Here is a 223429-nt window from a genome sequence, read left to right as displayed (position 1 = left end):
TTCATAAGCTACAAAGTATTTCATACCATATTCCCAACAATCTTTAAATGAAGTTTATAGTTAATATTTTTGTTTAATAAATAAAATAGAATAATTTTAAGCTATGAATACACTACCAAAACTGTATGAAATAGAAATAAAAATTGTATTTAAAAAAGTTTATAACAGATTCAAAGGTTATAGTCTGGCATAAATAAATTCAAAAACATTACCTTTAAATGAAAATTCAAGTGAAATAAGTGAAATGTACAAAATCAAATGTGTCTACTAAGGCCATTTAAAAAAAAGTTAGTCACAAACTTCTAATATGTTGGCGCATTAGCACTAAAATCCCCCCACTCAATAGATTAACCAGTAGTACACAGGTGAGAAATTATATTGAATCAAGTACTTATATAAAATGTGTCAACACGTGATGTCAAATAAAACAACATGCAAACAAATACAACAGTATACGAATTGTTGATTTGTAAAATGAGAAAGATGTATCTACATAAATACAGTATGGCATGAAATACTCACAGATCATAAAGATATTGTATGCATTTATTCATTAGATTATTTATCATTCATAAAGATATATATATATTAGTCATTTCTCAGCCTCTGGCCCCATAATGTAAACTTCCTCTGCAGGTACATTTTCTGCAAGAACAGTGTTCTACGTACACGTCGTCGGGGCTGTACAATGATTGGTGGCGGTTAGTCAACCTACATTGCTGCGGAGTGAAAAGAAAACAGCGGCATAGTGTGTTGCAGTAGTGCCACTGTTGGCTAAATAAGGGCATTTCCTTTGTATATCAGTGTCCTTATTCATAGTTCGTGAGACAAAGTAAAGTTTTAGATCCTCTGGCAGGTTTGGGAAGAGATTCCTTTTCAACCTCACCGGTGGTCACATGACTACTCGAGTGGGTTGCGTGAGAACGAACGGCTCATCTCAAGGAAGAAATTGTTGAATGCTCACTTTGCTTTGGGTTAGGTGATAGATTCATAGTGCCTGGCGTCATAGTTGGTGCTTTTCTTTTAAGCTGCGATGGAGCAATCCGGGGGAGGTTGCTTGGAGGACTTGGTCGACCTGGCCAAGGACTTTGTAGCGGGGATCCATTCCAGCCGAGAAGGTCAATCAGTAAGTCTCCACCGAGACCCCGGTCCTCAGCAAAGGAGGTCTCCACATGGGTAGTGGAGCGCCCTAGTGCAGCAGATTGCACTAAAACCCCGACGGAAACCTCTATCACGAGTTGTGCGGGGAAGACTGAGGTGATCGGATCCACACAAGGAGTGCGCGGGAATGGGGGTAAAGCCAAGCCCGAAGAGCGGCTTCCCGTTCTGGGAAGGCGGAAAAATGCGGTGCGGTGATCGCTCCTTAGTGGAGAGTTGCTGCAGGTGAACTCTGGGTCCGAAACTGCGCAGATCGAGGAGATGCGGGCAGAATGGTCCAAAATCTCCTCTAAAAAAGAGTTGAGGGTTGTATTAGAGCTTCGACAGTTAATAGACTCCTACTTGAGTGAATGTGCGTTGTTGGTATCGGGTCTGGTACATAAATGTGAGGGACTCCGGGGCGCCAACCTTGCCTTGGATTCGGTCGTATCACGGCTATCCGGCAAGGTTGACCAGGTAGTGGAGGGAGTTAGGGGCTTCAAGCCGGTGACGGGTGAAACACTTGACGAGCTCCACAAGTCTATTAAACGGGCGGAGGAAAAGGTGAAAAAGCCTGTCTCCTTCGCCGTAGTAGCTGCCGCGCCCGCGCTCGCGCCTAAGCGGATTGGTCCACCGCTGCCAACCCAGGTGCCGGCGGCCAAAATTAAGCGGGCTACGTCACGGTGATCCCAATAAAACCTGGTCCGGAGGCTTCGTCGGTAGCGACGGAGCTAACCCTTTAGAAGGTTCTGGACCCAAGTAGAGAAAGGATCCAAGTCTCCCGGGTCACAAACACAAGAGACCATGGCGTGATATTGGAAGTCGTAAATGAGCGGCAGGCGAAGCAGCTGCTGAGGCCGACATTCTGGTAAAGAACCGGCTGAAGGCTTAATTGGTGGCCGCAGATATTGGTGTATGATATGCCAAGGACGAAAAGGGTAGAGGAGCCCGAAATCCTCAAGGCCGTGTACGGTCAAAATCCGTTATTGGATATGGCCGTTGAAGATTTCCTTCGGAAAACCAAAGTGGTTCGGCAGCTGAGGAGGAAGGAAGCCCCAAAGAGTCACTGGATTTTGGAGACCTCGCCAAAGATCCGGCAGATCTTGGTGGCCGGTGGACGTTTGTTTTTCGGGTGGACCTGATGTAGGGTCGTCGACTGTATAGAGGTCGTCCGATGCTTTAAGTGTCAGGACTTTGGTCACACCTCTCTCCGCTGCAGAGCGCAGTCGGAGATGTGTGGTCACTGTGCTCTTCGGGGCACAGGGCAGCCAATTGCTCTACCAAGTGCGCCGCCTGTACCTTGGTGAAAGGTAGCGATGCTGGACACCGGATGGGGGGTAGGTAGTGCAGGGCGTATAATATTGCTCGAGCGACAGCTGTGAAATATAGAGCTTATGGCAACACCTTAATTGGGGGAAGTCTTTGAGGACGGACTGCACCATGTTCAACGCTTGCGTTGAACATTTAAATCTGCATCATTCCCGGGCGGCCACCAGTGAAGCCAAGAGGTTCCTTGAGGAGTACAACCTTGAGGTTCTCTTGGTCCAGGAACCGTACGCGGTCGTGAGGTGGATGTATTTCATTCTTGTGAGGGACGGCCGCTCTCCGCGGTCGTGTTTAGCTAAGATTCATTGGGTGTCTTTTGGATGTCTCAATGGTCGGATAGGAATTCACCGTCGTTTGAGTCACGAGGGGTACGCTCAATGTCGTACTAGTGTAGGGATACTTCCAGCTTGGATGGAGTACCGATGACTTGCTAGCGACTTGGGCAGGATTCTAGACGTCTCCCGGGCACCAGAGTGCTGGTTGCTCTTGATGCTGCTGCCAAGTCTTCTGCCTGGGGTTCACTATTTACTGAACCCAGAGGCGCTGGTCTCGAACAGTTCATGGAAGTCGGGAACCTCTACTTGATTAATGATGCAGAACAACCACCAACTTTCTCTTCCGAACTGGGAGAATGTTACTACGACGTCACTTTGGTAAAGAGTGACTTGTTGCGAAATACAAATAGTTGGACTGTCTGGCCCGAGGCCAGTATGAGCGATCATAGGCTTATATCTTATGAGACTGCCTCTATAGAGGCAGGCAAATTCCCAGAAGTGGTCACGGCCCAGACTTTCGCCTATTACTTCTCCTTTTTTCGTAGTAATTCACGACCGCATCTGTAAGATCGCCTTGTCAATCGCGGAGGGCTGGATGGACATTCAAAATTTGAAGATTTCTGTGCCCAAGACAAAGTTTATGCTTCTTAAGGATGCAGACAAATTATCATACAGTCGAAACCCCCTACCGTAAGTATAAAAGCTATGTAATCAGCCGAGTGAGAGTTAATAAGAACCTAGGTATTTTGTTTGATGAGAAGTTGCTGTTTAGCAACCACGTTGTGCAAAAATGGTGGACTCCATCTCAGTGATGTACAAACTTAGGAGGATTGCTTGGAAGTAATATGGGTTGTCTGGGCATCAAATGTACATGGTGTACTGAGGGTGGCGGGAGAAATGCTAAGCAAACTAATACGCTGCACATTGTGTGAGATAATTACATTTAAAAAAATATGACGTATCATATTTTTTTGAATAGAAATACTTATTTTTCATGGCTATTTATAAACTTAAATAAATTATAGTTTACTTAGCAACATAACTACTGCAATAAATAATATATTGTACTTGCACTGTTTATGCACATGTACTTGCTACTGGATTATAAGAAACATAATTATGTAAAATCTGAGGTCGACAGGAAAATCCTGATTTGGAATCGTGTAACAAAATAGTGCACAAAGTGACAGGTGATGCCATCTTGTAGTTTCATTCCCCAGTGTTACGGAGCTGAGAATGCCTGCTACATAAGCAAACCTTTAACAACGTGCAAAGAATGAATTTCTAACAGGAGTAGAGTGGATGCCAGCGACATTTGTCATAATCTAAAAGCTATTTACAATGACGAGATTATTGTTTGAAGTACGTATGTAGGAGGGCAATAAAATTTTGTGGGTTAGAAGCTGCTAAAGAAAATATTAAGGGTGAACTTTGCAGCGGTTGACCAGCTTCTGTGACTGATGAGAAGCATTAAAATGAGGTGGATGAGTCGATTCAAAATGACTGTTTTAACACCTTATGTTGTGTTCGATAATCCACATAACTGATAATTCTACAATTCGATAATGCTCGACCACACACATTGCGTGCAATTGTAGAGGTTCATGTAAATTTGAAATTTGAACCTATTCCACACCCTTCATATTAATTAGATTTGGTATCCTGCAATTTCATTTCACAAAGGATGACGAACTGAAGGACACAGTGAGGTTGTGGATCAAGGAAAGACTGCAAGCATTCTTCATCGGTGGAATAAGAAATCCGGTTCAATGTCGGAACAAACGGGTAGCTGTAAATGGTGTCAACAAAATAAATCTAACCTTTTGTGGCAAATAAAATCATTTTTTTTATGTGGGATTGTGCATTACATTTCAACCATCCTTTGTACATTTTTATACTCCATTTTTTTTTAATACTTTTTAGATCATTAATAAAATTATTTCTTGATCAGAGAAAAATCTATTCCCCTGAAATTATCTACTGCAGTAATAGTACTTCTCTGTGTCAGTGAAATAAATTGCATATTGTAAATAAAAGGGCAAAAATTATGCAATAAATGATTGCATAAATGATGCAATCAATTAAATCAATCAAATTATAATTGTTGAACTGAAAAAATTCTATCGATTTTCACTCATCCGGCAATAATTACAATGTAAAAAATGACAAACAGTTGTATAAATCAGAACTTACCATTCTTCTTGTATGACCATATTGTAAATAACAATACAATAACTTAAAAGGTAGAAAAATTCAGAAAAAAAAAATTTTAATCAATATTATTCATTTATTTATATATATATATATATTATATGTTTATATACCCAAAATAACATTATCGTTTTAACATTTATTCACAATAAAGTTACATTTTTCTTTATTTTTAACATTAAACAATAACTTTAGAAATGAAAGTTAACACTTTTGCTGATGGCATGTGCAAATAATGATCTATGTTAATAGTACTCATTGTGGTTGCATTCTGTTTAACATTGTTAATAGTATAAGACATTGCATTGCTGAGAGTTCTCTACTATGTATTAGCTCTAACACAAGTGTTTATTGTCTTGTTAAGCAACCATTTCCCCAGTTCGTTATCTGAATGTTATTTTTTTGTTGAATCTTCACTTCCAAGAATTGTTTTTATTATACTTTTTTTAATGATTAATCCGTCTTGTTTAGGCTTATATTTTAATTTAGATTATGTTTAAATTTTGTAAATGATTTTAAATTATTTTTATGTAAAAAAGAAAGCAACAGAAAAGTATTGTTTACTTTATCGAGCCATTTTTCACTCCAATGATTTGTTCACAACTGATGCTTATTATTTATGATTATAATGCTTTGTTTACTGTGCTTTATATAACATCTAAAATGGAACTTCAGTCGTTTTCACAAAAAAAAATTATCTCTCAATATATTTTTTCAAATTCTTTCAAAAAAAACTTAGTGAAATCAAAACTTTCATATAAAGTTATAAAAGTTTCCATATTATATATATATATTTTTTAAATTATATAAAAAAAAATTCACCATTAGATTGATATGTTTAATTTTTTTTAAGGCAGAAAAAGAGCTTAAGAAAAATGAAACAATGATGAGTGAAAATATAATAATAAAAAAACAAATATTTTTAACTTGTATAAGTTAAATTCACAACTTTTTTAAAGATTATTATATCTTTTCATTCTTATTTTTACAGTTTCAAAAAAAGTGTAATAATTAATAAAAAAAAAGTGTAATAATTAATAAAAAAACAATCATTTGAAACTTTATATCTCCAAAAATTAAGCGACGAACAGAAATATCACAAATTCAAATAAAATTACCTTAAAACAATAAAATTACAATACTTATCTTTAATGCTTATAATGCTAACAAATAAAACAAAAATTATTATGAAGATAACAATTTATTCTTTATTATGTAACAAGTAATGTGTCAAGCATATTTATATAAAGTAATAAGACATCAAAATTAATTAACTGCAGGAATACCTTAAAGATGTGATAGTACAATACAATAACTTTTAGTTTTCTTCAAAACTTTTCAGTCAAACGCTAATTTAGTTTCCATTAGTCAATTAATATGAATAAAATAATTTAAAAAAATATTGAAAAAAATTATAAAATAGTAACAATTTCCCACTTTAAAGTTTGGAAGATTGTTTTTATAAAAAAATTCTATTTCTAATTCAACAAGCAGAGATTAATGTTTGGTTTGAAAGAAACTACAGCGAATGTTAAATGTAACCTGTCATGACCAATTCCCAAGAAAAGAGAGATAATATTTAAAATTTGAAATCTTTATCATACAAAAATCAGGTTGGAGATATCAACATTATAAAGAGGTAGTGAAAATGTTTTCTGATAAAACGCCATACCTAACTGGGACAAAAAGAAATTAAAATTAAAACTTTGCGAGGTCGGCGTTTTATTTATGTATTCTGAAGACAACTAACATGCATGTGAATCACTTACCTAATACTTTTAAAAATAAGAAAAAGTTTCAGAATTGAAAAATAAAATAAAAGAAAAAAATTCACTGCTTTACAATAACTTAATACTTTGCATCAAAACCTACTTATCCTCCCTATAAGAATTAGTTTTGTAAAAAAAGTCTTGATCCTTTAATCAAAATGTTTTTTAAAAATTAAATACTTTTTTTTATTTTAATAAAATATCAGTCTGACTGATATACAAAACATTCACGTACTATTTATCTGTAATTTTTATAACATCATATGCATCTAACTACTGAAAATTTATGAATTTAACAATTTGATCCCCTGTCATGAAATTATATTTTCAACGCTGTTAAAAATTAAAACATTTTAAAATTATTTTTGTTGCATACTAGCAGAATGAACTGTGCATCATAAGGCACAAGCTTGGCTCATCTTGTTACCATGTCCTCCTTAGATTTTCATTGATTCCTGCCAACCTAGTTTCAGTTTTTAATTTCAAATTAGTCACAAGAGACTTCAAAATGTGAATTTAATTCAGAGACCTTATATGACCGCCTGGATAACTAAGAATGTAAAGACTTTATAATTTTTTTATGTTAGAACACTAGTACAGAATATGAAATATTCATATTTTAATTTAAAATCATATTACAATCTACCACTCAGAATGAAGATTTTTAATTCGAATGAACAGATTCAACTTGGAATGAAGAGTTATAATGCTTATATATAATGTAGGTGTATTATTAATGTAATGTTAGTATATAATATACATAATGTTTATTTTTTTAAAGCAAAATTCAATGACATATTATCTGGAAGGTTAAATGATTAATTACTTAAATACTTTAGTATTAATTCTAAAGTAAAGTAAAGTAAGAGTATTAATACTAAAGTTTGTTACACTATCAACTTTGCATGTTTTCAAGTTTTTCTGGTAATCTTGGAGAGACTTATTTAACCTCACGCAACTGTAAAACGAAATCTTTATTGTTATAAATATATTATGTGAATATTGCTTTGCTTTATTTATTTATTACATCTTTTTTACAGAATATTCTATGTTTAAAATTTAGATAATTCTGTTAAATAATGATAATCTAATTTTTGACATATTTGTATTAGTACTGTGTAGTAAATTAATGTTGGTCTGTTTGTAATTTCCTATTCAACTGGAATGGAAAAAAAAATTTGCAACAAGAATTAGCAATATTCCATAATGGCAAAATTAAATTTAATTATAATATTATTGTAATATAATGAATTTAAATTAATAGCTTTTTTTTATTAAATAGTAACTATTCTACAGCCTGTTTTATAAACAGAAACCCCTTTGTCCAATGCATATTTATGAATAGAATGTTTCACATATTTGTATAAACAATTACCAAAATTTTGAATCCCCACCAAGTGCATTCTGAAAACTTGATCACGTAATAACAACAAAATAACCACCAAACGCAGAAACAGAATCGAAATAACTAATACTAAAAGTCAACTTTCAAGGGATCCCGCATCATCAATTGGTACAAAATTTCATCAAACAAAAACAAAAAATAAATAAATAAAAACTAAAAATTTTAAAAACATACCATAATCAAACTGGAATACTAATAATATACTGGAGTATTCCAACTGGAATCAGTTGATATTGGTTGTAACCAGTTATGATAGTTGATATCCAGTTGGAACTGGATTCTAGTTGATATTATTGATTGTGTTTTGTTGTTAGTAGGGTTTATGTTTTCTAAATTTTTAGTTTTTATTTATTTATTTTTGTTTGATGTAATTTTGGAATTTTGTACCAACTGATGATGTGGAATACCATGAAAGTCGACTTCTGGTATTAGTTTTTTTAGGTTCTGTTACTGTTTGGTGGTTATTTTATTATTTGGCAGTGACCAGTATGTAAATGAATTATTTGAATTTTCACAAAGATATATATATATATAAATGTAAATGTATAAATCTATATGTATATTTATATATATACATATCATACTCACACACATACTTCTACTGAAAAACAATGCAATAAACAGATTGTCCCCACTTGCATACAAAAATTAAAAAAAATATATACACAAAAGGTTGGTAAAAATGTGAAGGTAATAACTGAATTTTTTTTACAGTAATGATAAATTTATTTCACTAAATTATAAAGCTTTTCTGAGTAACTTATTTTCTCAATAAGATTCAGACATGAAAAGTACTAAAAAAAAAAAAATTAATCATACACATGCACCTATTATTGATAGTACTTTGAATTATACCCGATTAATACAGATTTTAATTATTATACTGCATATACATAATTCTTAAAATAAAGATACAAAAATGATAATATATTATTTTTATATCATGGATATGCAATTAGATTAACTATTTCACCTTAATGCTACTACTTCCTTGAATCACTCATTTTTAATCTTATATCGAATTCAACATGAGCAAGAATAAAGAGATAATACTGTATATACCCATGTAACAAATGCCCTGTTTTAATATACACATAATGATAACAGATTACAAAAAAAATGTGATTAAACAAGCAATGTAGTTGCTGGTAAACTAAAGTTTGCCAGAAAAAGAATAAAATAAAAAATTATATAATAAAAGATAGCATTTTTGGTTGAATATGTAGGTATTAACACTTGCTATGACTGAAATGTAACATAACATCACCAGAATTTGTTGATTCCAATATAATTTATTGCGCAATCTCTTTTTTAATAATCATACATCGATTAAAAGTTACAGCGACCTTTTACTTGCATGAAAAGCTTTTAGTCACAGTTATAACATTTCATACCTATACATATAAAGTTTTAGCCAGGTGAAAAAAAATTATTAAAATAAAAAACTATATTATTGTTTGTAAGTCTGCATCTATTTGTAATCGATGACTTACAACTTAACTTATTAATGATTAACCTCATAAAACTCAGAACACTGAGGAAACCACACAAATCCAAGCAAAATATTATCACAATTACTCAACAGCTTTATCATGATGTTTGTCTATGATGCAATTCAAGTAATGTTTCCATAAATAACAAAGTCAAAATTAGTACTTAATATTTTCAGGAAAATAGATTAAAAAAAGAAACAAAAAATATTAAAATAAATGGATAATTTAAACAGATACTGAAATATAACAACTGTTACACATATCTGCTGACAAATTTTACAAATACAGAACTATAGAAACTAAACTGAACTGAATACACAAACATTTATTCTTTAAGATATATAAAAATATTAACGTTTACCAATTTTTTGCACATTTATTTTTCTGGTGTACCATTTAAATGAAGAAAATAATTTAAAACAATTAGTTGATAATAAGCATTTACCTTAATCCTTTAATTAATATATATTATACAAGGATAATATTTTCCTCAAGAAATGGTATTATTATATATTTATACAATTCCTTTCTCAGAAAACATCCTGAATAGTAAAAATTAACAATCAATGAAATACTGTACAAATAATGCTTGTAAGATTTTCTAAAATCTTCACATTTTAAAACATTTATAATCAGTAAGCAAAACATATAAAATTACATTTAATAAGTTATTTCTTACATTTTTTAAATTAAAAATTTATTTGGTAACATGAAAAAAATTACAATTTTAATTAAACAGATGTGGATTTTTTCACAATATTTTTGGTAGAAAGATATCTTAATCGAAAATTTTGTTCAAAAATTATTGAATAAACTATATACACAAAAAAATTAATTCTACATAATGTAGATATCTGCATTTATTACTATATCTACTTTCAAGAAGTGAACCATTGTAAGAACACTATACATTTATATAAATTTAATAGAGAAGGCTCTGGTGCAACCGGTGCCAATCTTCGTGTTTTTGGTGGAACATTAGATGGATACATGATAAGTTTACCTTTAGGGCAATTTGTTAAAACAGAACCTGACTGCCACAAAGGTGAGTTTCTTTTATCTACCTTCGTTCCGTCGCAATCAATTAACACCAGATTTTTGTCAAAACACAGCCTAATTTCAGATAAAAATGGTAATCTAGTTTTCTGTAAGAAAATAAAAACTTCAGTGAGAATTGAATTTTTAATATTTCATACGATAATTATATTAAGAATTCTTAACCGATTACCATTAATTATCAAATAAACACACACACATACACCTGCAATAAAAAAGGAAGCCTTTGTATACACTCACTGTAATACTTCTCATGAAAGAAAAGGTTTGTTTCATAAACAAACAAACCTTATTTACAAACATTAGTTAAAACTTATTTTACAAACAATAGTTACAAAAAATGTTTTTTCTCATTATTCTATGAAAACCTACATGAACCGTGGAAAATTACATTAAAAAAAAAATGTTTTTTGCTTTCCTGAAAGTACTTTTTCAACATTCCACAATTCTGTTAAGAAATTATACCAAATAGAAAATATTTAAAAACAGATTTGATGTATCTTTAGAATATGTTTGGGTGATAACTTTCAATACGGCAGACATTTTTACAAAAAATTGTAATTTAGCTCTCAATATAAATAGGATTTTTTGTTATAACTGCTGGCGATATGTACATAGAAAATGTAGTAGTCTTTGTATCTGTATCTATAACTTTCTTTATACTTTTGTAAGGTTTCTCTTTCATATGCATTACTTCTGTACCTGACACAATTATTTATCATAGATTTTAAAACTCATATATCTATCCATCTCTTTCAAGCTCCTTCCTTCAATTCCTTTCACCATCTGAGGAGCCAAACACAGCCTGGCCTGTTTTCTTTACAGGCTAGAGGCATTTTACTTTACCGCCTGTAGCTGTAATGGGAAAGTATAGTTTGGTCAAAAAAAAAATTTTAATGGGTCTTCTTTTAAAAAACTTGCCTTAAGGAGACATAAAAAACATCCAACTGTGACAGAAGTTTGTGTGTATGTATGCTGGCCTGTATTTGGTCTTATAACTATGGAACCCGTTGACCAAGTTTCTTCAAACTTTGTAGACAAGCATTACCTTTGGCAGAAAGAAGTATTAAAATTTTTACAAAAATTGGAAAAAAGGATGGGCTATTTAGGTCGAAATAAAAATTCAAATCTTTACTGGGGCACTTTAGCAAAAACCTTTACTTACAAAAATTGAATTTTTTTTACCAATTATTCACCAATTATTAAAAAAAAATATTTATTTAATATTCATTTACCCCTCTCCAAAAAAATAGTATACATTTTTGTTTCTTAGCTATATCTTGCTTCAGAAAAGGAATTAATGGGTTTTTTGGTATCTATAATTTCTACATCATAGGCCTTCAGACCACTATACATTTTTTTTGCCCATCCCACTTCAATGGTCTATGTTAACAAAAATATTTTAAATTTAGATCCATCTCGCAAGCTACCGGTTGCATTTAAAATGTAAAATTTTAATCTTTTGATAGGCCTTACTCTTCAACATTTCTTGGAAAAAAAATGTAGCCAAAAATTTTCACACCTTCCTACAAAATTACAACTTTATTTAGAAGTTTTATTTATTTATTTAATTAATAACAACATGCTTACGCCCTCTTACAGTTACAAGATGAATGATAAATGAATTTTGTAGTGAATGAAAATACCATGCCAAACTGGGATTTGAACCTGGGACTTCCAGATGAAAGAATGGGATGCTACCACACCAACACGGGGATTGGATTATCTTTTTTTTTTTAATAATCTTAAAAAGTTATTTTTTTAAATCTACTGTCACCACTTTGGGATTATCTTCTTAAAAATTAATTTTACCTGAATGCTTCCCCTTGGGTATGGGAGCCCACAAAATAAAAAATTTTTAACGCTCAAAAAACATATTTTGTTTAACAATAAAATAACTAAAGTAATTTAATAGCATTCTCTTGTTAGGGGAGCTATAAGAAAAAAAAATTAATATAATCTGTTTCAAATTAATTTTAGTGAGTATTTATTCATTAAAAAAGCTTCCTGATGCATGACTCCAAATTAAAAAAGTTGAAAACATATTTTTTGAGACTGCATAAAATGATTGTATACATAACTTGATCAGCGCAGATGGGGAAGTTATGCAATTAATTGCCGGCTTTTTTTTACTTGGAGAGATTAATGTAAACTAAACATATGATTGAGTTCTTCATAATTATCATTATTGTACTACGTTCGATAAAAAAAAATGTGGAATTTTACTTTTTCTCAAAGAATCTTTACTTATTCATCAATATTGATTTTTTTCATCTTCAAAGTAACCTTTTCAGATGTAATACATTTTTGCCAGAGCTTTTTCCAATCTTTGAAGCATCTCTGGAGCAATTTCTGGTATGGTGTTTAGCTCCTTCAGCGATTCTGGCTTTATCTCTTCAATGTTGGCAAAACATCGTCTTTCATAGTTCAAATTGGGGAATAGGAAGAATTCACAGGGAGCCATGTCTAGCAAATATGGATGCTGAGGCTTCACAACGGTGTTGTTTTTGGCCAAAAATTCACAAACAAGTAATGAAATGTGAGCAAGTACATTATCGTGGTGCAATTGCCATGAATTGTTTTGCCAGATGCTGGGCAAGGTGCTCATCATGTTCAACATATTCAGGCTGTCTTGGAAATGTTTATACCACTTGCAAATGCTTGTTTTATTCATAGACAAATCGCCAAAAGCAACATTCAACATTTCCAATGTACTGCTGCACTTTATTCCACTCTAAAAGCAAAATTTATTGCAAATTCTTTGTTCTATTTTTTTCACATGTTAAAAATCGCTGACCATAACAAAACGTGTAATCTTTTCAACAGTCAACAATAAATTAAGGATCCAATATGGCTACCAATGTAAATATAAATTATGGAAAAATGTACCAACACAACAAAAAAAAAAAAAAAATTGTGACAATTGTGCTTATACAGTCTGGGAAATTTAAAAATTTCAGGTATTTTTTTTATCACACCTTGTAATTTTTATATGTATGCGGCTTATGAGTTATACTGAAGGCTTTTATTTGATATATACGATTAACTTTATAATAAAAAATTTTATATGAAATTGTACGGTTAAGTTTTAATCATGCAATTAACCAATAGTTTTAACTATTTGTTAAATAATGAAATGCATTTTAATATACATTTTTTTACATAATAATACTAAGTATTATAATAATGCCGATTAGAATTTTGTTCTTCAGTAATTGTTTCTTTGTTTTCATCATTACTAATATCCTAAATGTAAATTATGGCAGTAGCTTTCTATTACACTGGGCATAGACAGGCAATTCCTGTTTAATTCTGTCTATTCATATTGTTGTTTAATTTGCCTAATTTCTTAAAAACTGTACAAAAAATACTTTAACAACCAATTAAACTCTGATCTTGAGGTGCACTTGAATACTAATTTTTATAATATTTTTTAACACAGTTATAACGTTGAATTTGGACTACCAAATAAACAGATGAAAGTAAATTATCTTTTGTTTTATTTTCTTTAATTCCTATAGGTTACCTTCAAATGAATTGTAATTCAAATCAATAATATAAAAAATAACAAGCTTTAGTAGTACGTACAACTCAGTTTTTTCCACCATAAGATATCTTAAAAACAAGTTTTTTATTTTATGATATATATTGCGGTAGAAATATTATATCCTGAATCTGTGAGTTTGACACTTCTAACACAAGTTTATTACAAAACATTGTTGTTTTACATTTACTGTGTTTCTCAAAATAGCTCAAAATCATTCAAATGAAGGATACACAACTGAGACATCATTTGCATCATTTTTATGATTCTTTGAATTGTTATACAAAATAAAAAGAAATCAGAGTAAATATTTACTGGTTTAAATGATCATGCACAACATTTTCTTTACTTAAGATTAAATAAGTGAATAAATAAATAATAAAAAGACAGATATTAATTTTAAAATCTTACTGGGGAAGGGATAAGTTCAAACTCTGGGCAAACTCACAGATAGTTCAGTAATATCACTGCCATATTGTGTCTATCCTTTGATTGATACAATACTAAGGTATCAATCAAATATGGAATTCCAAGATATTACTACAAAAACAAATAAGAAACAAAATAAATGTACACATACATACATACATACATACACAGTACCATTTATAGTGTTTGTAATTATGTTGGTTGTAGTGACATATCGATTATTATGACTTATTTTTTCTACTGCAATGCAACATTTTATCGCTTAGAGTGACGGACAGAAGTGACTCGTCGGTAACATAGTGTATCTATATTGTAGCTACAGAAATATTTTGATGATTAAAATGAGTCACATTTTCCTTTTTACCTACATATGTACTATAGTTCTTGTTATTCTTATCTTCTTCTTGTACCAAATTGTAAACTGAAGCAGCCACATTCAGTTGTTAATAGTGATTTAATTATGATTTTGCAAAAAACATTCACGATAGAGGTTGTTTCAACATTTTTTTTAATTTTTAAGAAAAATGTTGAAACAAATTCTATGAATTCAAAAAAATTCCTAGTCAACATGATGAAATAGACCAAGCACTGTTAAAATGGTTTAAAGACCAGAGGGCTAGTGATATCTCTATTAAGGGCCCTATATTGCAAACTAAGGTGAACAGTTTTTCTGAAAAATTCAGTAAATCATGCAAAATAACTTCAGCTTGGATAGAATAGCTCTGTCAGCATCATGATATTGTGTCAGGGAGAATAAGCAATGAGGCTGCAGCAGCTCCAACCGGTGTGCCAGAAAAATGGCTAGAAACCATTTGACCAAAATTAAAAGAGGGCTACTCAGATTAAAATATTTATAATGCTGATAAATCTGGTCTTTTTTTAAAATGACGTCAGAAAGAGCCCTTTGGTTTAAAGGCGAAACATGTTCGGGGGAAAATGATCAAAAGAAAGACTAACAGCACTAATTGCCCTACAAATATGACTGGAACTGACAAAACAAAAAATTCTGGTTATAGAGAAAAGTACTAAACATTAATGTTTTAAAAATTTGAAATTGCTTCCTGTTATGTATGATTTTTTTTTTTTGTCTTGAATCATTTGACTGGTTTGATGCAGCTCTCCAAGATTCCCTTTCTAGTGCTAGTCGTTTCATTTCAATATACCCTCTACATCCTACATCCCTAACAATTTGTTTTAAATATTCCAGACGTGGCCTGCCTACACAATTTTTTCCTTCTACCTGTCCTTCCAATATTAAAGCGACTATTCCAGGATGCCGTAGTATGTGGCCTATAAGTCTGTCTCTTCTTTTAACTATATTTTTCCAAATGCTTCTTTCTTCATCTATTTGCCGCAATACCTCTTCATTTGTCACTTTATCCACCCGTCTGATTTTTAACATTCTCCTATAGCACCGCATTTCAAAAGCTTCTAATCTTTTCTTCTCAGATACTCTGATCGTCCAAGTTTCACTTCCATATAAAGCGACACTCCAAACATATACTTTCAAAAATCTTTTCCTGACATTTAAATTAATTTTTGATGTAAACAAATTATATTTCTTACTGAAGGCTCGTTTCGCTTGTGCTATTCGGCATTTTATATCGCTCCTGCTTCGTCCATCTTTAGTAATTCTACTTCCCAAATAACAAAATTCTTCTACCTCCATAATCTTTTCTCCTCCTATTTTCACATTCAGCGGTCCATCTTTGTTATTTCTACTACATTTCATTACTTTTGTTTTGTTCTTGTTTATTTTCACGCGATAGTTCTTGCGTAGGACTTCAACTATTCCGTTCATTGATTCTTCTAAATCCTTTTTACTCTCGGCTAGAATTACTATATCATCAGCAAATCGTAGCATCTTTATCTTTTCACCTTGTACTGTTACTCCGAATCTAAATTGTTCTTTAACATCATTAACTGCTAGTTCCATGTAAAGATTAAAAAGTAACGGAGATAGGGAACATCCTTGTCGGACTCCCTTTCTTATTACGGCTTCTTTCTTATGTTCTTCAATTATTACTGTTGCTGTTTGGTTCCTGTACATGTTAGCAATTGTTCTTCTATCTCTGTATTTGAACCCTAATTTTTTTAAAATGCTGAGCATTTTATTCCAGTCTACGTTATCGAATGCCTTTTCTAGGTCTATAAAAGCCAAGTATGTTGGTTTGTTTTTCTTTAATCTTCCTTCTACTATTAATCTGAGGCCTAAAATTGCTTCCCTTGTCCCTCTACTTTTCCTGAAACCAAAATGGTCTTCTCCTAACACTTCTTCCACTCTCCTCTCAATTCTTCTGTATAGAATTCTAGTTAAGATTTTTGATGCATGACTAGTTAAACTAATGAAAGTAAGTTATGTTAAGTAAGTAAGTAAGTTATGTATGAAAGTAACAAGAGAGCTTGGATGACAAGTGATATCTTTATGTCTTTGTTACGAAAATGGGATTGTGAATTAAAGATTGAAAATGACAAAACACTACTACTCATTGACAACTGTCCGGCTCATCAACATGTTGAAAATCTTTTTGTGTATAAAGTTAGTTTTCTTACCACCGAAAAATAACAACAGTCTTACAGCCCTTGGATCAAGGCGTGATCAAGTCGGTAAAAGTCAATTACAAAAAAAACCTCCAATTTTACAAACGATACAGAATTTAGATAAAAAAAGGAAACACAAATAACATTCTGGATGTTATAATTATGTTAGAAAGATCATGGAATGAGGTTTCTCTGCTGACTGTAAAAAAATTGCTTTCGACATGCAGGATTTTTACCACAGGCTGGGAAAGTTACTGACATCGCATGCGAAGAAAAATCTCTAGCAAAATGGGGTAATAGTCTGCAAAACCAAATGTTATCAAGTGCATTGTTTGAAGATTATCAAGAGGTTGACAAAGATTTAGAAGAGCATGAAACTATAACAGATGATGATGTAGTGGCTTCAGTACTAGCAGAAATGGATTACCGTCGTTGTCATTACCTGTAGGAGACAGGTAATGACAACGACGGTAATGATAGTGACAACAGTGAAGACATCAACCGGGCAAATCTTCCAGAAGTTTTAGCAGCAATGAAAACCGTTTGTTGGTTTCCCAGTTTTACAGAAATTGTTAATAAAAATACAATTTTTCTCTATATTCTTTTACTATATTTGTATTTATTGCATATTTTTGTTTTATTATATTACTTTATTACAGAAATAAATTATTATTATTTTTAATGATTATTGTTATTATTATTATTACTGTATTAATACCTATTTAGATGGCATTAAAGTAGAACCACTAAGCTACCTAAACATCGGTTATGACTGGAACAAGTGAACATTGATATTGAGCTATCTGCATTCACAACTGAATGCATAGTATTTGCTTCATAATAATAAACAGAAAAAAACAGAATTCAATTGTCCTTCTCCTTATTTGGTATATTTGTTTAAAAAAAAGAATTTTCAGTGAATGGTATAGTCTTCAAATGATATTTTACAGCTACTATTAACTAATAGCTGGCAATTTTGATGTTTTGATCATCATCATTGTTACTGTTTAATTCAAAATCACTATCCATAACCCAACCATAACACTAATAGACTTAAAGTTTTTTTTAATGTTTCTCTAAGTGTGATACAATTTCTTGAATTGCTTTTTTGTATACATTACAGATCTGTAAATACAATTTTTCTGTCATCCTTAGTTTTAAATAGATTGCTATTCAAAAAAATTAAGGAAAAATATAGTTAAAATCTGTAAAATTTATAATTTTGCATGGCCATACCTGTGTTAGAATGATTTCGCTGATGCTTTTCTTTTATAAATAGCCTCATGCACATCCCGAATTAATATCCAACAGTAATGGGCTAGCATAATAGTATTTCATTTCCCTTTATAGCGGCTTTCAATTACTAAAATGTATTTGTAGAAATATTCTCCGTGTTTATCACTTACGTCTTCAAGGTTGTCTTGGAAAAAATCCGGATGTAAGTGGAGGAAATGTATTTTCAGATATATTACATCCAATAGCTCTGTATGAAATAAGAAATTGATTAAAAATATCGTGGTAATTGATGGATTTTTGTTTGCCGAGAAAACGTTTGTGAATGTCTTTAAATGAAGCCCAAGCTGCACTTTCTACATTATTTAACTTGGAGTTAAATACATAATCTTTGACCAACTCTCTTATCTGAGGACCAACAAATATTCCTTCTTAATTTTTACTTCACTTACATTGAAAATTTCTGCCTGATGTACAAAAATCCAGATCCTGATGTACTATCCTTCTTCATTGCTTTTACCAAATTTTTCATTAGTTCTATCTTGATATGGAGAGGGGGTAAAAACATTTTTTTTGGGTTCAACTAAGGGCTCATGAATAATATTTTTCCCATTTGGAGTTAAGTTTTCTCGTTTCTTCCACTCTTTGGTAAAAAGAGAAAACAAATGCACTTAGTATAGCCTATAAGCATGCCTAACAAAATAGATATAACTTTCAAATCACCACATGTGTTCTAGCTATGTTTTTTATAACTTATTTTTTCAAGAACGTCTTTCATCACGTCACATATCTCTTAAATTAATACCATAAGCAATTGGTATCAAAGGATATTTGTTACAGTTGTATAGTAGAACTGCTTTTAAAGTATACTTGGATGAACTATGAAAGGCGCCAGCCCTCAGGTTTATGAACTTGTCCAAGTACAACATAAGCTCATCAATATTTGTGCAATAAACCAAATTATTTTCATCAGTAAAGAACTGAGAAAGTTTTTTTTGCTGACTTTGAAAACCTGAAATTTTTGTATTTTTTTTTAAAAGTAAATTCCAACCTTGCAATCTTGATCCTAACAGTTCAACTTTATTTTGTGTTAAATTTAAATCCCTGACCAAGTCATCTAATTCACCTTGTGATTTAAGATGCGGGTTAATGAAGATAATTCAAAATCAAAATCATTGTTGTCTTCTTTAGTACTGCCTGATTCTTCATCGCTGCTTTTGAAACATGCATTCACACGTGGCTCAGAAACAAGAATATTATCACTGTGAGGTACATATATATTATTTATAGCTTACAAATTATGTTAATAAAATTAAACAATAAAAAATGAGCTAACAAAATACAATATAGGAGCATATAACGCTAACTATACGTTGGAAAATGAAAAAAATCTTTAAAATTAAAAATATTTTCAATACGTGGGTGATAGAAAGATTCTGACTTCATATTCATCTTCAGCATTAAAAATTAGATTAAAACCATGCATTGCATGTTAAGAAACAAAAATTATGTTTATCAGTGTAATTTGAGTCAATAGTAGTTGTAAAAATGAAACAATTCAAGAGGCAGGGAAGAAGTTAAGAAGTGAGGAAATATACTGCTTTCAATCTAAGAAAAACTCTTAGAACTTATTTTTTTTTTAATATCTGGGACCACTGTTAGGTATTGCTTCAGAGATGAGATGAATGATTTGTAGCGTGTATGAAAATGCCATGGCTGACCGGGATTCAAAATGAAAGGCTGAGACGCTACCACTTGCATTATTGAGGCCAGCGTCATACATTTATTTAGAAAAATTTTACCTACTTTTTTAAATAGGATCTATTGATCTAATGTGATATTGCCTAATCCCATTCACTCTGATGACCTCTAGCTGCTCTAAATTTTTATTAATACTTTTAGTAAATAGAAATGATGTATTGTAGTTCTTTATTTTCAAAATAATTCATGGAACAGTAATAAAAAGTAATGTATATATTCAAACAACACTTTTTTAAAAATTAATATGTTTCTGGATAAAAAAATGTTTTATGCACAATTACAGAATTTCGAACAACATATTTTTTATTACTGCAATAAACAATTTTTAATTTTCGAACACTTACCTCAAAATATGAGGTAAAAAAATTTGATGTACGAAAGGAAGATTTAAAAATTTATGAGTAAATGTTTTATGCTTTCAGAAAAACAATACTATGATTGTATATATTTATAGTTACATGTTATATATGCATCTATTATTGTATAAACTTATAATAAAGAAAGAAATCTTAATGGTAGTATATATGCATGATAAGGACTATTATTGCAGAATGAAAATTGAACAAATAATTTTATGAATTGTATATCAACTATGCTGAGCATACTCCTCATTTGCCATTCAAATTTTTTTAAACGCTAGAAAATTCAAACAAAAAAAACCATTTTAGCACAGGGAATACATGTAATATTAACAACTACACTGCAGCAAACATGGCATCTGAAGAGCTTCTATGCTCAGGATATACTTATTAGTTCATATTAACTTTTTGAAAAATAATAAGTGAATCGAGGTTCAATGCTCTAAAAAAGAATTTTAAACCTCTGATTGAAATTGAATCTTTTCAATCCTTTTTATCTAAATTTTTATCATAATATTTTAATAAACAAAATCATAAAACTTACCGTATCATGAACGCAATGAATAAAGGGATTCTTTCCGACAGCATCATTCACTGCTTTAGCGATAGAAACAGCATCATAACCGACTGCTGTCTTAGTCGGATGAATTTGTTCAAACATCAATACCTGCATCATATTATAGTCATTTAACCAAGCTAAAGCCTGTTTAAAATACTTTTCTTCAGAATTAAGAGTTTCTAAAGCAGACGCACATGTACCATGTTTTACCCATTCATGCCTCCAAAATCCATCTTTTTTATGTTTACCACCCAGCTCAACATCAGTCCAATATTCATTTAAATCATCTTTTATATCATCTAAAGCGGTATCATTAAACGGAAGACTACCATTACAGAAAGTAGGTCCTTTGGTTCCTAGTTTTGTTGGCCTAAAATGAAATAAAAAAATGTACATAAAAAAAATTCATCCATATACACATATACTCACTGTAATACTAATTACAGAATAACAATAAATTTGTCTTTTCTTTTATAAAATCCAGGATCATATTTTAGCCAAACTTAAATCTACAATGAGGACAATATTTTTAAAAATGCTCCCTGAAAAACCTGAATCCTTAAATCATCCAATCAACTGATTAAAAAATCAACATTTAGTAGCAGCACCCCAGGTGGTTCAGTTCTCTCTTTTGTCTATTTTTTTAGGAAGTAGATGGTAAATAAATAAAATTACAAGGAAGACTTAAATAAAATACAACAATTTTCTAAAGCTAGATAGTATCAAAAATTCTCCTTGCATAAGATATTTTACAATGAAAGCCAGATATTATCCTAATTGACTTTCTTTTACTTAATTCTGCTCTTATATAAAAGAGAATGTCCTGACTGATTCACAGACTCATAATCAACGTACAACCAAAACTATTATGGGTAGAGACTTGAAATTTTCAGGGTACCTTCGTATCTTAAGTAGGCGTGCACTAAGAAAGGATTTTGCAAAATTTTGATTTTAAGGGGTTCAAATCGATAAAAAACTAAATTTTATGTTAATAGCGCTATCTGTTGGATGTAAAAGCAATATGTTACATTAAATATTTTACGATTACATTGCAATGTTTCCGATATGTGTGTTCGGTATAGACTAAAAAAACTACTGGACCGATTTATGCACAGGGAAGAAGGGAGAAAGGGAAAAATCATAAAAGGGAAATAGAAAAAAATTGAAAAAGGTAAAATGGAAGAAGGGGAAAATGGGAAAAAGAAAAAAGGGAAACGGGGAAAAGGAAAATGGAAAAAAGAAAAGAGGAAGGGGGAAAGGGAAATAGGAAGGGGATTAAATAAATTTAATTAAAGTTAAATAAAATACCAAATTTAAAATAAATAAAAAATTAAAATGGAATTCAAAAATTAAAATATGTAAGCAAATAATTGAAGATGTAAGATGCAAAAAAATTTGTTAAAATTAAAAGCGTACGTAAAGCATGGAAATGAAGTAATTCATTACATCTGGCCATTGCTGATATTGAAAGGAGAATTACTGCCAGTCCAAAAAAATCATTATACAAGTTATCTCAACAATCTGGTGTTAAATATACATATTCTTGTAAAATTCTTCATGAATTAAAATTGAAACCATACCGCGTTACAGCTGTGTAACAACTGAAGGTGGCAGATGAACTGAAACGACTTGATTATTGCAGCTGGCTTCTCGAAAACATTATTGGTGGACAGATAGACCCGATGTTGTATTTCATGTCAGACGAGGCATGGTTTCATATATCTGACGGTGTTAATTCACAGAACACCACGTATTGGATGGCAAGGAATCCTCGATATTTGAGCATCCACTTTAGAATGAGAAAATTGGTGTTTGATGTGCCGTTTCTGGTAATCGTAGAGTAGGACCAATATTTTTTGACCGGACTGTCACTACACAAGTTTACGTCACAATTTTTTATGAATTCTATGCGCAATTATTTGATAATGAAAGAGAGTACAACAGCTCCTTCCAACAAGCTGGAGCAATGTATCAGCATCAAATGTTTCACTGAATCATGTACATGCTTTTCACAAATGAACAAGCTGTCAGTAGAGGACGGTGGCTTCCACATTTCCCAGAGTTGTCTACCTGCGATTTTTTTTCCTTTGGGGCTACTTAAAGGAGAGGGTTTTTGCATCTAATCCCCACAGTGTCTGTGAACTGAAGGTGAACATTCAACAAGAAATAACACAATTGACAATGTTTTGCATCAGTGACTCTCAGTATGATCAGTCAAGCAGAAAAGTTCAATAGGGTGATCATTCTGAACATCTTTTGTAACAATAAGGTAAATAAATGCAATATTTAAATTACGTTTTATGTTTTTCTTATTTAATTTATCTGTATCATTCATAAAATTTAATTCCAACATAATCTACCGATCAGCAGCGGTTACATTATGGGTTCATTTTTATGTTGCTCATTTTGTATTTAGCTTCACTCCTTACAAAACCCTATGACACTGAGAAGTTCCAGGAATCATTGGATATTAAGGGATGCAGTTTACCCATTCTTATTACTTCTTTTTTTCTAAGAAATTTGTATTAATCTAATGAGTATATAAGCAATAGCAAGCTTACAATATTTGTATAATAAGAAAGAAAAATAGTAATAAAATACATTTTTATATATAATAACAAACATTAAATAGTATTTTACTAATACCGATACTGCCAATGCTTCCTTTTTACTACCTTAAAGCCTGTCTTTTTTCAGCTTTCATTTCAAATTAAAAAGGGATTAGGCACTCTGAACTTTCCATATATTCACATATAACTTTAATTATTGAAGTAACAGAATAATAGAATACTAAAATTAAGTATGGTATAGCAATAACTAGATTGAGCTGTATGCACGTTTTTTTTTTTTTAGGTAGAAAAAACTTATGATATTTTATGAAGAGTTTAGAAATGGCACACAGCAGGCTGAAAAAAAAAATGTTTCAACAGGTTAATTAATAAAAAGATTATTTAAAAAAACATTTTTCTAATGTAATCTACGCAGGACCTTTATTAATACGTCAAGGTGGGCGGTGCTCAAACATTAGGATAAAATGTTATGTTGCATTATTTGTTTGGCTGCCTACCACAGCTATACATTTAGAATTAGTCAGCGATTTATCAACAGATGCATTTATAGCTCCATTAAGAAGATTTGTTTCAAGAAAAGGTCTATGTTCTAACCTATACAGTGATAATGGAATGAATTTCATCAGAGTCAATAATTCACTTCACTTGATGTATAAATTTTTAAATAATGAAAACGTAAGAAGAAAAATAGCAACTTTTTGTCCGAAAAGGGACACTTGCCGAACGTGGCACTTCATTCCGCCACATTCATTACATTTCAGAGTCTTATGGGAAGCCGCAGTAAAGTCAGCGAGACATCACTAAGACGTGTGGTAGGAAATTTAGCTTTAACCTTTGAGGAACTTATTACTATGAGGGTCGTTCAATAAGTCCTTAGAAAGGGATAAAGAAACAAATTATTTTGTGTGGATTTTTTTTATTTTTCAACATAATCAATTTCCTTTTAACTCTATATACTTTTCAAAGCTTTTCTCCAAACTTTTTAAGCCGTCCAAGAAGTAGGATTTTGGAAGGTCCTCAAAATAAGCATCTGTTTGAGTGATGACCTCCTCATTTGATGTGAACCATTGCCCGTTTTTTCAAGTTTGGAATAAACAAAAATCACTGGGGGCCAAATCTGGTGAATACGGTAGATGTTGTAATAATTCGAACTTTAATTCCATAATTTTGGCCATCAAAACTGCACAGGTGTGCACCTACGCATTGTCTTGATGGAAGAGGATCTTTTCCTTTTTCAAATGAGGATGTTTTTTCTTGATTTCTTCCCTTCACCGGTGCAATAACAACGCATAATACTCTCCAGTTATTGTCTGTCCTTTTTCAAAGTAATCAGTGTAGATGATACTGCGTTCATCCCAAAAACTCGTGGCCATCACCTTGCCGGCCAGTTTCACTGTCTTCGCCATCTTCGGAGCCTGTTTGCCTTCAAACACCCACTGTTTTGACTGTTTTTTTCTCTCTTAGTAATATATCCATGTTTTGTCCACAGTTATGTATCGATGCGGAAACTCCTCAGGATTGCGATGGAAAAGCGCCAAAACAGCCTCAGAGTCAACCACACGATTGTGTTTATTCCACACTGGGAGCTAACATGGCATCCATCTTGCCAACATTTTTTCACATTCAATTTTTGTGAAAATTGAAAACAATGTACCTTGCGATATGCCTGCAGCCTCAACTATTTTGTGCATTTTGATTCATCAATCACTCAAAACCATATCGTGAATTTTGTCAATCATTTTGGAGGTTTGGAGGTGGTCACTTCCTGTGGATGTACAGCCATGTTTAAACTCATTTTTGCCCAACTGTAAACCGTTACAAACACAGCAGCAGATTTGCCATGAACTTTATTCAACTCGGCTTTGACCTCTTTCGGTGTTAAGCCTTTTAAATGTAAGTGTTTAATCACTACTCGAAACTCACTTTTTTCCATTTTTCTAAATAAACAATAGCTTGTTGCTTCAATCGACTACGACATAAAACTACATGATGGATACAGCTGAAACTTTACCTGCACTCTAGCGACAAATGACGCTTACTAAAAGCAAATCGTTTTCGATACTACAAGCACCATCTCTTGGATTTTCTAAGGGCTTATTGAATGACCCTCATATACTGACTTAATTCTCACTCCCTTTGTACATTATCTTCAAATTTCTCTGATCCCAGTATAAAGAAGTCCTTGAAAGGGTCAGACTGTATATTTTGAACACTTGGGTGATCCACCATGACAGGTCCCCCTCCTCAGCATCAACCGGTTTTTGACAAAAAGAAATAAGGAAGGGATTTGAGTGGTTCCACAGTCCTCCTATTTACCTAATCTTAATCTGTGTGACTGTTTGGTTCTCCAGGATCAAAACCCTCTTAAAAGGACATCATTTTGGTACTGTAGAAAACATCCAAAGGTCAATGGTGAATTCATGTTTCATCTACTGTCATAAAACATCGAAGAAACTCAGCATAATGTGAGAAGTGTTCAGCAAATGGGTTTTTTGGTTAACTGTTAACAACTGCAGCACCCATCGAGCGGAAAGCTTTTTCACCCATAACATCATGTTTTAGTTTATCAAAATGTTTGCATTGTCAGCAAGCTCGTTTACGTTCAGTCAGCGACAATTTAATATGACAATGTGTTTTTTTGTAATGATTTACGACTGATAATTTTACCAGTTTTGCATTTTTTAGAATCATTTTTATAGCAGTTTTTGAGCATTTTGGGCATTCATCATCTTGAATGAATGTACAGTGTTTTAGTACCATGTTATAATTCAGTAGCCCACTTTTTTCAATCGAAAATGAAGGTGAAGAATCCTTTAAAGTGAATTTATATCTTTTTGTATGTCTGCCAGTGTTAAACCTTTTAAAACAAAGTTGCTTTGGAAGAGTAATGGCAGAAATTATGGAACTAAGAATAAAAATTGGAATGGGAGGTCTAAGATTTAATAGAATCTTAGATTACTCTTTTGCGAAATTATCTTTTAACTCTAGTCTGTGATCTAGTGCCTAAAAACTTAAATTGTTGCAGGTGGTATCAGGATCTCTCTAAGCTGGACTCTTTGTTTTCTGACTGCAATCACCAAAATTTCATATTAAAAGGGGATTTTAATGTCACCGATAAAATTATTTCAACAAATATGTTTCCTCACATTTATTTCGGGGTAAATATTTAGTCCCAAATGCAAATAGAAAAAAATGACAAATTTTTATTTAAGACTTCAATCTAGATTTATTACATGACCACAAGAGGAGATATTAGGGAAGAGCTCACCTTCACTGAAGTTTACTGCGATTGACTTATGAGCTGTATTATTTCTATTACTACATAACGTTGTAGGCTTTGAGATATTACCAGCTCAGCTGATCATTCTCCAGTTAATGACTAGATTCCAAATGTTCAACCAAGAAAAAATATTCAACGTTCTGCTATTCTATAAATTAAAATGGGCGATCAAAATAAAATGTATAACACAAAAAAAAGTAAAAAAGAATATCACAACAAAATTGGAAGTATTATTACAAAGATCTTCAATATTTAATTAAAATAATTTATATTACTGAACTTTAAATCATCAATTGAATTTTTGGAATTTTAAATTATAAGGTATGTATTTTAATTATAAGGTTTTATTAATTACTGTATAAGGTGTATGTTTAGTAAAGTGTAAGTTTCAACTTTTTAAGTTTAGGGAACTCCCCCCTAGATGGAACATGCTATTGGTAACATTTAAATGTTGTACAATTAATTATCAATAAAAACACATTTATTATTATAATATTTAGGCAACTAATTAGTTCTAGAATAATACGTACAGGGTTAAAACAATAAATAAAAACAAAGATGAAAATATATAAAGCAGAAAAAGAAAAAATTCATCTTTATTCATACATTCATTAAGACATTAATCATAATTTTACTATTTCATATTTTACAGCGTATTTGGGATCTGGCAAGTATATCAATCAAAGATGGGCTAACTAGAGTTCAGTACCAGATCTTATTTATTATACAAAAGTCAACCCTCATTAAAATTACAAAAAAAATTTTGTATGAATGTTTTCAAATTTTCTTAGGAATTTTTTTTATTAATTTACCTGTGAGTGTAAATCACAAAAACTATTTCTGCAAAATGGGGAAAGGAACCCCCAAAAGAAATGTCAAACAACATTCACTGAAAATGTTATAAAATCATATTTTTTCATTACTTGGTATTGTTTGCTACAACCTATTTTATAGTGTGAAGATTAAAAAAACATTTTACAATACAGAGAGGTGATTCCATTCTTTGACTTGCACTCTTTTTTTTAAAGTGTATCTTAACAAATAAATGCCAAAAATCTATTTTTGACGAGCAAATAATTCCGGTAAATATTTCAAGTTAAGTAATAATGGACATTACTAGGATTTCAATAAATGCATGCCTGTGCTTGGGTAATGTAAACTGAGAAGCACAAACTGCAATAAACAAAGTCGCTAAAGTAAAAGTTCTTTTGCTTTAGTTTTTTTACAGAACACAAAGATAACATAAAAATAAAGTACATTATAGCAGTTCATAGAAATAACTTTACTAATATATACAGTATACAGATATCGCTCACTATCATGAATTACAATCCTCATCTACCTACAAAAAAGAATCAAGGAACTAAAACATTTTTCATTTAGCAACTGATATATCAACAATAATTAACCGGTTTTGATGAATGAAATACCAAAATAAATTTCAGCTCTTTTTTACAAATTTCACTCATATTGTTTTAGTATTTTCTACAATTTTGCTTGGGATCATATAGCTTACCTTTATGGAACATAATTTAGTCACAAATATTACTACATTACAAATGTAGTTAAAGTATATTTAATCAAATAGATAAAACATGAAACGCAATAAAAATTAAAAAAAAAAAAAAAAGCTCAACTAAAAACTCAAAGTAATTCAACTGGACTCTATATCAAATTATATCTGAATTACTATAACATTTAGTAGTTTAAATGTGCAGAATTTAAAACAAAAATTATACATTAATACCATATTTTCAATGTTTTCAATAATGCAGTTGTTGTGGAATTGTTGTGTCAAGCAAATTTTCTTATAATCATCTTAACTGTATCACCTACTTTTAATATTCATTTAAATATATTAAGACATTATTGTTTAAGTAGGAAAGTTACAACATCATTTTTAAATAGTACAGCAAATTTTTCCTCTTGTTTTTTACAATTTAATTAATTTTAAATGGATCATCACAAACTAATTGTGCATGAATGAGGTAGTTTCTTATCATACTCTTTAGCAATCGCTTAGTAACTAATTTTTTAATTCATCGTACTTTTGACAAACAAATTAAAAATTTTATTGTGTTCAAAACATTAATTTGTTTTTTAAAGGCTATAAAATGTTTAAAAAAAATTTATTTCTCGGAATTGCTTATTTCTAATCGATAAGAATAGCTTAGCACTCTCTTTTTTAATATTTGCTGAAAGAAGCAAAAATACATTTAAAGAGAGTGAAAAATGTGTATTTTTTACTTGTATTTATATTAAAATAAAAAAAAAAGAATTTTTGACAATTAAAAAACTAAATCAATTAATACACTTTATTAAAATCAATTATTATCATATAAACGCTACAAACCAATCATTTATCTCATAATGAATGGGTACTAACTAAATAAAAAAAAAGATAATAAGAATAATTACCTTTTTACATGCTTTTATAGAGAAACCAATTAGTAATCAAGATTATAAATTTTGTTTAGATTCTTACATATATTTAACTTTTATGTGTAAATAATAATACTACAATATATATATATATATATATATAATTTAAAAAAATTCTAATTATCTGTTTACCCCAACGCGTAAAGTTGTTTTTATACCAATGAATTCAAGGTTATGGTCGAGTCTTGTAGTTTACAGGCTTGGTAATTTTATTTTGCATTTTTGTCAGTCTTATCTACGTGTATTTTTAAATAGGTTGTTGGGTTTGTTTTCGATATCATTTCTCTCAGTCTCCAGTATGACTTACTGATTGCATCATCATATTGGTGTCAACGTATTTCATATCTCGCATTATTTATTGCTGTTTAGTCTTAATATATATATTTAGTCTTAAGTGTTTTTTATTCTCAACGAATTTCAATATTGTCATAGTTCCTAGAAGTCTATTTCTCTATGTTTGCCCTGATGTCATTTCTTCAACTTGCGTATTCAGAAATTTATTTTATCTGTCTTACGTAATTCTTTAGTGGTCTGCTTGCTTGTAAATTATGTTTGTTATGTCTTCGTTTCCGAATTCCGCACGTTTTCTCTAATCGTTCCCATACTAACACTAAGACACTACTCTTGTTGTCAACACACACACACACACTCTTCTGTCCATTGCTTTGTTCGCTTCCCCTACTTCTCACCACGCCAGCTTTGTTCATTCTAGTCCTGACTTTCACGTCCTCCAGTGGAGGACCAGGCTTCGATGTTCTCTCTCTCTCGTATAATGTTAATACTTTTGTCGTCTTCATACTCTTATAAACGTTGCGGTATTTCTCCGTCGAAATTTTCTCTAGTTCTACTCATCAGTTTTCGTGATTTCACAGTTTTCTATGTTCGTCCAGCCTCATTTCTTTGTTAAATTATTCTTCAAATTCACTATATTACGTCTCTGTGGAAAGTGTTTCAATCACTACATACTGCCAATTCTATCGACGCCGAATCTTCTCGAGCTGCTGATTACATTTTCATCGATGCAGAATCTCTCCAAACTCGTTGCTACATTTTGAGACGCCACGTCCTGTTTAACCTCTAAACCACATATCACTCCTGTATTCCTGATACACTACTGCGGACTACGTCCAGGATTACTGTATGTATTCATTTACCTTTATTCACGAGTTCGTCTCTTACTAATATTTGTGAGCTGCCGGCAAGTTCAATTTTCATTATTTTTACGTTAAACAGTTATTTTATCATTAAAATTTGTGGAACATTCAGTTCATCATACCTTATGCCTTTCAATTTCAAGTTTAGTTTAAAAAGCCATTTATTCACTTAAGTGCAGTCACGATAGGTGGCTTACCTATTTTACGTGCTTAATTATTACAATTTGTTGTTATTGTAATTAACTCTATAATTTAATCTTGTAACTTGTTAATCGCCGAGATTAATCCTTTTCTATTCATGAACTGTATTCATAATACACCACGACCAAGGGAAGATCCTTGTATAAATTTATACAGGATTTGGGGGGGTGATATGCCTCGAGCTCATTTTTAAAGGCAACAGGTGCCCGGGTGCTCACCAACCATGCTAATTTGATTCAATATCTGTTTTGGTTCCGCCTGGCAGCTGATGAGTTGTGCGTCTGCGGGGAGGTCCAGTCAAATGAACACCTGATGTTTGACTGCCCCCGGGCCACCGTAGAACTTAGGTCAAAAGGAAAATTGGCCACTCGTAAGTGGCGAGAGCCGCATTGTCAGACCGTGTGGGAGTTCCTAGATGTGGTTGCTTTGTTCAGTCAGCATCCGTAGTTTGCTTAAGGGAAAGACTCTTACCGCATTTCTGTGGGAAGCTAGCCCTGAGTATGACTGATCACCAGCCAATTATTATGGCTCCAAGCGCTATAAAATGATGGACAGGTACTTGCTAGCATTCAGCGACCTAGGCGTGGCAGCGAATTGCTGCCTAGAGAAAATAAATTTTATTATAGATGTCATATATACTTTAAGTAGTTGACGGGGTGTGCCTACCCGTTTTAGCAAATATATGACAAGTGAGTGGTTGGAACACGTAAGCCGATGGTGTTAGGTACCACGCTTAGTCCGCTCGTGCTGTTAGGTAAGGTCTAGGAGCTATGTTAAGATACTGGTCGCTAAACTGTTCCAGGCTCGGTTGCTGTTTGTGGCACAGACATTCGGTCTTATGATTTAGGCGACCGAATGGAGTGGTGGCGGGAGATATGCCAAGCAAATCAACATATTATCGTACGATCTGTTAGACTGAGAGTGTACCTGATGCAAAAGTTAGCCTTTAACCTATTACCAAGTACACCATTTGAATTTTGAAAATCTCACGATTGTTTAAAGAGATATTATAAGAACATCTCACTGCACCTCCCAAAACAGCACCCGAGGGGCACCCCGTTTGTTACCAGTTGATGATGATGATCAGTCTAGCCTTGCATGAGGTGCATGCATTACCTCACCGCTCTAGCCTCACACACAATTCTCACAGCAATCCCATTATTATTAAACAAAAATTTGTAAGATTTACTTAATATTATCTTATTTAATATAATTTTAATTCGATTATTTTTGTAAAATTATTCATTCAATTGATTTGAATCATTCAGCTCAAATTTAGCTCACACAGTAGATAGAGGCTCACAGTTCACAGTTCATTAATTCAATTCATAAAGTTTGTGCTTCAAATGGCAAATCTCCAAGACTACATATATATTTATTTATTTATGACACTCCTGGTAATGTAAGGATTCCAGCACATATCTAAATCGGTACAGCCATTGAGTTGCTATGGTGGAACAAACATACACACACCCTAAATACATTAAACTCCTTTTAGGGGAGTCGTGTAATAACAACATTAATCTTTCTCATGAAAAAGGTTGGTGTGTGGGTTTGCTTGTTTGTCATATGTGTACACATTTATATTTTAGCTGGTATTGGTACAGAGCGAACCAATGGTGGTGCGCCAGGCATCAACACATGGCTCCCAACACGATTCTCTCCCATTAGAAGCGTAGAAGTGTTGATTATTTTTATTTATATTTTACATTTGTAATTTTATTTATTTATTAATTTTATTAATAACGGAAAGGGATTATTAGTTAATTTTACAGAAAAAAAGGATTATTTATTTAGCGGGCGAAAGATGTTGGCGTGTCTGGCTGGTGCATCACACGATCCATTCTACACCAACAGCAGCAACTGGACTGGCAACTAACACAACCTCACATGAACACACACACGCCAACTTCCTATTATCAATATGGCTAACATTAAACATTATATTTCTATTAAAAATATTAAATTCTGTATCTACTCACTCCTTGAGCCTATTTTAAATATAAAAATACCAAAATGTTCAGAAAAATATTCTCTACACACTAGTATTTCATTTCTTAAAATATTTCTGTAAAATACTTAACATTCTCACAAACATGGAGATTTGAACGTGCTGAGGGTTCAGGGGACAAGGCCCCTTGGCTAGACGGTCGGACGAGTGAAGCAAGCCCTGCTCACTACTAATACATAAGTAAGATTAAGCAACACCAACAAATAAGAGCATCCTTATATGATCAAACATACTGCCCGTCAAAAAATCATGATTTTTTTTTCTTAAATGTTTATAAACAATAAGTAAGAAGAAGTAACACCAAAAAATAAAAGCAAGAAGAAAGAACATGTTTACATGATCAAACATACTGCTTGTCAAAAAATCATAAGCTTTTTTCTTAAATGTATATAAACAATAAATAAAACAGTAATAATAATTATAAAATAAACTAATAAATTTTACTAACATAATTCATACATTTAATATGGAGCAGTTCTTAAAACACTAATATTTTTGATATAAATAAATCTATATTGAAAATATTGTCGATTATTGATTTAGAATCGTATATGATTTTTTGTGGCCTCTTAGTTACAATTAAACATACATATATACATATTTATATAGCTTATGACAATCCCCGTAACATAAGGGTTCCAACGCGGAACCCTACATCAGTTTGGCCGTTGAGCTGCTATGGTGGAACAAACACACATATACTCCCTAAAAACATTACACTCCTTTTTGGACAGTCGTGTAAAAATAATATCAAACCAAAACACCAGAAGAATTTATAAAATGAGATTAGGCTTAGAAAATATTATAAAGAAATGAAATCTTGCATGTGATTTTTGACTCGAGTTCGTTACTCAAGTTCGTTACTAAAGTTAGTTACTCAAACTCAAAAGGTGATGATATTTATTTCTACTAATTTATTTTTGAGTTTTTAACACTAAATATTACTACAGCAATGGCTGCACTGTTACAAGATACTATTTAACTACAACATCTTAATGAAACATTTAATAAGTCCCAAATTTAAAATACAAGTACGGTTCGAAAAGTAACCTTCGTTTGGATACAAATAAAAAACCTGTATAGATAAAAATACTTTATTATATACAACTTTGTTTGAAGTGATGCGACGCAAGCCTCTTATTGTGAGTGAAGAGATGAAAATCACTAATCACTCGGCATCAATTCCGAGCTGTAAGGGAATGATCAAAAATGTTCCAATGGAATTGATTCAGAAGTTCTTAGATAACTGTAAGGTCAAGTATTGTCATGTAAAAAAAAACATCACCAGATGACAGCAAACTGTGATGTTTGTTCTGAATTGCTCACCTAACTTTCTTCAAGGTTTCAAAGTAAACTGCTGAAGTAGCTGCTTGCATAGCAGCACTTCAATGATGATGAACTTCAAAATGCTGTGAAATGTTGATAGTAGTTATAATACGATCCTTCTAGCACAACAGCCAATCAGAGAGCAGCAGGCGACTTAGTGCAATTCTAGAAAGTTACATATATGCAGCATTTACAGGCAAAATTCACATATTTCGCACTCTTTTGCAAACACATTTTTTTCATTAACGATTCTAATAATTATTAATCAACTTACTTAAGCTGCGCACACTCTGTTTTAGAGAAAAAGTTACATACATGCAGGCGTTTACAGTCAAAATTCACATATTTCTCACTCTTTTGCAAACACAATTTTCTCATTAATAATTCTAATAATTATTTAATTATCTAATTAACTAATAATCATGCAGAATAAACTAACTAGCAGACTTAAAACTAAACTAACAGGCAGAATTAACTAATAATCAATGGAGAATACACCATTACGTTACCATCTCGTATATGAACATTTTATACCGCTTGAAATCAAATACAATATCGAAGCGATTTAGCAAAACAGCATTTACAAGCAAAATTCACATATTTCGCACTCTTTTGCAAACACAATTTTCTCATTAACGATTCTAAAAATTATTATTAATCAACTTACTTAAGCTGCGCACACTCTATTTTAGACAAAAGTTACATATCATGTAGCATTTACAAGCAAAATTCACATATTTCACACTCTTTTGCAATCACCATTTTCTTATTAATGATTCTTTACTGAACAACATTTGCAAAAATGAAAAAATAAAATATATTTATCGTTTTATATAAATAAACATTATATTCATTGTTAATGTTAAATTATCTAACAGCGCGACCTTGATGATAAATTTATCTGTACGTAGGTCATTCATACAAATTAAGTAACAGATTATTGTTTAAATAATAATCTATTGAGGGAAAAAAAATTATTTATTTATTTATTGTATGTTCCTTTAGATTTGCAAGACGCCGCAAAATACAGTAAATTTATCGATCAAATAGCTTCTACATCACAATTCATAGTTTGTTATTAAATGTATCATTAATCAACTTACTTAAGCCGCGCACACTCTATTTTAGACAAAAGTTACATATCATGTAGCATTTACAAGCAAAATTCAGGTATTTCGCACTCTTTCGCAATCACAATTTTCTCATTATGAGATTCTCTAATCTTTTACAACAGATTCTTGGAATCCTCTATCTTGCATTTGTAATGTATTTATTATAGCTTGTTGATGACGTCAGGGAATTCTTCTCGTTCCTATAATAATAATTGCAATTTTTTATTCAGTGAAAGATAAATATTAACAATAGAATTCACTGACCTTAATGTAAATTACAGTTTTGTTCACGCATGCGCACTAGCATATTTAATAATATAAATACAATATTATGCAGTACTTTATTCATTTATTATATAGAAGGGATGTATGGTAAACGTGTGTGTTTAGATAATGATTGTGCAACCGCTAAAAAAGCGATCTAGATTAGCTGTCTGTGATACGAATTCTTTCACAATTTTAGAAAAGGTGTTTAAAAAAAATTTAATCACATATAGTTATCGTAACTTATAATTTTACTTTCTTTATGAGGTAATTACAATTAATATCGATTTAATACATAAAGCTTCTGTTTTTTTTTATTATATTGGATTTACTGTTATCAAATATATTTTCATTTAATAAATTTAAATCTATATAAATCATACAGTCTTCCTTTTGATTATATATTATATTTGATTTTGAATATTCTATATTAAAGGTAATTTTACAATTGTTTAAAGTTTTATACTTGAATAAAGTTTTTATATATGAAATGTTTTTTTGATTAAAATTTCTCATTACTAAATAATTATAATACATTTGTAAAATGCATCATACAATAAAATCTTTATGGTTTATATTATTAAACTCACATTCACAGCGTTTTTTTTCTTTATAATATTCTATACGATGTATGGGTTTCATTTTTAAACTAGACGAGAAAATATTAGCATTTCTATTCAAATTGTATTATAATTTGCATTTATACGGTAAATGTCATATTCATCTTTGAATGAATTAATAGCAACTGTCAAAAATAGAATCATCAACGATTTCTAACTTTGTTATAAAGTCTAATTTAGGATATGTCATTAAATTGTGTACTTGTACATTCTTTGAAAGAAAATCAAATGTAAAAGAGTCGTTGGGTTTTACGGGTATAATTGCAGAAATTACATATGAATGTAAAAGATCTAAACTAGATTTTACGTTCAAAATAGATATCCAATGAGGAATTCTACAATCTGAACCTTTATTGAAAATATCACTTTGAATATAACGATATGCGTTAATGTTTGTGTAAAACGTACAATCGTAATTACTGTATTTATTATTCTTAATATCGGCATAAGTTATTGTAGGTAAATAATTAGGAATCGGAATTTGATTTGAAGTTATACGAACATTTAAAGGATCAAAAATACTAGATTTAACATCTATTAAAAATAACATGTCTGATTGTCCATGCACTATTAATCTGTAAAAAGTTGAATTATCATATATTTGATAACACACTCCTATAAATTTCGTAGTTCGTCGTATATTGTATGTGCTATTTATTCGTTTGACAAATATAAATTTGTATCCATCCAGTAAGTTCCTTATCAAATAAATAAAAATTGGCATCAGTGTCCAATTTATATATTTGTTTTGATACTCCAACTGGAAAATAATCACTTTGATTGAAGGTCGAGATTTTATCCGATTTATAAATAATGTCTAAATAATTAAAATATGTATATTCGTCAGCAAATAAAATTAAAAAAATTAAAAATAAATAAAATTAAAAGTAACTTAAATAATAATGTATTAAAGCCAAAAACCCGGTATTTGTATCGAAAAATACCAAATAGTTGTCGGATAAATAGTTATCGATAAATACCAAAATACATTCTACAAGTCGGAGTGTGGAATGTTAGAAGTTTAAAAAAGGTTGGTAGGCTAGAAAATTTGAAAAGGGAAATGGATAGGATAAATGTGGATGTAGTAGGAATTAGTGAGGTTCGGTGGGAAGAGGAAGGCGACTTTTGGTCAGGTGATTTTAGAATAATTAACTCAGCTTCAAATAATGGGCAGGCAGGAGTAGGTTTCATAATGAACAAGAAGATAGGGAAGAGAGTAGAGTATTTCAAAACGCATAGCGATAGAATCATTGTAATACGGATAAAATCAAAACCTAAACCGACAACGATTGTTAACATCTATATGCCTACAAGCGCCCATGATGATGATGAGGTAGAGTGTATATACGAAGAGATTGATGAAGCAATTAAACACGTAAAAGGAGATGAAAATTTAATAATAGTTGGAGATTGGAATGCAAGCATTGGAAAAGGCAAGGAAGGAAATATAGTGGGTGAATACGGGCTGGGCAAAAGGAATGAAAGAGGGGACCGACTTATAGAGTTTTGCACGAAGTATAATTTAGTAATTGCCAACACCCAATTTAAAAATCATAATAGAAGAATATACACTTGGAAAAAGCCACGCGATACTGCAAGGTATCAGATAGATTATATCATGGTTAAGCAAAGATTTAGAAATCAACTCGTTGACTGCAAAACTTACACCCTGGAGCAAACATTGATAGCGACCATAATTTGGTGATAATGAAATGTAGATTGGGGTTTAAACACCTGAAGAAAAGGTTTAATTTAGTAATTGCCAACACCCAATTTAAAAATCATAATAGAAGAATATACACTTGGAAAAAGCCACGCGATACTGCAAGGTATCAGATAGATTATATCATGGTTAAGCAAAGATTTAGAAATCAACTCGTTGACTGCAAAACTTACCCTGGAGCAAACATTGATAGCGACCATAATTTGGTGATAATGAAATGTAGATTGGGGTTTAAAAACCTGAAGAAAAGGTGTCAGATGAATCGGTGGAATTTAGAGAAGCTTGAGGAAGAGGAGGTAAAGAAGATTTTTGAGGAGGACATCGCAAGAGGTCTGAGTAAAAAAGATAAGGTAGAAAATGTAGAAGAAGAATGGGAGAATGTTAAAAAGGAAATTCTTAAATCAGCAGAAGCAAACTTAGGCGGAATAAAGAGAACTGGTAGAAAACCTTGGGTTTCAGACGATATACTGCAGCTGATGGATGAACGTAGAAAATATAAGAATGCTAGTGATGAAGAAAGTAAAAGGAACTATCGGAAATTAAGAAATGCTATAAACAGGAAGTGCAAACTGGCGAAAGAAGAGTGGATTAAAGAAAAGTGTTCAGAAGTGGAAAGAGAAATGAACATTGGTAAAATAGACGGAGCATACAGGAAAGTTAAGGAAAATTTTGGGGTACATAAATTAAAATCTAATAATGTGTTAAACAAAGATGGTACACCAATATATAATACGAAAGGTAAAGTCGATAGATGGGTGGAATATATTGAAGAGTTATACGGAGGAAATGAATTAGAAAATGGTGTTATAGAGGAAGAAGAGGAAGTTGAGGAGGATGAAATGGGAGAAACAATACTGAGATCTGAATTTAAGAGAGCATTAAAAGATTTAAATGGCAGAAAGGCTCCTGGAATAGACGGAATACCTGTAGAATTACTGCGCAGTGCAGGTGAGGAAGCGATTGATAGATTATACAAACTGGTGTGTAATATTTATGAAAATGGGGAATTTCCATCAGACTTCAAAAAAAGTGTTATAGTTATGATACCAAAGAAAGCAGGGGCAGATAAATGTGAAGAATACAGAACAATTAGTTAACTAGTCATGCATCAAAAATCTTAACTAGAATTTTATACAGAAGAATTGAGAGGAGAGTGGAAGAAGTGTTAGGAGAAGACAAATTTGGTTTCAGGAAAAGTATAGGGACAAGGGAAGCAATTTTAGGCCTCAGATTAATAGTAGAAGGAAGATTAAAGAAAAACAAACCGACATACTTGGCGTTTATAGACCTAGAAAAGGCTTTCGATAACGTAGACTGGAATAAAATGTTCAGCATTTTAAAAAAATTAGGGTTCAAATACAGAGATAGAAGAACAATTGCTAACATGTACAGGAACCAAACAGCAACAATAACAATTGAAGAACATAAGAAAGAAGCCCTAATACGAAAGGGAGTCCGACAAGGATGTTCCCTATCTCCGTTACTTTTTAATCTTTACATAGAACTAGCAGTTAATGATATTAAAGAACAATTTAGATTCGGAGTAACAGTACAAGGTGAAAAGATAAAGATGCTACGATTTGCTGATGATATAGTAATTCTAGCCGAGAGTAAAAAGGATTTAGAAGAATCAATGAACGGCATAGATGAAGTCCTACGCAAGAACTATCGCAAGAAAATAAACAAGAACAAAACAAAAGTAATGAAATGTAGTAGAAATAACAAAGATGGACCTCTGAATGTGAAAATAGGAGGAGAAAAGATTATGGAGGTAGAATAATTTTGTTATTTGGGAAGTAAAATTACTAAAGATGGACGAAGCAGGAGCGATATAAAATGCCGAATAGCACAAGCTAAACGAGCCTTCAGTAAGAAATATAATTTGTTTACATCAAAAATTAATTTAAATGTCAGGAAAAGATTTTTGAAAGTGTATGTTTGGAGTGTCGCTTTATATGGAAGTGAAACTTGGACGATCGGAGTATCTGAGAAGAAAAGATTAGAAGCTTTTGAAATGCGGTGCTATAGGAGAATGTTAAAAATCAGATGGGTGGAGAAAGTGACAAATGAAGAGGTATTGCGGCAAATAGATGAAGAAAGAAGCATTTGGAAAAATATAGTTAAAAGAAGAGACAGACTTATAGGCCACATACTAAGGCAATAGTCGCTTTAATATTGGAAGGACAGGTAGAAGGGAAAAATTGTGTAGGCAGGCCACGTTTGGAGTATGTAAAACAAATTGTTGGGGATGTAGGATGTAGAGGGTATACTGAAATGAAACGACTAGCACTAGATAGGGAATCTTGGAGAGCTGCATCAAACCAGTCAAATGACTGAAGACAAAAAAAAAAAAAAATCGACGGTATAACGTTTATCTAAGCGTTGCGGATTATTACCGGCTACATGTTTCGATAAAATAGCCCATTTAAAGCAGTAAACATCATTATTGTTAACATTAATCACAGCCCTTTTTTGTTTTATTTTATCGGGTAAATATGAAGAACCACGTAACGTTTTAAATTTATTTATACGCAACATTAAACCGTCGATACTGATTAAAGACCAACCGCTGCCTTTATCTTGAAATTCGGATTCTTCGGCTAATAGTTTTTCAAACGCTTCGTCTATAACTTTATCTAAATCATTACAATTATATATCGGTGTATTTTTAGTTTTAAAATTAATGTCTTGAGAATCGATTTGGTCGCCCCGACTTTTTTCATATGTACATTCTAGCAATATATTAAATTTTACAGCATCTGTTGTTACCTGTGATTTTAAGATGTTGAGAACGCAATTTCTTCTACTGTTTAAAAATAAATATATATCTTTATGTGTTTCGTCTCCATTTTAATAATAATATGTGATTAAATTATCTTTAAACGCATATTCTAAAATTGTGAAACAATTCGCGTCACAGATGGCTAATCTGGCTCGCTTTTTAGCGGTTGCGCAATCATTGTCTAAACGTACACGATTACAATACATAGCGTCTATATAATAACTGAATAAAGTACTAAATAATATTGTATTTATATTATGAAATATGCTATTGCGCACGTGTGAACAAAGGTCAGTGCTACAGACGAGAGAATCCCCATGATATCTTGCACGCGCTCTATATTATTTAATTCGTATGAGTGACTCGCATATAGATACATTTATCATCAAACCTGCTGTTTCATCAACAGATGTAATGTATTTGCAGTGTCTTTTTTAAATCTGAAGACATATATAAATAAATAAATATATAATTTTTTCCCCATAATAGATTATTTGCATTGAATTATTTATTTTACAATAAACTGGCGAAAATTGTGATTGTAAAAGAGTGTGAAATATGTGAATTTTGTTTGTAAATGCTACATGGTATGTAACTTTTGTCTAAAATAGAGTGTGCGAGGCTTAAGTGAGTCGATTAATAATAATAATTATTAGAATCGTTAATGAGAAAATTGTGTTTGCAAAAGAGTGCGAAATATGTGAATTTTGCCTGTAAATGCTGTTTTGTTAAATCGGTTCGATATTGTATTTGATTGCAAGCGGTATAAAATGTTCATATATGAGATGGTAACGTAGTCCTGTATTCTCCATTGGCGTCTCTACTAATTATTAGTTAATTAGATAATTAAATAATTATTAATGAGAAAATTGTGTTTGCAAAAGAGCGCGAAATATGTGAATTTTGCCTGTAAATGCTGCATATATGTAACTTTTCTCTAGAATTGGTCAAGTCGCGTGCTGCTCTCTGATTGACCCTTCTTTAATGTATAGTTGTGCCAGAAGGAACATATTATATCTACTGCTGATGAATGTCGGCTGAATTTTATGTAGAAAATATTTGTAAATTAATGAAACATTATGACAATGTTTGAATTTAAATGGAGACTATGTTGAAAAATAGTTAAAAGCTAATGGTAATTTGGATGAATTAAATGGGAATTTGTGTCTTGTTTAGCGAGCGAAATAGTTTTAAAAAAGAAATTAGATTAACCGAGGGATATCTGTACATTTATTAAAATTTAGAATCGGTTAACCGCATTATTAATATAAAAGGTGGAAAAGAGAAACCCACCCTTGAGGTCTGAAATGAGGTCTAAATTTTTACTTAAAACCAGCCAGATGACATCCTGGGATATGTTTGATGGATGGAATAATTTTTTAGTCTCTCGCCAAAGGAAAAAATAGGAAGAACAAAACTTCCTTGAAAGGAATGGACCATTATCTAGAATTGTTTCTGTACTGGCAAATGCAGATGCAATTACTGGAAGTTTAAATGAGGACCGATGTGTGATCAGTCATATGATTGCAAAGCTGCTACTAAAACTGTGAATCACATTACTGCCCTTTGCTGAATACATACCACACTCCATGAATAGTCCAATGTCCAGATTTTTTAGGTAATGTACAATTCTTCCCGTCCTTTTCTTCCCATTCCATACAAGCTGTATTCGGCCACCGTTGCACAAATAACAGAATATCCCATTCTTGGTCAGTGTTAAGTTTTTGTATTCTGTAAAAAAGGCATTATTCTATGATAAATCAGTTTAAAAGATACAATCTATATTTAACTATAATACTATAAATTGTTGATATTAATGAAAAAATTAATAACACAGAATTACCATGGCAAATAGTATACTTTGTGTCCCATTCTTTTATTCTTGAGTAGTAGTGTTTTCCTTTACCTGAGTAATTCTTTTAAATAATGAATATTAGTCTCTCCTGATAGATGCTTGTTATTTTCAATTGCCAAAAATATAAGAAAATTATAGGGGATTATTTCAATTCATTAGTTTTAGGATTAAAATGATTATAAAGTATCAACAATGCCCTTGGAGTATTTGGGGATCGTTGTAGTAGGATAAGTGTATGATGTGTGTGTAGAGAGAGAGAGAGTGGGGAGGAAATGTGGAAAAGAAGGGAGGCTTTTACATCATCACCCACATTGATTTACCTGTGTAATTTTCTGTAACTTTGTTGAACTGGGACCCATAGGCAGCAGCATGCCTTGTTCATTAGTGAATTAAACCTTGTTACAACCGCTTGACTGCCAGGCCAGGTTATGTTGTTACTTAGAACCCAACAAAATAATAATGGCTAGGCAATAGTTATTAGGAGCAGATAGCGTACATTATGATGTAATTATTATTTCATGTTTGTTACATGTAAATATGGGGGAAAATAATATGGTAGTAAATAGTTCATTCAATTTAGTAGTCCAGTTTTCACTTTCAATTACAACTATTACAATTCTTTCTAATATTTCAATACATTATCTATAATTTCTTAAAGAGGTTTTGTAAAAATAGAGAAAGATTCACTTTTAATATCCTTCTACACTTTAAAGATCACACAGTTTTTATCTATCAAATATCACACATCAATTGATCTTCATCAATTGAGTACAAGCATTATTTGATAAATTTTTATATTAATTTGAAAATAAATAACTCCCACAACTTTTCATATTGAATAAAGTTTAATTAAAAATAATATTAATTGTAATTAGCATACTTAATAAAAAAAAAAGAAAGGAGATTAAAATATATTTCTATTTTTTAAATTACAAAATTACGTATTTTTATATAGAAAATATGAGATAAATAAATGTTTTATTATGATTAACACATAATACATTATATAGATCATGTAAGGAATGGGTAATGGGATCCATGGATTAAAAAAAGGAACTACCTTATCCCTAGGGATTAAGGTTTGCATTAATCCTTGATGGATTAACGCAAACTGTGGTAAAACCTTGATCAAAGCAGTAACATTACAAAATCCACAATTATAAAACAAATAATTATTTTCAAAAAAATTAAACCGACATCAAAATGCGCTAAAAAGTAAGAAACAACTTTAACCAAATATTAAATTAATTCCTTAGACACTTTTTTGAATCAGCGTCTTCTACAAAATTAATTTACAGATACTAATAGTGTGATAATGTATTATGGCACCAGTATAAAAAAGTGTCTAAGAAATTAAGTATTTGAATAAAATTATTTCTTTCTTTTTAGCGCATTTTGGTTTCTGTTCCATTTTTTTTAAAATAATTATTTCATAATTTTCTGTGTCTGATTAATATTGATAAGTTATTCAGCAGAGTTAATGTGCTTTTTGACGATACAATGCAGCTTGCCTCCAGTCAAAGGCCATTGGTGTATTATTAAACCTTGGTTGAACAGAAATAAATTTGTGGCATCTATTTTCATTTTGTGAGCTAATAATAAATATGAGATAAAGAAATGACGTGGATTTCATTAATTTATTAAATAACTTGCATTTTGGCAAAGTTATAACTGGCTGATTGGAAATGCTTTGCGAAAGAAGGAGGATGCTTCAACAGATGAATTTGCAGGTGGAAATACTGTAAGAATATTCCCGACTATTAAATTAGTCGATGAATATAATTGTAATATGACATATGATATCAAAAACAAATAGAGCTTATATTATTAATGCTATTGATGAATCACGAGAAGCTGCAACATATGGGGAAACTCTCTCCCCAGGAATGTTATTCCTGGTAGATGTCAATATCTGTGGTGGCCTGTTGCATAACGTAAAACCGGCAGAGGGTACAAAGGGACCACTAGAAAAGCTGTGATAATAAAATTTTATGATGAAACAATAGGTACAAAAATGAAAGATGATGGTGGCTGTGTACCTATTACACCAGTAAAAATACAACATTTCAAACAACTAAAGGATATGGAGATGTCGAAAGACAGATGCTACCTTTTATTTTAAGTTGGGCTGTAACAGTGCACAAATTACAAAGTACATTAAATAGAACACCAGTAGATTTAGGGAACAAAGTATTTGTAAAAGGACAAGTTTATGTTGCTCTAAGTCGAGTCAGAAGCTTAGATGGTTTAGCTTAGTTGTCTGACCTTGTGTAATGTGATGCACGTATATAGAATTATAAAATTAAATTAAATTTAATTTAATAGACGTGATTAAAGTCCATTTAAATTATTTAAAGTATAAAAATGTGAAATAATAATAAGACAAATACATTAAGATACTACATATAAAAAATAATTATAAAATAAACCACAATTCAGAAGGTATTAAATCATTCAGAATTTTTTTTAACAAAGTAATACTGTTTCTATAAAAGAAAATTTTTTAATGTATTTTAAACCATTTTTTATCAATTTTTTTTTTCATCTGTTAAGTAAGATTTATGTAGCTGTCTTGCCATAGTCCTAAATTAGTGATATGTTAATCATAAGTCAATATTTTTACACCTAAGCCCCAAAAATTCCAATCATATAAATAGGGCAGTGGTAAGTTATAGTGTCATTTTGAAAAACTGCATTGTCGATGAAAAAATAAGACAGCAGTATTAACTGTAAAATATTTTTTTTTAATATTTATTTATTTTGTTATGCATAATATACGATATTACTCGCATAATATGCGAGTAATTTTTTAAATAAATATTATTAAGAATGAAGAATAAAAATGTTTATTAGGATTTATATGGAAACACATTTAAGAAGTAAATATAATGAAAAAATTTTTAAATACATAATTTTGTTCAAATAATATCTTATTTAACTAAACTTATATTTTTTATATGAAATTTAAAACAGTGTTTTATTTAATTTATTTAGAACTGTGTGGACCAAAACATTTTCCACCAAGGGTAATGTTTTTGCAGTACGTTTGCAGTAAGCATTTATAACGGTCATATCTAAAATTCTTATTACTATAGGCCAATACCATATTTTACATTTAATATTGATAAATGTTTTGATATTAGCCAATTTTGTAGGTCAACACCTCCCCCATTGATTGATTGTAGCTCTTTATCAATTTTGACAAAGGCACCGACACCTTTTTTTGTTCTTTGCACTATCTATCTACTGACTCTAATGGGCTAACAGAATCGTAGTTGGTTGCCACAGTAACAACACTGTTGTAATGCCATTGTACCAAAAGTATATTATTTTTTTGTCAGAACAAAAATCGAAAGCTCCTCTTTCTTGCTTTTTAAATCTTTGCTATTTACCAATGGACACTGTTTTAAATGATTTTCTCAAATTGCACCCGTTGCTCAAACACAAACTTCAAACATTTCTTTTAATAATTCAAAACGAGAAAAGTAATTATCAAAAAATATTTCACGATTCAATGAATCTTCTACTACCAACAAGAAGGGATTCAGCAACTCGTGTGCAACCATGGTGTGCATCACAGGTTTACCATGAATAAACTGCTTCTAACGAAAGCACCTAAAATATTTAATAATCATCTTGTGAAACAAATAATCTCTCATTAAAAACACCAAACTGGGAGAAAGAGTTTTTATCAACTTGTATTAATGGTCTCATATTAAATCCTTTATCCCAATGGACATCCTCATTTACAGTGGAATTGTCATTTATTGGATTTTATTAAAGTGATCCCTTGACTTATTATTAGCAACAATAGAAACACCTAAGTCATCACTTGAGATAGAATATTATAACTGGAAATTAGTAAGATTCCAAAAAAAAATATTTTTAGCTTGTCCACAGAAAAAACAAAATTTTCATCGATTTTTACCACTGAAGCATAAAGCACCATTTGTTTAACAATCTCTTCCGATAGTTCATTATTCAAGAATCAATCAAATATATCTACTGGGGAGCTGTTTTTAAACTGACTTTTCAGTTTAGCATTTACTATTTATCTTGTGCTTTCTTCAAAGAAAATTCATACTTTGGAATTGATTTTTTTTTTCATATTGGTTCTGGATACCTTAATTTTCCTTTTTTAGGACATAATTTACAGTTCCTACCTTTGTTCTCATTTACTGTTACACTATCATTGTAATTTTGATCATTGTCTTTTTGTAATTCCAACACTAATTTAACTAATACTTCTGTAACCTCAGTATTTTCATCATTTATATTTTCTTTATCGGTAATGCAATCAACGTTTTCTGGTGGCAAAACAACAAAATCAGCAGGGCTGAGCTCTGGTTCATTTTCTTCTAGTATTGCAACTACTTCCTCTAATGTAAGGAATTTGGCAGACATTATGATGCTTTCAGTATGAATACAAAAAAAAAAACACAGTAACTGACTACAATAACACAATGAAAACACAAAATGCACAGAATACAAGAAACAAGATGTGACTCAAACACAACTGCTTGCCATCAAAGAATTGTTAGTACAGTTGTAACGGTATTGCAAACCTAAAATATACATATTTAACCCACCAGGTTGGTCTAATGGTGAACACGTCTTTGCAAATCAGGTGATTTTGAAGTTGAGAGTTCCAGCGTTCAAATCCTGGTAAAGGCAGTTACTTTTATACGGATTTGAATTCTAATAATGGATACTGGTGTTCTTTGGCTTTCAATTAACCACACATCTCAGAAATGGTTCACCTGAGACTGTAAAAGATTACACTTCACTTACACTCATATATATCGTCCTCATTCATCCTCTTAAGTAATACCTAATTTCTGGAGGCTAAACAGGAAAAAAAAGATATGCATATTTACTAGTCATATTTATGACAGGTAAATTTTTTCAAATTTTGCTATGTAGGGAGACAATATATTTAAACCTTCTTATCTGCATAACCTATTCTCATGGGTTTTAAAAAAGAATAGCCAATAAAAAAAAAAAAAAAAAAAAATGTAATAAGATAAAATAAATGTGTCACGCACTGCAAAATGCTTCTTTTATAATTGTATTAAAAAAATTGTTTTATTACAAAATATAAAGAAGTTTATATAGTATTTGTACAACATAGAGTTTCAATTATTGATTGTGAAAGAAATAATGATAGTAACTAACTGTTACTTATTATTAACATACAAAATTAATGAAAGTGGTAAAAAATGGGTACAAACTGATAGAAAGATTTTTTTAAAATGGTTTGGTAATTTATTAAAAATGCATTAAGAAAGCATAATAAGACCTTCCTCATGACTTGAAGTATCGAGTTACACAAAAGAAGTTCTGTTGTCTGGTTTGAGAGAGGTGGATATTAATATCTATTCTCACTTACTTTTAACAATAATTGACTATTCTTTTTATCAAAGATTGCATTTTGATAAATATAAACACATGAATAAGTTATTATTTTTAACTTTATAAATATTGTTCTATATAATTCGTATAACCCATTTTTCTATCTTGAAAACTTGTTCTGTTTTTTTGAGAAAACCTCAAAAGTTAGTACTTTAGATAAGAACTTCTTATCTAAAGGTGGGAGTAACATTCTCTAAGGTGGGAGTAACACAGATCAACCGAGGCATTTTTCAGGGCGATTCCTTGAGCGCTCTATGGTTTTGCTTAGTGTTGAATCCTCTGTCTTCCATCTTGCAGAAGTCCAAGAAGGGTTTTGTTCTTGGGCAATACAGTTTTAGCCACCTCAAGTATATGGATGATATTAAGCTTATTTCTGACAATGAAAAAGGGGTCCGGCAACTTGTCAAATTAGTCGAGAGGTACAGTCTCGACATATGCATGAGTTTTGGTTTTGACAAGTGTAGGGTCAATGCCATGAAGAGAGGAAAATAGTCACAGATTGAGGCATGTGAAGTGCAGCAGATGGATGGTCCTGCACTCATGAATGCAATACAGCGTGGTAAGACATATAAGTACCTTGGTTTCCTGCAGGATATTGGAATTAGCCATAGTCAAGCGAAAGATGCCCTTACATCTGGCTTCAAGAGTAGAGTAAGAGCCGTCATGAGTTCCCAGTTGAGTGGTTCTAATAAGGTAAAGGCCATTAACATATTTGCCGTTCCGTTGATTTCCTATAGCTTTGGCGTGATAAATTGGATGCAGACAGATCTTGAAGGGCTTAATAGAATGATGCGTGTATCGTTCACGCGAAACCGCTCCCATCACCCACGCAGCTCCATCGAGCGGTTTCACCTATCCAGGAATAGAGGAGGATTTGCAGGAGATTCATGCAAAACAGCTACTGAATCTCCGAAAACACTTCCTGGAGAAGAGCCAATCCAGCTTGCTCCAAGGGGTTATAGTAAAACGTGACAGTAGTCTAACCCCACTATGCCTCAGTGATGAGAAATTCCAGCCCCTTGAGGATACCTTCTCAGAGATCAGTGTGATGGATAGGTGGCGTTCAAGGGAGTTGCATGGGAGGTACTGTGCGGCGCTTATGGATGAAGCAGTTGATCAAAATGCGTCTGTGGCCTGGTTGGAGTATGCCGAGTTGTTTGCTGAGACGGAGGGCCTTGTATTTGCTATACAGGATAGGGTCGTCAGCACACTCAGCTATAGAAAGCATGTCGTTAAGGATCCTGCTGTAACCATTGACCTGTGCCGTCTTTGTGGATCGACCAACGAGTCCACCGAACATGTCGTTAGCGGGTGTCAGTTTTTAGCTCCAAGGGAATATACAGTCCGACATAACAACGTGGCGAAGATACTTCATCAGAGACTCACTTTGGACCTAGGTCTTCTTGCCGTTTCAGTCCTGTATTTTAAGTATGCTCCTCAGTCTGTATTAGAGGACGATTAGTATAAACTGTACTACGATCATACTGTTCTGACGGACAGGACAGTGGAGCATAATAGGCCAGAAATCGTTCTGACCAAGAAGCAGGAGAAGATCACCTTCCTGAATGATGTCACAATCCCATTGTCCACCAACATAGTGAAGAAGTACACGGAAAAACTAGTGACGTATAGGGATCTTGCAGATCGAGTCAGGGAGATTTGGAACCAGGAGAGTGTAATGGTAGTCCCGGTGGTTTTGGGCACGATGGGAGAGATTCCACGTTCTCTGCATGATTCATTAAGATCCGTTGGAGCACCAGCAAATCTGTCCAACCAATGCAAAAGGCTGTGTTGCTGGATACATGCCGCTTGGTCCATAGGTACATCACAAGCTCAAGCGATAAGATAACGCCTGTTATTGAAGGGGACGATCAGGTGGAGCTGCAGACGCAGGACAATGGCCGTTAACATCTGGCAGTTCATAAATTTTCATGTCTGGTATTCTGTCTTTCATTCATATATCTCACCCATAGTATTCAATAGTTCATGTTACCATATACAATGCATGTCAGAACAATAGTTATAGCTCCTGCGCCTTGCCTTTGGGCCTTGGCTGGCCCAAAGGCAAGGCGCACTTTTACTGGGCTTGCCCAAGAGAATAATAATTTTTTTTTTTTTTTTGTGGAGTGAGGTGGAAATGCATTTATGCAAGGAGTGTTGGGCTCCCGCTGATGGTATTATCCAATCACTATCAGCAGACTACCGACTAAAACCACCCCCCTTTGAAATACATGAGACTGAATTAGCAAGGTTCAAATACATGTAAATAGTATATATTTTATACTTGTATATAAGTAAACAAAGAAATAATCTATAAAAAATGTATAATTATTCTTGTTAAAAATAACTAAATAAGGAAATCAACAAAAATTATTTCTATTGAAGTTTTGAAGAGAACTAAACAAAATATAAATTAATAATTGTTTTATCATAAATACTTCACGATACTTATACTAGTATGGTAAAGGTTTAATGAAATTATGATTACATATGGATAAACAATAACAATTAATTCACAAGCTGATGTAGCACAAACATGTATCTTTACAAAATAATGAAACTGCTTATTCAATGCAATTTTATTATTTTTTAGTAATATTACTATAACCTATTACATCAACAATTATAGTGACAGATAAATAAATGTTTATAATTTTACTAAAAAATAGCATTTTCATTAACACATAAAAAAAAAGTAAAACTTTTTATATTTAGCCCAAACAGAATACTCTTCTGCAAAAGAGGGTGATAAAAGCAGAAAATGACAGAAACAGAAGAAAAAATCGTAATGAATATTCTTGTCACTAAATGAGCAAAGGAAAATTAGAATTTTTACTTTGGTTCAATTATAACAACATAATTAAGTATTTATTTTATTTTCATAAATTCCAAATATTATTAATATTTGTGGTAATAATTCAAATAATTTTCAAACTTCATTCGTGTATATTGTTTATAAATACAATAAAGTGTTAAATATTGGCTTCATGAAAAAAATATTATGCAAGAAGTGAAACAAATCAATGAGGAGAGTAATTAGCTTTTTAACTTAGTAGAAATACCAATTCTCCACGATTACCAAAATATTCAATACTATCTATAATCATCCTCATATATATGCAACCCCCCACAAACAAAAAACACATCTTTTAAACAAATCATTTAACAATATTAACAATCATTTAATATTTTCTTAATATTAGCAATATGGTAGCAGGGTAAGTGTTTTTAATTTTTTTTTTAAAACTAAAATAACAAATAAGAGACAAAAAGAAAAATGAAAAAACCAAAAAAATAATTTAATAAAATAAATTTTTAAAGTTAAATACACCTTTTTTTTATAAAAATGGAAAATTTGTTATAAATGTTTTAAAAACCTATAACAATAATTTTCATTTACAATGGAAATTGAATTAAAAAGGTGTGCGAGAAGTACAATTTTTAAAATAAATTTTTATGTTTACAATGCAATAAATTTCATTTTCAATTAAATATGTTATAAGCAAATTTGAACTTCAAGAAGATATAACTGTTACTATATTTTATATTAAGAAATAATTTATATTTTTTGTTGGATATATATATATATATATTACACACACACGCAACATGCACACACACAAAGGTGAATCAAATTTAAAAAGTAATTCTGCTATTCTATGCAGCAAGCAGTTCCAAGCTGAATGGTGGAGTGAGGAGTTAATTTTTGGTGTGTTAGAAAGGTAGAACCGGCTTGGTTAACTCCTCTGTTCTGTTGTCAGTACAGCCATGAGTGAGCAAGAGGTTCCATCATCTGTTGCACAACATATAATCAATCATAAAATCTTTGAATAACGAAGGCTTAAACTCGCAGAAATTTTAACTTGTTTAAAGGTACAGTTTGGGAACGTATGCTGTCTCAGAACAGAGTCTGTACATGGACCAGACAATTTAATGGCGGGCGAGAAAGTGTAAAAAATGAAAGTCATAATCGACGCCCAAGGTCAAGTCTCACAACTGATAACATTCGGGCCATTGAAGAGATTATCGAAGGTAGGTGACCGCCAGTTCACTATTGAAATCATGTCAGAAGTGGGCATCGGCCATGAGAGTGCTCAATCCATTATCACTGAACATCTTGGCTTTAGAAAAATTAGTGCTTGATAGGTTTACAGGCTGCTGACCGAAAACAAAAAAAACAGGTCAGATTGGAAATCTGAGAGACTTCTGAATCAATTTCGGCAAGAAGGGAATGATTTTTTGAAGTGCATCATAACGTGTAATGAGACATGGGCTCATCATTACACTCCGGAGTCAAAAATGGTGAGTAAGGAGTGATGAAGGAAGTATGAGAATTGCTCAGTGAAGGCCAAAACCTGTCTTGTCAGCCGGAAAAGTTCTTTTCTTTTTGACTTGAGATTTTACTCATTGATTTTCTCTACAATCAACAATCGGTGAATGTGGCTTACTATTGCCAGCTGTTACAGTCAACAAAAGCCGCCTACCAAAACAAAAGACAGGGTATGCCCATCAGAAATATCATCCTTCTCCATAGCAACGCCAGGCAGTACACCAAAATTTTGACACGGGATTAACTGAAAAAAGTGCACTGGGAAACTCTCTACCACCCTCCCTACAGTCCAGATTTGTCCCTCTGAGACTATTTTTTGTTTGTGCACTTGAAAGAATCACTTGGAGGGGAACAAGTTGAAAACAATGAAGACATCATGGAACGCATATGCAATTGGTTGAAGTCGTAGAGGAGTGCATGTACAATTAGTTAACGACTTGTACTAAAACTTTTTATGAACAAGAAATATTCAAGCTTCCAGATCGTTGGCAAAAGTGTGTAGATCATGCAGGAGACTATATAGAGAAATGATGAAAGTATGAATTGTGTGTATTATTAATCAATAAATTTATAAAAAAGATTACCTTTTATATTTGATTCACCCTCATGTGTATATATACACACACATACATTTACATCCTACTCTAATAAACACTAAAGTTAAAGACAGCATTAATTAAATAGATCGGTGTTGAAATGAATCAAACCGGTCAAGCAATAATGACAAAAATAAGTCATTTCTTGATAACTCACAAGCGGATTAATTCCTAATAAACTAATTTTTCCAAAGAAAATATTGTGTGAAAAAAGTCAAAGTGGAATCATAACCGATCCAAACATCAGCCTGTTTCAGGTAATTAGCTCTTACCGTGCTTCAGGATCACAAGCGCATGCATGCCTGGGGAGAGTTGATTATATTACATTAGTCAAGAGAAGGTATGCAGAAAAATAAACTAATGAAAAATGTAGCTGTAGCTGTTAATTGAATCTATTATATACATGCAAGAAAAATTCTGTCATATTAGTTTATTGTAAATAGAGTCTTTTCTTTTGTTACTCATCTCAAAAACTGTAACTAATAAACTTAATAGATACAGTTATCGAATAATTAAAGAAAAACCAATAAGCAGACAAAAATTCATATCATATAAGAATAAAGCAGCACTTATCTAAGCAAAAGTGCGGAAATATAAGTTATCTTATATAAAAGGAATGAAAGTGATAAACCAGTAGGAAAGAAATATGGGAAGTATCTAGGGGTGGTGGAAAGAAAATAGGGAGGAAAAAAACAAGTCAGGATATTGGATATATAAAGAAAATGAAATTATATATATATAGTAATATGTATAAACTTAATACATGAAATAAATACATAATAATTATGTGACATAAATTTTTTTTTTATGAATAAAACTAAGATAATTAAAATAAAACCTCAAATTAAAATAATGATGAACAATTAAGGTTACGATCCATGTAATATAGAAAGAAATAATTCAATATATAGAATTCATTTTAATAAGTCTTGGCTATCATAATTTGTAATCCTTATAATAAACTGTTTTATTAAACAAAGAAAATATTTATGTAAAGAAACCATTACTCCATCTACAAGGTCATATGACTCAGCTTATCAATAAAACTTTCAGGCTGGGTACCCCCTCTCACCAGTGTAAACTCACATCCTTGCAGTATAGCTAATATTGTTCTAACTGCTATGTAGTGTAGTGCAATACTTCCAAGATCTGATGTTTAGAAAATAAAGGTAATAGTGATACAAGCTTTGATCATTATTAACAGTTATGTATATGTTAAGTATATTCAATTACCTTTTAAGAATAAAAAAAATCTTGAAAAAAAATTGTAAAAATACTGTAGTCAGGTGTTTTGTCAATTAAAAATTGGACTGCTATCACTTATGTATTTTACAGAATTCTATGATAAATCAGTCTCTGAATATCAACTAAGCTTCATATATAGTCTGTATCCTTAGGTAGCAAAGTCCAGTGTTAAAATATATCTATGAATATTATATCCTGGCCCTAACAGACCAGATTAAGTTGTTAATATGACAGATACAATAGAATAATATTCAAGGGATAGAGATGAAAAATTAAAAAAAAAATTATAATATATGGTTACTAGGTCTTGATTTGTCAATCTACTATATAAGCATGATTTTAACTATTGCACAACATTCTGATAAATTTTATACATTATTAATTTATTATTTTATTTTTATTCAAACTCACAACTTGACACCTGATTACAACTGCTGTTATTTTTTTAGACGAGAGATGAATTTCATAGCATGTGAAATTTGCTAAGTCTTTTGAATTTGATTTTTGATTAAACAGCTTCCTTACCGTCTTAGAAATAAACTAAAAAATGTTATTTTAAATAACCGATGTTATTCTGTTAATTAATTTTAAAATAATACTAATTAAAAACTCTTTTAGGTATCTGGTTTTTCTTTCAATGATGTTATTTATTAAGTATCTTTGCATGTTTCCTTTACTATTATTTATTAATATGAATTTAACCACTTCTCTTTCTATAAAACTAATTGTGTTCTTTATTGTGCTGCATTAAGATTTTGTCATATTTCTTGAGCCATCCAGGCAGTTATTTAAACAGTTACTTTTTTATCTTAGCGCTTCCATTCCTATAATCTACATCTGAATAAGTTATTTGATTATTTAATCAAATATATTATCTCTCAACTAATATTACTATCATTGTTCTTCAAAATATTTTTTATGAGCATAACATACAAAAAATAACATAATAATATTGTGTGACATTTAAATAATAAAATATTTCCTTCTAAGATTTTAACTCATTAATATTTATTCTTGAATTTTATATTAATCCTAGACTCCAGAGCTTTGAAACATCCCATTTACTTTTTATATCTGAATATTAGAATCAGTTTTTTCTTCATTACAATTATTAATATATTCCGTTGTTATTTTCTAAAATTTGAGCTGACAGAAGCATTTGGCCCTTATATCGATGATGAAAACACAAGTTTTTAATCTTCAGGCATCATAATAATTTGCAGCTAAACTAAACAAAAGACAAGAATAGTCATGAACGTGCTACCAGTTTTGCTTAACAAGTAGACATGACAACGTATAATAATTTTAAGACGGTAACAAAAATATTATGTTTATTTATAATAGTTAGACTTAATATACCTTGCTGTACAGTTTGAATGATACTGTCATGTGGAAGGAAATAACTTCATGGCTAATTAGGTTTATTTTAGAAGTAGAAATTGTCATAGTATATCACTGATTTTACACAACCACTGTTACATAAATTGTTATGTATTAAGAAGTTAGTATTACTGTAATTTATTTAACTGTCAAATTTACCATTACTATCAGGCGTTTCATAAAGGATGCAACCCCTTTGTTTGACGACGTGAATTTATTTCAAAAATATTAATGTTAATAAAATATGACAATATTCAGATTACTTTTAATAACTTTACAATAGTTCGAAATGACTTCCTGTGATACTGATGCCGACTAGTATAAGTATCATAACATCTGCAGCACTTTTTGTAATGTTGACAAAGTAACGTTTGAAATCTCATTTTCAATTCAACAAATGTACTGAGGACTGTTTTTAAAAACTACAATTTTTAAATACCTCAAAGGAAAATGTCTGCTGGTATAATATCTGGGGATCTTGGAGGCCACAGTGCTTTTGATATTAAACAATGGCCAAAACATTCCTGTAACATATCCAGTGTTTTATTAGCTATGTAACACATTGCACTGTCCTGCTGGAACCAACATTCTCATTTGTGTAAATCTAACATGGCAATAAACAGTTTGATTAAGTTGCGATAAACCTACAGATTTGTAAAAAAATAAATGCCCTATTACATGATGTCAGGAGACCACACAGCAAACACCAATTTTACATGCATGTAATAGTCGTTCATGAAATGTGTGAGGATTTGCAGCGCACCTTATTTGGCAGTTTTAGCTGATAATGTAACCATCCAAGTGAAACTGCCTTGTCACTGAAATAAACACGATCCAAAATTTCAATATTGTTGTCATCAACAAGAGAACAAAACCAAAGAAGATGCTGTACATGTTTTCCATGGTCCACTACTTTCAATTCTTGAATGACACCGATAACATAAGCATGTGATTGCAAATTTTAGTAGCCCTGGTAACTGTAGATAGCAAATTCCCAGCCTGTGAAGACAACTTTATGTAAGGATATTATAATCACAGCAAATCTCTTTTTTAAAAGTCCTAATGATTTACTCTTTAAATTTGGAATAAACATTCTATACCTGACAAAATTCCAGAACATCAATTTTAAGTTGTATACATTAAAATAATGCCATCGTACTATTAACTGATTACAGTAATGATGAAAATTAATTTTCCTTACCTTTAAGCACAGTCGTTATTTTGCTCACAATAACTACTATGCTATATTTACTATTTTATCATAGTTTCAAACATCAACTGTATCATAATAATAACACAGAAGTTATTATGCAAAAACCATAAAATCACTAATTTATAAACTTATGTTGACAAGGCAGTTAACTATAAATGTATGCCAATAAAAATGTTAAGTTGTAAATATAAAACAATTAAAAACAGGAACCAAGATAATAATTTAACTGACCTTGAAATTAAAGTTATACTGCAAAGTAGAAGTAATGTGGCTGCAATGAGCACAGTACAAACATTAATGTTCCTTTCATTACGGTTTACAGCACGATTCATTGAAGATAGCTATAAGAAAAAAAAATAGTGAAAAAGAATTATTATATATTAAACAAATTAATTAAATACTCAAATGATAGGCCTAATATGTTATTATTATGTATTTGGATATCTCTGACAGACTGCAAATTAGGAGTGCTATGTCTATGTTACTACTAACACAGATTTACTTTTAAAAAATAAATAATTGATGGATGAAGTCTTTACTTGAAGAAAATCCATTATAACAAAAAAACATAAACAATTGTTATTTATCATTATGTTATTATGACAAAAAAAAATTACTGAAGCAAAGTATGTACAACAAATAAGGTAAAACTAAGTGGTAAAATGCAGAGATAAAGAGCAACAATAGGGAGTGTATTAGTTAAATACATGACATGAATTAGTTAAATATATAAATTTAATAGTAAATATTATTGGTCAATTTAAAAAAAGGGGGGTAGGCGGTACTTACAAAAAGCAAACCTCACATCCTTAAGTTCAACTACAGTGTACTATTCCTATCTAACTGATCATTTAAAAGTAAATTAGAATTTTGATGATTATAAAATTACAATGCTCAGAAAGGTTCAGTTTCAAACCTTTGTTCTCAAAAGTACTTTGGAATTACCATTAAAATCGTGATTCTCATCGATTAAATGACAAGCATAATAGAAACCCTCTTACGACTGGAAAATTAAGATTTGCGGTCTCTTATATGATTTTCAAAAGATCTACCAGTCAGTCCAATTAAAACTTTATCACAAGAACCACATTCAGGTTTTTAAACTCCTGATTTTTGGAGTTTATCAGTTTTACTTTTGTTATTCTTAATAAATTAAGAATTATCAGATTTTAAAGCAATATAAACATGTGTTTCTAAAAAATTTCTGATTTTCTCTGTGTGTTTACCTATACAAATAATTGTGTAAAATTTTTTTTGTTGAATAAATTACTTGATGAAGGAAACATTTTGCTAATTGCAATTTTGTATAATTTATTCTAAAGTAGTTGATCAATTACTCATTTTGTAATCATTAAACACTGCTATTTTTCTTATAATATTAAGTTCTTCCTCAAAATTATCATCTGACATCGGAAAATTTAACAACCTATGAATATAAGTAAAAACCTCCACTTTATGTGCTAATGGATGAAGTGATGAACTATAAATGAATCGATGAGTGATGGTTTATTATGTACGGTAGAATCCAATCTGTTATCAATTACAAATTTATTATTTTCTTTGGAAAAAAATAAAATAAAATTTAAACAAATCCGCTGAAACTTTAATATATATTACAATATTAATTTCTCTCTAGTTTTAATAGTTAACTTAAAAATATTTTTTTACCAACAGAAACTGCAACCATTCTAAAGAGCCTTAATTATCATGTATTATATTTAGTCCTACACTGCTAGTGAACAGTCCAATACGTTAAATCCAACAATAATTTAGTTGAGGTATAAAAATAATTCAATTGTTAGAGTAACATTAATTTGCTGAGCTGTCTCTGTACCATTTCTCCTACCACTCTTGAGATTACATAGTGGGATTCCTGGCTGGTAGGTGGCATTTTATCATGTTAGGGTGAAATCATATGTTGATTTACTAACATTTAAAATTAATTAATTAAAAATTTGTGTTAATATATTTTATACATTAATACACAGATGTAACTTCCTTAGCAGTGTTGCACAGAAACCACTTGTTAATGACTCTTGTCTTTAAACGATTAGGTAAGCCATATGAACAAACACAGAATATTCAAAAAGCGTACAACCATATGGAAGAATGTTTCCTTCTTTTGCTGCAAGTTAAATTAAGGAATAATCAGTTTGCAGCACAGAATATTCAATGTCCCAATACATTAGATGTGCTAGTTATACCGAGACTCAGAATGCCTTCACAGAAAAGTATGGTGTGGATGCACCAAAGAAGTCCTCGTGGCTGCATGACAAGGGACAGGGAATGTAGCAGATGTAGCCAAAGGTGGTTGACCAAAAGCGCTAACACCAGCAAAGTTGATCGATGTACAAGCTGCATGTTCTGTTAGTCCCAAGAAGTCTGTGCAATGCCTACCTTGCTGGTCAGGTCTCTCTGTTGGTAATACCCACACAGTATTGTGCAAGTGTTTAAACATGCATCTATACAGAATTCGTGTTGCTGATGAATTGTTACCTGCAGACACTGGAAAACGTATAGCTTTCTGTCAGTGGTTTATGTTATCTGTAACACCATATGGGGAAGAATTGGATGATTGATTTTGGTTTGACGAGGCACAGTTCCATCTTGAAGGGTACATGAATGCACAGAATTCACACATTTGGTTCACAAGTCTCCTCTGCACAGAAAAAAGTGGGTGTTTGGTGTGCAATATCTTGTAGGCGAATCTTCATGACATTCTTTCATAGCACAGTGAATAGTGAATGCTACATACAGATGGTGCAACAATTTGTAAACACCAACAACACTATGACTTTCTTGGATCAGTGTTTTCAAGAACAAGTAATTTTGAAAGGTTGCGGCCCCCTCGGTCTCTTGATTTATCCCCTCATGACTTTTTCTTGTGGGGATACCTTAAGGATGCTGCTTACAAAATTCACCCTCTCACCATCCCTGAATTTCAGAGCGAAAGTGAACAATGTGTCATTGAAATTCCTCAACAATCGTTAAAATATGCATTGAAGAGATGCAACATTGTATTCAATTATGTGAATTGCATAATGGAGGCCACTTACAATAACTATTCTACTTACTCATTTTCCCATAAGGTTGTGTCACTTTTTAAACATCCTGTAGTATACTAGGTAATGCTGCTCTATGAACAACAAAGATATAATTATTATGAAAAGTAAATCGACAAAAACAATAAAGAGAACCAAAATGCATTTAGACAACTCCTGGACTGAATCTAGTGCCATTTTTATTATAGGAATCTATCTAAACACACAAATCACATTACCTCTTAAAAAGAAGAAAAGTCTTTTTTATGGAAAACAGAACTTTAAAATAATTTAGGTTACCTTCATGTCCCTAACTTTAATATAAAATAAAATCTACACATTCAATAGTATAAGTAACTTTACAGCTAACAATGATTACTCATGCGATTAGAAAATAACTAGAGTGAAATTTATTTAACAATTAAGTTTAAAGCAATCCATAAATCTAAAGGAAACGCGTTAATATAAATAGAGCTTCATTATATAGAAGTTTCTTCCATTATCTATAATACATTACAACTTTCTTCTGACAATACTATACATGCAATTATTATCCATCACGCTTGCTTGTGTGAAATATTGCTGTATCATTGTGTTGGTAAAGGATGACTCAGTGTGCTTATATTTTCACTTCAACATACGTTAACTACTGTCAAAACATAACACTGTAATAAAATATGTAATTATGGATTATGTTTTAAAACATTCGATTAATAGCTCTTTGTAAAATGATCATACATAACATTTTGGCACAATCAGCGTTACATCTTTGTATCACACCACTTTGTAACCGAGTACAATATTAGGCAGTAGATCTATCTATGAGGTTTATCAGAAAAAAAAATATTTCTTAACATCTGGATATATGATCGGGTATTACGTACGAATGGATATCAGCTTACACACGTTCTCCAAAAATTTCTTTTACCTTAATGTTAACCAATATATTAAAACCTGCAAAATGAATAAAATATCAAAACGAAAACGGATGTACGATAAATGTTAATAAAAATTTATAGAATATTTATTTTAAAGCTAATCCTTAAATATACTATAAACGAAATATACAATTAACATGGGGAAAATACCTTCTAAAAACTCAAGAACTAAGCAAGGAAAAATGATACCTTTCGATAAGTAAACAATAAATAGTAATACTTATGGTAGATATTAAAATAAGATACAAATTGAAAGAAAGATATTTTTATAACGACATGAATGTAGTTTAGGTAAATAATAAAAACCATCAGTTACCTTTATTCGTTGCACCACGACCTTTGTTTATCAACATATGCAGTTAGTCATTTGACACTTCCAATAAAAAATTCCCTTTTAACTTCAAATTCTACAGGTGCCTTGTAACTACATTTTGAAAAAAATATTTTGTTTTATAAACAAAAAAAGAATAAAAAAACTAGAAACCTATAAATTTTGGTACAGAGGATAAATAATTAAAACCAATTTATTTTTTCCTACAACTCAGGTAGTTTAAACCCTTATTTTCAAACACAGTTTTATAGGTTATGGTAAATATAATTTACAAAAAAAAAAGTAATTATATAATTTTTTTATAGTATATATTATTAGTTTGTTGTTTTTAATTCAAATTCAAACAAACTCAGAGAAATATTTTACACATAAAGAAATACTAAATTACGTTTTAACATTTATATTCAGCTTGTTTCTTTATTTTAGTACAGATGAGTTGATATTCAAATCTTTACATAAAATACTACAATAAAACATAAAATTAGTGCTCTCTAGTATCGACCTTGAATATTAAGTATGGGTTCTTTTCATGCGAAATTAAAATTTGCGTTTAAAAAATATATGAACACATTTTACCGAAAACCGTTTTATAGAACCATATATTTTTAATATATTGTTTTAAACGATGCACCGGAAGTGATTAATATTTATATCAATTATATGGCAGAGTTTTACTTCTTGACAATTGGTATTCATCCATACGTTTACAATTCAGGAACGTGGCACCATAAAACAATTATTTTTCCATATGCTAAACAGATAAATACAATCATCTGTATAATTTTATGTGTAGATATAAAATTTTGATGCATATACACAGCAAAATTATGCTACTACCAAATGATATTTTGTTTAAAACTAAGTCAAACTGTACTATTTTGTTTAGAATTGTCTTAAAATACTAAGCTGGTCAATGTCGTTACATATTCTATTAAGACTTTGTATGTTATTATCTGCAATACAATATCATCTGTTGGGCTACTTCAAAAAATGAGCATGAATTTTTCAGAACAAAAATTAATAGTCAGATCATTTTTTGCACCCATAATTATAAATCATTTAGGATTAGTAAATTAAAAATGTTAATTGTCTAAATGTTTACAAATCTATTTATTTTACATTATTACTGCATAATACCACATATGCAGAGGTAATAAATATACATGGCAGGTCTAGAGTCACAAAATATGCGTAAAGTAACACAATTAGTTTTAACATTCACAGACATACTTCAGTAGCATATTACAAATAAAGCACAATTAAAGATAATTTCCATAAGAGCTAACATATTTTACACTTACTATCCTTGCTTGAGTATCCAGAAAATAAGAAGACAGACAACTACAGCTCGTCAGACAGATATATTCACTAAAAAAAAAAATGGCACCTGTCCACCAAAACCCTCCCAAATACCTTCTGTTAGCTACAGTTTTAATATGTGGTGGCAGCTTATTATAAACATATAAACCAGCATAATTTGGTACTTGTCCATAGGTGGATATCCTGCGCTTTGCATAGGACAGGACATTTTTATGTTGAGTGTCATAAGTATGAAAGTCAGAGTTATGTTTCATTTCTGATAGCTTATCTTCAATAAAAAGTACATTGTGGTAAATATAAATGGATGGAAGGGTAAGCATTCTAAAACAACTCTTGCATGACTTGCCAGGTTTAGTTGACAAAACACATGAATGATCTTTTTTTTGAATAACAAATATTTTTTTTGCTATCAACAGAATTATTCCAAAAAATAACTCATAATTTAAAAGGGAATATACATAGTAAACTCATCAGCAAATTTTCCTGTTCATTACACATGATAGTGTAAGTAGAATAATAATAAAAAACTCCTGATTTAATTTAGTTTACAGAGATTGAACTAGCCTTTCCAGATAAGGGCATCATCAATCATTAGATCCAGTAAATCAACAGAGCTTGAAAATTTCAAGCTTCCATTCATAAATTAAGTGTCTATAACTGTTCCATGTTTCAAATGAAACCTTATTGCTTTCTTATGAAGCCTTATTATTTTATTGCAGTTAAATAGCAAGCATTAACCAGAAACCATTCATTCATTCTAATGACTACTCACTAAATTAGAATAATTTAAACTTGTTAAAGTCACTGTGGTACCATCAGCAAACATAATCGCCCTTGATAGACTCATATAGAGTTTTGCAAGTCATTTACATAAATAATACTGGTCGAAGAATATATCTGAGGAATGCCATCAGGTACTAACTCATGGGTGCTACTACTTTTTAATAACCAGACTTGAACATTCTGTCTAAGGTCTTTGAAGTAGAACTTAAGCAGAGTAAAAACAGCTTCACACCGTAGTACTCGTTTCTGGAGTAGGAGCTTGTGAATCATGCAATCAAATACCTTTGATAAGTAACAGTAGATATCAAGAGCCACCTGCAACCCATCAAGAGCATCAACAATTTTTGTTAAGAGTTCATTTACCACTTTAACTGTGTTCTTACCTTTACAGAAACCAAACTGGGTATGATGCAACAATCTTTAACAGAGTAGCTGGGAAGCTATAGCCTTCTCAAATACCTTAGATAACACAGGAAAAATCACAATTGGGCAAAAATTGTTAAAATAAAGATTTCTAACCTTTTTTTGAAACTGGAATTATATTAGCAAATTTGAGTAAACCTGGAAATACACCTGTTTTAAATGATAAATTAATCACACACCTCAATGAGACAGCTATCAAAGCAGAATACTGTCTCAAAACAGAAGGTGGAATCTCATCCCAGCCATAAATGTTTGTTGGCTTTAAGGATTGTACAGTGAAAGACACTTCTTTAAAGATCTCAAGGGAAACATTGACAATGGGAAGATTTTTTAATAGAGAACTTGCCTTGTTTATAACTTGCCTTATTAATAGTCTTACAAATTTTCCTAAGATGTTGATTTAAAGAATCCAAACGACTGCCTGTTACACCATCAATAGAGTTCCAAAAATTCATTGTTATTTTACATAACCTTCCACTCCACCATTTTCCAGCTAGTCCTAATCTGATTCTTTGATTTTTCAATTTTATTATTTTCTTATATTTTGCTAAATTAATAAACTTATTAAAAATTTTCTTATAAACAGCTATATACTTCTTAAAAGAAAATCACCAGCACTCTACCCATTGCATGCAACTCCCTCTTCCTTGGACATGTCACCCGAATGCCAATCATCACCCCATGTCATCATTTTTATCATAATATTTCTTTTTAGTAATTGGAAAAGCAATATAAAAATAGTGTTTTAGGATTTCAAAAATGTTGTAAGTGGTATCTACACATCCTCTGATTGAAAAGTCAATCAGAGGTCCAGGTTGTTTGACTAATTATGGATTGTTCGCAATTCAAATAGTGTGAAATAAATAAAAAGAATAAATGTTCATAATTCAGACAAGAAACATATTTATTAAAACAATGAGTGGACTGTAAAAAGAGTAAAATACGAATTTATAAATGTTCATAAAGAGACTTGCGTTGAAATGAAAATAAGTTACATAAAAATTACAACAAATAATATATAAAATTGTTAATGATGCTGCTAGACGGGCAAGTTGTGTACATGACTGTTATTGTGCGATGACCAACTGGTCCAGCTAGCCTTGCGCGTATACCACCACTACTTGAGTGACAGAACAAGCGCAAACACAGGTTTCCTGTTGCAATAATCCTCTAAATCTAAATGAATCAATATAATTCCTGTTGAAGAATTGCAGTTCTTATGTTTAATTATGTATTAACTCTGAATGATTTATTTAACCCTTGGTTGTCTAAGGGAAAGACAGCATCATATTGTGCTCTATGACCAGAAAGAGCACCTATCCATTGGCATGCTAAGATTTTTTCCCGGGACAAGGCTGAAAAAGAAGATTTTGGTTTGCTTGGCATTTCTCCCGCCACCATCCCATTTGGTTGCCCTAAAGCATAAGACCGAATGTCTGTGCCACAAATAGCTACTGAGCCTCAAAACAGTTTAGCGACCAGTGTCTTAAATAGCTCCAAGAGCTTACCTAACAGCGTGAGCAGACTAAGCGCGGTGCCATACACCACCGACTAACGTGTCCCAACCGCTCACTTGTCATATATTTACTAAAATGGGTAGGCGCACCCTGTCAACTACTAAAAATATATATGACATCCATAATAAAATCTATTTTTAACAAAGCAACTACAACTAGGAACTCCTACACGGTTCGACAATGCGGCTTTCGCCACATTGACTCGCCGCTTGTGAGTGGCCAATTTTCCCCTTGAGCTCTAAGTTCCAGGGTGGCCAGCTCTCTGCCTCCCCTCCAAGGGCAGGGCAGTCAACCATTAGGTGTTCATTTGACTGGACCTCCCCGTAGATGCACAGTTCATCAGCTGCCAGGCGGAACCGAAACAGATATTGGTTCAAGTTAGCGTGGTTGGCGAGCACCCAGGCACCCGCTGCCCATAAAAACGAGCTCAAGGCATACCATCCCCCCAAATTCTGTATAAACTTATACAAAGATCTTCCCTTAGTCGTTGTGTCCCATTTCAGCTGCCATGCTTCCATTGCGAGGCTCTGCAGCCTCATCCGCAGGCGAGACATGGGCAACTGAATGAAATTCAGATCCAGTGCATTGTGATCACTGTTCCGCTCCGGGGCTGGTCTGGCTCGAAACCACATCACAAATACCTCAACCTCCCGGCCTCTTCGCTATTTCCACATGGTTGGTCGAACTTTCACCACTAAATCTATTGGGAGAACGTTTCCCAATATGGTGGTAGCATCATAAGAGGTTGTCTTAAAAACACCAGTACATACAATTAAAGCTCTGCGCTGGGCACTCCTTAAATTTTGAAGAAGTGCTCTATTCATATCCAACCTATGCGCCCAAACGGGCGTTGCGTAAGAGGTCATGCTTTCGAAGATACCTCGGTACACCATGTACATTTGACCGTCCGGTAACCCATACATAGTCTTTCAGAGCAATTCTCCTAGGTTTGTGCATCACTGAGACGTGGTCTGTCACTACTTGTCTAATGTGATAATGTGGTTGCTAAACAGCAACTTTTCATCAAACAAAACACCTAGGTACTTATGAACTTTAACTCGGCTGATTACACAGCCTTTATATTTAATATGAGGGTTACGACTATACAATAATTTGTCTGCATGCTTGAGAAGCATAAACTTCGTCTTGGGCACAGAAATCTTTACATTTTTAATGTCCATCCATTCTTCTACGGTTGACAAGGCCGCCTGCGCCAGGTCTTCTAGCTGTGGTCGTGAATTACCACGAACTAAAAGGAGATAGTCATCATCGAAAGCCTGGGAGTTAACAACTTCTGGAAATGTCAATCTCAGAAATCTGTCGAATACCAGGTTCTAACTGCGGGCTTCCCCTGGTAACGGATTTTTCCACAACTAGATGTGCATCCTTAAAGAGAACCGTAAGGTTGACAAACAGTCACGTACCACGGCCTGTAGGGCTACGGTAATATTGCGGCGTTCCAACTCATAGAGGGCAGAACAGAAGGAAGGAAATGCTTCCTCTATGTCTATAAAAATTGCCAAAACATATTTACAGTCGGCGCTTTCCACCTCGGCAAGAGCATTTAAGATGCAATCCTCGGTGCCAACCCTTTTTTTGAAGCCATACTGGCTTCGATTTAGAAAACAGTCCTCCTCAATGCTTTCCCTGAGCCGTTCCACAACCAGCCTTTCAAGCAATTTTCCGATTACCGGCAAGAAGCTGATGGGTCGATAACTGCCAACCTTACTTGGATCCTTTCCAGGTTTTAAGAGCACCCTCACCAAAGCCATTTTCCAGCAAGTCGGGAAGGAGACCAGCTAAGGCACCTCGAGAACAGCTTGCCAAGCGGCTCTCTTATGAAAGGCAGCAGATGGAATAATATATCCGGGTCAAGTTGGTCAATCCCCAGTGCCTTTTTTTCCCCGGTGCCATTCGAGAAACTACTCGGTCTATATCAGCGGGATCCACATCCCGTACGCCAGGGAAGGGTATCAGCGGGATCCACATCCCGTACGCCAGGGAAGGGCATAGTCCATGCCCTATCGCCGACCTCTGCTTCACCACCCGCAGCATCTGGAAACAGAATATCCATGAACACCAGGTAAGTCGCCACATATGTTAAAGTGTGGTCACGACCACCAAACCCGCATCGATCACTGGACAGCACATGCAATGGCTTTGGCCGGTAACATGATTTTGCGAGCTGCCAGGGGTTGCGCTGCAACTTGCGGATGGATTCTTGCCATAACTTGAATCTGGCTTCCTTGATGACATGAACATACTAATTATGGGCGCGCCGGTAGATCCACAGACCCTCCTGGCGCTCGTCATCAACGATAATCCCCGTTACTGGCCGACGATGGTATCTTCTCCTAGCGGACCTAGCCCTTGCGCGCAGCACGCCTAGGTCAGAGGACCACCACTTTTTCCGCCTGCGTTTAATAGACGGCACCCCAGAAGCAGCGGTTATGACGGCTCCAGGCACTCTCCGATCAGCGGACTGGCCACTACCTAAGGGTCCGTCCACTGGCTGAGGCCGCCGTAGAACCCTATTGCAGCCAGTCTTGATGGCCAGGCTGAATTGTTCAGCCATCAATTCCACTTTCTCCCTGTGCTTCAAGCGCCATTTCAACCCCTACAACGCAGCTGCGCACTCGCGCCACAGCCTGTCCTGGTCCAGGTCCCTTAGGTTATTATAGCGACCCGAATCTGGAGCTCTTATACCGCCTCCGTAACCGATTTCATAGGTTATAAACCTATGATTGATCACACTGGCCTCGAGCCAGACAGTCCAACTACTTGTACTTCGTAACAAGTCGCCCGTCACCAAAGTGACATTGATGTAACTTTCTGTCTGTTCAGAAGAGAAAGTCGGCGGTTGTTCTGCGTCGTTTATCAAGTAGAGGTTCCTGGCTTCAATGAACTGTTCGAGACCATCGCCTCTTGGGTCAGTGAGTGGTGAACCCGAGGCGTGAGACTTAGAGTTACCGTCTAGAGCAACCAGCACTCTAATGCCCAGGAGACTGTCTATAATCCTGCCCCACTTCGCCAGCAAGTCATCGAACTCCATCCAAGCTGGAAGTATCCCGACACTAGTACGACATCGAGCGTACCCCTCGTGCTTCGCACAACGGTGAACTGCTCATCAGACCAATGGGGCATCCAGAAGACACCAAAGAATCTGAGCCACCCACGATCGCGAAAAGGGGCCGTCCTTACGAGAAAGAATAACATCTACCCCGCGGAACCCGACCACCCTATCCCCGACCGCGTACGACTCCTGGACCAAGAGAACCTCGAGGTTACACTCCTCAAGGAGCCTCATGGCTTCACTGGAGACCACCCGGGAATGATGCAGGTTTAACTGCCCCAGGCGCAAGCGTAAGACATGGTGGATTCCGTCCTCAAAGGCTTCCCCCACTTCAGGAGTCGCCATAAGCTGTATTCTTTACAGCTCTCCTCGAGCAATCTCATACGCCCTACACTGCCTACCTTCGACCCGGTGTCCAGCATTGCTGCCTTTCACCAAGGTACAGGCGACGCACTTGGCAGGCGCAAACTTGGTAGGGCAATTGGCTGCCCTGTGCCCCGGATGAGCACAGTGACCACACATTTCCGACCGCGTTCTGCAGCGGAGAGAGTGTGACCAAAGCCCTGACACTTAAAGCATCGGGCGACTTCTATATGGTCGACAACTTTACATGAGGTCCACCCAAAAAACACACGTCCACCGGCCACCAAGATCTGCCGGATCTTCGGCGTTGCCTCTAAAACCCAGTGACTCTTTAGGGCTTCCTTCTTCCTCAGCTGCCGAACCACCTTGGTTTCCCTAAGGAAGTCCTCGACGGTGATATCCAAGGTAAGATGTTGACCGTGCACGGCCCTGAGGATTTCGGGCTTCTCTACCCTTATCGCCCTTGGTATGTCATATACCAATATATCTGGCCTCCGTTCGGCCAGCAACTTAGCCTTTAGCCGTTCTTCTGCAGAACGTCGGCCAACAGCAACTGCTTCGCTTGCGCTCACTAACAACTTCCAAGATCACGACATGATCCCTTGTTTTCGTGACCCGAGACACTTGCATCCATTCTCTCCGCGAGTCCAGAAACTTTTATGGGTAAGCTCCGTCGTTACCGATGAAGCCCCAGGACCAGGTTTAAGCGGAACTACCTTAACAGTAGTCCGCTTAGGCGCAGGCGTGGCAGATACTGAAGCGAAAGAGACAGGCTTCCTAACCTTCTCTTCCACCCGTTGAATGGATTTCTGGAGTTCGCCCAGAGCCTCACCCGTCACCGGTTTGAAACCCCGAACTCCCTCCACAACCTGGTCGACCTTCCCTGACAGTCGCTAAACGACTGAATCCAGGGCAAGGTTGACACATGGAGTCCCTCGCATTTTAATGCCAGACCCGCAAGCTACACTCACTTAAAAAGGTGTCGACCATCTGTCGAAACTCCAGTGCCACAGCGACTCTTTCTTAGAGGAGACTTTTGACCATTCGGATCGCATCTCCTCGATACAGTTGGATCCGGAGCTCACCTGCCTCACAGCAGGCTTCACCCCGGGGACCTCCCGCACCAAGCCGATCTCCACATTGCTGGATTCCACTTTTGCCGAATTCGTGGGGAGCCGCCCTTCGGCCTTGGTTCTCCTCCCTCACGCACGGTTCCAGCCGCAGCCTTCCCTGCACATCTCGTAGTGGAGGTTTCGGCAGGATTTTTGGCGCAATCCGCCGGTGTACTTTGGCGCAGTACTGCCTTCGTGGAGACCTCCTTATCGGAGGGCCGTGGTCTCGGCGGAGACCTTCATGGCAGGAAGGGGTCGCCAGCAACCAGGTCCTTGGTTATGCCAACAAGGTTCATGAAGCAATCACCTGCCAAAATAATAGAGACCTAAGGTATTTTCAGCAGTAATATCCTAATAATGCCTCAAACTTTTCAATAAAAGGTTTCAAATGCAAATTTTGTATCAATTCATGATCTCTATAAGCATATAATTATTAGACTGAAGGTTATAACTAACACAGCAACATTCAAAATATTTTTCTGTATATAATCTTTCACACTCTCAAATATTCCACCTAGCAAAATCAGTTGAAAGGATGCACACTCCCCACTTCTTACAGATTTAATTGGCAACCAGCCTGTCTATTTATATTGTTCAATAAAAATACTTTTTTCATTTTGGATCCTGTGTTCTGACAGGCAGATTTAATAGACCACCAAAGTATGATGCAAGGCCATGGTTAATAACATAAGAGCATTTAGTAGCTCCAACCTGGTATTTTGGTGCTGTACAACAACAGTATCAGGAAACATAATTTTAGAAGTTACTCCAATCAATATCTTCACAGGAACTTAACGATAAATTATTTTGTAAAACATTGAGAACCTACATAAACTTCGCCTTAGAACATCATCTTTATAACAAAAAGAAGTAATTGTGTTGTCATTTTGCATAAATGAAGTCAAGGATGGAAATGTATCATTTGCTGTTGAAATACTGTTACTCCACTCAGAAGATCCAGGCAAAGAATACACAGATGTATTACAACTGTTGATCAAAGTTTTAGTCTGCTGAGTTGAAGTACCACCAGGAGATAAAAAAAAATCAGTTAAGTTTGGGAATTCCTTATCTTAATTATTTCATTATGCTGCTTTCGTTTACTGTGTGAAGTCTCTGCCTTCCGACCCATACTGTCCAGTGCAAAATGTTCTTTACACACATATAAAAAGCATGATTCACATCTCTACCATTTCTCAACCAACTGAATTCTGGGTGTAAGTTTATACCTAACCACTGTTCATTAAACAAAGTCCTTTTAGATGCCATTTAAAAGATATTAATTACTTAAAATACAAAAAAAAATCATGGTGGTTTGAAAGAAATTCCAAGAAAACTTTTAAATTTTTCAATAATTTTAATAACTTTTAACAACTTTTTGTTAAAATTTCACCCGGGAAAAAATTAACTGCAGTTTGGAATATTCTTCCTTTAATAAAAAAGAATAATTAGGGTATGTAAGTAAGAACAGGATATGTTAATGGCTGCTTGATACACATTATGTAGTTGCAATGTGCTGGGCAATGGGGTCGCCACTTCCTGATGTCAGAAAAGTATGTCAAATATATTTTTGCATTATTTAAAAAACACTTAATTCAGTAACAAAAATGCAATTCTCTGAAATTTTTCCTGACTAAGTTTATATTTCCTGCCTGTGGGAACCATGTTATACCTATACGGTAACGTTGCTAATATTAGAGTAGTATGATTAGAAGAATCACATTATCAATCAGGCCGTAAAGTGAATTTACATCTCCAATGTCATCATCACCACCAATTACAAACAAAAATCCCTCTTATTTAAGATCTCTATCCAGCAGCAGGTTACGAATAATGTAGTCTAAAGGTATATGCAACAAGTGGAAGACAAACAAAACCAATAACTCCATGAAGTTATACCATGCGATCAACCCATATTACTTCCAAATACAATGCATATGGATTTTATTTGTCCATTGTGAGATTTATTATTTGTTGTATCACCCCTGTGGAGTATAGATGTATTAAGTTTTATTTCACTGGTGGTAATAATTCCTTCAGCAATCAAAGGATTTTTTAGTTTCTCAAAGTCTGGGTTATGATTATCTTCCAAATCAAGTTTAAGTTTTGTCTCATAATTATTATAATCTGAGGTTTGTTAGAGAGTATGTTTTGTGGAGTCTTAATTTCAATTTTATTTTTATCAATGAACCTATTTAGCATCAAAATATTGCCTTCAAGATTTAATCTTTTTTCAAATTCTAATTGTAAATTTTTTTATTACACAATAAAATTTTTTTCTTGAAGCAGTAGGCTGTCAATTATAAATTGCACTGATTAAATGCAAGAGACAGCTCAATTGCATCTTTAATAGTTTCTGTAACGCTGGAAATCAACTTTGCATAGTCATCAGGGCCATGCTTGTCAATTAACCCTTAATTACTAGAATGTGGAAAATTCACCCACACTGATGGAAATTTGGCTGCCATATGTTAGCAACATTGTATATAACGTTCTCCTTCTAGGTATTCAACTAATTGGCAGTGGCCTATTGGTTGAATACAGGGCACTCCCTGTATGGCAGTGTAGAGAACGGTTACCAGTTGTTTGTGCGTTACTCTGTACGGAGACTCTCTGGGTGAATTTTCACCCAACCTAATAAGAATATAATATTTTTAGTTTTCTGTGTTTTTATCAAAATAACCATGTTTAGGCATAAATTAAGTGACCCTGATATAGAAGATGTAATTTTTGAGAATTATGGTTCAGACGACGAATCTTTTACCTCAAAACCGGACTCAGTTGAAGAGCATGATATTCAATCTGATGAACAGTATGAAGTAGATGATGATGATAGTGATAGTGACCCAAACTTTGTTCCCTATCAGTTATTTTCTTCAGATGAATTAGATGCAGACTTTTTACAGCTTTCAACATCAACAACCGATGTTCCAGCTGTACAGCAAAGAAAAACGAGAAAAGGTAGGCCTAAATCTAAACTTACAGAAAACTTAAGAGCCCTTATGGCACCCTAAGCCTAATAATCTGGCCATATTTCAACTAATAAAACCTGTAGTTGAGAGTGAAGAGGGTAAAAATAATTCAAGTTATGAATTATTTTTACCCTCGTATGATCAACTTCTGAAACAGACAAACCTATCGGTAGAACACTAGCTAGAAATTTAATCTGAACTATCCCTGGGCCAATAGATGATGCTAAGAATGCTAAAAATGAAACTTGATTTTGATGAGATCCTGGAGAAATCCAGGTTGGATCTGTGAAATTGACACAACTGAACTTCTAGCTTTTATTGGTTTGATGTTCATTTCAGAAGCAAAACAAGACAATCATATGCCAACTAAATTCTTATGGGGAAACCTTGGTAGTCAAGTTTATCCTAATATGATGTCTTTGGAAAGATTTAGATATATTTCCAACTGTTTATGATTTGATGACAGGGAGACAAGAAATACTCGCCAGACAATAGACCCTTTTACGCATATTTGCTGGCTATGGGGCAAGTTTATTTCTTTGTGTTCAAAACACTACCAACCTCCTTGTGAAGTTACCAGTGAACAACTTTTAGCCTTTCGTGGCCATAGTAAATCTAGGATGTACATTCCTAATAAGCCATATAAGTATGGGCTCAAGCTCGTCTTGATATGTGGTGCGAACTCTTACTACCTCATTAATGGTATACCATACACTAGAAAGGTCAATCCAAGTGGTGACAAGCAAGTAGGTGAATATTTAGTTAAAGAACTCACTAAACCTATCCATGGATCATCTTCTAATATAACAACTGATAACTGATTTACTGGAATCCCTCTTGGAAATAAGATGCTCTGAGATCACAACCTTACTATGGTAGGAAAAATAAAACTCAAGTACCAGCAGAGCTTCTTATTACTAAGAATCGAGACCCAGAGACTTAAATTTTACTCTCTGATAGTCACAATAAATTGCAGCTTGTGTCTTACTCACCAAAAAAGGGTAAAATTGTGCTTGTGGTGTCATCCATGGATGATAGAGCAGCTTAAGTGAAATAAAAAAAAACCCTGTCAATTGAAAACTACAATCACACTAAAGGAGGTATGGATGTTTTTGATAAATTATGTAAGTCATATTCCTGCAGCTGGAGAACACAGCGATGGCCACTATCTATGGCAATCAGGTCTTGTGAGAAATGTACAATCGTTGCTTAAAAGAATAGCCACTTATTCTTAAAAAATAACAACATTCATTTCTATCAAACCAGATGCATAACTATTTTTGTCACACTTCTTTACTAAGTACCTTTATTATAATTACAATGCTATTTTTAATAAATTATTTAACAACTTTAAAGATCTTTCCTACAAATTTTTAGTAAATTTAATAAATGTTCTTTTATGGAAACATTATTCATTAAAAATATAAATAAATATTTTCGGTGAGATTTTAAATAATTCTAATTAAAAAGAAACAAAACCCTACATCTCCATTAGAATCTCTAAATATTTTATGATGCTGCTTTAATCAATTTACTATGAAGTAGCTTACCCCTACTTATTCCTGAATATGTACTAACCAGAACAAAATAGTTATTTATTCAATAGATAAGAAATGAAGGCAACCCATTTTAATTTTGTATTTCTATAGTGAAACCTTTCTTAAGGAGAAAACATTGGGATATCAGAATTCTTGGCAGGTTTAATGGGAAAAAACTTATAATGAACCTACATCCCGACCCCGTAGGGGGAAGACACCCACCTTGTCATGTTACCGGTCACCATACCCCTCCATTCCAAGCCCTGAGGGGCTTTACCGGCGGTCATCTTTAGACCCTCTAACTGATTACATCCAGTCATCAGCCACGCCTGATTACATCCAGTCATCAGTCAGGATGCCACTGATGTAAATGCTTCGGCAGACATTGCATCAATAAAATACAAATCAAATTTTGCCTTCACATAGGCCTCAAACAGTCACCTTCACATCCAACCTAACAGATTCCTTCGAAATAACTGACTGAAACCGTGGAAACACAAACTCTGCACCTAGTATACATTTGACAGCACCGTTCGTGACTGCGAATGCCTCAGAAAACGAACGAGTGGAAAATTAAATCAGTGCTAAACTCAAACCAATCAAAATTATGTTTTTTGCAACATAGAAATTCAGACCTACACCCAAACAAGTTGACCAACTTAGGTCACCTACCAAGAGGAATGTAAGCTCATTCCGATCTGTGCAGGAGCCAGGGACAAACCCTGCACCCCCACCTGGTCCCATCATGGAGTCTTGAGCAGCATTACCAAGTCACTACCAGGACTGCCACCGACAGAACAAAGCTACGCCCAGTCGCACAGGCTACCATACCCCACCAATGGGAACCCCAAATTGAATCACAAATAACACCAATATAACCGTGGTACGATGCCAATGAGCTACCTCCAACCAATCCAATGCCTAGGCCGGAACCCTTGCCACCCTCCTGGGTGCAAGTGATCCTACCACGATCAATTACCTTGATTAAACTCCCTCTGCAGACCTACACACCACAAGGGCGCAAAGAAAATCAGCCACTACAGACCACTCATCGCAGATCATCCAGTTAATATAGAGATCCAGAAAGGAATGTATTCTCTTAAGTTCCCTAACAGCTCGTGAACATTTGACTTGTATCAGGGACAGTCATAGAGGATGTGGTCCACTGTATCATCAATCCCACAATCTGGGCATTGATTCGAATCCACCAAATGGAACTTAGCCAAACTTGCCTGAAAGGCACCATGCCCGGAGAGAAACTGTGTGAAATACTGATTGGGGGAAACACATATAATTGCACCTACATCAGACACTGTAGGAAATATACCATGTGTGTAGCGACCTGTGGGGGATTCATCTCACCTGACTTGCCAAGACGCAAGGCCCCGGTCCTCAATCTCCTGCTTTCATTCTGATGTCAATAGGTTATTTACCTTGGAAATGTAGCGTTCCTTATGCTCATTGGCCAAGATATCTATTGGTTTGACTGCGGCTATAACACAGACTGCCTCCCGCAAGACTGTTCTATAACCGCCTATAACAACCAGCAAGAGTTGCTGGGCCTGCAGCAAAATGTCTGCACAACACCTAATAGCAAAAAACGGTGAGCCCAGACAGGTGTAGCATATAGCAACATCATTGTGGTTTTCTCTGGGCTGAAAATAATCTTATGTTGGAGACTTCACAGCCAGAGTATCTCAGAAGCAGAAGCAGCTCGGAATTCTACCTCATTATTTAAATCCCCTTCAGTCAGTAGCTATTCAATCAGAAACTATCAATTAAGTCACCACCATGATTAGTGATCCCACTGTGCCAGAGAAGTGACTTTGCATATAACAAACCTATTATAAAAATTAAAAAAATTATAAGTAAATAATTTCATAATCCAGTACACATTTATCATTATATCCAGCAAAAGATTTTTTGACAGCAATAATGTAAAAATCAACCGATTTCATCATTCCTATAAATGCTATTCATACTTTATCTTCAACCTATGACAATAATTTGCTAACTGTCAATGTATTAACATTACCGACTACAAACATGTTTCAATTCAATGTTGTGTTCATTAACAAGAATGGTGAAATTCCCATACTCAAGTTTATGATAAAATTAAATACGTTTACCTAATATCCTCATACTCACATTTGAGACTATCCGTCATCAAACTTTTTTCTCTAAGTTCTTGATGTTATTATCCTTCTTCTTTGAGATATAAGACAAGAACAATTCCATGTATGGTGGGTGCCATACATAATTCTTTACTTATGGGCCAGTCCTTCTTGTGATGGGATGTATGTATATCTGTTAATGGAACTATCTTTGTTTCAGCAAAAACTTACTTCTTCCTTTTCCCAGACTGATGACAGCTGACCATCTTGAATCTTCCACAAGCCATTTGGTTTATGTCAGCTCCACGATCCTTGGACGCTTGCTTAAGAAATTGTAGCTGAGATATTCCTCTAGTCTTTGAGGATATTATTCCTTCTAGAATGTTAACCATAAAATAATTTTATCTAAATTTATGCCCTAACTAAGCATGCCTTCCGTTTCTAAAATAATTTACACTCCTCCACTTTCTTTAGTACTTTGTTATTCATTGCATTTTAAAAATAAATTCTGCATCTGAATGTCACTTAAAGAAAAAATTATTCAAAACTTTATCATAATGTAAAAACTAGTCTATAGGAGGAGTATTCTCAAAGTTTAAATCATTTTTATAGTCATATCAGCACATACAAAAAGATGAAGTGTGTTAATGAATTATTTTTCAATTTCATTTTTATAAAATTGTTTTATTCACAGAAACAAGTAAAAGATTTTAATCATGTGCAGTTCCCTCTCATTATCACACCTCAGAAATGGTCGACCTGAGACTACACTTCACTTGCACACATACATATCATCCTCATTCTTCCTCTGAAGAATACCTGACGGTGATTCCCGAAGGCTAAACAGGAAAAAAATTCCCTCTCATTAAAACCATGTAAATAAACTTCTGAAAACATAACTTATTTTTAAAAATGCAGAAACCTTGTCTGAGTTACATTTGATCCAAAAAGTGAAAAAGAACATACCTTTTTAGTAAAAAAAAGTAAATTCATATAAGATAAACTAACTGATTACTAATTCACATTCAGTGGAAAATAAATTATATAATAAGAAATAAATGTAACTGAACAAGATTTAAAGCATGACGCCATGGCTATCATATGTACAAAGAATGAGACACAAAGTTCCCCTGAGACTTTCATAACCTATTCTACTCACTTTTATTCAATGGAAAAAGTTGATATTAACATGTCCTAAAATGTTTTGTTTGTGAGTTATGGCTAGAGAAAGATTTCACATAGAGGTCATTCAATGTCAAATCAACAAGCCTCACAACTACCATCACCAATTTCAACAAAATTCACAGGACTGATCATATCTATAAAGTGATGCAAAAAATATTTTTTTCTGATTTTTCAGTTACTCAGTTTTTTTTTTTTTTGTATAGGACCCTATAAAAAAGTGAAAATATTGCAAAAAGCAAGGTTCAGGTAATTACAAAAAATTAATTTTCTCAGCTTCTATGAGCTGGACAGCTCAATTTGATGTCATTTTAAAGCTCTTGGAATGGGCTTTCATGTGATATATCACTTGGCAAGATTCTGAGACATTAATAATTCCAAGGTAACTAAAAATTGATCTTGAATATATCCGTGTATTTTTAAAAATAATTTTGTTGCTTTCTAGTGTGTTGTACATGTGGTAAACATTTCATAATGGGATTGCATTGTGATTAAGGTGACAAAATACTGAACTTGTAATTGCAGTTAAGTGATGAGCACTTAACTGCAATTTGTATAGCTTCCAAAGATATTTGCAGAAGAATTATACAGTGTGCACTTGATTTTAGCGTTGTCCACTTCTTGTTTTGAGAGGTTATAAACAACTCCTGTTGGATTTACCCTGGGATCTACTTTTGAAATAACATCATTCAAAGACACTTTAAGAACATCCTCAAAGTCTGGATAGTGGAAGGTGAAAGATCTAATAACTTCATCTTCACTGTTTCTTTTATGCTGTTCAATTGCACTGTAATGTATATGTATTGGACTCAATATCTCTATTTGCCCAGTCACACAACTGTCATGGAGTCACGATCTGGTCATTGTAGATCATTTGAAGACTTGCTCTAGCTGTAAGTCTTTTAACAGTCCCTCCCACACCATCACATGCACTTTTGCCATAGATGTGGCAAAAAATGCCACTTTGCTTTGATAACATGGTAACAAAGGTTAAAAAAAATTAAGTTTGTTTTTGTACTTTGAGGCAGCACCATCACTGTAGTAATAGATCAGGCTTCGTTTTGTACTAAAATGAGACTGCATGAAACCAATTAAATATTTCTGAAAAAGGTGGACTGCTATTGTATTATGTGTGAGACAGTCAGATATTATGACAAGTGACATATACATCAATGTTTTTTGTTGTTGGAAATAGATTGTGAAGGGGTGAACTATTGCCTGTGCATTGTTCCAGTGGAAACCTTGGGCTGCATCCTTGAGAATGAATGATTTCCACAGTGAAGTTGCAGATTATAAGATACATTCTTTCAGAGACTGGTTCAGGTAACTGAACTGTTGACTAGCAAGAAATGAAATTGGTCTATCACCTTCTATCAGTTCTTTCATTCTACAATGCACAACCATACGTTTTGCGTTTTGGTATGTTGTATATAGAAAAACACTGTGGGTTCATTTGCATATGCAAGCACACAGTACTTAGGTCTGAGTTCACAGAACTTTGAAAATCCTATTTTCAGCGATGGATACCTCTGTTTAAACAATGTAAAAGCTTCATGGAGATTACGCAAATTAATTTTTTAACATGCTCTCATCTTCTATTTATCTTAAGAGAAATAAAATCTTATTTTCTGAGCATCATTTTACTTATTTCCTCACTCTCATATAGATCAGTTACTTTTTCTGCCGTTTCAAAATCTAAAGTTCTACCAGGTTAGGGATCAGGGCATGACATGGATACCTTTTTCTTTAATCAGGCTTTCAGTGTAGTGTAGTCTGATACTCTAAATTCATTTTGTTAAAGTCTAGCTTTTAGGGAGTGTTTTTGTGTCAATATTTGCATCCTGATGCTGTTATCATCTGTAGTATTGAATTTTTCCTTCAGTTGGTTGATAATTTCACGATCAGAGGAGAGAGGAATAGCATGTTGTTCAGAATCTGAATCCATATTCAACATTTTGCTTTTGAACACTACTGCTGCTTTCTTAAGCTTTTCCTGAGGGTATTTTTTCTCACATCATGCAGGGTCGTTTTTCTGAATAGGTGATTCATTTAAAACAATCAAACTTTTGTTCAGAGCACTTACATCTTCATCTTTTCTGGGGAACACAAAAATCTAATTGTTGAAATTCTTCATCAGAAGTAGATTCTTCAGCATTATTTTTAGCAAATGCTTCTAACTGTAAGTGGCAAACATCACAAAATTTGTAACCTTGTTTAAATGTTTGTACCAAGTTCTTGCTTACACTTCTCATATTTTTCTCACAGGAATTATAACTTGACTTTCCAAATGGATAGCAACAGTACATTTTACTTGAAGCTGAAGGTTCTGCTGGTAACTGTATTCTGGTCCAAGGCTGTGATGAATTAGTCATAAAACTTCAAACCTGTAGAGAAAGGCAAACTCAGTTAACAAAGAATGACTGAAAAATCTTAAAAAAGTTTTTTTGCTTCACTTTATAGATATGATCAATCCTCTTGGGGGACACTACTGAACCTTCTGTTCCAAGAGATGATCCAGACTGAATATTACTTTACTTGTCTTAACAGGATGAAACATGTACATTCTTTTACACTAGGAGTGCATGTCATGACATGCTACTCTTCTGCCTCATCAAGTGACCCAGTCTAGAAGGGGAGGGTTTTCATTGATTGAATCTCAATTAGTAATTACCACACAAAGGAAACAACTGGAATATTCTGCTGAACCAAATTATTACAAAACTACTTTTTAATATTATCCCATTATGAAATGTTTACCACATGCACAACACATTAGGAAGCAAAAAATATACTTTTTTCAAATTTAAAAAAATATTTTGGATATATTCAAGGTTAAATAATGGTTTTTTGTGATCTTGAACTATTAATATTAAAAAAACCTTAACAAGTGACGTATAATATAAAAGCCCATTACAAGAGCTTTAAAATGGCATCAAAATGAGCTCTCTACCTCTTATAGACGCTGAGAAATTTATTCTTTTGTAATTTCCCAAACTTTGTTTTGCAACTTTTTTACCACTTCATGGGTAACTACCATATACACTAGACCAAAGTGCATTATACGAACCAGTTTAATATAAATGTTCAAAAATGAGCCCACCATTTTCAGGCTAAAAAAAAACTTGTAAAAACTGCTGTAGTTGCTTGAAGATGTTCCTGTAGCACTGAGATGCAAAGAATTCTTCCAACATGATGGTGTGCCTCTCCACTTCTCTTGTGCCATTTCCACTCACTTAAATCATCATTTCCATGAGAAATGGATCAGTTGTGGAGGTCCACATTCCTGGCTACTGAGATCGCCTGATCCTTTAAATTTTTGCATCTGTGGATGGATGAAAAATATTGTACACAAAACAAAAATACATTCTCATGAGGAATTAACTGTCTGCATTGTGGAAGCAGCTGAGCAACTTAAGGACAACCTTGACGAATTAAAAACAGCAGCAAAAGCATGCCAAGAAATGTGCTGAAAATGGCGAGCTCATTTTTGACATTGATTATAAAGTGGTACTTATAATGCACTTTATTCTAGCATACTGTTTCTAAATAAAATAAAATTTATCATTCTGTTCAGAATTAAATTCTCTACAAGTTTTGTTTAAAAGTTTATGTGTTTATTACCCGATTAACAAAGTTATTGTATATGACAAACATGAATTTTTTTACCCCAATTTATTAGTTTTCACCCAGATTTTTCAAAACCTACTGCAGATATGGTTCTGAGACTTATTTTGTTTGATTTTTCAGGTCAAAAACCATAAGAAATCACTAATTCTACCCTTTAAAATTTATCCTAAAAATTTCAATACGACCTTATTTTACTGGGGTATCTGAAATCCAAGCAAAATCTTTCACTAGCTATAACTTGCAAACGAAGCTTTTTAGGACATATATTTATATGAACTTTTTCCATTATTTTCACGAGTGGAATAGATTATGAACTTTGTGATCCACTTTGGTTATCCATGTATCTTTGTGTTAAAATTGTCCAGATTAAATGCAGAGAGAGAGAAAGATGCTTTATTCATTTAGTACGGGGTTTATAGTTTTTAAGCATGATTTTTCAGGTTATTATTTTTCCAAATCTTAAATCTTTATTCTTGTCCCAAGGTATGGAATATGCTGATAAATGTACAATCATGTTTCTGGTCACAATCGGTCACCACCAAAGCTAATTTTGAGCAGCTTTATTTCTGATTTGGGGAATTTGATTCAAGAAATTAGACTTTACATCTCTTTTTATATGATCATGTTCAATAATCAATTAAACAGTATAGTTCTCTCCCAAGAAGACCTTTCTATGTCGACTGCCAACAGTCCAAAAAAGGTTTTAATGAAAAGATTAGAAAAAACAATAAAAGATGTTCACTCTTAGTTAAGAAAGTATTGAAATGTTGGACAGCTGGCCTTCAAATTTAATTACAATCGCTGAAACCTGAAATTGGTTTGTATCATTTCCACTATACAAAAATGTATAAAAATATGTTGAATTTTATTTAATATCATTCAAAAATAATATAAACATGTCCAGTACTGGACAGCAGGATTTGCATATTCATCCATAATAAATTTCAAAAAACAATTTTCACTATAAACAAATCATAAATAGATATTTTTAATATAATTATAAAATGTAATAACTGAAGATATGGGATCCAGTGAAAATCAATTCTAGAAATTAATATGGTAAGTTAACTTATCTATTTACTGTGTTTTGGTGGCCTATACTTCATTTAATATTAAATTTTATTAGCACAGTGATATGTAAATATGTAATATGTTAATAATATATATATTCTACTAATTATATTATACATTATTATTATGTTATGTTATATTAATATATGTTAATAATGTACTAATATGTTAATGAATTATTTAAATTTTCAAAAAATTATTTAAGTGAAATAATGCACAGAGAAATTTTTATGAACCCTTCAGAAATTGTTTTGTAAACAACTTGATGTATAAACATATACCAGTATTTTAAAATAAAGCTAAAGAACATAAATAATAACACATTACATTGAATTTAATTACAACTGATGAATCATTCACCACCAGATGGGGGAAATATCCTTTCACAATCAATTTAATCTTCAAGGAAAGTTAAAAATCAAAAATTTGTCATATTCTATAGCATGTTTCTTTGAGTAGTAAAACTTAAAGATGTATATCTCCTGCAAATGAAATTGAAATAATATTGATTTTTCTAATTTCATTTATTAAACTAGAGGCAAAATTTTAAGTTATTTATAATTCAATAGAAAAGTTCAGAATTCACAATTAATTGTCATACTTAGATGAACGATATTGATTTTTTATTATGTATAGTTTTGCAGGGAGCCTTATCTAAATTTTGTATATAATTGAAATTTTATTTATATGCTACAGTAAATGCATTTCATTTTTATGTAATTTTTAAATTTCATACAAAAGTGAATTAATTTTTTGTGTGATTCATATGCGTTTTCATTTTGAAGGAGAATGGAATTTTCACCCTTCTTTTTGGCAAACTGTTTTATACAATAGCTCTGTATGTATTTCAATAAAAATCAACTGATAAAAATGACAGAAAAGAGAGATTTTAACTTTCATGGTGACTTCATTGAAATTTCAAGGGTTCCATTTCCTATTTTTCAGGTACATTTTTTTTATAACTCATTCATTAGGAAATGTAGAGATATTTCAGGGAGAAAAAGAAATTCTAAAATTGCTCTGTTAGATGTGGGCAATTGGTAATGATGAATAACATGCAGAACCTAGCCTATCCTATCCTATCCTATCCTGCCTGCAGTGCAAAGAATTTTACAAAAACAATGACTGTGTGATGCCTGAAAATAGAAAATTTCACCGCCACTTTAATTTAGTGTTATAATTGCATTCCATCAGCACATGTAATAACACATGGGTCCAGAATTTGAGGAAACTCTGAAAATGAAATCTTCTAGTTGTGGTGTGTGAACTGCTATCATATACCAGACAATCGGCTACTATCTATAACAGGATCTTGTTGTCAAATATTGTTTCCACAACTGCACCACTTGAGTGTTAAAAAAATATTACTATGTAATTTATATTACTATTCACACAGGTTGCCAAGTGTCAAACTCAAATCCAGTGGCCAGCAACATGATAATTCAGCAGAAGAGTGGGAAAAAATAAATTGGCATGATAAATTTATTCACATCCTGTGGATGTCAGACAAAGTCCATTTCCACCAGAATGAATTTGTTAAAAAAGAAAAATCCTACTTTGTTAAATCAATGTCTTCACACAGCAACAAAGCTACACTGCAGCATGTTGTCATTGTATGATGAATAGACCCATATTTTTTTAAAAATAGGATGGCCTTACTACTGCTACATTATTTCAGTCATCACACCATGTTAGAAAATTTCGTTCTACAAAAAGTGTAAACATTTTCATTAGTATCAACGGCAGCAGTAAGCAAATTATTTGTCAACTTTTTTAATTTTGAGAAACAATATATAAAACAACTGAACGCAAGATCTGAAAGAAAATTCAGAAATTACCAAAATTACTATCAAAATGTTACACTGAACCATGCAAATTATCACCAAGTCACAGCAGAAATGTCAACATAACTGGAGGCTAACCTGTACGATGACATCTTCAAGAAATAAAATTGGATTTGTAATTATTAAATGAAAAATTTTCTAATATTAAAACTAAAAAAAAAAATTCAAAAATGAAGCCAATATTATCTTTAGAAAATACGAGGTTTGTTCAGAAAATAACCAACTTTATTTTTTTAATGTTAATTATTAATTTTACAGATTATTGGTCCTTGCCTTCAGGACTCCCCTCCCCTACTCTCACACACTTTTCCCACTGATGTTTCCACTTTGTGAAACAGTCTTTTTTCCTTCCTGTTTAGCTTCTGGGAATCACAATCAGATATTACTTCAGAGGATGATATGTATGAGTGTAAGTGAAGTGTAGTCTTGTACAGTCTCAGGTCGACCATTTCTGAGATGTGTGGTTAATTGAAACCCAACCACCAAAGAACACCGATGTCCATGATCTAATATTCAAATCTGTATAAAAGTATTGCCTTTACTAGAATTTGAACTCCAACTTCCAATCAAGTTGAACTCCCAACTTCAAAATCAGCTGATTTGCGAAAGATGCATTCACCAGTAGACCAACTCGGCTGACTCACGAAGCAGTCCTGGATAGCATTATTTGAAATGGCCTTTAAGGTTCGTTGATGAATTTGTTTTAATGTCATCAATACTCTGAAAATGGTGTCCTTTCATCACCGATTTTAATTTCAGAAATAAGAAAAAGTCACAAGGAGCCAGGTCTAGCAAAAAGGGGGGCTGAGGGAGAACAATCATCTGATTTTTAGCATAAAACTGACAAAGTTGAGTATGTGTGTGCATTGTTGTGGTGAAGTAACTGTGAGTTGTCTCACCACAACTTCGGTTTCTTTTTGCGAATTTTATTCATTTTCTGAACACAGGTGCTATCAGTTAAAGTTGAAGGCCTTCCTGGTTGAGGGTCATCTTCAAATGACTGACGACCCCTTTTAAATTGTGAAAACCATTCGTAACATCGTGTATGATGCAGAGCTTATCTTCAAGCTCTACACAAGCTTGTTTCAAAATTGAAACGTTTCAGTGAGTTTTCCCCTGTTTCACGCAAAACTTTACGTTGGGTCGTTGCTCCTGAAAATCGCTACTAACACTTAAACACATTGTACTCGCATAACAATAACACAAAAACTAAATGAGCTATCAACAATCCAAGAACATATGATTACAAAGGAGGTTATACAGAACACAATGCTGCCAACCACACTTCACTAAATATCTCCACTGGCATGTAATTAAAAATGTTTGGTTATTTTCTATTTACATTTACATTCCAAAATTTCCTGTTTTCTGAGACTTAATTGTTACATTAAAAGCTTTCATTAATATTAAAAGATTGTAAAATTAATGATTAATATTTAATTAGCATAACATTGATAAAACAATTAATTTTATTTTTAAATTCACATTAAAATACAAATCCAGTAAAAATCAAAATGTAATTTTCAAGCAATGCTTGCAGAGCGATTGATAAGTAGATGACAGTAGTCATTCATAAAAATGCCAAGGGCATAGCTTTAAAGGATACTAAAAATATAATTATCGCTAATGTTTTAAATAAGCCAAGACTTAACTAAATTTGAAAAAAATTTCTAAGGAAATTTTTCAACCCTCTAAGTAATAGGAAAAACTGGAACCTAAATTAACACTGGTTAATTCAACTTGTAAAATGTAAAGCTACTGTTCTAAACATCTTTGTCTATCGACTGGAAAAAAGTTTGATAAAAATATATAAAATATTAAAAAATCTTTTGGTCAACAGTACATAAGCCTAATATAAGAAGCTTTTTTAACAGACCTAATTTAAGTCAATATACTAACTGAACGGTGTGATTCTCGTGTTGAGTGCTTAGATTAGATGTTGTTTCCTCAAATTAATCCTTTGTGCAATTGAGAACATTTAAAATGTTTTTACCGCCTAAATTTATTAAGAGGTTGAATCCTCTTTTACCCACCGGGTGCAAGAAACAAAGAATCCACTATTATCCTCCAAATGCCATTTTTTAATCCTTTTGACTAAATCACTTACATGATCATCCTTCCAAGTGCTCCTAGATCATCTAGGTCTTCTAAGAATGTTTCATCACAGCAATACCAGATACTGAACTTTGAAGAATTTCATGAATATTTGTTATGCATATGTTCAGCAAATAAAAACTTTAGGACCGATAAAGAAATAAAAACAATCAAGGAACTTTACTGACACAAGTTGTTAATTCATTTCTTCATAACAACTACATGCTAAGGAATTTTACAGTCTTTTTTTTATAAAAAAAATTATATACTTAAAAAATAGAATATTAAATAATTTAACATAAAGTGAACATAAGTATAAAATACATTACACAAACACTGACTTAAATAACAATAAAAAATTATTATGTCAAGAAGCTTTCTATTAACAAAAGTTTCATAACTGTAATAATCAGAAATAACATGAAAAATCATCATATAAGTACAGTGAAACCTGTCATTCAAAATCTCAGTTAATTCAAAAAATGATGTCATTTATTATTCATAAAAAATGAACATTTTGATATAAAACTTTAAAATAAATTTTACTTCAATTATTTTAATTATAATTTACATAATCTAATTAATGATTCTTAATTTAACATTTAATTATCAAAACATTATAATAAAACAACTTTACTTTTATATTTAGTTAAAATAAAAATCTAGTAGAAATTAAAATGTCATTTTCATGCAATGCTTAGACATTTACAAATAGATGGCAATAGTCATTCATTAAGATGCCAGGGACATAATTTTAAAAGATGTTAGAGTATTAAGATGTAATTATTGCTAATGTTTTAAGTTAGCCACCTTTAAAAAAAATTTGATGGAAACATGAATACAAATTAACCCAAAAATGAGAATGAACTTGTTATGATCCATTCTTCTCATGGTCACTCCCACTGATTACAAAGCCATTATTAGTAAAATAATCAAAGAAATGGATACAGGTGAAAGAGAAAAAGCAAATGAAATATAATTAACTTTCAAGTATGACAGCAAAGATATTGAAAGTAGTCAGTGATTTTACTATTTCGAAGTACTTGATACAAAACTTTTAACTGTGGTAGAAACTTAAAAGGAAGTAATTAAAACATTCTGTAAGCTATACAAAAAGAAAAGGAGAGTGCTCAGGAGATAAAAAAAAGGGACAGTAACAGGATGCCACTTAATTAAAGATGGCACCCTGTTTCTTAAAAGTTCATTCCCTCGAGTTTCAAATTACAAAGGCTTCACTGTTTTAATTTTAATATTTTGTTTAACGTTATCATCTGCAGAACACATAATAAAAAAATTATGTAATTAAATAAAGTTGTCAAAAAAAGAAGGAAAAACGCTTATTCAAAGAACTTTTTTTTAAACTACAGGTTACTCAATAATATTTTGTCATCACTATTAATTCTATTAACTCCTATTGTTGAAAGGAAATATGTATTTATATTTCTGATAAAATATGTACAAAAGTTTTGATTAATGTTTACACTTTTTGTCACGATTTTGTATTTTTGGATAATCAACAGTACATTTTGGGGTGTATACATACAGTTTTGGTTCCTAACATTTTACTTATTAATAGTAAATGGCAAATTATAAAAAAAAAACAAAACAAGCTAAGTCAAAGCAATCAATCAAAATCAGAATATAAGTATAAATTGATTCTATTGCTCTACATGGTAAGCTATCAAGATAATTTGCATTTTAATATGATGCCACAGTTGATATGATTGTTGTTACACTTGTAAATATGCAACTGGCAATGGGATCACCACCCTGATGCAGTCTAATGATCCCCCAAATGCAATTTAAGAGTTAAATTTGATTATCCAATTTTTGGAAAAGTAATAAATTCCAACAGAAAATCAGGAAAAAATACGTTTATTCTTATAGAGTGGATATTTTCCAGTATTTTCCACAATTTACATAAAAAATAATACGCATTGATTTTGTAGATAATTACAAATGCATAAATTTTCTTCTAAAGATTAAACTATCAAGCTGAAAAATAAAATGCTCAGTAACAATTTTCTTATGTACATTATTTACATCAAGTGTCACAACTGGTTGTAGTCAACCTGACATGAGTCCCAAATCACATCCAAAAATGACAATCAACCTTGAGAATAACAAAAATTTCATACCAAAAAGTGAAAATGAAGTTAGGTTTCCATTGCCTCATTTTCTAAGATAAATGTACGTTATAACAGCATACATTGCAAAGCCCACCAAAATGCAGGTGATTTTCAGTCTACAAGTGACACTTCTGTTCCCCACAGGAACTGATTTTAGTACCCACATCATTACTTTCACAGAAAGCAACCCAAGACTGGTGTCTCTTGTATCTCAGGTACTTTACATATATACACCACATGGCAAAAAACAGACTGGGACAGATAATGTGAAGTAACAGATTAATTAATGCACTCCTTTCTGTAGTGGTGTGATGCATTTACACTGATTTGAATCAGAAAGGGTCATAAATAAAAGTATAACTGCAACTTATACATGGTATAAGTTAACACTATAAGTGTAGTAAAGCTTAAGATTACATTTATTAAGTGAAAATAATCATTGTATATTTTCATAAAAATTTATTACTTTGAAAAGAAACTCTTCAGTTCTACCCTCTCCTTTAATATAGTTACAAAGAAAAAATAAATTAGGAGAACATTTATAATTACAATTACTCAGAAGTAAACCTTGAACACAGGTTAATAATTGTATATGTGTGCATCATCCAAGCCAGTCATGGGCTATTTCTAATCATATTTTTTTTTTTTACAAAAATATATTTGTTTCTATATGTTTGTCAGACTAGAAAATTGCATTGGGAGAGATGTAAGAAAATATATAGGAATAATTTTATTGATGCGGATATTGGAATTAAAACAGGTGCAATCATGTTATACAGTAATTCAAAGTCCTCATTATTTTAGCAGGATTATTATTCTAAGTATTAGATAAATTTACAGTTTTTACACCATGCACATTTTATTAGAACTAAATTAAAATAAGAACTTTATGTTTATCATTTTAACACTCTGGGGCTGTTATGTAAAATTTGGTTGCTCTCAAAATGGAAGGTTCTTTAAAATCATTTCTAAGAAATCTAATTTTGAGATTAAAAAGAAATCATCTATCTATTAAGTATTCTCTCACTTGTACGTTAAAAGAGGTTTCTGTAGCATCTACTATAAAAAAGTATTGTACACATGGTGGGTAATTTTTACGTCATTAGACTAAAATGAATCAGCCTATTGGTTGACTCAGCATTCAAATTAATATATACATTAGCAAATCAACGGGTAAAATATTCATTCTATTTATAAATTATGACAAAAGGAATCGGACAAGTGATATGAGCCTATTAAATCACGTAACACTGTAATACAAATACAAGGAATGTTTTTTAAAGTAAGTACTGTTTTGAAATTCTGCCACTGCTACGCTGCAGTCGGCATTCCACACATGCGCACTGTGTACCCGCATCTATTGGCAAGCCACAGACACCATTTGGAAATATTCGACTGTGTTTACATTTGTTTGTGAGTATTTAAAAATGCCTCCGCTGATCAACTATTCCGCCGACTGTGAAATACGTGGTATGGTTAGTTTTCTTAGCGCTAAAGGAGTGAAAGCGGCTGAAATTTTTCATCAGATCAGTGAAGTGTATAGAGAAAACATTATGAACAATGTAATGGTATGAAAATGGGTTAGAGTTTTCAATGATGGCCGCCAGAATGTTCATGATGAACAGAATGGATGACTTGTCATTACTGAAGATTTTGTGCAGAAAGTTGACGAAAAAGTGAGAACAGACAGATGAGAAAAGAAAGAGAGAACACACACTTTATGATTTCTTCGCTATCTGAAGAGTTTCCTCAAGTTTCAAGAACTGTTGTGTATGAAATTGTGACTGAATGCTTAAATTACTGAATGTCAAAGTAACCGTGTTGCAGTGGTTATTAAGTCAGGCAGCAGACTTCTATGACGATGGTGTTCAAAAGTCGGTTGCACGATACGACAAGTACATTAATATTGGTGGCAATTACGTAGAAAAGTAGATTAAGTACATGCTTTCACGTAAAAATAAAATTATTAAGAATAATGTACTTGTTTTTTTTAAATTTCAAAACCGTACTTACTTTAAAAACATGCCTCATATATAAAGTTAGACTCCTGAACAAAACCGATTATACTTAGGTTTTTGAAATTAATCAAATGATAAAAGAAGCAATCAGAAGTGGTTGTTGACATTTTATATATATATATATATATATATATACTAAGTTTCTTCACTTTTTAAATAGACTCTAGTCAACAATGGTTCATGTTTCTATTATTTTAAAATGAAGATAAAGAAAATTAACAATTTATTACACTAAAGAAAACAGTAACACAAATTTACGAATTGGAATGGATTAAATTGAATTTAGGAAGTGAATTTGGTAAAGTTTTGGAAATTCTCCTATTAGAACATGACAAACATGTTGGACAAACACAGAGAACTCATTTATTTTTTATTAATGTGCATGTAAAACATCTTTAATAAGTGGGCAAATTATAGATTTAAACAGTGTAATAGTTATGTGTTCTGCAAGTTTTAAGACAGCGTTCACAAAATCAATAATCAATATTTTCTTGGAGAATAAGTTTTTTGTATTTACATGTAAAAAAATAAGAATATTTTAATTAAAAAATGATATAAAAAAAATAAAATACATGCAATAATCATAAATAATTTATTACAGAAAAAGAAGGTTGTCATTCATTTTATTTTCTCCAAATCTAACTATAATAAATTAATAGGTACTTCATATTTAAAGTAAAGATAAAATTTTTACTTAGCAATAATGATGTAAATAATACATTTATTTGTTATTGCATCACATTTTTATCAATAAAAGCCAAAAACTGGTTCATATGCAGTACACCTTCTTTCGGGGATTCTCTTTTTACTCCCACACCTTGAGTCCATGTCCACAGCCTACGAGTAATGAAGCAGTCTCTAAAAAATAAAATAAGATAAAAACATAATATTTAAAAAAAATTATTTAAGACTAGATCAGTAAGGTCCTTCGCACTATCTCCTTTTAATAACATTTATCTGAGGTTAGTTATTAAAATACAGAGGAGTTCACCTATTGTGTTTACTATGGGACCTGTAACTTTTCATAACAATAACAGATTAATAACATTAGGCAAGGATGAAAAAAAATTATTACACAATTAAAATAAACCGTTATTTTTACACAAAACAACATATCTTATTAACACTTAAAAAAAAAAACATAAAATCTGTTTAAAAGATTCACTGATAGTTGTTTGCCTTTTATTAGAAAGAATGAATGTAGTCTTTGTACTCACGTCTGATAAAATTTGAAGCCCTATATTGGACACCCGACGAAGAATTCTCAAGGCACTTTTGCATCTCTGCATTAACTGGTGGAGCTTCAACTTCTTCATCCTCCGTTTGTTCATCGCATTCACTTCTGTCAAGGTAATTGTAGCTGTCACTTCAATATCCTTGTCTCGATATTGACCCGATTTCCAAACTCAAGTCTAGGCATAATACCTGAAGTTTCGAATTGTATTTCACCTGAGCTGAGATCTTAAACATCAAAAGCTTCTTCATGGATCTTTGAAAATCCACCTTTTCGGAAGCAGTTTTCAACTGCTGTCTTTGAGACATGCTTCCACAACATCGTTAGCAAATTCAATGCATCTAAAATAGATATTTTTTTTTGCAATTGCATTTGTATCTGATTTATCTTAAATTCCATCAAGCTCAGCTGTAATTTTTTCTCAAATTTTCATATGGTAATAGGCTTTTAATGTCTGTATTACACCTTGGTCACACGGTTGGATTATTGAAGTAGTGTTAGAAGGTAAGAAAACTATTTTTATATTTTGTAAAGACAATTTGTTAGAATGTGTTGTGCAGTTGTCTACTAACAGGACAACGTTTCGTCTTAGTTCTTGATCCCAGTTAATTAACCATTTGTTAAAAATATAACTTCTCATCCAAGTATTAGCACTAGAAATGTACAGGCAAATTTTTTTGACACTTTTAAAGCCATGGGTTTTTACTTTTGCCAATAACTAAAAAGATCTCATTTTTCTCCAAAATTTTCCTATTTTCTTGAAGAGATAAATCCACAAGTTTTTTCTTTTGTTTGCCATAATATGTAGGGTTATTTATGATAAACCTTTTTACATAGTCTTATAACTCAATAGTTATACATTACAATCATAGTTCATGTCAGCAATCACAAAATACATTAAATAAATCGCTGTAGTACCTACAAATGATGCACTCTTTCGTCTTCAATGGTAAAATGACAATTATGCACCGAACCTACTGACACTACATCGTGTATCAACAAGTACATACTGTCCATTCAAACCGCCCACAATGGCTATGCTTCAGGTAAAAACCCACTGACGTACCTACCTAGGTCTACGAATTACACTGCTGGACCCTTATGTTTAGAAAGTTTTAAACAATAGGATCATTTTATAGAAATTCCTAAGAATTTACAACTTTTGTATCCATGTATGATTATTATAACTGATAACAATAGCTGAAGTTTGATCAAAATAGGTGGATTATTTTTATATAGATGGTTTAGGGACTGACTGATTATGATAACAATAACTGACATAATATTATCTGCAATTCTAATATCGGATGTATAGAAAAAAGTCACAAAGTACTACCCAAATCATATAACATACAATCAATTAAGGAAATATTTTTTAAGTTAAATTGAATAAAAAATTTTACCATGAATATAAACCTTTATTCATTCAGAAACTAAATGTTTTCTAAATTTGAATAACATTTTTAGTATAAAAAAACTTGTACATTTATAAAACAGCATAACCATTTTTTAATATGGAAAAAACAACATTACTCCTAGAAAAATCTTATAATTTTTTTAAAAATTGGCAACTTCCACTTAAATCAGGAGAGTTGGCAGGTCTGGTACTAATAAAAATGTGGTACCACATTTAATAGAAATGTTATTCAGTGAATAGGATATTAATGTTATGAAAATTTTTTGTCCAATGGCTATGAAAAAGATTCTTTTGGAGAAATACCTTTAAATTTTGTTGAATATGGATTATATGAAGAGGGTGACAGGTATATTCAATCTCTTAAAAACGAATCTGCAAGAGTTCTCCGATGCTGTCTTCAGTATTATTTTTTTGAAAAATTTTACTAGGAAATAAATATTAAAAAAAAGAATATTTTATTAAGTTTTAGTTTTCTCATTGTAAGTGGAAAATTTTCTTCTTTGTTGAACTAAATGATTGTTAATTTACTTGAAATGAATTTTATAAAAACATTAATATTGTTTCCAGCAAAAGCGCTCTCTCTCTCTCTCTCTCTCTCTCTCTCCCGATTTGAATAAAGGTATTATACAAATAACAAAACATATTTGCAAACAAATATGGCATCTTTGGTAAAATTATAATTTAATTTAAATATAATATTAAAATCAGTTTACCAATACATTACTCAATTCCCTCAAATGTTTTTGGCTATTCCACCATCATCAGGAGGATTGATCTTACAATAATTTAGAATTAAAATATAAAAATATATAAAAAATTCACAAGATAAAATTGTTAGAATTAATAACAATTGATTGTCGTAAGTTAAAAATTTTAAATTTAATGTAAAAGTAAGTATGTCTGGTTTGTATGAATGTCATAATTGTTATGACTACTGTTGAGTGGGGAATCAGTTTGGTCAGTTTAATAACTGTTGTTCATTCATTATTTGTGTATATAAAATGCCACCTCCAAATCTAATTTGTTCATTAATCAATTTATTATTATTATGTGGAATTTTTCTAGATTAATAGTACTATAAAAATTATTAGAATAATCCAATATCTCTATGAAATTATCTAGATTATCGTTATAATAATAATTACAATCCATGGATTATAATTATAATTAAAATTGGAACAATCTTTCTATCTTTGTTATGGAATTAATATGTTCTTTAGCTCTGATCGAAAAAGAATGTAGTCATACAAATAAATCTATCTTTACATATTCATTTCCTAAGTTATTATGAGTTAGTTTTATGTTTTCTCTTATATAATTTATTTTTTATTCAGAAATATAATTTGTCTATTTAACTTCCACTATATTCATTTAATGTAGTGATGTATCTAATATTATATATATAATATTAGATTATTTATATATATATATATATATATATATATATATATATATATATATAAATAATCATAAAAAATTGAATATTTACATTAAAAAAGTTTTATTGGTACTGAAACACTTGTTAAATCAAAGCATTTGTTACTTTCTCATGAACGAAAAATTATGTCCGGCAAGTGATGTAAATCTTGGGCAATATATTGTTGTAGCCTTTCACGGTAACTGGCCTCAATTCTTTGCAGCATGCTACATCAATCTGGGTGATGTTATGACGAATTGCGATCTTTAGGTCCTCCAATGTACGTGGTTTATTGCCGTACACACGCGATTTCAGAAACCCCCACAGAAAAAAATCACAACTACTCAAGTCGGGGGACCGAGGGGGACAAGGAATGTCGCCGAATCTGGAAACAATCCGTCCCAGAAACAAGTTACGGAGAACAGCCATCGTTGCCCTCACTGTGTGCGCTGTAGCTCCATCCTGCTGGAATAACACATTTTGAAAATCGATTCCCCGGTTTCAGGGATGAAAAACGTATTCAACATCGCAATGTAACGATCAGCTGTTACAGTTACGGCAGCGTCATTTTCTTCAAAAAAGTATGGTCCAATAACACTGACCTTTCCTATTGCACACCAGACAGTCACCTTTGGGCTATGAAGTGGTCTCTCGTGAAGCTGATGTAGGTTTCTTTCTGCCCAATACCGGCAATTCTGTTTGTTGACGAAGCCGTTCAGATGAAAATGGGCTTCGTCACTCATTAACAATAACAAATTTTCATTTTCTTCAAAAACGGTAAGCATTTGTCAACAAAATTGTAATCGCTGTGTGAAATCTTGCTCGTTTAACTGCTGCACGACGGCTATCTTGTAAGGATGGAAATGCAGGTCTGTATGCAGAATTCGTCTTACCGTACTTGTGCTCATTTGAAGCGCTGCTGAATGACTCTGAATAAAGCAGCGTGGACTTCTGACAATGGCTTCCCTTACTCGTTCGATGTTCTCCGGAGTGCTAGCAGTTCGTCGGGACCTGGTGGTTTTTTCTTCAATATTGAACCGCTTGATCGAAGGTTGTTTACCCATCGCAATATTGTGTTAGGAGAAGGGATACTTGCATTACGATGGATATTAAACTGACGGCGGAAATCTCGCTAAACAGCAGTTACGGATTATCATTTTGCACAAAACTGTCATACGCGTACAGGCGTTGGTCTAGCGTCCACGGCTCCATCTCAACGACTAAAATGTAAATGCTATGTACAAAGGAAACGTCAGACACCAGCCACAGGCCCCTCCCACCATGAATGCCCGAGTACAACCCACTTCAAAAACATCTGGTTCCCGTGAATGACCCTGTATATATATATACACACACACACACACACACACACAATTTAAGGTTAGTTAAATTCCTTTGTTTTATTGCGAATTTTCAAAAAACTTTTAATACATAAATATCTTATCACTTATTCATTTATATTTTGTTAAATTTTTTTTAAACTAATTAAATTTTATTAAAAACTTTTAAATTAAATTTTAATTTGCTTACCATACTTTAAAAGCTTACACAAAAATTAAAAAAAAACTTTTAAATTAAAAATTATAATCAAAACGAGTTAAAAAATTAAAATGTAAAAATTGTTATGTATGTGAACAATATCACATCAATATGAACAAATATATTAAAATAAAGATAAAAATCAAACAAATAAAAAAAAATTAAAAAATTTTATAGTAAAATCAAAAACTTAAGTAAAGTAAAATTATAAGGTATCCCTTTTCACTGAATTTACTTTACTCCAGTTATTAATTTTTTAAAAGTATTTTACTTTTAAAAGGTTTTAATTTTTTGAGTGTTTAATTTTTATCTTTATTTTAATTTATTTGTTTATATTGATGTATTGTTCACATATGTAAAAATATTTACATTTTTTAAATTAATTTTAAAATCAATTTTAATTAATTAATCTTTATAACTTTTAAACAATTTTTTATATTTTACATCTTATTTTGATTATAATTTTAAATTTAAATAAAAGTTTTTAAAATTTTTGTATAAGCTTTTGAAATATGATAAAGTAAATTAAATTTTATTTAAAAGTTTTTAATAATATTTAATTAGTTAAAAAAGAAACATAAAATATAAATGAATAAGTGATATGATATGTACTGTGAGTTGTTTTATATATATATATAAAATGCAGCTGATAATGCAAATTAAATTTGCGAAAGCGGTTCTCTGCTTATGTTATGATATAAGGTAAGCAATCCTATTTTAATTATTCTGTAATTGGGTTGACCTATTAAATATATAATTTATATATATATATATATATATATATATATATATATATATATATATATATATATATATATATATATATATATATATAAATTATTGTTAAAGAAAGACTAAAAAAATGTTATTCCTAAAAAATAAAATAATTTAATAATTAACATTTTTTGTTAAATTTAATTATACAAAAGAAATAGTTATTGAATAATTTGGTATTAATTCTATTGTAGTACTGACAGGGAACATTCATTGTTGTCTTGACTATCTTCATTTAGTATTTCCAACAGTATAAGGATTAATATTTCTCATCCCTACAAAATTTGGGTTGAAAATGATAAGATGGTAGGACAGCTTGGCCGACAGGTTGTGACAAGATTTAACACGTTTATTGGCAGCTATTCACAGCCACTTATGTACAATGCAATTACTATCAATGCCGTTTCAACCATCACAGCGCATAAATCTAGTTTTTTCCATCCTCCATGATCAAACATTTTTTTGTCGGTGGAAAATATATTTTTTGCCTGTAAGCAAATTTTCAGTTCTCAAAACACCTTCAAGACGTTGTAAAAATTCCGCAGATTCTTTTTGTTACATCTGTAGTGAGTTAATGGTAAAAAAGTAAAAAGAAATATAAAAATTTCGTTCTACAATTGTACCTCGCATATATCTGAGTGAAAATAAGAGATCAAGACAAAACATAGTGTGCCCCACTATGTTTGCTACACATGTGTTGAAGGACTTTGACGGTGGTCAAAGGGTGAACAAGAAGCATTCAGATTTGGAGTTCCAATGGTGTGGCAAGAGCCATGAAATCACACCGATGATTATTACTTTTGTTCGACTGGTGTTCACGGTTTCAATTTGAAGAATAAAAAAAGAATTGTCCATCCAAATATGACATCCGCTTTACATCTGCTTTCTCATGTCCAAATTTAACAGTGCCAATTCCAAAAGAAAATTTACTTGAAATAGATGGTTCCACAAGTGATTTAAATGAAGATAAGATCGAGGAGTATGAAGCTGGTGGTAGCTGTGCACCAGAGCTTTATTCACAGTCTGAACTAAACGATTTGGTTCGAGACCTACATCTGACCAAAGAAAATTCAGAGTCGCTTGCTTTGAAAGAAGGTAAATATTTTAAATATATCTGTAACAAATTTCCAGTCTTATCAACCACCAAACTAAAAGAGGGCATCTTTACTGGTCCTGACATTACAAAACTTCTCAAAGATGGTAATTTTGAGAAACTAATGGAAGTTGCAGAAAAAGAAGCCTGGGGAGCCTTTAAAGATGTAGTAACCAAGTTTCTAGGCAGTAACAAAGATCTGAATGTCAAATCAATTGTTGAGATTATGCTGCAGAAGTACAAAAATCTAGTATGTTCCATGAGCTTTGAAGGTTCACTTCCTAAATTTGAAAATCCTTAACTGAAAATCTGGTGCCATTAGTCAAGAAATGAGCAAGAGATTTCATCAGGACATGAAAGAAATGGAAAGTAGGTATCAAGGAATACTTACATACATACATGGACTACTTCTATGATGGCAGACCTTATAAAGAACATAGAAGGAAAAGTGCAAAGCAGGCTATGAACAGTCCCAAGAAATTTCGACACACAGAATAAAATGATACATTAAAGGTGGATGAAGAGGAAGAGTGATTTCCAAAGGCATGACATACCCCATAAAAATGAAATTAATAAAAATAGACTGATTTAAAAATGCACTATAATAAAAATTAGGCTGATTCTGTGGAAATTTTCATTAGAAATTAAGGGGTTAATGACCCCTCTGCCCATCTCTTCAGACCACTCAACTGTTTAGCATAAACAGCTATAAGCCCAAGAAGCTATAAGCTATAAGCCCAAGAAGTGATAAATCAATATATTATAAAAAATTCTTTATATCTATTTTAATGTATCACATTTTCGCAATTTTTCAACTTTTACAAATTTTCAAACTTGCGATTTGCTATCCTGACGTGATGAAAAAAATTAGTTATTTTCAGATTCAGCACTAAATACATAAGAATCAATAATCAAAAACTAAGAAACACAACCATTGCAGGCTTGCATTTTCTTAGCACAAAAAAATGAAGACCAAGTGAACCTTTCTGTAGATTCAAGTTCTCAGAAATTATTTTTTTTCAGTTAGTTTGCTCAATGAAATACATCCAGACAGATTTTCTTATCAAGTTCAGTTAAGAAATTTACAAACGATAAAGATGGTCCTTGAAGTGGAAGACGTTGACAGTAATGGCAGAGATGGAACAAAGTCTACATCCTGGTAAAAGTTTCAAAAGATACATATAAATCAGTTTATAAGATTCTTATTGAAAATGTATTTACTGGGCGATACACCAAATACTCAAAAGAAGTAAGTTTCACCATATAAAGTGCAACTACTTCAAAAGCTCAATGAAAATGAGCTGCACAGCTGCCACAATTTTATAAAAGTATGCTAAATGTGATGGTTAAGAGATGCAGTGGTTTTCTTGATTTATGTATTTTGATATGTACATTTTTTTTAAACTGGCTGGATTTTTGTTGGTGGAAGGTCTGTCGCAGCGATTATCAATTTGATGTTTGGCCACCTTAAATTTGTGTAACAGCAATAGCTTGATCACCAAAACTATTTGAATCTTTCTTATTGTTTCTATTATTTGCACGTCACCAAATTTCTGACAAAATTTTTATACAGATTCTCTGTTTAACCTGATCAGTCATTTTGAATTCCAATGAAAACACAACAAGCACTACTCACATGTTTTAGTTTTACGGCAGCTAAGCAGCAACTGGTTGCAATGGTAGCTAAACAGTGAAATCGTAAACAACCAATGTGAGTCAAGGTCACATTCCACAGTGGTTCTTCCATGCTAGAACTGGTACTTTATAATAAAAAATAAGGTAGGACACTTTTTTATCACAGTCTTGTATATATCAATCACTAATACAGAATTAAAAAGAAGTTCTACATCAGTAGTAGTATGGGTAATATGGGTAAACACCTAATTCTTCAAAAACCTTAAAAATTTACAGAAGTTAATTTTACTTAATACTGATGGTGGTATATAAAACAGGCCTGGAGAGAAGAAACAGTTTTATGGGAAAAGGATTATTAGCCGTACTTCATAACATAAATATTTTTGTGTTAATTTCACTGACAACTTTTAAATAGCTTTCTTCTAAATAACTTTTCTAAATAGCCTTCTTTCTTTTTGTGTTTAGCCTCTGGGAATTACTGTTCAGGTATTACTTCAGAGGAATGAGGATGATGTATATGAGTGTAAATAAAGTGTAGTCTTGCACAGTCTCAGTTTGACCATTTCTGGGATGTGTGGTTAATTGAAACCCAACCACCAAAGAACATTGGTATCCACGATCTAGAATTCAAATCCGTATAAAAGTAAATGCCTTTACTAGAAATTGAACGTTGGAACTCTTGACTTCCAAATAAGCTGATTTGGGAAGACGAGTTCACCATTAGACCAACCCGGTGGTAACTTTTAAATATCTACAACAGAAAGGTTTAAGAAATGATGGTGTTGTTGGTATTTATACTGATATAGTGTTAAAACTTCTGTATAAAACAGTGACTATCATGAACATAAACCGTAACATAATAATTTGGCAATTAAATGAACTAGGTAAAAATATTTATATAGCGAGAGAATCATTATTACATCAAGTATCATTAAGGGATTATTTATAGCATTATATAAAGATCAACTGATTATAAACTGGACTTTTATTTTCAGAGCTCATGCACTAACATGAGTAGGCTGGCACACTGGGATATAGACGACGGTGTTCTAGGGAAGGAATGAATGTTCTGCTGACGTGGCATTAGCAGCATCTCTATGATCAGTAGCATCTTGTCAGAGCAAAAGGTTCCATTACAACTGCACAACATATTTTCATAAAGTTTTTAGTGAATGAGGACATAAACTCTGCAAAATGTCCTCTAGACTGTGTGAAGAATTCACGGATATGATGTCACGTACCCAAACCTATGAATAGGCCAGCAAATTTAAAGGAAGGTATGAAGCTGTAGAAAATGAGTTACAATAAACAATTAAGAACAAGCCTGAAAACAATTTTCAATCAATCCTTGACCTCACTGAAGATGACTGGCACTTACAATCTATGAAATTACTTTGGAAGTAGGTATCAGTCAAAGAAGTGTATCACAAAGTTTTGCAGTCTTGTGAAATGAATTTCAAGACATTTGATCAGAAATCAGAATCAGGGCCAAAGACTGCTGAACTGATTTTGATGAGAAAAATAATTTTTGGATATACATAGCCATATGTGAAGAACATGGTCCAGCAGATTCCATCACTATACACAGTAATCAAAATTATTAAGTATAGAATGGTGTAGGGAGTGAAAAGCTTTGCCCTGAAAAAATGAAAATGTGTCCAACTGCAAAAATCCTCGCTCTTTTGGGACTGGATAGGCATATTGTTTGTAGATTTTTTCAATGAATACCACACTGTGAATGCTCTGCATTACTGCTAGCCTTGGACAAATCAATTCCAGAATGACAATGAAGTAGGAAAGTTTGTGCACACTTGCCTCATGACACATCCTCAAACTATTTATGAAGAGGGATCCACAAACTCACATATTGGGGGAAATATATAGTCATTCAGGAAGACTACATAGAAAAGCATTAAAAATATGTTTTGTATTTATATTCAGAATAAAAAAGAGTCAGTTTAATATTTAACTGACCTTCATATATATATACATATTTAATAAGGATTAATATTTGATATCCTCATTCATACAACTAAGCAATATTTGTGATCACCTTTTTCATTTACTACCAATTAACATTCACTCCTTTGTATATCACACTTCATCTAGTACGCATCCAGGTCTACAGCACTGTATTGTGTCACTACGGCATAATTCACTGTCTTCTTTTTATATAAGTTAAATCATATAATTTATTTACATTCTAATAACATATATTTTGGGATTTTATGCGAACAAATTATTTTAAAAATTACCAGTTACTTGTCAACAAATTATTAAGAAATAAACATGTTTATATATATAAAAAAGGAAGTTTAACTTACACAGTGTTTGCATTAATATCATTTGGCCTATCCATGACACTAGTTCCACCCTTCTGGTAGTAATAATTTCTACTTAGCCTTTTACTATAATGGACTGTCCATGGATCTAAAAATAAAAATAAAATGTTATCAATTACATATTCCAGAAATATTTTTAATTAAAAGAAAAAATTAACTATGAAATCAGGGTAAGTCATGAGTTGCATGTAGAAATTTGAAGTAAATTGTGGGCATTTTTATAATAAACAAATTATTAAAATTACAGGATGAATTAATCATATATTATATGCTTTTATAAAGTAACATGTTCCTTTGATTAAATTTGTTAAGTGTCATATATCTGTAAGGGAACATTTTAGCGAATAACTTAACTATCTTTCTAAATCATTTTTACTATATCTGTATGGTCCTGCCTGTTCCAGCTAATCCCGGGTGTGGGTATTACCAAGGCCTCTCTCCATATTCACCTATCTTCCCAACAATTCTCCTTGACCTGCTGCTATCTTCTTCTCTTCAAGGCTTGACCCATGATCCTGATAACATGGCCTTGAGGGTGCCAGTTGCCTCTACTCCCCTGGGAGGCCATACCAGAGCCGGCTATGCCGTTCCTGACAGCACCCCTCAGTGGCTGGGTCTCTGACTTTTAATAAGCACCTGCCTCTAATCCAGGGTCCCCTCCAGGGCCCTGGACTGGGTCTTGGTCTTTCTTTTTCCCACCTAAGGACCCCAGGAGTCCCCATTCAATCATTGAAGGTGGGACGCCTTCACCCTGGGACGCCTCCGAATCAACAACTCAGCCATGATGCACCCGAATGACAGTGAGTTGAATGCATTCCTGACATCCAACATCACCACCCCCGGGCTGCACCTCGTCCTCCAAGAACCCGCTGCAGCCTCATCAACAATCCTCATCATCCTAGCTATGGCATTCTCTGTTGTCTGGCCTCTCCTGAATCCGTATTGACATTCACTAAGGCTTCCCTTTCATTCTACTTCATCTAAGAGATGTTCTGCCAACAGCCTCTCAAAGAGTTTAAAGACTTAGCTAACTCAACAGGAAAAGAGGTCGGTACCAAACTGGCCCTCCTACCTCTCCTCCACCTTTCCTCAGTAGAACTACCCTGGCCTCTTTCCATTCTGGTGACAAACAACTATCGAGGAGTATTTGGTTGAAGGTTGCCAGCACTTGGTCTGCAGCAACTTCCACCATTGCAACCACAACCTTGTTAGTAAACCAGTTGAGGCTGGGACTCTTTTTAGTTTTCAGCCTTCCTGCTGCCTGTCGCAGCTCGCCCATTGTGAATACAGTGATATCCACTGCAGCTATCTCTATAGATGGGCTGGTCACCTCTAGCAAACAAAATATCGATTTGATTCCTAAGAACTTCCTCGGCAAGAACGGGTAATGCCCTACCAAATCTACCTGTTACGATTTGGAAGGCGTCACCCCATATGTCGTCCTCCAACCTGTCTAGGAGCTCTCTCTCCACTTCCTCTTCTTACTGTCTAGTATTTCAATCCTTTAAGTGGTCCTTTTTTCAGCTAACTCCTTTCTATGAGAGAGGATGTCTTCAAGATACTCCCTTCTCCTGGCCTTCTGTAGTTGTCTCCTGGCTCTAATACAGCACTTTCTCACTTCCACCACCCAAGCAGTCTACCAATATATATTCTTTCTTTGCAGACTTCTATGGTCCAGCAGACTTTTCTGTTGCCTTTGATACCACCTTCGTCAGGTAGCTGGGGGAGACGTTTTCCAGATGACCAAGGTGCTCTTTCACCAACTTCTTAAGCCTGGCTAGGCCCTTTCAAACATTATCTCTTGTTGTCAGCCACCACACTACAAGACCCACCACCCGCAATCTCAAACCAAACAAAGAAATGGTCGCTCAATGACTCCTCTTCAGTGAGCACCTCCCACCACTAAATAAGTGAGGGTAAATGAGCATCCATTTACCCTGACCAGGGTAGGTGCTGTCCCATTATTGAGTACTACCAAACCCAACTCAGCTATATACTCCTCCAAATCCACCCTCTATGGTCCATAACATGTCGTCCCCATGTCACGTTCTTTGCCACAACTACATCCTTTCGAAGAGCGTCAATTACACGCTCAGATCCTCCAAGCATTGTTCATAATCATCCAGACCAGAGTTCGGCGAAATATAAAGAGAAAAGACCACAATTCTGGAAGCTCAACCCATATGAATCCACTTCTCTCACTGATGGTTAAGATCAGCATACCGCTTCCATAAACTGCCGCACTCCTCAGCCCATCCACTTTCCAGCCTTCTTCGTCCACTTTCCTCAAATTAGGACTCAGACACTAACAGAAGGTCTGTTCCCTTCTGCCTTCCCAATTCCAGGAGCACAGCATCACATGATGCACTCCTACTTGTGCAGAACTCTAGGCATTTCTCTTACCGCAAAGGCCACTACCAATCCGATACCCAGTTCCACTACACTTCAAACACTTTGCCATGACCTTGCACTCTTTGGCCTGGTGCCCTTCCTCACCAGAGTTATGACAAGGCCAACCTGTCGGGGCCACTGCATCTGGCTGCCATGTGCCCCAGTGTAAGAAGTTCACCCTCATATCCTCCATTTTTCCATTGTTACAAATGGCATCAGAATGGCCTCACTGATGGAGTTTAAAAGCTTCACTTCTGTCACTTCCTTCTCAAGATCCTTAATGAATAATGAGGCCTCTCCTACATGACCCACTTGTGATACTCACACCCTCTAAGTTTACTCGAAATCTTCTTCTGAACCTCTACAGGTTCTTCTTTGTTGGCCCTCACTTTCATATGCAAGGACTCCCCACCACCTCTCCTGATGGACAGTATGTCACCAGTCTTTTCCATTTTTTCTTTTTTGAGGAGGTCTGCATACATAGCCCCCTCCGCCTTAACACACAAGTGTATTGGTGGTTTCTGTCAGCTGCTGCAGTCATTACTAGCCGCCCCATCCGCTACCACTCAGATACATAACCCTATTACCACCACTCCTTCTACCATGGTACTCTAGCATTTTCTTAAGAAGTATGCTTACTTTGTTTGCCACTGAGCTACATCTAACCTCAGCAATAATCTATTAATCTTCTGCATTTTCTTTACAGCTCTGTGTATGTGCATACTCTCTCCCCAGCCCTAGTGTCCACTACCACCGTGTACACCCTGCCCTGGATCTCTTCTTTGATGTTCTCTATCAACACTTCTGCTAGGCCTTTTTCCACTACCAGCTAACCCTTCTTCAGCTTAGATTGCCTCACCAGCATACACATGGTGGCAACCCTCTTTTTTCCTGTTTAGCCTCCGGTAACTACCGTTTAGATAATTCTTCAGAGGATGAATGAGGATGATATGTATGAGTGTAAATGAAGTGTAGTCCTGCACATTCTCAGTCCGACCATTCCTGAGACGTGTGGCCAATCAAAAACCCAACCACCAAAGAACACCGGCATCCACAATCCAGCACTCAAACCCGTGCAAAAATAACTGGCTCTACTAGGACTCGAACGCTGTAACTCTCGACCTTCCAAATCAGCTGATTTGAGAAGACCACGTTAACCACTAGACCAACTCGATGGGTCGCCCTAATAGGACTAGTTTCCGCCTACCGCACGGTACCGAACGAGGCTCTCTGTGTTCTCGCTTCAGCTCAGCCAGTCGACCTTCAAGCAGGAGAAAGGCTGGATATAGCTCATGGCTCGAGCAGGAAATGCTAGAGAACGTACAGTGACCGAATGGAAGAACAGGTGGCGTGCAAGATGGGGTGGCACAATGGACCAAGTGAAGTATACACGACCTAGACGCGTGGAACGGAATGCTGAAAGCAGGACATACAACGGAATAGGGCGGGTATCGCACAGTGCACACCAGATACCCTTGTGAACTACATGTTACAAAGCGAGGAACATTGGAGGAGAGTCGACACATATGCCGCGTAGGTAATCAAGAGTAAAAATCAACAGCAGCGACACCGGGGTTATTAGTATATGAACAGGAGGACAGCCCAGAGGTGAGGGCTGACACGTCCAGGTGTGCCAGTGCCTGTGATCCTCTGGGGACTCCAAGAGACGGTAGGCACAGAAAAAGAGAAAAGATCCGGCGCTGTGTTTTTGGGCAGATATGTCCGGACACGGCATCAAGAGAGGGCACAATAATGACTCCTCAAAAGAACTAACCGGCGAGCCGACCTCCATGCCAGATATACAGGCGGTTGGTGGGAAGGAGTTATACCCATCAGTCCGGACCGACCTAGAAGAAAAAAAGAGGTTGTGAATCTCCCGTTCGGAAGAGTAGATTTTTACTAGAAAATTCAACAGGCTTCGAGAATTTTAATACTACAGTACGAATTCGTGTTAATTTATAATCCGTTTAACAAAAGCCGACAACAAAGTTGTTAACGCGTTCCTGGCATCGGTTATTTATTCTTATATAGTGGAAAATTAATGATACGTGAAAAAAGTTACCTGAGATTTATTTTTTGGACCAGGGGTAATTTACCATAGAGATCTATTGTTGTATGATTAAATAAACCAAAAAATGTTGGAAAAATTTTTTAAAGTCTGTATTTTCTCCTCTACCCCGCCACCAAAATCATCTTCCAAGAATATTTTTTGATTTTTCTTCTTAAGTTTAATTATTAATAAAGGGAAGATAGCGATTTTATTCGTAAGTTTTCGAAAATCTAAAATTACAAATAAATGCCGGTCAGAATATAAATATTTATATTTTGCGACTTTATCGGATTGATTTTTTTACCGGTTTGTATTTAATTTAAAATCTGTACTTCTTACTCGATGTAATCATCACTCTGTCCTCCTCCTTAGTCGATGTACTCCTTACTCTGCAAGAAAAAAAGTCCACGAATGATCTACCTTCGGAAACACCAGCCCCGAGCTCGAACACCCCGTGATACCGCCAAACAACCCGTTAACCTGTTTAAACAGAATGTCGCCTCATCCAAATCGGTGATCTGTCCTTAACGAGACATCGCCTCCTCCTCACACAGGCGATGCCCTGTATCGTATACGATGACACAGGGCCTTCTTTTACGTTTGTGATCTACCTTAACATCCACCTTTTTATCGTCTAGAGACTCTGAGATCACTAGAACAGTCTCTTTGTTGTCCGCAACTACAGCTAAACCTTTTCCGGTATGTTTAATATTACCTTTTTCAAGGTAGATCTATCGCCTCGAAGGGCGATTTGAAAATTTTTATTAATTTCTTTATTTACCTTTGCGAAGCCCTCCTTCCTATTCGAGAAGATTGAAAACCGTTAATTACGCTTTATTTGAATCTATTTTGAGATACGCAGAAGCACCAGGGAATGTTACTCGAACAAAATTATTTTTATTTGGCAGCAACTCGCGACGATTAGCGGGCTCCTTTCTCTAAAAGGACTCTATTATTATACGATAATTTTTCTTTTAAACACGTAAAAATAAAATATGTCGGTCACATAATAAAATATATTATACAGGTTGCCCGTCAAATTGTAAATAAAAACCCTATCTTCTTATCTTCGGTTCCTGAAATATATTTTGAATTGTCGTATGAAATTTCCGTTTGTCGAGAAAGTCGAAGGGCCATCGCTCGAATTTATATCATCGTTCATTAGGTAGTTTAACTTTACGTCGATTATTTGAACGCGTGTCGATTTTTAGATTTAAAAATAAACAAAATGAGTTAAGGAAAACAAGCATGGATTAAAATCTCAGTTATTTTAATAAAAATTAGTTTTTTAATATAATGGTGGCAACCCTGTCCAGCAGTTTCCTAACACGGCTTGTCCTGCCATCCTCATGAAGTCATATGCGACTAAAATATCACCAGTAGCCTCAAAGATGAACCCCTTTACCTCTTCACAATTTTTAAAGCACTCCCCTAACCACTTTCTGATAACCAGGTCCAGTTCTTCCTCGCCTGGCACACTCTCCTCTACCAGTGACTACAACTCTCTGTTGACAGCTCTTGTAGTTTGTATGGCTGCATCCTTCAACGGTTCACCACTACCGCATACCCCTATAAGCTGGGATGCGATAAAGCGTACAGCTCTTTCATCACAATTTCCACATCCCTTGCTCTCTCACTGACCAGAACCGCGCACCCCTTAATTTCTTTTTTGGTGTTTGTGTATCGATGACAAAGTTCTACCAATCTGGTAATGGCCTCCATAAGGTGGTCCATAACCGTCCCTTCTGTAAGATCCCCTTCACTGCTAGTTTCAATAACCTCTACCTTCCTCTTGGGGAAGGTAGTGTTTACTGTTTGATCCATCAAACTGGACGCCGGCGTCGACCTAGGTGACCTAGCTGTTTTTTTATCTCTTATGAAGCTATGATAGGCAGCTGTCTTCAGTTATCAGAAATCAAATTAAAATTAAATTACCTCTAACTACACTATGTTATCAACTCGATGTTATTATCAATGTAGATAACAAATTTCAATTCTTGGAAATAAAATTCTAATTGTCCACTGTACAACAAGCGCACATCAAAACTCACACACTAACACCAAACAAGTTCAAACCTTATTGCCTACTGGCAATAAAGCTATACAACAAAAAAAAACCGCCATAAAAAAAAGTTATCTTAATCCAAAATCTTCAACACTATAAAACACAACCAATAACATCGTACTTGCCAAATGTCCAGTCCAATAGAAAAAAACCACAAAACCAATCCAAAACACAATCAAAACGTCAGAGTGATAAAGACACGACCTTTTGCAACAAGAACTTCCACTCAACTCCCTGCTGGTATCTGTATCCCTCTTCTTCACTCTGTTTTTAACTCCCTCCTTCCATTTCTTTCTAAGATGCCCCCTTGGTCTTCTTCCACTAATCTCTAGTCCCTCCATTTTCTTTGGTAACCTCTCCTCACCCATTCTTTTAACGTGTCCATACCTTCGTAACCTTCATCTTTCAACTCTCATCATCATTCATGCTCTCCATATTTAGCTCCTCTCTTATATCTACATCCCTTATCCCCCTTGTTTTCTTTTATTGTTTTGAGGAACTTCTGGTACCTTTTTATTCCACACCATATATTTTACCACCTGATACAAATTTCTGCCGTTTGAAGTCTTTTTGATAATATCATCATGTATCCAACCATTCTCAGAGATGTCAATTCCTGAGTAGATCAACTTCTAATCAATCTCAAGGGTTCACCATTCAATTCAATATTTCTTTCTATTTTCCTGTCTCTTCCATAAACCATAACCTCACTCTTATTTGAAACGTCAAATCATTCTTACTTGACTTATTTTAAGCCCATATTTTTCCATGGTACTAGACCATGCATCCAACTGGATCTGTACATTGTCTGCTGTTACACCTTAAAATCATATCAACGGCAAATATTTTTGGTCTTTTTCTCCTTCTATTTCTCTCACCTGGTGGTTCATTCCTTCCATAACCACATTAAACAATGCTGGGGATAATATACTTCTCTGTTTCACTCCATTTCTTATCTGAAACCATTCCCAATTTCCATACTTTGTTCTTACTCTTCATCTATGGCCCTTATACACTTCCTTAATAATATCAATGTATAATTTTTCTATATCTATTCCTCTCAGTTCTTGCCCACCTACAGAATCATATGCTTTTTCTATGTTGATAAAAGCATGATCACTTTTTTGTAAAAGTCCCAACTATTTTCCATTAACTGGCAAACTGCAAAAATGAGATTAACGGTAGGTACTTCTTTCAGGTCTAAAACCATACTGTTTTTCACTCTATTCTGTCTCCATTGTAGTTTCTATTCTACTGAAAAGTATTCTCTCAGAGACCTTTGTTATGTGGCTTGTTAAAACATTATAACCCTATAGTTCTTACAATGTTTTTTGCTGCCTTTAAACCTTTTCTAAATGTGAGATTATGATACCTTTCTTCCAATCCTCAGGAACCAATTTGTTCTTCCCTATGCATGACAACACATGATACAGCCACTGCATTCCCACTGGCCCTGCAGCTCCATAGATAATTCCTAGAATCCAGGTGCTTACCCACTACTCATTCTTTGCATAGCATCTTTCACCTCCTTCAAGTTGATCTCTTCCACATTTTCTTTCCAATACCTGTTTCCTTTCTTATCACTCCTGTATTACCTTCCCTGCTAAGAAGTTTCTTTAAGTATTTTTTCCATATCTTTATTTCTTTTGATTCATCAACAATTCTTCCATTTTTCATCCTCAGTTTCCACCTTGAATTAATCAAGGTAAAATAAATTTCAATTTTCTTTCTTTTGTTCATCATCATTCCGTAAACATTTTCTTATTTAGCTTGATGTTCATACAGTTTATTTGTTAATTTCTCCCATACTTTTTCCTTTTTTTCGTCAATTACTTTCTTACACTTTTTCCTAAAATAACTTAATAACATTGAAATAAAATGAAATAAGGTTATACGAAATTTAATTCTAAAAAAGAATATATATATATATATATATATATTAAATTAAATTTATACCACCAACACACAGTTAATAGATAAGTTAAACTTACTATATTAAATTCCAAAAATTGATTTTCGCAGGATCCTGCATCTTCAGTTTGTATGTAATTCATTAAAATGAATTGTTTTTATAATTTGTGAATTTTGAATTTGTTTATACTATTTTATAAATTTTGAAGTTATTATGGATAAATAAGCAAATTCTGCTGTCCAGTATTATAATTTAACAATAGCTGAATTGCGTATTCACCCATAACTTCAAAATTATAAAGAAGTAACATTCTTGACAAATTAAAAATTCATGAATTATAAAAATAATTTATTTGAATGTAATTATAGAATTAATGAAGATAGACGATTCTACAAAAATCAATTCTTGGGATTGATATGGCAAATTTAACGAATACCGGGGCTTTATAGATATTTAATATTTTTTATCTTTAGTTTACAATACTGAATCACAAATAAAATGAAAGAATAACTCTTACAGTTTTCCCTACAAGTGTTCAATGAGCCTTTTGTCATGCAGCACACATCCAACCAATAAGAGAATTTGCCCCATATTTTAACCAGCATGTCTGAAGTAATTGAGTAATAGCTACTTCAAAACTGCATTTAAAATCAAGTAATCAGTAGGTAATGGAAACATAAAGAAGATCCTTTATAAAACACCACAGGAAAAAATCACATAGGGTCATATATCAGGTGACACTGAAGCCTTCCCCAAACAAGCTCTGTCACATTGGGTCCATGCCGACTAATCAAGCAGTTGGGGAAATCATTCAATCAATCCTGTACAGAATTATGCTAGTGAAGTGGCACACCATCTTGTTGCCAAATAAAATTCTCTGGTCAATCTTGCATTTGTGGAAGAGATGTGTACACACCATATCCAATTAAGTAACTTCTATTAAAATTGCTTCAACAAAAAAAAGCAGAAAACAGCTCAGCACTATAGAACACATCTGTACTGTTCCAAAATCTACCAGAAACTATAGTAAATAATGTTTAATTATTAGAGGTATTTGAGTATTCATAAATGGTATCTCGATATGATTTTTTACTTTTTTGTAAAGAAAAGACTGTTTAGAGATATTTAAATTTTAATAATATGTTCAACTTTCAAAAGGTTTCTCAACTTCACCGGTTAAACTTTCTGCGCAACCGTTGTATAAAAACAGACTGCCTGGACAAGATCACACTGGTGGTCATCAAAACATGATACAGACAGCTCAATCAGTTGCAGTTGGTGTCAGAAAGACAACAGCTCTAAAAGTCTTCATTATGGTACATATTCAGAGAAGGAATTTGAGAAAGGGATGAATAATCTACTCAGGGACTATGACCGTCTAAGAAGATAATTAATAGAACTAATTTTAATCTTACATATAAAATTAATAATAATAATAATAATACTAAAAATAACTCACTTTTGGTAATTTTATAAAATAAGATACCCTTAACTGGAAAAAAGTAATTTTCTGATGTTCCTGAATTTCTTTCATCAGAATTTCTAATTATCTGAGGAAGTTCATTTTTCAAACCGAGAAGAATCTCTTGATCTTTTATTTTATTTGTTCTAATTTCAACCCTGAAAAAGATACATTTTAACCATTATTATTCATTACTAAATTTGTAATATAACAACTTTTATACATAAAAATATTTCTAAATTTTTTTTTTACTCAAAAATTCTGTAGTGTACACAATAACAAAATTTTACATTTTAAACTAAGTATATTAAATATAACCGATTAGTTTATTTACAGTATGATACCTCAATAAATAATAGGGTGATTCACCACCACCAACAGCAGATATGTTCAAAACAATAATATAAGTAATTTTAAATGATATTAACTTAAGATAGCTAGCTTTATTCTTCAATCTAAATAACTATTTTTATTATATTTTTACATTCTAAACGTAGAAGTTTCCTTTTTTTGTTGATTTCAGCCCAACAATTTTGTGGGGGTGTTGGTTGGCACTGTATAACTTTTGTATTTTCAGTCAGTGGAAGTTTTTTATAATTTATTTTTTATTTTATTTAGCTAAAATTATGAAAGTTAAAAAATTGCATTGTAAAGGTTTTAACACCATAGGGATTACACAATATTTATGATTAATAAAAAGGTATGGTTATATAAAAAATATACAGGAAATAAAAATGATATTTCTAAATACCAAATCTAAACAAAATTACTGAACAAGCTACTGAAAAAAGCAAAAAAAATAAATTTGAAAATAAAAAATTAAGAAAAATAAAAATCTAAAGATATATAAATTGATAAATTAAAATGTCTTATAAGCAATGAGCTAATTCAAACTAATGAAATTTAGCTGATTATTTCAATTGCTTTTTTTGTAATATAAGCAGTATGATTACAATAAACATTAATGTTAATAACCTAAATAGAAAGAATATGAGTAAAAGTAGAACTAAGTTAAGTCTAAGTATCTCAGACCTGTAAAAAGTGATGAAATAAGGAAGATAATTAAAAAATCAAGAAATAAATCAGATTGGATTGATGGGATACATACTTCTGTGATAAAAGTTTTAAGCAATAATATTCATTTATTAATGCTTTAAGGTATTTATACAATTTAAGCTACTGTACTGATATATGCTCATATCAAGTGAAAATGACTGAGGTTATATCAATTTTTAAAGTTGGTGGGTGATAAAACTAATCCTCAAAATTATAGACCTCTTTCTCTAGTTCTATTTCTCACTAACTCACAATGTGGTTTTAAAATAGGTACTGGAACTAAAAATGCAATCGCTGACTTATCTGAAATCATTTACCAAAATCTTGACACAACTGCTACATTTTTAGATCTGGGTAAAGCCCAGATCTATAAAGCCCTTTGATCATAAAATTTTAATTGAAAAGCTTGAAAAATATTTGCCAGAGCTTTACTTCTTCAGTTATTTCAAAATTATCTGCTGAATAGGAAAAAATGTGTAAAAATTAATGGAATAAAGAGCAACTTATAAGATTTGAATACCGGGGTTCCTCAGCAACCATTCTTGGGCCTTTATTACTTATATTAATGGTATATTTGAACTACAAAATCCTAATTGTAAAATTTTATCTTATCCTGATGACAAGTTACACAATGAGTTATGGAAATTCTTCCTTTTTCGTTGATAATAAATTGGAAAATCAACTTACTGAATTAAAAGTACGGCTAGATTCTAAATACAACTGTCTATTTAATTTTTGGTAATCATTTTGACTGTATTTCTACAGATTTTAATGTTATTGTTATAATGTTATTTTAATGTTATATTAATTTGTTAAAAAAAAATTATGTTACACAAACTATTTACAAGCTACTATTTAGGTATTATTGTTGATCAACATTTCAGATGGGATTACGAAATTTCAAATAAAATATACAGTTTTTGTATAAACTAGAGTATGCAACATCTTTACTGTTCAAAATCTATTTACTATTACATATAGAATCTACTACAGTACTGTTAGCTGTAGTACAGTGCATGCAGATCAGCTAATAATCAAAACAATTAAAAATTATACATAATAAAATAGTAGTAATTCCTAAAAATCGAAGAAAAGTATTAAATTACCATTTAATTTATTTGAAAAATATGCGTTAGAATCTTTCATTACACTGAAGTAGCCCTAGATAAATACATTTGATTATTGAGAAATAAGGAAATTGGCAGATGGAATCATAAATACACTGATATTATTTATTTAATAAACTGCCTCTAAAATCGAATTATTTTCCATCCAAGCGATTCTTTCAAGGATGCTAACAAAAAACAGTTAGGGGGACAAATCTGGACTGTAGTGAAGGTAGTCGAGGGTTTCCCAGTGCATGTTATCCAGTTTATCCCTTGTCAAAATTGCGGTGTGTAGCCTGGCATCATGGAGACGGATGGGCATATCCTGTCTTTTGTTTCAGTAGGCGGCTTTTGTTGACTGTAGCAGCTGGCAATAGTAAGCCGCATTCACCATTCACTGATTGTGAAGAAAATCAATGAGTAAAACTCCCCTTTAGTAAAAAGAAAATTGTTGCAAGAACTTTTCTGGCCGATGGGTCTTTGCCTTCACTGGGTAGCCCTCATCCTACCTTCGCCATGAACTCCGGAATGAATCATCTCCTTCTTGCCAAAATCAATGAATATATAATCAATCAATAGTCTCTCACACATCTCCAACCTGACCTGTTTTTGATTTTCAGTCGACAACCTTGGAACCCGTTGAGCACTAATTTTTCTAGAGCCAAGATGATCAGCGATAATGGATTGTGCTCTCCTGTAGCCGATACCCACTTCTGATGTGATTTCTTCAACAGTGAACCAGCTCTGATAAGTTCTCAAACGACATGCTTTCATTAGTTAAAAACTTCATGATTATACATTGTGCAACAGACGACAGAACCACTCACTCATAGCTGTACTGATGACAGAACAGAGCGGAGGAGATAACCAAGCTGGTTCCCGCTCTTTAACATCTCGAATTTAACTGCTTGCTGCATAGAACAGCAAAATTACCATTTAAATTTGATTCATCCTCGTTATTTTCTTATATTATTTTTTAGTTTTTGTATTTGTTCAACTGACCGGTAGAGATGCCTTGGCATCTCTGCAGAGTACTGTTGACACAATGTCTCTGCACTGCGTTACTTTATAACTGGTATTAAATAAACATAGTCTATAATAAATGTGTTTTATTTTATTGATTATTTCCCAGATATATAATGCATATAATACGTTTAAGTTATATTTTACAGGTATAAATACTGCCAAAATAAATAACCTAATTGTAGTTAACAACTGACAGAAGTGAACGTCAAGTGAAATAAGTACGACAAAGCTGCATGTTTATGCTATGTGGAATGGATAGATGTGCTTTGGTCAAGTGTGAATTATCTATTTTGGAAAATGTAAGGTTAAAAAGTTAAATGATTCATTGCTTTCATAGTTGAAGTAGTGAAATACAGACTGGAAGGAGAGGAAGTCGTTTGTTGATGGATGTGTAACATTTGTTTCATATGGAAACACAATGTCAAAGATTGTGCAGGAGCATGATGATATCAACATTATGATGCCAAATGTTTTGTTAACAATCTTTTCTCTTTGTGTAAAACGTGTTTTTGAAGTGTTGAAACCATTGTTAGGCCTGGTTAAGTAATGTATTTTTGATTATGTATGAAGTAATTTTCAATTACATTAGCTTGTATTGAGGTTTTGATTTAAGTTATATGATCTGATGAAGATTGTATTTTAATGACTTGCATACGTTATTAGTTTCTTTTACCGGACAGAAGGATGCAAGTACAGAGTTGTGCAAGATATGTATAATCGATTAACACATGCTGTGCTTCATATTGGCGAGCTTGATGCTATCCGGTAAGATGTCAGGGGGAGTTGCAGTTCACATATACTGCACAAGCACTACTACTATTATTGTGGATTTTCCTTTGTTTGCTTTTGTGTAGGCTAGGTTATATATAATTATTTCTTATTAAATTCACTGGTTGTCTTCATCAATTTATTATATTTGTGAAATTGTGTGATGAGAACAAGTACGGTCATATCATAGGTGATAATGTTTGTCAGAATTGGTCGCATCAAGATAATTGGTAAATGTCAAAGACAAATTTACAGTGTATTCTATTATAACTAAGATAGTATAGATTGTTTAAGCCTTTGTTCAAAAGGGCTGATGTACATGCAACTTCTGGTTTATTAATTGTATGTAAGAGTATTTATGTATTTATTGACATTTCTGCATATGTTTTAGTTCATATTAGACAAGTTTCTAAAAAGTGTGTTGTATATAAAAATTGATGGTAACAAATTAAAAGAATAACAACAGAAATTGATTATACAGGGTCATTCACGGGAACCGGATGTTTTTAAAATAATCATAAAAAATTGAATATTTACTTTAAAAAAGTTTTATTGGTATTGAAACACTTGTTAAATCAAAGCATTTGTTACTTACTCATGAACGAAAAATTATGTCTGGCAAGTGATGTCCATTTTGGGCAATGCATTGCCCAAAGGTCCTCCAATGTACGTGGTTTATTGCCGTACACACGCGATTTCAGAAACCCCCACAGAAAAAAATCACAACTACTCAAGTCGGGGGACCGAGGGGGACAAGGAATGTCGCTGAATCTGGAAACAATCCGTCCCAGAAACAAGTTACGGAGAACAGCCATCGTTGCCCTCACTGTGTGCGCTGTAGCTCCATCCTGCTGGAATAACACATTTTGAAAATCGATTCCCCGGTTTCAGGGATGAAAAACGTATTCAACATCGCAATGTAACGATCAGCTGTTACAGTTACGGCAGCGTCATTTTCTTCAAAAAAGTATGGTCCAATAACACTGACCTTTCCTATTGCACACCAGACAGTCACCTTTGGGCTATGAAGTGGTCTCTCGTGAAGCTGATGTAGGTTTCTTTCTGCCCAATACCGGCAATTCTGTTTGTTGACGAAGCCGTTCAGATGAAAATGGGCTTCGTCACTCATTAACAATAACAAATTTTCATTTTCTTCAAAAACGGTAAGCATTTGTCAACAAAATTGTAATCGCTGTGTGAAATCTTGCTCGTTTAACTGCTGCACGACGGCTATCTTGTAAGGATGGAAATGCAGGTCTGTATGCAGAATTCGTCTTACCGTACTTGTGCTCATTTGAAGCGCTGCTGAATGACTCTGAATAAAGCGGCGTGGGCTTCTGACAATGGCTTCCCTTACTCGTTCGATGTATCAGGGACCCGGTGGTTTTTTCTTCAATATTGAACCGCTTGTTCGAAGGTTGTTTACCCATTGCAATATTGTGTTAGCAGAAGGGACACTTGCATTACGATGGATATTAAACTGACGGCGGAAATCTTGCTGAACAGCAGTTACAGATTCGTCACTTCGCATAAAACTGTCATACGTGTACAGACGTTGGTCTAGTGTCCACGGCTCCATCTCAACGACTAAAATGTAAATGCTATGAACAAAGGAAACATCAGACACCAGCCACGTGCCCCTCCCACCCTGAATGCCTGAGTACAACCCACTTCAAAAACATCCGGTTCCCGTGAATGACCCTGAACTTCTTTGATTATATAATTACAGGATTTCCTAAACTTTTCAAGAAAGGTACCAGTACTGTTAACAACAATGCTACTATTTAACATAACTCCAACAAAAAAGTGCTGGTAATTAGCTCCTAAAGATTCTTAGGATGAAAAAGTTTTAATATATCTTATTACTATTATTTAATGCTTAATTATGCTTGAAAATGAACATTAAAATTCAAACTATTTTTCCCAAAATCTTGTACAATGCTTTTTTAAAATTATAAAATTAATCACAAATCATATCGCTTTGGTTTCTTACAATCTTTAATAGGTAACTGACTTATCAAACTGTACAGAGTGTGGGTGTATATAAAATCAAAAGCTATATTTTACAAATAAAAAGAAAATATAATTAAAGAAGGAATCTAAGCAGCTGAGAAATATTTCATAACAAAAAAAATTAAAAAAATCAAAATCAATGGTAACTACTAAGCAGGCAGGCATTGCTTGTAGAAAATTAACACAGTTAAGAGGATATGCAGATGGCTAACAGCTTTATTATTGATCTTTCTTTTTATTGATATTTCTGAAAACATCCATTTATAAATGTAAATTTAAGAAACCACAGGAATGGGCATTTGGTAAAAAAATTATCATGACTTCACAATTATCATTATTATAAACTAAAACCCAAAATTCAAAGAGATAATAACATTTGAAAAATGTGATAATTCTGTAGAGAAATAGATAGACAGTACATCTGAGAGCACAACTGGATGTTATCATTTTGCACTGTAAAGAGTTAATAATAATAAAACCTTTAATGAGACTGATCTTATCGATCTTGTTAAAAAGCAACTTCCTAAAATCACAATCCAATAACAGTTTTTAATTAAGTGGTGGATTTTAATAATAAGGAATATTAATCAGAAATTACATTACCACCGAGCAAAAATAGCTAAGGAACATTAAATTTAATGAGATTAATTACTAAAAATACTTAACTGTAAATATTTCATTTTTTCATATAAATGTCACTTCATTTATGTCCGGGTTGAAAAATCCAGTAAGACACATGGCATTTCAATGCATGAGGTGTGGCCACCAGGGTGGGGACATTCATCTGAAAATCACCCCTTTTGTTTCCTAGATAAAGGTTGGTGACCAACATAGAAGCGCTCAAGTAACCAAAAATCTGTTACTTACAATGTCAGACAAATTTAAGGTGTAAGCCTTGAGTCAACCCACAAATTGCTGTTATGCAGTCAGGTATAATAGGCGCTAAGGTGGCCTACAGACTGTCCGCAAAAAAAGTGTGTGATAACCGGTTACAAGCACTTTAGTATCTATAAACCCATTACTGAAAATCCTAAACTCGTTTGTAACAACCAAGGATTGACAGTTATGAACAACACATGTAACATTATGGTACATACAGCGCCAGGTGGTCACCAGGTATTTAGCAAAGTGGCCAACACACCAGCTCCTAAGGTAAAATGACCAGATAAGTGTTTAGTCAGTCCACGTTCAATCTGTACTTTTACTTCTATCAATTAGAGAAGAACACACTGCTACAGAAAAAAACAAATAATATAGTAAGTGAAAAATAAAATTATACTTATGATAGTAAAAAAAAAAAATAAAAAATCATCAATGAATGATTAACCTAGTTTCCTCATTTTTTCATGCACACATGCACATACGCATACACTCAATGTAATTCAATACAAACAGCTATTGCAATCTAATAATAATCTAATGCAATGATGAATCTGGCCAACTTGCCTTAACATAATTCAATAACACTGATCTTATGCATGAGCAAAGCGATCCCTTAATTAAAACACGATTTCTATCGAGTAAAAAAAACAATTGTTAAGAAAAAACCAAAATGTTCATCAAATTTTATACAAGAGAGTTAGTTCCATTTTAAGAATTGTTTTTAATAATTAATTTTAAGTAATAAATTTAGCCTAATGGTAGAACTCATTTTTATTGGAGATGGCAATATATACTCTTTATATATATATATATGCAGACAAACAAAAATAAGATCAAAAAACAGTCCTGTATACACAATATACATAACAATTTGGGTTAAGAAGAATTAACTTTTTATAATTAATTTTTCATTATGTCATGATATTTCAGTAACAGAATTATGATGAATCAAAAACCAAAAAAAAGATTCAACTATTCTAATAGACTTCATAAACATATATTGTAGAGCTCTCTGATATAACATGATTCTATCGCAGACAAAGTCTCATTACATTTAAAAATCAAGCTTTCTAAAATATTTTTGAAAAGATGGTATAACATATAAAAGAGTGATAATATAAAAGAAAAAATATATATATAAGAGAGCACAGAGCATGAATTACATGCAAAACAAATTTTCTTTCTGTTAAGATATCTGTTTCAAGAAAACTTCAAACAAAACAGCATAATGTATAAGTTCATTGCAATGGCATAATTCACTGCAATGCGTCCAGTTAATCACAAAAAAATTTTCTAAATGAGGATTTAAAATGTTTTGGGTAAAATACTTACATAAAAGAGAATCTTAAACAAAACTGTATAAAAAACAGATTTATATAATTTGAAATCTTACCTATTTATAAACAAGTTAACTTGTTCTTACTTGTCATGCATCACAATGAAATATATATACACACATTTCAAAATATGAAATATTAATAAATTATGTAGTATATTTCAACACATACATGCATATAATTAATGTAAAGACCTACCTATGGAATATGCTCATAAGACGTTTTAATTCAAAATAATCATTGGCACGGAGGTTCATAGGGTAAGTAATGGGTGAACAGGAAGAACTGTAATTTCCAGCATTAACATGCACTTGCCAATTCTTGTGCAATGCTTTCGCATACAGCTTACATAATTGTACTCTGAAAAAAAAAAGTATATTTTCCTTCAACAATAACAAATATTATTATTATTATAAGAATTGGTGGCTGATGCTAATATTTATAGAGATGTGGTGCAATTTGTCCTGCATTAATTATAGATTTTTATTGTGTGCACCAGTTGATTCTCTTAAAAGTACATTTATAAGGAAAAATAGCAGTTGCTAGTAATGTGACAAGGAATAATGAAGTCACAGCAGGAAAACTGTTCTTAGAGTTAAGTTCTCTTAGAGATTTTGTGATATTCATAATTTTAACCTATTCTTTTTTCAGACAAATAAAAACCTTAATGAAGATAAACAGACTATGGACTCTTTCTCACCCAAACCTTTAACTAACTAAAATTGTTATCCCATTTATGAAAATAAAAAACTAGTTCATAAATAAACCGCTCTTTATCAAGCCCTCCATTTTTGAAATGAGTACAACATAATTATGATGATCATGATGTAAACATCTTGGTTCCCCTCCAAAACCCACAATTGATCACTGACTGGAAAAAGGAAACAAGTCTAAAATTTTGCAAAATTGTGAGATTTATCCACTGTGTACAAAAAGGAGACCAATTCAGTTTTAATGTTACTGCTGGCCAATGGAACATACGGTTGATATGAAGATTGGAATGACTACAGGACCTGAATTCCTTTTTTCAATTAACAGTATGTAAAGTAATGATCTCTGAGATATTTTCAGACATTATGCAATTGGTAATTTCATAATGTTTTGTAGGTTACTTTTCTATTCTATTACATTTACACAATTTGTAAATGATAACATGAACAAAAAAAATTTGGCTGAAATAAAAGTAGGTGAATTAGAATATATTTTTTATGCTGAATTTTAAAATGAAATCGGTTTTTCTTCATCACTCTCAGATTTTTAGTTATGACCCTTTAAAATACTAAGAAACTTCTTAAATAATAGAAAACAAATATAATAATAATAACAGATACAAATATAATTCCTCTTTATTTTGCAGACATTTATGTTTATCTTAATTTCTTTTTTCTTATTTTCCTTTTGTGTTCGGTGAAGTCTTGTCTTTTTATCATCAAGCAGTAATCATTCATCATAGATTCATCCCATCTGCCTTGATAATGTTGTTCCATCTGCAATATTTCTTGGTGGAACCTTTCTTCCTGTTCGTAGCTGATGTAACCGGAGTTTAAAGGAAAAAAGTCCAAATAGAATATAAAAAATGAATTTGCAATGACATTCTGCAACCTAAATTTTTGTAGTTCACCAAGAGTTCATCTAGAAGTTGATTGTGGTTTGCAGCTTTTATGTTTCCAAGAAAACTAGTAACAACAGCTTTCAATGACTTCCATGCTGCTAGTTCTTAAGGATTCAGTTTGCTGTCAAATATATTTTCACGAATTAATTTTCTTTTTTGTGGCCCGATGAACATTTCTTCTTTTAATTTGGCTTCGCTTAATAATGAAAAAACCTCAGCTAAATATTTAAAGCCATCTCTATTTAATGCTTTTACAAAATTCTTCATCAGGCCTAGTTTTACGGTCGTTATTTTTTCAGGTCAGCAATGATTCGCCATGAGCTTTCATCATACTCAATTTTTTTTTTTAATTTCTGACATACTTTCATACATTTCTTTCATTCCTACAGCATGTGATACCAGTATAGAAGAAAATTTATTTGAGTTGCGCAACAACACTGCCTTTTTTAAGATTCTTTTTGATGAGTAACAGCACTCATGAATAACATATTCAATGTCCAGTTCAGACATTAGCCCCCTAACATCATGGCAAGAACAAATTAAACCATCTCATCTAAAGTATTTCAGTAATTTTTGTTTCGATTTCTACATACAGAAATTTTAGTATGCTTGTTTGATGAATTCTATTCTTTAAGATATGAACCTAGGAGTTCTGCAATGTTTTTTCGACAAATACAAGGTTATAAATTAGGCTGCTCAGTTCTGCTTGTGTGATGAGGTGAGGTTCAGTATTTGATTGTTCTCGAATGTAAATAATATCTATTGAAGTTGAGGATTCATCGGTTGAGCCTTCTGGGGAATCAGAAATTTCTTTCCAAGAAGTTGGAGCGATCAGAATCTGTAAATCAACATGAAGTACTGGTCTCATAGCTGAACGTTTGGGTATGCGATACTGCTTTTATTGTTTGAATTGAAACCAGTACCATCATAATGGTTAGTAGGCTATCACCAAAGGCAAATGCTCTTTTCTTTCTTTTAACCACTGAGTTAGTTGTACTGGGTTATAACATAGCACTTGATGCATGCTACATGAGGAGTCCAGGATTTATGTTGGTCTCCCAAGGACAGTTAAAAATAATGTTTATAAACAGTTTTCAGCAGATTCAATACTGGTTTTTGTTGCGAAATTTTCATGATGAATTCTCCACAAACATAACAAAAACTCTTTGAAGAATTTTTACAAGACCAATTTTTATTCATTGTAAAATTAAAAATTTTTAATGAACAAAGTAAACTGAAATATTACAGAAATACTTAATTATAAAAATAAGTAAGTTTAAATTTATAAATACTTAATTACTTAAAATATTTCATAAAATTGATTCATTATGGAGGGCAATAAAACATGGTGCGCAGAACACACACACAAACTCAATAAATCTTGATGTTCAATAAAATAATACCAAAAGTTGTTCTGTCATAAAAATCTTTCACTAAATTTATGACATCACTTATGAAATAGTCTTTATAATATGTGTATGATAAAATATATTATAGTATGTGTATGATAAAACCACTACCACAAGTAAAGGAACACAATAAGTCACACCAAAAGCTGAACTCGCACTGAAGAAAATTTCATCACATTGAATTATTATTTGACTCACTGACAAGTCTATACATGTCTGGCTTGACATGAAATGATATCATTTGACTGTTATGTATAGAATATAGGTCTACAGCATGCATTACAATATAAATCAGATATGAATAAGCAAACATACAGATGTACTAACTTATTTGTATTGTCTGCTCCACAAATGATGGAACAAATAAATTTAAGAGGTTAAGAACGTTGCGTGATGGATTGTTTTGGAATACAAATTCAGATTCAGCATATAAAATACTATACAGAACATCTAGTTTTCAGTTCCAAATTTTATGTTGACCAGTATTAATGGTTTAAAGTATAACTGTGCGGTATTTTCATTTCAATCTAATAAGACTGAAATGTTTTCATCTGAAGTTGGTAGTAGTGAAAATACCTTCTAATAGTCAGGTAATAAGTTTACCAAAATGGAAAAAAGGTGTAAGAAACACATGTATATGAATAAGAGCTAAGAAGACTTGCTCTAATGAAAGGACTTGATTATGAACATATTAATTTTTTTCCAATGAAAACATCGCATTACAGCTACAAGGTTATAATTTATCTACATGCAACTCTTACTTTTAAATTTGTAATAAATATCCAAATTTGACTGACATGAAGTATGAATGTTATCTACATTACTACAAAAAAAAAAATGTTGGCTGTAGATTTGGTAGACTGTAAATTGACATTTTCTATAAGTGCAGAAAACTGGAATGGAAAATAAATTTTAACGTGTTGAATGATAATCCAACCGGTCGCTGTGACATAAATTATACATAAAAGAAAAGCAAATAAATTTTACGTTAAATAAGACGAAATTACTACATTAATAAGGTAAAATTATGCAACATTTTCAGTTACCTTTTTTATGAATTCAGGAAATGTTTCATTTACAAAAATATGGATGTATGTGTTCTGTGTGCATAATTTAGGAGCTAACACAGCCATGTTTTACACGTACATGAAGCTCATTGCTAATCGTAACCCGATCAAGTCTGTTCATTTTTGTTACACTAGACCATTTGTGGTCTATTACACTTACATGCTAATGTAAGTGTAATTTTTCAACCGAAAGGTTTGTTTTAATTATTGTACTGTAATATTGAATCTGCTATCGTTATTGTTGTTATATAACTAGATACAATTTTAATTTTTTTGAAAGCAATTTTAATAAAAATACTTCCAAATAAAATTAAATATGCGTTTTAACTGCTCTCATTTAAAATGTAAGTTTCAACTCAGAAATAAGGTAGGACAGGATGAAGGCTTTACCTAGCACTTCCTCATCTGGAATTAACAAATCAGTAGAAATGTTTCAATTTCAAAATACAGATATGTTGAATATGATTCTGTTAATCCTAAATATACGTAAAGGCTATTAAGTACACTAATGGTATTGTGAAAGATGTGTTTTGTTCAAAAGAATAATGAGGTTATAAGTTTACCACCTGAGGATTAAACTGCTTATCAGTATAGAGATTTTATAACAAAATTTTACAACATTCACAAATACCACTGAAAACAATGACGACCGATTTTCTTTATAGTACCACTTTATATGTTGCTAATTACTTAAGTAAAATGTAATTGTAAAAATTAGTGTAATCAAATATTTTTAGAAATAAAGTTTATTTTACATTTATATTAGTTTCTATCTTTAATCTTATTAATCATCACAAAACAGTAAACATTATAAAATTAAATTAAATGGAAAAGGGGAATCAGTCTATGAAATTAAAATCACAACTGCCAGATTAATTAAGTTTTAGGGTCTTAATTTAGTGCTTGGACAATTCCTACTTATGTACAACAAGAAGGAAATCAAATTTTTTTTTTTTTGAAACAGGGTATAGTGGATCTGATGAGCCTTTTAATTAGAAAAAATTAATAACTAAAATACTATCTACATATATAAATTATGCTTTTGTGTAGATATTTAATATTAATATGATCTTAACATGTCTGTAATGAAGTCTGTTCTATTTGGTATAAGATAAGAGCAAAACCAGTTTTAATAAAAATTGTGAAATTAATGTGATGTTAATTTGGATGATTGAAATATGTTCTGGATTTTTAAGCATGAAATATTTAGAGGAACACATTACCCTATCTAACAATTTTCAAATGTTTCTCCTGTTTAGGTTGTAAAAATTGCACTTTGTAACTATCTGATGCAACAAACTATTTCTGGAAAATTTTTTTACGCTTCTATGAGCGATGATAGCAGTTAACAAGCGGGTGAAACTGAGTTCTCCTGCTAGTAAACTACTGTAAACATGGTATAAAGTTATAAGTAAAATAATTTAATCTAATACCTAGTGGCGTAACTTCGATGCATTATATTCTTCTTTCCGAGTTGAAAAGCATCAATTATATGAAAAAACTTATCTCTTGTTTGTGATCTGTAGGAACCCTTAACTTCTTCAACAATTTCACCGTAAACTAAAGTACCAGGACTCAAATCTAATTTTACTTTTGAATCTAAATTTGTCCAACCTTTGCCATTCTTTCTTAACATCAACACTCTATTTTTACAACCTGAAAAATACGACACAAATAATTTAAAACACAATCAGAAAGATGACAATGATAACAGTCTGAGTTTTTTACCAATCATTCTTTGGAAAAGTAACTTCTATGTTTTGTGTATGCTATAATAATCAAAATCATACTACACAACATACATATAGTACATACAGAATTTATACTCAACATCGTACAGAGTGACAATTGTTTGACCACAGTATTCTGAAAAACAAAATCAGAAACAAATAAATATACATGTGTAACCGATTCACATTTTATAGAATAAAATTAGGTCCCATTCTCAGTTGAATAAATTGGTTTTTGTACGGTTTCACACTTTTTGTGAATTGTGGACATGAACTTTGCTGCCTATGATCTTTCAAAAATCAGATCGGTTAAGAAATTCTTTTCAGAAAAGAAAAGAATTTGCATTCTAACCCAGAAAGGATCTTACTGTAGATGAAAGGATTTGTTCATTCTGAGATTGTATGTTTAATGCAACAATCTGATGTGGAACCACATGACTTCCTTGTACACCTATTAAATTACATGCGTGCATTTTTAAAAGTACATAAAATTTTATTTCACTAATAACTTCTGATATTTTTTCATATTTTTTTATTATTATTGAATTATTTATTGTAAAAAATATTTTACAATCCGAGGTTAATAATTATTAGTAGATCAATATATTTAAATTAAAAGAGAAAAAATTTAAAAAAAAGGAAATGAAGTTGGATTCAAACTGATGTGTCTTCCTCTTGTAAGATTCGAATATTTTATTTGGGCTCCCCATGAGGGCTTATTAATGCAGTTAAGAAAAAGTCCAAATTTCAATTTTTTTGGATTATGGGCTTTTTTGGACAATTTTGGTTCAGTCGATTGCAATAAAAAGGGGAGGTACAAAACTAGATGTTATGACAGTCCCACGTCCAAAATTTCAACATTCTACGGCTTATCGTTTTTGAGTTATGAGTACATAAATACGTATGTACAGACGTCAAGTCAAAACTAGTCTAAACGGATTCAGGGATGGCCAAAACGGATATTTCCATTGAAATCTGAAATTTTTGCAATTACAATACTTCCTTGTATGAAGTACAAGGAAGTAAAAAGAACAGAAAAGTACAATATCAAATTCTATAATGTAAATTTCATCTCTATGCTTTAAGACAGGGTCTAAAAGCATAGAGATGAAATTTATTCAGTATAACATCAGACTTTTGATAATTCTGTCAAAGTTCTTTCTAGGGTTTTGCAGTAACTTGTATAGGGTCAAATGTTACATAGATAGATTGATTCTATATTATCCAATAATTTATGATTGGTTGTTAAAAATTGGTTAATCTCAATACTGCAGAAAGGTGAATGTTCATTTTGACAGAACACAACTTTTCTCAATGCTCTTGAGAGCTGTTGTGAATGATCACTTAGTATAAGGCTTGAGAAATCTGAATAAAAGTTTCAATTGGCACTGTTTATTCTCAATTCGCCAAAACAAAGATAGTGGGTCATGAAGGAACAGAGCTTAACCAAAGACAGCCTGGTTCTTCAAGTGTAAATCTTCACTGAAAGACTGCCAACCATAGCAAATAAGGCAAACGGTGCAAAAAAGTGCAAAGTTTGCTTTGAGAAAGGGAAGGCTTAAGGTAATTAAGTATGGAAGAAAACGATAAAATATTAATGCAAACCTTATGAGGCTAACTAATTCACCCGTGCTTTATTTCACGAATATAGATGAAAAATAGCTTGAAGCTATATTGTTGTACTGACAAGATATTAATAAAATGATCTTTATTGAATGTACCTCTCGTACTATATTATGCCCTTTTAAATTTGCCTGTCTCTATACACTTTCAAAATTTATAAAAATTACAAGACAACTATATTTAGGCAGGTTTTTATTTTTACACTGTTGTTATAATATAAATATTTCCTTTAGATTTTATCTGACAAAAGAAAAACATTTATAATATTATTTCAAATTTAAAAAAAATTTTACAGCTGTTTTCAAGTTATAACTTAGGCAAGAAATTTTATGAAGGATTTTGGATGTTTCATTTCTTCAACACTCTTAATGTAAATGAAATTATGGTTTGGAGAATAAGATGTGTTTGGGAGGTTGCAAATCTAAACTGGGGGTTGGCTGACCATTTCTCCTCAGTTAATTCAACTAAGTCCTCATCGTACAACGTTACAAAGCTGCATTTCACTATTACAAAGTTTGAAATATATAGTGCATTAAAAAAGTAACTATATGTCTATATAAACACACAATTAAATGTTGAGAGACTGTATTACATACAATGCAAATAATGTTTCATGCAAAGGTTGGGAATTCTGCATTGTGCGTAGTTTGGTTCTAAAAGCCAGTCAGGCTGCAGACTATGAAATGAAAAGGTGTGTCTGGTTCTTTATTACTCATCGTGTTTGTCACCTTTGAAAGATTGTGATCATGCATACATTTGTACATAACTGACCGAATACAAATAACTAAGATATCAAACACTTGCCTTTCTGAGAAACTTAAAAATTGTGTTCAATTTACAAACAATTTTATAAAATTAATATTTATTAAAATTGTTAATACAATTTATATTAAACTGAGAAATAATAGTATTTTTTATCACATGATTTGTAATAAATAAATATATAAACTTAAATTTTCACAAGCAGTTTTTTATTACAAAAAAAGACCTTCCCATGAATTAATTACAATAAAAAAGAAATAAAAAAACTATATTACAGTTAGCTTAATTTTGTTTTTCTTCCATACTCTATTTTAAGCCTTTTTTAACATACCATGTTTCCACCTGTGTCAAAAGTAAAATATTGAAAAAGTGGAAATATATTTTTGACATGAATATCATCATGTTTTCCCCTTGCAGTATATTACATGCTAACTGTAGTTGCCAAGAATAATAACTAATATAAATTGGTAAACAGCACAGTACTATTTAGAAATTATTTAGGCACCTTACGCATAAAAACAGACCCCTTAGAATTAAATTAGAATGACAAAATTAGATGTCTGACATTATATAATTACCTATATAGAAGTGGCATTCATTATGATTGCCAACTGGAATGCATGTCCAATCTAATATTGATGGAAATAATACTTTAAGTTGTTCCTCAGAAGTAATTTCCTCTCCTGCTTCAGTAGCAAAATCTAAAAAAAGTAATTAATTATAAAGCTCTGAATGAACATTATGTTATATATAATACCTTAAGGATTTTAATGTTGAAATAAAAAATAACAGGACTCAGCTTTTCTTATATATTTTACTATTTATTTATTTATTTTTATTATACTTTTTTTTTACTATAAGCAATCTCCATAAATAAATAAGTAAAATGACATTATATGGGAATAATTAAGCACAAAATTGAGCTTTGCTAAAACTTTGACAGTTTTACAAGTCATTATATTAACTTTATGGTTACTTCTTTTGATAAAATAAATAAATAAACAAAAACAACCAACAAACAAGGATATAAAGTTAATAATTACTTTCAGCTTCAATATTTAGGAAGGATTAAATTTGTTGGTGGATGAAAATTTCAGCACAGTTTAGCAACACTTTTGCTAGCTTTTGAGTGTAATTAATTTCTAACATTTTTGAATGTTTACAATGTATTTTTTTTAAATGGGTAAATGATGTAAAAAATTATTACCTATAAACCAAAAAATTAATGTAGTTAACACAAGATTAAGGAGGATTACTTGCATTAGATTCAAACATTTAAATATTACACTACTTGTAATATTTAAACATTGCAATATTTAAATATTACATCATTCCAGTACAGGATAGCAGAATTTGGGTATTTGTCCATAGAAACTTCAAAATTTATAAAAAGTAATATTTTCAACAAATTCAAAATTTACAAATCATAAAAAATAGTTTATTTTGATGTAATTATACAGGGTGAGCAACATAAAACTAAACCCATAACGTAACAGTTGCACAATCAGTAGGTTATGTTAAAATGAAAGTTTATGAATGATACGGATAAATTAAATAAGAGAAACATAAAACGTAAGTTAAATGTTGCATTTACTTACCTTATTGTTACAAAAGATGTTCAAAATGACCACCCTGGGCATCGATGTACTTTTGTGCTGAACTGATCATATTGAGGGTCATCTGATGCAAAATGCTGTTGAAGATTGTGTTGATTTCTCGTGAATGTTCATCAATACTCTTCAGTTCATCAATATTGTGGAGATTAGATGCATAAACTTTCTCCTTTACGTAGCCCCAAAGGCAAAAATCACAAGTACAGTTCTGGGGAACGTGGAGGCCACCATCCTCTGCTGATAGCTTGTCCATTTGTAAAAGTTGCATGAATGCGATTCAGTTGAGACATTTGATATGCGACACGTTTTTCCGTCTTTTTGAAAGAAGCTTCATCTTCATCATCAGTTAATTGCGCATAAAATTCTTTGAAAAATGTCAGATAAACTTGTGTATTGACAGTCTGGTCAAAAAATATTGGTCCCACGATACAATTACCGGAAACGGCACACTAAACAGCAATAAATGAAATTACACGTATATCTGTCCACCAACAATATTTTTGGGAAGCCAGTTACAATAATCAAGTCATTTCAGTTTGTCTGTCTCCTTCAGTTGTTGCACAATTGTTACGCGGTACAGTTTCAATTTTAATTCATGAAGAATTTTACAAGATGTGCATTTAACACCACATCGTTGGGATAACTTGCATAGTGATTTTTTTGGACTGGCAATAATTCTCCCTTCAATGTCAGCAATGGACTGTGGAGTTCTAATGGAAGGTTGCCTATCTCATTTTTCATTTGAAACTGAACCTGTTGTATGCCATTTTTTAACTAAATTGTGTATGCTACTCTTTGCTGGCAAATTTTTTCGCATTTGGAAATTTTTCTACGAATACCTGACGTTATTTTTCAAAGGATCCAGAACAAATATAGGCCTCAACTATCAACTGTAGCTATCCTATCCTGGATTGAATAGGAGATTTTACACAAACACATAACTGAGCTCACAATACTGCACTAACACGTAACCACCTGACACAGCAGCAGCAAAAATCAGTAGTAACATATACATCCACTAGTTGTGCGACAGTCTCTCATAAACAGTGATGAGTAGCGGTTTCATTATGGGTTCAGTTTTATGTTACCTGTATAATTAAATACCAACTGAAGATGCAGGATTCTGCAAAAATCAATTCTTGGAATTAATATACTAAGTTTAACAAATATAATATTTAATGTGTTCCGATAGTTTAAATTTCATTTAATGTATATTCATGTTTTAAATGTGTATCTATATATATATATATATATAAACATACACAACACGACAAGGTGTGTTCAAAAAGTAACAAGAATTTTTTTTTTGGAAAGAATTTTATTTATTTGTCTATCATTGTTATATCCTACAAAATAGTCCCCAATAGATATACACTTATGCCAGTGCCATTCCAATCCCCAAAACACTTCTGGAACTCGATCTTAGGAATAGTGTTTTGCTCTTTCAGCAATTCGTTTTTAATCTCATCTATGCTTATAAAATGACAGCCCTTTAAGGTTCTCTTTATTTTTAGGAATACAAAAAAGTCACATGGGGCTATTATGTTTGGTGAATATGACGGCTGGAGTATCATTACAGTGTTGTTTTTGGCTAAAAATTGATGAACAAGCAATGAAGTGTTAGCAGACGCATCATCGTGGGCATTGGCCATGAATTGTTTCGCAATAAATCTGGGTGTATTTTCAGATCGCTTCACGCAAACGGCGTTGAACTTGTAGGTAATACTCCTTATTGATAGTTTGACCTTGTGGCATGAATCATGATGCACTATGCCATTAAAATTGAAGAACACAGTGAACATAACCTTCACATTCGACCGTACTTGTCGAGCTTTTTTCGGCCTTGGTGATCCAGAATGCCTTCACTGGGACGATTGAGCCTTAGTTTCAATATCATATCCGTAAACCACGTGTTGTCCTTTTCACAACTGACAACAGACTAAACATTCAATATAGCTAAAAATGTACAGATACGTTTCAGACATGTTTACCAATATAACAAAAAAATTCCAAGAATCTGACTAATACAACCCACAAAATTTCAAAATTCTTGTTACTTTTTAAATACACCTCGTATATAAAATAATTGTGAGCTAAGTACAAGTGTATCAGACTAAAATAAAACCTTGGAAGGCTTTATTTATCTGTCAATACTAAATATATTTCAACCAATTAGTTATGTATATGGAGTATTATAATCTGAAGTCTTATTTAAAAAAAAAAAAATTTATTGTAAAATATTAATTTAATGATGATTAACAATATTTACCGTAACTACTCCTTTTTAGAATCTGGGCTGCCATAGCTTCAGCTGATGTACTATCAGGTCTTCTGGCAGTTGAAGGTACACCCCAATAGTCAAGGCATTTCTGACGAAGTTCATTTTGTTTAGTTTCTTCTAATTTAGTATCTCTACAGAAAGCAATTACTTTTTTAAGATGTACTAATTGTCTTCTTCCAAGTCTATAATATAAAAAATAATAATTAGCCGTTTTTAGTGATGTTCAAGGAAGTTTTTAAAGTAAAATAAGAAAGCTTATTTGTTCATAACTTAACGTGTTCATAACGGAAAATGTGTGATCATACAGTATGTGTCATAGAAAATCCGCGGCCTTTAAAGTAGGTTGGTAACATTGACAGCTTAAGTTAAAAGCTTTATTTAAAATAATGGATACTTGCACAAAAATCTGATTTTAGTGAAAATACTATGCATGTGTGGTGAAAAGATTTTTTTAAACGGCAATACACTATTAATAGTTTCTTAAAAATTGGAACAGCTATTAGTTTATAGTGTTATATATTTCAGCTGAAATATGTTATAACTTTTGATCAACAGCTTCTGCAATGAAAAAAAAAACATCAGATGCATTCTAAGAACCCCACCAAATATTGAGACCATGATACAGACAATAAGAAGCCTCAGTGTTCAACCAGAATGCATCGAACACTCCTTTTTGTTTATCTCACAGCAGTAACAAAGAATCAAAATTCCATCTCTGTAAGTATAAAATGGTAATGGTGAACAGCTAAATGAATATGATAAAACCAAATTGCTTATTAATAATCAGAAAACTTGACTTACTGACCCATGAAATAGTCCTGTTAATAAACAATCAAACTTTGTTTTTTATTTATCAGGTACAAATAAAGTTTTCAATATTGGTCGATTCAAATTTGTAGCAGTTTCATATACATCTGCTTCACAGTTCATATGTAACTGTATCAAACACTGTAGTAATTCTACACAATACAAACATCACTTTTTCTGGGTTTCTTATCATGCTAGAATCCCAGATAAGAAATGAGGTGATGTTGCTGTTACGAAAGCTTACATTTGGGTAAACATCACAGAGTGTAGCCACCCTTATTACAGCTTTATGAAACACTGACAATTTAGTACGGATATTGGTTAGTCATTAATAATAAGCTGTGAGACATTAAGGTTACCATACCATCATGGAAATTGTTGCTATCTATCAGTACCATACAGAAATTATCTTTTGCTGATTGCATTCAGATATATCAGATTAATGTCCAAATTTCTCATGAAATCTGCTGATATTCCAATAATCTTCCAAGATAATTCAAATGTAGTAAGACCTGATAACTCACATTTTTCATGACTTAATATGCAATTTGGCTTTGTGGTAGAAATTCAAACCAGGACAGAGAATTGACAAAATCATTGGTGATGATGTAGCCAAAACTGATTAACTTTTTAAAAATGTACAAAAAATCTTTTTTTAAACTGCGGGCTTCTGACAGAACCTGAATATGTCTTGTAATTTTTTATAGCTTTCAGAAAAATACAGATCATACAGCAAATTAACAAAATCTATAAAGACAAATACAATAACCAAGCAGTGTATGAATTAAATCACAGTGACTGTAATAAATACAAAAAGGATTGGATTTACTACATTCACCCACACCAGACATACAAATAACCCAGACAGATATTAGTGTATATATTAAGCTCTACAATCAAATGGTTGACACGAGTCATGATTCATTTCCATAAAAAACAAAACCATTTTACAGAATAGCAACTCATGGCAGGCTTATAGAAAAAATTAAAAGAGAAGTGGTTTCTTATGAACGTTTTACTGAGCCAACTATTCTGCTTTGTATCAGCAGGTGAGGTCCTCCAAAATGATATTCAATTGTTATTACTCTTACAAAAAGCAACTTTGATGATCGGTACCCTTGTACCACCAGTTTTAACATGTGTCACAGCTGTAGGAAACAAACATTAATGTAACCACTTTTAATGTGAAGCAATGGGTCACACATTCCGTTTTAGTACAGTAGGGGAAATAGATAACAGAGAACACTATCTTGCATCAATCATTGCCAATCGTCTCATAAAAACAGAGTGCATATTAACCACAGTATCTAAATTTTACAATATTAAAATGAAGATATCAACTCACATGAACAATTTAGAAATTAGAAAAATGTTAAGTTTAACAAAAAAACATAATAAACTAACAAAATTGATTAGATACACTATTACTTAACTATGTTCTAAAGGGGTTTTCTAACTACTTTAAGATAGACTCTATTAACTGTTTCACTACTAAATCTTTAACAGTGAAAAAGACACTGAAAAATTTCCATGTCATTTTGAAACGGGTCAATAATAATTTTTAATATTTTAAAATCTGTTATGTATGTTTTATAATGCTGATTACTTAAAGTAAAAGAAAAAACACAAGCAAACATTTTAATGAAATTAAAATTCATTTTAAGGAATTTAATGAAATTATTTAAATAAAAATGAATAATTACCTGTTATTGGAGTTTAAAATATAGTCAAAGAAGTCTACATCACTAGACATTTCTGTCATTGGTACACATTCAACAATATCTCTATTACTATTTGATCCTAAATTGTTAAAATGTAAATTTAAGTCAAACATGTAAGATCGAATAGCATCACAATCACTTCTTTTATATTTACAGATTATATATCTGTAACAAAACATAAAAAACAGGCTAATAATAAAACTGATAAATTGTAGTTAAATCATAGATGACCAAGAAAAAGAAAAATAGTCAATAAATTTAAATAAGGAGAAATTATCACTTACAATTTAGATAAAAAACGTACATGGAACAACAGAGTCAACAAATCCACAAAAACTCACCAAAAATATATACAATAAAAAATGTCTCTCCGTAGTTATGACACTGAAAACATTACAAAACTGTGATCCAACTGGAAATAATATATGAAGTGAAACTCTGTTTAAAACAACTTCACAGTTATAAACAGAATCCTGAAAATTGGAGAAAAGGATAGCACGTACGTGCATTAATAAAAAATATCAGGAAGATGGACACTAGAGAATTTTCTCCAGTGAAGCAGTGTATAAAGAATTAGAACCTGTAACCAGAAGGATAAGAAAAAAATCAGAACACCTGGGGAACAGATTGTCAAGACGATATAGAAAAACTCTGATAGTAAATGCAACATAAAATGGATCACAGAAATTAAGGAAGATTTGAAAAAACTTGAAATAACAATAAAAGATTTAAAATAAAAAAACAGATGAAATTAAGAAACTGAAAAAGAAACAAACTATATTACAACCAAGAATGGAAAGGCAACACGAAAGAAGGGTGATTTCAGAGAGTGAAAAAAAGGCAAGGTCTGAAAGGATGAAGAAATATTGGAAGAATAGTAGACTAAAAAATCCTTCCTATAATTGAATAAAGTGGTTCTACTTTAGCCAAAAAGCAAAAAAAAAAGTTTTTTAAACTGTAATAACACATGATCCTACTAGTGTAATGGCCAGACATTCCTACTAGTGTAATGGTGATCTGACATATTCATTCATTCCTAGTTCCTAGCTTGGATCGAGATTTCTAACATTTAACAATAATTCTGGATAACTATAAAATTTCATGCGCTGATAGTAAACTTGCAAACTGGATTTCCTACAAAATGATCATCTGAACTTCTCATATTTTAACAAAGATACATGCTCTGTATAAAAGGTTCCAGTACTGAGACTATAAAAAAAGGAACTAGTAGTGCAATTTTGTGGGCGAACTTATAACTTGTTGAAAGAAGTCTTGTGAACAACATAACTGAAGTTCATTCAGTTTGGGTTAACAGGTTGTGTTGTACATTTGATTTTGTGAAGGTATTTCTATGGTTAGATTTTAAGAAAACAAAATGATGTGCAAACTAACATTCTGTTTTTTTTCTTTGAAAATGTGCTACAGAAACAATTAAATGAAAAAACAACCACACGGCAGTAAGCTATGTCTCGTTTGCATGCGTTCAAGTGGATTGCCTGTTTTCGTGATGGTTGGATGTCATTAGAAAGAAGATTGTGAGAGAGGAGGCCATTAAAACGTAACCAGCTGTAACGATGAAAGCATTAATGCGCACGTGAATTATTGAATATTGTCTACTGTGGGTGAATTACTGCTGCTATATATGAAGACATCCTGAAATGTTTATAGGACCAAATTTGTCGAGTGCAATTGCATTTTCATAAAATCAAGAATTGGATCCAGCCTCATGACAATGGACTGGCTCACACGATCATTACTGTACGGCAATTTCTGACCAATGACAGATGAAAATGCTGGAACTTCCTCTGTACTCGCAAGATATAGCCACTGTCGATTATTTTCTATTTCCTAGAGTCAAGATGGCCACAAAGAGAAGCGGTTCAAATCGATAGATGCTTTAGAAGAAAGTGTGAAGCTTAAGCATGAATAAATATTTCCCTGAATTTTTTTTTGTTGTTGTTTTTTTGACCGCAATCATCAAACTTTTCGTACAGACCATATACTTAAAACATTCAGCCATAAAGAAGAAATTTATCATAACACAGGAGGAGCTCCCACAGCAGAAAATTTCAGGAAAGCCCTGTTGGGGGAAGAAAAACAGAAATAGAGGGCAGCAGGCATTGGAGTTTGTTTTTAAGAGATTAAGAAAGTCATTATGAGGTAAAATAGTTTCTTATTCTTCGTAATAAATATAATCCTGATAGTCGTATGAATTTATTTAAAATAGTCAAACTAGACATAAAATTACTTAATCGACTGTAGTAATAAAAAAAAGTAAACCCTAGCTAATGTATTAAATATAAGGTAGAAGAATACTATTTACACGGTATATAGTATTAACCTTGGTTATTTTTAATATAAAACTCAAACAAACCACCAGTTTTGTTGTAAACTCGCATGTTAGCTTAGTTATTATTTAACATATTAATTATAATGTATTTTCTGATTTATTCAATAATAGGTAAACATCTTACATAAATTTTAAACAGGTATATTCTTTAACTATACAGTAACAAATTAATAGAATGTTTGATAGTTTCTACCGTTTGCAAGCGGTGAACCTACACATGTTGAATCCACATATAATCCTAACCAAGCATCCACATATAATGGTTACATACATCAAATTATTCTAAAACATGTTCTTTGTGTTACTGCATTAATCAAGTTTATATTATGTAAAATTTGAGGAGGACACACATGAAAATAATAAATACTACTATAATTTCCACTGAGGTTGAAATGATAATCAATTATTAATATATTCATAGATTAAATTCAGTATTTTGATACAATTTTAGTGTACGGGTGAGCTACTTATAACCGATTCAAGCCAGCTCAAATTGCAGTTATTTCAGTATCACGCTGCTACCATTGCTGCTACTACTAATGCCACTATTGATTGTGTTTGTAACTACTCTTTGTCTATTGTTATCAACTTTAAAATGGTTCATGCTTCAGTACAGTGTAATTTCATTCTATGCAGTTGTGTTTTTCTAAAATGCCTTACTTGATCGAGGAAACGATTGTTACAGTGGAAGCTTACGTGCGCTCTGGATCCTTTCAAGAAATGGGTCAAGTATTTGCAAATAATTTCTGAACACCAGTATCCCAACAAAGAGTAGCATACACAATCTGATTAAAATTTAACAAATTTTGTTCAACAGGGTTGATTTCAAAACAAAATGAAATAATAGGTGACTTTCTGTTAGTATTTCAGAGGCCACAGCTGATATTTAAAGAATTTCAGCCAGTATTTGAAGGAGGAGTTTATGAATCAAATACCCATACCATTGATCAACTGAAGGAGAACATTCAATCAGAAATTTATAGCAATGACAATAGCATTTTGCATCAGGTGATTCTCGATTTGATCACTCGAGCACAACAGTGCACTGCTGTATAGGGTGTTCACTTTAAACATCTTTTATAAAAATATAGTATCGTGTGTGTATATATAAAGCTTATAAATATATATATATATATATATATATATATATATATATATATAAGCTTTTGCTAATATAAACAAAGAATTTAATTTATGTTTTTTCATTTCATTCATAAAATGTTACATGTCACGACTGTGTTTAGTCTACAGCAATTAAATTGCTCACTTGGTACAAGGTCAGAGAAAATAAACAAGGATGATCCAGAAAATAGGAAACATAATGTCAGTAAAATTATAATGATAGAAGTTATGAAGTTTATCAGGCTGCAACCTAATAAAAAATTTATTATGCTTCAAATATATGTTTCTATTACTTCCTCGATAAAAATTATTACATAATTTTGATTTACATTTACATTTATTTACAAATATACAAATCCTCTTAATACCACCATGAGGGTGGAAATGTAGCACTAAACTTCAAGATTTTATTATACTTTGTCATATTTATATGAAGTTGATTTCAAATTAAAGGAAAAATATCCTTTAGTGTGTGTCAAGTATGGATCCAAATTTTTTTAAATTAAAATTTTCACAAAATGTTTTCTTTGGTAGAACATAAATATCATTGTAAAAAAGAATAAACACTTTTTTAAATGTTTTACGCTCTTATTTTTTGTACTTTTTCTATAATCTTAGGATAAAATTCTGAGTAATCTAAAAAAAATTTCAAGTTTAGATCAAGCTATGACATGAAAAGCAAAAATTTTTGAAAAAGATTATTATTTTCCTTATATTACAACATGTATTTATAACTTCTCCATCGCTAGATGTGGTGTTTTTTCTCTTTCGGCTATTTAAAATTTTAATTTTCAATTCTTTATCTACCCTGTACATATAAAGCTTGATACAAAACAACTTTGATTTCCTTCTATGATTCCACATCCTAGCCAAGTTACTCGTTCATAAGAAACTCCTCTACGAAAAAAAAATTGTTGAAAATCAAAAATTGTCCATCCAACTGTCATTTTTTGTCTTAGTACATTTGCTCTAAAAACCATTGTGCAGGCTTTCATTCAAGTTCATTTGGTAGTAGTTTCAGTAACTCTTTGGTAAGTTGGAGTGGCATGTTTTAAAAATTCACTTTCATATAAAACACACATCTTAAACATTTAGACTTAAATATTATGATGAAAAAATTGTAACCTTACATTAAATATTTAACATACAGTAAATATTACAAACCTTTCAGAATTAGCTGGACGACTAGTATTTGGTTTGTGGATACAAATTTTTTGGAATGATCTGTACATAAGGTACACAAGGCCTACACTAAATGGTGTGAATAGATCAAATAATTTACAAACAAAATGACCATCAGTTCGTACAATTGATAAAGCAATTAATAGTTGACATAGATAGAGCCTTTTGGACATTATTTCTTGAATATTTTCTTGACCGGCTACTGAAAATCCCTGAAAAAATAATTTTATTAAATAATGCATTTATTATTTAAGCTAAGTCTCAGATTCAAAGTTCAAGTGAATGTACACATAGCTAGCTATAGATTCAGATACTTCGATTTTAAGAGTGGGAAGACTACTTTATCAGTCACCTTATGACGTTACAAACAAAAGATACAACAGTTAATCGTCATCGTTTTTTAGATTAGCCTGTATAATCTCACAGATAGATCATCACACTACATTGCAAAAATAACAAAATGGGAGGTCTTCTAGAAAATATCACCACATTACCAGAAATTGCTATTCTGATTAAAGAATCTTAAATAATAAAATAGACTCTTGACACAAATTAAATTTTAACAAAGAACATGTAACATTTTTGTAGTTCAAATTAAAAGCTTTTTAACTAAGAACTGTGTTCTTAGTTTAAAGAATACATTTAAGAACAATAAAATTGCATGATTCAATGATTTATATGTATGTATAATCCAAATATGACTTGGGAAGTAGAGTTAATAAAGATGGACGAAGCAGGAGCGATATAAAATGCCGAATAGCACAAGCGAAACGAGCCTTCAGTAAGAAATATAATTTGTTTACATCAAAAATTAATTTAAATGTCAGGAAAAGATTTTTGAAAGTATATGTTTGGAGTGTTGCTTTATATGGAAGTGAAACTTGGACAATCGGAGTATCTGATAAGAAAAGATTAGAAGCTTTTGAAATGCGGTGCTATAGGAGAATGTTAAAAATCAGACGGGTGGATGAAGTGACAAATGAAGAGGTATTGCGGCAAATAGATGAAGAAAGAAGCATTTGGAAAAATATAGTTAAAAGAAGAGGCAGACTTATAGGCCACATACTACGGCATCCTGGAATAGTCGCTTTAATATTGGAAGGACAGGTAGAGGAAAAAATTGTGTAAGCAGGCCATGTTTGGAATATGTAAAACAAATTGTTAGGGATGTAGGATGTAGAGGGTATACTGAAATGAAACGACTAGCACTAGATAGGGAATCTTGGAGAGCTGCATCAAACCAGTCAAATGACTGAAGACAAAAAAAAATCCAAATCAAATATGTGTAAGTTATTTCAAGAAAAAATTACCAATATTTTTAAAAGGAAAATTTAAAGAAAATCAACATAAATTAACAAAATAGCAAGCCTGTTAACAGCGGACTTCATTACCAACTTTAATAAGCTGTGCTAAACAGAGTATCAGTTGTAATTACTTATGGGAAGGTTGAGAAACAGCCAAAAATAATCTTACTGTATTAGCAACATTGTAAGGAATGTTTCCAGGGACACCAGACATCACTAAATGATGACTGACAAGAAGTTGTTACTTCTACTTTATCCAAACTACTTTATTTTTTCTTTAAATTATTACAGTATATACAATAAATATGTTCCACATTAAAAGGAATAGAGCTGCACAAGTCACCATCTTTAAAACAGTTTTATGAAAGATTGTTACATATACATAGTTTTGCCTAATAGCAAGGAACCTTACCTAAAAATGTAATAAAAAATCAGAAAATGCATTTCGCTAAAACAACAGACAAAATGGTAAAAGGTTAAATAATAAAACAGGACCAGACTTCATTCTTTCAATAATTTAATTTATTACATGCATCAAACATAACATGAAACAAATGTTTACATTTATACAATCATGTGAAAGTTCACTAACAACTGATGTATAAACAGTTAAAGACATCAATAGCTAAATCGGTTGGTGCAGTAAAAACAAACAAATAAACAATCACTATAATAATTTCAACTTAAAAGTGAAAATTTAATACCACAAGAATTGTTTTTGAAGAAGATAACTTTTTTTATTTTTGTAAAATATATATTTTTTCATCTACTCCTACTTTCATACTTAGTTCTTCAACTATAAACCATTCATGCTTTTAAAATTTATTCTTAAAAGGAACAGAGATAAGCCTCTTCCCACAATCCTGGCAAAAAAATAATCAACAAAAGTAAATATTTTCAAATATTTCAGTATGTAATATGTATGCTTTCAGAAAACATAAATTCTGCACTACAAAATATTTTAACAAGGCAGGTATAGATTATAGACATTAAAGGCTACATAAAGATGACAGATTTTAAGTTTATGATGATAATCATATATTAAAGACAGGGGCTACCTATTAGTGGGGTATTTTTTATGAATTGTGAAGAACTGTCAAGAAAATAAAGGTTTGGAGAACCAATCTGATGCCAATATTTTTTATTCTGAAGGCAAGACAGAATCCTTTGCATCATTTTATGGATATTTACTGCAATCTAGAGGAAATGAAATAGTATTTTCATCAGTAAATAACTAATATAAACATTTTCTACTGTAACAGGAAATAAAAAAAAATAAATGGTTTTATTACAAATTTATTATGTATGTTTTCAAGAACATTTTTTTTAATGAAACTTGCAAATAAATTCACAATGTAATAAAAATGACTAAATACATTGCATACAATAAAAAATATTAAACTGAAAAAAATTATAATATATTTTGTATTTTAATGAAGATAAATCAAAAACCCATATATTGGTTTTATTTTGTTTGGATTTTTCTGGGCAATAAACGCAGACACAGCCTATATTAATTTATTACGGAATTATCTACTATCTGTTTTTTACATGTTAATAACTTAAAAAAATAAACTTTGGAACTTTTACTTACAATACTACAGGTAAAGTTAAATTTCCCATTTATGCCAAACACATGCTCAAATGTTTGCTTTCAAGCTGGTTGAAGTAAGTGTAGTGTTATTTTCAAAATGTTAAAAATACAGTTTTCAATATTAATTTTAAATTCAGCAATTTAGGATTTATTTCAATTAATGATTAATTTCCTTTATTAACTAACACAAATAACTAAGAAAGTATGGGATGGGAAGTCTGAAAATATTAAGGAGGCCACAAACTAAGTGATTACTCAGTCCCTATAAAAATCACCTATCAGGATTGTAGTGTAAGGTTGGTATATGAGCTGCTTTAAAACCAAATCCAATTTGGTGGATTTGAATGGTATTTTTGCAACTGGATAAGAATGGAATTATAATGTTTGGTATTTTACTTTTGAATGCGATTTGAAATACATCTGAACTATGCAACTATGAATATGTACTGAAGCTATGTACGACACTTCTGCTCACTATATGCTTAATAACAGCTGGCTAACAAGTGAGTGATTATATTTTCTATCATGATTACCAACATTACCAAATTCACATAGGCTCCCAACATGGGTAACACTTCCTTTCAATAAAAATTATATGAACATAATTCAAAATTTTTTTTGTATGTGACTATCGAGATAATTGGCAATTCAATAATTCTGTATATTCAATTTACAACACAGAAATTTTCTTATGCAAGTAAAATATAATGTTCTAACTAAATAAAATGTAAAGAAATATAAAAATACATAATATAAACATAAGCAACTCAAGTATGAGTATTAAATATACACAGTGTGCCAAATAAGTAGCGAGGCAACTAGCATTGTATTGAAACTAAGAACTTTAAGAGACTTTAAGTGAACAAAGAGACTTTCCATGACTCGTAAGTAGTACTGTCTGGTCACTGTTGTGCCCTCAGGGAGAGATTCACAATGGATCACTCCAGAAGCATTGAAAAACAATCACCATTGCCTTGATGCATGATTTCTGCAACCTGAGTTTCTTCTGCCTCGGTGACGATATTCCATGCCATTCCATACTTTGACATTTTGTCTCTGGGTCGAACTTAAAACACCAACTTTCATCCCCAGTTACAATTTGTTTCAACAGATTAGGATCCTCATCAACTGCGGCAATGAAACTGACACAACACGCAGCTCGATAGTTTCTCTGCTCTTCTGTCAATGAATATGGCACAAACCAGGGAAAAATCTTTCTCTAAAATGGACCTGGCTGTTTCCTTACTGACACCAAGTTTCACTGCAAGCATTCTGGCGATAATTCGTTTTGTCACTGGCAACAATTTTCTTGGCTTTTTCCACATTTTCTTCCATGCAAGCAGACACAGGACATCTGACACGTGGTTCATTTTCTACGGATTCTCTTCCATTCCTAAATGCTGAAAACCAGTGAAACACTTGTGCACGACTAAGACAATCATCCCCATAAACACATTGCATGGCTGTGTAAACTTCTGATGCTGTTTTTCCTAATTTACAGTTAAATTTTGTCACAGCTCTTTGATCCATGATGGTACGTTTGACCGCCACTACTTGCACAACTATACGTTCACGGCTGCTGTGCATGCACTGGCTGAGTCATCAACACGATCGAAGTGTCTACGTGTTAAGCACAAAATATAGCGGTAAAATGGTTACCACATTTGGTGCATTTCTTGAAAGTATTCCTAGAAAAAAATCAGTCTTATTACTTATTTGGCATACTGTGTATAACGTACAGAAATGTCAAATTCTAGCAGCCACATATTCCTTTCACTATTATTATTATTATTATTACAGTAGTACACCAGTTTTTGTATCCTAAAGGGTGAGATCTCAATGGGATGATACAGCAGTAAGTTATATCTCAATATATCTTGATGATTGATGGGAGAATATTTACTATAAATCATTCCTTATGAGTGTATTATTAAGTAATCTAGTGACAACTAACTATTTAGAGTACCTATCTCTCATTTTTGTTTATTAGCATTTACCAATGAAATGAAGCCTTAATCACTTCTCTCTTGGGGAGGGGATAGACTAATTATGCCATCACCAGACAAGAAACAAATCCTAGAATCAGTCCAGAGGGAGCCCCCTCATACCAATGACAAATTATTTCTTAAGATCCCCGCAACTTCATTCAGTATGGAACCTGATGGTTCAGACCTCTGCCCAAAAAGCCAATAATAAGAAAGAAGGGTGTAAGGCTAAGTAGTAGATAAAAAGTGATCTACTCAATAGATCAGAATAGTTTACCTTCTTGCCAAGGATCTAAACTTTTGAGTCAGAAACATGAGAGCCACCATTAAGGCACAGTAGAATGCGTAACATGCCGCTATTAAACTAACCGATTCCAAACCTGTGTTAAGACACAAGAGTACTGATTTAAGAAGAATAAATTTTAGGTAGCTATATTTTCAATCCCTGGAAAAAATTGTTGTACAACTTATATAAAAAAAATTAATTTGTACAAATCTACTTAACAATAAACTTTAAAAAAAAAAAATACTTAATATTAACTTACCCCATCAGCCATCATAAAATGAACACCAAGGTTATCTGTTTTTGCCATTACAAAATCAGTCAGACTTTCTACATTATCTGGATCATAAACATCCCCATCACCTTTGGCACCTACAACAAAATAATTATTTTTAAACATTTACTACAAAAAAAAAAGACTTATATAAACTAAACTAATATTTATACAACATTAAAAAAAAAATCTAACACTAATATGATATAAACATAACTAAAACCTTTTTTCAAATTGATAGATTTCCTCTATATCAAAATATTAACCTCATACCTGCATTATCAACAAAATATTTTTACAAAAGGGACCCTTTTTTGACAAAGATATTATAGCCAGTGCATTAATCTGTTTGCCCGTTAGTTTATTTTCAACTAAATGCTTCTATTGCCACCTACTACTAGAAATGTTCTGTAAAATAATTAAACTTTACACTAAAACATTTTGAACAAAAATTCAACATTATACTGATATAAATATTAACAAGATTTATTGGTAATAATTTTTCATGTGATTTATATTATATTATATGTATGCCCTCATAAGTGTATATAAATAACAACGAGTCATGTTTATATAAAGAAAGTCATGTTTATGGAAATATTATGTCTACAGAAAAAATCTCATTTTAATTCCATATCACAGCACTCATCAGATTGTATCATTTATTAGCATAACATTTCATAGTACAATTCCTTTGGGTTGAATTAGTCTATAGGGGGTCTAGCTGAATTGTGCTACCAGTCTTGTTGCCTGAAAATATATATATTTTATGCATATTATATTTAACTGTGAAAATCATATAAAACTAGCCAGCCCGTCTAACCAGAACCTGGACCCTTGGGGCTCTCAGGTCAACTCAGGAGCTCAGGAGCTCCTCAGGGCCTACCCCATGGCCACAGAGCTCACTTCACTTGCCATTCACAATTTGGCAGAACACCTGCAGAGCCTGCTTCAGTTGCCATTCCCAACTTTCCATAGGGCTCCACGCCCTGGCCATCCGCACTGTACATTATCCTCATGGTTGTGAGTTTAATACTGATAAATAATAATTGTAGTATTCAGGCTTTATAGAAACCTGAAAAAGAAACTAAATTATAAAAGATAGAATAATAGTAACTATGTAACTGAAGTACAAACACCTCTGACAACGAAAAATTCATGACCTATTTCTTTGCCATGGTGGCAGAAATATAAGAATGAAATAAAAGGATTAATCTATTTTTTTCCTTAATGAGTATCTGTAATTTACAACTTAAAAATAATGAATATTTTTTTGATTTTTCAACCTCCAAGGGAGCTAGGGCCTCAGTTGATAGCTTAAAACCTTCCCTGGGATAACAAAAATGTAACCTATAAATTTGAAAGTAATTGGTTGGTTGGTTATCAGGTGATGTGATAACAGACAAACTATGTAATAGTATAAATTTCTGAATAACAGTGATCTGTTAGATTGAGAGTGTACCTGATGGATACAAAAATTAGCCTTCAACCTATGCCCCAAGGACATCCTGTTTGTTACCAGTTGATAGTGATGATTGGTCTAGCGTCCCATGAGGCGCTCGCATCCTCAGCACTCTTGCCACACATGCTATCCACACGGGAAGCCCATTATTGTTAAACAGAATTTTCTTAATTTATTCATTTTTATTTTATTTAATGTAAATTAATTCTATTATTTTTGTAATATTATTCATTCAGTTGATCAAATCATTCAGTTCAAATCCAGCTCATACAGTGATACAAACTCACAGTTCATTAATTCAATTCATTAAAGTTTGTGCTTCAACCAGCAAATCTCCACTACTATACATAATCTATATATATATATATTGGATGACCACATGCATGTTACCCAATTGACTCCATATGCCTTGCATGTGTTCAAGGCATATGTGTCAATATGTGTTTGTACAAGGTGCTACCCAAAGGCTCGAGCAATTTTACCATAAAAATAAAATAGCTTACCATAACTTATAATTTCCACTGTCTCCTTCAAAGTAATCCCCTTGGGCATTGATATACTGATCCCAGTGTTTCTCCCATGATTCTATGCAACCCTGGAAGTCTGCAGGTGTAAGTGTTCGAAGCACGTCCTGCGTTTCTTCCTGAAACTCCTTAATTGTGTTAAAACGACGGCCTTTCAATTGAAATTTTATTTTCAGAAAGAGAAAAAAGTCGCACGAGGCAAGGTCAGGCGAAAGGGTGGGTGGGGAATCGCTACCGTCTTTTTGGAAGCCAAGAAATTCCAAACGGCTAGTGATGTGTGCGCGGGCGCGTTGTCATGGTACAGTACCCAGCTGTTGTTACCCCACAGATCTGAACGTTTGCGCCTAATGCTTTCACATAACCGCTTCAAAACTTCACAATAGAACATCCCATTGACAGTTTGACCAAGAGGAACAAATTCCTTATGGATAATGCCTTTGATGTCGAAAAAACAATCACCATGGAATTCACGTTGCTTCGAACTTGGCGTGCTTTTTTTAGCCACGGTGAACTTGGCGACTTCCACTGTGACGACTGCTGCTTAGTTTCAGGTCATACCCGTACACCCATGTCTCATCACCGGTTATGATGTTGGAGATGAAGTTAGGGTCATCTCTTGCTGAATTTTTCAAATCACTACAGACAGCTACGCGATTTTGTTTCTGGTCGCTGTTCAACAGTCACGGTATGAATTTTGCAGCAATGCATCTCATGTTCAAATTGTCTGACAAGATGTGTTGCACAGACCTATATGACATTTGTACGATTGCACAAACATCATGGATTGTTTGTCTACGATCTGCAAAATAACCTCTCACACTTTCGCGATGTTTTCTGGTGTTGCGCTTGTTGATGGTCTTCCTGAACGCTCATAGTCATCGACTATTGTTCATCCATCTTTGAATCGTTTGAACCACAAAAGTTTTACTTTTACTCATAGCATTGTCATCAAATGCTTCCGCAAGCACACGATGGATTTTTGAACCAGTTTTTTAAGCATGAAGCAAAATTTGATGCAGGTTCTTTGCTCTTTAAAATCTGCCATTTAGAACTTCGCCGAAACAGTAAAACACGTTACACAACCGCATAAAAGTCAACAATGCATGCTCTAACCGTCACAGCTGTTGGAACACTGATTCACAGAGTACTGTTAGCCACATTTAGCGGCAGCAGGTCGTACCAGTAATGGTTCAAAATTCAAATTCCCCAAACTTTTAACTCCGAGGTGTAGCATCTCGTATTTTAATCTTTTATTTTTTTAAATTTTCATTTTCAATTTTTAATTTTAATCTTTTAATATTTTTTATCGTTAATTACACAAAAAGTTTTTTTACATACAACTGATGATGCAGGATCCTGCAAAAGTACTTTTGTAGACAATCAACGAAATAAGTTAATATTTGTTAGTTCTATACTTGGGTGGATCTAGTTGATTTACATTATATACAAGGGATATCTTAAAGTGAAGACCACTGGGAAATTTCTCTCTTTAAGGTTGGCGAACCTGTGTTGTTCATGGCCATGCTAGTAATATACACACTGCAATGTTGTCTAAGTTGTCGCGTTGTAGTAACTTTGATTACATATGAGTTATTACGTTATAAAATTAATAGAAAAATCAATATTGCCGCCGACTGTGATGATATACATGAAGTCACATGTTTTTAAACCATCAAAACGTTAAGCCAGTTGAAATTCATAGGCAGTTGGTTGCTGTGTATGGTGATAATGTAATGAATGAAAGAAACATCTGAAAATGGTGTGAAAGGTTTAGAAATAACAGAATTAATGTGCATGATGAAGAATGTTTAGGGAGACCCTTGATAATCACTGAGGACTTGTTGAAATGCATCAATGATGAAAGCAGAAAAGATTGTCCGCTTAACGATTTCGACTTGGCCCTTCTTTTTCCTGATGTTTCAAGAACTGTTATTGATCGCATTGTTCGTAACTATTTAGGCTTCAGAAAGGTCGGTATCGTATGTCTTAATGGAACATTCACAAAAAAATCTGAACGGGATCTGCTTTGGAATTCTTGATGGGCTACAAAGAAAAAGGTGATGAGTTCCTTAATTCAGTTTTTACCAGCGATGAAACGTAGATTTTGTATTACATGCCAGAGAGAAACCAGCAGTCAAGTAATGGCATCATCCTCAATCCCCAACCAGGCCAACAAAGGTCCAAGCCACAGCCATTTGGACGCAAACTGATGGCGACACTCTTTTGGGATCAGTTTGGCATACTGCTGATAGATTTTATACCATGTGGAACGACCAAAAATGAAGAAGGCTGCTGTGAAATTCGATGTTATGCCGTTCAAAATCAACGACATGGGTGGCTGACCGACCGCGTCATCCTGCTGCATGATAATGCGTGTCCACATGTTGCGGGTCTAGTCTGACACATGATTTACTGAGAACATTTGTTCTCAGTAATAGTCTGGAGTATAGCTCCTTCTGATTACCATTTGTTTGAGAAATTTAAAGAATTTTTGAGTGGTAAGCGATTCACGGGTGATGAACTTAAAAATGCTGTTAATCAGTGACTAAATGGACTGGCAGGAGAAGAATACGACGAGGGTAAATTGAAGCTGGTGTATCGCTACGATAAATGTCTTAATTCTAGTGACGATTATGTAGAACTAATATAAGTTATAAGTTATGTTAATTTAAGAGAAATAAAAAATATTTATAAAATTTTCAAAATAAATTTTTTTACCATGAAACTGTCTTTACTTAAGACATAACCTCTCATATATACGTTATACAAAATATATCTAAAAACCTTCTCAGAGTTATGCCAAGAAACATGGGTAAAAATTTGGTTGCAACTGATAGAGTAGTTTTTTTTGTTTATTCCAAACAACAAAAACCCTCTTCCTCTTTATAATTGTATAGATTTAAGTTATATATGACAGTCCTGAATGCCTGAATAATCACCCAAAGCAATAACAAAAGACCAATATTTTATTTCTTATAGTATCAGGAATGTCCTCATAACAATCCTCACTGCTCGTAACAGTGGATTTTTATATTTATAAACCAAACAAATACCAGGATGATTACTGTACCTATGATCTACAGTCATTTATATTCATGAAAGAATAAATTAGCTGCTTGCCTTTCCCCTAGAGGTATATGAATTGAAAACAGTGTTACTGTGTTAGTGACATTTTGTGAACTGGCAAATATCTGTAAAGATTACTGGATAGCATCAGCATACAAAACTTAGCATATAAAATCGTCAAAGAAAGTTACACTGTTGATGAGAGTTACATCATATTTGAATGATTTAAATTGCAATTTCAGTATTAATGAAAAGTGAACTTGTAATACATATAAAGTAAAATTAATATTTTCTTTAAAAAAAAATACCATAAATACAAAAACTAAAAAATCATTAAAAATCACAAAATAACAGTATTAAAATAAACAAAAAAATTCACTAAATATAACTCAAAATTATTTGGCTTTACCATAGTAGGGTTCAAATGATTCAGGTGTTCCGGCTAAAAAATCATCAAGTTTAAAATCATTACAATGTTTTAGAGTAAAACCAATCCCTTTGGCTTGCCAGTTCTTCCTCCAAAGAACATACTCTGAAAAACCACCAGGACCAGCACACACGTCAGCAAAATACAACAAATCCATTTCACCAATAATTGGTCTCTAAAAAAGAGAAAAAAAATTAAACAACCTTAAAAAATGCAATACCTTACTTATTTCTTTCTTTAAATATAATTATGTCTTTAAACTACAATAAGGTAATATGATTTAAAACTACATAACTAAATCACAGAAATCAATATAATTCACAGTATTTTACAACTGAAGAGTCTTCTTTACAAACTATATCGCTTCATTTTAATGCAAATTTTATTAAAAAAACTTTTAAAATGTAGTTTTATTTTTGCCTTATGTAGTTCTCATTTTCTTTATATCTTTAGCAGACACAAAGAATGAATATAAATGACAAAGCAGTTCCTCTAATTTGCGTTCCATTTTTGGGCATCCCAGATTCCTTTTGGGAATTCAATTACATTTCTACTTACGTCATCCTCACATGACCTTTGAAGATAAAGTTTAATAAGATAGGATGTAATGTAATAAATAGTTTATTCACAAAATACTCAGTTTAAAACTTCTCTCTTCGATCTAATTTTACCTCGATTGTTGTGCAGCCACCACCTGTGAAAGCAGTTCTGGAGTCATTACCAGCCCCCTAACAGATAACATCAGGGATGCACTGTCTCCATTGTTAAGGTCCCAGCACCCACAGCACAGAACTACACTCACAAACCTAAAGATCAAGGTTAAATCAAGGTTAAAGGAGTGGATGATAGAAAGGATAATCTAACCATAAACGTATTCTAGAGTAGTTATCACCTTGCCAAGTACCTTATCTCCCATTACTACATACAGATCTGTTCAGATTTCCACTGCTTAAGCAGTTTTACAGTAGATCTGCTGACAGTTGCCGCAAATACCATAGACTGTTAGTGATTATTTTTACCTTCAGAGTTTCTATGGGACTGAAAATGAACTGTAGAAACTGATCCACTAACTGATTTTTAGAAATAATAGTTACATTCAAGAAACCTAAAGTAATCAATCATAAAAAAACAATAAGAAAAATTCTCTGGTAACAATATTTTAAATATGTCTACCTCCTTTACATCATTCAACAACAGATTTGGAAAAAATCCAAAAACAATGTTTTCCCTCCTATCGTACATCTGTGCTATGTTGTGCGTGTACATTTTAAGTCTTAAGTGCTGTTTTAAGTTCTTACACAAAGCCACATCTTGCATTCTGCTACAATATTTTTATCAAGCAGTCCTTACATTTACTGCTTCCTCACAAATCACAAACGCCAATAATTTGGTTGAAACTTATCCAGCCACTCAGTTTTTTTTTTTTTTTTTGCTTTTTCAGGGTGAAAAACACATGTTATCACCGTTAAGGTATGATATTTGTTCTACAAAAACCTGACAGTTAAAATAATTTAAAGGCTAATAACACTGACACGCAAAATACGACTTTAAAATATAAAACCTGTAATAGATGCTAAAAGCGAAATAACAAAACGATAATATTGCATTATATATCTTGAAAAATAAAATTATAATCTGCATTACAGCAAATGGCATGAATACTTGGAATACACTAGAGTAATTTATATAGCTGAATATAAATAGACGGCTCAGAGAGATTGTAAAACAGAAGATAACAATTCATCATCTCCCAGAATTGTTTTAATGTTAACCCCTAGTTTAAACTTGCGACGCAATGCCGCATAACAGATACAATCCACAAGGATGTGGTGCACTGTCAGTCGGTAGCCACAGCGAGCACAAACTGATGTATCTGTTTAAGTCATCATATATCCATGAGTGAGCCTAATGTGCCCCCTATTCACAAACAGCAGATAATAACCTCTTCTTGACAGTTATTTCTGCATAAGGAGCTCCTAGATGAATCAGTGTTTTTAACTGGATGAAGTTTATTGTTCATGGTAGCATCCCATTCACTTTTCCACACATCATGAACAACTCTCTTCAAGAAAAAGACAAGATCGTTAGAAGAAATGCACCTAGTAAAAGAAGGCTGAAGACAAGCCTCTTTTGGTGCACTGTCTGTGCGCTCATTGCCTGAAATTCCTATATGGCTGGGGATCCAGCAGAAGCTCACTCACTGTTGCATTATGACTTCTTTACTCCTTTTTAGCCTCTGGTAACTACCTTTCAGATAATACTTCAGAGGATGAATGAGGATGATATGTATGAGTATAAATGAAGTGTGGTCTTGTACATTCTCAGTTCGACCATTCCTGAGATGTGTGGTTAATTGATGAAACCCAACCACCAAAGAACACTGGTATCCACGATCTAGTATTCAAATCTGTGTAAAAATAACTGACTTTACTAGAACGCTAGAACTCTCGACTTCCAAATCAGCTGATTTGGGAAGACGCGTTCACCACTACACCAACCCGGTGGGTTGCATTATGACTAGTCATTTGCAAAATAACACACTGTATCTCACACACAAATGTGTACCTGGAGTACACATCACTAATTGCCTGTAAGGCACTCATGGAATCTGAGCAAACAATAACATGTCGAAATTTTGGGCTAACCATATATAAGGCTTATTAATGGCATATAGTTCTGCAACAAAAATACTGGTGATGCTGGTAAAGCCAATTATGTATGTTCTGCATTGCCAACCACAATCAACTGATTTAATGTTTCTAGAGCTGTCCGTATGAACTGTAAAATCAGAATTCATGCTATTTCTAATGTTATAAAAGTCGTTTTGTACAATAACCGCATTTGTGTTCTTTTTATTATATTGACAAAGATCAAAGCAGTAATTAACGATAGAAGGCTGCCAAGGAGGGAAATAACATGGAGCAACAACAGTAAGAACTGGAGGTAACTGTATATTTAGAGCTGAAAAAAGGCAGTTTGCTCTGATGCCTGGTGAAGCAGTAGCTCTCTGCTGTTCTTGGTATCAAATCAGATGTTGGTAAGAGAACACCACATCAAATGTAGGATGATTTCGCTGCACTTTAATGCAAGCTATGTAAGTGCAAATCAATTGATTCCATCTATTAGAAAGGGATTTCTCACCACTTTATACCAGCATACTTACCACAGGGCTTGAGTGAAAAGCACCTGTAACAAGATGTGTGAAAGAATCATGCACGAAATCCAGCATTCTAAAAGTGGTGGACCGACTGAACCAATAGGCCATACAGCCATAGTCCAAGCAGGAACAGACTAGAGCTCAGTATAAGTGCAACATGCATACTCGATCAGCTCCTCACCGTGTATTAGATACTCACAAAACTCTCAGCATGTCCAATATTTTTAAGCCTTTTTAACTTCAGCTCCTTTAAATGTGTTATCCACGTTAAGTCTTTGATGAAATCACATTCCCAAAAATCTAACCTATATTTATGCTTCAACTGGTTCACCATGTATTAACACTTGAGGGTCAGTATATTCTCTCAAGCGTGAAAAGCAGATGCATTTTGTTTTCTCTGAAGAAAATGTGAATCTAGTCATTTTACACCATGATTCTAAATAGATTATGGTATTTTGGAGCAACCTCTTGCTAGTGGCTAAAGTTCTAGAATTTACGTAAATTCAAAAACTGTCAAATAAAGGATACATAACGGATTTTTGCATGCAGTTTGTTACACTATTTATGGCTAAGGCAAATAAGGTTAGCGCTTAGGATACTTTCCTGTGGTGTTCCGTTTTCTACTGTGCAACTTCCGGATATCAACGTTCCAACTCGAACTCAAAAGGACTGACTGCTGAGGAAAGCCCTGATAAATGCAAAGAGATTTCCTCATGTAGTTTGTTTAGGATTCCTCTCATCCAAGCTGTGTCATATGCCTTTTGCATATCAAAGAATATCGCAACCAGGCACTGGCGAAGTAAGAAGCCATTTTGAATAATAGATTCCAGGGCAACTGGAATGATCGATAGCTGATCTACCTTGATGGAAACCACATTGTTCAGGGGGTAATTAGGGCATTTCTCTCAAGGTACCACACTGGGCAACGGTTTACCACATGTTCCATCAACTTACACATGATATCTGGTCAAGGATATAGAGCAATAACTGGAAGGGCATGAATTATCTTTACCGGGATTCAGTATGAGGATGACCAATACAGTTTGATATATTGCTCCTTTAGAATCACTAAGGAAAACTGATGGTGAGGAATGAAAGATGAGATATTGTGTAAGAGGAAGTAAAAAAGGGAGAGTAATGCGCTAGTATTGAAAGATAGCTACAGAAAGATTATTACTTTACAACAGGTAAACATGTAATGAAACCAATATTTGAGAGGACATTTACAAAATTACAGATATTAGACAGAATATTTGTACACCTTCACATAAAGAATCCTAGTTAACAATCATTGATATCAATGAATATCATTCAATGATAATCATCTCAAAGCACCATAAATGGTAGTTGTCAAATGGTTTGTTGCAATTTATTTGGTTGTAATGTTATAAATTATAACTTAAGAAATAATGATATACCAATATTTTACTATTTCCATTGTAAGTTATATTAGTCGTATGGAACTTGACTTTTAAATATCATATTAGCAAGTTAAAAGTACATCATAAAATAACTATACTTACATTATCACGATCAACAGGATTAGTAAACATAAAATCGAATACTCTATCCATGTTTGCCATCTTCATAGCAGCTCTATTTAAAAATATACCATTACTTATAGTCTCAAATGGATTTGAACGTTTCACGGCATTTAATAGCTCTTTACCTTCCAGATCATCAAAAACAGTCTGAAATAAAAAATCAAATATTATTATTATAGAAAAAAAGAAAAAACATTAATAATTCTGAGGTACTTTACAAATAATAAAGCATTGCTGTTCAAAATCTGGAAATCATAATAGAGTAGATTAGATTATATATTAGGGACAATCCATTATTTATGCAACCATAATGGGGAGGAGGTTCACAATATATTACTTCATTTTACAATTGGGAAGTTTTAAAAAGTTAGGCAAGGTACCTGGTAGAAATTTCAAGTTATTAACTTTTTGTAGGCAATATCTAGATCAAAATGTAATAACTTAAGAATTTTACAGCAAATAACAGAAAAAAGAAAAAGTAAAAGTGGCCAAAATGATTAAAAAAAACATTTTATCTCTGTAATGTTAAATTAGAAGATTTTACGTTCCTTTTTCTCATCATCCTGTAATTCAATTGATTCTAAATTTATAGTTTATAAAGCATAGTTTTTGGAGCCATTTGGGGGAAAGATTTTTTTTAATTTTGTATTACATTGCAGTTATAATTTTTTTTAGAAAAAGCTAAAAAAAAGATGATTTTCAATTTTTAATTTTTTTTTGTAGATGATTAACTTATATGTAATTCTGCTTACAACAAACATTAGTGTATGTAAGTGACAATACCCCCCAAAAAAAATCATTCCTTTATCTTACATAGAGAAAAAGATGCATAAAGCCAGAAAAATGAAGTTTTCAGAAAACAAAGATAAAGTTTTAAATACATAGTTTATTTTACCCGTCAATGTATTCCTGAAGCATATGATGGGCCTGCAGCTTGATCCTCTTCTTCTAAGACATCTTCTAACACTCTCTTAGCCCTGCTTTTTTTTTGAAACCCTTTTTGTTAGTTCATACAGTTCACGATCAGCTCCAGCAACCCTTCCTTTATCAAGTGATTTCATCACCTGGGCACAATTGACATTGGGAATGATTCCTAGTCTTTTCAAAACTAAGCATTTGATAATATTCCCTTTACTAAAAGTACTTATGGCTTCATATACACCAAGCTGAAGCATTTGAAACCCAGTGAAGACTGTTTTTGGCAGTCGTGGCCAAATTACATTAGGTATTCTGTGTTTTACTTTTTACGCACCTTACCAAAAGATCTTTAGCCGATAGGTCTCTAAAAATTCCATTTTTTTGCTCATGACAATAGCAGGTAAATGAAAATGCTTTGAATGATTGTATGGTTTACCTTCTGCCTTGGCTATTTGAAACTACACCAGCTATCGACACAAGAACACAGTCCATGTTGAGGTTTTTCATCAGTTGAACTCAAATGGAAAAACTCAGCCCGCACTGCTTTATACACTGAATACCAAATTTCAGTATTTCTCATAATGGCTAAGGCATAATAATTTTGAATATTAATTGTAGCTGTGTCTGTCAGCCTATTACATCCACTCACAGAACTGCCATCGCCTAATTTCATTCCTCTATAACTTAATTTCAGATTTTGAAGATGCTTTCTCATTCTTTTTTGCATGTGGCCTATGCATTCCAACTTCTTTATTTTGAAATCATCTCCATACAGTTCCTCTACACATGAAAAAGGTTTTGAATCCCATCTCCTAGACAGTTAACCGCTCATAAAACTTCTTCCCTCCATTGGTCTCCATCCCCTGACTCACACCACTGTAGTTCACCTGACAAGAAATTCTATGTTCATTGGTCGGTCTATTTTTACACCTACAGTGTTTGGTCATGATTGCCACATCAATGACTACCTGTGTCCGTGCTTGTTGCTGTAACGATACCATTGAGCGATGTGAAACCATGTTTCTGCCATGTACCGTCAAGCGCTATACTTAAATCTGTACTTCCTTCATTCACTTAAACTCTTTCATCTACAGCTTCCAACATTAAATCTTCACAAATAGATTAAACAGCATATTTAAAGGAAGATTTAAAATTCCACTCAATATAAGAGCAGAAGTATATCCTCTGTCTATCACACGAAGCCCATAAAAAAGCCTCACATTTATATCATATAAAGCATGTTCTTTATCATCACAATTGGTTTTAATAGCGGATAAGGAGACAAAGCTTTTATCAGCATCACAGTTACCACAAGAAACACTTATCAATGATGCAAGACCAATTCTTTTGGATAAATTTACTTTCAAATTACCACCACATTCCCGACATAACCCTACCCTCCAGTAACATATTTTGAAGTAATGATAAAGAAATAATTATGTTTTCATCATCTACATTCATGAACTCATTATACTTGTGCAAGATTCTGAATTTTTTTTATCTGAAGAGCTTCTACTGAAAATTTTACTTACATCAAATTGAAGAGGAGTTGATATATTCCCTTTTCACTAGTCGAGGTTATGTTTTGATCATTTTTTGTACAGAAATTAAGTTATTTTACACTTTTTAAAAACCTTTTATGACCTAGGTATGCTTATAATTATTATCGAAACAGTAACACAAAGTAAATACAAGGCATGCTTACACACAAGAAAAAACAGCAAACAACTTGCTAAATTATAACAGCACACAAAGATACAACAAATTAGCTCTTTTCTCTACAAGACCAGCTGTAGATATACTGCCAACCCAACATTTCAAAACTAAGTCAAACACAAAATATAAAGCACATTTTTTGAAAACTTTTAAATACTGAAATATGCAACATGTCTAATTTTATTAAATGCATTTATAATTATCGTACAAAAATAAATATTATAACAAATTAATCAGAAAAATATGAATAACAAGATTGTGCAAAAAAAATTGGCGAAGAAGATTTTTTTTGGGTACAACTCTCCTTAATAATAATAAAACTATTCTGTTTAATGAACTCTTGAATACTGGTTACAAATGTTAATTCCGACCTTACGATGTAAAATATTGTTTTTATTATTGGATTATTGATGAATAAACAAAAATGAAAAAGAAACAATCATACAGGAAAGAGAAAGATAACATATGAAGAAATATATCTCAAAAAAACAAAACAAAAGATGAATATGAAGAGGAAGAAAATGTTAACAAGGGAAGAATAAAAAATTAAGAGAAGATAAATATAAAGAGGAAGAGAATGTTAAGACCAAGAAAAGAATAAAAAGATTAACAGAGGATGATGAATAAAGGGAGAAAATGTGAAAACTGGAGAACATGTACACAAATTAAGATCAGAAGAATTATATCAAAGCAAAGATTGTTAACAAAAAATAAACGAAATGATGATCAAGTCCGACTTAGGGAGAATACTGTCCAACAATATCAGAGGAGTAATGAACTAAATAATAAGAATTTTTTGCAATTTATTAAAGATCAGGTATATATGCATCAGTGCATAATCTTGTAAGGATCTATTTTTCATCTGTAGTTAACTTTAATGTAAATAAACTTATACAGAAATTTCAGAATAATCAAATGAAATTAAACAGAAATTAAACTAGAAAATCCAAAAATAATATGATTCTAAATTATAATTTTGGATTATAAATGAATATTGAATAATCGATGTTTCACCAAACCTATTGCACATACAGATATATAATAATGCCTATTATTACATAAACAGATATTATTATTACACAATTACAGATTAACTTACTTATTATTACATTAACAGATTTTTAAAAGTACATAAAATTTTATTTCCGAATTAATATTTATCATAAAAACTGTTTTACTGTTATCATTGAATTATTTACTGTAAAAACGTTTTTGCAATAACTATTAATAAATCAATATATTTAAATTAAAAAAATAAAAAGGAGATTAGGTCCAATTTGAATCGATGTGTCTTCCCTTGTAAGATCCAAATATTTCATTAATTAAAGTTTTATTACAACAATAATAATAATCTTTATTTGGCTATAGCTCTGGAACCAATGAAAATAAATACCAATTATGATATATCATTAGCTCTCAATGAGGGCTTATTACTGCAGTTAAGAAAAAGTCCAAAATCCAAATTTTTTTTGGAATTTGGGACACCTTTGGTTCAGTCTATGGCAATCAAAAGGGGATGTGCACAACAGTTTTAGATCTAACATTTCAACATCCTATAGTTAATCATTTTTGAGTTATGTGAGATATGTACATATATACAGACGTCATGGCAAAACTAGTGAAAATGGATTCAGGGATGATCAAAATGGATATTTCCATTGGAATCTGAAAACCGAAATTTTTCATGATCACAATACCTCCTTTACTTTGTACAAGGAAGTATAATAAATAGGAACATTTTTATTAAAAAAATATTTTATATCTAAAATATCTTAATATTTAAGGATTCTTCATTAATAACTGAAAATAAATAACACACAAACTTTAACAATATCATAAATAACGACATTTTTTTAATTAAATAATGACTTTTTTAAATTAAAAAATTAATAATGCTTTTATAAAATATTAATAAAACAATTTCATACTGAAAAAATATAATGTAAATACTGATGAAAGGAGAATTCTAGAGAATCTTATGCGAGAGGAATCTCACTGAGAGATCTAACACCAAATTTTTATGCGCATGGAATTCATTAACTACATGTTTGCATATTTTAATAGAGTAAATTCTACAACCATCATGAGGATATTAATTGTGATGTTCAATGGATAAAATAATTACATAAAAATACTTCACAGTCTGTACATTAAATACATATCAGTTTGAAAATTTATTCATTATTAAAAAAACTCTTGCGCACTTCTGTGCAAGAGGACTGACTTTTTGTTATTTTATTATATGCTCTCACTATTTTGCATGCAAAAACACTGATTTTCAGAGTGCAACGTAATACATACCATTCAATTAAAACAGCAGACCCTACTCACAAGCATCAGTTTCAACTAATTCATTAAATATACAGTTAACATAACCCTCAGACAAAAAACACATACCTAGTTATCATTCACAATTGATACGGCAGATAAAGAAACATCCAACACTTAAAACATCATCACAAACCATGCTTCTGACTTGCCCTGCTCAAAGTTTTTCAATCTTAAATTGAACTAACTCAACAACACCCCAACCAATCTTCACCAAATTTTCACATGTACAACTTTATATACACTACTATAACATACCTAAATTTCAATGAAATTGATAAAAGTAGGTGTGGAGATTTTTTTATACATAGGCCAATATATAAATACACAATGGCCTGCATAAAATAAAAGACCTGTACAAGGCCTATATAAAATATAAGGCCTGTATAATATACAAATCAATAAAGAAAATTTATCATTCAATATTTCAACAAACTCCTAAATTGCGAAGAACCGACAGAATTTCTAATCTTCAACATCAACACCACCAGTAAACTTCAACCCTCCCACAATAAAAGAAGTCTACCAAGCACTGGGCGAGATAAAAAATTACAAAGCAGCGGGAGAAAATCAGACTTTTGTAGAGATCTGGAAACATGCAGAAAGATCAGAAAAAATTTACCTTCATCAATCGCTTGTCAACATCTAGATCAAAGCAGGACTACCTGAACACTGCACGATAGCCTTCATCCATCTGCTACATAAAAAACGGGGGCGAAACAGACCCTAACAATTACAGATCTCAATCCTAGACACAACATACCAAATTCTTTTAACAATTATCCCCGACGGGATTGGTTCACAACTCAAGAAAGAACTAGGAGAACACCAGGCAGGTTTCAGACCCTGGAGGAGCTATCCAGACCAGATCATGAGTCTCAAGCTATAATGGACTTTCAATAATTATCAAGGCAAATTGATGTAGAAAAAATGGTTTATTCGATGACAATGAAACATTTTGAGGATCAAGTTGGCAACCTTGGGAACACATTTAATCATGTTTGATCATAATTAATTTAAACATAACTTCTTTTATTAATTTCAAAATGTTAGCAGTACAGTTCAGTGATAAAATTTTGCTATCAGAAGGTGTGAAACCGACAGAAATTTACTCAAGCATGTTGAAACAGTATGGTGAAAAATGTTTAAATGCAGTAACATGTATAAGTGGGTGGTACAGTTGAATTCGGGCAGAAAAAATGTGACTGATCTCCATCGCTCAGTAAAATCAGTTCAAGTTTTGACTACCATGCAACAAAATCACATAAATGATCATATCCGTGAAGACAGGTGAATCAAAATTTCCCAAATTGCTAGTTTCTGTAATATTAGTGTTGGAACCACACATAAAATCATTCATAATGTACGTGTTTGAGATGGGTTCTAATACATTTAACTCAAGCCCATGTAAAGAGCCAACAGATTCGCATTTGTTCTGAGCTCAAAGAACAGTTTGAAGCAGAAGCTAATGTCTTTCTACAGCATGTAGTAAAACGTGGATACATCATTTCGAGACTGACTCTAAATGGCAAAAGTCTTGAGTGGAAACATCTGGATTTGCCCACAAAAAAAAATTCATAACATGCATCAGCTGGTAAAGTGATGTTGATGATCTTCTGGGACTTGCAAGGCCCAATTTTAAGTGACTATTTAGAAGAACAATGTACAATGAACAGTGAGTGCTATTCTAACGTGCTCAAACAGAAAAGAGACCTATGATAAGGTGAAAACGTCAGGGGACTCTCTCAAAATGTATGATTCTCTTGCATGAAAACGCACGCCCCCACATTGTTCAGAGAACAGGAAAATGCTCAAGAAGTTGGGTAGGGAGGTGTTGCCACATCCTCCTTGCAGCCCATACCTTGCCCCTTCTGATTTTCATTTGTTCAGCTCATTCAAAATTTTTTATGCAGCAAGAAGTTTGATGATAACAAAACTGTCAAAAAAGCAGTACACGAATGATTCAAAGAGCAAGGTAAAGGACTTCTACACTGTGGGAATCAGAAAGCTCAAAGAACAGTAGGGCAAGTATGTAAATTTTTCTAGAGACTATGTTGAAAAGAAGTGTAAGTTTCATTGTCATTAAATAAATAGTTTTTTCTCTACATCAGTTTGTCTCATTTATTATTGAACATCCCTCATAATAATGGATTACACAGGAAACGAAACAGAGACATTGTGATAACATTTGTAGATTTCAAGAAAGCTTGCGATTGCATCCACAGAGAATGTCTACTAAAAATTCTAACACAACTCTGATTAGATATCAAATTAATAAACATGATAAAACTGACACTCACATACACTAAGTTGAAGGTAAAATTCAGAGGTGAGCTCTCAGAACCTTTCGAGATCAAAACAGGTCTGTACCAAGGTAATGGACTGTCACTGCTATTATTCAATTGCAATCTAGAAATGGTAATGAGGGAATAGCTCAAAAAAAGGCTGAAAGATCAAAACAAACTGTCTTGGTGTTTTGCTGATGACTTAGCACTGCTAGCAAATGACATTGACAAAGCAAAATCACAGATATTAAAACTTTAAAACATTGTAAATGAAATTGGGTCTCAAAATTCAAAAAACAGAAATTATTCCCTAAAAACCAACACAATTAAAAGAAGTAAACATGAATGATAATAAAATCAAAATAGTAACCCGATTTACATACCTCACAGAAATAATAACAAACAACGTAAATGAAAAAACCTCAATCCAAATAAGAAGAAACAAACTAGCTAAAGCTCAAAAATTAACCTGATACACTTACAATAATAAATGCCTATCAATAAATCCAAAAATAAGACGCTACAACAGTTATAAAACCAGAAGCCACTTATGCAGCAGAAATACTCTTCCACCTGAATGAACAGACAGACTCCAGATAAAAATTGAGAAGAATTGGAAGAACCTGTATCAATAAAAAGTACCAGAAAGACGGGCAGTGGTGGATTGTGCCCAATAAAGTCACGTACAAAGAGTTAGAACCCATCATTGATACCATGCGTTAAGAGAAGACTAGGATTCTTTGGACATATCATGAAGATGGAAGGAAGATTCAAGACTTCTGAAACAGCTAATACAGTACAATCTCAATTAGAAAAGCAGCAAGACAAGATGCAGATGGATCAGAGAAATAAGAGAGGATCTGAAGTAAATTGGCTTTATACTAGAAGACACCACTGATACATAGAATTTAACAAGAAAATCAAGAACAAAAACGCTCGCGTTACACTCAAGAAAAAACTCACAACATGAACATTTTCAACACTAAAAAGGGCATAAAGATCTTAAAAAGGGCACCCTCAGATCTTTAGTTATGACCCATTAAAATATTGAGAAACTTCTTAAATAATAGAATTCAAAAATAATAATAACTACAATTAAAATTCCTACCTTTATTTTGCACACATTTACGTTTACCCTAATTACTTTTCCTTATTTTACTTTTGTGTTCAGTGAAGTCTCGTCTTTTATCATCCAGCAATAGTTACTCATCATAGATTCATCCTATCTCTCTTGATAATGTTGTTCCATCTGCAATATATTCTTGTGGATTCTTTCTCCTTGTTCATCGCTGATATCACTCGAGCTTAAAGGGGAAAAGTCCAAATCAGGATGTAAAAAATGAATTTTATGACATTCTGCAGCCTAAATTTTTGTAGTCCACTAAGAGCTCATTTATGAGCTGATTGTGGTTTTCAGCTTTTTTGTTTCCAAGAAAACTAGTAACAATATCTTTGAATAACTTTCATGCTGCTAGTTCTTTACTTTAGGATTCAATTTGCTGTCAGATATATTTTCACGAATTAATTTTCTTATTTGTCCCTCGCTGAATTTCTCCTCTTTTAATCTGGCTTCACTTAATTGTGAAAAAACTCAGCTTCATATTTAAAGCAGTCTCCATCTTTACCTACGGCCTAGTTTTATGTTTAGAGGTGGTAAAATAATATCTGCTTCGACAAGAGGAATATTGACATTTTCCTTTCCTGGGGCGATTTATTTTTTGCCAGTCTTTAACTGTGTAGTATTTATTATCTGTAGCCTGACTATCACGCAAATACAAGAAACACATATATTTTGTAAAGCCACTCTGGAGACCAAGAAGCAGCCCTATCGCTTTCAGGTCAGCGATGATTTGCCATGAGTATCATCATACTTAATAGCTTTTAAAATTTTTGAATTTAAAATTTTTTTTTTTTTAGTTTTGATTTCTATATACTGAAATTTTACTATCCAAATAAATTCCATTCTTTAAAACATGAACCTAGGAGATTCTGATGCTGTTTCAACCAATACAAGTTACGAATTAGGTCGCTCTGCTCTGCTTATGAGGTGAGGTTCAATATTAGATTCTTCTGGAATGTAATTAATATCTATTGAAGTTGAGGATTCAACGGTAGAGCGGAATTTCTTTCCAAGAAGTTTGAGCAATCAGAATCGGCAAATTAACACCATAAAGTATTGGTCTCATAGGTGAAAAAATACTTGGTATGCAATACTGCTTTTATTGTTTGAAATGAAACCAGTAACATTTGTTAAGAAAAAATAGCAGTCATCATATGGTTGGTAGGCTCTCACCAGATCATAGGTACACCAAAAGGCAAATGCTCTTTTTTCCTTTTAACCAGCAGGTTAGTTTAACCTGATGCATGCTACATGTGGAGCCCAGGATTTATCTTGGTCTCCCAAGGGAAAGCCAAAATAATGTTTGTAAGCGGCACTTTTGGCAGATTCGATACTGGTTTTCGTAGACTTTTTGTGGTGAATTCTCTGCAAATTTAACGAAAAATATTTGGAGAATTTTTACAAGCCTGATTTTTATTCATTGTAAAATTCAAAATGTTTTATTGAAGAAAGTAAACTGAAATGTAATTCAGTTCTAATTTATAAATACTTAATTACTTAAAATACTTTAAAACTGTTTCACAATATAGTGAAATAAAACACAGTGCGCAATACACATGCATGCACGTGTGCAAGTGCATATACACACACACATAACCACCATCACCTCCCACACATACACATAACCACCATCACCTCCCACACATACACATAACCACCATCACCTCCCACACACACACACACACACACACACACACACACACACACACACACAAATTAACAATTCTTGATGTACAGTAAAATAATACCAAAAGTTGTTCTGTCATAAAAATCTTTTACTAAACTTATTATAAAACCACTACCACAATTAAAGAATAAAGCAGCAAATCATATCAAGAGCTGAACTGATACTGAAGAATATTTCATCACTTTGAATTACTCATTACTTGACTTACTGAATTGTCTACACATCTGGCTTGACATTAATTTGACTGTTATGAATCAAATACAAGTCTACAGCATGCATCACAATATAAGTCATATGTGAATAAGTAAACATTCAGACGTACTAACTTATTTGTATTGTTTGTTCCATGAATGATGGAATAAATAAATTTAAGGGATTGTAACTTAATGTTACGTGATGGGTTGTTTTGGAATACATATTTGAATTCAGCATATAAAAAATACTATATAGAATGTCTACTCCCTTTTCAGTTCCAAATTTTATGTTGACCAGTGAAATTATTAAAATTTATATATAAATGGTCAACGATTTACATTTTCTAAAAGTACTAAAGAATCTAGAAGATGCTATTTAGTTCAGAGATATGGTGAAAATCTAAGATTTTGAAATTTTGGTGATCATCCTCATATTAACCTCCCTGTAGTAGAGAGGATGCAACAATTTTATGTATTAACAACTGCTAGAATAAACACATGGCTAACAAATAAAGGGACTAAGTTAGTCCTATTATATGAATTTCTTCCCATTATAAATGTCAACAGGCTTCTCAGAGGGTGGATGGGCCATTGTCCTGTGGTGGGAAACTGTGCCCAAAAGTACAGGAATTTCTTCAAGAAGTCAACAATATTAGAATGGAAATAAATAAATGGAAAAACACTGTGTTAAAGATCATAGTGTTAATTTCTTGCATTACACTATGATGCTGGCTTTTCGTTAAATGTTGTGAAGTTAAAATAGCTTTTTGCACCGACTGCATGTTACATTACTGTCTCAACATTGGCTAGCCAGACCACACGTATATTTATTTCATTCTAACCTATTTATTTATTATTTAATTTTAATACTTTTATTAATTGATGTCATATTTCTATATATGTAATTTTTAATTTTTAACTTTTAATAAATATTTAATTTTAATTTCAATTTTTAACTTATTTCTATATTTAACTTAATATAATATATTCAACTTTTAACTTCAATTTAACTTATTATTGATTGTTATAATTCATATCTTTAAAACAATTTTCAAGATAGAAAATTTGCATTACAAAAATGAGTGATACTAATTATGAACAACATTGTGCAATCAAGTTTTGTGTTAAACTCTGTGAGAATGCAACTGAAACTTCTTCAAAATTGTAAAGGACATATAGAGATGGCGCTCTGTCATGAACCCAAATTTGTAGGTGGTTTAAAACATTTTCAGATGACTGGGAATCAGTTGTGAACGATCCACACTCTGAAAGACTGTTAATGTCAAAAAGTGACGACAATGTTGAGCGAATCAGAGTCTTGATAGGGTATGACCGACGATTAACTGTCAGAATAATTGCAGAACAATTGAATTTGAACCAAACCCAGTCCATCAAATTTTGACAAACAAATTGGACATGAAAAAAGTTTGTGCAAAATTGGTCCTAAAAAAAACGTCACTTTTGATCAGAAAATCAACAGGGTGGAAGTGTGCTGCGATCTTTTAGGGTGAATTGAAACTGATCTTGATTTTCTAAAAAATGTTATTACTGGTGATGAATCTGGAATATTTGAGTATGAACCAGAAACAAAACACCAGAGCAAGAAATGGTACACCTCAAACTCACAAAAAATGGAAAACATTCCTGCAGTTCCTCAACCACTTTATTCACCTGACTTGAGTCGCTGTGACTTTTTCCTGATCTCCACTTAAAACACCTCAAAGGACACCATTTTGAAACAGTAGAAAACATAAAAAAAAATTTAACCAACCATCTGAAGGTTATTCTAGTTTCTGAGTTCCAACACTGCTACGGAGCGTAGGAAACCGTTTGCAGTGTTGTGTGGCTTCCCAAGGGAACTACTTCGAAGGTGATATAGTCCATGTGTAATTAGATGGTAAATAAAGTTTTTCTGAACCAGTCTCATTACTTTATTTACACTCATATATATATATAACACAGAGTACTTCAAGGAACTGTTCTCAGTCCCTTACTTTTTTTGTTTATTAATGATCTGCCTCAAAACCTTGAACCATTCATTGTAATTCTTTTTGTAGATATAACTGTATCTATATTTGAACAAAATTATTTAAAAGGAATTAAAAATTGTATGATACCAGTTCAAAAACTTATTCACTGAATGGATTATTAAGCAGCTAACTTTAAATATGAATAAAACTGTCACATTGTGCTTCTCAGGTAAATGTAACATTGCTAGTCATGAGGGTAGAATTCCCATTCTTTGTAACAAAATCAAGTGTGCTTTTTAAAGTTTTGCCTTAATAAAATAGCAAACTGAGGTTATAACTAAATATCTATTATACCTATGTATATTCCCATACATAGAATAATACCATCTCTTGGGGCTCCCTCAAAAAGTAAAATGAATTTTTAAGATACAATAATGGTCTGTCAGATCATTATCTGGAACCCAAAGTATGAATCGTATAGATCTACATTTAGAAAATTGAATAAGAACTTAGATTAGATAAAATAACATAAAATTAATTAGGTAAAAACTTATCCTTGTGTTTTTTTATAAATGTGCAATCTTGGGCTAAAAAGAACGGTCACTTATTCTTATAAAATAATAATATCTAAATCAGACAACTGAACTGTTCGCATTACTCAACTGATAGAAGGAACTTGACTTATGAGGAAGGGGCATTGAAAATGGCCCTTCCATTGCCATTTTTAATGAACTGTAACTGTAAGATTAGTTGCAAATGCAACTGACACACAATTAGCTAACTGGGTCTAAATTCAATAAATTGTCAGTAATGTTCCATACACTGACACTGCATTTATCTCTTACACAAGGCCATTGTGGAAGGGTTAGGGTAAATGTACATAATTATTTTTTGATAACGGTTAATTTAAATTATACTATAATTAAAAACATATTTAGATAATCATTAAAGTATGAATTAAAACACAACCTTGCTCTCTAAAATGTCACTGAGTAAATCTGGATCACAGAAATCATTATATGAATCCATAACCATCACTTTTGGCCCTTCTTTGACCCAATCATGTAATTCAGATTGATCGAGACTTTGAAGATGATCACATTCTAACCAGACAGGAAATTCTTCAACTGATACTTCCTGAAAAATTAAATAGTACAATCTAACACAATTTAATAATCATTTACTTTACTACTTTTACATTTTGTTTACCGATTATAATTCCTTCTAAACTTAGACAAAATATTATTTGTGTATCTTTTATCATCCAATACTTATCATATACTTGAAAAAAAAATACTAAAGTCAGTTCATTTAAAATCATCCAGCTAAAAATTAAAATTAAGCCTACGGTCTCGAATGTCATGAAACATTTTTACTTGTTCTACTTGCCATTCTTATTAACCGTGTAAAATTTTATTTTGATATCTTAAATACCCTCCTCTATGAATCATGAGACCTTGCCGTTGGTGAGGGGGCTTGAGTGCTCAGGGATACAGAGTAGCTGGACCGAAGGTGCAACCATATCGGAGAGGTATCTGTTGAGAGCCAGACTAAGGAATGATTCCTGAAAGAGGGCAGCAGCTCTTTCAGTAGTTGTTAGGGGCGTGAGTCAGGACGACTTAAACGGCCGTATCAACATCACTCAGTCCTCTGAGTACTGCGCAGCTGAAAGCAATGGAAAACTACAACTGCTTTTTTTTCCAAGAAAATGTGGCTCTCTGCATTTTCACATAGCAATAATGGAGGCGCCTTCCTTGGTAAAATATTCCGGAGGTAAAATAGTCCCCCGTTCGGATCTCCGGGTGGGGACTACTAAGGAAGGGGTCACCAGAAAATTAAAAAATAACATTCTACGAGTCGGAGCGTGGAATGTTAGAAGCTTGAAAAAGGTTGGTAGGCTAGAAAATTTAAAAAGGGAAATGGGTAGGACAAATGTGGATATAGTAGGAATTAGTGAGGTTCAGTGGGAAGAGGAAGGCGACTTTTGGTCAGGTGATTTTAGAGTAATTAACTCAACGTCGAATAATGGGCAGGCAGGAGTAGGTTTCGTGATGAACAAGAAGATAGGGAGGAGAGTGGAGTATTTCAAAACGCATAGCGATAGAATCATTGAAATAAGGATAAAATCAAAACCTAAACCGACAACGATTGTTAACGTCTACAAGCGCCCATGATGATGATGAGGTAGAGTGTGTATACGAAGCGATTGATGAAGCAATTAAACACGTAAAAGGAGATGAAAATTTAATAATAGTTGGAGACTGGAATGCAAGCATTGGAAAAGGCAAGGAAGGAAATATAGTGGGTGAATACGGGCTGGGCAAAAGGAATGAAAGAGGGGACAGACTTACAGAATTTTGCACAAGTATAATTTAGTAATTGCCAACACCCAATTTAAAAATCATAATAGAAGAATATACACTTGGAAAAAGCCAGGCGATACTGGAAGGTATCAGATAGATTATATCATGGTTAAGCAAAGATTTAGAAATCAACTCGTTGACTGCAAAACTTACCCTGGAGCAGACATTGATAGCTACCATAATTTGGTGATAATGAAATGTAGATTGGGGTTTAAAAACCTGAAGAAAAGGTGTCAGATGAATCGGTGGAATTTAGAGAAGCTTGAGGAAGAGGAGGTAAAGAAGATTTTTGAGGAGGACATCGCAAGAGGTCTGAGTAAAAAAGATAAGGTAGAAAATGTAGAAGAAGAATGGGAGAATGTTAAAAAGGAAATTCTTAAATCAGCAGAAGCAAACTTAGGCGGAATAAAGAGAACCGGTAGAAAACCTTGGGTTTCAGACGATATATTGCAGCTGATGGATGAACGTAGAAAATATAAGAATGCTAGTGATGAAGAACGTAAAAGGAACTATCGGAAATTAAGAAATGCTATAAACAGGAAGTGCAAACTGGTGAAAGAAGAGTGGATTAAAGAAAAGTGTTCAGAAGTGGAAAGAGAAATGAACATTGGTAAAATAGACGGAGCATACAGGAAAGTTAAGGAAAATTTTGGGGTACATAAATTAAAATCTAATAATGTGTTAAACAAAGATGGTACACCGATATATAATACGAAAGGTAAAGTGGATAGATGGGTGGAATATATTGAAGAGTTATACGGAGGAAATGAATTAGAAAATGGTGTTATAGAGGAAGAAGAGGAAGTTGAGGAGGATGAAATGGGAGAAACAATACTGAGATCTGAATTTAAGAGAGCATTAAAAGATTTAAATGGCAGAAAGGCTCCTGGAATAGACGGAATACCTGTAGAATTACTGCGCAGTGCAGGTGAGGAAGCGATTGATAGATTATACAAACTGGTGTGTAATATTTATGAAAATGGGGAGTTTCCATCAAACTTCAAAAAAAGTGTTATAGTTATGATACCAAAGAAAGCAGGGGCAGAAAAATGTGAAGAATACAAAACAATTAGTTTAACTAGTCATGCATCAAAAATCTTAACTAGAATTTTATACAGAAGAATTGAGAGGAGAGTGGAAGAAGTGTTAGGAGAAGACCGATTTGGTTTCAGGAAAAGTATAGGGACAAGGGAAGCAATTTTAGGCCTCAGATTAATAGTAGAAGGAAGATTAAAGAAAAACAAACCAACATACTTGGCGTTTATAGACCTAGAAAAACTTTCGATAACGTAGACTGGAATAAAATGTTCAGCATTTTAAAAAAATTAGGGTTCAAATACAGAGATAGAAGAACAATTGCTAACATGTACAGGAACCAAACAGCAACAATAACAATTGAAGAACATAAGAAAGAAGCCCTAATAAGAAAGGGAGTCCGACAAGGATGTTCCCTATCTCCGTTACTTTTTAATCTTTACATGGAACTAGCAGTTAATGATGTTAAAGAACAATTTAGATTCGGAGTAACAGTACAAGGTGAAAAGATAAAGATGCTACGATTTGCTGATGATATAGTAATTCTAGCTGAGAGTAAAAAGGATTTAGAAGAAACAATGAACGGCATAGATGAAGTCTTACGCAAGAACTATCGCATGAAAATAAACAAGAACAAAACAAAAGTAATGAAATGTAGTAGAAATAACAAAGATGGACCGCTGAATGTGAAAATAGGAGGAGAAAAGATTATGGAGGTAGAAGAATTTTGTTATTTGGGAAGTAAAATTACTAAAGATGGATGAAACAGGAGCGATATAAAATGCCGAATAGCACAAACTAAACGAGCCTTCAGTAAGAAATATATTTTGTTTACATCAAAAATTAATTTAAATATCAGGAAAAGATTTTTGAAAGTGTATGTTTGGAGTGTCGCTTTATATGGAAGTGAAACTTGGACAATCAGAGTATCTGAGAAGAAAAGATTAGAAGCTTTTGAAATGTGGTGCTATAGGAGAATGTTAAAAATCAGATGGGTGGATAAAGTGACAAATGAAGAGGTATTGCGGCAAATAGATGAAGAAAGAAGAGAAAAATATAGTTAAAAGAAGAGACAGACTTATAGGCCACATACTAAGGCATCCTGGAATAGTCACTTTAATATTGGAAGGACAGGTAGAAGGGAAAAATTGTGTAGGCAGGCCACATTTGGAGTATGTAAAACAAATTGTTGGGGATGTAGGATGTAGAGTGTATACTGAAATGAAACGACTAGCACTAGATAGGGAATCTTGGAGAGCTGCATCAAACCAGTCAAATGACTGAAGATAAAAAAAAAAAAAAATCTTAAATACTTTTTAAGTTATTACATTTTTAAAAAAATATGTTGTTTCCGAGGCTTTTAGTGATTGTGACATTGATTTAGTAAAAACTCATAACTTTGTCAAGTTTCATCATATCACAATGGTTTTTTCACTAAAATTTTCAAAAAAAATATACAGAATAAGGTAAAAATACATTTAGCAACTTGTCTCTAAATTCCTGCAGTAAATATAAATTCAAACCAGGATTTCATAATTTTTTTGAAGAAAAAATATAAAATTTTAAAATGCGATTTAAGATAAAAGGCACTACAGTAACCAAAGTTTTTTTTTTTTATATAATCCTAAAAGTATGAGCAAGTAGGTTCTGGAAGAAAATATGTAGTTATTTGATTGCCAATACATTTAATACATCATGAAACAACTGATAAATAATTCACATTAATACGATGCAACTCAAGATAGTATCATGATTCTATAAATCAATTTATGGCTTTATAAAATATGCATTACTTACTGTATTTATTTAATTTATCACATAAAATCATTTGTACAAAGTACCTTTTAAAACATGAAGACTTGAAGTGTATAATTTAATTTTGACTAAACTTTAAAAGTTAACATACAACAAACTGAATAAAATCAGTGAATTAAAGAGGAACTTACAAAGTCTTCTAAAAGTCTTGATGTAGGCTCTTTGTTACTTACACCTGTTACGTCAGTGGAATTACAAAAATGTTTCTTACAATAAAACTGTTTTGAACATTTGAATAAAACACCAACAACTTGCTTTTTTTTTTTGTTATATGGGCATCAACTACTACAGTCATTAGCCCTAATCACATTCTTTAAAATAGTAATTAAATCGCCATCAGGTTTGTCATAAGGAATGATGTAAAGGGCCCTTACATTTTATTTAAAAACACCAAAATACACAAAACATTTAAACACAGACACTGAAAACATTTACAGGGTGAAAAAGGCCCCGATATTAAAATTAAAAATAAATAGAACACAAAAAATATAAATGAAAAAAGAACGGCTTCTCAATACCAACATTTCCTTTTGGCTACTTTGTTTTATTTAAGCACCCGCAGGGCACGTGGAACCACCGTTAAGCAGCAAATCAATTGCCCTAGGATGCCGTGGTAGTTGACTTCCCCCTATAAATAGTCCTGTAGGATGTAACCCATAGGGGTCTTCCCCATGTCATAAGAGCAATTTGACCACCTGTTCAGGACTTCAAGTGCACCATTGGTCTATAGTAGGAGCTTTTAAGCTTTGACTGTTTCGAGCAGGATTGCGTAAGGATAGGTGGCCTTGCTCGGAATAACTAAGCCAAACGCTCACCTGTTTTGTGATAGGTGACAGGATTCTTTCAAACTGCAGCTGTAATGCCTGGCAGTGCAGCTGGTGTATTCTCTTGTTGGTAAGCTGCTATGGAGCAATCCGGGGGAGATTGCCTCGAGGACTTGGTTGGTTTAGCCAAGGACTTGGTTACCAGTGACCCCTTCCTGCCCAAGAAAGTCACTGGGCAGGTCTCCGCCGAGGCCATGGTACTCTAACGAGGTCTCCACGAGGCGGGAGGCCCTACCCTCTCATGTACCGGCAGATTGCACGAAAAATCCTGTCAATGCCTTTGTGTCGAACCGTGCGAAGAAAACTTCAGTTGGAATAGTCCAGGGAGAGCAAGGCAGTGGAGGGCGAGCCAAGGCTGACAGGCAGCTCCCTGCGAAGTCGAGGGTGGCGGAGCACAGCGGTGAGGTGGTCGACTCTGTCCTGGAGGATTCTGAGGCGAAGCCTCGTTTGCAGAGGTCTAGCTCTCAAGATCTGAAGGGATCGGGCAGATCGAGGGTATGCAGTCCACTTGGGCCAAAATATCCTCCAAGAAGGAGTCACGCATTTCAGTCGAGTTTCGACAGTTAGTCGACTTGTACCTTTCCGAGTGTGCCTTGATGGTTTCTGAGCAGTCATTGAAAAGTGGGGGCTACCAAGGCGCTAACCGAGCCCTAGATTCAGTCGTTGATCAACTATCGGACAAGGTGGACCAGATGGTGGATGGAGTCATGGAGTTCAAACCAGTAACGGGGAGGGTCCTTGGCGAGATCCACGCCTCTTTAAAATGGGTGGAAAATGTGAAGAAGCCTGTCTCCTTCGCTGCAGTAACAGATGCACCTGGGCCTAAACAGATTAGTCCCTCGCCACCAGTTCAGGGGTCGCCTAACAAAATTACACGGGCCACCGTCAAGGTGGTCCCAGTAATACCTGGTCCGGGGGCTTCATCTGCGATGATGGAGCTGACCCTGAAGAAGGTCCTGGACCCGTGGATAGAAAAGTTCCACATCTCCTGGGTCACGAAAACAAGTGACCATGGAGTGGTCCTGGAGGTTGTAAGTGAGCAGCAGGGGAAGCGGCTGCTGGAGGCCGACATTCTGAAGAAGAACAGGCTGAAGGCTAGGTTGCTCGCCAAGTGGAGGCCCCAAATATTGGTGTATGATTTACCAAGTGCAACGAGGGCAGAGGAGCCCGAAATCCTCAAGGCGATACACAGCCAAAATCCTGTGTTGGATATGGCTGTCGAGAACTTTCTCAAGGAGACCAGGGTGGTCCGGCAGTTGGGGGTGGAAGGAAGCCTCAAAGAGCCACTGGGTGATTGAGACCTTGCCTAAGATCCGGCAGGTCATGGTGGCCGGCTGTTCCTTGGGTGGACTTCTTGCACGGTCACTGACCGTACAGAAGTACTCTGGTGCTCCAAATGTCAAAGCTTTGGTCACACCTCTCTCCACTAAAGAGCACAATCAGAGAAAGTATGGTCATTGCGCCCTTGCAGGGCACAGGGCAGTTAATTGCCTTAGTATGACAGCGCCTGCAAAGTGCACTCCTTGTGCCTTTGCAGCCAGGCTTTGATGCCAGACACCAAGTGGAGGTCAAACAATCCAAGTCGCACGACATAGCCCAGGTAAAGATCGTGCATAATATGGCAAATGGCGACGCCTGAATTGAGGGAAGTTTTCGAGGATGGTAGTCACCATATTGAACACTTGCACCTGGGGCAGATAAACCTGCAAAATTCCCAGGTGGCCACCAATGAAGCCATGAGGATCTTTGAGGAGTACGACCTCAAGCTACTCTTGGTCCTGGAGTCGTGCACAATCGAGGATTGGGTGGTCGGCTTCCACGGGTTGATGTTATTTCATGGGGGACTAGGTCTCTGCGATCGTGGTTGGGTCGGTCTCGTTGGGTCTTCTAGATGCCTCATTTTTCTGACAAGCAGTTCACCATTGTGCGAGTCACAAGGGGTGTACTCGATGTTGTACTGGAGTCGGGATACTTCCAACTTGTATGGAGTATCAATGACTTGTTGGCGAAGTTGGGGCGGATTCTGGACTGTTTCCCGGGCATCAGAGTGCTGGTTGTTCTGGACGCTAATGCCAATTCTTCCATCACCACTCACTGACCCCAGAGGCGCTAGTCTCGCACAGTTCGTTGAAACCAGGAACCTCTACTAAGTTCAATGTAGTTTTCTTCAATTGAACCAAGCGTAAAGCAGTAGTGAAACACTTACATGAATAGTACAGACACCAACAAAATGTGTACCAGCAGTACCTGCTAATATACACCAATTTGGTCTGAGCACGCAGAACTTGGGACAGTCCAATTTTAAGACCTGGGTGTTCAAACTTAAAAGTGGATTACAGCTCATTCAAATTTTCTAACAGAACTTTTTGCATGTATTCATTTTTTGAAATACTTATCTTTAGCACTTGGCATGACTCGAGAGTATTCACCACTTTGGTAGAAGCTTTTGACAAGCTTAATTATATTTTCATTGAGTGGTTGTCCTTTTCTTCGCTCAGGCAATGCAACTATATCTTTATCTTTAAGAATATCCTTGGCTTTAGGTGCAGTATACTCACTCACATTGAATTCTTCGCTTATTTTTTTCTACTCCATGAAACAGGAACTAGGGTTAAAATTTGTATTTTTTCACTTTGTTAAGTGGTAACATTTTCTTTCATTAAGTCTATTAGTCTGTCCATATCCTTTACTTTTTGTTCAATTTCTTTTGTCACTGCAATTGGAGGTTCATCAGCTAAAGTAAATTCCTTTTCTGAGAAACCTTGCTTACTTTTGACTTTAATGTATTAGTGACAGATTCAATTTTTCTCTTTGCATAGCTTGATTTGCTATGTGGTGCTATTCCATGAAGTTTAAATGGGGATTCCCATAAATTTTTCATTCATGAATTTAACTTCTAGTTGCTTATCTCTTCACTATCATGACCATTTCTTCAATTTCACTTTCATCATGCAATATTGTGTCATGTTTGTTAATTTTTTGTCTACAAACACAACATATTTTCTCCCCAGGGGCTGATTTTACACAATTTTGTAAATTGTTAATTTTTTGGAGAAGTTCCAAACTTATTATGATATTATAAGACTTTGATATTTTTTTCTTGTGAGATTGGAATGGATCCATACAGAATTTTTGGTAATCTCAAATTTGTTTAAGAAAAATGGTTTATGATGCTCACAAACAGAAATTAATTGTTCTAAACTAACCCCACTCCTCAGACTTAATATAACTTCTGATTGTTCCAATGTTCTAATACTGACCAGCTTTGTCTGTAGTGTATAACTCAACTTATAGCATTCAGTTCCATTTCCTTTTTAAACACAACACTGTTTAGACTGGTTTGCAGACATTTTAATAAATACACTTTACAAACTTTCATTAATAATCACAGTCTGAATAAAATTAATAAGTGAAGGTCTATGCTTGTAGTTTGGGGTTGTGGAGGGGGGCATTCATGTTGGAACAAGCAGCATACTTCAATGAAGCCTAGACCTACAAGGAAAGAGTAATGGTGACTCAACTGCTTAATCTTTATTCTTTACATTTTCTTGTTGCCACAGTTGCCTAGCATTTTCATGTTACTTTACTTACACAATATAATAAGTATAATTATAATAATTTTAAAATCAATGATAAACTGATGTATCAAAAATATTTTAACAACTTTGGATCACAAAGCTTCATAACATAATTTCACTATCTTGTATATGAACCACATTATATGTGTTTTTCAGAAAGTAAAATGTGTATTATTTAAGGGCTAAAAAAATACTATTAGTCAAAAAACCACAAATTTTCTTCCACAGCCTACTAGCTCTTAAATCCTTTAATTTAATTTTTTATAATCTTTTTATACTTTTTCTTCAAAAAAATTATGCAATCCAAATACGAGCTGATATTTACTGCAGAATTTAAGAGATAAGTTGATAAATGCATTTTTACCTTATTCTGTGTATTTTTCTGAAAAGTTTAGTGAAAGAACCATTGTGATATGATGAAAATTGACAAAGTTACGAGTTTTTTTATTAAATCAACATCACAATCACTAAAAGCATTGGAAACAACGAATATTTAAAAAAAAATTTTTTAAATTTAAAATTAAAAAAAATTAATTACTTAAAAAGTATTTAATATATCAAAATAAAATTTTACATGGTTAATAAGGGTGGCAAATAGAGCAAATAAAAAGATTTTCATGGCATTCTGAGACCACAGGTTTCATGACCTGGATGATTTGACATGGTTTGACACATATAGATTGATACATACATAATTTGAAAGCGCGAATTTGTGAGATTTTGTACCTATGATTTGAGATTTATGCTGCAAATAGCCTCCTCCCATCTCAATGCACTCTTGCAGACACTGCACAAATTTTTTACAGTACACTTTGAAAAATATTGGGTATGATATTAATTTTGTGGCAAATTTTCCCTTTCGGTTTATAGTGAGATCTGGTGAAAAAAATTAACTTTTGTTGTATCCCTGAGAAAACGTCACTGGCTGACAGATCTAATGTCCTGGGCAGGGAATATTACTGAAATGGAAGAAGACAATTTAGAGACAGGTCCTGTAAATCAACAAGTTCTGTGAGCAAATGATGAGACATTTACACAAGAATTAGTTTTATAAAATGTAGAACTAGGTGCGGAGTTCATGCTTCAACAAACTCTGTTAGCTAGTTCAGAGGGCAATGATGCAGGACATTTAAGATATCCAGATGAGGCCTGCAGTGAAGGCAAAAGCTGAGTTTATAAATCACATGTAAATGTCTACCGATGCATTTACATCAGTGGCATCCTGAGGCATGGCTTATTACTATGAGATATGAAAAATTAGAGGGTTAAGTCCCATTAAAGCCCATCAGGGCTTTGAACGGGGGGGGATGACGAATGGAAGTCACAAAGTGTCTTCCCTCCAGGTTGGGATGTATGAGCAGGTGGCTTGAAGCTCCACTTGTTAAAACCTACGCTGCTGATAATTCTCCATTTCTTTAAACTGAGATTGTAAATTCTCCAAACTCTCATTTTAATAACCTGCTGTAGTAGTTACTGCTTGTCCATAATCATCTTCAAACAAATATGGGTATACAATTTGAGTATAGGCTACTGTGGGTTTGGGTAAATGGAGCATTTTTTGACAGGTTTGTTATGGGTTGTTTGTAGCACAGTATAGATAATTTTGCTTGTTCATGTCCCCATTAACATAAAAATGAGCTTCATTACTCAGATTTTTTCAGAGATACAGGAATTCAATTTGTGTGATTTTTTTTGGTTATAATACGATAAACTGTTTAATTCATTTGTACATAACTGAGTTATTATCTTTGTCTTTTTTCTTGTTTGTTCTATTTTCCTTCTATTTAAATGGATTTTTCTTGATAGACACTTTATTAATATTAATAAATTTAAAAAAATAACAAAACCAACTTAAAACAAACTAAACAGTAAATCTTCTTTCAATTCTTCTTCTAGTTTTTCAACTTTTTTTTTAATTTTCCACCACCAGGTTCGTAGGGTTAAAGTTTAAAGAAAAAAGATTATTACTTTTTACTGTTGGTATATTTTTTGAAGTCAATCTCATTACTGTTTTAAAATTTCATTTTATTTTACTTCCTCTAATATAAATGATAATGTAATCAAATGATAAACTTAAGTTAGATCCTGACTGACACCATATCATCATCTCTGCTCTCTTTTATTTCAAGCCAAACTTTTGAAATCCTGATAAGCTACTATTCCTGTAGATTATCTATTCATTTTTTATCTTTACTGTCTTCTTATTTTTTTGCATCTTCTACTAATCCTCATAGTGCTGTTTATTTAAATGTATTTTCATTTAAAATATTAGTAGGTCCTGAAAAAATGCAGTTTGTAAAAAATGCTGATTGCAATAAATGCTTCAGTCCAAAACCTGGAATCTAGGCAAAAAAATACGAGAAAAATTATCCGATGTTAAGAGACAACCCCACTGACTGTGAGCCAAGGCTGTCAAAAATATTTTGACTAATATGTCAGTACCAAGATACCAAAAAGGTAATGGATACTAAAAAAAGCTTATCAGGTGAGTCTGCAAATCGGTGCTTCCTTTTGGAATTGTTGTTATAGGTTACTAAACAAATCAGCTAAAAAAAAAATACAAAAAACAAAAAAAATTACAAAAATATATTTGTTTACGTATAAAAAATTATTTTTTAAAAAAGCTTTTACTTAATTAATATTAATATTAACATTAATAAAAAAAGGAAACAAATTAGAAAACCCCTCTAAAAAGTAAAAAAAATAAAAATTAAATCAATTTGAGAATTTTAAACAAAAAAATATAATATATTAACAAATATAAGAATGCACTGAAAAGTAAAAAATAAATTATATAAATATGTAATAAATAAATGTAATAATTATTAAATTTTAAAATTAAAAGTAATGAAAATATTTAGTTAAATAAAAGCATGGCGCAGTTTTTATAATTTGTTTAAAACTCAAAATTTATTTTTACAACAATTAATCTTCATTTTCATTTTCAATAACGACGCGAGGAGGCGGAAAGGTCTGCTGGAACCTCTCCAGTTGAACCTCTCCCTTAAAGGTCATCTCGGTGCAAATTTGAACCATCAAAGAATTAAAACTTGAGTTATTTTATTACAGAAAAATAAAGTATATACATATACTAAACAACCTCATTAAACAAAAAATATCTTTCAAAATACAGCAAATGTCTATAAATACTTATTCGAAAACATTGTTATAAAAACTGCGCCATGCTTTTATTTAACTAAATATTTTCATTACTTTTATTTTTAAAATTTAATAATTATTACATTTATTTATTGGTTATTTATTACATATTTATATAATTTATTTTTTACTTTTCAGTGCATTTTTATATTTGTTAATATATTATATTTTTTTGTTTAAAATTCTCAATTTTATTTAATTCTTATTTTTTACTTTTTAGAGGGTTTTTCTAATTTGTTTCCTTTTTTTATAAATGTTAATATTAGTATTAGTTAAATAAAAGCTTTTTTTAAAAAATAATTTTTTATATGTAATCAAATATATTTTTTGTTTTTTTGTATTTTTTTTAAGACTAAAAAAAAAGTAAAAATATTTATTTTTACACATCAAAGTTACATACGTGTACCAAATTTCAATCATTTTCATACGATAGTTCATGAGAAATAAAAATTTTCAACTAAATGCATGAATTTAGCATAGGGGTAGCGCGTGGGGGCAGGTCATATCCGTAATTCCGACACCGTAGTGCTATATTGTCATCGAAGTTACACATGTGTACCAAATTTCATTGATTTTCATACGATAGATCAAAAGATATAGCAGTTGCAAGATTTGATTATTCCTAAAGCGAATTAAATAAAAGCTTTTAAAAATGAAATAGTCAAATTATGCATTAACTGACTAAAAATAAAGGCTTTTTTCTGAAAAGACCCTCTTAAATTGAAAATCAATGCATGGTAGTTAATGTGTAGTTATAAAAACAGATTTTATATGCATAATAACAAATAACATCCTTTAATCCTCTACGAAAGTGATGTAACTTTCAAAAATCTTTTTATAACTTCCACTTCAATTTACAGAATGTGGACCACTTCCAAAAAGAATATTAAAAAAATCTAAAACTCTGAATAAAATTGGTTTGAATTGAGAACTTTGTTTTTTTTAATCTACTAAAAATATGAAAATAATAAACATTTATAGTCAATAAATAAAAATTATTACTTATAAATTAGTAATAACCAAATATAATTATAATTAATCAATAATAATATATGTAAGTGCAGACTGAATGATAATTTAATAACGTATGTTTTAAATCTGTTCGAGATTCTTGTGGATGAATAGAGGGGAGTGCGACGATTTATGAGAGACAGTCAGTCACTTCCCAGCAGTGAAAGCATGTAGTTGTTCTCCGTTGCTTAAACATTATGAACCCAGACTTTATATACTAAACTTGTATACAATGATTTTAATAAGTCTCTTTGTGTTAATTAAATCTTTATTAAACTTACACGCTTAATTATTTACTAAACTTTTCACATGAGTCTTATCTCACCTTGCAATATCTTCAACAAAATCAATAAAAAAAAAAAGAAAAAATACTTAACGATATTTATAATAAACAAGAATCACTTAGATTCTTTCAATAGTAAAAGAAATTAACTGAGTGTAATTTATGTAATTTTTTAATTTCTACATATGCAATAGTCATTACTGTTCATAACTTAATATAATCAATGATCAAAACTATTTTAAATATCCTTACAAATGGAAACTGCAGCTAAATGCAAATATTGTGGTTATTTTGTATATTTCATGAGATATTAGAAAAAAAAGTGGAGCTGTTTGGTTGTCATTCTCATTTTAAAAAAACTTTAATAACGGCTACTAATTTATCTTTTATCTTTTCAAGCATAAATTCACATTTGCAAAAAGAGATAACAATCCCTAGATTGAAAAAGGGCAGCTGGTTCAACATAAAAATACAAAATCTTGTTTAATAGTAAGAAAACATCTGTGAATTAGTTCTTACTTCAAGAACAAACTCTATCAACACAGCAGCCAAATAATAAGTTAAAAAACAAACTAGCACACATGTTTCTTAGGGTGAAAAATACTTTTGCATTATCATTGCCCAGAATAAAAAGTTTTATAAAAAAAAAAACTAACTAGAAACGGTCTAAAAAATTAAAGATAAAAACCTTACAACTAATATCACAGATAAAAATTTTCTTATAATACATTTAAAATTAATATTACAGCCATAAACAGAATTAAAATAACCATAAATATAATATAAAAAAAAAAAATATATATATATATATACATACTATTTAGGACGAAATGATTCCGGAACCGATTTAAACTTTTCTCCATACTTAAAATCTCAAAATTAAGAAAATCGTTCGCGCCTATACGTTGGTTAGTCTGGATAACCAGTTAGAAACGTGGAGATTTCTACTGGTGAACTAAATCGGAATCACCTCTCTGGATCACATCCAGAGTTGTAACTCGGGAATTTATTCCCACCCAAGGCTGACTTGCCTTTGAAAGTCAAATATGGAAGGTCTTTTAAGAAAAAATCCACCGTCTGGTAAATACCAGAGAAGGCTGCACTCGGATCCGGTGGGCAGCTGCTTTAAAGATAATAATGAATCGGAGCATTTGGAAACACCCAAAAACAACACAACTTCAAAATTGAGGATAAAAAACAAGCAAATAAACTACATTGCCACTCACAACATTAATTCTCTAACTCAACCCGGCAAACTAAAAACTCTAACAGACATAATGGACAAACAAAAAATCCTAATCGCAGGACTTCAAGAAATGAGAAACACCGATCAAGAGCCGTTTGAATCTCAGGGTTACAGAATTTACAAAGGAAGCCCCGGGAAACGTGTGATGAAGAAATGACCACAGTTCGAAACAGGATTTGCAATCAATCTTAAAATAATTGACTCAGTCGTAGAATTTAAGTCTTACTCGCCCAGGATTTCAACCTTAACCCTAAAATCAGCCAATAAATTCTACACCATAATAAATGTCCATGCTACCACCAATGACAAAAACAATCTTAAAAAAGATAAAGAAGAGATGAACAAATTCTGGGAACTTCTTAACCAAACTGCAAACAACATAAATAAGACCCATACCAAGATTTTAATAGGGGACTTTAATGCCCAATTTGGTAAAGAACAAAGATATCGTGATATTATCGGAAAATGAAGAAAACTAAGAAAACTATGCCCAGAAGAAAACTAACAAGAACGGCCAAAGACTTGTCGAATTTTGCAGAAACCATAATATGAGTAAACCATAATATCTCAAAATCCACCTATTTTATGAGAAAACCAAACAAATTGGAGACTTGGAAACACCCAGATTGGAAAAAAGGGGAATGGCAACTCGATCATGTTTATATGGACCGGAATTATCACAAGGAGATTTATAATGTAAAAGTCTTGAGAGGAACAGATACTGGATCGGACTATTACTTAATTAAAGTTAAAATAAAACTCACCCCGGATAAAAAGAAAAAATCCCAACCTAAAAACAAAAGAGCTTATGATCCACATAAATTAATAAACAATGCCGTCTTTGAAGAAACAAAAAAAAAAAATCAAATTAACTTATAATTTAAAAGAACTGACATCCCAACTGAAAGAAATAGCTGAAGAACTAGCCCCTATAAACCCAAGAAACAAACACCAATGGTGGAATGAAGAATGTGACAAAGCATTCAAAGACCGACACCGGGCTTGGATCAACCACCAAACCCAGAAAACTGAAGAATCTAACCATGAATTCACCAAACAAAGGAAATAACTCAGAAAATTATAAGAGGAACCAAACGACAAGCCCAAAAAAACTTGATTCAGCAAATAGAAGAAAGTTCCAAGAAAACTAACTCCCGAGACTATTATAAAATTTTTGGTCAGGCTCTTCAAAGATATGAACCACCCACCCTTATGCTGAGAGGAAAAAAAAGGAAATATGGCCCACACCAATAAAGAAAATGCTGAAATTTTGGCAGAAACCTTCAATAGACTCTTCAACTGTGACGACTCCCCAGAGCTTTTTGAGATTGACACTGAAACTCGAGTTAAAACTTCACCGGTAAATATCAACCCGCCAACAATTCAAGAAGTTCTCGCAGCCTTAAATGAAATAAAAAACTACAAAGCAAGCGGAGAAGACCAGCTTTTCACAGAACTCTGGAAACACTCATCAGTTTATTCAATCAAAACTTCCCTACATCTATGCCTCATGAAAATATGGAACAAAGAAAAACTTCTAGAACACTGGACCACAGCCCTCATTCATCCATTACATAAAAAAGGGGATAAAACTAATCCGGAAAACTACATAGACTAAGTAGAGAGGAGAATTGTCAGAACATGTATCGGTAAAAAACACCAAAAAGAAGGCCGATGGTGGATTGTGCCAAATAAGGTGGTGTATCGAGAAATAGAGCCTGTTACTGATACTATGCGGAAAAAAAGAATCTCTTTCTTTGGTCATCTCATAAGGACACCGGAAACAAGACTGTCAAGAAATATCATTGAAAAGCTCTGGTTCCAAAAGCTAGAAGTAAGATGGATCAAAGAAATTAGAGAAGATATGAAAGAATTGGTAATTTCCCTGACTGACCTGAAAAACTGAATAAAACTGGAAAAATTACAAAGCTAAAAGACAGAAGCATTAGATTTAAACAAAAGACAGACAAATGACAAAATACAACGAAGAGAGTGTTTACGGATGAAGAAAAGAAAGCAAGATCTGAACGGATGAAGAAATACTGGGCAGCTCGGAAGAGTAAAATAACACGCTTTTCTCAGAAAAGATCCAACTAAAATTGACTTAAGTGGTCCCATGTTGGCCGTAAAACCATAATAATAATAATATACAATTTAACTAAAAATAAGAGAATTTTACAACGTCTGAGAGGGGTGTAAAGGGCCGCTTCTAGGCTTACAGGAAACTAAGAACTAATATAAAAACTAAAATAAAATAAAAGTATCACAGTTGGAATCGTAACAATACAATAGAATTATTTAAAAGAAACACAATAATAAAACAAAAAACAACATAAAATTTACATAGAATATAAAATTACAACATAAATATAAAATTTACAAGACAGAATTTAACAAAATCCAAGAGGGGCGGATTTAACAAAATCAAAAAAAATATAAATTAAAGCAAAACCAGACACATTAAAAATTTTTCCAATATAAAAATTATACACAACAATATCAAATTTTATGTGCAAGACCAACATGACACAAAAATAGAAACATCCAGTCTAAAACTTCATTATCATAGTCCAAGATTTGCCAGAAATTACAACGCATATTTAAATTTACAACGCAAGGCCGCATCACACACATGTCCAAAATAAACTTTAGGCGTGACATCTTAAGTGCTAAAACAATAGTGACAAAAGTCATTAATCGGTTCCAACTGAATAACACCTAAGTCTCAATATCAATTATAAGTTTCATATCAATTAATTTACAATTAACTCTCAATCATTTTAATCTAATAATTTTATGTATTTAAGATTAATAAAAAATAAAACATCAATCAGATCTTATAAAGTGTACCTCATACTTGTTATCCCAAACTAAATCAGCAGGCTCCAACTGTTTAGCAGCGTGACCAATTCCATGTCTCCCTCTTTGTTTTGATGCTTCAATAGGTGCTGTTATACCTTGTTGATTTCTACCTAGACCAGTTCCTTTTTTGTAACCCATCTTTTTCTGTAACATAAATATAATTTTTTTATGTAAAAAATAATTAATATTTTATAACATAACAGAGATGATAAAGCATTTATAAACAGATCTATATGAAAAGTTATGCATGTGGTGACTGCCACTTCTGTATCATATATAACTGCGCAGTCCTTTGCATGTTTATCTAGCATGTTTATTTTCCTACTGAGCCCACAGTACAATTTCCACTTCATAATATATACATAGGTTTGTGTGTTCATTTTCTTTATTGTAAAAGAATGATTTTCTGTATGGATTTTTGACACATTTTAGCAAATATATATATTTACTTTTTTTGGATTAAACCATCTTTCTATTCTATGCAGATCTACTTACATATTCATTTGAATATTTTGAAAATAAATTCATAATTACCTTGCTTGCGCTTTCTATTTATAGATAAAACAAACATACCCACATATATACTTTTCTGTGCACAGTTTTATGTTCTCAGAATATACTATGATGATGAAACACTGGCATATATGCATGCCCTATACCACCACCTCTATTTTGAGGTTGATTTTTATACTTGCCATTATGAAATTAGCACAATTTATATTAAATTCTTAAAATGTGAAAAAATTATAATTATAAAAAATTGGCAATACCAGGGCTATCATATTAAGTGAAAAGGATGGTAGCGAGTGTCAACAGGGAAGATAATCAAATTTATTACTTAATTTTCAGGTGTTTATATTTCTGGGTTTTTCTTATACTGAAAAAAAAATTTGTTAGACACGGTTGTCCTACGATACAATTAATAATCATCAGAAATAAGTTAACTTCAATATCTTGATCCAGGGATTTTAAAAGATTGAAATCAAAGAAATTTTAATTAGGTAAATACTATCAGACTATTTAAATACCTGCTTAACTCTAAACTTAGGGTCCTGGAGAAGGCAGCAGCATACTACCACAATCCTTTTTTTGCCACCCACCCCTTTTTCTTAATCTTGTTTTCTTTCCATTTATTGTCTGTTCTATAGGTGCAGGTCTGACCCTGCTAGTTTCCCTGCTGGGGATGCCAGGAATTGAAGAACAAGTGCATTCTTGCTATTGGTATAGAAAGCTGTCTATGAACCATCTCACAATTTTAAAGAAAATGATTTATTCTCTAACAATTTAGATTAGTGGCTTGTTGTTCAAGGGTAAATGGCTCAAGTGTTACCAGCAAGCTGGGCTTCCTAATCCTCTCCAATAATCAATAACTATAAATCTGATTTCCTTCTTAATAAATTAAGATAGAATGATAACTGATAAAACATTATTACTTACCATCATCGCTTGAGCTTTAGGATCAACATTAAAATTTGGTTCAACTTCTCTAGCACACGAATCGAAATCATACTTCTTACTTTTCTTTTTACTACTAACAATGCTACTGCTATTACTAATACTGCTTACTGCATCATCAAAACTACCGTACTCATCGCTTGGAACATCACTATCTACATGATCTGCTTTTCTTTTAAGCGATACTGATGATGAGTTGTGATAGCTTGACGGTTCATACATATTAGGCTGCGAATGGCTGTATGAAGAAACATAATTCGATCCAGCTGATGAATAGACAGATGGTGAGGATGAAAAGTTTGAACAATGCGATGAAAAGTTTGAACCTTGTGATGAATAACTAGCCGTTTCATCTTGTGGGTAGCCTTCATCGCCGCTATCAAGCATTCCCATCGGTGGATTGGGACTATAGTGTAGTAACTGAGTTCTATCATCTTCAACTTCTTCATTTGACATTCCATCTTCACTTGAATCTGTATTAAAAACCAAAATTGTTTAATTGTTAAACGACTTAAAAAAATTACAAAAGATTTATGAACACAGATATGCTATCTTGTAGTTTCATTCCCATATTACTAACACTCACTGATCCATGCTCACCTTCTGTCGATCGCTACTGTTATGGAGTCAAGTGCTATATCAATGTATTTAAAACAACTTGCAGTGACTGGACTTTTAACAACGGAAAAGTGAACACTAGCGACATTCATGATGTTCTAAAAACCTTTTTGTGGCGATGAAAAACCATTAACTGAAATACTGTGAGTAGGTGGTCCAGAAGATAAAATATTGTGCATCAGAAGCTGGTGCAGCAAAAATCGAGGATAAATGTTTTAGTAGTCAGCTAGTATGTGACTGATAAGAGGCATCAAAAACAGATTCAAAATGACTTACGCATCAAACAATAATGCATTACCGCCCAGACAGGCATATTGAAAGAACTAGTGAGGACACAATATTGCACAACTGGGATTCAGTAAAATCTATTTACATGGATGACATGATGTAAAAGAGCAAAACAGGAAATTGAAAATTTTCAACAAAAACAGAAAACTGCTTCTTAAATGTTATTGTGACAAGGATGACTTCAATACTGTAATGAGAGACAATGGCAGAGTACTAAAGTATTTGTTTCACTACAGATGATCAACTAAGTACACAGTGAGAAAATGGATCAATAACTAAAGACTGCCAGGTTTCTTCATTGATGGAATGAGAAAACTGGTTCACTGTTAGAAGAAATGTGTAGATGAAAATGGCAACTGTGGGGAAAAGTAATTAAAAGTTTTTGTGGCAAATAAAAGTGTACTTTTATGCTATAATTGTTTTATTTGACTATCTCTTTTCAATTGAAAGCGATTGGCATTTTTGTATTACACTTAATCCCCCCACGCCATTTAATTATTGATTAAATTATTTCTTACAGTATTTTTAGTTAATTATAAATTATTGTGTATAATCGGTAAAAAACTTTTAACTTATCATGTCTTGATATTAATGAATGTGCAACTTTCGCTGAAAACAAGATTTACTTCTTATCAAACCAAACAAACATGACAATACAATTCTTTGGCTTATGAAAAAAATCTGATGTGGACATCACATGACTTCCTTTTATGTTTATTAAATTACATATACACATTTTTTTAAATTAAAAGTATATAAAATTTTATTTCATAAATAACTTCTTATATTTTTTAAAATTATTATTATTGAATTATTATTTATTGTAATTTTTTTTACAATAATAATTATTAATAAATCAATATATTTAAATTTAAAAAAAAGGAGATTAAGTCACATTCAAACCGATGAGTCTTCCCCTTGTAAGATCAAAAAAATTTTATTTGGCTATAACTCTGCAACCAATGAAAATAAGTGCCACTTATTATTTTTTATTTTGTCTTCAGTCATTTGACTGGTTTGATGCAGCTCTCCAAGATTTCCTATCTAGTGCTAGTCGTTTCATTTCAAATACCCTCTACATCCTACATCCCTAACAATTTGTTTTACATATTCCAAACGTGGCCTGCCTACACAATTTTTTCCTTCTACCTGTCCTTCCAATATTAAAGCGACTATTCTAGGATGCCTTAGTATGTGGCCTATAAGTCTGTCTCTTCTTTTAACTATATTTTTCCAAATGCTTCTTTCTTCATCTATTTGCCGCAATACCTCGTCATTTGTCACTTTATCCACCCGTCTGATTTTTAACATTCTCCTATAGCACCGCATTTCAAAAATTTCTTTTCTTCTCAGATACTCCGATCGTCCAAGTTTCACTTCCATATAAAGCGACGCTCCAAACATATACTTTCAAAAATCTTTTCCTGACATTTAAATTAATTTTTGATGTAAACAAATTATATTTCTTACTGAAGGCTCGTTTCGCTTGTGCTATTCGGCATTTTATATCGCTCCTGCTTCATCCATCTTTAGTAATTCTACTTCCCAAATAACAAAATTCTTCTACCTCCATAATCGTTTCTCCTATTTTCACATTCAGTGGTCCATCTTTGTTATTTCTACTACATTTCATTACTTTTGTTTTGCTCTTGTTTCTTTTCATGCGATAGTTCTTGCGTAGGACTTCATCTATGCCGTTCATTGTTTCTTCTAAATCCTTTTTACTCTCGGCTAGAATTACTATATAATCAGCAAATCATAGCATCTTTATCTTTTCACCTTGTACTGTTACTCTGAATCTAAATTGTTCTTTAACATCATTAACTGCTAGTTCCATGTAAAGATTAAAAAGTAACGGAGATAGGGAACATCCTTGTCGGACTCCCTTTCTTATTACGGCTTCTTTCTTATGTTCTTCAATTATTACTGTTGCTGTTTGGTTCCTGTACATGTTAGCAATTGTTCTTCTATCTCTGTATTTGAACCCTAATTTTTTTAAAATGCTGAACATTTTATTCCAGTCTACGTTATCGAATGCCTTTTCTAGGTCTATAAACGCCAAGTATGTTGGTTTGTTTTTCTTTAATCTTCCTTCTACTATTAATCTGAGGCCTAAAATTCCTTCCCTTGTCCCTATACTTTTCCTGAAACCAAATTGGCCTTCTCCTAACACTTCTTCCACTCTCCTCTCAGTTCTTCTGTATAGAATTCTAGTTAAGATTTTTGATGCATGACTAGTTAAACTAATTCTTCTGTATTCTTCACATTTATCTGCCCCTGCTTTCTTTGGTATCATGACTATAACACTTTTTGAAGTCTGACGGAAGGGGAAGAATTCCCCTTTTTCATAAATATTACACACCAGTTTGTATAATCTATCAATCGCTTCCTCACCTGCACTGCGCAGTAATTCTACAGGTATTCCGTCTATTCCAGGAGCCTTTCTGCCATTTAAATCTTTTAATGCTCTCTTAAATTCAGATGTCAGTATCGTTTCTCCCATTTCATCCTCCTCAACTTCCTCTATAACACCATTTTCTAATTCATTTCCTCCGTATAACTCTTCAATATATTCCACCCATCTATCGACTTTACCTTTCGTATTATATATTGGTGTACCATCTTTGTTTAACACATTATTAGATTTTAATTTATGTACCCCAAAATTTTCCTTAACTTTCCTGTATGCTCCGTCTGTTTTACCAATGTTCATTTCTCTTTCCACTTCTGAACACTTTTCTTTAATCCACTCTTCTTTCGCCAGTTTGCACTTCCTGTTTATAGCATTTCTTAATTGCCGATAGTTCCTTTTACTTTCTTCATCACTAGCATTCTTATATTTTCTATGTTCATCCATCAGCTGCAATATATCGTCTGAAACCCAAGATTTTCTACCAGTTCTCTTTATTCCGCCTATGTTCGCTTCTGCTGATTTAAGAATTTCCTTTTTAACATTCTCCCATTCTTCTTCTACATTTTCTACCTTATCTTTTTTACTCAGACCTCTTGCGATGTCCTCCTCAAAAATCTTCTTTACCTCCTCTTTCTCAAGCTTCTCTAAATTCCACCGATTCATCTGACACCTGACACTTATGATATATCACTGAAAAGCTCTCAATGAGCGCTTATAACTGCAGTTAACATAAGGTTAAAAATCCAATTTTTTTTGGATTTTGGGCTTTTTTTTAGACACCTTTGTCCAATTGATTGCAATCAAAATTGGAGGTGCACAACTGGCAGTTATAACATTCAAAATTTCAACATCCTACAGCTAATTGTTTTTGAGTTATGCGAGATACATAAATACGTACAGATGTCAAGCCAAAACTAGTCAAAATAGATTCAGAGGTGGTCAAAATGGCTATTTCCGCTGAAATCTGGAAACCGAAATTTTCCATGATTACAATACTTCCTTTTCTTCATACAAGGAAGTAAACAGCTTCATTACTCTTCTATTGCTTAGTACAGTTTAATTCTATAAAATGTTTTTTTTATAACATTTTATAGAATAACAGAATCAACTTTCACATATTTCACAGAAACTGAAGGTTAATATAAAATAATAACCGTAACTTGAAAATTTTAGTTTTAGTTTATTAAACCGACGAACCCAATATAAACATGTTGTTCAAAGCTGCAATCATACATGAACAACATGATATTTACATAAAATAAATTTGACAAACAAAACATTAAATGAACAAACAACACAGACCAAATACTACCAAATATACTACAAGTGAAGAAATACTGAATGGATTTCCTTAAAATTTCAACATGAATACCAATAACAATACTGCAATCTTCAATACCAACCACGCTGATGAATTTCATAAATTTACCAGGCAAAAGTTCTTCTGGAAGAATATTTTGACATACTTTTAAGTTAATTTTAAATTATGATAGTTTAAAAAAAAAACATTTTGTTACGATAAACCATAAAATTAACAGAAACGGGTATAAATGAAATGCAGCTGGGAATGAAACAAATATAACATTAGAAAACAAAACAAAGTTATAACATTCAAACACTTCCCATTACAATTTTATCAAGGAAGAAAAAATGTTCATTCTCTCATAACTTTAATCAAAACAATTAATTACATTATATTTTCCTAAAACTAAAATTTCATAGCCATAACGTACTATGCACATAAGAGAATACACTGAAATAACTGACAGTGGACGTACAAGTTTTAAGTTTGTGGAATCTGTAGCGCTATTCTTAGAGTGTTATGAATAAGACACTATTAAACATTTTTTTGTTTTAAAATAGGAAAATAAATTACATTGTAAAATGTGAAAATCATTAAATTATTATAAAATATTAATGAAAATGAATCGCTAAATATATTTCATAGTTTTAACAGAACAAAAATATTTTGTGAGTGAAAAGTTTTGTGAGTAAAAAACTCACTCTGTAAAATTATTCACAAATTTCATTTTCAAGTGTCTGCAATCAATAATAAAACATTATAAACACGGCATTAAAACATACAAACAACCTTATGTTAAAAATAGTTTCCTCGCTAAACAGAAACTTAAAAAAAAAGCTTCAGTAAATAATAATAATAATTATATTTCTCCCCATTACCACATTCACTATTAACATATGAATAATCAGCTGTAGAAGAGGAGATAAAAATATAAGTTTTAAATTTCTTTAAAAATTACAGAAAGAAATTTTGTAAAAATAAAAATTAACATTAAATGCAGATTTAATAATCATTTTTTAATTTAAAATCAATAAAACAGTTTGAAAGTTAGACATGATATAATAAATTTGAGGAACAGCTGTATCAGAAAAAGCTTAACAATAGGTAGAAGCAATTTTATATATCTAAAACTTTATGAGAAGTTAAATATAAATTAAAAGATAAAACCTAAATGATAACAGTAATTTATAACAAATTAAATAAAAAATTTAAAGATTGTAATTTAAAATTAATAGGCCATATTTATCTTATAAAATAAAAGATCTTTGATATTTTAACAAACTCAAGATCTTTTTATCTACAAAATTGTGAAAAGGTTATTATTGAAAAAATTGTTTTCATAACAAAAATGGGATCCTTTTCAGAAGACCAACTGGCCAAATTTCAAGAAGCATTCCATTTATTTGGAAATAAAGATGATAATACAATTTATGTATCACAAATAGGTGATGTACTGCGAGCTTTAGGGCAGAATCCAACAGAATCAGATGTCATAAAGCTTGCTCATCGGCATAAGCCAGATGAAAGAATAAGTTTTAAAGCATTTCTACTTATCTATCAAACTATATCAGAGACGAAAAGAGGTTATAGAACCGATTATTTTATCGAAGGCTTACGTCATTTTGATAAAGATGGTAATGGGTTTATATCATCAGCAGAACTGAGACACTTGTTGACGACATTGGGAGAGAAAATGACTGATGAGGAAGTGGAGATTTTGCTGGCTGGTCGGGAAGACTCCCATGGAAATGTCAACTATGAGGATTTTATCAACATGATACTATCAGGGTGATCTGGATTAATAACCTTGTCATTTTATATTTTTATCAATCTGGCATTTAAAATTCGTTAATCACTTTAATTTATCGCAATTTTATTGCCTGTAATTTAAACTATAAAATATTTATAGCTATTCTATGTAATTATTTTTTTTTGTTATTTATTACTAATAGATTTATTTGCCTTGTATAATGCTTTATAAAGTATAATACCTAAGAAAAAAAAATCAAATGTAACTGAATCTTTATTTGTAATGTTTAACATTTTTATTAATATTTATATAACGTGTATCTTTTTTTTGCCCGGTAAAAAAATTGTATTAGATAAAATTAACATTTTTAATCATTAATTCCAATTATGTGAAATTACACTACACGTCTCTGAGACATGTTATTGCAAACGCAGACTATTCAGTAACATAAATAAATAATTTGTTTGAAATAAATTAAAAATTGGATGTTTTTTTTTTTCAATTTAAATATGCGATATACGCTGAAAGATTTCTCTAAGTACATCAATAAAATAAAAAACCTATTTATTCTCATATTTTACTCATATTCTGGAAGAAAATGAGTTTTCCTTAAGGTAATCTTAAGGAAATCTGTGTGGATCTTTAGTATCTGGAAGAAAAATAATCTCTTGCTGCATTTGTTACGACTTGACTGATTCAAATAACTTACCACCCTTGACAATCAGCTCTTGCTCTTGCTCAATAGCTCCATACATGCTTTCTTAAGGAAAACCCTCGTGGCTTATTGTATACTTAGTGTGCAAGATAAACAATCCAATTAAACCACAAATCATTCATCCAAATTCCAGTTGAAGGATAAGTAGATTTTTATTTCAACTGGTGTACTTACAGAAATATTTCAGCAATTACCACCATATATCGCATATTTAAATTGAAAAAATTAAAAAACATCCGATTTTTAATTTATTTCAAACAAATCTATTTATTTATGTTCCTGAGTAGGTGGAGTTAATAATGAGGTTAATATATTTTAGTCCCAAGTTAGGTATTGTTTTTTCATTTTCTTGGTATACATTTTTTATAAAAACAGCTTTTTGTTTATAAGCAAAAACTAGGTCACCTTTACTACACTAAAAAACTAACGTATACTTAAACAAGGCTAAAATCAGTGCCTTGAATTTATATTTACAACCAGTCTTCAATCTATTGATTTCTAATCAAGATGGATTCAATGAATAATTTCCTGTTTTTAATGTGCGTATCAGAATATTTCTTACTAAAGAAATGAAATGTGATATCCATACCGCAGCGTTAAGCAAACTTTATTAATTTTATATAGTTACATATCATAATTGTAAACGGTTTAGTGCGTAAAAGGAATTAAGTCTTCAGGCAAAATAACGTATACTTAAACATGGCTAAAATCAGTGCCTTGGATTTATATTTACAACCAGTCTTCAATCAATTGATTTCTAATCAAGATGGATTCAATGAATAATTTCCTGTTTTTAATGTGCGTATCAGAATATTTCTTACTAAAGAAATGAAATGCGATATCCATACCGCAGCGTTAAGCAAACTTTATTAATTTTCTGTAGTTACATATCATAATTGTAAACGGTTTAGTGCGTAAAAGGAATTAAGTCTTCAGGCAAAATAATATAGATCTTTCTGAATTTTCTTATCTGAAAAGTTCACAGTTTTCAATTTTTCTTGGAGATTTGAACCACACAATAGTTTTTCTGGAAATGATGGGGAATAAAATCGTCTTGGTGAACTGTAGTCTTTTTTTTTACATTTTGTTTATCTTCTAACTGTAGAAAAACAGTTAATATAAATAATAATTAGACTTGATCTGGTGTTATCATTTAGTGGTATACATTAAATTTACTATCGCATAGAATCAGTTACTTTAAAAATTTAAAAGTACTGCACATCAAGCTGGTCCTGGATAGAACAGTATCTTTCACCCCTTACAATCAAATGGTTTGAAAAACCTGTAATAGCTTGGAGAACAGCATCCAGGGAAGCCAGATTGTGAAGAATAGAATTTTAACATCCCAAGTCTTGTTGATTTTAACAAATCACTTAATTTAATGGCAGTATGCAGTTTCTCTACATTGACATTAAATTAGTGGCAAATGACTGCACCTATCAAAGATGATTAAAACTGAAAAATAAGTAAATTTAAAACTGCCCAAAAGATGCAAAAAAAAATCAGCGCATCAAATTTATCACTGTGCATGTTTATCAGATTGTCATTGTACACGATGATATAACAATAATGGAGAGTATGAGTACTAAATGTTGAACATTATTTAAATACTTTACTTATGGAAAATAAATAGGCAATAAGCTATTAATATAATTACTTCCTGCACAAATGAACTAAATAAGCAGAAGATACAACATTACTCCTGATTATCCATAATGTAAATTTGCTGCTCCTGCTATAATATTAGAAAATTAGGCATAGAAAGGAAAACTTTTTTAAAACAGAATAAATTAGAAAAAGATAAATGTTGTCACTAATATATTAAAAAATAAATTATTTATTTTGCAATAACAAATTTTAAAAACATTCACAGTAAACTGCTATAAATGAAACTTCCTTCTCACAATAAACAAGAGGCAAGGTATAAACACTGATAAAATTATTGCAATTATAGCTTGAGTGAAAGATTTTTATCATGGTTTTGTAGGCTAAAAATGAAAGGAAATTGAAAACATCGTTGGAGGAAAAAAAGACAAACTCGAAATTTTCTGTTCTTTTATTCCACAACCAAAACTATAAACCTTAAAAATTATTAAGCTGAAAATCATTTAAGTTAAGTTTAAAAGAGGACGAATGTTTTTATGGGGAAAAAAGCAAATCCGTAACAATATCACAACCAGATTATTATGCCTACCAACGCTGCAAATGTAATTATCTGAAAATTAAAAAAAAAAAAAAAAAACAGTTTATTTTAGATTTATTGACCTCAGAATAACAAAAATATTGTTGAAGCACACTTGTTTGCCACAAAAGAAGTTATAACTAAATCAACAGTTCAAGATAAGAACAGACCTGTACTAGCAATCATGTTATTCCCGTAGTTTTGAATATCCATTTACAATAATCTCAATAATATTTACTTGAATACTACAAGCTTAAAAAAACATTATATGAAATATAACCTACTGAGATACATCTGCAACATAACCCATTTGGCAGCTAATCAATGGTGCCAATAGCAAAGTAAGAATTAAACAAAGTGTTAATATGTATATTTTACCGCTACATATTCTATTCTCTTTTTATTGTAAAAAAAATTTATTTTGAATTAAGGTTTAAAAATTACAGCATATATACGCACCATATATACTAATATATTCATAAAAACGAACATGAACTATTTTTTTTTAATTTTATGGTATTTAAAGTAAAATTGTAATTTATTTAACTTGATTCCCCTAGCATCAAAGTTTCTGAGTATTAAAAGTCATTAAATCCTTGTTCTGTCAATATTATTCTTGTTTTTTACATACAATAGTTTATTTCCTTCATTAATAATATTGTAAACAAATCCATACATCAGCAGAAGAAACAGTACAGCCTTTTTGAAACAATCCAGCTGATTTGTTTTTTAACGTTGTGCTAGTGTTCATAAGTAATTTCAGTTTTTAAAATATTAGGCGATTTAATGATATAAAAAATATTTTTTTGTAAAATACTTAAAAAAAGAGTGCAGGCATATTCATGCCCTATTATCTATAAAAACATACCAACTTTCAATTAAACCCTTCTTCATACTTAAGTAGCAATATTAGTCGGGTCAGCGCATAATAGCATTTAATCTAGAAATTAAGGTATAACATTTTTCCTTGCATCACATTAACTCCAACATTATAATAATAACGAATGCATATAATGTGATGTTACTTTAAAATTATAAAAACTTTTTGTAATTTATTGTATTTGAACATAAAATAAATGGATATTTATAACCAATAATACAATTTGCAAACTATAAAAACAATAATTGGGAAAAATATTTAAAGATTGTTTTTTAACAATCTACTACATAGACTGCCTGGCTGTATCTGCGGTCTTGTTGAAATCAAACATTATTAATTCATCCTTGTTTAGCACTTCCATGAACTGATGAATGATTTCACTACAAGCAGAATTTATTGTTTCTGTAAAGAATACTGTGCTGACTATTCTTCTGGATACTGTAATCTTTTGATAATGTAGAGGAATGTCGTGTGGCATATGGATTGTTGGTAGGTAATAAATGTGAATTCGATGTGTGCACATACCCTAATAAATGGAACCGTGCCTCATTGGTATAGAAACAGTCCAAAATATTTTCAGAATTGTCCACTAAAAACTGTTGAAAACATTTACAGTATTGAATTCTCTTTCCACAATCCGTGGCCAATAACTTTTGAACTGATTTCAATTTATATGGGATGAGACTACTTCTTATGAAATGACTTGTGTGCAGTTGCAACACCAATGTATTTCTGTTAGGCCAACTTTCACATGGACTTGTTGGGACTGCACTGCATAGCAACTATCTTGTAGTTTTACTTTGACTACCGATGATCTACCACTTGGCTTGTAATCCTTTACCAAAAATAAAACAGAAAGATTTAAATAAAATTTAAGTCTCCCATCTTCCTAGATTTCTTGATTATTTTGTCTATCCTATGCAATTTTACTAAATTACCTAAATAATGAAATTCTCCCACTGCAGATTTATTGTCTTCTCTTATTCTAATATTTAATCTCTTATTAGCCTTCTTTCTGTTACACTTCATTCCCTTTATTTTAGGTTTATTTTCAAACTATATTTCCTAGAAATAAGTTCATGGCATTATTTCTTTTTACTCATCTTTGCTTCATATAAAAAAAAATGTTGTGAATTTAGCTTCTTTATTTTTTCTCTCTGAATAATTATTCTGCTCTTAAATTTTCCTTCAATTCTTGTATTATCTTTTTTATATGAACAAACTGAAAAGAATGGGAACAGGCTCCAACCTTGTCTTCTTTCTGACCTCAGATCTACAAAAACCATGTAAGCTTTTTCATTCTTAAGCGTGGCTTCTAAAATTAATCAAAGGCCAGAATGACCTTCCTTATTTCCATAGTCTTTCTGAAACATAACTGGTCTTCATCTAATAAATACACCTTTAACCACATGTTCCATTGTTGTTTTTCTTGATGATATCGCCACATAAGCTTGTGCTTTTGCATGGAATATGGAAATTTGTAGCGTATGTAAAAACCATGCCCAACCAGGATTCAAAGTCAGGACATGTTATACTCAACTGTAAAATATCCTAATAAGTATTTTAGATAGATTTTGTTATCTAATGGTAGGATAGTTATAACTGAAATTTAAGATCATAGAATAATAATCCGTGTATCAAAATAAATAAAAATCTGTATAAATTCAAATTTAGAGAGATTTTTCATGACAGATCTAAGGCACATATTAAAAAAAAAAATTACCTCCAAGGGTTGAAAATGTAGATGCATATTATAAACGCTTATGTGAATTTACTTACTTTCTAACCATCCAGAAAGCACACAAATCAACCATCTTAATCCAATAAAGTCATTATTATTTAATTGTCAGGATTTTAAATAATGAGTTTTTAAAGGTTAAAAAGATATCAATCCACATTTGAGTTGATGTAGTAGAGAAAATCTAAATATATTTCTCGAGAAATTTCTTTGGAAAACTGTAAAGCTGAAAATGTTGATAATTACTCTTAAGGGTTTAAAAATGTTCTGTTCTTATTAGTGGAAACCCCTTAAGTAAAGGTAATAAGTAAAGTCTCTAAATGAAAATTTGAAATTCCACTTATCAGAATGTCACAGTCTCCTGAATTTATTTAAAAAAAATTGTTGGGGCTCTGTTTAAAACCTAAGCACCTGCAAGAAATATTTTTAAAGCCATTAATTCTAGTTTAAATGCCTCTGATTTCTCTCTCTATGGTGATCAATATTTTTATTATTATTAGTTAGGCAAAATATATTTTTTTAAATACTACAAGGTAAACAAACAAAAAATTTGAATAATTCTTTTATGCAAAATGCACTAAAAAGTAAAAAATTCATTCTTTCAATCATCAAGAATTGATGGAGGTTACTGAACCTCCATCAATTTAAGTAATTTATAACAACGAATGTTTCATACTTAAGTTTTAGATACATGTGATCAACATTATATTTTGTCTGAAAAATATTGTTTTATGTCTTAGTTCATTTTAAATAACACTATTCTTTAAAAAAAATTAGAGTTTATTTACTTCATACTTATATCCAGTATTTGATTCTAATATATTACATTTGATATTTTATTCACATACTGAAGGTTAAAAGTCGATGAAAAGGGTCTATTTGTATTGCTGGCTGATGTACGAGTATTATCATTCTTTAATTTTTTACTAATATATTGTTATAAGGCTTATTTTCAATCAATTTAACAGTGAATTATGAATGCCTTTTCTTAGGGAAAACACATACAAAATTTAAACAAAATACATAGGCTGTATTTTACTTTGTACTCCTAATGCATATGTTGCAATCTATTCAGTTTTTGAACAATAAGCAACCCTCCCCATGACCCAATCAGTTGTGGATGATATGTATGACATGTAAATGAAGTGTAATTTTTTGTAAACTTTGGCTGAGCATTCCTGAAATGTGTGGTTAATTCAATCCCCCAAACACCAAAGTAGACCAGTATCCACTATCTAGTACTCAAATCCATATAAAAGTAATCTCATTGTAGATTGGTAGCAAGAATGAAAATTCATAGTAACCATATATTAAAAATTTTGTTCATTTGTGATGAAATACATTAGAAAATCTCTTTTATTATAATAGAGGTGGACTTTTTTTTTAATATGTAAGCCCTTATATTTTAAATAAAAGATATTTATTCATTTATTTAGCAACAACAGGCTTATCCCCAATAACAGTTTCTGATGAATGATAATGAATTCATAGTTTGGCTGAGACTTGAATTTGAAATTTCCAAATAGATGGCAAAGATCCTATTTTACCACAGGCATTGGTACAAGTATATATATATTTGGACGAAATGATTCCGGAACCGATTTAAACTTTCTCCATACTTAAAATCTCAATTAAAAAAATCGGTTTGCGCCTCCACGTTGGTTCGTCTGGATAACCAGTTAGAAACGTGGAGATTTCTACTGGTGAACTAAATCGGAATCACCTCTCTGGATCACATCCAGAGTTGTAACTCAGGAATTTATTCCCACCCAAGGCTGACTTGCCTTTGAAAGTCAAATATGGAAGGTCTTTTAAGAAAAACTCCACCGTCTGGTAAATACCAGAGAAGGCTGCACTCGGATCCGGTGGGCAGCTGCTTAAAAGATAACAATGAATCGGAGCGTTTGGAAACACCCAAAAACAACACAACTTCAAAATTGAGGATAAGACACAAGCAAATAAACTACATTGCCACTCACAACATTAATTCTCTAACTCAACCCGGCAAACTAAAAACTCTAACAGACATAATGGACAAACAAAATATCCTAATCGCAGGACTTCAAGAAATGAGAAACACCGATCGAGAGCCGTTTGAATCTCAGGGTTACAGAATTTACAAAGGAATCCCCGGGAAACGTGTGATGAAGAATTGCCAACAGTTCGGAACAGGATTTGCAATCAATCTTAAAATAATTGACTCAGTCGTAGAATTTAAGTCTTACTCCCCCAGGATTTCAACCTTAACCCTAAAATCAGCCAATAAATTCTACACCATAATAAATGTCCATGCTCCCACCAATGACAAAAACAATCTTAAAAAAGATAGAGAAGAGATGGACAAATTCTGGGAACTTCTTGACCAAACTGCAAACAACATAAATAAGACCCACACGAAGATTTTAATAGGGGACTTTAATGCCCAACTTGGTAAAGAACGAAGATATCGTGATATTATCGGAAAATGGCCTGCCCAAAAGAAAACTAACAAGAACGGCCAAAGACTTGTCGAATTTTGCAGAAACCATAATATGATCTCAAAATCCACCTATTTTATGAGAAAACCAAACAAATTGAAGACTTGGAAACACCCAGATTGGAAAAAAGGAGAATGGCAACTGGATCATGTTTGCATGGACCGGAATTATCACAAGGAGATTTATAATGTAAAAGTCTTGAGAGGAACAGATACTGGATCGGACCATTACTTAATTAAAGTTAAAATAAAATTCACCCCGCATAAAAAGAAAAAATCCCAACCTAAAAACAAAAGAGCTTATGATCCACATAAATTAATAAACAATGCCATCTTTGAAGAAACAACAAAAAAAATCAAATTAACTAATAATTTAAAAGAACTGACATCCCAACTGAAAGAAATAGCTGAAGAACTAGCCCCTATAAACCCAAGAAAAAAACACCAATGGTGGAATGAAGAATGTGACAAAGCATTCAAAGACCGACACCGGGCTTGGATCAACCACCAAACCCAGAAAACTGAAGAATCTAACCATGAATTCACCAAACAAAGGAAAATAACTCAGAAAATTATAAGAGGAACCAAACGACAAGCCCAAAAAAACTTGATTCAGCAAATAGAAGAAAGTTCCAAGAAAACTAATTTCCGAGACTATTATAAAATTTTTGGTCAGGCTCTTCAAAGATATGAACCACCCACCCTTATGCTGAGAGGAAAAAAAGGAAATATGGCCCACACCAATAAAGAAAATGCTGAAATTTTGGCAGAAACCTTCAATAGACTCCTCAACTGTGACGACCCCCCAGAGCTTTTTGAGATTGACACTGAAACTCCAGTTAAAACTTCACCGGTAAATATCAACCCGCCAACAATTCAAGAAGTTCTCGCAGCCTTAAATGAAATAAAAAACTACAAAGCAAGCGGAGAAGACCAGCTTTTCGCAGAACTCTGGAAACACTCACCAGTTTATTCAGTCAAAACTTCCCTACATCTATGCCTCGTGAAAATATGGAACGAAGAAAAACTTCCAGAACACTGGACCACAGCCCTCATCCATCCATTACATAAAAAAGGGGATAAAACTAATCCTGAAAACTACAGAGGCATATCTCTCCTGGATTGCACATACAAAATCCTGTCGAGAATCATATACAACCGATGCAAAGACCAACTTGAACTGGAACTTGGGGAATACCAAGGGGGATTTAGGCCATGGAGAGGTTGCCCGGAGCAAATATCCCTAAAACTTATGATGGATTTATATAAAAGACGGAAAAAACAACTAATAATCACCTTCGTCGACTTTAAAAGGGCCTATGATTGTATACACCGACCATCCATGCTGAATATTCTGAGAAACCTGGGCCTTCACCCTAAACTCGTAAACATGATAAAATTAACTTTAACCAATACCCAGTCCAGAGTGAAATTCAGAGGTGAACTCTCTCAACCCTTCTACATAAAAACTGGATTGAGGCAAGGAGACGGCCTCTCACCACTCTTTTTTAACTGCGCCCTTGAATTTGTCATGAGAAAATGGTATGAAATAAATCCCAAAAATATAAAAATGGGTACTAAGAAAAACTCCATCACACTAAATCGCCTAGGATTTGCAGATGACCTCGCTCTTTTAGCAAATAATATTCAAGAAGCCAAAACACAAATCATGAGCCTTCAAAACCTAGCACAAAAGATAGGGCTTCATATCTCTTTCGAAAAAACTGAACTAATGGCCATAGATCCTCTGGTAATAGAGCACATTACGGTAAACAATCAGAAAATTAAAATAGTAAAACAATTTAAATATCTAGGGGAAATAATAACTTATAATTTAAATGAAAAAGTGACATGGCAAAACAGGAGAAATAAAATGATTAAATCCCAAAAATTAACTTGGTCAACATATAACAAAAAATGCCTTTCTGCTAAAACAAAACTTAAACATTATAAAACTGTAGTACAGCCAGAAGTCACCTACGGAAGCGAGACTCTTTTCAAAATCACTCAGAAAAACCGAATTGAAAAAATTCTGAAAATAGAGAGGAGAATTGTCAGAACGTGTATCAATAAAAAACACCAAAAAGAAGGCCAATGGTGGATTGTGCCAAATGAGGTGGTGTATCGAGAAATAGAGCCTGTTACTGATACTATGCGGAAAAAAAGAATCTCTTTCTTCGGTCATCTCATAAGGACACCGCAAACAAGACTGTCAAGAAATATCATTGAAAAGCTCTGGTTCCAAAAGCTAGAAGTAGGATGGATCAAAGAAATTAGAGAAGATATGAAAGAATTGGGAATTTCCCTGACTGACCTACAGAATAAAACTGGAAAAATTACAAAGCTAAAAGCATTAGATTTAAACAAAAGACGGACAAACGACAAAATACAACGAAGAGGGTGTTTACGGATGAAGAAAAGAAAGCAAGATCTGAACGGATGAAGAAATACTGGGCAGCTCGAAAGAGTAAAATAACACGCTTTTCTCAGAAAAGATCCAACTAAAATTGACTTAAGTGGTCCCATGTTGGCCGTAAAAGCATAATAATAATAATATATATATATTTAGTATTCAAATAATTAAGTAACATTTTGACTGCTGTGCCAATAAAATCTAAATTATATAAAATATAAACCAAACTCAGTAATTAGATAAATTAAACTTCTCTTAGTAATTTTCAATTACTAGTTTTTGCAGTAACCCATATCTTCAGTTGATGTTAAATTCTATTTTTACAACATTAAAACTTACTATTTTTAATAATTTGTCATATTGTTTTGAAAATAGTAATATTCCTCCAGTGTCATACTTTAAATAATATTGTAAAAGTATATATATTTGTGCCGCCCAGTAGATGTGGGAACTGCAAAAACTAGTTATTGAAAATTTAAAAGTTAAGTTTAACTTATCTGATTACTGTGTTTGGTAGTTTGTATTTTATTATATATAATAATAGATACATATATATATATATATATATATATATATATATATATTATTAAATTCTATTAACGAAAACCACCTAGTTAAAGAAATCACAAACTACAACCCACCAAACTTATGCTTTAAAAGAAAATGCAGATCTCTGGCCACAAATAATGAAGAGAATTGTAAAATCCTAGCAGAATATTTCAGAAATTTATTAACCTGTGAAACCCCAAAATATAAGTTAAATTCTGACTATAAAACGCCACAAAAGGAAATTCCATACCACCAAATTCGGAAGAGATAAAAAAAACTATAAAATCCTTGAAAAATAATAAAGCTACTCTGAGGAAGGAATAACGGCGAAAGTCTGGAAATTGGCCAGTGTAGAGTTTCTTTCGGAAACAGTAGAACTTTTTGGAAAAATCTGGCAGGAGGAAAAAATCCCTTAAAGTTGGAGAGCTGCAATGTATCCATCCTATTCTCAAAAAGAGGGTGGATAATACCAATAACATAAAATTTTCTCTAAACCATTATTAAATAGATTAGAAATTCAAACTGATCCAAAATTAGATAAGTTTCAAGCAGGTTTCAGAAGAATAGGTCATATTCACAACACTTTTTAAATTTAAAATTAATCATTAACAACCAGATGTTAATGATTTGATGATTTCAGGTGATTTGAAGATGTTCACAACATTTGCTGATTTTCAAAACGCCTATGATTCCGTGGACATAAAAACTCTTTAATATGATGAAAGAATATGTAGTTGATTGAAAATTATAAATTTAATAAACAAACTTAACTCTAAAACATATTCTCAAAAATAAAACTTTTAGGCAAAATCAATGATCCTTTCAAAATTAAAAGCAGATCTGAGACAGGGTGACGGCCTTTCCCTTACACTCTTACCTAGTATTAGGTAAATAATGAAAACATTTTGCAATGTTACAAAACTGCTTTTGGAATCAGGGCAGGTAAAGGAAAAGTAAGTGTAAATTGTTTAGTTTTCACAGATAATTTGATCTTACCTGATCTTTGCAGATGATTTTATCTTTAATTTTAATCATTACTGAGGATGCAAGATCCCATGAAAATAATCCTGATAAAACTAAGGTAAGATATGCCTTATCTTAATATTCTGTACTAGGTGGTTTATATTAACCCACCAGGTTGGTCTAGTGGTGAACTCATCATCGCAAATCAGCTGTTTTTGAAGTTGAGAGTTCTAAGGTTTAAATCCTAGTAAGGGCAGTTACATTTATACGGATTTGAATTCTAGATCTGGATACCGGTGTTCTTTGGTGGTTGGGTTTCAATTAACTACACACCTTAGGAATGGTTGACTTGAGATTGTACAAAACTACACTTCATTTACATTCATTTATACATATCATCCCCATTCATCCTCTGAGGTAATTCCTTACAGTAGTTTCAGGGGCTAAACATAAAAAGAAAGAACTATGTGGTTTATACAAGGGTAAATAAAATATAAACGGGATTTATTTTTAAAAAAATGTATTTACTGAAAAATAAAAGGCAAATATAATTTATTTTTCTACATAGTTTCCTTAGAAATACATTTTTCCCAGCAAAAAGGAAGGTTTTTTATCGCAGCATCGTAGAATGAAGTTGGTTGCATCAGGAGCCAATTGCGCACGAATCCCTCCACGTCCTCGTCATCTTCAAATTGTTGCCCTCCTAGAGATTCTTTAAGCGGTCCAAACAAATTAAAATTGCAGGGTGATAGGTACAGACTCTAGGCTGGTTGATCAAGTTCAGTACAGTGCATCTTTTCTAGTTTTGAGACAGTTAGAGCTGCAGTATGGGGCATGGTGTTGTCATGGAGAAGGATGGTTTCTACAATAGGTTGGTCTCGTCTTTTGCGGCGATATGCAACCCTCACCTCGTTGAACAGCTCGCAGTAGTAAGCAGCATTGATTGTGCGTCGCTCATGGATAAAATCAATGAACAAAATGTCTCGCCGGTCGAAAAAAACAGTTGAAAGAGCCTTGCCAGCTGAGAGTTGAGTCTTGGCCATCACTGGGGGGGCTCTTCTCCTTTTCACCGCCACTCCATACTGGTTTGTTTCGACTGGGGATTGTAGTGGTGGACTCACGTTTCGTCACAGGTGACGATCCGATTAAAGGCATCACCTTCTTTCGCAAACCTTGCTGTCGGCCTCCGACAGACCTCCAAACGTCTGAACTTCTGATCTGCAGTCAAAAGACGATGGACCCATCTGCACAGACTTTACAGAACTGTAGGTCGTTTGTGATGATCGCTTGACAGTTCCAATAATTTATTCCGACCTGTTCTGCAATTTCGGTTACTTTCACCCTGCGATCGTCTTCAATGATGTCTCGAATCGCGTGAATGTTTTCGTTTGTTATTCTGGTCCGAGGATGGCGATCGTGTTGCTAATTTTCCACTCGTTCTCGTCCTTTATTGAACTCTTTATGCCAGGCAGACACACGAGTCCTTCACAATGTTTGGTCTCCGAACTGTGCAGTCAATTTCCGGAAAATTTCCGTCGCGTGAACTTCTTCACGAGCAAGAAATTTTATAATTATGCGTTGTGCAATGAAGGGGTACATCTGTTGCTCCGACCTGCGTTACTGACGAATTCGTTGAGAGTGTGGAATGGCCGGCTCTCCCCATTCCTAATGACCCCACCTAAGCATACTAGAAGGGCAGGCCCAGTCCTTCTAACCGTAGACCCTCAGGAACAAAAACCCCATTTATATTTGATTTACCCTAGTATTAATAGAATTTAAAGTATAATTTTAAAATACAGAAAAATAATATGAAATCTTAAAACGATTAATTTCAGTAAAGTAACATACCAGGTGTGTTCAAAAAGTAACAAGAATTTTCGTTTTTTTTTTAGAAAGAATTTTATTTATTCGTCACATTAATGTTATCCTCTTCAAAATAGTTCCCATTAGATATTATACACTTATGTCAGCGCTTATTCCAATCCCTGAAACATTTCTGGAACTCGATCCTTGGAATAGTGTTTAGCTCTTTTAGATATTCGCTTTTAATCTCATGTATGCTTGTAAAACTCCGGCCCTTTAAGGTTCTCTTTATTTTTGGGGTTACAAAAAAGTCACATGTAGCCATGTCTGGCGAATATGGCGGCTGGGGTATCATTACAGTGTTCTTTTTGGATAAAAATTGACGAACAAGCAATGAAGTGTGAGTATGTGCAGTATCGTGGGCAAAAGCCGTGAATTGTTTCGCAACAAATCCGAGCGTATTTTCGGATCGCTCAAACGGCGTTGAACTTGTAGGTAATACTCCTTATTGATAGTTTGAACTTGTGGCAAGAACTCATGATGCACTATGCCGTTAAAATCGAAGAACACGGTGAACATAACCTTCAGATTCGACCGTACTTGTCGAACTTTTTTCGGTCTTGGTGATACAGAATGCCTTCACTGGGGGACGATTGAGCCTTAGTTTCGACATCATATCTGTAAACCGATGTTTCATCATCTGTTATGACACGTTCCAGTAGTTCTGCATCGTTATTGACTTCCATTCGCCGTTCTCTTTGTTCGAAATTCAACAATTTTGGAACAAATTTTGCTGTCACACGTTTCATACCCAAAACATACGAAAAAATTTCATGGCTTGAGCCATCAATTGATATCTCAACATCATCAGCGACTTCTCTGATTATGATTCGGCGACCATTCATAATTCATTTCTTTCACTTTTCCCTGTTTTCATCGGTTGTTGATGTGCTGGGGCGTCCGGGGTGCTCGTCATCTTCAACGTCTTTAAGATCTTCTTGGAAACTCTTATACCACTCGTAAACCCTTGCTTTACTCATAGCACTCACCAAAAGCAATATTTAACATTTTTAAAACATTGCTACACTTTATTCCATTCTTATATTAAAATTTAGTACAAATTCTCTGATCCATTAACTATACAAATAAAAAATTGCCAATCGTACCAAAACACGTGTTGTCCTTTTGACAGCTGAAAACAGACTAAACATTCAATATGGCTAAAAATGTACAGATATTTTTCAGACATGTTTACCAATACAACAACGAAAAACGAACTAATAAAATCTGCGAAATTTAAAAATTCTTGTTATTTTTTAAACACACCTCGTATATATATATATATATTTAATATAACATGAAATATAAACCACCAAAACACAGGCATTAGATAAATTATGGCAAAACAAAATATACTTAGCAAAGTTTACCAATAAATAGTAAGAAGATATGTTAAGGATTTATAATGGTGATTAACAAATAAAACAAACAATGTAATAAAATTACTTAAACATGGTTTACTAACAATGAATTGTCTTATTGATAAATATGTATTGAATTCATTTTACCTTTTTATTTAAATTCTGTTATTAAAGCATAATAATTTTTGAGAATCTACACAACAATCAATTTCTCTTACAATCTATTATTTTAATTGAGCCATAAATGTTTTATTATATGCTATCATGTTACAAAGACAACCTGGATGGTATGGTAATGTTATATTTTGGTTTATCATTGATTAGGTTTGACACAATTTAGGAATAAAACTTTTTATCTTACCATGACACCACAAATTATCAGTTTGTGGTGTTATGGTAAGATAAGAAATAAATTGATATGATACTTTACAATCAACCTAAAATATTTAATTACCTAAAATGTTTTTCTTTTGCAACAAATAGAATATTTGTGGGGTAGTATTAGTTCTCTCTATATTAGTCCTAATGAGGTTACCACATGAGGAGTGGATATTTTCATTATATCTTTTAAAATTTGGTAGAATTATAAGCAATTTAATAGAGGCAAGATCATTAATTCAGAACAACTGATATTAAATAGTTGTTAAATAACAACTGATTTATTGTTTCAGAACAGCTGATACTACTCCAAAAAGGGTTATACTTAACAAAAACTGACAATAAAATTATTTTAAGGATTTTAAAACGTTTTTTCCAAATAATAGAAATTGAGAGAATGCTAGTTGATTAAACTATATAATAGTTATGCATTTCATTAAACAATAAGAAATAAAAACAAAAGAAAAGCCATTTTTGTACAATTAAATCATTTTATTTTGTTTTAGTTTCAATTTGACATGCTAATTGTGCAATAAATTCAATTAATGTTCTTGTTGGTCTTCCTGACATACCTTCTCTAAGGTACGTATATACATCACCTGAAGTCATGGCTACTCCAGTATTATCAATATGAATCCAATCTACATCATCAGGAAGAAATTCTCTTAAGAATCCAACAATTTTTGAAGGACCACCAATGTGTTTTGGTGCTTTTTGATTTGTGAGATCAGACACTGAAACATCTGTTGCATACTCAGTAAAATATTTCCACATGGGTAATCTCCATACTCGATCTCCTGTATGTATACTTGCAACTCGCAGAGTTTCATAAAGCGATTCAGAGTTGGAATAAACACCTACTGCAGCAGATCCTAAACCTCGTTCCATATCCGGCGTCATTGTTCCTATAGCCAATATAAATTTTGGTTTAAAATTTTCCGCATAATTTAGAGCATCAGCAAACATTAAAATACCTTCACACTCTGTATCTTCAATAAGAATTGTTTTATTATTCAGAGATGCACATATATCACCAGGCTTGTATGATGTAGCACCAAGTGAATTTTCACAAAGTGGAATTAAAGCTCGAATGTTGACAGGTAGTTGTAGTGCAGCAACAGCTTTTAATGTAGCTACAATACATGCTGCACCTGACATATCACCTCTCATATGTTCTGCATCTTTATATGTTTTTACACATAATCCACCGGTATTAAATGTAGTGCCTTTTCCAATCATTACTATTGGACATATATCTGGATCACAGCCTTCATAAAGTGTTTCTAAAAAAACTGGTGGTTCACAAGATCCTTTTGCCACTGTAAGAAATGCATTTAAATTTCTCAATCTGGCCCAATTTTTCATTTTAACATCAACACAAATTCCAACTTTAGAAAGGATTTCTACTGCAGTCTGAGCAAAATTAGTTGGCGTGAGTAAATTGCGAGGTGTTTCTTGCAACCGGCGTGCAAGATTCTGAGCAGAAGCTTTTTCTAACCCAATTCGCCAACCAGAATAATCACAGTTGTCATATAATTCTAATCTTGGTAAGGATTTTTGCTGTGAGCTATGACGCAATTCTTGATATAACCAAACAGCTAGGGCAGCACCTTCAGCAGCTGATTCTGCATGGTTGCAAGAATCAATATAGAGTGTCCGAAATGAATGAAATTGTAGAGCTCGAACTCCAGCACCGATTCCTAATCTTATTGCTTCTTTCCTTTCATCAATACATTCACTAGGATTGTAGGTTAGGCATTCACTTCCAACACCACAAACAGCTACAGCAGGAAACATAAAATCTACTCCATATATAACTCTGACTTCACCAAGTCTTGGTGGGGGTAATGCACCAATCCTCAGAATTTCCATCAGTCTTCCTTGTATTTTGTCATTGAATTTTGCACCTGAAGGAAAAAACTTCATTTGTTGTCCAGCAAAATCATTATCATACACTTGCAATCCTAAAACCAAGCCGCTTGGTGTACCTGGGCAAGGTAAATCAGCATGACTATAACAACGATTTGTAATACTCAAATTTTTATCAGTACAAATACTCACCAATGCTTTTATTGAATAAACAAATTTTGAATATGTGGACATTGCGGTTTTAATATTAGACATACAAATTTCAACCCAACTGTAAGAATTATTTTTAACCATCAGTTTAAAAATATTGTTATTGAAGTTGCTAAGTAACTGTTCAACAATCATTACTAAAACTGATACAAGCATATATTAGGTTAAAATTTCTCCTAACTTACATTTTAATTTTTAAATACTTTTTTGTAGTTTGTTACTTCATTACAAAACTGGCATCTCTATTATTTAATGGCAAGATTCGATGTCAAATTCCAGATCAAGTTTTACGATTTTTTTAAACAGGAATTTCATATGCAGAATTCAAATTATAATTTATTCAAAATGTAACATGAAAGAAGTAAATTATACTGCTACTTTTCAACATAGTCTCCCTCCTTTTCAATACACAGGTGCATCTTTTGTATTCCTTCAGAAAAAATTTCTGTGGCTGTTAACTCTTGAACAGCTTCAATTACTTCTTCATTGGAACATGATTGTCTACCCTCTACACCTTCTTTTAATGCCCAAACACATATAAATCAAATGATTTGAGCTCCAGATCAATCATAGGGGGATATTGCAGAATAATTCATTTCAATATTCACAGATTGTAGCCATCTTATGAACAACCACATGAGGGCATACATAATCGTGTAAAACCTGACAGAATGTTGAACTTTTTTTGCTTGTTTCAGGTAACTGTTTTTAGTCATGGACCTTTCACTGAATTTTAGTAACGCTCGTTTATACTGCGTTATCAAAGTCTCCCGAGTCATGAAAACAAAGGACCATGGCGTGATCTTGGAAGTTGTTAGTGAGCGGCAGGCGAAGCAGCTGCCGGAGGCCGATGTTCTGCAGAAGGTCGAGCGGAAGCTGTAGATATTGGTATATGATATGCCAAATGTGATAAGGGTAGAAATCCTCAGGGCCGTGCACGGTCAAAATCCTACCTTGGATATGGCCGTCAAGGAACTCCTAGGAAAACCAAGGTGGTTCGGCTGCTGGGGAAAAAGTTAGTCCTAAAGAGTCATTGTGTTTTAGAGACCTCGCTTAGGATCCAGCAGGTCTTGCTGGCCGGTGGATGTCTGTTTTTCGGGTGGACCTCATGTAGGGCTGTCGACCACGTAGAAGCCGCCCCCAATGCTTCAAGTATCAGGGCTTTGGTCACACCTCTCTCCGCTGCAGAGCGCAGTTGAAGATGTGTGGTCACTGTGATCTTCCGGGGTACAGAGCAGCCAATTGCCCTGCCAGGTCTGCGCCCCCCCTGTACCTTGGTGAAAGGCAGTGATGCTGGACACCGGGACAGGGGTAGCAGGGTAAGGCGTATGAGATTGCTCAGGCGAGAGCAGTAAAGAATACAGCTTATGGCGACACCTGAATTGGGGGAAGCCTTTGAGGTTGGACTCCACAAAGTCAAACGCTTGGGCCTGTAGCAGTTAAAGCTACATCATTCCCGAGCGGCCACCAGTGAAGCCATGAGGATCCTTGAGAAGTATAATCTCGAGGTCCTCTTGGTCCAGGAATCGTACACGGTCAGGAATAGGGTGAACGTTATTCATTCTCGTGGGGGACGGCCATTCTGCGCGATCGTGGTTGGCTGGCTGAGATTTGTCTTCTGGATGCTTCATTGGTTTGATGAATCCACTGTTGTGTGAATCACGAGAGATACGCTCGATGTCGTATTGGCGTCGGGATACTTTCAGCTTGGATGGAGTATTGATGTGGTGAAGTTGGGTAGGATTCTGGATGAACTCCCGGGCATCAGATTGCTGGTTGCTCTGGACGCTAACGCCAAGTCTCCGCTTTGGGTTCACTACTCACTGACCCCAGAGACGCTGGTCTCCAACAGTTTATTGAAGCCAGAAATCTCTACTTAATTAACGACGGAGAAAAACAATCAATGTTTTCTTCTGAACTGGGAGAAAGTTACATCGACATCACTTTGGTGACGGGCAACTTGCTAAGTAGTTGGACTGTCTAGCTAGTAGGCACAGAGGTGAGTTTTTTGCAGACACAGTATTAAACAATTTTGTTTCTTCATTAGGATTTCAATATCCTCACACAGGAACGGAGACCACAAAAATCCCACTGAATAATATTGTAGCCATAGAAAAAAACTGTTATATATATAAAAACTTTGAGGGCAAATTACTGTCAAAAAATACCCGAATTTTTTTTTTGTTAGTACCTACGATTTTAAGCAAGTGCTGCGTTTATTCAGGCACTTCATCCACCATCATACCTTGATGGTAGTGGGGATTTGGGAGCCCAGAGATACCGCACCAGGCAACAATTTTTTTGTAGATCCTTCAGCGGGATCTTAGTAGCTTGCTGCATTGTTGGTGGTGTTCCAACTGAAGTGGTATTTGGTACACCGTTGTGGGTCTTTTATCAAAACCACTATTGGTCTTCCTAGCAGAAGTTACCTTCTTGCCAGTGTTCAGTGCTGTCTTTCTTCAGGTATGCTATGGTATAGGACCATCTCAGGTGATGCTCCTGGAATTGTGTCCAAGGATCTCCTCATTTGGAAGAGGTGTAGGAGGAAGTGGGTAAGGTGAATGCAGAGCCATCATTTGTCCACAGGTAGCAGTAGAGATGGGTGTGCTGGAAACACAAGTAGCTATAGTGCAAGTTGACCATTCCTTACTGGTCACGGATGTTTCAAGGCACACTTGTGCATGCAAATGTTAAGACCCTCTGCGGATTACAACTGCAGGGAGGAGGACATCGCAGAACACACAATGTTCTTAAGCAATCGGTTCATGCAGCATAGGGTAGCATACAGGAGAAAATTCAGCATGCTTACCCCAGAGACTATGATTGGGATTATGCTTCAGACCGAATGATTGTGGCGTCCACAATGGTGGTTAAGATCATCCAAACCACGCCAGCAGAATATGTTCAGGGGTGAATAACTACCTTCAAGTATCCCTTGGGGAAGGTTCCCAGCCTCAAGATGTTGAAGTTAAAAAAGAAACCACAGGTTCCCAACAAGTCTGAGGTGTGGGGCTCAGAAATGCAGACAAGACAAGACAAGACACATAGGAAGCTGTGATAATACTGTAAGGGTGGACTCTGGGTCCGGCATCTTATGTTGTAGAGGGGAAAGGGCTTTAGTGAGAAGGCCCACAAAGGAAAGTCCCAGCACTTGTATGGGGTATGAGACCAGATGGTGTCTATAAAATGTTTAACTTAACTACCGTGCATATTTATAACTTCCATTAAATAACCCATAAAACCCACCCAATAATAGAAAGATACAACAGCAAGGGACATTATTCAGGCTCTACAATCTGTAGGGAGAAATATTGAAATTCCTGCCATTCTTGCGTTCCATTCCATTTAAATAAAAATTGCACCGGTTGTTTAAAGAAAATATCAACCTTTGTTTTTCCATTAGCTTGTTTCTGGGGATATATTTTTTTAATTTAATTTCTTTTATGGATTGGTTATTTTAATTATCAAAATTACATGCTACATTTATTAAAATAATACCTATTAATTATAAGGTGATCCAAGTTGAAAGACATTCTTCTAAAAATTTGTTCCATAAATTCATATTTTGTAGATAAAAAGACAATAATAATTTTTAAGTTATATTAGGTACCAATTAAAATGCAATAATTTATTCGGTAGGAAACTGTATACAAACTTAAAAAATAAAATGGAAAAGTAAATCTTATTAAGAAAAAAATGGTAATCATTCTGCATACATTATCTCTGAATGTTTTTTTATTAGCATTTAGTGTTCTATAGAAACTGATTATCAAGGGAAATTTAGTAAATATATCATATTTATTTAATTCCTAGGGAGATACTTAAAACTATTTTTACTTTTCAATATAATCTCAACATGCACTAATTAGTCTATCAGTTCATCAATGCAACAGGCTGTGTAAGTGTTGGGGCTGTTACTTCACCCATATCACATTTTTGTTTACGTTCCAGACACACATAGAAGTGTCAGTAAAAGCCAAAAAGCAGCTGCTGCAATCAGCAGGATAATGGATAATCAGGGATCTTCGTACATTGAAGCAGAGGGACTTGTCTCAAGTGATGCTCTCGAAAGTACTATACGGAGCCTTGTATTACATGATTACAGCTTTGTGTGATCAAGAGGAATCAATCATCATGTCAGCAGGCCTTGGAAAATTGTTCTGCCCAAAAATACAGAACTCAACAGTAACACCTCACTTCTGGAAATAGCCCAGCAGCACTTATGAAAATCCCAAAATACTATAAGCACAAGTACACCAAATGATTGCATAACTTTATATTTTTTACATGAAGAAAGTTTCCATTGCACTGAATCACAATTTTGTAGTAATTTTTTTTTTAAATTCTGCCAATACCACCAGTACTATTATTGAGGTTCATTATAAAATAAAACAGAAAAATACATTTTAATTCTTCCGCTGTAAAGAATTAAAGAAAAATGAACAGATAAATAACAATCGCTGCTTAAATGTGTAGTTCATAGTTCTATACCACCTTCTCAGCAGTCTTGGATTTCTTCACGATTGCCTAACACTAACTCCTCTGAAAAAAAATCCCTATACCAAGAAAAAGAGTTTCTTTCCAGTTTCCCAAGCTCATTGTAGACGCAGCAATTCAACATCTGCTTTCTTTAGTTCAACAGGAAGGCTTATACGAGGGTAAGTCAATTATTATCTGCAATGTAGTTATTAATTTTATTGCAATACAAATAGGAAACTTACATGTACATCATTTTTCAATATAGTCCCCTTGCATTTCAATGCACTTGGTCCATCGTTGCACAAGTTTCCTGTTGCCCTCATAAAAGAAGGTTTACGGTTCAGCTGCAAGCCAGGAATGCACCGCTTCTTTCACTGTTTCATCCGAGGTAAATTGACTGCTCCTTAATGCCGCTCGCTTTGAGTGGACCAAACAAGTGGTAGTTAGAAGGGGCAAGATCAGTACTATACAGACGATGAGCCAGTACTTCAAAGTCAAGTTTCTGGAGCGTTTCAGCAGTGTGGGCAGCAGTATTAGGACAGGCATTGTAGTGTGACAACGTAACACCTTTCGACAGCAGTCCTCGATGTTTGCTTTGAATTGCAGGCTTCAGCTTGGCAGTAAGTATCTCACTGTAACATGCACTATTAATTGACGTGCCCCTTTTCTCATAATGTTCTAGTACTGGGCCTTGTGAGTCCCAAAAAACCGTAAGCATCAGTTTTCCTGCGGATGGCTGGGTCTTGAACTTTTTTTGCAGGGCGAATTTGGATGTTTCCATTCTATACTCTGTCGTTTACTCTCTGGCTCGCAATGATGGATCCATGTTTCGTCACCAGCGATGATTCTGTTTAAGATGTACCGTTCAAAATATTTTTGGCAGATGTCCAAGTGCGTTTGTTTATGTAACTGTGTGAGTTGTTTTGGAACCCATCTTGCGCAGACTTCATTAAATCCAAGTCTGTTGTGGATGATTTCATAGGAAGAACCCTGACTAATTTGTAAATTGATGTGCCACTTCATCAATAGTTACTCGTCTCTCTAAGAAACCCATGTCACGTGCATGCTCAATGTTTTCCTCATTTGTGGCGGTAAATGGTCGTCCGGCTCCTTCGTCGTGTGTAACATTTGTGCGACCATTTTTGAATTTTTCAATCCATTCGTGGACACTTTGTGTGGCAACACACTGTTCCCATACAGTATCGAAAGTCTTCGATGAATTTCAGGCCCTGATACACCTTCCGACCACAAAAAATGGATCACTGAATGTTGTTCTTCTTTGGTGCAAACAGAAAGCGGAGCAGCCATGGTTAATGGCAGGGATAATGGAACTAACCTAGCACCTAGCAGTATCAAACCTGCACAGACATAACAACAATTAAACCACGCATGCGTCATCTATGCAACACAACAGTACTACCAACATAAACTAAAATATAACTTAATTGCAGATAATAATTGACTTACCCTCTTATCAAATATAGAACAAGACGGAAGCACCATCTTTCTTACCAAACCTCTCTTCATAGTTGCTCAAAAGTTTCCTTAGCAAAAGCCTAGTTGCTTTAATCAAAACCTCTTAATTTAAGCCTTGGGCTTACATTTTTACTGGTTACTAGTAGCCTTGTCACTAATCCTAGATCTCTATTTTTTCATACTTCTAACTTTCATAAAATTTGCAACTTTGCTATCTTGTCAGATAGTTCGTTAATAATTTTTATTTATGAACAAAATTAGTTTTTAGATAATTTTCCTATACTTCAAATTTTTAGTTGCAATATAAATTGTTTATTGCAGAAAGAGAAACAATATTTAGGTTTTTTCCATTTTGACTTGCACCTTTTACTTTTATGGGTTCCAATTATAGTCCCAACCCTCACACTCCCATCCACCATTACTGCAGCTATAAAATAAGAGAAAACTTCAAATGAAATTGGCTATTGAATCAAAAACAACACTTTTACATTATATATAATCACACATAAGCTGAATATTCTCTATTGGAAGATCATGTAACTCATTAAATAGCTATTCATTGGCTTATCTATCCTTTGTTTAAATAATTCTTCTGTAAATTTGTAATTTACAGCATTGTCGAAAATCTTCATGTATATTATTATAACAATAAATTAATCAATGAGCAAACCAAATTTGAAAATGATATTCTATTTAAACAAATAATTAATAATTATCAAGTTACCTAACCTGATTACCTCCCTCCAACTATTTCTATTCCTAACAACTACGACAATTACATAACATACGTAATCACTTTTATACAATGACGACTAGTTATGATTTTAATATTTTATATTTTTTTAATTTACATAAAATTTACAAATAAGAGCAAAACTTGTTGACCCATGCCTTCTCATTTTCTGTTAGCTGCCACTGTTAAGCACACATGCTATGTCAAAATGTCTAAAACAATGTACAGTGAATGAATTTTTAATAGTAGATGGAATGAATGCTAGTGACAGCATCTTGTTTTAAAGCTGTTTATGTTGACTGAAATACATTTGAGTAGGTGGGTGATAAAATTTTGTACATTAGAAGTTGGTAAAGCAAATTATTGAAAATGAACCTAGCACTGATCAACCAGTTTTTATTACTGATGAGAAGGACCAAAAGTAGGTGGATGAATTGATTAAATAGCTATTACATTGCATTGCATCACATAATGAATTGCCACCCAGATAGGCATATCAAAAGAATAAGTATGACAAATTATTACTGAACTGAGATACTGTAAAATCTGTTCACAAGGGTGCCATGCAAATTCACAGAAAAGAACAAATAACAAAAATTAATATTGGGAACAGCTTCTAAAATATTATAGTAATGAAAGAGATAACTTACTTTTCAATATTGAGATGGAAGATGTAGCTTGAGTGTATCAATGCGACCCAGAAAAAAAAATAGCAAGCATAGAATATTAACACCATGGTTCAACACAATAAAAAAAGTTCATAACCCTCTGCAAAAAAAATTCTCTTAATATTCTGGGATTTACATACACAAGTATATCTTTACTGGGAGCTGGGTCAACTGTAAATTCTGAGATATATAAAGATGTTACACGTTAGAAGACATGTGTGTATCATATTCAATGATCCGTATAGCTGATAATACTTCTTTCTTTACTGTTTAGCCTCCGGTAACTACCGTTTAGATAATTCTTCAGAGGATGAAATGTATGAGTGTAAATGAAGTGTAGTCTTGTACATTCTCAGTTCGACCATTCCTGAGATGTGTGGTTAATTGAAACCCAACCACCAAAGAACACCGGTATCCACGATCTAGTATTCAAATCCATGTAAAAATAACTGGCTTTACTAGGACTTGAACGCTGTAACTCTTGACTTCCAAATCAGCTGATTTGGGAAGACGCGTTAACCACTAGATCAACCCGGTGGGTTAAATAGCTGATAATACTGCAACATGATAATGCTCAACCATACACATTGCAGAAGCTCTTACCAAGTTGAAATATGAACCTATTCCATACACTCTATACTCACTAGATTTGGCACCCTGTGATTTTCACTTTTTCCTTACCATCCTATTAAAGGTATTTCTTTCACCCCAGATGATAAAGGATGCAGTGAGATTGTGATTGTATGTTTTCAAGGAAAGACATCCAGCATTCTTTACTGATAGAATGAGAAAATTGGTTCACCGTTAGAAGAAATGCGTACTGGTAAAAGGTGACTCATGGAGAAATAAACATTAGTTTTAGTGGTAAATAAAATGTACTTTTATATCATATGTGTTTCATTTGACAATCTCCTTTTATTTGCGAATGAGTGACTGTGCATTAAATTTGCTCCTCTTATAAATACAACAAAATACTCAACACATGAACATAATTTCAGCTGGTCTAAGAACCATGTGATCCACAATTTGAAAATGCATTTTCAAATAGCAAGAATATGTAGGGAAATTACTGTCATGCTGATTACAATACAAAACCGAATTTCTTCTTAACTTTGCACATGTTGTAAAAACATTTGGCCATATTAATTTTGTGAAGTAGCGATATAAAATGAGTTCTAATTCGAGAACATTTTTGTGTAAAATTTCTTACATGCAGATTACAAAACTGTTTTGAAATATGTTTATCAAGGACCAAATAAATCAAGTATAAAACATTTGCTAAATCACTTTCATAAAAATGATGGAGTAGAAACTAACATATGCCCTGGTCATCCCTTAATGGTAAAGGTTAAACTGTTTTATGAGATAAAAAATCAACTGCTGCAGCCTCCTGGAAAGCCACTACATATATCTTTGTATATCAGAATTTTTAAAATAACAGTATTAAGAACAAGGCAATGCTTACATTAATAGTAGTTTTCAAGAATTTGAAGAACCAGATAAAGGTAAATGGATTGATTTTAATCCATTATTTATACAATATCAAATAATGTTAATTTCAGTGTTACTGAACTTTACAGCAAATAAACCCATTCACATTTCAAGAATCATCACCTTTATGCGATGGACAAATCTGCACTCCGTCTTTAAACAATACAATATAAAGCCTGCATGTAATAAAGATCGTTATCTACAAGAAGGCCATACTTCCATAACATGTACAACAGTTGAAAATAAGAATTTTTTGATGACCATTTATTTCAAAATAATTATGACAATCATAGAAATTGTATATATTACATGAAACATATGCACATATAAGACTAAAAATGAAAGCCAAAAATTACTATAAAATTTTGTCCTAAATTTTAAAAATAGTTTAAAAAATACATTTTTTAAACATAAATTACAAGTTTTGTTATTTATTGATTTATTCAGTATTTTTTTAGGATGCATTAACTTTTAGACCATCTGTGTAACTATTACTTAACAATTAATATAATGTAATAATAAATTACATACATGAATGTGACTAAATTTACATAAACTTCTCATACTAAAGAACAATAAAAACAAACAATATCTGATCATTCAAGGCATACCGGGATCAATAAATACTTAAAAATAATATATACTTAAAACAAAATGTTTCATTACATATTAGACAGAGGGCACACTAAAGAAAACTCTGGAATATGAGTCATCCTTTACAAATGTGTGGAATACATCCTTTTAATACACAGTACATGAATTACGTTTACAGAACTGTTTTTATATAACCATTTGAAAAATCTTCACATCAATTTATTTAAAATACTATTAAAAGATTCTTTTATAAAAACAAAATTAATCTTTAATGAATTTTACTTTCCCGTCTAGATAGTGCTATAGCACTAGAAGGGAAAGTAATTGGGATTGTAATTAGTCAGTTTGGTAATATGCGGTTTTCACTGTATCTTAATCTTTAAGACACCTAACAAATCCAAAAAGCGAATGAAAATTTTCCAGATATTAATTTTTGTATTTATGTGTGTTGTGTTGGCCTCTAAATCACCTCACATCTCCGGAACTACTACACCAATTTTTACTAAACGTGATCAGATTACTTCTATATACGGGGCATTGATGCAATTAAATTTTCAACTTAAAAGGTCAATGGGGTGAGGCTTTACAGCAAGGTCACCTTTATTATCTCAAGATTTCGCCTAATTAAGGTCATATTTTTCTTATGCACATTTGTTAACAATTAAAAAATAACGAATATTTGCAAAAATCTTTTTTGCAAAATCACATCCCCACCCAAAAAATGCTGTTGTAGTTGTTCAGTTTCATATTCTCCTTTCTTATGATAAGCAAGCTATATAAATCCTTTCTTCTTTCTTATATAAACTATACAATTATGCCAGTCCAAGTTGAGTTCAACATATTATATTGCTTATAAAATGCTACTGTTAAGTACTTTCTTGTGTTTTTAAATGTGATCAGTTTAAAGATAAAAATGATGTTAAACTAAAATATATTAAAAGGTTATTTCAATTTCTAATAAATGTAACTTAAAACACTAATATAATATGAAAAGGTGACAAATAATATAAATATATCAATGTATCTAAATCTATATGAATTATGCGTAATAAAATAAGATTTAACACGGTAATAAAGTATTTACTGAATCCAGTGGGAAATGTGTCAAATACTGAAAAGTGCATACGGCACATGTTTGCACATTTTCTTTGGTCCTCTGTACCGAGGAAACATGAAGATTTAATTTATCGTGGCATGCCTTCAGTTACACACCATTCAGATTATGTCTAAAAAAATCTTTGACAGATCAATTAGTTTCATGGTTGCCAATTGAAATACAGCCTACAACTTATTTCTTCATTATCAAGTAATTTATTTATTTTTCACTTCATTTTTATTTTTATTAAGAATGAATAGAGAACAATTAATTAAACAGAGAGGATCAATTAAATCCTCTATAACAAGAATTAAATAAATGAAACGACTAACGACTAACACTAGATAGGGAATCTTGGAGAGCTGCATCAAACCAGTCAAATGACTGAAGACAAAAAAAAACAGGAATTGGTACTTTTACAGAAAAATATGTTCCTAAACTTAATATTGATGTTCACCTTCTACGAATCAAATTAAGAAATCTTAATTGAGTTGCAAGACAAATATGATGCCATTCAAATGAAACTTGAAATGGAAGATGAGGCTATTTACATAGATCACATACAGGTTGAAGATGACTTGTGCAGTTTACAAAAACTTCATTATTTACATAAATCGAAAGATGAAGTGTTAGCCATCATTAAAAATTTACCAATTACAAATGACAATTATACAATTGCACTAATCTACTAAAAAGGCGTTTCAACAATAATTTGATTGCATCTCATAATGCAGATTGTATTTTAAAACTGAAGTCCATAAAGTGAAAATCTTATATGAAATATCTTCATATCATTGCTCTTGAAGCGATTAATAATCCAGTCAATAAATATGAACTTATTGTTGTCCAATTACTAACATCAAAGGTAGACTACAATACCTCCAGATTATGGAAGGAGAGACTTTTTCAACTAAAGATTTCCCACTTTAAAGAATTTCATAAATTCCTTGAATTCAGAAGACAGATGCTTGAAAATATCAATGCAAATAAGTCAATCTCCATCACAACATCTGAAGACATATTTCCAAGGGACTACGATATAACTAAATCTAATAAATGTTTTAATATTAATGCTAATAAGCAATATGAAGCAAGTAATTTTGGCTGTTTAATTAAATTATTATTATTATTATCATCTTAGCTGTTTAAATTTAATTATAAACAAATTTGTAATTCTAATCATAATTTACAATGTTGTAAGAAACCTTTAAATTTTTCTGTAACATCATAATTGTTTACTTACAGTTGACAAATGTCTAAACTAATACGTGATTTTTTTCTCAAAAACACAACAGTCTTATTCATGTAAATATTAATTCTAATTCTGAGAATCATAATCGCACATCATTTAAATTGCATTCAAATAAAAACATAATTTTATCAACGGCACTATGCATTAACAATGATATACATTGTAATACTCATACATGTTTAGTATATTCGCTTGACTCTGGCAGTCAAGTGCCAGAGCAAGTGCTTTTACTATGAATTTGCACAAAGATTAGAACTACCACTTATGAAAAGTGATATTCCTATCTTAGAAATAAATAATACACTTTCTCATTCTGAATATAGTGTTGAATTTTCACTGCATTCTTTATATATGAATTTTTCATTCAGATTACAATGTGCATTTTAACAGAAATAACAAATAGCCTACACACATGTACCCTTGATATTTTTTATTTCAATTTGCCTCATCAGTTTCTTGCAGATCCTGAATTTAATATAATAAGTAAAATTGACATCCTTATTGGAGCACAATTTTATTTGAATTTTATTTTACCTACAAAATTTATTCGAAAATTTTCTCCAAGAAAACAAATTGGGACATAGTCTCAGTGGTTTTCTTACTAACCCTAAGAACAATAATACCATTACATCTTTTATTTCTCAAAAGGATTCTACAAATCTTTTGACTGCATTAGAGATCTTCTGGAAAATTGAGATTAATACCGATACCATATAATGAAAGTTCTATTTATAAAATACATTTTCAACTCAAACTCAATTCTACTCAAAACAATCAAGGTAGATTTGTACCTTGTACCATTACCACGTAAACCCAACAATATAAGGCCTAGGTGATTCTTTCATAAATGCAAAGAAACTATTTTTATAGCTGGAAAGAAGGCTAAACAATGATTCCAACCTTAGACACAATTATTCCACTTTTATAAAAGAATATTTGGACTTGGGTCATATGTCATTATTTAACTCCGTTGATTTGTTAATAGACAAATCAAATATGTTATTCACCCCATCATCCGGTATTTAAATCAACCAGTTTAACAACCGAACTTCGAGCTGTCTTAAATGGTTCATCTAAAACCACTAATGGTTTATCTCTTGATACTATACTTGTTGGACCTGTTGTCCGACAAGATTTATTTTTTATACTGTTCCAGGGGATTTTGCGCTGTAATTTTCCAAAACAAGAAATAAAATTAATTTTCCACAAGCTTCTCAGGCTATTAAAAATTACTTCTATGTCGATCTCATTACCAGTTCAGATAACCTAAATGAAGTTATTCAATTAATAAAGAACAATATCT

The 223429-nt window shown here is 32.6% G+C and overlaps 4 protein-coding genes and 1 long non-coding RNA gene across 7 annotated transcripts; 2 read left to right on the top strand and 3 right to left on the bottom strand.

Moving 5' to 3' along the window:
• Positions 1 to 5005: 5005 nt before the first annotated feature.
• Positions 5006 to 61109, bottom strand: RNaseX25 (Ribonuclease X25). 3 transcript variants are annotated; one of them, XM_075367890.1, is made up of 5 exons: positions 60910 to 61109; positions 56846 to 56955; positions 42165 to 42314; positions 21084 to 21468; positions 5006 to 7676 (listed from the first exon to the last, which is right to left on the bottom strand). In XM_075367890.1, the coding sequence occupies exons 2-5, from the start codon at positions 56944 to 56946 to the stop codon at positions 7659 to 7661; spliced, it is 654 nt and encodes a 217-aa protein (XP_075224005.1). In that variant the 5' UTR covers positions 56947 to 56955; positions 60910 to 61109; the 3' UTR covers positions 5006 to 7658. The 3 variants fall into 3 exon arrangements, with proteins under 3 accessions (XP_075224005.1, XP_075224004.1, XP_075224006.1); XM_075367889.1 differs by having other exon boundaries at positions 5006 to 10761; positions 60910 to 61106; XM_075367891.1 differs by lacking the exon at positions 5006 to 7676 and adding an exon at positions 18467 to 18669.
• On the top strand, positions 55176 to 114697 carry LOC142325937 (uncharacterized). Its single transcript, XR_012756628.1, has 2 exons — positions 55176 to 55334; positions 114215 to 114697. It is a non-coding gene; the product is annotated as an uncharacterized LOC142325937 (long non-coding RNA).
• On the bottom strand, positions 90680 to 195946 carry Cmtr1 (Cap methyltransferase 1). The gene is made up of 16 exons (XM_075367888.1): positions 195808 to 195946; positions 186351 to 186841; positions 184902 to 185057; positions 167707 to 167874; positions 154499 to 154666; positions 149801 to 149993; positions 144328 to 144437; positions 138882 to 139111; positions 134228 to 134410; positions 131706 to 131899; positions 128402 to 128524; positions 125142 to 125364; positions 119819 to 119980; positions 111430 to 111590; positions 101535 to 101640; positions 90680 to 90959 (listed from the first exon to the last, which is right to left on the bottom strand). Exons 1-16 carry the CDS (start codon positions 195848 to 195850, stop codon positions 90830 to 90832), a joined length of 2841 nt encoding a protein of 946 aa, XP_075224003.1. The 5' UTR covers positions 195851 to 195946; the 3' UTR covers positions 90680 to 90829.
• On the top strand, positions 192327 to 192782 carry LOC142326674 (myosin-2 essential light chain-like). The gene has a single exon (XM_075369292.1). It carries the CDS (start codon positions 192339 to 192341, stop codon positions 192780 to 192782), a length of 444 nt encoding a protein of 147 aa, XP_075225407.1. The 5' UTR covers positions 192327 to 192338.
• A 12804-nt stretch (positions 195947 to 208750) lies between the features above and the next one.
• Positions 208751 to 210472, bottom strand: LOC142326533 (cytosol aminopeptidase-like). Its single transcript, XM_075369110.1, has one exon. The coding sequence runs from the start codon at positions 210470 to 210472 to the stop codon at positions 208751 to 208753; it is 1722 nt and encodes a 573-aa protein (XP_075225225.1).
• Positions 210473 to 223429: the final 12957 nt, after the last annotated feature.

This window comes from Lycorma delicatula, chromosome 6 (assembly GCF_047948215.1).
Source record: "Lycorma delicatula isolate Av1 chromosome 6, ASM4794821v1, whole genome shotgun sequence".
Taxonomy (NCBI): Eukaryota; Metazoa; Arthropoda; class Insecta; order Hemiptera; family Fulgoridae; genus Lycorma; species Lycorma delicatula.
Note: the sequence above shows the minus strand (reverse complement) of the source record. Positions and strands in the feature narration are given on the sequence as shown.

Bases quoted from the DNA above. Each gene is read 5' to 3' on its own strand.
- RNaseX25 (XM_075367889.1), bottom strand. From the start codon at position 56,946: ATGAATCGTGCTGTAAACCGTAATGAAAGGAACATTAATGTTTGTACT. The intron at 42,315-56,845 runs GTCAGTTAAATT...CCTTTTTTACAG, and splicing joins AGTATAACTTTAATTTCAAG to AATACAAAAACTTAACACTG. The intron at 21,469-42,164 runs GTATGTATTCAG...ATTTCATTTTAG, and splicing joins TGGACTATTCATGGAGTGTG to GCCAACAAAACTAGGAACCA.
- LOC142326674 (XM_075369292.1), top strand. From the start codon at position 192,339: ATGGGATCCTTTTCAGAAGACCAACTGGCCAAATTTCAAGAAGCATTC.
- Cmtr1 (XM_075367888.1), bottom strand. From the start codon at position 195,850: ATGGATATTCAAAACTACGGGAATAACATGATTGCTAGTACAG. The intron at 134,411-138,881 runs GTTTGTAATATT...GTTTTGTTACAG, and splicing joins CGTCCAGCTAATTCTGAAAG to ATATATAATCTGTAAATATA. The intron at 101,641-111,429 runs GTGAGTTATTTT...TTTTATTTTTAG, and splicing joins ATTTTATAAAATTACCAAAA to ATCCATGGACAGTCCATTAT.
- LOC142326533 (XM_075369110.1), bottom strand. From the start codon at position 210,472: ATGATTGTTGAACAGTTACTTAGCAACTTCAATAACAATATTTTTAAA.